Source organism: Ursus maritimus, unplaced genomic scaffold (genome assembly GCF_017311325.1).
Source record: "Ursus maritimus isolate PB19 unplaced genomic scaffold, ASM1731132v1 scaffold_9, whole genome shotgun sequence".
Classification (NCBI taxonomy): Eukaryota; Metazoa; Chordata; class Mammalia; order Carnivora; family Ursidae; genus Ursus; species Ursus maritimus.
The window spans coordinates 63,796,719-64,016,720 of NW_024427107.1; the positions used below are offsets into that span (position 1 = coordinate 63,796,719).

Here is a 220,002-nt window from a genome sequence, read left to right on the forward strand (position 1 = left end):
ACAGCCGTGCACAGCTGTGCGTGGGAGCACCCACGAGGGGCACCCAGGCTGAGGGCAGGGCAGGCTTCCTGGAGGAAAGGACATCTGTCTCGGGCTAGCGGAGGGGAAGGAGTTAGCCAGTGCGCCCACAGGGAAGAGCGGTGCATGTGGAAGGAGCAGACAAGGCAGAGTTCCAGAGACAAAGGACGGAATTGTGCAGGTGAGGAACCAAGAGCATTTGGGCATAGCCAGAAAGCCGAGTGTGGGGTTCAGCAGACGAGGAGGAAGGGCAGCTGGAAGAAGACGATGGTTTTCCCCAGCAGGCAAAGCTATTCCGAACCAGTCGCAGCGCTGAGTTTGCATATAAGAATGTGAAGTGTCCCTGGATCCCCAAGGGAGCTCGGATGGCATGTCCAGATCCCCAACCCCGAGTGGGGCTTGTCTAGGGTGGCAGCTCCCCAGAGGCCCCTGAGGCCGCCTGTCCCATCCCTTCTCCCCCAAGCTGTACCACCGCCAGCAGTTGGTAATGTCCACCTGTGTTGGCTGCCACTAACCTGAGGCCCAAGAGAAACACAAAGAGGGGACACAATGCGGAAACCACAGAGAGAAGCTTTGGCGGGAAGGGCAGAAGGGGGCCTACAAGGCCTCCTGAGGATCCGAGGCAGAGCTAGGCGCTCTGGCCCCAGATGGTCTCATTCAGTGCTCCTAGTGACCCTGACAGGGAAGCTTCTCTAGATTTTTTTTTTTAAGATTTATGTTCCCACTCGAGAGAGAAAGTGGGGAGAGGGGCAGAGGGAGAGAGAGAAAAAAAAATCTTCAGCAGACTCCCTGCTGAGCGTGGAGCCCAACTCGGGGCTCGATCCCACGACCCTGAGATCAAGACCTGAGCCAAAATCAGGAGTCAGACACTGAACCTACTGAGCCCCCAGGCGCGCCCCTCTAGATTTTTATAAATCCGGAAACTGAGGTTCAGAAACCAAGGAACTTATCACATTCTCCCAGCCAGCACCTCAGTTCCACTCCAGAGCCCTGGCTTCTACTGCTGTCTCTGCCTCTCTATTTTTGACAGAAGAAATTCCCCATTTCTGGCTGAACCCCTCCCCACCAGCGGCGGAGTTGAGAGGTGGGGAATACCTCGGGTGTTGAGAATTGACAATTCAGAGCTGAAGGAGCTAGCTGTCTTCTTCCCCTTTCTCCCCTTTCTCCCCCGCAAAAAAATCAGGAACAACCAGGAACCCTCTTTTATGTTTCTTTATGGTAAACACCACAATCATGAGCTGAAAAAGGTTCCCAAACAAGAGGCTAAGGTCTGCTCGACACCTGGTGACATCTGACATCCCTAACTGGCTTCCCAATATTTCTGAGGTGCCACTGTATGGAGCAAGGGGCTGCGGTCCGCGCTGGTGGTGGCATCCTGCACGGGGGACCCTTTAAAGGAACCTTTCAATTTGGAAGAAATCCCTCCAAATGACTTCACAGCTTTTATGAACTGAACACATGGGTCTCTTGAAATTCATAAATATTCAGTGATGCCTTCATTTAAACACATATTTATTTAGGAAGCTGCAGTTGAGTTCAGTTGTTACACATATAATAACCCTGAAAATAATGCACAGTTTTGGCCTCGGGAAAGGTGTTATGGGATGTATATACGAGAGAGAGAGAGAGAGAGAGAGGATGAACTTGGGTGAGCAGCTGAGAGCAGATGCCAGGGCTTCCCCTCGGTTGGAGTTAAGCATCCCCGCTGCTAAAGCTTCACAAGGCTTACGACAGCGGTCGAGTTAGGCCGGCCTCCCTCAGCCTTGAGGTTAGACAGGAAGATAAGGAGTCCTTTCCAGACCTTGAATTGTGTGTCTTGATTCATCCTCTGGGTCCAATGATCGAGCCATCCATTGAGAGACCTGTCCTGGTGAGAGGCTGAACAGTAAACTCCTCCTCTCCGAAACATGAGTCAGAATACTTGAACCACACATTGCCAGACATATGCCTCGATGTTTGGCCAGATGGAATATCCCAGTACTCCTACTACGAAGAGTTTCTATTTACTGGCCTGCGCCACGTGCTTGGGATTCTTCAAGCACATCCAGTAAGTCATTTACACTTCACGTCATCCCCGTGAGATAGGTATGGCTTTCTTCCCATTTTGCAGAGGGCAAAACTGAGGCTCGGAGAGACTTGCCCTGGGTTCCTCAGCTCGGGGCTGGTGGGGGCTCAGGGCCACCTCTCGTCTGTCAGGCCAGCGCCTGACCCAACCACAGGGAGGGCACGCCTCCCACTCGGGCTGGACCGGCAGGACTTGGCCGTTTCCTGATAACCATACACAAAAACTAATACACAAGTACTCACTCACTTACTCTGCTACCTCAGTTAGTTTCCAGCCCGTCACTAGGGATGGCTTTGGAGAAGAGTTAAAGTCTGTGAAATGTCAGAAAAATATTTTCCATAGTTCAGCTTGCTTCAAAAATTCAAGGCTACCAAGAGTTGCATCCTGGCTACAGTTTAGGATCCGGGATATGTGTGCCCCCACGATCTGTTCCGATGAGCTATCTAAATACAGATATTTGAGTGAGCAGATGGCTGGCTGGCTGGCTGGCTGGCAATGTAATTATCTGTTTCCCTGTCTCTCCTCCACCAGACCCTTGAACACGGGGACCATATCCCATTAATCTCTGAGTCCCCAGTGCCTGGTTCAGAGTGGATCCATAACAGCGATGTATTGAACCACCCTGAGAACGAACAAACATAGTTGGCTCTCAGTTGTCTGGAATCTGGTATTTCAGTCCTTTGCTCCTGGCTGACAGCAGGCAGAGGAGGGGAGCTGGGGACAGTCTGCTCTCCATGTGTGCGAGCAGCTCAAGGGAAAAGTCCGCTGGAGGATCCATCACTGGGTGTTCGCTGGGCGATGCTTCTCAGGGACTGCACGTTAGCCTCGCTGCCCCGGCACCTAAGGAGAATTAGCTGTGACCACTTCCATTTACCTAATTCTGGAGCTTCTCACAGTAGGAGCTCTCACTGTGCTCTGGGAAGCTTGTAGCAACTTAGGAACTATGAAGTCTAAGTTCCCTCCTTTGTCAGAGGAAGGATGCAGGCCCCAAGGAGAGGAAGTCACTGGTCCAGAAGCGTCCGTCATAAGTGACTTGGCCCCTTCGTGCATCTGGTATTTGTGGAATGCCTGCAGCACACCAGACTCTGGGGGGCTGTGGTGCCCAGCGTGTCCCTGTCCTCATGGAGCCCACAGTCTCATGAGGAATGAAGCTTTAGGCAAACAAAAAGGAAAGACTGCCATGCTGACAAGTTTTTTGAAGGAAACGTACATGGTCTGTGAGAATACGGAATAGGGGGATTTGACTTGATTTAAGTGGTTGGGGGAGTTTTCTCTGAAGAGATCATAAATGAATTGAAATCCAAAAAGTCAAGTAGGAGCTGGCTGAGCAGAGAGGAGGGGACCAGCATTCCAGGCAAAAGATACAGCATGCTCAAAGGCCCTGAGGCCAGATGGAACTTAAGACATCAGGTGGCCATTGTGGGGGAGCCGGCATTCAAACCCAAATCCACATGGGGAAACACAAGGGCTGTGCCTTGTGAGTTTAAAATATAATTCTGTTTGCTCAAATTCTTTGGACTCCTCTGGATAATATCCTCAGATGGAAAAGGGGGCAGGAAGAGCCAATAGCCCCTCTGACTCCTTCGGCCATCGAGCCTCCTTGCAAGCAGCCTGGGGGAGATTTACCAGACTTTTATGTCTTAGCAATTTCCCCAAGGCCAGAGGCTCTCCAGACCGCTGCAGGGCAAAAGCATTGGCCAGCCGTGCCTGAGCTGACCGAAGCCTGGCAAGGGAATGATTTGGGATGGGATGGAGTCTTCCTCGTCCCCTGAGAAATTGCTTAATCCCCTTCCCTGCCACCATGTTTTCCTTTTCCCAATTCTAATTAAAATCAGACCATGCCCTCTCTCAAGAAAAGGAAGTTTGACTCAAATATTATTAAGATAATAAATCCCTATCACAGTGCTTGTTTCTCTTCCTCACGGAGTTACAGTGTTACTCTCTCCCGGGTCTGCAGGGCTCAGGGAAATCCCTACATGGAAAATGAAAGAGACACAGAAACAGAAAGGTATCACATGGGAAAAGAATTCTAATTTTTTCATGTTTCCCCAACGGGTAAAATAATAAAGCAGATTTTGCTAAAGAATTAGATAGTACTTTTTAACCTTCCAAGTTGTCCGCGAGATAGAACGGGACGCTGTGGAGGCAGAGGGTTCCCTGTCCTGGGAAGTGTTCAGGGAGAGGCTGGATGTCGGCTTGGTAGAGGTGTTTGAACAGTGGCCATAGGCAGAGGGCTGATGACCTTGCTGCTTCCTCCCAAAGCTGAGATGCCGTGCCCTAGGATCAAGTAATCAATCCATCGCGTTACTGGTTCTCGGCAGGGGGAATGTCTCTGATCCAGCGGTAAGACTGCAGCTAGAAGCCCAGGGGATTAGCAAGAGGCCACATCGTCAAAATCACTGTGCTATTCGAAAATGGGAGCTCTGTCACCAACCTTGTGTAACCAGCCAGCCCTCCAGAAGCACCGTGCTTTTCCCGTTTCTCATTCATGAATGAACTCTGGAGTATACTGTGTGGGCCAGACCCAGTGCGGGGAGGGGGTCAGGGGCCAGTGAGCAGTGAGCTGCGGGCCCCGACCACGTCCTCGCAGGATGTACAACTGACCGGGCAGTTTGAAGACAGCGCGATACGGTTGTACTGGGGAGGCCCCAGGTGCAGGAGCACTTCACAAGGAGACCCGAGGGCCCTGGGGAGCAAGGCCTTCTGGGGAAGCAGCCTGTGGCTAGCCCAGGCTGCCCACGGGGAAGGCGTCTGGGCCACGGCTATATCCCTCCCAGGGACAGCACCCTGCCTTCTGTTTCCAGCATCTTCCCAGCCTCGCTCTGAGAGCACCACCAGCTCCCACAGTCCTGCCCGCTGCTACACAGCCCGGGAGAGGTCAAAGGAGAGTTGACATCCAGCAGCTCCAAGGGCGCTCCCAAGGGCCCAGAGCCGTCCACAGACATCCAGGTCTCTGCAAAAGCAGCTCTGTCTCCTTTCCTCCGGGTCACCCTTTTGCCCTTGCAGTCTGTTGGGGGGCGGGAGGGGTTAAGGGTTTTGTTCAGTTCTTTTCTTCATTAATACATCTGGTTGGAGGATTATGTGTGTTCGTGTCCACAAGAAGTGACACAGGGCGTCATAACACATTGGCAGATGAAGAACCACCTTAATACTGAAGTATGTCTGAAAATGTGAGAGTTCCTGCCATTCACTTGAAGAGACGGGGTTCCGTTCCATTTTTGAGAGGGAGAGAAAGAAAATAGGTTTACTCAGTGCGTGCACGCACACGCACACGCACACGCACACCCGTGAGCTCACCGACCCCTACAGCCCCGACTTTACACTGGCCTTCCTCAAGAAAAAACGAAGCAGTATTTCGGGAGCACCTGCTTGCCTTGCGCTCACCCCTAACCCTCGCAGCGGCCCGGCAGGTGTGAAGTACGGAAGCGAGTCTCACGGAGGGTGCGGGACTGACGGGCACCCAGCGAGGAAGTGGCAGACCCTGGATCCCCGCTACTCCGCTCTTTCTGCTCGGACCTACCACGGCCAGTACCCCCAGTCCCGTGCCGACCTGGTGCTCTTCGGCCTGGCTGGGAGAAGGGAGAGCAGTAGCTGTCTACCCGCCTCGGGCCTCGTCTCCCGGCATCTCGAGCACCGTTCGGGTGGACATCCAAGCAGAGGCAGCCCCCTTCGCTGCCTGGTTGCTGGGAAACCCAGTTCCTGGGGGATCACAGCAGGAGGCCGGCTGCGGTCCGTGGGCCCACCCAGGGGTGCACGTGGCTCTCCATGGGATCAGCAGTAGGCACGAATGACAAGATAGATGACGGGCTCTTGGTGCTAAAGCTCTCCTAGGGCCCCCTCCAGTCCCTTCTCAGCCAGAGAAGTGGCCAGGCAACAGCAGCCTCACCAGGAGGGAGGCAGAGAAAAAGCCAGTGGCTTCAGGAATCCGTAGAGTCGATACACTTCCAGTCTGTCATGGACTATTCGCTGTACCCTTGACAGCCCTGGGCGCCCCCCTTGGGCTTGTCTCCCAGGAGCTCCAGATCCCGGGAGCCCATGGGGTGATCATGGTGGCCCGTCCTCCCCTCCTAGGGCTCCTTACAGCGGGTGGCTTACACAACAGAAGTGTGTTCTCTCGCGGTGCTGGAGACTGCAAGTCTGGCGTTGGCAGGGTGGTTTCCTTCTGGGGGCTGTGAGGGAGAGTGTTCCACGCCTCTCTCCTCGCTTTTGCTGGGTCGCTGGCAGTCCCTGGCACCCGTAGGCTTGTAGATGCATCACCGTGGTCCCTGCCTTTGTCTTCACGTGGTGCTCTCCCCAAGTGACTCCGCCTGTGTCCAGAGTCCCTGTGTATAACGTCACCAGCCGTCCTGGATTAGGGGCCACCCTAATGACCTCATCTTGATTACTTAGCTCTGTGAAGGAATCTCCATATCGGGTGACATTCTGAGATCCGGAGGATTAGGACAGCAATATATCTTGTTGGGGAGACACAATTCAACTCATCAGAGGGCCCTTGCTCTGTGTTCATAACTTCAGAGAATATAAGAATTAAGCATTTCTTCATACGGATTCTTACTAAATACTGTTTGTACGTTATGAGCAGACTGTGGAGACTGCCTGGGTTGGAATCCTGACCGAGCCATTTCCTAGCTGTGTAATCTGAGGCAAAGTATTTAGCCTCCCCGTGCTCAGTTTCCTCAGCCATAAAATGGGAATAATGGTCACACATCATTGGGTTGCTATGAACGTCAAATTAAAAATACACTTAAGATGTCTCCTCTTGCTATGATCCTACCATGCTTGGAAAAGGCTGCACCTAACAGAACAACGAAAGTATGTAATCCCATGTAGTATAATACTGACTATGTAATTGCGTACCGGACACTGTGCCAAATGCTGGGGCGTATGTCAGCTTACGTAATCGTCACCGCAAACTCTATTATTACCCGTTTTACAGAAGCAAAAACTAAGCCCTAGAGAGATTTAGTCACGTGTGTATGGCCCCACTGTCAGTAAACAGAACAGTTAGGACCCGAATCCAGTTTGTCAGACTCTGGAACCTCTTAGGAACCACTGTGTCTGGCCGCCCCTCCAGGAATAAGGAAAGGGCCTTGTAATGATGTAAAGAATCCCAGGCCACCACCTCCACGTGCGCAGAAAACCCTCCTGTGTTCAAAGGCCTGCTTCTGGGGCCGTTTCCTGTGATGTCAAGCTGGGCTCAGAAACACACAGTTCTTTTTAAAACCTGGCCCCGAACACGGGCACTTTTCTCTCCTCCAAGCCCCAGGATGGCTTTGGAAGGGCCCCCCCGCCCCAGGAGAGCCAGGAAGAGCGCACCCCGCCCGCCCCAGGAATGACCATCTCCTGACATCTCGTCTCGGTTTTGTATCATCTTCCTAGGGATGTCCGTCAGAACTGCATTGCTGATAAAGGGGACGCTCTGTCTTTGAAGAAAGAAGAGAACCTCCCTCCCCGGCCGTGGGCCACCCTGGCCAGAGACTCCAAGTGGAACCACTTAGCGGGTGTGCGGCTGCAGGGCACAGGAACCCCAGCCTTCACTCACACCGCCCAGAGGACCGCTGGGAATTGTTCATAGTGCCAAAGTCCTACTACTGCGTTTTCAATGGGTCCCTGTAAATAGTTTGCTCCTCTGCCCTGGCCCCCACCTCTTGCTATACTGGAACCAATTTGTACAATGTGGGAATTTTGTTACCTTTTTAATCAAGGGCAACGTCCTTTTCCAGCACTACCATTGTAAGGTTTTTTCCAGGCGGGAGGGCTGATCACACGTGCTTTTCTCTTTTTTCGTTTTTTTTTTAATTTTTATTTTATTAATTTGGGGGAGGGGGGATGTTAGCATTAGTGCCATTATATCTACTGGATTTTAGGTAGGGAGAGTTCTTTTTTTTTTTTAAGTAGTTTGAAATTTGGGTGATTTCTCTGTGGGAAGGGCTAGGATTGGGACATCTGTCTCCACTTGGAGAGGGTTTACAGTGGAGACGGTTTACAGATGACAGATCTTCCCAATCAGACCCATTTCCAGTGCTTCCCCCAGCCACCCCTGGGGTCCCAGTTTAGCCACGCACAAGGCTTTCCGAACTGCCAACAGGTAGATCTGGTTTCTCAGCTGCCTGGCCTCTTTGGCTGACCTTGGGCCAAGCCAGCACCAGAGACCCGGGGAGCAGGTGGCTCCCCACTTTCAGCCTCTTTTCAGATACCAGCAGAAAGGGCTCCCACATTTTTAGCATTATCATTACTTCTATGAAATTAAAACAAAAAGAGGTCTTCCTATCTAGATGGTACAAAGATGAACAGCTTCGGTTTTGATTTCTGTTCCTGACTGGCTTTTTTCAGTGTGGTTTTTGACAAGATTTCAGCCTGAAGCCTCACCATGAATTGATTTTTGTTTGTTTGTTTGTGTGTTTGTTTTTGGGCCAATTTTAGATTCCTGAGTGCACTTTTTTTTTTTCCCCAGTTAGTCCTAACTTTTAAAGAGGAAAAACCAAGAGACATATCTGGTGTAAATGTTGCAATATGAATTGTGTTTGCAACCCCCCCACTGCCCCCCATTTGGGTACATGCACAAATAAAATGCTAGGGAGTTTGGAAAAAAACCTTTTTTTCTAACTTGTTGCTCATCTGTTGTAACTCAATAAAGCAAAGACTAAACATTTTTATAACCTTTTCCTCTGCTCCTCGTTCTTCATTGCCGTCTGGCTCCCAGGGCACGGCGCGAGGGTTGCAACTCAGCCACCCCCCATTTCAGAGCAGTTATGACAGATTCATTTGTCATTTCTCATTTTCTGTCTTGGCGAGGTCCGACAGCACAAATGGGACTTTAAAAACAGGGCGTAAATGGTGATGGGGAAATCTGTCATATCTCTTTGACACAGACAAGTAAGTGAGGCCCTCCCTCCTGCAGGGTCTTCACAAATAGATTCATAAAATACCGCAGGGTGGGAATGAGATCCGCAGGCCATGTGCAGCACCACTGCCCACGCTCAGGTGACCCAAGATTAGTCACTTTCCCCCCTGGACTGCTGATGACTGGCGACGAGGACACTGCCATTTCTCGGAGAAGGCTGGCTTTTGTGTCTCTGCCCAGGTAAGGTTTAAAGGAGTCCCTCACTATGCAGAGAAAGGGGAACTCTCGTACACTGTTGGTGGGAATGCAAGCTGGGGCAGCCACTCTGATCCGAAAGGGCATCTGCACCCCAGTGTTTATAGCAGCAATGTCTACAATAGCCGAACTATGGAAAGAGCCCAGATGTCCGTCGACAGATGAATGGATAAAGAAGATGTGGTATATATCTACACACAATGGGATACTACTCAGCCACCAAAAAGAAAAGAAAGAAAAGAAAAGAAAAGAAAAAGAAATCTTGCCATTTGCAATGACATGGATGGAACTAGAGGGTATTATGCTAAGTGAAATAAGTCAATCAAAGAAAGACAATTATCGCATGATCTCACTCATATGTGGAATTTAAGAAACAAAACAGAGGATCATAGGGGAAGGGAGGGAAAAATAAGACAAGACGAACCCAGAGAGGGAGACAAACCATAAGAGACTCTTAATCATAGGAAACAAAGTGAGGGTTGCTGGAGGGGACAGGTTGGGGGGGGAGGGAGGAACGGGCTGACTGGGAGATGGGCATTAAGGAGGACATGTGACGTAATGAGCACTGGGTGTTATATAAGACTGTTGAATCACTGACCTCTATCTCTGAAACTAATATACTGTATGGTAATTAGTTGAATTTAAATTAGATTTAAAAAATCTTAAGACAAAAAATAAAAAAGCGTCCCTCCCTGTTCAGCAGTGCCACTCATCCACCCGGTGCTTTTGAAAGGGGCAGGCCCCAGAATCACCTGGAAGGGCTACTTAGAGTTTTTGAATCAGTAGGTCCGGAGCGAGAGCCGAGAATCTGCGTTGCTACCAAGTTTCCAGGTAAGGCTGAGGCCGTTGGTCCAGGGAACCCGCTTTGGGAATCTCTGGTCCCGAAGTTTAATTTTCCAGGGACTGACTTTTGGCCAGCTTATCTAAACTAAGCACGTGTATAAAGCATGTATAAGCATATTCTTCGGGTAGTCCCCCCACCTCCCCACACACAGGAAACATTGAAAATTCAGGGACTCTGAAGAAGTTGGCCTTCTCTGGAAGATGCGCTCAGTATTGACTATCGTAGTGTGCTGGCCTTTGGCTGAAAAACCAGGCAGTCCTGCAGCGGCTGTTGTCTGTGGACTCCGGTTGCCTTGGAGAGACCTGCCCACTAATCTTTTCTCCTCTTATTCCTTCTCCATCCCCTGGTCCCTGACACAGTCCAGAGGCAGAGATATCTTCTTAGTGGAATCTGCTTGGTCCCCACTACCCCTCCCCCCCGGAGCTCATGCTCCAGACTCCACACTCCACCTGGACCATTGCAAGAGCACCTGTTCTCTGTTCAAGTGTCTCCCGCCCTCCAGGATTCCCTTCCTGCAGGACAGGATGAGACTGAGGCAAGCAAGCTCCGACGGGTGCAAAAGGTAAGGAACCAAGGCCGTGCCAGGGCCAAGTCCGGACATGCCGGACCCTGAGAGTGGACACCTCCTTAAATATTGCCTCCTAGGTGCCATATGTGCCTCACCCTAGCCCTGCCTAGCTGCCGTGCCTTCCTCCAGCCCTGTTTTAGTTTCCTCCATCTGGCTTTTCACAACGTGTCATCATATGTCTGTTTACTGTCTTTTGCACCCCACTGCATTACAAGCTCCACGAGGACAAGGGTTGTGTCTATCTTGTCCCCTCTCCCACATCCTCTAGCCCTAGCCCAGCATCAGGCACAGAGGAGATGCTCCCTAGATATCTGTGGGATGGATGGGTGGCGGATGGATGGACAGATGGACGAATGGACAGATGGATGGATGAAGAGTGCCAGCTCTGCAGTCAGACCCAAGTTTGAATCCCAGCTCTCTAGCTCACAAGCTCAGTGCTCTTGCGGGGTTTACTTAATTTTTTCCCGCAGCCCTACTTCCTCATCTGAGACCTGGAGGTGCAGATCTTTGCTGTTTCCATTGTGAGGATTAACTGAGCTCCAGTACTCGAAGTAACCAGCACATGGGTGCTCTACAAATGTCCATTCCCCTCGTGCTGCTCTGACTGGGGAGTGACATCAGGCCAGGCCGTGCGATGGCTGTGCCCTTCCATGTCCACAAGGGATGCCTGTGTGGGAAAGGCAGACAGGAAGCGGGGTCTAGGTCTAGGAGATGATATTCCGGACACCTGTGCTTCTGGCTTTGGAGACTTCGCCATGTGCAGCCAATACTCTCCTTCCTCCCCTTGACCCCCAAACTCTCCCGATACCCCTCTTCCAAAAAAAAAAAAAAGTCCCCAAAATCCAACATGCAATTTTCTTAGTAGGGAAAAAAAAAATGAAGCGTGGCCATGTTGACTCCTTCCCGGTGCCCGCCTGCACCGCCTTCCCTGTGTGTTCCCAGCACGGCACCTGCCACAGACCTCATCTCCCCACGCTGACCTGTCCTTCCAGCTCATCAACGAACATCAGACCAAACCCGGCCTCCAGCATCTCCCCTGGGCATCTGCCTTCCACTCCCGTTCTCACTGCCCTTGAGCTCCGCTTAACTCTCAAGCAACGGAAAGAAATTCTTCAAGCAAGGCAGCGTGAGACGCTATCAGATGCATGAAGGAACCAAAGGGCAAACCAAGCCAGCACATTTGTCTTTTTATTTTAATTCCTGCACCAAAGAGAAAGCCTTGATAATCGGTTGCAGTGAAAACACACAGGAAAGACGGTTGTGCTCTTTTAAGCATCCAGCAAAATATGTCAAGCTCTCTTTGCTCGCCGGGGAGAGATGAGAGGGTGGCAGAAGAAAGAAGAGGCTCTTTAGGGGGGACAGCTGGAGAGGAGCCTCATTGGGTGAAGAGGGCAGTGGCGGGGCCTGACTGGCTGCTGCTTCTGTCTGCCCCGTCTTTGCATGACCGTCTCTTCCCGTGGGGTTCCACTCAGCTCCCCCTCCACTCATGTGATTCTGGGGCGCTGCCCATGGCGGTGACCTGCCCCTCCCATAGGACGCTCCAGCCCCCTATCCAGAGCCGGGTGCCTTGTCTAGCAGGAGCGCTCTGGAATGGGGGAGAGAGTTCCCTTTTTCCATTTAGATGACAGTGTGTGATTAGCCTGTTGCCACCAGCCACCAAAGCCCCTGCCTGAGTCAGGAAGCCAGTAGGTAGAGAGGAAGGGGCCAAAAAAAATAAAGGAGCAGAGGAGCGACGAGAGAAAGAGGTGGTTGGTGGTGACGATGACAGTGGCAACATCATTTGAGTCCCTGAACCCTGCCATTCCCCAGGCCAGCATCCTCTCTTCCCAGTTTCATAAAATCTAACATACTTCTATTTTTTATTTAAGCCAAATAGCTGTTACTAGAAACTCGGTTCTGATGGGTTGATGAGATTGAGGTAAGAATCGAAGGCAAGACACTAAATGGACACAGCCACCTGTTGGCTGGCAGCTCCCGGAATGGACGGCCCACCTCTGAGTCCTTGCACTCAAGTGCACTCCCTAGACCAGGGGCCCCAGCCCCAGCCCCAGCCTCACCAGGGTGCCCGTTACAAATGCATGATCTCCGACTCCCACCCAGACCTGCTGAATCAGAACCTGCAAGCTGACACCAATCATCCGCTGATTTACATCTTCATTCAAGTCTAAGAAACCCTGCTCTGAAGGCACTGAAAGTCTCCTCCCCCACCTCCGGCAGCACACTGGCTGGGAGGGGGGAGGGACCTAATCCTATAGCACACCACGGAGCCTGTTTCCAGAATGGAGACTCCAAGGCCTTGGGGAGCAGGGAGCCAGAGGCAGGAACAGGACAGAGGGCGCGTGGCCCACCAAAGTGTGGGCACCCTTGTCCTTCTAGGCCACCTGGTGCACGGCCACTTCCAACCAACAGCTCTCGGAAATGACAGCTCTCCCTGGCCTGCCCCAGTATAGTCTGGAGAGAACCAGCCTGTCAGCTCCCGCCTACTGATTGCCGAAAGCTCCCAGCTGGAGTGCCTCGCAGCTGAATGTACTTAAAAACCACAGCAGAGATGCATCATTGTCCCTGAGGGGTTGACCAATAAAAATCAATAAAAAAAGCCTTTTGTGTATCCCAGAGCCTGTGGCAAGTCAGGTATCCCGCGGAGCGTAGGAGGCACACTACCCTTGAATTTGAGGAAGGGCGAGACAAAGGTGTCCACCAGTAACTCTAACACCTTCACCCAGAACAAGCCCCCAAAGCATTACAGACTTCCTTAGTCCAGATCCTTGCAGGAAAGAGAGGGAACACTGGAACTGAGTCATTTAGCATAATACTGTCTAGCTCCATCCATGTTTTCACAAATGGCAAGGTTTCATTCTTTTTTATGGCTGAGTAATATTCCATTATGTAGACACCACATCTTTATCAATTTGTCTACCCATGGGCACTTGGGTTGCTTCCGTATCTTGGCTATCATAAATAATGCTGCAATGAACATAAGGGTACAAATATCTTTTCAAATTAGTGTTTTTCTTTTCTTTGGATAAATACCCAAAAGTGGAATTGCTGGATCATAGGGTAGTTCTATTTTTAATTTTTTTAATAAAACTTCATACTGTTGGGGCATCTGGGTGGCTTAGTCAGTTAAGCGTCTGCCTTAGGCTCAGGTCATGATCTCAGGGTCCTGAGATCGAGCCCCATGTCAAGCTCCCTGCTCAGTGGGGAGCCTGCTTCTCCCTCTCCCTCCGCTCGTGCTCTTTCTCACCATCTCCCTCTCTCTCTCGCTCAAATAAAATCTTAAAAAAAAAAAACACAAAAAACATCCATACTGTTTTCCATAGTAGCTGTACCAGTTTACATTCCCACCAACGGTGGACGAAGATTCCCTTTCCAAACGTCTTCATATGTGAGAAAAGTAAATCTCTATTTGTTGAACCCACCACTCATTGGATTTGTCTGATACTTGCAATCAACTACACTGATAACTGACACAAAATGTCTGTGCCATACTTATGCTAGGTAGCTGTGAACCCCTTCACTCACACGTGTATTTATTTATCCCTGTGCTAACTGCCAGGTGAGAGAAAAAGTAGGAATAGTCTGTTGCCTCTTCAAGGAAACCTGATCTATATTTTGAAGGATTAGTAGGAGTTTGCCAGATGGATAAAGGAGAAGAAGGTACCAGGAGCAGAAATGAAGGAGTGTACACAATGGCAGGGTGGTAAGTACTAGGAACCAGCTTGCGCTCTAGGACGTGTAACAAAAGAAGAAACCATCAGGGTTGAACAACCAATTCAATTCAAACCCCGTCATGAAAAAACAGAAGTGATTATCTACTTGGAAAGAACCTGAAAAACAGCCAAAGATTGTTATTTGCTTGTATGATGGGAAATCAAAAAGTGGTTTGGGATTTCCCAAAACAAATAAAATATTATATAAAACAGATGTAAAGTGAAACAAAATATATTCGAAGCCTTTTACCTCAGACTTGCTTCCCATGGCTGAATTTGGGTCACAAAACTTGGGATCAGGTCCGTACTTCCAAATTTATCCCCTAATTCCTTCCACAAGCTCTTCCTGTGGCCACACTGGTCGGCTTGCTGACCGCTGAACACTCCCTGTCTTCACGCAGTTTCCCCTCTTAGACTCCCCCACCTAACCCCCTATTCTTCCAGGCCTAGCTGAAGTCCCACGAGACCAAATAAAGGTAAATCTTGGGTGACGGGAAGCTGGGTTTAAGGAAGACACCCACCCCACCGGCTCTCAGGGAGCCCTGCTTTCGGAACTCCTGGAGCACTCACCAGCAACAGGATCTGTCTAGTTCTGGCCACGTGTGGGTTTGCTGTTCAGCCTCCTCTTTGTGTGCCGCTCCCCTAGTCAGAAGTGTGCTGAGGGGGGCGTCTGGGTGGCACAGCGGTTAAGCCTCTGCCTTTGGCTCAGGGCGTGATCCCGGCGTTATGGGATCGAGCCCCACATCAGGCTCCTCCGCTATAAGCCTGCTTCTTCCTCTCCCACTCCCCCTGCTTGTGTTCCCTCTCTCACTGGCTGTCTCTATCTCTGCCGAATAAATAAATAAAATCTTTAAAAAAAAAAAAAAGTGTGCTGAGCATCGGTGGTTTTTTACCTCTCAGCATCCCTTCCCGTCTGTTTCCGCCACACTCCCATCCCTTCCCACTGGGGAAGCCTTCCATGCACCTGTTTCTTCCCTGGGCCAATGGCTGTCTGTGGGTGTGGCACCAGCTGTGGGGAGTCATGTGACTCTGGCCTAGCCAATCATGGCACTCATCTCTGACCTCAGTGAGTGGGCCAAGGGGTGCCACATGACTCGGGCAGACCAATCAACATCTTTCTTGAGGTTTATAAAAATTAAGCGGGAGAGGGGGGAGAGGAAAGAGAAAAAGCAACAAAGAAGTCTGGGATCATTTGAGTGTCAGATCCCGCTAACTCTAAAGGTAGGTTCACCCATCTTTCCCAGTTATGTGAGCCAGTAAATCCCCCTTTTGCTTAGTTAGTTGGAGTTGTGTTACAGTCATTTGGAAATGAGAGAGTTTTGACTAAAATAGATACTGTTACCCCACTGCCCAGCACACGTCTGCAGAAGTGATAACTAGAAATGCAAGGGCAGGTTAGATTATATTTTAAAATGTATTGGCTATGGTTCCATTTATATGAAATGTCCCAAATAGGCAAATCTATAGGACAGAAAGTGGTGGGAGTGGGGGTGTGACAGTAGGAATATAAACAAAAGACTGGGATGGAGCTAGAGGGTATCGAGTTAAGTGAGATAAGTCAGAGAAAGACCAATACTATGTGATTTCTTTCGTATATGAAATTTAAGGAACAAAACATGTGAGCAAAGGAAAAAAGAGAGAAAGGATCCAAGAAACAGACTCTTAACTCTAGAGAACAAGTTGATGGTGACCAGAGGGGAGGTGGGTGGGGGGGAGGGGTGAAGCAGGTGATGGGGATTAAGAAGAGTATTTGTCCTGATGAGCACCAGGTGATGTATGGAAGTGTTGAATCACTATATTGTACACCCGAAACTAATAGAACACTGTATGTTAACTATACTGGAATTAAAATTTTTATTTTATTTTATTTTTAAAGATTTTATATATTTATTTGACAGAGAGACAGCCAGCGAGAGAGGGAACAAAAGCAGGGGGAGTGGGAGAGGAAGAAGCAGGCATCAAGCAGAGGAGCCTGATGCGGGGCTCGATCCCAGATCTCCAGGATCACGCCCTGAGCCGAAGGCAGACGCTTAACGACTGAGCCACCCAGGCGCCCCTGGTTTCTGGTTTCTATTATCATAGTAAGTATATATATTATATAATATATATGCTTACTATGATAATAGAAACCAGAAACCAGGGGCACCTGGGTGGCTCAGTAGGTTGAGCGTCGGACTCTTGGTTTGGGCTCAGGCTCCACACTCAGCAGGGAGTCTGCTTGAGATTCTCTCTTTCCCTCCCTCACTGCCCCCACCCCACTCTTAAAATAAATAAATAAATCTTTTTTTAAATCTCAAAAAAAGAAAAAAAAAGAAAGAAAGAAAAAAAGAAAAAAAAGAAACCAGAAACCAAACAGATAAAGTTAAATGGTGAGTTACAGGAATTTAAGGCACACCCAGATGTGTTTTGCCCCATAACCTGCCCCTGCATTTCCTGTCTTGGTGAATGGCCACAAGTCAGAAATCTGGAGCGACAATTTTTACCTCCTCATCATTCTTCCTTGAGTTTTAACCAAACACCAAGTTCTCTCACTTCTAGCCCCCAAATATCTCCCCAGTGACCCATCCACCCCCACCCTTACTACTGTCATCATCCAGACCCTCACCTGTTGCCCTGCACAGCCTCCTAACTTGTCTCCCTACCCCAGTCTCACCTCCATCGGTCCCATTGGCTCTGCAGACTGCAGCTAGAGGAACTTTTCCTACAACCCAAGTCTGATCACACTTCTTGTCTGCCTGTCAGTGGCTCCCGCTGCCTACAGAACAAAGCCCAAGCTCCTGGGCTCTACATAAGTTCCTCTTGGCTCCAGCCCCTGCCTGTACCTCCTAACCTCACATCCGCTGTATCCCCCATCCCACTCCTCCCTCCCTCCGTCTCTCTCTCTCTCTTTCTCTCCCTCTCTCTCTCTCTCTCACACACACACACACACACACACACAGTTCAAGCCCTTTCTTGACCACTTAGTGTCCTGGACCCCTTCCAGTTTCTTTCTTGCCTTGTGCCTGTGCACCTGCTGTTCCAGGTGCCTGAACATCCCTTTTCTTCCTTCTTTACCTGGCAAATTCCCCTGCCTCGTGCAAGTCCCAGATGAATATCTGGTCCTCCAAGACTCTTCTCCTGACCCCTTCCAGCCGAGTCACTTGCTTCTTCCTCTGTGCCCCTAAAACCCCTTTCGCATGTCTCTATTATAATTCTAGACACATGGTATTTTAACTATCTCTGTATTGTCCCCTTGCAGACAGAGTCCACCCCACAGGGACAAAGCAAGCATGCATTCAATCGTGTGTTGTAGGAAGAAATCTGCACCAGCAATACCACAAGTTTAATTAGACTAGGGATAGTGGTAAGATATTTGAAAAACAAATTTTTTTTGCAGGGAAACATCCATGATGGGATCAAAGAGATGAATGTCCACAAACTCCTTCCCTTCACCCAACCCGCCCAAGAGAACCTCTAGTCGACAACCTAATTCTCCTTTCTCCCCTATCTCCCCTATTCTAGACTTTTTTGGGGCAGGATCCGGAATGAGCAAAGAAGGAGAGCAGGCAAAAAGGTCAAAGGAGGAGTAGGAGGGCTTAAGGAAGGAGTTTAAATCACGCTGTGTATAAAGAGTGGAGAGAGAAAAGAGGGAAAGTTCAGGAAGTAGGAGTCACTAGGGCTGGCAGAAAAGGAAGGAGTTCTTTGAAGTTTTGATTAGCGAACAGCTTCAGCGTGTAGGAAATAGAAAACGGGCCAAGAGCCTACGCGGCAGAGGAGGCACACTGCCCGCGGGCTAAGTACCTGGAAGCCTGCTTCATGTTCTTTCAGAAAGATGAGGACAAAGCTAAATTCCCTCTTGTCAGGTTTTGGCTTATTTGGATTGTGCGTCTATATGTCGTTCTAGGACTGGAGCATGTGGGTCACAGTTGGGATAGGTTGCCATGAAGTCGTTGCAGCAAATGCAAAATGAAACTAGGAAACCAACCGAAAGCATGTCCTGCTATTAATAGGATAAAACTCATCACCCATTTCCATGGATCCTGCTTGTCTTACACTTGCTCGTACTGTTCTGTCTGGTAAGAATTCTGCGTCCTGGAACAGCAGAAACGTGGGCAAGCAGCAGGGGACACAATCACATGACTGTCCACGGCAAGGTCACCCCAGGATTCGGGAGCCCTGAATCCTGACCCCTGCTTTACCACCAATGGGTGTCTGAGCCCGGGAGGGTCACTGCCTCTCTTGAAGCGTCAGTTTCCCCATTTGAAAAATGAGGGGGTTTAGACCAGATGACCGTCAACTAACTGTTCATTCCAACTCTCAGATTCTGTGATTGTAGGAGCCCGGGCCGATACCCCTCTTCAAAGTCTCCCAATGCCAGCTCCCCAACCCCTCCCCTCAACTGAAGGCTTCAGGAAGTTTTTTCAGGACAGCAGGGAGCTCAAGAAACTTGAGGACAAGAGCTCTACAGCTTTGGAGCAAAGACTGTCGGCAGGCTTCCCTGGGGGAACTTTGAAGAAGCATATGTGCCCATAAACAGTGTTTAATTAAAGAGCCGCAAATGGCAGCATGGAAAACTGAAAAGCAGGCTGCGCCGGAATGTTTCTCCAAATTCAGAACCCGTCACTCCGCATCTCTCCTCCAGCCAAGCACCGTTCACCATGGCTTTGTTCGAGAAACAGGGAGTCTTTGTTTGGGGTCATCTAACCGGCTCTGGGAAGGCAGCTGCCCTCATCTAGGCCCGGACGCAGTCTCCCAAGCACCGTCCCTGCCCTGCAGAGGTGAATAAACCCCGGGCCCCGGCCACCTGGTGAGGCTGAGGACTGAGGGGACCTTAGCAGGATGAATTCCTCTTCAAGGGATTGTTCAATCCATGTGTGTTCCAGAAGTTTCCCACGGTGTCTCTAACTCCTTTGCGTGCCAGATCATGAACATATTGTGTAAGAATGGCTAGGACCCCGGGAAAGAAGGACTTCCAGGGCACGTGAAAATTGCGTCATTTTCCCCACCAGACTCTAGAAAGTTTAGACTCCAGAAAGATTTTTTCAAGATTGGATTTAGGAATGTGGCCAAGGCCACAGAAATTAACAAGTGCCAGAGCCAGGGTTTGAACCCAGGGCTCTCAGAGGCTGAAGCCCATGTTTTCAACCAGAATGCTCTAGCACCTCCTCAGTGGGTTGTCTTGGCTCACAATCCATTCCAGCGGTGGAAAGAGCACCCCCACATAGATGGGGTCTATGCCCTAAGGGCCATAGATCCTGAGGATTCTGCCATTGGCTCCCAGACCAGGGGGGTGGACAGGACTCCTTCCTAGGAGTCCGGCTTTCATGTTTGTGGTCACAGCACGTTGACTGGGAACTGAGGCAGGGCTTGAGGAGAGCCTTTCAAGGAGCTGTGAGGCGAAATAAAAACAGACCTGGTACAACTGGGCATCAAATGCTGTTACTAATCAACCCCTGTTTACTCATAAGAATGAAGGACCAGGAGATTAAGAGAATTCGAACTCCACATCGTGACCTATAAAACTGCTCCACTTGATTACTGAATTATTCCAACTACCTCCTAAACCAGTGTTTCTTTCTCTTCCTGCTCATCATTTGATAGAAGTTGCAAAAGACTGTGGAATGCCCAGCATCTCTCTCGGGCAGGGCTCTCACACACTGTTCTGTAATCATCCGTCTGTGTGACTCTTCCTCCTTCATTAGGGTGCGACATCCCTAAGGCAGGGATCTCATCTCATTCATCTTTACGTCCCCAATGCCGAACACATCATAAGGCTCTTGATCAATGTGGTGGGAGGAAAGAAGGAAGAAAGGAAGGAAGGAAGGAAGGGAGAGAGGGAGGGAGGGAAGGAATTGAATTGAATAAGATAAAGATAATAAGGATCTAGGACATACATTTACGGCTTTTCTTGTGTAACAACCAGTTACGACAGATACATGGTCTTGATTGGATCCTGCCTTGAACAAACTGTAAGAGATACTTAGAGGCAAATGGGGAAATATGACTAGGGATGGTATTAGATGATACTAGGAAATTACTGTTAATCGTTAGGTATGTTAATGGTGTTGGGATCACCTAAGAAAATGTCCTTATTGTTTAAAGATGCACAATGAAGAGGTGAAATATCATGAGTTATATATAATTCACTTGTAAATATCTAAAATACTTAAGAAAACAAAGGATGGCAAATCAACAATTGTTAACTCTAGGTAATGAGTAGACAGATGTTTATTATACCATTTTCCCCATTTTTCTGTACTCTGAAATTTCTATGATACAAAATTCCAATAAAAGAGTTTTCCAGATAAACCACTGTGCAGTTATCAAATTCACGAAATTATCCTCGCTAAAATACTACTTTCTTATATATAACCCATACTCCAGTTCTGCCAGTTGGCTAATGTTGCCCTTTATACCAATTTTTTGTTTCCAGAATCCAATCGTGAATCACATTTTTCAGTTACTTGTCAGGCTTCTTTGCTCTCTTTCGATCTGAAACAGTTTCTCAGCCTTTCTTTGCCTTTCACATTGATACGCTCTTTCGTCACATTTGTGCAAGTGTGTCCACGACTTGATTCTTGAATCTTCCAGGATTCGGGCAGCAATGTGACCTAAGATGCCATATGACACATCGGGAGGTACCAGATGTCGGCCACTGATTCAAGAACCATGTGCAGAGCATGTCCTAGGGGCTGAGCTCTGGAGTCCCCAAGCTGAATCCAACCACGGCCTCACTGGTGAGGAAGACAGGAAGTAACTTCATCCCGACCCAGCGGGAGCTGCCACAGTTTGGAAGCAGTCCCCAGAGTCAATGTGCCTAAAGTTTAGAGACTGTAGCATGGCCAGGTTGGGTATAGAGATAGAGAGCAAAACAATAAAGATGATTTTCTATAAAAATGGCATCCCTCCATGTACACGGTCTTATAATCTGCTCCTCTCACTTCACAACTTGCTCTGGACATTTTTTCCACGTCAACACACGCAACTTAGTTTTAGTGGATTTTTTAAAAGAGCCATTTCCAATGTCAGACTATGATTTATTTAACCAGCCTCTTGCCGATGGACACTCAGGTTGTTTCCAGTTGTTTTGCCACTGTGATCTTTGTCCCCAAGGTCAAGGCCATGTCTCAAGGATTCAAGCCCTGAGTCAGAGAGAGTGGCATTGGGCTGTCAGTTGTCTTTCCTCATCCCTGCCTTATCCCTGCAGCCAGAACAAAGCTCCTTAGAAGGCTGTGTCCCTGCCTGTGTGAGCTGCCTGCGGACTGAGCTTGAGGGTCGGTCTAAACTAACAACTCACATCTGATTGCCAACATGGATGATTGAAGGGTCCATGTAGGCACATTGACATTTTCTAGACATAAAAGTTAGGACCTAGATAGACTCATGTCCTGTCCTAAGATGCCAGAAAGGAAAAATAAGAAGAACAAAAGGGTTTAGAAGCCACTCTGCGTGGAGATAGGGAAGGAGATGGAAACTTCGGGTGGTGAGCCCAAATGGGGAGAAAGGACCCAGACTTCGAAGCCAGGTGATTCAAATCTTATAGTTTAGGGCAAGTCACAACCTCTCTGAGCCTTGGTTCTCCTGGGTGTAAAATGGGAAGATAAAGGCTGCATAATGGAGTTTGGGGGCTTGTATAGCGCTGGGTGGTCCGAAGCCCAAGAGGAACCCTTACGCATCACAGGTGGTTCAACGGAAGAGACTTCATGGCAGGGACCTGTCACACAGGTGTGGGCAGGGTTCAGGGGACAAGCAAGGCACCCAGAGCCTAGCAACAGCGAGTGGGAGTCATTACCCCTTGCAGGGTGGAAGGAACAGCAGAGGGAAGCGAGTTACCAGAACCCAGAGATTGCTAGCATCGTGGAGAAGGGGCCATGTGGCTGGAGTCACAGATGTAGCTGTTGCTGGTCACATGACCAAAAAAAGAGAAAACGAAGAAAGGCGGCATCTCCTCTCCTCTGGCCCTCCAGCCTCCTGCCATTGTGACCAGGGCCAAGCCCAAGCAGAGGGCAGTGGCTAGGGACTCTGGGTGATGCAGACCCATTCAGGGGCATGTTTCGATTTCCAATGTCATGGCAGCCGGGATGCTGACTGCCTTCAGCAGCCCAGCAGAAAGCAGTGGTCTCGCAAGGGCACGGAATAGCCAGGTCACCTGAGGAGGTCGAGTCTGAGGAAGGCCAAAGTTCAAATGGACTCAAGCGGATTCTGGCCAGGAAGCCAGGTGAACAAGCCATCAATTCAGAGAACCCAAATGGAAGGTGTTGGAATTCATCGAACCCAGCACCCCCAACCCTTGTTTTAAAGATGGGAAAAGAGCTGCCCAACGTGAGTAATTTGCCTAAGATCATCTTCTAGCTAGTTACACATCCAGGACCAAAACTGAAGTATTATGACTCCAGAACCAGCTTTTATTTTTTTTTAACTATACACATTATTATGCAGTCATGCATCAAAGTTGTCTTTGGTAGAGCCATCAATGTGCTTATCCCTAAAGTTGCTGAGCCATAAGAGGTTAATCACCCCTTGTATACTGTGCCCAACAGAAGCCGTGAGAAACCACAGTCACCTCATCTTTGACGCGCTCAGGCAAGCAGGAAGTACGAGCAGTCTTCAGAGCTCAAGGAATAATGAAGGACAAATCTTCCACCAAATTCAAAAAATGCATCCACAATGTCAACACCACTCATACAGTATTCACTTTTTGAGTGCTTACTTGGTGTCGAGGCCTTTAATTGCTAGGAAAACAAAACTGTACATGTTGCCCTGCCCCCGATGGGCCCCACTGTCTGTGCCCTCAGTTTGGTCATAGGTCCCTCCAGGCCCTTGACCAGTTAGTTCCTCCTTCACAACCCAGGACCTGTTATATAGTCCGGTACATAGAAGGTGTCCAATCCACTCTCGTTAAATGAAATGAGCTCATTCTAATGAGGGAAGCAGACAAGTCAATAACAGCCACAATCAGACATATACACAGAGAGAACTGGGAAAACAGAGCAGGGGCATCGATTCAAAACAGGGGTATGGTTGTCCTCCTACAGCAGGTGCCGGCTGACCCGAGATCAGAGACATGTAAGAGTAACCCACACACAGGAGACGGTAGGAGGCGGGGTTTAGCAGAATCAATCTGATACAGGCTTAGATTTTTCTCTCTTCTCGTTTTCAATTCTGCTTAACTGCTCTCTGCCTCTCCTTGCAGAGCTGACCAGTTTTTACTCTCAGATGAGAAAATCACCATCAGTTGTGTGAGCCTATTCTCGTCTCCTATTGAAAGTCACCTGTCTAGAAGGCAGGTGGAAAATCACAGTAGTCGCTCTTGCCTGGCCTGACAAGTATGAAGAGAGAGGGCATCGGGTCTGACCAGGAGCAGGGCGAAAGGCGGGAAGAGGGTGGAGAAGGTCCTTGTGGGGGCAGCTTGCAGTCCTGACCTGTCCTGCTCGCCGTGGGGCAGAAGGTCAGGGCCAGAGTCCACAGGGTCGCCTGGGGCAGCCTCTCCTCTCAGCTCAGGTTAACATTGGACAAAGGCACAGAGAGCGTTCACCTCAGAGCCTGACGCGCCTCGGATTTCAGAACAGGTGACACAGCCACTCTTGGCACTGGGAGCTTATAAATCAGCCTGCAGCTGGGCCCAGGGCCAGCTGTGTCTCTCCCGGGGAGACAATGTGCCCAGTGAGTCCAATCCCCTTAGCAAGACATGTTTGGCCTTACTCACCCTCCAGCCCTTTGCTCCCCACTCCCACCTTTTGCCTATACTCGCCTCCAGCTCCCCATTTCTCTTGCATCCAGACCTGAGCAAATGCTGTCCCCTCCACCTGACCCTCTGGCCCTAGCCCCGATCCTTTATCTAGTTAACCCCTGCTCCTCTTTCAGGTCACAGCTTAGAAATCCCTACTTCAAGAAGCTTCCCACGATCCCACCCCCAGGTCCTGGAGAGCTGTAACTGCCAGACTGCGTGCTGTGTCTCTCACTAGGGCTCCTTCAAGGCAGAGACCAAGTCTTTTTCAACCCTGTATGCCCAGCACCCAGCACAGCACCAGGCCTGTTGACTGCCGGGCCGGGGGAGGCATGAGCATCTATTCTCTCACGGGAGCCACTGAGGGATTGCTTCCAGTCAGCAGGGTCCTTCGGTTGGTGTTAATCTCTCACTTCCAGACGGGACCGGACTGGAGGCCCAGAGAAGGTGGCTGAGTTGCCTGCCTGGCCACTGGGAGGTGGCAGAGAGCTGGCGGGCCCTGGGTCCATCTGACTGGTTCACCAGCAACGCTGCTTTCCATCATTGAACACACTGGGCCTCTGGCCTTGCCCAGGGGAGCCTCCAGCCTGAGTTCCAGGGGAGGAGTCGCTCCCTGGGCCCTTCCTGCGACATGGTAACTATGAGGGCCCCGCAGAAACTGCCTGGTCCTCCTCCTTAGTGGGATGCTCGAGACTCGAGTCTCCCCCGGGCAGCCCTCACACACACGTGTCTGAACCCCACCCCATGATTTTAGGTCCATGTCCCTCAGGAAAACAGGGGTAGGTGACCACAGAACATTCATGACATGTAGTGGGAGGGCTGAAGGCACAAAAGGAAGAGCGTGGTATCACCCAGAGCCCATGAGCCCAGACATCCTTGACCCTTCTCCCTTCTTCCCGCCTCCCAGTCCCGCTCGGGTAACTTTCATTTGCAAAAACTAACCAGGACCCTAGGGCAACAGAGTCCGGACAATGCTCTTTTTCCGTGTTGGCAGTGGGGGCGGGGGAGAGATAAAAGGGCAGGCGTCGCGCCGAACTGCAGCAGACAACATCTGTACACCGTTAGGGCCACCAGACAAGGTGATGTGCCCAAAAGGCCCTTGTGGGAGCTCGAGGCACCGGGCACACTGGCTGTGCTTTCGGGCCTGCACCTGTCGGCAGTCTCCTTACCTGTGAGGAGCTCCTGCCTCCGACCGCAAAACAGAAGTGAAGCTCTCGCCCAGCCAGCCTCCCTTGCAGCTGGGAGTGGGGCATCGGCTCCGCAAATCAGATTTGCCCGCGGGAGCGACTGGACAGAAGCGAGGCCCTTGCAGCAGCCATGTGAGGCCCGGGCGGTGGGAGAGGGGGTGTTCTGGGGACCACGGTGGCGGGGCGTTCCCTGTACTGCTTGATGGGGGCGCTTTCTCACTGGATCCATTCTGTGGCAGGGTCGTGCAGGTCAGCGCCGGGGTGGGAGTGGGGGGCAGTCAGCGTCAGCCGAGTCCCCAGCCTTCCCAAGATTCTCTGATTTACCCAACAATCTTTTGACAGCAACATGAAAGCTAAAGTATAACGTCCTTACAAAAAGTATACAAATGGGGGCGCCTGGGGCTCAGTTGGCTGGCATCTGCCTTGGGCTCAGGTCATGATCCCAGGATCTCGGGATTGAGCCCCCCCCAGGGAGGAGTCTGCTTCTCCCTGTGCCCCATCCCGCCATGCTTGCATGCTCTCTCTCTCTCTCTCTCTGAAATAAAATCTTTAAAAAAAAAGTTACAAAAAAATCTGCAAATGTAAGTTTGCAGCTATGAAATTTTTATAAAGGGAACCATCTCCCATATCAATAAATAGGATATTACCAGTACCCCCAGGGGCCCTCCCAGAAACTGCCCCCTCTCTAAATGTAATCACTACCCCGACTTCTAACAGCATAGGTCCGAGGTGCCTCTTCTTGAATTTTACATAAATGGAGCATAAAGCTGATATTATTTTGCATCTGGCTTCTTTTGTGCAACACTGTCTGAGATTCCCGGATGTTGCTTTCTATGTTCTGTGTTCCTAGTTGTATGGTATTCCACTGGGGGACTAAACCACGGTTCACCCGTCCTGCCGCTGATGGACACGGGGCTGCTCCTAGGCTTATGATCACTGACGCTGCTGTCAGCATTCCCGCACGTGCGCTCCCGTGCATTGCCGCGCTGGGCAGTCACGTGAGGGGCGCAGACCTGAGGCCAGCTCAGATTTTGATAAAGAAAAAAAAGTGATTTTTTAAATTTATTTAATTAATTTGATTTAATTTATTTATTTGACAGAGAGCGAGAGAGAGCACAAGCAGGGGGAGCAGCAGAGGGAGAGGGAGAAGCAGGCTCCCCATTCAGCAGAGAGCCCGATGTGGCGCTCGATCCCAGGACCCAGAGATCATGACCTGAGCCAAAGGCAGACGTTTAACCGACTGAGCCACCCAGGTGCCCAAGGGGGAAAAAAGTGATTAAAAAAAAAAAAATTTCCCCCAACGGCTTTCAAGTGAGCACAATCATTTCAAATGGAGGCATTTAGGGTGACTCCCTGGGCCCACAGCCTCCCGTCATCAACAGCACCTTGGTGGCAGGCTGGTGCTAAGGGACACTGCCACTGTTTCATTGCTGGGGAACATGGCAGACGGACAGTGTCACCCCCCCCAGGCCTCAGTTTCTTCATGTGTAACCATACCACCGACCTCATTCGGTTGTTGTGAGGGTCAAACTGATGATCGACCTGAAGGAAAGGGGAAGAAGGCAGGTGAATGAATATCGCTGTGGGGAGTCTCTGTACCAGGTGCTTCCCGAACATTAACTCCCTGAGGTGTCACCATAATCTTATGAGGTGGGTCTCACTCTTCTCTTTATAAAGTTGAGGAAAGTAGAGCTCAGAGATTTATATAAGGTCCTAAATGTGGCTCGAGGTCACAGGGCTGGTAAAGGGCAGCGTCAGCTTTGCCCATGTCTCCAGACCCCCCCAGTCCGTGCTGAATACACACAGGTGTAGATGCCTCTCCCCGCGGAGGGGAGTCGTCGGCTTCCTCTGAGCCCCAGCTGCACTCATCTGCGGCACGGGGACAGTAAAACCGTCAGAGGGCAGTTGTGAGGGTGAAATGAGTTCATGGTTGGGTAGGGAAGGGAAACTAACGTTTCTGAGGCGAGCCAAGTGATTTACACACACTACCGAGTTAATTTTCACCACAGCCTTCCAAGGTGGGAGCCAGATTACTTCCTTCCAGCTGGGGCATTCGGGTGTGTCATGAATTGTGACTCAGAAGTCCCGAGGGAAGCCAGCCCCCACTGCCCTCATCACTCCTGGAGATGCCAGTTCCTGCCCAGGGAAAGGGGTGCCGTCAGAATGAACCCAGCAAAGCGTCCAATCTCCCGCCACTAAGGCCAAACGCGTAACTCCTCCAATTGCCTTTGTTCCTCAGAGCCTGAAGCCAGGCCCGCACCCCCCAACACACACACCCCACAGGCCCTGCACAGCAAGCTCCCCTCCCAACCCCCCACTGCTATCAAGAAAGCCATTGTCAAATGCACACACTCAAAATGCTAAAAGACTACGTTTTTATTTTTCAAGGGCCCATTCCTAATCACAAGAGGCCACTTAGTCTGAGTGGGGCCCAGTAATGTTGATTAATGATTATGCATTTCTCAAGAGAGTGGGGAGCATTCAACTCTGTCTCCTGCCCCAGGGCCCGCCCGGGGTGCGCATTAATCAGGGCGACCACCGGGGATCCTAGAGCTGTGACCAGTGACCTTTGGGCAAGAGCGCAGCAAGGACCCCAGCACAGGGGTGACTCTTAGTGTCCAGGAGCCTTTGCAGCAGGCCCTGCTGCCCTGCGCCCCGCCTCACCCCGCCGCCCCCTCTTCCATATGGGGCTGGCAGGGGGGTTGTAGGGGAGTCACTTCCCCACTTCAGTGCCCGGCTCACCGCTCCCATCACCCGCCACGCGGTTGTGAATATTAATCAGACCCCACGCGCCCCCAGGTATTTCATCTTAATGGTTTTAAGGGTTGTCTTTAATTCCCTTTCTCTGTGTGACAGATACAGACATTGTTAATGAGTGAGCGATCCCAGCTCCAACCCCTAACAACCCACTCTCTCTAAAGGAAATTTTATCTCGGTGTATTCAGCTCCGCCACCAGTCCCTCCCACCATCACCCCTACTCCTCTCCGTGGGTTCGCTTCCCGCCTGGCTGGCGCCCACGTTTTAGGGACACAGAATCCAGGGAAGGGGTTGGGAGCGACCACAATGGAGGTGAGGGAAGAGAGAGCAAAGGGGAAAAGTTGAGATTCAAACATTTCCCTTTGGGGACTTTTCACGGAGGTGAGGCATCGGGGGTCTAGCACACGCTCAGGTGTGAGGGACAGAATGGAGCAAAGCAGGACGAGGATTTCAAGAAGTGCTGGGGTAAGGCAGACAACCAAGGGCTGGCACCCTCAAACACCAGGCCCCTGGGGGAGTGTAGCGTGGGGCACTCACTCTGGAAAACTGCTAGTTCCCACTACGGCTAAATATGCACGTACTCTGAGATTTGGCAGTTCTCACTTCTAGGAATTGGGTCTAGCAGGTGCCTTACCCAACAGATGTATGTGTCAGTACGTCCCGCAGAAGATGTGCCCGGGAATGGTCACAGCAGCTCTGCTCCTTCTATCCCAAACCACCCCACTGCCCATCAGCAATAGCACCTTCAAGTAAATCCTGGTGCATTCATACTGTGCAATGACCTTCAGCATCAAGAGTGAAAGCAATACAATTATCCACAACATGAACGACTCTCACAAGCAGAGCATTAAGTAAAAGCAGCCAGACACAAGAGAAGAGGTAGGGTCTGGTTCTGTTGATAGAATATTCTAAACCAGGCAGAAACTAATTTATGTAGTGACAAGTCAAGACCGTGGCTCACCTCGGGGTCTTGGTGACTGGCAGGGGGTTCAAGAAGGCTTCCGGGGGCTGGAGATGTCATATTCTGATCAGGGCGCTAGTTACACAGGTGTGTTCAGTTAGTAAAAACTCATCAAGCTGTACACTTAGGGTGTGTGAACTTCTCTAAATGTATAGTATACAATAATATTCACTTTTATTTATTTGTTTGTTTGTTTACTTACTTAGTAGGCTCCACGCCCAGTGTGGAGGCCAACGCCAGGCTTGAACTCACGACACTGAGATCAAGACCTGAGCTGAGATCAAGAGTCAGATGCTTAACCAACTGAGCCACCCAGGTGTCCCAACAATATTTATTTAGAAAAACAAAACAAAAACAGCGGCACTGTAGCAGATCTGTTCTTTGGACTTTTCAGTAAAGATCCGAATTACCACGAAATCGCTTTGGTTGGCTGGGCTGTGTTGATGTGAATGCGATACTGTCCTGAGACAATGCTTTGTGTTCTTTCAACTTCATTTGACGTTCCCCATACGCCGTCAGGAAGACTTGGGTTTCCGGGCTTCCTCCGCAGGTAGCTGGGACCACGTGAGTGAGTGCTGGCCAGCAGCGTGGATGGAAACGATGTATGCCGCTTTCGGCCTGGCCCCTAAAATCTCCTGCATGATCTTCCACTTGCTGTCTCTTTCTCGAGGTGTTCACCATCCACCAAGAATTCAGTGGACTCTGAGATTCTGAGAGATTGTGGAGCTGCCAATAGTTCACCATGACAAACAAAAGAAGTTTAAAATCCTTGCACTAATTGAAAGGACACTGAGTCCCTGAATAACTGCATGGAGCAGCCCCTCCTCCTTCTCCACTCCCCTTCCTTGCCCCCCCCATCCCACCTCCCTACCCACAGTGGACTGTGATTTGCATAAGAAATAGCTCTCTGGGGGTACGTGGGTGGTTCAGTCAGTTAAGCATCTGCCTTCGGCTCCTGGGGTCCTGGGATCAAGCCCCACATCTGACTCCCTGCTCAGCGGGGAGCCTGCTTCTCCCTCTCCCGGTCCCCCTGCTTGTGCTCTCTCTCTGTCTCTCTCTCAAATAAATAAAATCCTACAAACAAAAAAGAACTAGATCTCTCTTGTGATATGCAGTGGGGAATTGGTGATTGATTGTTACAGCTATTAGTCTAACCTGATTGTCTGACTCAACACAATATGCCTTTCTAAAGAAGCCGTTTGGGTCCTAGGTCTCCAAGTGGAACCTTCTCTGTCTTGTAAATGGGAGTGGACATGAACATTCCTAGGGAGAAATACTGGCTTTTCAGTCCTTGCATTGCCACTGAGAGGGAATATCCCAGGAAGGAAAAGTAAACTGGAAACTCTAATTTTTCTCCCGAAGGGAAGACTTATATGATTGGTGAGTCAAGGAAGGAATTGAGCCTAGCCCTTGCGAAGCCCATTACGTCTCGGGAAAGCCACCTTCTAGGTTCTTCCCCACAGTAAGCTTAAGGGGTAGACACTGCTGTCCTTGCTTTGCTGTGCCAGTGACCAGGGAGGGCAGTCTTGCAAATTCTGGGGTTCCGTTTTAGGACATCTACATGACTACACCCCTGTAACATATCTTCCAATCCATCTTTTCTCAAGAATGAAGCTAACACTTTTTATCTCTATCTAATAACTGTATCTCTCACTTGGCTCCAAACTGAGGAGGAAAGGGGAGAATGATTTATTGGTCCTCTGAAATCCAACAAAGTTTAGGAAAAGTCCCTGCTCTCTGTAGCAATGGCCCAAAAAATGAGACCAACTTCGAAAAATCATTTTGAACAACAGAAGTCAGGGAAATTTCAAAGGATTTGCAAAAAAAAAAAAAAAGAGGGGGGACAAAAAGGGCCTGAAACGAGGGGTAAGTTGTGACAACACTAGCTGTGACCCCTCTCTTGCTTAACAATTTTTATTTTAGGATTTTATATTTTATATTTATATATTCTTTTATATTAGGATTTGAGATTTCATCATAGCAAGGAGTTCCATGCGTATAGATCTTTTGAAAATCTGATCTAGACACTCTCTGAGGTACCCTGTATCCCGGAGGATCCCTGAGCTTATATAAGGATTCCAAAGTTCTATTTCTGTACTGCTCGCCAATGAGGGTGGCCTCTGACAGACTCGGGCAGAACTGGCCGGATTATGAAAGGAAGTCTAATGGTCGGCTTCTAAATTAAAGGTCTTCTGGAAGCCAAGAAGAGAAGCAACCAGGTGACCTCAGCTGACGGGACAGTGGTGTTCCACCTTTCTTTCGGTCTTGGGCAGAGTCTGATCGTCTCACTGAAGGGAGGAAAGGTATCACCAATACCCCTTCTAGGCCAGAGAGGGAGTTGAGAGCGTTCCACAGCGAGAGGCGGAAAGGGCACATTGCATTTAAGGAACTGAGAGGAGGTCGTTGGGACGTGATTACAGCGCTTTAGGGGGGATATTAGCTTCCTAGGGCTGCTGTAACAAATCGCCACAAACTAGATGGCATAGGACAATAGACTTATTTTCTCACAGTTGTGGAGGCCGGAAGTCCAAAACCAAGGTGTCAGCTGGGCCACTCTCCCTCTGAAGGGTCTATGGAACATTTATTCCTTGCCTCTTCCAGCTGCTGGCGGAATCGGGTGTTCTGTGGCCTCCTTGCTCCAATCTCTTCCTCTGTCTTCATGTCACCTCCTCTCTCTCTGTGTCTTCCCCTCTTCTGTCAAATATCCCCTGTGTGCCTCTGTTTTTTTAAGAGAGGGGGAGGGGCAAAGAGATAGACAGAATCTCTAGCAGGCTCCATGCCCAGCACAGAGCCCCATATGGGGCTTGAACTCACGACTCTGAGATCATGACCTGAGCCGAATCAAGAGTCAGACGTTTAACAGACTGAGCCACCCCGGTGCCCCTCCCCCGTGAGCCTCTTATAGGACACTTGCCATTGGATTCAGAGCCCACTCAAAAAATCCAGGATGATCTCCTCATCTCAAGATCCTTAATTACATCTGCAAAGCTCCTTTCTCCAGATAAGGTCATATTCATAGGTTCTGGGAACTAGTAAACGGATGTATCTTTTGGAGGCCACCATGCAACCCTTTGCAGGGGGCATATCAGCATTTTGAGGAGTAGGTAATAATCAAACATTTGAAATAATGTCTAATTTGAAATAAAAAACATAATAAAATCACCATAATTTTTAGAAGTTTATTTCTTTAAGTAATCTTTACATCCGACGTGGGGCTCAAACTCACAACCCTGAGATCAAGATGACATGCTCTTCCAACTGAGCCAGGTACCCAATATTGTCTTCATTTTTTAGCCACAGAATTCCCCTGCTTCCCTGACCCAGAGTCTTGCTTTGTATCTGGTGAGTAAGTTTAATAAGCCTTTCTAAGATGGGTAAGTCTGATTCATGCAAAGCTTTTATTTTGCTGAGTATAGAGTTTTGGAGCCAGAGCTAAATTGACCAAGACAGAGGGGACTGGAAGACCCATATGGGGAAAGGATGGAGAAAAGGCAGGAAGCCAGATGACAGCTCCAGAGAATTCAGGTTATGAAATGGATCCATTCCTTCAACAAATATTTATCTCAAGAAGGCCATGCATGCCAACCTTTGTGCTAGGTACTGGGGATGTGAGAGTGAACACACCCAGACACGGTCTCTCCTCTCAAGAAGCGTGGGGCCTCACTTACCCTCTGATGTTCACTGCCAACCTCTTCACCTTCTTCCCACCAAATCTTCAGCAAAATCCACACTGCTTGCTAATGCTCTGGAGATGAACTTGAGGGAGGAGATGGGGGGAAATAGAGTCTTGCTCCTGGGTTGGAATGAGGCAAAGCCAGAGACACTTCCAGAAGGCCACACGTGGTTTACAGGCACTAGTGGGCCAACCGGGGCTTTTTAGGCATCCAGCATCTGCTTCCCCCTTCTGATGAAGCAGGAGCACTTCGATTTGCTTTTGAATATTACTACTCCCCCGTTGCAGAGTCTTCATGGGACTGCCAGTCAAATGTTTTTGTCTCAATTCCTAGTCACAGGAGAGTCACAAGGTCAAGGGTAGACCAGTAAGACTTGGGAACTGAACCCTAAAAGGAGAAACTCCAGCGTAGAATAACAAATGGAGCTGATTTAGCCCAGCAGATGCAGTTCAGATGGGTTTCGGCTCCCTGAATCCCTGGTGCCCCATCCACGCCCGGGGGCTCAGGTGCCCCTTGGGATCTGTGAGGTACCATATATCCTTCCGATAAATTATCTTGCACTGAAGTTAAGCAGAGTCGTTTTGGGGTACCTGTCACCAAAGAACCCTGCCTGACCGAAGTGATCAGGACAAGTCCCAATCCCTCCTACCCACTGAGAGGTCTGGGCACCTGCAGGACTGAAGGCACGCCGTGGTGACAGATGTATCTTACATCCTCACAGCCGGGTTTGCGACTTCGGCATCACGACAGTTTTGATCAAAATCTAAAGTCTCCCTTAAGCTAACAGCGATTGCCCTTAATTAACAAGGACACTCTCAGTGTACCAGTGCCAGCCCTTAGGAAAAGGCCAATGTGGCGACAGAGAGGAGAGAGGGATCAAATTCGTCTAGGTCAGATGAAGGCTTCAGTGATAACTTGAGCTTAATGAACATTTCCCCAGTGATCCTTATACCTTGCACCTAAATTCAATTCCACATTCCCTGGGGGTCTTTCTGGCCCTGGTGACACGGCAGGGGTCTCTCTTCCTTTCTAAGTGCATATGCATTTAACAGGCCACAGGGGAATTCCTCAGGGAAGACGAAGCTGAATTTATGCCTTCAATTAATCTTCCAGCGTTCTCGCCTGCCTTCAGTCCATACGAGTCTCCTTTTGCCCCAAACATGAGTATCACACCCATTAGCGATAATTACCCATCGTAGACAGAAGCAGCTCGACTGCTTTTTACAAGTATTTCAACTTTGAATCCAGTCTTCCCAGGATCTCCAACCTCTTCTAATATCCTCTTTCAGGGAACTAGGATTCCCCTGTATGAACAAGAAGCCTTCTAAGACTCCTGGGAGACTGGACCATTAGCTCTCTCCCTCAACAGGCCAAATGCCTACCTAACCCATCATCCAGTCCAGTAGAGAGAACACACCCTGAGGACAGAGAGCTGGTCCTACTTGCATCTGCCGAAGCATTACTCAATAGACACCTAGTTTTTATAACACATATAATTTAGTTATATAAAAATGTATTTTTATATTTATAATTTACATATTTTAAAAAATTTTTCCCCCTTTGCAAGCCACAGGGCAATTCCCCCTGGGGATGAGAGAGCTAATTTGTACCCTCAACTAAAGTTTCCAAACGTTCTCCCCTGCCTTTGGCCTGGCAAGAACAGAACCTTCTGTTGCCACTTACTGCCAGATTCTCAACTTTGGCTTCCACAACTGCAGAGCAGGAGCAGGGATCTTAACTCAGAGCCGGGTTCCTATCTTGTCTTTGGCACCTTGTAGCTGCTTGATCTGAGGTGCCCTCACCACTCGGAGTCTGAAGTTTTCTTACCTGAGAAATGGGGATAATACTCCCCATGTCACAAGTTGGTTCCCAAACCCAGCTGAATAGCAGAATCCTTGCGAACTTTAAAAACATGCGGAATGAGAGCGATGCAAGAAATGTGCACCCTTAAAAATTCCCAAGTGACTCCAGGACAGGCAGACTGGGAAGCACAGACTGGAGGCTTACGTTAAATGATGCAGAAAGTGCCTGGCACGTTCAGTACCCAGGTGTGTTACTGAACACAGGATTCCACGTTCCTGGAGTTCGGAGGGTAAGGGGAACACGTCGAAAACCATTCTGGGCTTTCACCATACAAGTAAGGGATTACGTGACGTGATCCTCTCCCCTAATCCCAGTGACAACCTTCAGAGCCACTCTGGAAAGCAAACAAGTCAACTGGCAGGAAGCACGGGTTTTCTCCGCCCCATCTTCCGAGACACTAACCGTGTAAAGTCCAACAGAGAGGATTAGAGTTTTCCCAAGGTGAAGCTTTGCTATCTAGTTAACGCTGAGAATTTTAAAGGCAAAGGGACCTCAGAAACAGAGTTGCCATGAATGGAGCGGCTGGCAACCAACATCACCTATTCGGTCAAGTTACTCCAAGGCAGCTTAAACACAGTGATACTGGCGATATGCTGTCCCCTGAAATAAGCAGGATCATTCCTTTCTTTCTGGGACTTCCCCAATACCAGGAAAGGGGTGCAGCGCTGCTTCTTCTCATCACCCAACCTTGTGATGAATAAAGAGGGCCCCAGGCCTAGCATACATTTGGATGGTTCACACTCAAGAAAAAAGGTCTGACGAAGGTCATGAGATCTGCCTTCCAATCTCTAGCTTCTTCTATGGCAAGGGGATTAAACTCATTCTGTAGGGTTCCAGGAGTCAGACCCATGGGCTACAGAAACGTCATCAAGCACACTACAACTGGACAGGACTCCTAACTCAATGTTCGTTACAATCAAAACCCAGAGATTCTGCTTCCAGGAACGAATCCCACAGATATTGCCCAACATGTGAACAGAAGAAGGTACGAAAATATGCTGTGTCACTGGAATAGCAACAAATCCTGGACACTCCTACTAAACGCCCGAGAAATGACTGGTTCCAAAAATTACGTAGTAGCTAAAAGAGGCAGAGAGTAGGTACATGGAAACTTAAGGCAGGCAACTGTCAAGCTGTACACTTTAATTTACAATTTTTACCAAAAAGGATTAGTTACAAAAGGGGAAGTTCTTTATACAAAATAGGGATTTTTAGTTCACTCATGAAGAGAACGCACTGTCACGTCCTGCTTTGCCAAATCAAATCTCAAACAGCTGGCTTACCTACAATTATTCCAAAAAGACAGGTCATCCAGACAAAATTATCAGCTCCCTAAATGTGTTTGAGAAGAATTTAATGAACATTTTGCCTTGAACAAAGGTGTTCTAAAGAATACTTGTAACCTTTACCAAAACTACTGCTGGCAGGCAGGCGAGTTGCTAAGAGGGCATACAAGAGCATCGAGCTCACTTACACGAGAACCTTCTTACACACATAGTGAGTTTCTGCCCCTGTACAATGAGTGCACATGCGACAGCAGAGGAATAAGGGCTTCTAAAAGTTCACAAGTAAATTTTATTGTGGCCACAGGTCAACAGCAAAAACATATGACAGTTAAGGTTCAGATTCTCTCCGCCTTCTGTTTTATCGTATAAATAAAATATGGAGACGTACGGACAAACTTTTATTAAAAACAAGCTGTTTTCATATCCCCACTTCCTAGTGGAACACGCGTCACTACTGCTTAAGGGTGGGGCAAAGTAACGTCATACTGTTAGAGCACAAAGTTTCCTGAGAAGAAACCAATCAAAAATGTTCACAGCCTTTCTAGCTGACTCCAAGTATGGTGACCACTCCACACTGCTCCCAGCAGGCTGCTTTCAGACTAAAAACATAAAGTAAGAAACTGTGAAACACCAAAGCCTTCAAAAAACTTTATTGGGGGATAAGCCTAGCTCTGATGGAAAAAGCCCACCTATGAAAAAGAAGTTGTGGGTATTTACGCTGGTCTGATGTACACTTGTGCCTTGCACATTCATGGCTCAAAATAAAGACCCTCAAACACAAATGATTCTAAAGCCATTATGACCCAAAGTGATGGGATTCACCTAGATGTGCTTGTATTAGCTCTTAAGATCTCAGCACAGAGAAGCTGCACCTTCCTCGAGATTAACTGAAGCACGTGGCCCTTAAGAGGGGGAGACAATTTAAATAGGGTCTAAGGTTCTCCTCTCCACACTATTCAATGAACACATAACTAGAAGGAAAATTAAATGTGATCAATGCCCAGGTGTCTCTCAAAGAGAGCAACTCCCTGTGGCAAATGTGATTTGGAACTTTCTAGCACAACACAACTCAAACTATGCTGGGTCCACACAAAACCAGTAGGCCCCACACGAGATGCAAAGGGATTATGCCCACCACAGTTCGCACCTAGCCCCCCGAAGCTCCACTATAATTTTCATCACTTCCCTTAAAGAAAAAAATGCCTAGCAACCACCCTCACGCCTCACTGACACCAATTTGTGGCCCTCGCTGACAAGTGGTGCTTTTTTTGTAAGAAAATTCTGCAGAGGTGGCAAATGGCTGCACCTGACATCAGGTCACAGCAATTCCAAAAGCTGACGAAGCTCTCCGTCCACTGGTCCATCTTCTCCCCTACTGTTGTAGTTCTGCCACCAAAGGGGGAAACATGGTGGACAAGTTCTTTGTGACCAAGCCTTGGCAGAAGTCAATAAATAAGAGAGCTTGGCACAGGCAGAACCATTTTAAGGGCAACCTCTTCTAGACGTAAATGCAGGGGTTGGGAAAAGAAGAAGGGAGGCGTGTGTGCAAGAAAGAAGTAAGAGTCCCTTTGTCAAGGGTTTGGTGACCCAACCCCACATGCCCAGCTTGGTGCCAGCAGACCAGGACCTGCCAAAACCCATTATTCAGACAGAAAAGGAAGAGAAGACACCAAAAAAATATAGTCAGTTCTGAAATTTGCACAGTTGATATTTGTTCTTCGTAGCAATAAGGACTTGAATGAGAATCACGAAACTTGAGGAACACTTATATTTTTCTTCAGGATTTAAAAAACTGTGTCTTGTACTGAAAGACTACATTCAGTGTGGGTCGGGTCCAACAGCGTTTGCTAGAACTTGGTTGTTAAGCACACCCAGCACTGGGAGGAAACTTCATCTGAGCGGAGTGGCTGGTGGGCCGGCCCGAGGCCGCTCCTTCACTGGTCCCCAAGCCGAAAGCCCTGTCCCCAGTTGTGCCTCCCGCCTCCGCCGTTCTGGTCCGCAGCTCGCCTCATGCTAGCGGGGGGCACGCCGAATCCTGACACCCCTCCTCTCCTGCTGGGCAGCCAGCGGTACCTGGGGTGGGGGAGGGGGAAACAAAGGGAGAGAAGACAACACAATCACTTCCACAAAGTGATCCGACCGCTTAGCGCATCTTCCTTTCTTGCTGTCCTCATGGCCTCTGTCTCACTGAATTGTATCAGTCCGGCCAATGGAAGGTCGGGGACAAGGTCTTACTTAACTCCGCCTTTTCAGCACTTTGCTCAGGGCCCTGACCGCAGGCGGTACTCACTCTTCAGGTCTCTTAAATTTACTCCGTTTCTGGCCAAACTCATGCTCTAAAAAAATTTGTTTTCTGATTACAAAAGTAATTCATGCACAACAGTATGGAAACAAAAATATTACTCCTACAAGCCCAACAACCAGAAAGAACCACCTATCTATAGCATTTTGACGTATCTAAATATGGATCAAACTGGATCAGACCATACAAAACAAATTCACGTGCGAAAGACAAATCCGCAGCCTGCGTGTCGAGGCCCACACGGCATCTCCACACCACACCTGGGCTCCGCGGCGTCCATCCAGGGGGACTGGGGACGCCCACTTTGTCTTGCAGTCTGGGGTGTGTTTTTCACGTGAATTCCTAATCTGCCCTCCCACCTCATCCTTTCCATCTCCAAGACGGTGCGAAAGCTGAAGCCCAAAAAGGGTACACCTGACAGATGAATAAACTAAGAGTCACAGAACAGCTGAGAAAACTTACACCCAGGCCTGGCTTCTCTAGCGTTTTGCCCTCCCTGGACTCTCAGCAAACTGAGAGTGTGTTTAAACCTATTCTACTTAGTGGCTCAGATGGATAAGCGTCTGCCTTCCGGCTTAGGTCAGGATCCTGGGGTGGGGCTTCCTGCTCAGGGGGGAGCCTGCTACTCCCTCTGGACACAAGCATTCTCTCTTTCAAATAAATAAATAAAATCTTAAAAAAAAAAAAAACACCCAAACCTATTCCACTTAGATCCTAACGTTTACAACTGTGCTCGAAGGCGGAGACGGTCACCGGTACCCCTGCTGCAAACCCCCACGGCCCCAAGGGCAGCCCGTGGGTGCTGACCTGCCGCAGCAGAGAGCCTGCCGGGCATAACCGCAGCAGACGGGCATTTCGCTTACAGCGGGAGCCGCCTGTGCATAAAGTCACCTCCTCTTCACCACAACCCTACGGGGCAGGCACCATTAGTCTCCCATTGTAGAAATGAGAACACCAAGGCGAGCCTGACCGTCGGGACTGAAACCCAGGCAGCCGGGCTCCGAGCCGGGACCCGAACCGCTTCCCGGGCTGCGAGCTGCAGCAGAGGGAACGCACGTGGCGCCATTCAGGTGACAGCAGCTTGTGACTGGAATCCTCATTTGTTTACACCATCCCTGTCGCCTTCGTGTTCCCGCCAAAACCAGACAATGAACCCTCTCAAACAGAAAACAACCACGTGCAGAAGAGGACCGACTTTTCTAAATGGAATGCAGAACAGTGATCTGAGAATTCTAGAACTCCCATCTTCCCTTGTAAACAAATACAGCTTTGTCTTTAAATCAACATGTATTTCCAACTCCTGATTTCTCAATATCCCTGATGTTCCGGTACAATAATATTCCTCCAAAGTGTGTAATAAAATAGAACACTTAAGAAGGGCTGTCTTGCTTTCCTTCGTACTGTAAGACAATATGGAAGCCATCTCCACGGCTTAAACGGATAGTGAAATTAAATGCAAGTAATTAGTACAAAAAGACACCCAATTATACATAATCAACAAAAATTTATGGTAATTTCAAAGCAGTTACTGCTTTTGCAAGGAGCTACATTTTGTCATCTGATCTTTATGCAAAATTTAACAGAAGGGCTCTTCCGCCAACAGAGAACGCTCAAATGGAGGGCAGGCCCCAGTGTGTCCTTGATTTTGCCACTAGAATCCCGTATACTTTGTTGCCTGCAACTGAGAAATATCTCCGAGTCGGTAAGTCAGAATATGGCCATTTAAAGAAAAAAAACTGTTGGCTACCCACCAAAGGACCAAGTCTTTTTTTTTTTTAATTGATGCATCTGCCATCTGACTTGATAAACCTAGATCAAAAATCCAAACCTGCTGTTACCGTGTCCTTTGATAATTAGAAAGCAGATTGGTCATTTGTTTTTTTAGCCTGAAGGCAACTCAAGGCTCAGAAGACAAACAAGTTTCTTTCTATGCACTTAAATAAAAATACAACAACAGTGTACTTCTGTTTGTATGTTATATTTCACAGAAGGCTTTCAAAAACCTACCCCTAACTGACAAAGGGGGTGGGGGATGAAGGGGCCTCCTCAAGTTTTACTGCTCTCATTGACCCCTCGGAAGGATGATGAACCGCGAAACATTAAAACGAGCAAGACGTGGAAGGGTGGTTTTTTTTTTAAAAGCTTTTCAGTGCAAGCTAGGACTGCATGTCCCCGACTGGAGATCAGGCGCGACGGTCAGGCAGGCTGGGACACCCAGATAGCAATGTCACTGGTCCCTTCTTCAACTGCGTTTTGCTTCCCTGACAGAATGCCCAGCTACTTCCACGCTTAAGTGTGTCAACATCTCTTCTGGCTCGTTAAATCCCACCCCAGCCCCAACGTTAGGAACAAGGCTACGAGCTCGTGTTTACTGGATATCCATCACAGCGCGGACAACAGCGGCCCTTACCACCTGGGGTCGTGGGACACAGGGCGGCCCCTCGATTTACAGATTTGCAAGTTGAAGCTCGGAGGTGTTATTAAGTAACTCCCCCCAATGATCAAAACTGGTAGATGAGGGGAAGGGGATTCCAACCCAAGTCCATCTCAGAACCAAAGCGGTACCCTCAGCCTCCTCACTTGAGTGAACCCTAAAAGCAGAGAAAGAACCAGCGCACACTCCCCAGGTGCTTGGACTATATGAACCTCGAGTTTCTCACTTTCACTTTGAAAAGTCCCACAAATTTTCTGTTCTATAGTAGCTCAAGAAAAAGGTTTGAAATTACTAACCAATGAGTGAACTTAACCCCTTTGCCTCTTCTCTGGCCAAATCTTGTGTAAAATCGACGCTCTGAGAGCCAGGATCATTGTCCTGTTATTGTGCCCCACCCAATGGCACACAGCGGCCCACACTGGAGCCTCGCGCAGTGCCCCGCCTGCCCAGCCGAGCTATGATGTTCCCGGTGATGCCGATGCCTGACATGAGTCAGCAGCAGCCCCCAGCTGAAAGGGCTCCACGGAGACGATCAAGCTGTGGCTTTGATCTCTGGCTTCCTGTGACCGTGTGACCAGGGCCAGTCTGTTGGCTCACATTTCTCCACCCACCAAAGAGGTAAATGCTAACCCTCATGGAGTTCTTTTTTTTTTTTTTTTTAAAGATTTTTATCTATCTTTGACAGAGGGAGAGACAGCGAGAGAGGAAACACAAGCAGGGGAAGTGGGAGAGGAAGAAGCAGGCTCCCAGCGGAGCAGGGAGCCCGATGCGGGGCTCGATCCCAGGACCCTGGGATCATGACCTGAGCCGAAGGCAGATGCTTAATGACTGAGCCACCCAGGTGCCCCCCCCCATATGGAGTTCTGATAAGGACACATAAAACATGGGCAGTAAAATGCTGTTCAATGAGGGAAAAAAAAAACACTTACAAAAACTGAGGTGTGGAGAGAAAATTTCTTCCTCCCAAGTCCATCGGGTATCTGAACATTAGGAAGAAATAAAGATGTCCAACAAGATTTCCAATTAGCTCATTGATTACCCTGCAAACAAAGAGCCAAATGAGTTTGAAGACCTTCAAGCAGTCAAGTGAGATGCAGTCAGCTGTAACCAGTAGCCCAGGGAAGAGAGCCCTCCCGGCGGCCCATTTCTGGCCCCTGGGAGCCTGTGAGAGCTTCACAATGAGCCCTTTTGTAGTCTCTGCAGCAAAGGCATTCAGAGGGGAAGGGAAATCGGTCCTGCGGGGGTCTGTGCTCTAGGAGATCAGCTGCCCTCTGACAGCTCTTTCAAGCTCCATCTCATCCTCAAAATATTGTTTTTGCTACTTCCTGCCTCCAGAGTAGAAGCTGCAAAGCAAGCTTCTGACTGCTTCAGTCAGAAATACCGTATTTGCAAACCGCTGGCAAATCGGAAGGCTGGCAAGAAAGAAGCATGGGAATAGGAAGGGGGGACAGGGAACGCCTGTTCCCCCATTCCTGGAGCCACAGCACTTCTCCCTCGCCTCCTGCATCCTTGAGTGTAAGACATCACAAAGATCACTTCGCATAGCTGACCTTCACCTTGTAATCCTAAAATAAACATTGACCTTCAGTTTTCCCAGGGCTTACATACAGGCCACTTCAAGATTTTATAAATCCACTCCTACTATCACATATCCTTCTGTGTCTTCTCCTGCCACATGAGTCCTGTCAGGGACAAATCAACATTTGCAACTACTCCCAGACTCTGCCTTTCTGGGTGGCAGGGCGGCTGTACCACGCTCAGAACTTGCTATGCTCTAAACAGAGTCTGTTTGCTCAATTCACTCATTTCTATCACCGTGCGGCAGACGTCAGGACCACACAGAGTAGATATGTCAGACATATTAAGAACTGGTACTATTAAAATCTGTGAAAACATTTAAAATATTTTGTAGCATAAGAAGTGGGAGTTCACAGAACAGTTGCATCTTGATATCTTTTAAAATTCTGACTAGATGCATTGAAGGTTTTCCTCTCGGCTCCAATTCCAGGCTAGAAATCTGAGCCCATTTGGCTAAAACTTCTGTACTATCAAACAACTTACAAAACTACTTCCCATCTGAGAATCTGCACTTTGATGACTGGTGAGCAGTCTTCAAGGCATCCTGGAAATGCCTCAAGAATAAAAAACATAGTAACTTTATGCATAGTTCTTAGAGGAGTCAGCTCGGATGCAAATTAAATTAGTTCCTTGTTTGCTCAATCTGGACAATGAATCCAGAAATATTTATTCAAAAACACATACATGGAAGTACACTGTGCCTAACGATGAGCTAACAAAATAACAATCATTCAATGCTAAATGTGCTTCGAGCCCTGCAATTTAATCAATCACATCAAAATGAAATTACAGTTAACCCCTGAACACAGAGCTGAACTGTGTGGGTCCACTTACATGTAGGTTTTTTTGATAAATATAGTGCAGATCTGTAAATGTATTTTCTCTTATGATTTTAATAACATTTTCTTTCTGTAACTTACCTTATCGTAAAAATGCGGTATATAATACAGATAATACATTATAACTTCTCGTATACGTTAACTGACTGCTTGTGCTATCAGTAAAGCTTTGGTCAACAGGAGACTGTTAGCAGTTAAGTTTTGGGAGAGTTAAAAAATATACACAAATTTCCAACTACGCAGGAGGCTGATGTACCAGCCCCCATTGTTCAAGGGTCAACTGTATTTCCTAAGCAGAAGGTTCCAATGCATCAATGCTGAACTCTTTAAAGTTTTATACAGATTAGAGAAGGAAGATAAAGAATACTAGAAGTCGTCTAAGAATTTGTTTCCAAGTAAGTAAATCTAACATCACTTACGAGCCTCCGATGATATAGTTGAATCCAAGGATAACCCAAGGTAAATAACAGGCCTAGGAAAAAAATACACACAAGCATGAATAACCACACCTAAAAAGGATACAGCTGCTGGGGGGCTGGAATGGGTAAAGATACACTGACAAGAGCTTTATAGAACTCCTTTGGAAAGTCACTGCAAAAATTTCTCAGACCAATCTAGCGTTATTATACTTAAAACTTCCTATCTAAAATTATACTTATTCAGGGGCGCCTGGGTGGCTCAGTCAGTTAAGTGTCCGACCCTTTGGTTCTGGTTCAGGTCATGATCTCAGGGCCGTGGGATTGAGCTCCGTGCACTCCGTGGGGAGTCTGCTTGAGATTCTCTCTCCCCCTCTCCCTCTGCACCCCCCACTTGCATGCTCAAGCTCTATCTAAAATAAAGACAAATCTTTAAAAAAATAACATAAAATTAAACTTATTCATATATTAGTAACTGGAGAGACAGAGACTTTCCCCATGGCTCAGATACAATACATGCCCCACTGAGTGAATATTAACAAAGAGCTTCACAAAGGAAATGGGTGTCCTATGGACGCTGATGAAAACATGACCCATAATAGAACCCCATTAGGACTCCAACTAGCAAACTGCTACCTACGAATTAAAAATACCCCATCTTTTTAGGTTCTTCTTTTACATATTTCACAAAATTACTCTCAATTTTTACCTCATGACACACTGATAGCCTGAATTAATACTCTCCCCAGGGAGAAAGCTCCAGTTGAATTCAACATTTGAGCCTCTGACCAGACCAGATTCAACACATCATAGCAAGAGCTAAGGGAGCTGCAAGGAACTTCACGACTAGCAAAGAAAGGGTTGTATATAAAAAACTTGAAGGCAGAAGGCGGTAAGCACTATAAGAGAAACATAACATATGCAGAGCCCAAAGGCAAGACTAATTCTAGGCAGGAGACCGGGAAGTAGGCTCAGTCCCAACTCAAATGAAGAACAGGTAGGATTTACAAGAGGAAGAAAATAAAAAAGATGTTACTGGTGGAAAACTGTGAGAGAAGGCACTAAGGGAAGTGTTCGGGGACAAAAACAGTCTGTCTAGCTGAAGTATAAAATACATTAACAGGGAAAGTTAGGAACAGATTTTAAGAAACTGCTCCCCGTGAGTATCTTCCCTTACCCCTCTCTATCACACACACAGACATGAGATCCCTCAGGGTCACATGCCTGAGGGGCCTGAAGCACACAGGGAGTGAGAATAGTCAGCAAAGGATTCCTGGCTGGCTAAAGACAGGCAGGGGACTGAGCCCAGCAGAGGGGGGGGCCTGCCTATGGTACACTGCTCTGCAGTGACCTCTTCTGGACGAGTCAGAAAGCGCATCTCTGAGCTGAAGAGGGATTTTGCAAAGACAAATGAAAAGGAAATTTTTCCAACTACGCGAAAGTACCTTAAATCGTGTTCCAAACCAAAATGATACAATCATGTCTCTGTTCAGCTGGGCCCAGACATAGAGTACTGACATGATCAGAGGAATCATCAGCAACTGCAAAAGAAGTCAACATGTAGACAAGGCTCCACAGGCACTTCAAACAGGCTCAGTGCACATCTACTTTTTTTTTTTCTAACCTCTCCCCTACAAACAAATTCTCATTTGGCTATTCAAAAACCAAAAGAAATTCAATCATCAGAATTACAAACTGATCCTTTCAGTTAATCAATTATACAATGCATGCTACAAAATCCTGGGATAAAATATAATTATTTAGATGTATTCAGAAATATCAGGGTCAAGCTTGGTTATTTGAAAAAAGTAGGCAGTAAAAATTTACTTACTGTATATTCTCAATTAAAAAAATACATAGCCACAAAAAATTTTTAAAAATAAAAAATTTAAAAAAATTTTTTTAAATTTAAAAAAATCCACAGAATGCATAGAAAATGCTGGAGAACCATAACTCTCAACGTACAAACGTAACGAAGAAGCCAGAAATGAGCTAGGAAGTAATGGTTTAGATAATTCCAATAAGACCTTCAAAATAAAAGTTGCTGTAATTCTATAATTTCAAAATGCCACGTAATTAACCACAGGGTTAATGCAATTTAAGCTTCTCTCGAAGGCCATTAATTATAAATTTGAAACATATAAAAGGGCAAATAGTTTCAAGGGACACTTACCTGCATATCCATTGCTAAGCCAGTAATCTTGGTTTACAAAGTTAAAGATCAGAAACAAACAAAGCATTGTGCACCTAGTATCAGTTCATTTCATTCCCGTGTTCTGAAAGAAAACCCTCTTCCATAGTTCAGGCTGTTTAAAACATCTCAGAACACAAAGGTATCTAATAATCTCCATTACGAATATTCTATTATACTATACGACGACAAGGAAACGCGAGAAGTGAATTGCTTCGGCCTATGACTCAGTTGGCCCCCTTGCGTCCTCTTTGCCTTGCCCTGCATTTTAGCATCTCATCTTCAACTGGAAGACAGAGATACCTGTGCCCTGAAACAAATAAGGATTCTACTCACATCGAGGGCTCTACAGCATGGCTGAGGTCTAGAATAATTTTTTCCCCTTCCCTTAAAGGAGGGGAAAGGGCATCCAAAGTGCCACATGTCCTGGCTCCTGGCCAAGTTTCAATGGAAGCTAAGCCCCAGAGCAATGTTAAGCTCACCAACTGGGCGCAGACCGAGCCATCACGCCCCCTCTGCTGCCCTCACCACCTGCACAGGTTCGCAGCTGGAAGGCTGCTGTCAGCTGTGGCTGCGACACAGAGCCGAGCCGGGGCCTTTCCCAGAGCCAGGGCCTTACGGAGGCACCGGATTATCATGCAGGCCCCAAAGACGAAGACAACGACGAAGTCAGAAAGGGATGCTGGTTGAAATTAATTTTCCGAGAAGGAGCACAGATTCCAAAAGCTGTCTCATGGCATGGAATCTCTTTGTGCTGCTGTCAACAAGCTGTCACACATGAGAACACAGAGAACCAGGAACAAGAAGACGGACGGCAGTAAAATTCATCCAAATGTGGAAAACCCCACAGCGGCAAGAGAACGCCATCACTCAAGGGCTCTGTGATTTACTACGACTTTAAAAACGAACTTTAATAATTTGTAATTATTAACTGTAGCAAACAAAGATGCAAATACTATAATTTGAACTGTTGTGTAGAATACTGTCTACTTCCCCAAACCTGAAAATAATGGTTTATTTCTGGCCCCAAATAACAGACTAAAGGATACCACGATGCAAATCCAGTTAAAGAGGAGCATGAATAAATAGTCTGCCGGCCTCCCATCAAAAGCTCCTAGAAACAAAAATAAGCCAAATGTCATGGTTCAGAATTTCAGAACAAAGTGACTTCTATGTAGAAAAATACTTCAAAAAGTTATAGAGAAAGCCAAAATGAGAATATTTTTAAATTTCTCCTCTCAAGCAAAAAAAACTTTTTAAAAATATCTAAAATCATGCCCTTGGGGCACCTGGCTGGCTCAGTTGGTAGAACGTGCGACTCTTGATCTCGGGGTTGTGGCTTCAAGCCCCACATTGGGTGAAGAGATGACTTAAAAATAAAACCTCTAAAAATAAATTTAACAAATAAATAAAACCATGTCCTCAATAAAGCCCTGAACCAGTCACCTGAGCAAGGCTAATCTGTGTTCTCCTAACTGAATTCCAGTAAGGGACAGGCTCCCCGACCACCACAAGCTAAGAGACCCACAGCGAGAGTCCGTTCCACGGGCTTCTGAGATCCCATCCCCTGAAGACCTCACAACCAGTGGGCCTTTCCTTCCCAGCTCTGCTCATGACCTGATGACACATCTGTGATCACTTGGCTAATCCTTTCCCCCTCCTCTAGACCATAAGCCCTGATGCAGAAGGAACCACATCTGCCTTGCCTACCACTGTGACTCCTCCAGCATGACTCTGCTGGGAGCTTCTTACTGTTGTTGTTGTTGTTGTTGTTGTTGTTGTTGTTAGATACACACACACACACACACACACACACACTCTCTACTACTGGGTCTGATACTGGGCTTTCTGAAAAGATTCAATCCCTTCCTTCCAGCTGCCCTTCTAGCAAGGGAAAACAATGCTGGAGGAGAGGAGGGGTGGGGCCACAGCCAAACCTTCCCATAGCCTCTGACTCTTCATCTTCACACCACATCTGGGAGGTAGAAAGGAAAGACCCCTTTTCTACAGATGAGGACAGAAAGTTACATGACCAGAGTCACATGGCTTGTTAGAAGCAGGGTGAACTCTAATACTAGTCTAGTGCCCTTGTTACTACACCGTGTATCAGGCTCTGTCTCAGTTCTGGACAGAATAATCAACACTGGTTTGGCTCTCCCTTCGCAGGGTGATTCCTCATGCCTTCCGTCGGAAGGCTAGAAAAGAGGCAGAGATAAAAAACAAATGACTGTAAGGTCACACTAGCTCAAACAGCTACCTTCCTTCTCCTGGACACCCCATCATAATGGCATGATATACAGTCAATTAAAAAGAAACCCTAACAAGTATTAGAAAAGCAGGGGGAGGGGCGCCTGGGTGGCTCAGTCGTTGGGCGTCTGCCTTCGGCTCAGGGCGTGATCCCAGAACCCTGGGATTGAGCCCCGCATCGGGCTCCCTGCTCCGCTGGGAGCCTGCTTCTTCCTCTCCCACTTGTGTTCCCTCTCTCGCTGGCTGTCTCTCTCTCTGTCAAATAAATAAATAAAATCTTAAAAAAAAAAAAAAAAGAAAGAAAAGCAGGGGGAAATATTCATCTAAAAGAAAAGAAGTGGGGCGCCTGGGTGGCTCAGTCGGTTAAGTGTCTGCCTTTGGCTCAGGTCATGATCTTGGGGTCCTGGGACTAAGCCCTGTGGTGAGCTCCCTGCTCAGCAGGGAGTCTGCTTCTCCCCCACCCTTTATCCCTCCCCCACCCCTCCTCCTGCTCATGCTCTCTCTCTCAAATAAATAAAAAATCTTAAAAAAAAATAAAAAAATAAAAAAAAATAAAACAAGTTTCCAGCAGAAGCCTCTCCTTCTTTCCCCAATGTGTCCCCTGGCATCTCAAAGGCACACTTTAGCCCCAGTGTTAAGGATGCTTAGTGGTAGGGAATCCCTACGGATGAGTCAGAGCTGAAATTCTAACAGCACTTCTGAATTTTAGTAATAGTTGTGCTCCTTTTGATTTGGTTTCAGCTTTGTGATTTGTTTGGTTGCTTTTTTTTTTAAGTAGGCTCCATGACGAAGATGGGGCTTAAACTCATGACCCTGGGGTCAAGAGTCGCATGCTCTACCTGCTGAGACAGCCAGGCATCCCCACTGGCTTTGTGATTTCCAAGGATTCTTTGGACTGAATACTTGAACTATTGTAATCATATAAACTATAGTACTATATTATTTGACAAGTTTGCAACTGGAAACTTACAAATTAACTGGTTTCAAGCCACAGTCTTCCGGGTCCAGTCAGAAACCTCATAAACAAGCCAACACTGCCATACACCTAACTGAGTCAGGAAGGAAAAGGCGCAGGCGGCAAGCGTTTCGTCAGGACGTTAATATGAGGCTGTATGGTGCAGAGAAGACTGGGGATCAGTGAACCTGGGCTCCAGGCCTAGCTGTGTTATCTCCAACAGCTTTGTGACCTTCAGGGCATGTCACCACCTCTCCAGACCATTATTTTCTTGTCTGTGAAATCTTACTTTAAAAGGACAGGCCTCAAAAGTTCCTCTCGACATGAATGTTCATAGCAGCCTTATTCATAACAGTGAAAAATGAAAATAAGTCAAACGTCCATCAACTGAGGGATGGAAAAATAAAACATGATAATTCCATACAATGGAGTCTTATTTGGCAATAAAAAGGAATGACGGGCTGATGCTTGCTACAGGGAGGAGCCCTGACAGCACTACACTAAGTGGAAGAGGCCAGTCACATATTGTATGACTCCACCTGTAAGAAAGGTCCAGAAGAGGCAAATCTAAAAAGGCAAGAGTAGATTAGTGGGTGCCTAAAAGCTTAAGGGGAAGATGAGGTTGAATAGAAATGGGGAGTGGCTTTGGATGGGTACAGGGTTTCTTTCCGTGGTGATAAAATACTCTAAAATTAATTGTAGTAATGACTGCACGACTCTATGAATACTCACCAAATTGTACACTTTAAATGGGTGGAACTGTATAGCATTTGAATTATAGATCAATAAAGCTTTAAAAAATGCCTCTCAGCTCTAGAACTTCAAAATGCTCTGCGACTGGAGAGTAGGGACGGGGGGAAACTTATAAGAATTAAAGTAGACAAACGAGATCAATGGGCTAATAATCCTGTAGATCTTAAGTGTTATTCAGATATTACGAATTAGTTATATTACCTGACTAGATAGTAGGGAAGGGTAAATGGGCTCCAGGATGTCAAGTAACCAAGAGAAAACAATTTATAAATAAAATGTGGTCATGGAATTATTGTAATTTATATTTCATAACAGTATTATGATTATTTCTTAAGTCCTTGTGTTTCAGAGGTGAATACTGAAATATTTACGGATGAAACGATATCATGTCTGGCATTTCCTTCAAATAATCAGGGGTAGGGGGACAGACATGAATAGAAATCAAGTAAGACCAGGGATGAGATCACTGTTAAAGTTGAGCAGTAGTTAGGGGCACCTGGCTGGCTCAGTCAGTGAAGTGTGCGACTCTTGATGTCTGAGTCATGAGTTCGAGCCGCACACTGGTTATAGAGATTAAATAAATACTTAAAAAAAAAGTGAGCAATAGTTAAAAGAGGGTTCATGTAGACATGTAGACACACACTACCACGTGGATAAACCTTGAAAACACTCTACTAAGTGAAAGAAGTCAGTCACAGAAGGACTCTCAAAATGTCTCAAATACTCAAATCCATATGCATAGAAAGTAGCTCAGAGCTTGCCAGGAGCTTGGAGAAAGGGAGGATGGGGGATAGAGAGTAACTGCTTTGGGTTTTGGGGGGTTGATGAAGACGTCTTGAATTAGATAGTAGTGGTGGCTGCATAACACTGCAAACAGACTAAAGACCAAGGAACCAGGGTGCCTGGGTGGTTCAGAGGTTAAACGTCTGCCTTTGACTCAGGTTATGATCTCAGGGTCCTGGGATCGAGCCCTGCATTGGGCTCCCTGCTCAGCGGGGAGTCTGCTTCTCCATCTTCCTTTGCCTCTCCCCCTGCTCATGCTTGCTCTCTCTCAAATAAAATCTTAAAGAAAAACAACAACAGAACCGTATACTTTAAAATGGTTAAAACTGTCATATTTTTGTTATGTGAATTTTATCTCAATAAAAAGGAAAACAAATGTTCATTAACCTTTCTCACTACTTTTGTGTATATCTGGAATTTTTCCATAACGAAATGTTTAAAAATCGGTCATGGGTCATCCACACTTAGAGTTTACTACTGATGCAAAAACAAAATTACTCCAACAGCTTAATCGTCAATGAAACTGTAACAGAAGAGTAGAATGCGAAGCAAGTCAGCATCATTATCAGGCCCAACTGGGACAGGGGAGAATAAAGATCATGTACTCTGGGGGCTTTAAGGACCAAACTGAGATGTGGTGGTGAGAGTCTCGCTGGTCACTTTTAGCTCCGCTCAGACACTTCACTTCCCTGAATAAGGGGATGGGTTAGGTCCCTTCCAGTGGTAACAATGTGTCAGCGACCTGACACTTTGTATTAATATAATGATTTCCTTTCTTAAAAGCACCTGGTACAAATGCCAATTTAAGGAAAAATCATTTTTGACACCAAATGCCCATCCTTCTACTTCCCTGCAGTTATGAGATTGACTCACAATTCTCAAACTGACTTAGATTTAAGGGTGGTTCAGAATTCTCTATCCTGAGCTGACAGCTAGCAGGTTTATAAAGTCTCTGGAGTCAGCCAACCTTTTCAAAATCATTTAGGCTTAACGAAATTATGTTCACGTTTTGACACAGCAGAATCAATTTATTGCTTCTCAGTATAAGCAACTCAGAACAGCACATAAGGTATTGTACAAAGAAGCAAGTGACAGTTCACAAAGAAACTTTTAGGAAAAGATTTTTGTAAAAAAGCTTATCGATAACATCATACGGGTAGTGATATCTGATAGACCACCGTATTATTAAATCCCACCTATGTATTTTACAAGTGAGTGATTCGATCACAGAGAACAAGGCTTTCACAGCATAAAGGAGTGTTTTCAACCCCAATCCGGGAGATGTACACACTTCAGCCCAATGGTGCAATAAAAGACAAGGACCAACACATGACAGAAATGAGATGTCAAATTTAAGTGAGAGGCACACAGCTCAGCCACTAGGGACAAGGAGTGGACAAGATGTGTAAAGCTCCAGTCTTCCACTTTTGCACTGATAAAATGGTGACACTGTTACCTATGCCTCATGATGATGTTGTGAGGATTAAAAAGCAAGTCATCTCAGCACCGAGGACAGTCTTGGCATCAGTACGACTTACTGAGCATTTGCCATTGTTATGCCACTTCCTAGGCCAACTGCCCTCCAAATTCTTCCAATACGTAAACATGAACTGGTAAATTAGACAGAAACAAATCTTAAAACAACTATGGATAACATACCTGTTTCAAGTCGTGTAGAATACTGATATAAGAAATATAAATTGACCAAATAAAGAAATCCAGTTCCTGGACCCACAGGGAAATAAAAGGTGGCAGTGATTGGCCTCCAGATCTGTCCAGATTAAAACAGACACAGCGGTTAGTTTCTCTAAGCCTGGTTATTATTTTTTTTTAACTAAACAAAATTCACCCTTGCAAAACATTCTCCTCTGTGATGAAGGCTACCAAAGGGACAGTACCAATATAATTCAAGAAAACTGAAGAAGAGCTCTTATCAGCTACAATCATATCAATTTGCAAATCGATGGAATAAAATATTATAATATAAGCAAAAAATACTTCTAGCCAAGTTGAAAAAAAAATCAATACTATAGAAATACATGGTTAGTCTTTACTGGGATAAGGCATACAGTTAAGCCTGCCAAAACTGAATTATAAAGACAATTTCCAATAGGACTGTAATATCTTGATGTAGGAAAAAGCATATACTGGGATGAGAAACCTTGCCAAAAAATGTCATATTCAAAAGGCAGAAGTAAAATAGAAATTTCTGTATTCAAAGCCCCGGGCTATTTGGGCAAAATGGATAGAAGACTTCACAATATTAATTTTCCCTCCCCCACCAAAAAAAAAAAAAAAATTACAGAAAGGTCTACATCAGAAGTAAGCCTCCCTCCTGACCCTCATCTCCCAATTCCCTTCAGCAACAGCAGTCAGTTTCTTTTATTTCTTTCAACAAATAACATTATATGTTACTACTGTTCCTCCCTTTTCAACGTATCTTGCATTACACAGTTCTACACCTTGTTTCAGTCCCTTGAAGAGATATTTTTGCTGGCTTTATAGTATTCCTTTTATGTGACTGTCCCAAATTCGTTTACACTGTTACAATGCCGCAGTGATATTCTCCATTACCTTCTTATACACGTCCATGTAGGATAAAATCTTGTGAGTTAATCTGCTCAATTCACAGACATTTGCATTTAATTTTGGTAGATACTGCCAAATACCTACAAAAATATTTAACCGACTTACACTTTCTCTTACAATGTAGATTAATGCCGGTCCTCCCTCCACGCTCTCACGATTTAGTGTATTCTATATTTACCATTATGTTTTCAAAACTTTAGCATTTCCTTTCTCCATTTTTCTGCGAGATTTGCATTTCTTTATATATTATAGAAATTCCCCTTTCTCATTGTTGCAAATATTTTCAGGTCTGTCGTTAAATCTTGCTTTGATGGTATTCTTGCCATATTTTGACATGTAGAAGTGCACATTTAATGCAGGCAAATGTATCCATCAGTATATCCACTCACAAGCTACTTCTCCACTCTAATAATATTCAAGCATTCACAGTTTACTGTAACACATTCCCCGTTCATCTCAGGACTGAGGAAGAGATCCAACCTCTTTTTCTAGATGGTCACTCAGCTTTCCCAATCCCATTTACAGAGTAACCCATACTTTCTCCATTGATTTGAAAAGCTACTTTCATCATATATTTATTTCCTTTTGTAGTAAAGTCTCTTATTATATTAAAGTGCTATCCTGTTTAGAATTGACTTCTTATACCAATATCAAACTATTTTAATTTCTAGTCTTATAGTATGTTACAGTATCTGGTAAAGTTACATGATTAATCCCGCTCCCATTTTTCTTCCACATTTGTCTTGATTTTCTTGGCTGGTCACAACATTTTATTTTCCTAAAGAACTAGAACCGGCATCTTTCTTCTATCAATGTGATACAATTCCCAAACAGGAAGAAGTCTTTCACAACTTTTATAACTTTTGTATGGAGCTCTGCTCTCTATCTCTTTTTATACCCAACCACCAAAGCTAAATTACCTTATCATTTGTAATATTAGCTGAGTTACCTAATTGTTTGTAATACCAGAAAACGGAGCCTCTTGGGCTTTCTAACCATACAACTCCATCTGTGAATAAAATTTTGTATCTTATTCCATTTCTTGTCCAATTCACCGGCTAGCACCCCCAGAACAATGTGAAATAATAGTGGTTGAGGTAGATGACCTTCCCAGCCCATAGGAAATACCAGCATAATGCTGGCTTTGGCCTTACTACATAAGCAGGAAAGACATGACCCCTGCGTCAACGGGTTCTCAAGCAGTGGGTATCCAAAGAAGCAAAAGAGTGATCACAACGGAGGGGAAATTTGGTCTTGGAAAAACGAATACAAAGTCCGACAGAACTGCCAGAGCACAATAAATAAACAGGTATTGCTGACAATTTGGGTGTGGCTGGAACAGAGGCCATCAGCTGCGGGGCCTGGCCCGACACCGAGCTGCCAAGTTAGACATTTCTCCAACTGCAGGAATGTGACCCTCACAGCTTAATTCCCTGTGGAAGAAAATGCGCTTTGTGGCACACCCAAAAGGGTGACTTTCCAAGAACCCTGTATTAAACCAGTAAAACAAACTAGGTGAAAACTCATTTTGATTTATTCACGATACCACAGATGAAGTAGAGTTTAATAGAAAGAACACCAGAAATGATGTGAGAAGACCTAGCTGTAAGTCCTGGCTTAGGGGCTAACTCCCAGCCTCGATATCCATCTGTAAAAGGGGAGTGATCTACTAATACTTGCCCTATTTTGATTAGTGGTTAAGAAAAAAACAAACAAAAAAAAAAACTTTAGTACTCTTCTAGTCATTTACATGCAATGACTCAGGAGATAAGACTTTAAAGTTGAAGAAACAGAAAGAGAAAAGGTTAAATAATAGCTAGTAAGTGATGGAGCTAGAATTTTATCCCAGACAGCTTGACTCCAGAGTTTATGACACAAAACCCTTATTCTTTACAACGTCTCTCACAAGTGATATCGTTATTATGAGGTAAAATTACAATTAGTAAACATTTTAAGTTCTACTGTGCTTTCTAAGCCTGATTCTCCCTGCTTATGAAAAGCACTGGGAGCAAAGACCAGAAGCAAGCAAGCCCTGGCCTTGGCCCTTAAGTAGCCCTGGGGCCTTGGAACAGTCTAGACCTTTGCGACGGTGTCTTCATCTACCCAATGAGGTCTGCCTTCTGACTCCACCTTATTTCCAGATTTTGTAAAAGGCAGGAATTAAGAAAGTGGATTTTACTTTGTAAAAAAAAAAAAAAAAGGTATGTGTGGGTGTATGATTATTACACTCTTTTAGGAGCCACACACTGACATGGTTTTTTACAAATTCCCATTTTAAGCTACCTCCATATTCCTGTAAGTTACTCAGGGCCTGATTTTGGAAAAGAAACCCTGGTTTTTTCCGACTACATCTTTCACTAACACTGACGACATGACGCTATTTTTAGCCACTGTGTGCACCTGTGCTTTGGAAATCAGTGTCTGTCAAAATATCTCACTTCTTTTCCCCGTTCATTAAGATTACCCTTGAGTTATACTCGGCTTTCATTGATCTAAGAGACTTAATATTATTTTTGTATTACTTTAAAATTATAATTTAAAAACACCAGGAGAGAGATTATCTCTTCAGAAAAACACGATGTAATATACTTCTGAAATCCCCACTGAAGGTGCCTAGCTAAACCCCCTCCTTTCCTCTGATGTGTAAATAGTTAGGATAAGAAAATGGCTTTCCTTTCAGGGCTGGGAGAGGTTGGAGGCCCCGTTTTCAACCCTGGAAAGCCTCCACGGATCCCATAAAGGGCAACCAAGTGCAGCACCAAGAGCGCAGGGCCTGCAGGCAGAAGGGGGAGGGGAGGAGTTCGTTTTCACCCCACAGTACCCCATCATCACCCCAGCTTTTTCACGATGAAAGCTGGGCCCTCATGAGAGTTTAGGTGATTTGCCCAGAGCTCCCCACTTCAAAGCAAGAAGCCCACATCTTCACCGGCAATATAAGGTCTTTAGAATGGGAGAAGACATTGCTCTTTAAGTTACTAGTCCAAACCTTCTGTTGAGAGAGTGGGCTGCAGCCATCCCAAACAATCTGCTACTGAAATCATTACAAATGTTACCCAGAGTCTAAAGTGGGGTTTTTAAAGTACCAAAAACAAAGACTTTTCCTGAAACAGTATGAACCGATTGATTTGGAGTTAAGAAACTCTACACAGGTCACCAAACAAGAGGTGGAACACCCATGTGACAAATGCTGCTGTTAGCTAAGTGTGGGCCTTTTTTTTTTTTGACATCCTAGGTAGGCAAGAAAAACAAAAGAAAGGCACTCAGTTTCAACTGCAGACTTTAAAAGAGCTATCAGAGGGGGTGCCTGGGTGGCGCAGTCCTTAAGCATCTGCCTTTGGCTCAGGGCGTGATCCCAGCGTTCTGGGATCGAGCCCCACATCAGGCTCCTCCGCTAGGAGCCTGCTTCTTCCTCTCCCACTCCCCCTGCTTCTGTTCCCTCTCTCGCTGGCTGTCTCTCTCTCTGTCAAATAAATAAATAAAATCTTAAAAAAAAAAAAAAAAGAAAGATCCCAGTGTACTCAAGGAAAGAGAAGTCCCCCAACATCCTTCCTGCTTATTTTCCCAATACAACACACAGCTGGGCCCACCTGACCACATCCTAGTTGATACCAACTTTATCAACTTTTCCATTCAAGCCGAACTTGACTTGGTACAGTCAATGTCTGTATGCCAAGTGTATCCCTTGTATAACTGACTGTGTAATGGCTGAAACTAAGGAACTGGGGCAAAAGTATCGAGTGGCTCTAAGGATTGCCAAGGATCCAAGATTTGAACCATTACCATGCACACACAAAGGAACCTATGCAGATGACTGCTTCGTACAGAGAGTAACTCAGCACAAGGGTTACACCGTGGCCACAGTTGACTGGGACCGTAAACAAAGGATGGGAAGATCCCTGGAGTTCCCATCATACATTTCTAACCAGAGGTACTTGCTCAGTATATGAAGTAAAGAAAATGAGGCATAGGAAGCATACAAACAACAGCACGGAAACATGGATGTTACATGGAATGACTGCTTCACCTGCTCAGACAACTACCAGAAGGTTTTTCTAACTAGAACACAGGGGAAAGAGATCTGTACCCACATCTGAGGCTCCAGAGGTAGGAGGTGGCTGGGAGGGGCCTTATGTGACATGCTAAAGGGTTTGGACTTGATTGTGAGGTCAACAGGAGCTTATTAAAATTTTAATTAAGGTGCATAACAGGATTGGATTAAGATATTTTAAATGATCACAAGGTAGTATAAGAATAGACAAACAGATCACCGCAACAGAACAGGAAGTCCATAAACAGACTGATATATTTATGGCAAGTTGGTATATTATCAAGGTAGTATTTCAAATCTGTGGGAAAAGGAAATTTTATTGGAAGGCCAAGTAGTGTGCAGTAATTCTTATTGGGGTTAGAATCCTGATTCCACCAGTTACTATCTGTATGAACCCGGCACAGTATGTAAACATTTGGTGCCTTCCTTGCTCCCTCTTTAAAATGTGTTGTCTAATCGTCAAAACAATCCTGATAAGATGGGATGAAATCGAATAATCCATGACACAATTTAAGTATTGTTCAGTAAATGTCAGTGATTATTGCATAAAAATAAAGCGGCCATTCATTCTACTCCTAGGTATGTACTCAACAGAATTGCATACCTGTGTTCACCAAGACATGTACTGGAATGTTCACAACACTATTCATCATGGCCAAAACTGGAAACTAACCAAAAGGCCCATTACCAGAATGGGTAAATAGATGGTGGTCTATGGTAATCTATAACCACGTGCAACAATACAGGTGACTCATACACACTGTTAAAAAGAGACCAGACACAGAAGAATATATACTGCAAGATTTCACTTACAGAAGGTTAAAAAAAAAAATGGCAAAAATAATCTGTGATACTAAAAGGCAAGATAGTAGTTACCCTTAGAGGGCGTAGTTATCAGAAGGGAGTTGTTGGAAGGTTTGGGGGGTATTGGTAATGTTCTGCTACTTGATCTGGGTGCTGGTCATATACAGGTATTCAGTTTTTAAAAATTCAACAAGCTAGAAATATATAAAACATACACCTTACTTCCTGTATACTATAATTCCATAAAAAGTTAAAAAACAAAGCTGTGATCCAATGGACAACCTTATCTACAGACCACAGCACAACCGTCTGAGGTGGACAGGACTGTTAAGGAAAGTTTTTAAAGCTGTACATACCAAAACACTAACCACTAAAGCTCTAATCCAAACCTTGAGGCTACTTCTATGCTCAGCCTATAGACCAAGTTCATCTCTCTTCCAGTTATGGGTATAATAGGTTTCTCTTCCCCAATACTTTTTTTTAACTTTATTATTTTTTTAATTCAATTAATTAGCATATAGTGTATTATGAGTTTCAGAGGTAGAGTTCAGTGATTCACCAGTCTTATGTAACACCCAGTGCTCATTATATCTCATGCCCTCCTTAAGGTATTTACCCCAAAGACACAAATGTAGTGATCTGAAGGGGTACCTGCACCCCAATGTTTATAGCAGCAATGTTCACAATAGCCAAACTATGGAAAGAGCCCGAAGTCCATCAACACATGGATAAAGAAGATGTGAGATATATATATAGATATAGATATAATGAAATATTACTCAGCCATGCCCCATACACTCTTAAGTTACTCTGCTACGGTTGCTGTCATCAGGGTTAAAGGTAATAACATAAGCAAAAGTTTGGCAAATATAAGCACAAGGCCCAAATCACAGATTTGGCTGGTGCCCAATCTCATGATTCCTGAAAACAAATCATCGAAATTGAGAGTTCATCTCTTCTCACCTAAAGTCAGGATGCTTTTAAGGGGGCAAAATAAGGGATAATAATTCAGCAGTTACATTTCAATTTCAGTTACAAATTAAAATTAGAAATCTTCCTGCCCAGAGAGAAAAGGCAGTGATGGCAGGAATTATTATTCGCTAGTAAATAAAAATGGGCACTATCCTGATAGTGCCCAAATAGATTATTTACCAGACTATTTACTGGGCACTTTATGTTTTTCTATAATTTTTACATAACAGAGGCACGAAGTGGAGAGCATACCTCCTCACTTTGAGGATACTCGTTCTTGTGTTTCTGAAACTAGGATATGGCTTACAATCAATATATTCATTCGATGGCATTTCTACTGTCCCATCCCTCCCAAAAGTTGTATCCTCATTTTTAGGTAACAAAACTGAGCCTCAGAAAGGATAAGTAAGTAACTTGCCTAAGGGCAGAGAACTAGTAAGGGTCTGAGCCAGGCCTGGGGAACCATGACTCAACTATTTGAAATCCCATGTTCTTTCTATTTTAAGGGAAAGTAGATAACTGACTTGGAAGAAATCACCCTCGAGAATGTTTGCTCAACACTGAACTGTGTATTTTGGTAGATACTATGCGAAGGAGTTGAATGAGACAGCTCAGAACTATCTTTGACTCGCTGAAGTAGAAACCATATCTGCAGCTGTCTACCAACCGCAGTGATACTTGTCCCCATCGGACGCCTGTGGGAGCTGAATAAGCTAACACGGGAGTACAATACACATGGAAGGGGGCGAAGCTTATTCCGTCCAAAGAAACCAGCAGCCCCGGGAGACATAATCTCGGAAACTAGGAAATTGCCGTCTCTCTCCTAGTTAATCAAGGACCCATACCAAGACATTTCATCATCATGAACTACTTGATGGATGAGTGTTACATGTGAGGGACTAGGAATTTTGGACAACAGCCTAGTGCGTCTTAACACCCCTCCCCAAACTAAGAAAATAACATTTTACATGTTGCAGTTCCAAACCAACAAGCTACACAGACCAGACCTGAAGATGAGGAGGGGAAGTGACTTTCATTACTTCCAACGTGAATCCGTAATTCTAAATCAATCATCCCCAATTTTTTTTAAGCTGTTCAAGACTCAGCTTCTAAGGAAAAGATGAGCCTCTAGCAGAAAGCACATCACACGCTGTTTGTCACACATCTGCCTCTCACATGCAGTTTTTCCTTCAATTGCTTCGTTTGCAAATGAGTTCCTCCAGGTGGGTCTGAAAGCTAAATTTGTCCAGAACGGGTAGGAGCCAGAGGAGCGGAAAGAAGATACAGACATTGGCCTTTTCCCACGTGGACAATCAGCAGGCTGTCCTGCTTCCAGCAGCTTCTCCCTGGTCTTGGGATAAGCCCCAATGCAACAACATGAGGAAGACGGGAGAAGCACGGGAGCCGGGACACGAGTGAGGATTCTAACAATCAAGTCACCGCTGTCAGTATTTACCTGAGTCTCTTAGATAAGCTTTCTTATTTTACTCGTCTGACTACAAAAGTGAGCAAGATTTTGCAAGGAGGGTCAAAGAGTCCGTTTTGACCAGATCCTTCTCCCGAAAGGATTTACCACCACTGCTCCTCATGTACACACATGACCCAACATGTACTCACCAGGCCCAAAGTGCACAACATTCACTAGGTCACAAATAAATGCCAAAGCAAATAAATAGAAAACAGTGTGCAATTCTGGCTGCGGGCTCAAATCATAGTCTAATATCCAACTGCCTACTTAACTTCCACATTTGGATGCCTAAGAAGCATCTCTAGACTTAACATGGCCAACACAGAACTCCTTATCCACGCCTTGCCCCGCCCCCAAACCTCCGCCTTCCTAAACATTTCCCATCTTGGTGAAGGGCTCCGCCATCCACTGTGGAAACAGTGACATCTCTGAGTGCTGCTGCCGTCAGCCATTCCCCCTGCACATCCATTCACCAACAACCTTGGCCACTCAACTACCAAATCCATCCACTTCTATCTTCGCGGCCCCCCTAGCCCAAAACATCAATCTTGCCTTCTAACGTGATTCCTCCCTCTCCCTCATCGCACATGTCAAGTCCATCCCACAGAGCGGTCAAAACAATCTTGTCAGTCCTCTGTTCAAAATGCTCCAAAGCCTTCCTTGTGTCTTCAAAATAAAGTTCAAACCACAAAGCCCTGTACGATCCAGGCCTAGGCTACCTTTCCATCTCTGCTTTATCGTACTCACCCCTCATTACTTCTGTCTTCTTCTACCAATCCTCATCCCTATACCTGACTCTGGACTACCCATCCAGTCCTCCCTCTGTTTCTAGTCCCTGCCTCTCAGCCTTCCACTTACTATTTCTTCTTCTCAGAAGGTTGTCCCGAGAGCCAGATCTTCCCAAAGCTGGCTCCTCAGCATTCAGATTTCAGTTCAGATATCTTCTCTGAAGCCTTTCTGGAACACTCTATCAAATGTTAAGTCACTCTCTATCACACACCTCTCTCTCACTTTCTTCACGGGAGCTGGGACTTTCTGTCCTTGTCACTATTGTGGGTCCAGTGCCCAACACTAGTAAGTGCCAATTATTTCCATGCATTCAACCAACATGAAAGCACCTGCTATGTGCCAGGCACTATTCTAGGTAACAAAGACAGCGGTAAACAAGTCAGGGATCTGGCTCTCATGGAGCCCGATTTTCTGAAGGGAAGCCGACTAACAGATGCCAACAGGTGATATATAGCAAGTAAAATTAAGGATAAGGGAGAAGGAGTGAAGGAGGGGTACTATTTTATGCAGGGCAATCCGTAAAGCCCTGCCAGTAAGGTGACACTGGGGAAGAGACTTGAAGAAGGTAAGGAAGTAATCATGGTTATCTTCCTCAGAGAAACAGCATATGCTAACGACCTGAGGAGAGTGAGTTGGCTGCTGAAGGAACAACAAGAATTCCACTGTGGAGCCTAATGTGCGAGGAAGGTGGAGAGTGGTGGGAGAGAAAGTCAGAGCAGCGGTAGGGGGCCTTGCAGGCCACTGAAAGGACTTGAATTTTACCCATCTGAGTTGAGAAGACATTGGAAGGTTCGGGGCAGAGGACTGATGGACTTGGTTTCTGTTTTAAAAGGATCACTCTCCAGCTGTCTAGAGAAAAGCCAGAAAAGAACTGGGCTGGAATGATAATGGCTTGCAATGGAGAATGAAAAGGGACATATACTCTGGATATATGTCTAAAATACAGCAAACAACTAGCTGGCAAATGGTGGGATGTGGGAGAAAGAGAAGTCAAAGACGATTCTATGACTACTAGTTTGAGCTCCTGTAATAATGGAATTGCTATATACTTCTAGGGCAAAGGAAAAAGGGTATCCGGTTTGGGACATTTTAAATTTGAGATGCCTATTAGTCATACGAGTGGTAATTCCAAACAGCCAGTTGGAAATCAGGAGATAGATCTGGACTGAAAACACGTAAATTTGTATTTGAGAGTCTTCAGTGTATAGAAAGTATTTAACGCCACGGAGCTAAATGAGATCACCTACAGCTGGGGAGAGTGTAGAGAAAAGGTCCTAAAACTGATCCCTGGGGCACATCACAACATTTAAAGATCAGGAAGATAAGGAACCAGCAAAAGAGACTATGGAACAGCCAGTAAAGAGGGGGAAGACAAGACAGTGTTATCCACATGTCAACTAATGTGATCAAATTAATGTCTGATCTTAGTATCTGACCTGCCACTAATTAAAGAGCTAAATCACAGAATCCAGTGAATAAACATCATCTCTGGGAAACTAATACTTTCTTGTCACAAATTCTCTGGACAGTTTCCTTCATGCTTAACCAAATAACCAGGCTTTCTATTTCTGGACCAATTTACTCTTTACTCAGTCCTTCATACATTCAACTACTACATGCCAGATACCAGGTAGGGACTGAGTTAAACGCAGATAAACGACTCTTTGCATCTGACCTCAAACCACTCTAACAAAGAAAAAAACAAACAAAAAAACAAAAAAACTCCATTAACACAAGAACTGGATGTTGAGTAAGTTGACAACCACACGGCACCCACGTGGGTGGCAGAGCAAGGTCAGAGGGCACCAGCTCCAGGGGGACCCAAGCTGCTAATCACCGGTGTCCAAAAGATTAACAACTATCACAGAATTACCTTCCCACTGTCTCCTTGTCTGCATGCGGAGGGCGGGAAGCATAATCTTAGAAGGGCGAAATCAGTCCCTTCCTACCAACCCAAACCCATTTCTCCAGCCATCCTGGCCCCAGCTCCAAACCCCTTCGCCTCCACCCCGCCCCCAGACCACAGGACCCGCCCTAAACCGCTGGAGCGGTCGCACTACAAATCCCACCAGGCACCGCGCGCCCGCAACATGCGGGTCTACGCTCTGCCGCCGCCGGGCCTCCTGGGACCTGCAGTCTCCACTCCCCTCGTTGCTGGTCAGTACCTGGAAGCGATAGAGGAAGGCTTCGGGCCAGAGGAAGAAATAGGCCGGGCTGATGAGACCGAGTTTGCCGACCAAGGGCACCGCGACAGTGGCGGCGAACCAATAACGCGTGATGGCCGGGATGCTCCTGAACCAGTCCCCGATGTCCGACATTTTCGCCTTTTAAGTGGCCAGAATGCGCACAGCCGCCCGACTCCCCGTCCCCTGACCCCTCACGATACGGCCCGCTCCGCGAGGGGAAGGTGTCGAGGCGGAAGCCGCCCAAGCCACGGATAAAAAGGCGGAGATGGGCGGACGTGGCGCCACCGAATTCGGACGAACGAGGGAGAGTTCGAAGGCGAAACTTCCCCTTCCGGCGGCCGCGGAAGACGTTGACCAGAAGTCCCGCCGCTTAAAGGGCAAGCACAGATTTTGCCACGGGGCTGAAGCTCGGCAGTCCGGGGGCGGAGCGGTAAGGGGCGGGGCCAGACGGGGCGAAGACACGACTGGTGGGAAACAGTGGTTGCCAGGGGCAACGGTAAATACTCCCGCCAATGGCGAGGCTGAACGCCTGCTACATAGTTCAAGCCGGATTTGTAATCCAGGTGGGTCTTCTCGGAAGGTGTTTAAAAAGGAATGAGGAAAATAAAGTACATAGTTCCTCATTTGTTCTTGCAGTCTGTAAATGTTTGTTGAGGGCATATTAGGTGTGAGGTAAGGTTCTAGACACCGGGGATCCTGCGACTATCAGAGCTGTCGTGGTACCTTCTCTCCTGGAGATTAGATTCTAATGGGGATAGACAACTACTAAATGTGAATTAGGTAATTTCGGAGAGTGGAAAAAATAAATATAAAATAGGATGATGCGGTAGAGTGATGGGGTGGGGGTAGGGGAGTGTGGGAAAGATGGCTACTTTAGATGAGAATGGTCAGGGAGAACTTCTTGGATGAGGTCGTGTTTGAGCTGAACCACCCCCCTACCGCCCCCCCCCACCCCCCAGGCAAAGAACTGGGGAGTTTTCCACGTCGAGAAAACATCCACTCCAACCAGCTTGGAATGTTGGAGGGACTGAAAGTAGAAATGATCTTAACTATCAAGTAGGTTTTAAATTACAAGGAGATGAGAATCCATCTTGCTCTTAAAAGAATCTGTAAAAAGATAGAGAGATGGAACTTTTCCTGTTGTCTTCAGATGTAGGTCCTGCAGTTTAAGTTTGATTATGCTTAAAAAAAATGATTAAGCCATCCAGTAAAGACCACTAGGAACACACCTGTAGTCCAGAGTTAGCTTTATTTACTCGCTACAGCAAGGGACACTGCACTGCAAAGGAACCTGTACCATCTCAAAAATCAAAAGAGTGGGTGAAGTAAAATTCTTGATAAAATTTAAATGAAGCAGTGTTTTGATGGGCTCAAAGCAAAGCAGTGCTGTGTGTAAAAGTGTTAACATCAAGCCTAGGCCTCAGCTGAGAAACAGACCCAGGGTCCTCTTTCCTTTGAAATCTCAAATTCAGGATAAATGTGGACTGTTGGGTGTGAAAACTCCTTATCTAAAGCTTTGCACCTAGATTGAAAATCCTGTGTCAGAATGAACCATATATATAACTCAGATCTGTCGGGGAGAATGGGATTTTCCATGTACACCAGTAAAATTTCCAACAGCAAAGTGTGTCCAACAATGTATTATTTTAGAGAACATTTCTCAGCGCAACATCCCTGATGTTTATTATCAAAAAACAGTTTTTACAGAATAAAAGGACGCTAAATATTCCACAGTCTGATAACATGTAACATTTGGAGACCTAATGGATATCAAGCGTAGTGAATATGTGAAGAAACTCCTCATTCATACAAAGCTGGTGGGAATATGAAGTAGTGAAACCTTACATGGTAATTTTGATATACAACAAAAGCTAGAGCGTTGTATAAATAACATAATATTTGAAGATATTGCCTGAGATTCATTCTCTGCATCTCCCTATCTTCTCATACCCACTACCCATTGTATCCAAGGTACAATAAGAGAAAATGTGTTATCTAGCTTAGGTGGAAAGCTAAGGAAGTTTTCTCTGATGAAATCATTATTACAGATGAAAAAAAATCCACCAAGAACAAAACAACACACACTCCATTTTACAGTATTTATTTCTAGGTTGTGCTCTAGAATTCAGAGAGTGCATGCTCTGGAATTCAACTTCAGGCTTTAGAAACACTAAAGTTAAAGTTGTGGCTTTACCACTTATTAGCAATATCATGTAAAAATGACAATCTCACTGTGCCTCAGTTTCTTCATCTGTAAAATGGGAGGGGGAGAATAATAGTACTGCATTCACAGGATTGTTATGAAGATTCAAATGAGATAAATTCATGTCTAGGCCTTAAAGGAACATCAACATTATTACTATTCTCTTTTTGCTTCTCTTTTCGAAATGTTTTACAATGAAAGCATATCACTTTTAGAAATAGAAATCTCCATTTTCAAAACCCTATCCCCTCCCACCATGTGATTCTGATCCAAATTATCTGCAGACCATCCTTTGAGAACCATCAGACTAGATGGACATTCAGGATTTTTCTCTCTATAAAATCATAATATATTGTGATAAACTATTCTGGGCAATAAAAAGGTGGTGTATTCTTAGCTATATTAAATATTGGACTTCCCCAATGCTCCCAAACAGCTTGCTCTAGAATTTAATTGCTTAGCTTGTAAGGAAGTCTCTGTGTTACTGTCATTAACACAAGTCATCATTTAAAAACTTGCAGGTAGCGATTAGGCTAAGTTCTAGGAAAAATTGTGGAAGTGTGGGGGAAATAGGCGCTCTCATGAATTATTGATGAGACTATACGTTGGTACAGCCTCTCTGGCAAGCAATTTGGCAATACTGAAACGCATTTCTAGGAATTTAAGCTTTAGATTGACTCCCAACTTTTTTTTAAGTGCACAAGGAGAATCATTGCCACACTTTTTGAAATAGCACGAGTTGCAAATAGCTGATTAACCATCAATGAGAAACTGATTGAACTATGGTTTATCCATATGGTCAAATACTATCAACCTTTATTGGAAAACAATAACTTCTACACCCCAAAATGGAGTGGTCTCTAATAACATAGCAATAGGGACACAAGAGTTATAGTACAATGTGCACACTATGCCATTACACAGTTGTATTGTACAGAAGGCATACACACAAATATACACACAGTATTTGCTTGGAACAACGGTTACCTCTGGGAAGGGAAACTCAAAAGGCTGGGAGACAGGAGTAGGAGGGAAATATTTTATTGCATATTCTTTTATACCTTTTAAATTTTGTCCCAACTTAATTTTCAAAATACATAGAAAGGAGGCTTGTTCAGAAAGGAACAGGTTCAATGTCAAAAACTTTAGAAGGATTGAGGTAGAAAAGATGACCTTAACTACGTCTTTCCTGCTGTATTGAAGTATATTTCCAATTGTTTCTCTTAAAAAAAAAAAAAAGGACTTTAAAAAATACTGGAGGGAGGCCAACAATTAAGAGCACAATATTGCCTAGCTCTGAAGCTTGGCACTGCTGAGTGATGCTGACAGACAGGGGGCTGATGACTCAAATATCTTCTGTCACAACAGTCACACAAGAACACCATCCTAATGGATGCTTGCCACATAAGTGGCATCTTTAAGAAATTCAAAGCACATTGCAGAGATGTAATTATTCCTTACATTAACGAGGAGCCAATTTCATTAGCCCCATCTTGCAGGTGAAGCTATGGCAAGAATAATAATTTATCTCTGTCACGCCTGGCAGAACCAGTCCTATATTTTTAGTCATAAGTCTGGGAAGTTTTAATGATTTTGGCACACTGGGTTGGGGGAAAAGGCAGTTACCAAACACCCTATAAAGCATTTCGCATTTGTTATTTTAATGAGCGTGTGTGTGTGTGCGTGTGTGTGTGTGTGTGTGTGTGTGGACTAGTCAGCCTTCTATATACCATAAAGGAATGAATCTGGGTATCAGTTCTGTGGCTGTCCTTTGCTGATTGTGTGACCTTCACTGATTGTGTATGACCATGGGCAAGTCCCTAATAATAATAATAAAATCATTTGCCGCTACATGGAGGTCGTTTATTGTTTGTCTGTTTGAATTGAGAGCCTGCCGTTTACCAAGCTTCAGGCTTGAAGTTTCCATGCATCGTCTCCCTTCACGGGCACACTAACCCCCACAGGTAGGTACAGAATCATTATTATTGTTACAGACACTGAGGAACAGACATCAGCTAACTCATCCAAGGTCACATAACTGTAAGTGGGGATTCCAATCCAGGTCTATCTGGCCTGAGTCCAACTTTGACAGTGACAAATGTAAAAGCTCTTTATAAACTCCAAAACATCTCATACGTACTAGTTTTACTCTAGTAACTAACACAAAGGACCAGCATGTGGGAGTTACTCAATGTTTCGTAGACGAGTAAACCAGGCTGGCTGGACCAGAGTTTATGCAGGAAGTATTCGGGAAAAAATAATCCCTTTCATATTCATAATTATCATTCTAATGACTAAATAATATTCTATTCGTGGTCTAGCATAATCCTTTGACCGTTGTCCTATTTCTGACGCCTGTTTTACAATACTAAATACAGCTTGAACATCTTCATGTATATGTTTTTTGTATACTGATAGCTAGCTTCTTTTTCTTTTTACTAATAATGTGTTGAGTACTAATAATTTGACACTTTATGGGTATGGTCTTAATAAGTCTTCACAAGAACACTTCAACCCAGGGAGCCTGGGTGGCACGGTTGTTTAAGCATCTGACCCTTGGTTTCAGCTCAGGTCATGATCTCAGGGTCATGGGATCAAACCCTGCGTCAGGCTATCCACTCAGCATGGAGTCTGCTCGAGATTCTCTTTCTCTCCCATTCCTTCTGCCCCTCCTGCTCTTGCTCTCTCTCTCTCTCTAAAATAAATAAGTAAAATCTTAAAAAAAAAAAACACTTCAACCCTTTGAGGTACTTTTACTTTTATTTATAACTGAAGAAACAGCCTCAGAAAAGTGAAGTAACTTGCCACTTGCTAGCAAGTACAAAGACTTAACACCAGGTCCATCTAGAGCCCAAGGTGGTACACTTTAATTCAGCCATCTAACAGAGTGCTCTAGCCTGCATGGTTTACAAACAACAGAAATTTATTCCTCACAGTTCTGGAGGTTGGCAGTTCAAAATCAGGGCACCAGCATGGTCAGGTTCTGGTGAGGGTCCTCTACTCCGCACACAGTAGAAAGGACAAGAGAACTCTTTCAGTCTCTCTTATTAGAGCATTAACTTCATTCATTAGGGTAGAGCCTCCCCAAATCCCCTCATCCTGATACCATTACATTGGGCATTAGGATTTCAACATTGTGGGGAGAATTTGGGGAGACACAATCAGCTCACAGCAACGTGTTAGGTACGGTGATATGGCAAACAAAGGCACAAGAAAAAAACTAAATTTCCTTACAACTTACAGCCCATTGATAAGTCCTTGACAAGCAGACTGACTTTCCTCTAGGAACTCAGCTGCCTCGATGTCAATACTTTGCTGAGGGCAAAAGGCAGCCTTAGCTTAACATTAGCCCAACCTCCAGGATCCTTTAACATATAAAAATTCCTCTGGGAATTTCCTTTATCTCTGCCCCCCAAGATATGTGTTAGCAATCATCCTTCAAGCATATGGCCTGCTGATATACATCTCAAGGGTCTCATGACTAAGGTTTTACTAGACGGTAGTAAATGACCTTTTCCTAACAACAGCTAACCCCTCCAGGTCCTGGAAACCTTGCTTCCAAATTCCTTAGAAACTTACACTATCCCTAACCTCCTGCCAACTTGAAAGTATATAATCAGTCATTCCTTACAACCCCAATGCAGCATTTTCTGCCCACGGGTCCTGTCCCTGTGCTTTAATAAAACCATCCTTTTTGCATCAAAGGCACCTCAAGAATTCTTTCTTAACTGTTCACTTCAAACCCCAAAATTTCCACATCACCAGGTACTCTTCCAGGCATTATGGATACAGTAGTGAACCACACTGATGAATATCTCTGCCCTCTGAGAGCTTACATTCTAGAGGAGGCAGGAAGACAATTGCAAAGGGTGAAGGTAAGAGGTTTACTGGATGAACTCTTGATAAGTACCAGGGGAAAAAATGGAGCAAAGTAGATTTGGGTTGGTCCGGGAAGGCCTCACTTTGATCTCAAGGGATACTTGAGTAAAGATCTCAAGGAGGTAAGGAGCAAGAAATGGGGATACCCGGGGAAGAGCCATTCAGGTAGTGGGACTGGCAAAGGCCCCGAGGGGAAGCGTGCCTGGCTGGCAGGGAGGCCTCACAGCATGAAGGTCAACGTGGCTGAGTGGAGAAAGTCGGGGAGAAGGGTCAGAGAGAGTAGGGAAGGGGAGGTACTTAGAATCATGTAGGACCTTATAGGTTATTGAAAGGACCTTGCATTTTATTCTGATTTTTTTTAAGATTTTATTTTTAAGTAATCTCTACACCCAACGTGGGGCTCAAACTCACAACCCCGAGATCAAGAGTCACATGCTCTACCAACTGAGTCAGCCAGGCATCCCCTTATTCTGCTCTTGACAGAACTCTACCACACTGCCTCTCAATGATTCTATTGAACAAATTTCCAGGAGTGGGGTTCTGAGATGAAAGGATGTGAGCATTTTTACGACTGTTACTCCCAGAGACATCGTGATTGTGAAGCTTATCAAATTTGGGCCACAGGGGCCTTCACTTATATGGGCTCTTCCAAGGCTCTTGTCTAACTTTCTATTCATAATTTTATATCCTTTTTTTTAAAGAGCTCCGCCTCCCCCAGACTGTATAAGCTTCAGGCCCAACAAAACCTAGGTCTGTCCACTGACTTCATATAGACACATTGCTTTTCACAAAGGCCTGAAATTGGATCGAAATCCAGTCGTTAGCCAACTGTTAAGGATTGATGAAATATGTTGGTGGGGTGTCCTGGGGGTTTCATCCTTTCTAGAGCCCCTCTGCATAGAGCCCTCAGCTCACAGTTGAAAGCCCTTGAATCTCCTTCCAGTTCAGAGCAATCTGCATTGAGTGGACGGACAAGTCCCCCTCACCTCCTGCTAAGCACCCAGTCAAGTTTCTATTTCCATGTAGGGATCGAATCTGGCTTTCAGTCCATCCACAGACCAGATGATCACCGCTCCTCACCATCCACTGGTAAACCGTGAACAGTTTTAGAACACCAGCAAAGCAGAGGCTTGTGAACTTATCTAGAATTTTCCACTCAGATAACCTAGAATAAACTTTGTTTTCTTTGTGTTTAAGTTTGTGCATTGTTTCTGATTTTGAATTAAAAATAAGGACAGGTACCTTCATTTTTTTGATTTAGGGTCAGCTTTGAAATGTCAGTCCAGCCCTACCTGCCCTCCCTCCTACTCCAGCCAAAGCCCTCCCTCCGCTTCCCTTTTCTTTCCATCTGAAAATATTCCAGATGCCTCAAGGGAATGGCCTGCCAGAATCTTATGACTATATATAGTTTTACAGCATCAATGAATTATGTTCCACATACACTAACAAGTATTGATTGCTTCCACCAAAGAGCTTGAAGAAGTTCTCAGGTTGTGACTTCTAGCTGTGAGTTCCACAGGGATAAGAACTTTGTTCACTTCTGTATCCCCAGTGCCTACAACTGTGCCTAATACATAGCAGGTGTTCAGGAAAGACTTGTTGAAGGGATGAATTATTCATTTTAGAAATTGTCTCTGACCCCCTCCCCCACTTCCCATCAGTATCCCCTGGCCTAGGTTTATGCTTCTCCCACTTCCTCTATATCCCAGCTCCCAGTGTGCCCTCTGCATTCTCACACAGGAGCCTAAATCAGCTCCTGTCACTCCCTTGCTCAAAGCTCCATCGAATTTTATTCAAAGTGTGATGGAAAGTTCTTACCATGACCTTCAAGGTCCTAGATGATCTGAATCCTGGCTACTTCGGTGACTCATTCCTCCCACTTTCCGCCTTGTTACAGCGTCTCAGCCTCATTGAGTTCCCTGCACCGGAAAAGCCAAGGCGGCACACAAATTTGCTAGACCCTGAACTGGAAACATGCTTCCCCCAGAGGAGTGGTGCTCAACCCTATCGGACCAAATGCCCTCTTTTAAAACAAATATTTGCTCCCAAAATGAAAACCATAGATCATGAATTATAGTTTCAATAAAATCACTGTAATGCCTAATTGTCATACAGATGATAATTAAAGGAAATTAATTTATACTATAATATGCATTTTAATATATAAACGCTCAGGCACAACTACATGAGCAGATGTAATGCAATCGTCTGGTGCTTGCAGTGAGACTTAGTAATGTGAGCAAAGAGCTACAAATGCAGACAGATACCCACGTGTTGTATTTGTAACTCAAACACCACCATAGTCCAGCATTGGTTACGTGATTATGCATAATGGTGAACAACTGCTGGGAAAGTTCTGAATAAAGAAAGGACATCAAAATTCGTATGTAATAAATAATAGACTGAACAGATTGAACTATGTAAAAATATGCATGACAAAAAAGTCACCAAGTCAAAAGCTAAATGACAAAGTGGGAGAAAATATTTTCAAGATTTATTACAGATAAAAGACTAATATCCCCAAATATATGAAGAACTTGTTTCAAAAAAAAAAATGAGGGTGAAGTGCCTGGCTGGCTCAGCTGGTAAGGCATGAGACTCTTGATTTTGGGGTCGTGAGGTCAAGCCCCAAGTTGGGTATAAAGATTACTTAAAAATAAAATCTTTTTAAAAAATGAGAGGAAAACAGACCAAAAATCCAATAGAAAAATGGACAAAATGCACAGATAATTCCCCCAAAAATAGATTACCCTGAAGCATTTTAAAAGATATTCAACTTTTCCCATAATAAGAGAAATGCAACTTAAAACCATACTGAGATGCTATTTGTCACCCAGCAGATCATCAAAAAAATAGTATAATCCCTCAAGAATAGAAACAACATATACATTTACCCTTTAACCTAACAATGGCAATTTTAGTAACTTATCCTGAACATAAACTTGGAAGAGTACCAAAAAAATTGCACAAAAGTCAGATACAAGGTTATTTATTGTGTTATTGTAACTGCAACATATTGGAAAGGACCCAAGTGCTCATACATCGGAGATAGGTTGCAGACTATGGTACATTCACACATTAGAATAATTTGAAAGAATAAGGAAAATCTCAATGAATGCATATGGAGTGATCTCCAGGATACCTTAGTAAGTAAAAAAAATAGAAGCTCCAAATAGTTTATATATAATATGCCATTTTTTATGTAAGAGAGAGGAAATAATACACACATATACATTAGAAACAGTAAGTATATACATCTTTTGATTTTTTTTTTTAAAGATTTTATTTATTTATGTGACAGAGAGACAGCCAGCGAGAGAGGGAACACAGCAGCGGGAGTGGGAGAGGAAGAAGCAGGCTCATAGCGGAAGAGCCTGATGTGGGACTCGATCCCGGATCACCAGGATCACGCCCTGAGCCGAAGGCAGACGCTTTAACGACTGCGCTACCCAGGCGCCCCAGTAAGTATATACATCTTAAATTTACACAATGGTATATGTCAAATATATTTAAATTTTAAAAATGAAACAAAGCAAAAAAAGAACAAGTACAATCTTGTCTCAATGAGTCCAGTAGCTGCATTTCAGGACAATTGAGAGTATATTAAATCCCTGTAAATATTCTTTATGTTTCCATGTAAAACAGAATCAGGTTCTAGTTCCTATATTACAAACAGGGTTTTCACTTACAGGAATATGTTGGAAATGCTCAAAAGGATGCAGAACCATTTTATACATTGTAGGATGTCTGCCTAACATCCCTGACCCCTTTCCTAAATTCCTGTTGTACCCTTAGTCATTGTGATAACCCCAAACAATCATGTTAGAAGCTGAAATGTGTTCCCCAAATAAATATACTAAAATCCTAAACCTTGGTACCTGTGAATGTGATGTTATCTGAAAATAGAATTTGCAGATTTACTATGTCTAAATGAGGTCATACCTGATGAGGGTGAGCCAGTCCGTTGGATTAGCAATGACTTGATATACTTATAAAAAGAGAAAATGTAGGGAGAGAAGGCCATGAGAAGACAAGGGCAGAGATTGGAGTGGCACATCTGTAAGCCGAGGATTGCCCACCAGGACCAGGAGCTAGGAGAGAAGCATGGACCAGACTCTCCCTCAAAGCCTCTGGAAAGAACCAATCCTGCCAATACTTTGCTTTCAGACTTCTAGACCCTGGAACTGTGAGGGAATAAATTTCACTCTTTTAAGCCACCCAGTTTGCAATACTTCATTACAGCAACCCTGGGAAGCCAATAGCAATGTCTTACACTGTGCAACGAGGACACTGTTGAAAACCTGTCTTTGTGTCTCCTTCCTGGGTGGTGCCCAGTTCTCTGCTCACATAATACCTGCCAGCTATGCCCTTCTTGGACACCTTAACCCAGGTATCAGCCCACTCCTCCTGCTCATCCCTTTACTCTACTTAAATGTGTCTTCACTTTTGGGGCGTCTGGGTGGCTCAGTCAGTTGAGCATCTGCCTTTGGCTCAGGTCATGATCCCGGGGTCCTGGGATCAAGCCTGGGATCAAGCCTGGGATCGAGCCTGGGATGAGCCTGGGATGAGCCTGGAATCGAGTCTGGGATTGAGCCCGGGATGAGCCTGGGATGAGCCTGGGATCGAGCCTTATGTCGGGCTCCCTGTTCAACGGGGAGTCTGCTTCTCCCTCTCCGTCTCCCCCATGTTTTCTCTCTCTCTCTAATAAATAAATAAAATCTTTAAAAAAATTCTTCACTTTTCATTGCCTGACATGATATAATTTATTTATTTTCTCAGTTGTCTGTCTTCCCAACCAGAATGTAAATTCCAGGCAAGGGCAATTTTGTCTTGTTCACTGCCATTCCTCAGCACCCAGAACAGCCCTTGCCCACGTAGGAACTCCACTGATATTTACTGAACAACAAATGAGGATCTCCTTTGCAGAGAGAGGGCAAATGTAGTCTTAGTACAATGAGGAATGGAACAGAATGGCTTACCTGAGAAAGCAAAGAGAGATGAGGCACCTGAGAGCTGGAAGACTTGGAGGAAAAGTAATTCAAGATGTTTCAGGGAAAGTTGGATGTGCAAGCTCCTTCAGTCACAGGACGTGTCTGCTGCCGCCGCAGATGTAATGTGCAAACATGCATATGCTTGACTGGCAAGGCACTGGAGCCAAATAAGCTACATCTGTCTCGTTTGTCTGAAGCCAATCCAAGTAGACTGAACATGCACTTACAGAGCTCCGAACGCGTTTTATATCTTGTACGTGCTGTCAAAGGCAGTAGGAAAAAATGTGTTGGCAAGAGAGAGTACACGCTCACCAGCCAAATTTGTGTGTGTGTGTTAGGTTGCACACAGGGTTTCACAGCCCCAGCACTGTTGACGCTTTGGGTCCAACAGTTGTTTGTTGGTGAGGGGTTTCCCCGTGCATGGTAGGATGATAAGCGGCACCCTTAGCACCACGTGACAGTAGCACCCGCCTTCTCAGTTATGACAGTCAAAAATGTCTGCAGACATGGCCAAATGTCCTCCGGGGTCTGGGGGCAGTCACTCTTGGTTAAGAATCACTGAGTTACATACGATGTTTGTCCACTCCTCCTCCTCCTTCTTTTTTTTTTTAATGATTTTTTAATTATATTATGTTAGTCACCATACAGTACATCCCCGGTTTCCGATGTAAAGTTCGATGATTCATTAGTTGCATATAACACCCAGTGCACCATGCAATACGTGCCCTCCTTACTACCCATCACCGGTCTATCCCATTCCCCCACCCCCCTCCCCTCTGAGGCCCTCAGTTTGTTTCTCATAGTCCATAGTCTCTTATGTTTCATTCCCCCTTCTGATTACCCCCCCTTTCTTTATCTCTTTCTTCCCCTACCGATCATCCTAGTTCTTATGTTCCATAGATGAGAGAAATCGTATGATAGTTGTCTTTCTCTGCTTGACTTATTTCACTTAGCATTATCTCCTCCAGTGCCATCCATGTTGCAGCAAATGTTGAGAATTCGTTCTTTCTGATAGCTGAGTAATATTCCATTGTATATATGGACCACAACTTCTTAATCCAGTCATCTGTTGAAGGGCATCTCGGCTCCTTCCACGATTTAGCTATTGTGTACAATGCTGCTATGAACAGTCACTCCTCCTCCTTCTTTTGCAGCTCCCCTTACCTCCCCAAGATACACACACACACACACACACACGCGTGCACGTGCACACACACACACACACACACACACAGAGTAGGACAACCCTCCCAACCTCCTTCAAAGGATGACTTATTCCTATATGTACTCCCACTGAATGTGCCTCTGGGATTTCCTGATGTCATCTGTGGTCAACCATCACATTAGGAATCTCTAACAAAACACACCTCTTGGGATCATGCAGGTGTGTAGTTCCCTCCCACATCGAGGCTAGACCAGCCCATGTGACTTGTTTCGGCCAATGGGACATTAGCAGCCACGATGATGCAAACAGAGGCTGGTTAAACCCTTATACATGCAGGCTTGTCCTACTGGAGCATTCCTGTCTTAGAACCCAGTGCCACGTAAAGACACTCCAGCTAGACTGCCAAATGACGAGAGGCCCCGTGGGCAGAGGCACTGGTAGATGAGAAGCCATCTTGGATGTTTCAGCCCCAGTGAGCTTCAGCTGAATGCAGCCATGAGTGACCATGGCTATAACCCGTGGAGCAGCTCAAAGAACTGTGGAATTTAGGAACTGATTTTTGTTTTAAGCCGATACATTCTGAGGTGATTTTTTACACAGCAATAGGTAACTGAAACATCTGATGATTTGAAAAAATAATAATTTCTTAATTATTGTATCCTGTTTTACAATTATCAACACTCTTGAGGTTATTCGTGTCCACTGTATCTGTCTAGGGAACATACTATGTAACAGTGTACTATTGCTCACCTCTTCCCAATGACATCACATTGCTAGCTTGAAATTGCTCTTGAGCAGTAGGAGTATTTACATGCTACAAACCAGGGCTTTTTTTTTGGGGGGGGGGGTCCAGAGAGTCCGTTGTTAAATTTATCAGCACATCGCTGATACTCTCCTTAGAAAGGCTTCAATAATAGAAACAATACGATATTTAGGAGTTCGTGGTGTGTTAAGGGGGAATAAATGGGATCATCCTGCAAATGATGAATTCCCTTCACAGTTTAGCAGAATATGCTTTGAGGATACAGGTGAAAGCAGCACCAGAGACTTCCTGGGTGTACAAGTGTTTATCGGATTATCGTTTCTTGTATATCTGTAGTGCTAAGTAATGGTCATGGAGCCCTCCAAGGAATTGCTGTGTGCTATACGGCCAGTGAGAAAAGCATAATGTGACTGCCCATTTCTTGTCTGTGAATAATAATCAGCAAATTCTGTAGCATTCCGGATGGTTTAATAAAAAAAGATAACAAACAATAATAACAGCAATAATAGCAGCTAGCATTCACTGAGGACTTCTGTGTCCCAGTGCTGTTCTAAACTCTTCACAATTCTATGCCCTTGCTCCTATTTTAATCCCAATTTTCCAGATGAAGAAATCAAGGCCCAGAGAAGTTAAATATTATGCCCAAGTTTAGAGTACTAGTAAGCTATGGAGCCAATGGATTCAGGCAACACACTTTTGGAGAGAACAGGATGGAATATGTGAAATTACGACTCCGTGTTCACAGTACTCATGAGTTAGAGGTTTTAATTGTATGCAAAATTCAAATTATTCAGTCCTATGGGAAATAGTCCCAGCATTCTCTGACTCCACGGCCTTCTGCCTGGGGAGGCCTTTGCATAGGCCAGTGTGGGCAGAGAAACGCCCTTCTAAGGTCTATAGATGAAAGAGGCAGTCCCACTGTGCATATCCTATCTTATCTTTCCCTTTCCTCACGCAGAAAGTTGTTTGCAATATTTTTCAAAGACATCAATATAATGAAAACAAAAATACTTGGGTAAAAGGGAAAAGGGAGGGATGAACAGATAGAACTCAGAGGATTTTTAGGGCAATGAAAATACTCTGTATGGTATTATAATGTCCAAACCCATAGAATGTACAACACCAAGAGAGAACCATAATATAAACCATGGGCTCTGGGAAATTATGATGTGTCCACGTAGGTTCATCAGCTGTAACAGAGGTGTCCCTCTGGTGGGGACGTGGATAATGGGGGAGAATGTGCATCTGTGGGGGCAGGAGGTATATGGGAAAATCTATTTACCTTTCTCTTAATTTCTCTGTGAACTTAAATCCGCTCTAAGAAAAATTCTTTTTAAAAAATTACTTGGGGGGAGCCTGGGTGGCTCAGTCGGTTAGGCGTCTGCCTTCAGCTCAGGTCATGACTCTAGGGTCCTGGGATCCAGCCCTGAGTCGGACTCCCCGCTCAGCAGAGTCTGCTTCTCCCTCTCCCTCTGCCCCTTCCCCCACGCCCCCCTCATGCTCTCTCTCTCTCAAATTAAATAAAATCTTTTAAAAAATTATTTGGGAAAGATGGTTTTTACTGTTGGGTAAGGCCACATAAAAATCAGAAGAGACTGAAGAGCCTGGTCTGTTACATGCAGATTTCTTGCTGGTCATCCTCACTGGGCTCTCACACACTGCCCAGAGTGGGCACTGGAGGAAGGAGGCCACACTGCCCTAGAATCCTTAATGCACAATAAACACTTTGCTCAGTTCGCCTTCCTCCCTTACAGCAATTAGAGATATTTTACTCACGGTTTACTGGCATCCTGTCACATGTGATTGATAGTCTGCCCTCTGAGCCCACAAATATTAGGAGCCTGTGAATCAAGGCTAGTTATTCAGTCCTGTGGGACATATTCCCCACACTCTCTGACTCCACGATCCTCTGCCCAGGGAGGCCTTTGGCACAGGCCACCACCGGCAGAGTGTAATTTAAAGGTTTAAGCTTCCAACAGAACCTTTCTATGCTGCCTTTGACTACTGCCTACAATAGCACACTTAGCTATTAATATCTCTGGCATAAAGTTTGCATATAATTTTTTAAAACCCAGCTGCCAACAATAGAGGGATGATAAAATTATGCCCCATCCGTAAGATGGGATATGATGCATTGTGGCTAAGACAGAGGTGGCTACAGGCTGTCTTTCTTAGGACAGTTGTGGACATGATGGGGGCCAAGATTTCCACACCCTCCTCCTCTCGTGCCCATGTGGAAGGGTGTAAAGACTGGACACTTGCAGCCACGGCCCGTTCCATCACAGAATAGGGAGCTTCGCTCTCTGGTCTCCTCCTTCCTTTAGCCTGCGGGAGGCCTTTTAGAAACTGCAGTCTAGGTCAGCAGTTTCTCATTGTACTCAGGGATGATCTTGCCGCCTGTCAAATTCAACATCACATTTCCCCTTCTGCTTTGATACTGTATCATTCCAGCTGTAGTTGCCAAATCCTTTTGATTACACAGGAAACACTGCCCTTGGTTGCTTTCATGTATGTTTTATGAGAACACCTAGACATGCATATTTATTTAAGCAACTTGGAGCCTGTCTCTGTGATTTTCTTTTTCTCTTCTGAGTCATGTGAAGAGGGTGGGGGAGGGGCGCTGTGTCAGAGTTCACCTGTAATGGCTCTTGCCTTATCCCCACCCCCACCCCCACCCCTTCCCTACCATGCCAAACAGCTGAGTCGTCTAGGAAGTGGAAAACATGGCCTGGGTTTGCATCAGTTAGCAGCATGACACACATTTCTGTTTCACTGATGAAACACAACTCTTCCTTTGCAATGTCAGCTTTCCTACACAGTACACCAATGTACCCTTACCATCTAACTGTTGCCTGCTTGGATGCCTTTCACGGTGACTGCCTTGATCGACCCTTCCTCACTTCTGTCTCAAGTGGAACAACAGCTCCCACCCTCCTTCTGCTTCAACTCTTAAGTTGTCTTTCTCCTACAGTCACAGGGATGCATCTAGAAACCACAAGTTTCCCTAGAACCTTTCAGAATAAGATCCAAACTCCTTAGAAGGGCAATCTGGGTCTTTTATATTCTGACTTTGACATGTGTCTCACTCTTCCTCCATTCACCCACAGAAAAATAATAATTGTTCTTGTTATTATTATTGAGGGTTTTCTAGGCGCTGAGTACTTGACATGCATAAGACTTCCTCTTGCGTCCTGTGCTTTAATTACACTAAGCATTTCTACTTTCTAGAAGGGTCCATGTTGTTTCACAAATGCCCCTGACTTTCTGCAGATGCTGTTTCCTTCCCTAACGTCTCTGCTTTGTAACCCCTATTCATCTTTCCAGACTCAGCTCATGTATCACCCTCCTGAAGCCTTCTCTGATTCTTTTTTCTTCCAGTTACATCTATTTTAGAAATAGAAAGCAATGTTTTAGCTCAGATGACCAGGGTATAGGAAGGACAGGAGTCCAGGCAAGCTTCTGGGATAATTAGAACAAGAGACATAATGCTGCCAGAACAGAATGTTCTTTGACTATCTCTCTCTTTTTTCTTTCCTCCTGAGTTTCAGCTACCCTCTCTCAGACTGGCTATCAGCACAGAGTTGGAGCTGCGGCCTTCGGCAGCTCCCAGCCTTTGCTATCAGAGAGAGACTGAGACTTGGGGCACTGGGTCTCAACTTTAAAAATCCCCCAAAAGGGGGTCTGATTGGCTCAGCTGAGTCAGACCCCACCCCTGAGCCAATCATTTGACCAGTGAGATGTGGGCTAGAAGCATTTCCCAGAAGTGTGTGTAACAATGCATTTGGGGAGGGAGGTGGCATTGAGGTGGTGGGGGGCAAGGGTAGCGACAGTGCTGGATAGGAAAAATTATCCATGTCTACCGTCTAACCAGACCCTCCCCCAGCCCCACTTCCTCAGTGCTTTATTTTTTTTTTAAGTGCTCTCAATGTCTTTGTTTACCAACACTCCTTTTAATGTGCAAATAAACCCTTTTTCCAAGGAGATAAAACAGAATCTTGTTATAAAAGTTCCCAGAGATTTTTAACCCAGACTAGCAATAAATATTTTCTGGTCCAGGCAATACATCTTTTGGAAGAATTCAGAGCCATACTAATCTGGTGTAGGAAAGGCAGAGTGAGATAGGTCTACATTTGTTTAATTTCATTATATTTGTTTGTTTGTTTGTTTATTTATTTATTTATTTATTTATTTATTTATTTAAGTAATCTCTACACCCAATGTGAGGCTCAAACTCACAACCCCACAATCAAGAATTGCATGCCGTTCCCACTGAGCCAGCCAGGCACCCCAACACTTGACTCTTGCCTCAACAGCTACATAACCCTAGACAAGTAAATAAGCACGCCAAACCTGGTTTCCTCATTTGTAAAATGGGGACAAAATGACTCTATTCATCAGGATGGCCTCCTTTATGCTGCAATAACACCCTGGCTGATCCCAGGTGCATGAGCAATAAATGCTTGTGGTTGAACGGCACAGAGTTTTAGTGGTTGGTTTTTCACAGCATTATTGCAGCTACAGATAACTAATTTAGTACGATTGCACTTCCCAGCCCCCTGTGTTTGGACGGAGCCATAGTTCTGGTAGTGAGTTGGGAGTAAAAGTTATGGTGACATTTCTGGGCTAGAGCATTTAATTGCTGGTATGAGACCCTTTTGAACTCTCTTCCCACCTGGACAGCAACCAAAAGCTTTTGAAAAGTTGGCTACTCCATCAGCCCGGTTCCCCTAGAGACTAAGACGAGCTACACATGCCGCTGAGTTGTTAAGCCCCTGAGTTTTGGAGTTGTTAGTGATTGCGGCATAACTTAGTCTAACCTAATTGAATGAGGTGAGAAGGGGTATTTGAAGAAATTTGCTAAAGGTTATTAATCGCTTTCTACTTGATGCTCTTTGAGAGATTGCAGTAAATATCTGAATTGTATTTTCAGTTGTCTTGGGTTACCATACTGGTTTGATTTGCTTGCTCACTCCCTGACTGGCTTAGGTTTGGGGATGTTAGGGAACTGGGTGCCAAGAAATAGCTGCCCTTTACTTTCTTTTTTTTTTTTTTAAGATTTTTATTTATTTATTTGACAGAGACAGCCAGCGAGAGAGGGAACACAAGCAGGGGGAGTGGGAGAGGAAGAAGCAGGCTCATAACGGAGGAGCCTGATGTGGGACTCGATCCCAGAACGCTGGGATCACGCCCTGAGCTGAAGGCAGACGCTTAACCGCTGTGCCACCCAGGCGCCCCTGCCCTTTACTTTCTAAATATCTTGGGATTTTTCCCAAACAGAAAGGGTTTTCAGATGTTGAGCAATCCAAATGTCCACTAAATACCCTCTAGCTAAGCAGGCAAAGTGGAAGTGCTTCTTCTCTCTCCAGATTATAGATGATCGCTGCAAAAAAGAAGGCATCCTGCAGTGGTGGAAGTGGGATAAGAAAGAGGGCAAGGAGAAAGGACTTTGCAAAGCAACACCCAAAAATCCGTTGGACACACATAACTGTCCATTCAGGAAAGGGCAATTAAAATCACCGTGAAGTACCACAACACTCCTAGTATGGCTGTCATCACAAAGACGCCTCATAGATATGGAACTACCCTACACTGTTGGTAGGGATGCAAAATGACATGACTACTCTGAAAACGTTTGACACTTCCTTAAAAAGTTAAGTCTATACCTACCATATATGGCCTGGCCATTCCACTTCTAAGAATTTACCCAACAGAACTGAAAACATATGTTTACACAAAGACTTGAATAGGAATGTTCCTAACAGCTGTCTTTGTAATATTCCAAAACTCGAAACAATTAAAATGTTCATCAAAGGTGAATGGATACATTAATTGTGGTCTATCAATATCATGGAATACCACTCAACAATAAGAACATATGAACTGTTGATATACCCAACAACATAGTTGATTCTCAAAATCATTATGAATGAAAGTAGCCAGGCCAAAAGAAAAAAAAAAAACAGTAAGTAGTTTAGGACCTAGTTATATAAATTTCTAGAAAATATTAACAAAGAGACAGAAAGGAGATTAATGGTTGCCTGAGGGCAAGATATGGTGGGGATAGAAAGAGATTGAATTCCAAACAGGCAGGAGGAAACTTTTAGGAGTGATGGATATGTTCATTATCTTGATTATGATGATAATTTCACAAGAGTATATTCATGTCAAATCATAAATAAATAGATGCAGTGTATTGAATATCAATTAACCTCAGGCTGAAAAATGTATTTATAGGATGCATCAGTTATTGACTGAGTAATGATTCAGGAAGGAACTAGCAAATGGTCTACCAACCTGGGTCACATGCATTGGGAAATTATAATAAGTAGAAGGCTGACAGCCGTTGGGGACACGTCTCTTCAGTTGCCAGCCTGACCTTTAGATCCAAGGATATTTCAATCCAAGGATAAGTGCAAAGTGGGCGTCCAGAAGGTCTATAATATGGAAACCTCTTTATCACATATGTGAAATTGAATAGGATGGTCACATGGGCTGTGAGAGCCCATACAAGTTGACCTGCAGGCAGGTTAAGCCAAAGTAGTCAAGGAAATCATTCAGCACGTTTGTCTCTGCCACTGATAAAACTGGTTGCTTGGTTACCTGCGTGGGATAGAAATGGGAGAAATAACCCGTGTTTCAAGTTAAGCGCCCATAAGCTGAACACCCTAAGTTTCTGACTAAAAATGCAAACATTCACACACACAATTTATTATCATCTCAAATCCAATAAATAAAAATGAAGAACGTGATTATCTCTTCTGCAATAGGTTATTAAAAGTTATGTGGTCTCTCAGAGCCACCCCTTGGTCACAATACAAAAAGTTTTAAAATCTGCATTGGTAAATTTTTATGAGAGTTTTGCTTTGTGTGGAGTTTTATCTTTTCAAATACCATAGCCTTATAGTTTTGTAAAAACTCATTTTTCTGTTGTAGAAAAACATGGAGACCAAGAATGAAAAGACTAAAAATCTAATCCTGGCTCTACTACTGACTCAATTCCTTGTCTGCAAAACAGGGATAAAAGAAGTACCTACCTGTAGTGGGTTGAACAGTGGGCCCCCAAAATATATAACCACAACCTAATTCCCAGAACTTGTGAATGTTACCTTGTTTAGAAAAATAGTCTTTGCAGGTGTAATTAAGAATCTTGGAATAAGGAGATCATCCTGGTTTACCCAGGTGGACCCTAAATCCAATGACAGGTGTTCTTAAAAGAAAAGCAAGAGAGATTTGAGACAGAGGTGGGAAAGAGAAGGCAATGTGAAGGTGGAGGCAGAGAATGGAGAGTTGGAAGGGAATGATGTGGTCCCAGGTAAGGAAGTCACCAGCTGAAAAAGGTAAGGAATGGAATCTTCCCTAGAGCCTCTGGAGGGAGCGGTTCTGCTAACACCTTGATTTCTGACCCTGGCCTCCAGAACTATGAGAAAATAACTTTCTTTTTTCTTTTCTTTTCTTTTTTTTTTCTTCTTACCAATTTTGTGGTAATTTATTCCTGCAGCCTCAGGAAACCAATACACTACCTCACAGAGCACAAAAAATGAGAATAATAGTACTACCAACATTGCAGGTTTGCTATGAGGATTAAATGGATTAATATTCATAAAGCACTTAGAAGAACGCTTGATACCTGACAAGCACGAGAGAAGGGCTAAGTGAATTCTTACAAAAAGGAACTCTGATGTCAATGCAACTTGTTGTTGATGACATTGCTTTTCTGGTCCACGGCTGGTGGACTGGACATCATGATACTGGAGCCTCTTGTTAGATTACAATAGAAAAAGGAATCACGATGGTGAAGAGGACAAGAAAAATGGACTCTGTTGAGGTTCTTTTAAGCCCGAATGCTCTGTAAAAGAACCCTTCAATTCTCCTTGCATTTGGCTCCTTTTCTAACAGCTGTCTCTACAACCCCTTAATCCCTAAACGCAATGTAGGAAGGAACGCAGGGACCGCAGGAAAAAACCACTTTTATTGCGTCGGTGGGGAGCCTAAGACCCCGCGAGGCCCCAAGAGTGCAGAATTCTCAAGAGGATTGCCGACTCCCCGTGCCACCTGCAGAAAACTACGATTCCCAAAAGGCTTTGGGCCCCGGGATTGGGGGAGGACCTCTAAAAGGGGCGGGGTCTAAGAGAAGGTCGTTGGCCGGTTCCATTGTCCAGAGCTGCAGGGGTCGCCTGGGCGGAGTTGGGAGGAAAACGGCCTTCCTATTGGCTGTGAATAGAAAGGTCGGCGTCCAGCGCGCGGTTGGTCGGGTCGCGGGGATCCCTGACGCCGGGGCGGGAGCTCAAATCTCCCGGGTCCGGAGCTTAAATTTCCCGGGCGGGGAGCGCGGGGCCTGCTGGGAAGGCTCCGGGTCGGTTGTGCACCCGGCGGCGGCGGCGGCCGCGGGTGGGCTTCGCCATGCAGAGCACGGACCTGGGCAACAAGGAGAGCGGCAAGCTGTGGCACCGCAAGCCCTGCCCGGCCGCTCGGGACGGGTAAAGGCGGCGGGCTGCGGAGGGGCCTGCAGGCCGGCGAGGGGCGGGTCCGCGTCCTTGCAGAGGCGTTGGAGGCGCTGTTGGGTCGGGTCTCGGGAAAGGGTGCAGGGGGCCGGGTGGAGGTTCGGGCTCTGCCTCTGACCCGGATCCCTGGCCCGGATGATCTCTTGAAAGGCAGGTAGCCTGGGACTAGCTGTGCTCCGTACGCCAAGGTCGTCGGAGACCTCTTCCCTGTCGTGGGGCTGGGGTCGGCGAGGTGCGCGAGAGCATTTGTGCCGGGGCTCTGCCTGCGTGAATTATCGTAGTAGCCCTGTAGCATTCCCGGAGCACAGCAGATGCTCAGGAAATATTTGTTAACGATTGCAGCCAGAAAAGAACTCAGGAGGAACGATGCAGCGAAAGGGGAACAGTGCACGTCTACCCCTTCCAAATACTGCAACTTATCTTAAATCGTCGTTTATCTTCAGACAAGCATGCATCCATCAGCTGTTTGTTGAGCACCTACTCTGTGCCAAGCTTCTAAGCTCTGGAGGACAGCAGCGGAACAAAAACTTCCGGTTTAGTGGAGTTTAACGTTAGCGTGTATGGCGGTGACAACAGGGGGTACATTCTACAGTGCAAGGTGGCCTTCTAGTAAGGCCAGCGCTGCTGCTGCTGCTGCTGCTGCTGGCGGTTGCTTTTGTTTGTTTGTTTTTTAAATAGACTTCATTTTTTTTTTTTAGGACAGCTCTAGATTCACAGCCAGATTGAAAGCAAGAGACAGAGATTTCCCATATCCCCCCTGCACTCACACATGCATCGCCTCCCCATTATCCGTATGCCCCATAAGAGAGGTGTTTTTATTGCAGTTGATGAATCTACACTGACACAGTATTATCACCCGAAGTCCACAGTGTATGCTGGGATTCGCTTTGGTGTTGTATGTTTATGGGTTTGGGCAAATGTACAATGACATGTATACACCATTATAGTATCATACAAAGTATTTTCACTGCCCTAAAGGTCTTCTGTGCTCTGCCTGTTTTTCCCTCCCTCCCCAGCTCTTCTTTTCATTCTGGTCCCAGATACCTGACCTGTTTGAGTCTTAGCCACACAAGACTAATGGAAACCTTTGCCCCAAGTGGTGCCATCTTGATCCAATTGCTGCACACAGATCGATCCTGTTGCTTTTGATTTCCTAAGATTTCATGGCCTTTGCTTCGTTACTTGAATTCATGTTTCTATTCTAGTAATTTTTCTGTTGATCCTTTGGTTGCTTCTCAACAAATCAACAGACTTCAAGTGCCAACTCTGCTTGCGCGAACCACCGGGCTGGATGTTGTACTAACAGCTTGTTTGGTTTCTGGTTGCTGTCAGTCCCCCAGCAATGCTGCTGTCCCATCAACTCTCTTGAATAAAAATTTTTGTTTAGAGTAGGGATTCTTCAGAAGGGATTTTCATTTCCAAACTTGGAATTTATGTAAATACTAACCCTACTTCTGATGTTCTCTAAATGTTCTAAAAGTTATTGCCAACCCACAGTAATTCTATTTCTTGCTGTTATAAAATATCCAGATATACATGCAAGATTCAAAAAAGGAAAGAAACAAGCTTTATGCAAATGGTATTTGCTTCCATTAAACCATAGCTTGCTTTTTGTTCATCTAAATCCATTGTTATGGTGTCAAGAGGCAAGGGGCACAGACTGAGGAGTCAAATGGACTTCAATAGAAGTAAATGTCCATTCATTAGTTCTGTGATTTTGGGTAAGTTAATCACTAAGACTGTAGGTGAAGATAATTGTGCCTACCAGACAGAATTGTCTCAGGGCATTATAAAGACTTTAAAATGGTGTCTCATGCATCTTGGTGTTCGGTAAATATTTGATTTTTAAATTATCTTTAAGGACTGAGGAACTGTCAGGCAACCTGCGAACAATTGACAGGCAATTGTTCTAAAATAAATGCTGGTATGTGTGCGTTATGTGAAATTAGAGGAGCAGAATGTTGCCATTAATTGTGATTATTTCTAGATGTTAGGGTTATAATCAGTTTTATTTATTAGTGTTTTTCCATACTTGCTTATTTTGAACAATGATCTTGTAATTTTGTAATCGAAACACATAGTAAATGTTATAGAAACAAGAGCAGAGGAAAAATTGTTCGCTCTGTCTGATTTTAATTGCTGGAGAACATTTTGATGTTATTGCTCATTTCAGTATATTTATTCTCTCCCTCTCCCCTTTGGGGATGTCAAAGGAAAACCGGAGCTGGACGGTAGTTAAAGTGGTAAAAACAGATTTTATTCCTCTATTGCAGTAGAGGAAAGGAGACTTCAGCATAGAACTGGGCTCAGCTCTGGATACAGCCTGGGCAAGTGGAGATGTACCACCAATGAACAGGGTGGGAAGCAGTGGATGGAAAATCACTAAGAGGAAACATCTAGGATAAGGGAGTTCTGGGTAAATTAACCTAAAGAAATTCTTGCTGAAGACAAGCCAGGGTGATTAGTTGTCAGCTGGGAGATGGTGGAGATTGAGAAACCGATCAGTTATCACGGATGAACAGGGGTTCTAGTTAAACGGACTGAGCAGGGTTTGTGCTAAAATTAGATTTTACAAGGTGGTGCACAGATGGAGAAGTGCCCCTGAGAAGATTGAGGAGCTGGACTAAAGCTTGGTCAAGCAAAGTATCTTTGTCAGGGACTTGCTAAACATAAGTCTCCTAAGAATCTTGCTGTTTCACCCAATGAAAAGCCTTATGTTTAAACTGAAGAAAATGTTTAATATGCTTAATTCAGTTTCATTTTTTTAAAAGATTTATTTATTTGACAGAGAGAGCGCCAAGTGGGCAGAACGGCAGGCAGAGGGAGAGGGAGAAGCAGACTCCCTGCTGAGCAGGGAGCCCAAGGCGGGGCTTGATCCCAGGACCCTGAGATCATGACCTGAGCTGAAGGCAGGCACTTAACTGACTGAGCCACCCAGACGCCCCTCAGTTTAGTGTTTCTAAATATAGTAACTTTAGACCAATACAGCTGAAAATAAACTCATGTACACTTAATTCACTTTGGAACACTTTGTATTACAAAATTTCATTAAGGTATCTTAAAATTAAGATATTGAAATTTTTCTTACATGTGGTGGCTTGTGATTTACATAAAACTACTTTTCACTTACTACTCGTTTTTAGCATGTGTTTATTTATGTAGCAATTTGACTCAGTGATAAATATACTCTTACATCTTGTTATTGTCTATCACTTAATCACAGTTTATTAATCTGTTCATACGTGTGCTTGTTTTTTTAATCTCTGTCTTCACCACTAAACTGGGATCTCCATGAGCTCCACTAAACTGTGTCCATTAGTTACTTTTAGGGCCCAGCTTGTTCAGTGTCTGACACATCGTGAGTTTTCAAGTATTTGATGAATATATGCACAGTAGCCACTTTGGCAATAAGTTGTTTTTTTTTTTAAGATTTTATTTATTTATTTGACAGAGAGAGACAGCCAGCGAGAGAGGGAACACAAGCAGGGGGAGTAGGAGAGGAAGAAGCAGGCTCCCAGCAGACGAGCCTGATGTGGGACTCGATCCCAGGACTCTGGGATCATGCCCTGAGCCTAAGGCAGATGCTTAACGACTGAGCCACCCAGGCACCCCTTGGCAATAACTTTCTCAACTGCCTTTAGAAATCACTAGGATTGCTTCTAGGAGAGTAGCAGGAGAGGGGAGAACGGGTAGGCAGGAAACTTCAAAATTAGTGAATTATACTATAAAAGCCATATTTTTCATAATAAGTAATGCTTGACATAGAACTAAATATATTTTTTGTTTGCTTGCTTTTGACAGGATTATAGTGAACATCATTCACAGCACTTCTGATTACCTTCCCAAAGTCTTGCGATTTTTGAATGTGGCTTTTGATAGCTCAGGTGATTGCTTAATTGCTGGGGACCATCAAGGAAATATCTACTTTTTTGACTTGTATGGAAACAGGTGAGCAGATACCTTTGATATATATCATATTTATCAAGTCATTTACTGCCAATTTTAGTACTTCCTATTAATCATTCAACAAGATTCATTAAGTTCTTACTATATTTCAGGTACCTTATAAAACACTGTCATAAGTGCTGATGGGAGAAAGTGGGAAAGCATAGAAAATATGGTTAGAATGTTTTTAGAGTATTCAAGTCCAGTTTGCACAGTATCTCTAGTAGCTTGTTTTTCCTTAAGTTAAAAAATTTACTATTGCTCGCTTACCAACATCTGGTATTTTATTGGGCAATTTAGAAAGAGAATAATTTCCTTTGTACATTATTGTCTCACTTTACACATCTAGCAGTTTTAATGAATTGGTCCTCACTCGTCTGCCTCTTCCTTTGCTGAACAATTTTGTACAGAAGCAGTTAGGTGGGATTGACGGAGGGGGTCATCCCCACAGTGGGGGTATGTGCGAGGGAGAACCGTGTCCGTCTGGCCAGAGTCAGAAGGTGTCTGTGTGGGGGATGAGGCAATCATGGGAAAGACGGGAGGCTTTGATCGAGTGAGTAAATTTGTTGAGGATAAGGGGCCAGGTATCTAACAACTGGAAAGGGGAGTTGCACATATGAAAAGGTGAAAATCTAGAACAAACCCTGGGGTACTGGATTGGAATTATATATATCTGTGTGCGTGGCCGGTTTTGAATATATAGACATAAAAATAAAGAGAAGTGTGTGTGAGTGAGTGAATGCATTATAGGTACACATGTTTCCTACCTTTGTCCACTTATAGGATCTGGGAGCAACAACACCCCAGTAGCAATGAATACACCCAGTGCCCAGTTCTGTTCTAAATACCACACTCCACTAAAAGTAGCCAGGGATCCTTGCAGAAACAGTGAGCCTGGAACATCTTGTAGCCAGAAAGGAAGAATTATTCAAAGAANGAGTGTCCAAAGGACATAGGTGTCAGCTTAAAAGAGTTCCTTCTTGCCATATTGGAGACACTTTGAGTATCCAAATAAATAATGATAGTAAGGGGTCATAACCCATTGAGTAAAATATAAATCTATAACTTCATGCTGTAGTCAAGAAACAATTTAATGAGAAGGGATACTCGCAGAGTCACAGAGCAGCTCCCCACAAAATACTTATTAATCATAGAGGGGGAAAGGTTAATTTTGCAGTGAAGTAGTCGAGCAAACACTACCTTATCAAATGATTACACAAGTAGTGGGACAAACCACAATTCGTGCGCCACCTGACAGGGCGCAGTGGAAACAGCACAGTACCACTCTGTGGTATTCCTGCCGGGGACGTGGACCTGAATCCAATCAGTGGAATCATCAGACAGACAAAGGTAAATTACGGGATTGTATAACGAGATGGCCTGTAATCTTCCCGAGGGTCAAGGTCATGAAAGTTGTAGAAAACCCAGAAGAATTATTCTGGTCTGAGGAAGACTAGAGACATGACAAGTAAGGGTATGAGTCTGAACTGAGCCTTTGCTGTCAGGGACATTGGGGACAAGTGGCAAAACTGAATGGGGTCGGAGGATTAGGCGATGGTGATATATAAATGTAATTTTCTGATTTTGACAGTTGTATTGTGATTATATAGGAGAATTTTCTTGTTTGTAGGAATCATGATTTTGGCAACTTATTCTCAAATAGTTCAGAAAAAGAAGAGGTCGTATATTATTAATTTCTCTGTGGTTTATTAGATATCTGTTAATCATTGTTTCTGCTCTTTACCAAAAAAAGTAATGGTCACAATTCTCCCACCCTTTACTCTTGCCTAACGCACCCTGCCAGTTCTCCATCTTAAATCCATACGACTGTCTCTTCACTGTTCCCACTGCTAAAGAAAACAAAAATTGCTGTTCAGGAACTCTGTTACTAAATAATGGACTTCAGCATTAACGATGCTTTCCCTTAGTTTGCTCATCAGTAGTTACTCTTTTTTTTTTTTTTTTTTTAAAGATTTTATTTATTTATTTGACAGAGAGACAGCCAGCGAGAGAGGGAACACAAGCAGGGGGAGTGGGAGAGGAAGAAGCAGGCTCCCAGCGGAGGAGCCTGATGTGGGGCTCGATCCCATAACGCCGGGATCACGCCCTGAGCCGAAGGCAGACGCCCAACCGCTGTGCCACCCAGGCGCCCAGTAGTTACTCTTTTATCAGTAGTTATTCTCCCACTCTCCTCCAGCTTCCTTGTCTCCTTGGGTATGACCCTACTCTTACTCAACTCCCTGGCCCCCTAACTCATGCGAAAATAGATACTTTCAAGTTTCCCTTCCTCTTCCCCATTGCAGCCTCAGATATATAGCCATCCCTGTGGCTGGCTTATTCATAAAATAAGTGATCCTGATTTCTTCCAGTGCCCATCTCGATATTCTGTAGTCACCCCTGGGGTTGGCACCATGACTGTTCCTCTCTTTTATTTGTCCACTGTCCTTTTCTATCTATAAATATTCACAGCCGAGCAAAGGACTGAGTGTCAGAGCTGAGATTTGAAATCAGGCCTGCTTGGTTCTAATGCCCACCATGCTGGGGTCCCCTGGAAATCTTACTTGCCTAATCCACTGGTCTCTCTGCAGTTCTCATCTTACTAAATACTCGTCTTCACCTCTTCCCTAGAGCTTTTTTTTTTCTTTTGCTTCAAAGTACAGCTTTTTCCTGATTTTTCTACTTCTCTGATCATTCCCCCCCCCCACTAGTTTTGCTGACTCTTCTGCCAGTGCCTCCCCCTTTATTGTGCTGCTCAGACATCTGTCCTTAGCCTGCTCCCTTCCGTGTTCTCCTTCATAATCTCATCAGCACCAGGCCTAAGGCTTCAGCTGCCGTGTAAATACTGTTAACCCAGATCTACTTCCACTGCATACTGGGTATCTTCTAGACCGGGCTGTCCAGTGCAGTAGTCACTAGCTGCATCGAGCTTTGGAGCCCGTGAAAGCTGGCTAGTCCAAATTGAGATGTGTTGTTAGTGTAAAATACACACTGGGTTTAGAAGACTTAGTATGAAAAAAAAATGTAAAATATCTCAATTTTTTATTGATTAAATGTTGAAATGATAATAAATATGTATTAAGTAAAATATGTTATTAAGATTAATTTTACCCTTTTCTTTTTACTTTTGCAACATGGCTCTTTACTTTTGCAGCTGTGGCCCACGCTGTATTTCTTGAACAGCACAGCTCTAAATGCTTTGCAAAGGCCTTGAACTCAACATATTTAAAACCCTCAAACTTGTCCCTCTTCTGCCCAATCTTGAAAACTTGATTTTTTTAGTCAAATTCTAGCTGTGTGCCAAGTACTCTGCTATCACTTAGCATATGTTATTTCATTCAATCAACATATTAGTTCACTTAATCACTTAATCATTTCTTTTCTTACCTTCATTTTGCACATGAGGAATTCCTAATTCCTCCCTCTCCACCTCGTGTTCGATGCATCACCAGCCCTTCTCCCACTTGACTCTTGTCCTGTTTGTCCTTTCCATTTTAGACCCGCAGCTCTGGTTGAGATGCTCTGTGGTAGCTTGCTTCATGATCTCTTCTTTCTATCCATTTGCCGTTGCTGCCAGACTCCTCCTGCTAAAAGATGTGGCTGGTCGCAGTTCTGCTGTGCTTAAAACCCGTTAAGTAAATTCCAAATTCCTGTATGTGGCAGCACTCTTCATAATCTATTTTTGGCCTACCAAAATGAGGGTTCATTTTTCTGGGTTTCATTTTCTTCATCTCTAAGGACTCCTCCAACGTAAAATTTATGATTCTTGGAAGAATTTCTGATACTAATGCAGTAATCTCTTAATAGGTTTAATCTTGTTCAGCGAACAGCACAAGCTTGCACGGCTCTGGCCTTTAATCTCCGTAGGAAGTCTGAATTCCTTGTGGCATTAGCTGATTATTCTATTAAATGTTTCGATACAGGTAAGAAGTCCTCCTATTTATCTTTTGAATAAGAGTCAAATTTAGACTGAGGTACTGCAAGGAGTTTGCCAGTCTGTCTCACTGCAGACATCAGCTGCAAATTTGGGGGTCCCGGGACCATCCTTACATAGGATCAGTTGTCTACAAACTCAGGGTTCCCCACAACTGCCCTCAGGGTGGTAATTCACTTGAGTGACTCTCAGAACTAAAGAAAGCACTCTGCTTACGATTATAGTTTTGATGCAGCAGAAGGATACAAATTCGAACCAGCCAAAGGAAGGACACATAGGGTAGAATGTGGGAGGCTCCCAGAAGAGAAGCTGCCATTATCCCTTAGGGACATATCACCCTCCCAGCATCAGATAATTGGCCATCCGTGCTGAGTATTGTCAAACCAAAAATTCACCTAACCACTGATGTTCAGGGCTTTTTATAGAGGCTCCATGACATAGACATGACTGATTGGATTATTGCCCACCAGTTTGAACTCAGATTTCCAGCCCTCCTCCTCTCGCTCGAGGTCGGGTGGACATCATGTGGCCCAAAGCCCCAGCCTTGCAATCACCCCCACGGTTGGTCTTTCCCATGTGGCCAGCCCCCATTCTGAGGTTTTCTCCTTAGATAAGCCGACTCCTGTTGCCTGGGGGCCTCCCATGAATAACAGAGACACCCCGTCACTGGGGAAACTTTAGGGGTTTAGAGATTGCCTCCCAGGAACCTGGACAAAAACCATACCTTTCTTTGAAGCCCCAGTTCCTTAGTACGTAGGTACAAGAATAATAACTTTCTTAATGTATCCTATGTATTTTATACCACATCGTATATTTTGAGGGAATTTAGAGTCCTGCAAATTGAACCTCGTAGGAAAAAAGATAACTGTATTTTTTTGTTGTTGTTATTAAAGTAATTGATAAAATATGTAGAAGGATAATGATAACCAGGGCGCCTGGGTGGCACAGTTGTTTAAGCGTCCGACTCTTGGTTTCAGCTCAGGTCATGATCTCAGGGTGCTCTCTCTCTCTCTCTCTTTCTAATAAATAAATAAAATCCTTTTAAAAAAAGAAAGATAATAACCATAGTAATATTTGTAATAGCTAACACTTATATAGTGTTTATTCTTTGCCAGGTACTGTTCAATGACTTTATACATATTAATTTTAGTTGTCATAAAACCCATGGACGTGGATAGTGTTATCTCCATTTTGCAGATGAGGACACTGAGCATAGAGGTGACTTGGCCAAGGTCCCACGGCTTGTAAGCAGTGGAGCCAGGATTCCTGACCTGGAAGCCTGGCTCCAGCGGCCCTGCTCTTAATCACTGCTATGCTCACTGTGTGTGTAAGAAGACAAACTAGTCATCCTTCAGTAACGCCCAGACACAGTCCATGTTTTTATAGTAGGGACCTATCTTTCCAGTCTGTTCTTTCTGCATATACCTCTTTTACATTCTTTTTTTTAAAGATTTTATTATTTATTTGAGAGAGAAAGTGAGTGCACAGGTGCACAAATGGGGAGGGGGTGGGGCAGAGGAAGAGGGAGCAAGGATCTCAAGCAGACTCCCTGCTGAGCGCAGAGCCTGGTGATGCGGGGCTCCATCTCACAACCCTGAGATCACGACCTGAGCCCAAAGCAAGAGTGGTAGGCTTAACCAGCGGAGCCACCCAGGCGCCCCACCTCTTTTACATTCTAACAAACATATGATCATCCTATCTAGACTGTTTTGTGGAATCATTTTCTTACCTGGTTAAAAATTCATGCAGTGTTTTAAAAGCAGCATGTAATATTCCACCCTGTAGGTGTTGGCAGTACCATAATTACTAAACCTGTTACTTATCAATGGACTTTAAACTGTCTCCAGTTTTTGGTTACAGACGGTGCTGTCACAGAAATTCTAAAAAACTAAATGTTTATACTCACCTGTGATCGCTTCCCTTGGATCCCATCCATTCTCCTCTTCTCTCTTCTCAGGTCCATCTTCTTGCAGTCTCTTCTGTCTGTTGAATCCCCTCCCCCGGCAATGAAGCCCCTTCTTACGACGTTGTCTCTACCTCCCCGACTACTTCCGTCTTCACTGCTAAATCCCACTGCTTCACAACCTCCAGCAGTGGATTCTGACTCTCGCTTCCCCCACTCCCTACTCCTCTAAGGTCGTTAGTAACCTCTGATTGTTGAAACCCTCTTTGTACTTTTCGCTCTACCTCTCAGTAGCACTTAGCACTTTGCATTAGGGCAGGACCTTAGTTTCCATTCTCTCTCCTGGTTCTCCTCCTACCTTTCTGTTTTTTACTAGGCTCCCTCCTGGGTTATTTTGGTGGTCCCTAGAGTTTTGGATTTTTCACTCTTAATAATTAAAAAGAAAAAGTAGAGGAACAACCCACATGGGTTGTCAACTTTTAATTTTGCTAAATGACATTGGAAAAAACCATGGAACTTCATTTCATGAAATGAGATTTTTTTTTAACATAAAGGAACTCGGAAGGATATAATACTCGATTAAAAGGTAGTACTTTAAATTTAGCTTTATGAAAGCCTCGTCTCTTTATCCTTATTTTTCTCATTTCACTGAAGACCAGTGAAAAATTGATCATTAACTAATGCCAGACTTTAGACTGGTGTTTGGAAACTACTTCTCTCTCCCCAGGGGTTTCTCTCTGTTCCCTCTGTTTTCAGTTTTGACCTACTTTGTGTCTTAATGCTTCCCAGATTTACGTCTTGCTTTTGTACTATTCTCAGTTTCGTCTTTCTGGAGGAAAAAATTCTGATCATGAAAGTAAAACATGCCTACCATAGCAAACTTGGAAACACAGGAAAATGTAAAGAGAACATAAAAATCATGTATAATTCTATGACCTAGTGATAATTGTGACGTTTTTGGTGTTTTCTCTGCCGGGCTGTTTTCTGTGCTTCTGTCTTTCACATGCATGCACACAACTCGGGATCAGTTTTAAAAATCAAATTCATGGGGCGCCTGGGTGGCGCAGTCGTTAAGCGTCTGCCTTTGGCTCAGAGCGTGATCCTGCCATTCTGGGATCGAGCCCCGCATCAGGCTCCTCTGCTGGAAGCCTGCTTCTTCCTCTCCCACTCCCCCTGCTTGTGCTCCCTCTCTCCCTGGCTGTCTCTCTCTCTCTGTCAAATAAATAAATAAAATCTTTAAAAAAAAAAATCTGTTCACAAAGTACATTAAAAAAAAAAAAAAATCGGGTGCCTGGGTGGCGCAGTCGTTAAGCGGCTGCCTTCGGCTCAGGGCGTGATCCTGCCGTTCTGGGATCGAGCCCCACATCAGGCTCCTCTGCTGGGAGCCTGCTTCTTCCTCTCCCACTCCCTCTGCTTGTGTTCCCTCTCGCTGGCTGTCTCTCTGTGTCAAATAAATAAATAAAATCTTTAAAAAAAATCAAATTCATGATCTCTTCTTCCCACACTGCCGGATCTGTTTCTCCTCACGTGCTTCTTAAATTGGTTACTAGTATCGCCATCTAGCTAAAACCGCTGAAGATTTACCTCGTCTTTTATTTCAACACATCTGTTTGATCACAAAGTCCTTTGAATTTCTCCTTCATCACTCTTGAATTTGTTCCTTTCTCTATCGTCACATTTTTAGTTTAGACCTTCCTTATCTCCTCCCTGGATTATCACAGCAACAAATAAATCAGTTGTCTAATCTCTTCCTTCTTTCCGATAATCTAGCATGTACCTTTGAAGTGCTCGTTCTAAAATACACACCAGACATGATACGCTTCTACACAAAACTATGCCCCCCAAGAGAAAGCCCAAACTCCCTCCTGTCACACTGAAAGCTGTTCTTAAGCCCCTTTTCATTTGGCCTCATCGCCTCACGTGTTGGTGATATTCACGTTACTAACGTGTTCCGTCGTGCGTTTTATCAACTGGCCAACTAGGCTTTTACTTTTGTGGATGTTAATGAAGGTGTCTCATGAATACCTAGCCATCAGTCGAGTCCGTTCTTGGATACTATGTAGTGTTTTACCTGTGTAACTTTTACTTTTTACCACAGTTACCAAGGAGCTCGTTAGCTGGATGAGAGGACATGAGTCATCCGTGTTTTCGATCTCTGTGCATGCGTCAGGGAAATATGCCATCACGACTTCTTCGGACACGGCCCAGCTGTGGGACTTGGATACCTTTCAGAGGAAAAGAAAGCTGAATATTCTACAGTCCGTGGGTATCCAAAAGGTCAGTGGAGGTCCGGCGTATCTTGGTCTGTTGTGCTTCTCAGACTGGTTTCTTGATCACCAGGATTTATAGATGATTTAAGAGTCATGAATGATTCACTTTGTCCCACATAGCTCTGTTCTCATAACGCGGCAACACGCAAAGCAGAGAGACCCACGGGATTGACCCATAGGCAACCTATGGCTACAGTTTATCACTTACTGAGTTTTTGCCTTAAAAAAATGTCAAACATAGATTTGTAAGAATTGCACAGTGAACACACATACACCATTAGATTCTACCATTAACATGTTCCTATGCTGTCGTTTACTATACTTACGTTATTATACTTTATTATGGATCTATCCATCCCTCTGTCCGTTTATTCTTTTTCTTTTTCTTTTAAAAGTAAATTGTGACGTCAGTATACTTGCCCATAAATACTTAAGCCTGAATTTAATTGACTAGGGTTCACTATTTGTTGATGTGAAATTTATATATAGTGAAATGCACAAATCTTAAGTATTCATTTGTTAAGTTTTGTCAAATACATACACCTTTGTAACCTGTGCAGGCCTATTACTATCAACATCCCAGAAAGTCCTCTTCTATCCCTTCCCAGGGAAGCACTATCCTGATGTTTTTCTACTGTAGATTAGTTTTGTCCTAAAATTTCAAATAAATAGGGGTTCCTGGGTGGCGCAGCGGTTAAGCGTCTGCCTTCGGCTCAGGGCGTGATCCCGGTACTCTGGGATCGAGCCCCGCATCAGGCTCCTCCGCTGGGAGACTGCTTCTTCCTCTCCCACTCCCCCTGTTTGTGTTCCCTCTCTCGCTGGCTGTCTCTCTCTCTCTCTGTCAAATAAATAAATAAATAAATAATCTTTAAAAAAAATAAAGTAAAAAAATAAAATAAAATTTCAAATAAACAGAGCTAGTCAGTAACGGTACGTGTAAGCTTTTCTCCTTCTGCGTGATGGTTTGGAGATTCATCCTGTTGTTGGACATTTCAGCAGTTCATGCCTTTTTATTGTTGATCACTATTCCATTGTATACGTACATCACTTTTTAAAAAAGATCCACTTTTTTTGCTTTTAAGGTTTAATTTTTTTTCCCATTTGATTAGCCTAATACTGTTTTCAGGATTGTCTGAGTCTCCCATGTGATTCATTCTGTTGCTGCAGGTTATACTATACGTGCAGTATTGCTTTTGATTTCTTGGTCATTAATGTGAACAGTTAGCAGTGCATGTCAACCAGAAATTTATTTTGTAGTCTCCGTGGAAATCTCAGAGTTCTTGAGATTGCCTTTAATAATTAAAAAAAGATAAAAGCTGTAGCCAGCTTATTCCTCAGGGGTTTAGGCCAAATATCTTAGTAGGTCTTTTCTTCTTTAATTGCTTCAGCACTAAATTGAATTCTAAATTGCAAAGAAGAGCACATTGGGAATTGAACCCACAATGGAAACAGAGTTATGAAACAGCGACACAAAAACCATCTGTTCTTTTTACCATGAAATTAAAATTACTAAATCCTGGATAGTTGCCAATTCTAACGTTGCTTGGTCATTTAGACATTTTAGTTTAAAAGATAGGACTCCAAATGTTAGCGACATGAGAATAAGATTTAGAAAATGTATGTATAGTATGCAGTAAGCATATAGGTATATTGTCCTAAAATAATAGAACATCATAGTCTCTACAGTACCTGCAAACTTTTTCTCAAAGGAACAGACAGTAAATATTCTTAGTTTTGCAAACCAAGAGCAAAATTGAGGATATTATGTTTATACTTATATAACCATCTACAGTGAAATAATTTTAAAATGTAAAAAGCATTCTTTTTTTTCTTTTTTTTTTTCTTTCTGTTCCTACTGCTCTTAGCAGTTGATATAGCCTCTGGCCATCCATGCTTTCTTTTTTTTTTGTAAAAACCATTCTTAGCTCCTGGGCTATACAAGAGCTGAAGGGGCCAGATTGTTGCTACTCCTGGCTTATTCTGTTGAAAATAGGAAGTAATTGTAAACTAATCTTAAAGTAAAACTTTTATTCTTATCAAGTTTTTACTAAATCTATGTTTTTATTCCAGTTTCTGATTCTATAAAGAGAACTTTTGTGACTTCGTGTGTGTGTGTGTGTGTGTGTGTGTGTGTGTGTGTGAGATAACTGGTAACAAATGATGCCGTGAGTCTCATTTTATGATGGCTCTTTTTAATCTAAAATTGTCTTCTACCAGAGCACCTGGTCGGTCAAGCGTCCGACTCTTGATTTTGGCTCGGGTCATGATCTCAGGGTGGTGAGATTGAGCCCTGTGTTGGGCTCTACCCTCAGTGGGGAGTCTGCCTAAGATTCTCTGTCTCTCTGTTCCTCTGCACCCCCCGACGTGTGTCCTCTCTCTCTCTCAAATAAGTCCTTCTACCATTTTTTCCCCATGACATTATTATTTAGTCATTTATTTATTTTGAGAGCAACCAGGCCAGTTGTCCTGGAAAATGCCCCAAATTCTGAATTTGTCTTACTGTTCATCATTATGTCATTTAACTTATTTCATTTGTATTTCTTGTAAGCCAGAATTTAAGTCTAAAGTCTTGAGTAGATTCCTGTTCAACATTTCGACGAGCGTAGGATGCAGGTCGTAGCAGCAGGTACCTTCGGGTTGGCTTCAGGACGGAATGTGATCGCTTATACTGAGCACCTAGCACCTGCTGTGGTGGAGCGAGTGCTTATAACTAAGTCAGCAGCAGCCGCTGCTCCTTCTGCTGTTGTCTGTTGTTCTTATCTGTTATCTGGTTCTACTACGGGATTATCTCAGTGCAGTTAGGTATCTTTTTAAAAACCTGTAAGGTTACTGTTGTATTTCTTTTGAACTACATGAAATAGATGAACAGTACCTCATTAGCAATTCAGAAACCCAAAAGTTTTCAAATAACTCACTTGGTGGCAAAATCCGATCTTGCCTGAACTCATTTGGCAGCAAAACCTGAACTGAATTGACCGGAGGCTGAAATGTTAGGATGTTTGAGTAACGGAGTGTTGCTGCGGGTCACCCAGGGGTTCTACATACCGTTCCAGAATATGCATCATATTACCTTTATCAGATTGGAAATAATTCTGAATTCTGGAACACATCTAACACCAAGGGGTTCAGAAAAATAACTATGGACCTTTGATTTCAAAATGTGTTTCTTTTTTTTTTTCCTTAAGGTTTTATTTATTTATTTTGAAAGAGAGAGAGTGCGTGCATATGCACAAGCAGGGGAGAGGGGCGGAGGGAGAGAATCTCAAGCAGACTCCCCGCTGAGCATGGAGCCCAACCTGGGGCTCTGTCTCACCACCCTGAGATCATGACCTGAGCCGATATCAAGAGTCAGTCGTTTCACCGACTGAGCCACCCAGGCGTCCCTGATTTCAAAATGTTTTTAAATAACCTATCGTTAAATAACCTATCATTCCAACATCTTTCCACTGGTTTTTGTACCTGGCAATAGGAATAATCAATACCAGTAGCAATAGATCCCAGTTGTTGAGTATTTATTATGTACCTACCACTTTGTTTAGCTATTTTTAAACTTAAATAATCCTAAAAGTAAATACTATTCTCATTTTACAAATGGGGACTCTGAAGTTCAGAAACATTACATAACGTGCCCAGTGGCACCGAGCTCACTGAAGACTTGGGGTTTGAATCTAAGCCTGTCTTACTCCAGAGTCACTCCATTGTACCGCACTGCCTCTTGGGTGAGCCACGTACACTTCTTCATATTAGTAGATTTTGATTATTTTGTTGATGTTCGAGGTAGAATATTTAAATTAAATATTTAGTTTGGGATTTTTGAATAAATCCTAGGGTTTCTGATTACTGTGGTTCAGTATGTATTGCAAAAGGTTTTGTGATGGATATGAGAAAACTTTTAACAAAGAATATGTTACTAAACTTAATTCAGTCTCTGTGTACAGTGGGTGCTCACTAAATTTCTGCTGAATTGTGCATTTAACTTAACTTGCTCTTTATTACCGTACTGAACTCTCAACTTTGAAGAGTTCACATCCCTCTCAAAAGTATGTTGGAAAGCCTAGGATTTTTGTATTTTATAAGGAAAAACTGTAGCCCCACCCTTTTACCCAACCCTCCAAAAAGTATAGTTAGTGCTTTTGAAGTTTTTTCTAAGCTTTTTATGATTGTCAAGAGATGACACTATCTAAATAATGACATGATTCATTAGGAACAATTTTATAATCATTAAAATCTGGCAATTAAAATCACAAATCTAGTAATGAATAATCATGTAGGCAATAATCTATCACAGCTATTCCCCTAAAATAGCAGTTGGTGTTCATTAACTTTTAAGCTTTTGCTTCTCCCAGTAGGAATAAACTTTATTACTTTTCTAGAAAAATATTGCTAATTATAATAAAAACCTTAAGTCACTTTTTTCGACATTGGCTTTCAAACAGCATTTCAGTGCATGAATTATAGATCACAATGTATTTATGGCATATTCTTTCAGTAGGACCTTTCTATTACAAAGCTTCCTGAATCTGCTGGCGAACAATCTACCAGAGATTGTCTTTGACAAAGCGAGCCAAGGACAAAAGTGAGGGTTGAATCAGGCAAGGACAGCAGTCAAATTAGCATTTTTTATTGTGTCTTATTAGCATTAACACTGAGTAGATTGTTTTAATTAACCGGTAAGTCCCATAGTGCATTACGTACATGTGTATGTATGGGTTGTGGTTTTTTAGCACTATTTGTTATTTTAAAAGATACTATTATATGTATATGAGAAAAATAGTTCATGATAATAGCCTTCAACTATTGTTATAAAAATTACAGATTTCTTGGGCACCTTGGTGGCTCGGTTGAGAATCCAACTCTTGATTTCGGCTCAGGGTCGTGAGATGGAGCCCTGTATCGGGCCGTGCTGGGTGTGGAGCCTGCTTAAGATTTTCTTTCCCTCTGCCCCTCCCTCCACCTCTAAAAAAAAAAAAAGCAAACTATTAAAAAAAATTACGGGTTTCACTCCTGTGAAATTTTTATAGTAACATCATTAACTATTAGAATCATTTCTTAACTGTATACATATAATAGGCTGGGTGACAACACAAATTGATTCATTATGTTTGTAACGCTGGAGAAAGCCATGGCAGATTTGGTGTTGAGCCTGCTTTTCCCCTGGAAAGTCATTTTTGGTCTGCCCCCTCTCGTTGCCGTGATGACGGCCTCCAGATTGTAAATACGCGAGACACTCCAGTGTTCAAGACATTGAACACTTCATCCCCAAAGAATGTAGCATTTCAGAGAAAACAGGCCTCCTTCTGACACTAGGAAATGGTGAAGGTGTGTGACCGATCGGGTCAGAATGAGAGGCTACAAGTTGTCCAGGGTGATCTGCCTCCTCAGTGGGGCCCTGTTGCTCTCCAACACAAGACCAAATCATATAGTCTTAAAAAATAATAAAGCTTGTAAAGACAAACTGGCGGAAACAAGGACAAAACATGTTCAGATATAAAGTGTTACAATAAGCTGTAAAGCAGTTAAGAAGACTATTCTAGATGGGAATCAAAGAATAAAGAGCTAGAGATATAACTAAGGGTTTAACCATGTGAAATGTCCCAGGCTCTTTAGGGAGATTATTTTGAGAGGATGGGCAGGAATACTGTGTTCTTAGGGCATAGGTTTCTTCCATTTTCTTTCCTTCTTTCTTTTCCTTCCCTCCCTCCCTTTGTCTGCTTTACACAAATGACACACAAAATCATATTCGAGGCCTTGACGTTCTTATGAGAAAATGGTGAATTTTAACTAAAATTTTGTATTATCAAAAGTCAGCATTGTTCAGGGCTTACATAATAGAAAAATAGAAATTAGAATAAAATGGTTATTTCCAACTTTGGTCTCAAGTTCGGTCGCAATTGTCATGGAACTTTACATCAAAAACCAGGGATGTACTGTATGGTGACTAACATAATATAATATAATAAAAAAATATTATTATTAAAAAAATAAAAGATAAAAAAATAAAATAAATTGAGTGACTAATAAAAACATCATGGTTTTGTTTTCAACTTTTTACTTTTATAAATAATGCTGAACAAACATTTGTATACATTTATCTTAAAGCACTTTGCTGAATTTTTCTTGTAAAGGATTAGCTCTTAGAAGCGGACTAGTTCAGAAGAGTTACATATTTTCAAGGCTGTTGAGATACGTTGTATAGTATCTGTTAACTAGCTTTTATTATCAGCAGCCAGGTAGGACAATGCCCGTTTCCTATACTCTCACCAACATTTAATATTTGTAATCTTTATGAGTAGTTACTATTTCATGTCTTGTTTTTGGTAATATGTAGTTTGTAAACAGAATACATACGTTACGGGGCGCCTGGGTGGCTCAGTCGTTAAGTGTCTGCATTCGGCTCAGGGCGTGATCCCAGGGTCCTGGATGGAGTCTGTCATTGGGCTCCCTGCTCAGTGGGGAGACTGCTTCTCCCTCTGCCTCTGCCTGCTGCTCCCCCTGCTTGTGCTCTCTCTCTCTCTCTCGATCTGTCAAATAAATAAAATCTTAAAAAAAAAAAAAGGAAGTAATTTTTTAAAAGAAAAATTGACGACTTGTATGATTTTAAATGTAAAGAGGGCTATGGGCTATATGAACAATAACTGTTTTTCTCCCTCGTAGGTTTTCTTTCTACCATTAAGTAATACCATCCTCAGCTGTTTTAGAGATAATTCCATCTTCGCCTGGGAATGTGATACACTTTCTTGCAGATATCAGTTGCCAGCTCCACCTGAAAGCTCTAGTATATTATACAAAGTATTTGCTGTGACCAGGTAACATGCATTTCACTTTTTTAAAGTTTATTTATTTTTTTTAAGTAATCCCTATATGCGTAAATTCATGACCCCGAGATCAAGAGTCACACACTCCTCCAGCTGAGCCAGCCAGACACCCTAACTATACATTTTAAAAATTTTTTATTTTGTTTTAATTCAGTTGGTTAACATGTAGTGTATTATTAGTTTCAGAGGTAGAATTTAGTGATTCATCAGTTACATATAATACCCAGTGCTCATTCCATCATGTGCCCTCCTTGATGCCCATCACCCAGTTACCCCATCCCCCCACCCACCTCCCCTCCAGCAACTCTCATTTGTTTCCTAGAGTTAAGAGTCTCTTACAGTGTGTCTCCCTCTCTAATCCAAATGTACGTTTTTAAAACACTGAGAATTTTTAAGAAATCTAGCTTCCAATAAAATTTTACAAATTTTCATTCTGTTTTCAATATCTTATTGTCATATGAGAAGATATTCCTTCAAACTTATATATGTTCTGTAGAACTTTTTAATCTATTGTGGCAGAGTTCAAATGTATACGAAAATATAAAAATATAGGAAGCCCTCATTACCACGTCCCCGTTAGCTGTAATAACTTATTGGCGCTTTTATTTTATCTATAACTCAACCTGTTACTACCTCCTACTACCTACTGCATTGCCTTAAAGAAAAGCCCAAGCAATATCATTTCATCCATAAATATTTCAGTGTGTATCTCTAAAGGAAAGGGTCCTTTATGGAACATAACCATAGTACTATTGTCACTTTTTTTTCAAGTTTTTATTTAAATTCCAATTAGTTAACCTATTTTCACACTTCTTAAAAACGAATAATTTCTTAATATTGTCATAAATCCAGTCTTTGGTCAAATCAGGAACCAAACAAGGTTCACACAGTGTCTTGGATGATATATCCCTTTTTTAATGTCTTCCTTGCAATTTATTTGTTAAGGAACTGATCATTTGTCATATAGAACTCTCTGTATTTCAGGTTTTGCTTTTTGCATCCCTGTGGTGGTGTTTAATAGGATCCCTTCTTGTCTGTGTTTCCTGTATACTGGTCACCCCTCTATTTCCTGTAAATGGGAGGCTTGGTCTGATTCAGGTTGGATTAGGGTCAGGAAGACATGATAATGATAGGTGGTTTGCATACCTTCATCAGACGAACATTTCTTTTCTGATATTAGTGGCCATTGATGATTATGACCTAGAACCAGTATTGCATTAGAGGTTAGCAAACTGGTGCCACACTAATTCTGTCATTCCTTCTTCTCGTATTTACTAGAAGCCTTCTATGGAAGCCTTCAATAGAAAGGAACTTCCTCTTGTCAACTCTTTGGTTACTTTATAGTTGCAAAGGAAAGGCAGGATAAATGCTTGATTTCCCTGTCTTTTAAAAATTAAAAAAAAAATTTTTTTTAAAGTAGGCTCCACACCCAGCATGGAGCCCAGTGCAGGGCTCAATTTCACCACCCCTGAGATCAAGAGTCAGACTAAGTTTAACTGACCAACCCACCCAGGTGCCCCTAAACATTTTTTAATGAAAAATAATGAACTTAGCTCAAGTTCTCTCATCTTTGACCACTGGCATCCTTTTAAGTTGGCTCTGAACCCTTTTGATACAGCCCCAGTTGTCTGTTTTAAAAGCTCTCATTCTTTCTTACCTAACCAGATGTCCCAGGCTTATCTTCCACATTTTCGGTCCCAAACCTGAAATCAGCCATTTTTCTAAAGCACCTGGGTTCGTTTTAGTGGGTAATGATATTTCAATACCTAATCTGGATGCGAGTGGTACTGCTTGCGACTGATTTGGTCATTGTCACTAGGCCTTTCAGTGAAAAGAGCTAGAAAATACATGTTATTTACTTATTTTCTCTCACTGTCTTCTAAGTCATGAATAAATCCCATCAGTTCCACCAAATGATATCTTGAATTGGTCTGATCTTGTCTTTGTCACAGCTACTGCCCTACTCCAACTACCCTAGTCTCTTTCAGACTCCTCTAGTAGTCTCCTTATTTGGTCTCTTTGTTTTCAATTTCATTTCCTTTTTTTTTTTTTTTTTTAAGATTTTATTTATTTATTTTGAGAATGAGAGAGAGAGCGAGAGAGAGCATGAGCGCAGAGGAGAGGAAGAAGCAGGCCCCCCACTGAGTAGGGAGCCCAATGTGGGCTAGACCCCAGGACCCTGGGATCCTGACGTGAGCCAAAGGCAGACGCTTAACCGACTGAGCTGCCCAGGAGCCCTTCAATTTCATTTCCTAAAGTCAGTCTCTACATAGCAGATAGAGTGGGGGGGGGGCGGTTGGTTTTTTTGTTTTGTTTTTCAATTTATTTTTTAAGTAGGCTCCACACCCAGTGTGGAGCCCAGTGTGGGGCTTGAACTCACGATCCTGAGGTCAAGACCTCAGCTGAGATCAAGAATCAGACACTTAACCAACAGAGCCACCCAGGTGCCCTGGTAGAGTGGTCTTTTTAAGTCATAAGTCAAATCATGTCACTTCCCTATTGAACTCCCTTGAAAGGCTTTCTCTTGTAGTTAGAATAAAACCCAAACTCCCCATAATATCCCTGAGGCCTCTGTCACCTGGCCTCGGTTTTCCTCTCTTTTTCTCCTGTTTCCTTTCCCTTTAACACAATTCTGGCCACAGTTGAGTGTGACTTCTCTCTCTTCCTTAGGTGGCTAACCTTATTCTTTTTTTAACACTTGCCTGTTGACCAGACTGGAATACCGACCAGCATGGAATTCTTCCTCCGAATCATCCTGTAACTGGCTCATTCACATTTTTTAGGGAGCTGACCTTCCTCCTTTCCCAACTCTGTAACTCCCATCTCATTTTATAGTTCTTTATAGAACTTATCAGCTGAGATCAAGTTCGTCTGTTTGCTTCCCTTCCTCTAGACTAAAAATCCCACAAGAGCAGGGATCCACCTCCTTGTTCACCATTGTGTCCCTGGTGCCTGAGATGATACCTGGCTTGTAGTAGACACTTTACAAGTCCTTGCTGAATGAGTCCTTGCTGAATGAAGTTAATACAGCTTAATCTTTTTGTACCTTGTAAAAGTAGCTTACTTTGAGCAGGAAAAAAAAGTTGGGGCTCTAGGTTTTTCATGTAGCAGTCCTGTACCAACTCAGTATACTCCTGTGTGAAATATAGGAAGTTTCATAGTGGTGACTTTGAGATTATGCTATAGAAGGTAAATGTTACTCAGAAATCCTCAGTCAAGTCATCAAGCAAGCATTTGTTAAGCTGGTGTCTTAGTACAATAGGTAGAAAATATATATACTATAAATCGGAGCTTTCCCATAGGGTAGCCACTGTATGCATGGGTCTATTTAGTAAAAACTTAATAAAATTAATTTATTTTCTCAGAATCATTAGCCACATTTCAGGTTCTCAATCACATGTGGCCAATAGTGAGCATATCGGGCAGCACAGACATAGAACATTTCTACCTCGTTGGGTCATACTGGACAGTACTTCCGTAAACAAGCCACATCCTCGTACTTTCTCACCTTTCGTTCTGCAGAGATGGTCGAATCCTGGCCGCTGGAGGGAAATCAAATCACCTTCACCTGTGGTGCTTGGAAGCTAAACAGTTATTCAGAATTATTCAGATGCCTACCAAAGTCCGAGCCATCCGCCACCTAGAATTTCTCCCTGATAGTTTTGATGCTGGTTCTAATCAGGTTAGTAATATAAAGGTAGGACATTATACTTTCTGAGAAAGAGCATATCAGTTTCTGAACGTCTTTGCTCTTGTACCGTGATTGTTACAAGGACTTGAAATTGCTAATATTACAAAGAGTCTAAAATTGAAAAAACATACAGTATTAGGTTCTGTATATGACTGACAATTTACCCTTTTCCTAAAATCAGAGTACTTTAAATTTATGTCATACTTCATGGTTTACAGGGTGCATTAGCATGTTGTTTTTTATTTGCACCATTACGTAGACTGACATGAAAGCTTAGAAACATTAAGTGGTTTGTCAACATTCCTATTCATTGTAAGGTTTAAAGGGGGAAGTAGAACTAAAGTTTTCTCTTTGTGGTACTGTGTTATCTACCATAACTGGTTGCCTCAGTTTTATGAAGCAGGTTTTCTTTGCATCTTGCCTTAGTTTACAAAGTACTCCCCCCTCTACACACCATTTTGTAAAAATTTTCTTTGCTTATATATTTTATTTCCTTTTATTCATGTTTTTTAAAGTAGACTCCATGCCCAACACGGGGTTTGAACTCATGACCCTGAGATCAAGAGTCACACGCTGTACGGATTGAACCAGCCAGGCGCCCTCACACCATTTTTCTTTTTAACAGTTGAGTAGTCAGACCTTACCTTTCTTATTTTAAATGGACTGTTTTGAGTCTTATACTTTAGCAAGTTATATATAACTCACAACCCCAAGATTAAGAGCCGCACGCTCTACCAACTGAGCCAGCTAAGTGCCCGTAACTTAAGTTTTTTGAATAGATAATGCATTCACAAGGTTGAAAACATAAAAAAAAAAAGACAATGAAGTGAAATCTCTTATTCTTTTCTCCCTTTTGCCCAGTTACTCACTCTTCATAGCCACTTTTGTTAGAGCAGTCCTGTGTTTCTCCCACTTTTTTATGCAGCTTTGCACCTTGCTTTTCTTCACTTAATTGACCTTGGAGATTGTTCTGTGTCAGTAAAGAACTTCATTTTTTTTTTTTACCACTGCATAGTATTTCATAGTTTTTTAACCAGTGCTTTGTTATTGGGCACTTAGCCTGTTTTTAGTCCTCCTTTATTACAAATAATGCTGCACCAAGGAGCGCCTGGGTGGCTCAGTCGGTTAAGCGTCTGCCTTCGGCTCAGGCCGTGATCTCGGGGTTCTGGGATAGAGCCCCACATTGAGCCCTGCGTTGGGCTCTGCACTCAGCAGGGAGTCTGTTTCTCCCTCTCCCTCTACCCCTCCCCCTGCTCATGTTTTCTCTCTCTCTCTCAAATAAATAAATAAAATCTTTAAAAAAAAAAAAAACAGTGCACTGAATAACTTTTTGCACATACCGTTTCACGCATCCCGTCTATACAATAAAATCGCAGAGTTGAAATGGTAGTAATCAGGATTATGTGCGGCTGTAATTTTGAGGATCTTGCCAAATTGCCCTCTAGAAAGGTTGCATCAGCTGTGAATGAGGGGGTTTCCGACAGCCTGACCCCACAGAAGAGATGGCCACCTTCAGACTGCCTCCAGCTGCTTGCGACTGTCGTCTCTCACGTAGCACCTTGTGCAGTCAGCGGTGGCGCCGCTTACCAGCCCCAGTGCTGGGGAAGGAACCGCTGCGGAGACAAGGAAGTAGAGAGGTCTGTTGTGTATTTACTTAGGCTTTTTTAGTACATGTTTTTAATTTTTCAGATTATGTGAGTTAAAACTAAGTTTTCCCACTTTATTTTTTTAAAGATTTTATTTATTTGAGAGAGAAAGAGAACACAAGCAGGGGGAGCGGCAGAGGGAGAGGGAGAAGCAGACTGCCCACTGAGCGGGGAGCCTGACTCCAGGCTCGATCCTACGACCTGGGGATCATGACCTGAGCCGAGGGCAGCTGTTTAACTAACTGAGCCACCCAGGCGCCCCAGTTTTTACCCCTTTAAAAACTAGTTTCCTTCTTATGCTTCCTTGCAGCCCACAGACTTTTTTTCCTCTATTCCCCAAATGTTACACTCACCAGAGTCAGGTTCATGTGGGGGCAGCAGGACAGATGCTGGTTCTGATCAAGCTGTGGGGGTGGTGAAGGAAAACAAACCCTCCCCGCTCCTTGCCTCTGACAGCCAGAGTGCAGGTCAAAGTTAAGGACTGTCTAATCGTCTGTATTCCCTCTGAAGGGATTAGTACAGATGCCCCCTGCCGTAGTCTCCCCATCAAGTCTCCCAGGATTGGTACCTGGCCGCTTCTGGTCAGCGCCAGGCTCATCTGGACCTGAGTAGGGCAAATCTACAGGAGCCGTAATTAGGGATTGTGAAGTGTATGATGGCTCTTTGCGAATATAATCTTCAGCTATTCCCCCCTCAAAACCAAAACAAAACCCGTATGTAGATACATACACATATGTACATGTAAGTGTGTGTAGTTTGACAGTTGACTTTAAAATTTAGGTGTAACTGACCTAAAACATTAGCTTCATAATGATTTGATATTCGTACCCACTGTTTAATGATCACTATAATAAGTCTAGTTAATGTCCGAGACATTTGACTTTTAAATGTGTTTTTGGAACTCATATATAGTTTCTCTCTGCTCTTAGGTTCTTGGAGTGCTAAGTCAAGATGGTATAATGAGATTTGTCAATATACAAACTTGTAAACTTCTCTTTGAAATTGGGAGCCTTGATGAAGGAATTAGCTCATCAGTCATTAGCCCACATGGACGGTACATTGCATCTATTATGGAGAATGGAAGTCTGAACATATATTCTGTTCAAGCTCTAACACAGGAAATAAATAAGGTATGTTATCAAGTAAAGAACATCAAGATCTTTTTAAGATTTAAATGTATCATCAGAAATAAAATCTTTATGCTCTGATTTTCTAAATTCCTTGGACCTTGTCCATCTTCTGGGTATGGTTTTTGTTTCTTTATTTGTTTGTTTTTTCTCTTCCTCTCAAAGCCACATCTCCACACTTTTTTTTTTTAAGATTTTAAGTAATGTCCACACCCAACATGGGGCTTGATCTTACAACCCCAAAGTTAAGATTCACGTGCTCTACTGACCGAGCCAGCCAGGCCCCTCCACACTGTTCTCAGCTGTGCTCCTTTCTTAAGGTGCTGCCTGCCTCACAGGTAGTGTGTGGGGTCCCTGTCCCATTCGGCTGTCTCTCATGACCTCCTTCCCAAAAGGGATCTTCAGCCCCACTCTCTTCTTTTCTGGCTCAGGCTTTCTTCCCATCTTATAGGCTAGAAATCTTAGAGCACGAGGACTGTTCCTCTGCATCTTTAGATCTAGTCAATATTAAGTCGTAATTTTTAAATTTGAAATAATATCTGTATAAATGCTTCCTGTTGTCCGTCTCCACCTCAGCCATCCCTGTATTAGTACTCAGTAACTACTCTTGAGTTCACAGTTATTTAAACCAATGTACCAAAACTCAGAGCCCTCGGGGCCTGCCTCTGCCCGTCAGTCCATCTTTTAGATGGCATGTTTCTAAAATAATCCTGTCATCCTCATTTCTAAAATGGTGCTACTTTAGTGGCTTCCTTCCTTTTGCCCCCTGCTTTAAGTCCAGACTAATGCCTGACTGTCCAAGTCCTCTCTAATCTTGTCTGGTCTACCTGTCAAACGTACTTCCCCAGACTTGTAACTTCCCTCACTGTCCCCCCATAGACCCCATTCTCATTTCTACATCTGCTCCAGTGTTCATCTCACCTAAAATATACTTGCCACTTCTCTTTTATGGTTATCTAGAATTTCCCCGGCTTGTTGCCGAGTCTAATTGCCTGGGTGCAGCCTTGCGAGGTCTGGAGTCAGGTTATAGGCCCTGAGAGGGACTTTGCTGATCACCTGGTCTAACCATTTCCTTTTATGGAGGAAGACGCTCGTGCCTCAGCCTCATCACACAGCTAGTCATTAGCAGGGCCCCGTGTTCTGTTCTTAAAATGATAGTCTTTTTGCTATGTTTGTGATGTGTGTGCTCCTTCTTGTCCTTTTTATCCTTCTTTTTCTTTAATTAGACAGTAAGTGTCTTGATGCAGAAAAAAAATCAAAAGATACAGATAAGCAAAGAGATGAGAATCACTCAGTCTCACCTCTCTCGGGTGATTTTGAGGTGTCTATTTTCCCAGGCTTTTTTTTTTTATGTTTGTAAATGTAGAGAGTCAGTCCTCATTGTTTATGGATTCGCCTCATTGTTATGAATGTGAATTTACCTACTGGTAGAAATATATTTGTGACCCAGGTCAGTCCTCAGTACATAGTGACAGGTGTTCCCATGTGCAGAGCAGCGCATAGCCAAGCCTCCCGGCCCGCAGCTCCACAGCCAAGGTCACACCCAGCAGCACTCAGCCTTCTTATTTCCTCACTCATTCTGTAAACAGGTGTCCTTTCCATGGTCTGTTTAGTGTCACGTTTTTCATGTTTGTGCTTTTTGCACAAGCTGATTTTGCTCTTTTTTTTTTAAATTTTTTTAAAAGATTTATTTGAGAGAGAGAGACCATGAGAGAGAGAAAGTCTTAAGAGAGCATGAGCGGGGGAGGGGCAGAGGCAGAGGGAGAAGCAGACTCCCTGCTGAGCAGGGAACCCCATGTGGGACTTGATCCCAGGACCCTGAGATCACGACCCGAGCTGAGGGCAGACGCCCAACCAACTGAGCCACCCAGGCGCCCCGACTTTGCTCTTTAAAATGCACCCCCTACACACCGTGCTGAAGTGCTAAGCACAAGAAGGTGTGATACATAAGCTTAGTTCAGGCACAAGTTATAGTGCTGTTGACATGAATTCACTGTTTGTGAATCAACAATATATATGAAATTGGGGCGCCTGGGTGGCTCAGTCGTTAAGCATCTGCCTTCAGCTCAGGTCATAATCTCAGGGTCCTGGGATCAAGACCCGCATCGAGCTCCCTGCTCAGCGGGAAGCCTGCTTCTCCCTCTCCCACTCCCCCTGCTTGTGTTCCCTCTCTTGCTGTCTCTGTCAAATAAATAAATAAAATCTTTAAAATATATATATATATATATATGAAATAAGTGTCTTTAAACACAAACATGCCCTAAACAGAGTTACATATTGATTGGTTGACAGAAATGCTGTGATCACTGGCTCACAGGAGTGAGTGATTCAGTATTCACTAACTCAGTACTTGCAGCTTCTTTATAGAACATAACTACTGTGAATAGTGAGAATCTACTCTGTGTGTGTGTGTGTGTGCACGTGCTTATATTTTCTTTAACCATATGGAATTATACTCTACTGTTCTCATAAACTTTAAAAATTGTAATAACATATTATTTGCTCTTAATGAGGGTTTTCAGCTTGGCTGAATTTTGCAGGAGCTAGGTACATGTTATTAATAGGAGCGGGGAGAGACCTGGGAAAAACCAAAGTAAGAGTAAGTCAGTGACTTCCTCTCTGCTGTTTGTTAAGCAAATTAGCATCATATTGACCAGAAAAGCTAGCATATGACAGAAGTAGGATAATCTTTTTTTCTTTTTCTTTTGCACACATTCCCAACACCACCGGTGTCTTTCTGGCTATTGTAGGCTTACACGAATGCTCAGGTCTGTAGTTTCTACAGAACTGACCCATGTCCAAGTCCTGCTTTTTGGCCACTGGAGAATTACTGGTATTGTGATAATAAAATTCCTACTTCTGTGTTGAAGTTTTAACACTACTGAGGTATGGCCATGCAGGTCACATCTCAGGCCCTAACTTTTGGGAGATTGTATTTCATGGAGGCACATGGAGTTTAAGAGAAAAAATATGGCACTAGAATAAAAAAATTTTTAAAGATTTTATTTATTTATTTAACAGAGAGGGAGAAGGAGACAGAGAATGAGAGAGAGAGAGCACAAGCGAGGGGAGCACCAGGCAGAGGGAGAAGCTGGCTCCCCACTGAGCAGGAACCCTGATGCAGGGGGAGTGGGGGAGGCTCGATTCCAGGACCCTGGAACCAGAATTTGGGCTGAGGGCAGACACTTAACCAACTGAGCCACCCAGGCGTCCCTAGATTAAAAATTTTAATAAAAATTTGGAAGAATGGATTGAGGTTAGACGATAGTTCAAGGATATTAAAGATGGGCAATATTCAGAAGTCAGACCATTTTTAATTGCATTTTGTAGATAAAGAATTGAAAAATTAAATCATAGAATGGGTGGCCATCATACTTTTTTTTTTTGGTCAGAGCTATTGTTATACTTTCCATTATCTTTGTGTTCTTTCTACATGTGAATAAATGACAGCGTATCTAAGAAAAACACTATTTAAAAAACCTTGTAGAAACAGTTACAAGTTTAAATCCTTTTTATAATAATTTTAAAACAAAAACTTAGTATCTATGCCATGTATATTATCACATCACCTACTCTATACATTTTACAGAGTTATGTATTCATACTGCAGTTGGCCATAAGGAAGACTTTTCCTTTTTAAGATTTTATTTATTTGAGAGAAAGAGCAAGCATGCACAAGCAGGGGGTCGGGAAAGGGCAAAGGGAGAGGCAGAAGCAGACTCCCCACTGAGCATGGAGCCTGATGCAGGGCTCAATCCCAGGACCCTGAGATCATGACCTGAGCTGAGGTCAACCATGTAACCGACTGAGCCACCGAGGTGCCCCAGGGAAGACTTTTGGACTCAGACAGTAGGCTGCAGGTTTCAAAAGCAGGAGTCCTAAACCTCTGAAGATAACATGAGAAAAATCTTTGAAACCTCAAAGTAGTCTTTTAGTAGTCTATGTTATGAAAAAGGGTCAAGATGTTTGCTTTGTTCTGCTTTTTTCTTTTGGGAGTGAGAGGGGAGGAGGTCAAAAAGTTTGGTTTCCTTTTCAAAGAGCTTTCCTGAGGAGTGGTGATTCATTTTCATTAGATATGATCTTGGAAGATCACTGTTCTGGCTTTCATGACAATGTGAATGCAAGGTACTGTGTCTAACATGTGTTTTTCTGGAATCTAATGTGTTCATTTGGACATACAGGGTCTTCCCTGTGTTCTTCTCTCTTTTCATATGAAAGGAATCGGCACTTCGGCTTCCAGAAAAAAATTTTTAAAATCACACATACCCGCCTGGTCTTTGATTTGGGTCTGGGCTATTTACTAAGGAAACTTTTAGCAATAATGGCCTCAAACATTTAAATGATTTGTGAAAGTCATTGTACTTTGATAACATTCAGAACTCAGGAAGCCTGAGTTACCTTATCTGCTCATTTCCTTTGAACAAAGAAGATCTTTTGATTTCAAAGTGGTATTATTCATAGAGAAAATGCGTTAGGGAATCATTTTCCCTTAAGTCCATCGAGGTTGTTGGGCTTTATTTTCTTGTTATTTTTCCATAAAAATGAGGATTAAGAATCGAAGTCGTGCTGTCCAAACTGCCCATTAAACTATAGATGCTGCGGGGGACTAACAGCCTTCTCTGTGGAGCCAGGGACAGAGAGGCAGGCGTCCCACGCCTCCAGAGGAATGTCATTTGACAACTCCCTCAGAGAAATTCACTTGAGCCCAAAGAATATTAGGGTGCTTCTCTCTCTATTCTAGAGGGCTCTATGTCCAGCTGAGCCTTCTCTGCTGCAGATTATCACCAAACTACTAACTTTATCATGCAAGTATAAAAAAAAAGGGTGGGGGATGCCTGGGTGGCTCAGTTGGTGAAGCGTCTGCCTTTGGCTCAGGTCATGATCCCAGGGTCCTGGGATCGAGCCCCGCATCAGTCTCTGCACTCAGTGGGGAGTCTGCTTCTCCCTCTCCCTCTGTCCTTCTCTTCTCCCATCCCTCCGCTCATGCTCGTTCTCTCTCTCTCTCTCGTGCTCTCTCAAATAAATAAATAAAATCTTTTTAAAAAATGGATTGATATCCTATGATTTAAGGCCAGCTTTCAAGGGATAATTAAATTCTCTATTGTTGTTAATCATGTATCTTTATTGTGTTCTTCAAAGGAATTTGGCAGAAATCTGTTTTGATTTGACAACACGGAAACACTCTTGGATATTTTACTTAACACTTTTTGCTTGAAGAATAATGATGTATGTTAAAGGCACATTATGAAATTGATCACAACAAATTTTGTAAATCCTATGTGAACAGGTCTGTTTTCCAAGGATAGCCACTGCTTTATTTTCCCCTTTTAGCCACCACCTCCCTTAGTGAAAGTGATTGAAGATTTGCCTAAGAGTAAACTGAATTCTGGTGACCTTAAGATGAAAGTAACAACAGGAAGAGTACAGCGGCCAGCAAAATCAAGGGAAAACAGAATACAAACCAGAATACTAAAGCAAGACCTAGCTGGTAGTTTTGAAAATAAAGAGGTAAGAATATATTATAATTACATTTTTGTTTGTCATGACTGCTGTGGACATACCTTAGACCATCATCACTCTTCCCTCTCTTAGAAGTTAAAGGAAAGATATGAAGAGAAGAAAGTTCTAACTGAAATTATAATGTGCTTTCTAAATTTTAAATATACAATTAGTACATGTTTATGGTTTTTAAAAAAGTCAAACAGTATAGAATTGTACTGTCCAGTACACTAGCCACCAGCCACATGTGGCTGATAAGTACCTGAGATGTGCCTAGTCCGAACTGAGATGTGCTGTGTATGGAAACTACTCATCCCATATTGAAAACTTCATATAAGCAGAAGAATATAAAATGTCTTGGGGCGCCTGGCTGGCTCAGTCAGAAGAGCGTGCGACTCTTGACCCAGGGTCATGAATTCGAGCCCCACGTTGGCTGTAAAGATTACTTAAGTAAATAAATTTTTTAAAAAGGAATATAAAATATATCTTATTAATAATTTTATGTTGATTATAGGTTGAAATGATAATATTTTGATTACCTTGGGTTAAGTGAAACATTATTAAACTTAATTTTACCTCTTTCTTTTTACTTTCTTAATGTAGTTCCTAGAAAACTTAAAATTACGTTCGTGGCTTGCATTATCGGTTAGACAATGCTAGTATAGAAGGTTATGAAGGGAAAAAATAAAAATATACCTTTCTTCCTCCTGTTCCGTAGCCCACTCTTCTTCACACTTCCTGGAGGTAACCATTGTTAATAGTTGTTGCTATCCTTCAGAAGTCTTCCGTGCATATATAAACATATGTATAGCTACGTGCCTTAACCTTTCTATTTATTTGTTTACGTGAATGGAATCATAGTATAGCACTGTTCTATAACGTTTATCACTTAACATATTGAATATCTGTTTATATTTTGCACATGGTGCTACAACATTTAAAAGATATTTGCGTTGTGTTGCCTTTGTGGATATTCCTTAGCCTTAATTTACTCTGCGTAGCTGGCATTTAGATGATAGGAGAGTCTCCTGTTGATACAATCTGTGATGCGGTATAGGCTTCTACAGTTATCGTTGAACATTTGCACAAATGTATCTGGAGAAGTAGAATTTTTAAGTCAGACTATGGATAAAAATTTTGATAGTAGAAGCCAAGTGGTTCTAAAAAAGAATGTACCACGTTGCCTTTTTACCTTGTTTGAGATGATCTGTTATCGTATGTATGTCTTTGTGTGTGTGTGTGTGTGTGTGTGTGTGTGTGATTTATTCAAGAAAAACTAAGAAACAACCAAAATGTCCAATGGTAGGTAACCAAGCATATAAATTATGATAGAGCTATAGGCTAGAAATCTAAGAATATTTAAGAGGAAAGGGAAATAATTATAGTATGTTAAATATAAAAAGCAAGCTATAAGAATGTATACTTGGATATCAATTTGATTTAAAAAGGATAGGAGTACCCATGTATTATTTTTGAAGAAAAACCAAGATGCTAATAGAGTTAACCTTTGAGGGAAGAGCTTTCAGTCAGTTTTACTTTCTTCTTTATATATATTTTTTGTATTTTCCTAATTTTCTGCAAAGAGCGTATATTACTTTGGAATTGAAAGTAAATATAAATATTAAAGAAGTGGCTAGCATTTTCTAGGACTTTTAAAACTTTTTATTGACATTAATCACACACACAAAAGTACACGTAAATGTACAGCTGAATGCGTTTTTACGGACTAGCATCCAGATCAAAAAATGGACCCATTACCAGCGGCCCCGAAGGGCCTCTCCTGGTCCCTTCCAGCCACTTCCCCCCACCCCAAGGATGGCTACTCTCCTGACTTATAACACAAAGATTAGTTCTACCCTTTTTTGTCCTTATATAAATTGGATCATTCAGTTTGTACTCCTCTGCATCTGGCTTTTTTCTTTCAACATTATGTTTGATTTATGTTTGAGAAACATAATTTACAACTCGTAGCTGTATAAAATTCCATCATGTAAATAAACCAAATTTTATCCATTCTGCAGTCAGTCGGCATTTTTGTTTGCTGTTAGAAGTCGTGCTGCTGCGCACATTGTACTATACATCTCTGGTGGTGAACGTAGGACACATTTGTGCTGGATATAAATCTCGGAATGGAATTACCGGCTTGTTGGCAATGCTTATGTCCCGCTGTAGTGAGCTCTCAGCTTTCCCAGGAAGTTCATTGAAACAATTTATATTCCCACCAAGAGGTATTGGAGAGCTCTAGTTGCTCCATATTCTCACCAACACGTGACATTTGTCACATTAATTTTAATAACCTCTTTTTTTCTCTGAGCATTGTAAAATTGTGAAGCTCACATCAAAAGAAGAATGTGTAAAGCGTTGTCTACCAGGGAAATTCACCAGAGAGCCAGTGGCCGGAGTTTTCAGTGGAGGCTGGTTCTGTAGGCATCCTCTGTTTAGTACATTTCAAAATCCCAGACTCTACAAGGAAAACAGGTGTTCAGCAAAAATCACAGTGTACCAACAATTTAGGCACAGTGAGCCACTCTTACTGGTTCTGGGGATAGTGGGACCTTTCCTGAAATCCAGATTTCTAGGCAAGGGCCCACCTTGCAAGTATGCTTTCCTAAAGGTAGTAGCATTCTCAGACCTGCCATGCTAGCATTCTTCTGGACATACCCATATCCACATTAAGAAACTGAGTATTACCAGTAGCTTTGAAGCTCCTGTGTGCTTATCCCCAGCCACATTTCCCTCCCTATCCCATAGATATAACTATTGTCCTCATTTTTGTGTTAATTATGTCCTTGATTTTCTTTAGTTTTACTACCTCTACATGTAATCCTAAACCACATATTGGTTAGTTTTCTTTTTTTTTCTTTTTTTAAATTTAAATTCAATTTAGTTAATATATAGTGTATTATTAGTTTCAGGGGTAGAATTTAGTGATTCATCAGTTTCATATAGCACCCAGTGCTCATTACAACACGTGCCCTCCTTACTGCTCATCACCCAGTTACCCCATCCCCCCACAAAGTTCCCCTCCAAAAATATTGGTTAGTTTTAAAAAGCTAAATAGCAGCAACAAATCTTGCCGAGTAAAGATGGGACAATATTGTTCCTGTTCGTTGAATGTTCTAACGAGACAATAAGCCGAGTGACAGCTCTGGACATGGTCTGACCTCAGCTTTCCTGAGAATGTACAGGAGCCTTTTCTGGGAAAACTAAGGGCATGATCACAATTGACTTCTGGGAAATAAAAGAGGCACCGCTGCCAGCCAGGGCATCTGGCAGTGCTGTAGTGTGAGTCAAATTTGGAAATCCTGCAGAAATATGTCAGGGAATCCGCAGCCAGCTCTAAGGAGGTCGAAGTAGAACACTTGTACAGGGTGAGATGCTTCTCTTCCACTAATCTTGGCATCAGGACATGGAAGGGGAAGAAGGAGCTTCATCCCTATGTGGTCAAGATAAGAACAGACAAAACTCAGGCCAAACTCACCTGGGCGTTTTATCATTTACAAAGAGGTTCCGGTGGCAGCAGGTGTCTTGCCGATGACAGGAGTGAATGTGTCTCTTTCCTACATGGTACTGCTCCAGTCTGGTCTTCAGTCTCTGGCGCATGGCTCTCAAAGGGGGATCTTCATTCACCATCATCTTGGGTTTGCCCTTCACCCCCTCTTATTACCTGTTTTTTATGGTAAAAAGGGCATTGAACTAAATCAGAAAATCTTCCTTTGAGTCTTGAGCCAAGACTTACTGAGCAGGTTTGTGTCACTGAGCTCTGACGTACCCATTTTCTCAAAGGAAAAACAACATCCCATCTGTTTGAGTTGTCAGCATCAAATGAGGTCATCTCTGAAAATGGCTTTATCATCCCCAAATCTATAAAGTACTTTTCCATTAAGATAAAAATCGACCTAAAAGTAAGAAGGGGGAAAAAAGTAAAAGGGTGGGGAGAGAGAGAAGGAAGAAAATTCCAGGATGCATTGCTCTTGCTGCCGGGGTTAGCAGGTGACTGTCCATCAGCCACATCTGGCTCCTTGGGCTAAGAATAAGTTTCACATTTATCAATGTTTACATTTTAAGTATCTACATAATATCCTTGATTTTGCCTCTTGGCCCACAAAACCTAAAATATTTACTCTCTGACCTTTACAGAAAGTTTGTGAGGGGCGCCTGGGTGGCACAGCGGTTAGGCGTCTGCCTTCGGCTCAGGGCGTGATCCCGGCGTTATGGGATCGAGCCCCACATCAGGCTCCTCCGCTATGAGCCTGCTTCTTCCTCTCCTACTCGCCCTGCTTGTGTTCCCTCTCTCGCTGACTGTCTCTATCTCTGTCAAATAGATAAATCAATAAATCTTTAAAAAAAATAATAAAAAAAAATAAAAGAAAGTTTGTGAAACCCGGATCTAGGGTGATACGTCATGAACTTTATCTGCTGTGTACATGTGCACTGGAGAGAGAGAGAGAATAGAGAGTCCCATGCTGTAAAAATATTTTTTTACTGTGTGTCATGTTCTAAAGTTGGAAAGCCATGGGATGCCGGGGTGGCTCAGTCAGTTGAGTCCAACTCTTGGTTTCAGCCTAGATCATGATCTCAGGGTCAGGAGCTCGAGCCCTACATCGGGCTCCATGCTCAGCATGGAGTCTACTGGAGATTCTTTCCCCCTCTTTCTCTGCTTCTCCTCCTTCTTGTTCTCTCTCTCTCTCTCTCTCTCAAATAAATAAATAAATGAATAAAATCTTTAAATAAATAAGTAAGTAAATCTGGAAAGCCACTGTGGGCTAGATTACCTTTTCAGTTTTGTGATTATGTCACTTGCTGACATTATTTCTTTTTTTTTAAGAATGAGTTGTCAGATGGATTAAACAAAAAGCGATTACAGATCTTATTAAAAGGCTATGGTGAATATCCAACGAAATACAGGTAAAATTTACATTCTTTCATGTTAAATCAATCCCCCCCCCTGAATTTTTCTTGGTTTAAGTTACATGTTTATTTCAGAATGTTCATTTGGCGCTCTCTGCTACAACTGCCTGAAAACCATACTGCATTTAGCAGCCTGGAAGATAAGGGTGTCCATGTGGCATTTCTCAACCTTCAGAAGAAATACCCCATCAAAAGCAGGAAACTACTCAGAGTATTACAGAGGTATGTTCGGTATATTGCCCCAATATGTGCATCTTCCTCGAGATATTTATTAATTACAAATAAGAAGATAGTAATTTTATAGTAGAGAAACTTGGCCGATACCACCTTAACCAAGTTGTCAAATTTAAAATCACCAGTAATAATACACATCAGTATCTTGCACATTACTTTCTTGGTATTCTTGCCAAAAATTTATAACCTCACTCTAAAACTGTGAGAAAACATTGGGGGACAATCTATAAAATAACTGTCTGTATTCCTCAAAAATGTCAGTGTCCAAAAGATAAGAGACTGGGAGTTCCCACATTGGCAGAACCTAGGGGACTTAGCAAAGAAATGCAGTGTTGCATCCTAGATTGGCAAAATGAAAAAATGACACATAGCAAAATGGAGAAAATGATAAAATCTGAATGAAGTCTGATTTAGTTAATAGCACAGTACTGATGTTAATTTCTTAGTGTTGATAATTGTACTATATTCATGCAAGATGTTAACATTAGAGTAATTTGAGTGAAATGTATATAGGAACTCTCTACTTTTTTTGCAACTTTTTGTAAACCTAAAGCTCTCAAAACAAAAGGTAAAAAAAAAAAAAGGAAACCTTGAAAGTATCAGAAGTAAATATGGGAGAGTTATAGCCCTGGAGTAAGGCAGGCTTTTTTAAGCTTGACATATCCAGAAGAGATTGATACGAACACAAATCTCTACATGTAAAAACATTCCCCAAAGACAGATGTAAAACAGAGAAAGTATATACAAAACATAGGACAAATAAAAGGCTGGTTTCTATATGAAATATTCATGTAAATGAGCGTGGAAAGGACCAACCAATAAAAAATGGACAAAGGATTGAATGTGTAGTTCACAGCTGGGGTATGGTTCTTAAACATGAAAAGATGCTGTACGCCCCTTATAAAAAAATGCCAATTAAAATCACACTGAAAATATGTATACACCTATACATTTAAAACCACACTGAAATACCATTTCTCACCTAGACTAAAGAAGTTTGATAATAAAGCACATTGGTCCAGCGTGAGAAAATGGCCATGACTTTGCTAATGAGAATGTGAATAGACACTGTTTTTGCAAAGAATAATTTGGCACTGGCTATTGAAGTCAATGTGCATGTTTTTTGACTCAGCAATTCCACTTCTAGGAATTTATCCAAATCTATATTCCAACATGAAGAATGATGTAAATAAAGCATTAAGCATGGCATTATTTATGAAGGATTAGAAACAACTTAAATGCCCAGTAAGGCCAAGTTAAAGAAATTAAGGTATATCTATACAAAACTGTCCTGTGTATCAAGGCTCCACATATACTGATAATGAACTATTTCCAAGATACTGTTAAGTGAAAAATACAAGGTGCAAAACGATGTTTATACCTGCCTTTGTGATTTTTAAAAAAAAAGGATCTATACTTTTAACAGTGGTTCTGGGGAGGTAAGATAGATGATAAAGGTAGGAGGGAGAATTTTCATCAAATATACCTTCCGCAGCAAATTTTTAACAGGTGAATGTATTATTTAGTCAAATTTTAATAATAAACTGTTCTCTGGTCTTTATTTTCTTACCTGATTCACAGAACTCTATCTGCATTAGCTCACTGGTCTGCCATCTTTAGCGAAACACCGTATCTTCCGCTCTTGGCATTTCCATTTGTAAAATTGTTCCAGAACAACCAACTCATTTGTTTTGAAGTTGTTGCTACTCTCATAAGTAAGTAAATAAGTATTAAATAATGAAACCAAGAGTGGATTTCCTGTATATTTTTCTGATGTTTTTGCAGCTTTGCAACATTTAACAGTTCTGGTGTTAAACAATCAGAGAGCACGAAATGGACAGTTCAGACATTTATACATAAACCTTTTTATTTACAAAAAATGTGTATATTTGCATTTTAGAAGATACTGTTACAGGTTAGATTTTGTGTGTAAGAAGGGAGCAGGGGAACCTGGGTGGCTCAGTTGGTTAAGGTCATGATCTCAGGGTCCTGGGATTGAGCCCTGCATCCGGCTCCAAGCTCAGAAGGGCACCTGCTCCCTCTGCCCCACCCATCCCCGTTTGTGCATGCACGCATGCTCTTTCTCTCAAATAAATAAAATCCTTTAAAAAAAAGAAAAGTGGGGGCACCTGGGTGGCTCAGTTGGTTAAGTGTCTCTGCCTTCAGCTCGGGTCATGATCCCAGGGTCCTGGAATCAAGCCCCACATCGGGCTCCCTGCTCAGCAGGGAGTCTGCTTCTCCCTCTCCCACTCCCCCTGCTTGTGTTGTCTCTCTCTCTGTCTCAAATAAATAAATAAATTCTTTTAAAAAAAGAGAATGATTTACTTAAAAAAAAAAAAGAAGGAAGCAGATGCTTCCCTTACTGAAAGTCAGTTATTATTCATAGGACTGTAGCAGTTTGTAAAGGGTTTAGCACACAGTCCCTGTTGTTCAGGGTGCTGACTGCTGTCCTCATTCTCAGCATCCAGAGCAAACATTTACTGCGAGCTTTCTGTGTACTAGGTACCATTCTCCATGTCTTGCCTTTACTAATCTAATTCTTACAACAGTGCTGTGAGGTAGGTGTTGTTGTCTCCTTTTTATAACTGAGCAAACTGAGGCACACGGACCTTAAGTTCCCAAGGGTAGGTTGGTGGCAGAACAAGGGTTTGAACCCAGACAGACTCTGGCCTATGCTCCGAACCCTTGTGTTACTGCTTGCCATCGACACCATCTGCTCTGAAAAGTGAGTCCTTTTTTCATATTAGTATAATCAGGTCAGTTGAATAGTTAATAAACTGAATCTAGTTATAGATTGGTTTAACAAAAATAACCAATTTTATATGTATTTTAAATTAAAAGTTTTTCTTGTACAAGAGATAAGCACTTAACTGTAATTACAGTAAAATTTTGAAAAGTGGAAATAAAAAGATTCAAGCATACATATTGTGAATATTATAGTATATTTCTCTTTATGTTTTTTTTGTTCATTTAATTACATTGTATTTGCTCTGATAAAGTTTTCCTAATCATTGGAGGAAATATAGTTTGAAAACATACAGAAGAAAAGAAAAATCACCAGTGTTCCTCCTCCTCATTGATAATCTTTGATAATGTGTAATACAGTATTTCATCATATAGGTGTATCATAGTTTAGTCCTCCAACTGCTAGACCATTAGTTTTTTAAATAATTTTTCCATACTTTTTAAGCAGTTTTTAAAATTTCTATAATTATACTCCTTTTATTTAATGTTTGAACATTTCTCTTTTTATAAACTTTATAAATATTTTATTGACTGTAATTTTCTTTTTTTCTCTCCTCATGATTGTAATATTCTATAATGTGAATGTACTAGTTTAACCTGTTGTTGGACACTTAGGTTACTTTTAACTTTTACCTAAAGAAACAATGTTATAACTATCTTCACATATAAATATTTATAATATTTTCTCTTGGTCAAGTCCTAGAATTGGTATTATTAGGTCATAAAATATTAATATTTCAATTGATTCCTCAAAAGGATTATACTAGTTTAACCTGGCAATAACACTCGGAGTTGTTTGTTTGTTTTTTTTATTTTTATTTTATTATTATTTTTTTTTAAGATTTTATTTGTTTATTTGACAGAGAGAGAGACAGCCAACGAGAGAGGGAACACAGCAGGGGGAGTGGGAGAGGAAGAAGCAGGCTCATAGTGGAGGAGCCTGACGTGGGGCTCGATCCCAGAACACCGGGATCACGCCCTGAGCTGAAGGCAGATGCTTAACGGCTGAGCCACCCAGGCGCCCCAACACTTGGAGTTTTAAAAGGAAAAGAAGCAACTCACCAACAAAAAGACAAATAATCCAATATTTATAAAGGCAAAGGCCTTGATAAGACTTTGCTCCATAGGAAATACACAAATGGCTAATGAGTACATGAAAAGATGCTCCAGATCATTAGATATTAGGGGAATGCAAATCAAAACCACGCTGAGGTACACTTTATACCTTCTAGGATGGCTATAATTTAAAAACAGGAAAAAAACTAGTGTTGGCAAGAATGTGGAAAAATTCTAACCTTTATACATTGCTGGAAATGTAAAATGGTGGTCACTGTGGAAAATTGGCAGTTCCTCAAAAAGTTAAACATAAAATTACCATATAATCCAGCAATTGCACTCTTAGAGATATACCCAAAAGAACTGAAAACAGAGACTCAGACAGGTCCTTGTATGTGAATGTCCATGGTAGCGTTATTCCCAGTAGCCAAGGTGGAAACAGCCCAGGTATCATCGTCATCATGTTAACATCGTCATTTTTAATAGATGAATGGATAAACTATGTATATAGTATGTATAGTATACAGTGGAATGTGATTCAGCCATCCAAAGGAATGAATCCTGAAAGCTAGGCACAGAAGGACAAATTTATGTGAAATATCTCAAATAGGCAAATTTATGGACGCAGAAAGTAGATTAGAGGTTACCAGGAGCTGGAGGAGGTGGGAATGGGAGGTTAGTGCTGAATGGGTACAGAGTTTCTGTTTGGAAAAGGGTTTCGCAAATAGTAATGTTTGCACAACATTGCGCATATAGTTAATGGCACTGAATTGCATGCTTAAAAATGGTTAAAATGGCAAATTATATTTTACCATAAGAAAAGCTATTTAGGTAAGCATGCAAAACTATTTTTTATTTCCAGTAAAATCTTGTTATATTGCTGGAGTCTGATTATGTGCTGAGAAATTGATTTTCTCTTCTGAACCTGAAATTTAAATCTAGAAGATCCATCATGGTCAGCATGAGCAGCTGTGAATTTTGATCAAGGGTCTCAAACTAGTTTTATTCAGTAAACATTCACTGAGCTCCAACTAAATGTTAGCTGCTTGCAGTACACCATTGTTCTGGCTTTTTGGGTTCACAGTCTAGTTGGGAGCTGGGAGAAAGTCTGAAGGAATACAGTCACTTTGATATAAATTAGGAATATGTTTATAGAAGTCATCTGTAAGACCACTCTTTATGGTCTCTGACCTCTGTCAGTCCCTCCCTCTGACCAAGAGGGGATTCTTCCAATTTAGTCAAGGATCTCCACCCGGTTATTTTTCTTTATCCTGCTCTCCGCCAGTTTTCTCTCTCTACCATATTTCTGTTGTGGTGACCCCACGCACAAGAGTAGAGAAGGCAAACACGTACTCTATAAAGCAGGGTTTCCCTTGTGCCTAACTCAGAACAGTGTTCCCTTGATGAAGATTAGTTGTAAAAATCTGGGCTCTGTGTGTGTGTGTGTGTGTGTGTGTGTGTGTGTGTTGTGTTTTAAAATTACTAGGACTAGCAGTATCCGAGACGTGGTAGGTACTTAGCGTGTGTAGCTGAACTGGATTTTTCTTTTAAAGTTAACTTAAGAGCAGCAGTTAAAGAAGTTGAAATAATTTCTTTTAAAACATAGTTTTTGCAGGAGTTTATTTATGCCTTAATTATTAACTCAAATTTACTCATTAATAAGTACTTGACTTCTGGAATTAGTAGGCCCTTTTATAACTAGATGTAATCCAAAATTCTGCCGATCTAAGCTTCTTTTGCTAATATGAGAAAAGAGATCTTATTGTCAAAGGATGGAACCACAATGTTTCAATGTTGAAAATAAAAATCCGAATTTAATAATTAAGGAGGTCTGTGGTGATTAGACATAGTTCATTGAGTGAAACTGATCTGACCAGGGTTTTTAGGAGAATGTTTTGGGGGTCGTAGTGGTTACTCACTGAGTTAAAGTGAGCTTTAGAAGCATCTTTAGCAGAATAGAGTCTGCTTTCCACTGGCTGATTTTCAGAGAATCCCTCAGTCACTGGTTGGTTTTCAAAGTTAGGTTTATTGAATAAGTTGTCGTTGATGGCTGAGATCTAAAACCAGTTCTGGTGGTTACTTGTTATCACGGCTATAGAACAATCACTCTTGTCCTAGTAATAGGGATGTGCTTATTCTCCTATTATAACATTTAATGGATAGGGGTATGATAACATGCCCATTTGTTGTTCTGTGTTGCTATTGATGTGTAAGAATATAATTTTGGGGGGCGCCTGGGTGGCATAGCGGTTGGGCATCTGCCTTCGGCTCAGGGCATGATCCTGGCATTATGGGATCGAGCCCCACATCAGGCTCCTCTGCTATGAGCCTGCTTCTTCCTCTCCCACTCCCCCAGCTTGTGTTCCCTCTCTCGCTGGCTGTCTCTATCTCTGTCGATCTGCCCCGCCCTGCCCCCCGCTCATGCTCTCTCTCTCAATAAATAAATAAATAATAACTTTGAATATTTCTTGTAAACTTTTCTAATTTTGATTAGGTATGAATTTGAGTAGATTTCAGGAGATTGGCATTTAACCTTCATCACATTTAATGAAGACTCAAGGAATCTTTTTTAGAAGGGTCATTTCGTTAACCAGGAGAAGCAGGAAGCAGAGTGCCCTGTGGGGAAGATCAGAAATACTTTGGGAAGTTTTGTTTGTTTTAATGGACACGTTCTCATTGACGGCTCTCTGTTGAAGAAGTTGGCCAATTCTATAAACCTAAAATACAATGTTAACGTGGTGGAGCTTTAAAATCGATGGTTCTAGAACTTAGAGTTGTCATGTTTTCTTTATTAATGGGCATAGTGAGGACATAGAGTGGATACATTTAAGAATTGCAAAGTCTTTTGATAATATAGAACGGTAAAGATAAATTTTCAATTTTTTTCTTCATAGTCAATTGGTGTCAACACTGGTTTGAATATTTTCCTAATCCTCCCATCAATATTCTCAGTATGATAGAAAATGTTTTGGCATTCCATGACAAAGAACTGCTACAGCACTTCATAGATCATGACATAACTTCCCAGGTAAGAAGTATAAGGTTTTTAGGATAACATGACTTATTTTGGAAACTAACATTGGTTCTGGTATAAACAGAATTTTCTTGAAAGAGCGTAATAAAAGAACATACTACCTTTTGTATTTTCAACTGTATCCCATTCTTTTTCTTCATTAAACTGCTTTCCCAAAAGTCTGTAAAGAAGGGTCCATATTAACGTAGTTCTTTTCATAATTGTTTTTAATATAATGATTTTAACAGCTACATCGAGGAGAGTATTAGCAAAGACTTGCAACTTTTCCATAGAAAACTAATAAATTTTTCCTTATTTATTTTAGCTGTATGCATGGCCTCTTCTTGAAACCATTTTTTCAGAAGTACTAACAAGAGAGGAGTGGCTAAAATTATTTGATAATGTCTTTTCCAACCATCCTTCATTCCTCCTGATGACTGTCGTGGCCTACAACATATGTTCTAGAGCTCCTTTGCTCAACTGCAGTCTTAAAGATGATTTCGAGGTAAATATCCTTTTTCTTAAGTAGCAGTTCTCGAGTTTCATTTCCATCGAAAGATCGATGTATTCATTGAGTACCTATTGCATGTCAGGCACTGGTGCCAGGTGGGAGTAATGCAGTGGAGAGCAAGGTGTGCCTCGTCCTCACTCTGACACCGTTGGTGGATAATCCAGCAGGCAGTTACAGCACACTTATTTGTCTTAAAAGTCATAGCTTCAGATAAATAAAGAAAGAAACACGGGAATATTGGAGTTTAGTGCTTGTTGCCCTCGAAAAGGATGTTTACCAGTTGGGTCGTTGTTAATTCTGCAGGTGGTTTTATCCATGACCCATCCAGTCTGACAGTGTGGATGCTTATTACACATATGAAATGGCAACTCTGAGAATGTTGAGATATGGCAGGAAGGTTACTTGAAAGAAAGCGTGAGAGGAGGTTTTTAAGAGGAGAGGTTTTTGGAGCGCCTGGGTGGCTCAGTTGGTTAAGCGTCTTGACTGACTCAGGTCATGATCCGGGGTCCTGGGATCGAGCCCAGGTTGGGCTCTGCACTCAGTGGGGAGTCTGCTTGTCCCTCTCCCTCTGCTGCTCACCCCACTCTTGCGTGTTCTCTCTCTCTCAAGTAAATAAATACAATCTTTTAAAAAAGTAAATAAAAATAAAAGGAGAGGCTCTTTTGGTAGACAGAATGAATTGGGCTTGTTACTTATTTTGTGGTTCCTGTCAAACTTTATTTTTTTTGAAAGGTTTTTAGTTTTTGTTATATTTTGTTTTGTTTTTTCAAGATTTTATTTATTTATTTTGACAGAAAGAGAGACAGCCAGCAAGAGAGGGAATACAAGCAAGGGGAGTGGGAGAGGCAGAAGCAGGCTCCCAGCGGAGGAGCCTGATGTGGGGCTTGATCCCATAATGCCGGGATCACACCCTGAGCCGAAGGCAGACGCTTAACGACTGAGCCACCCAGGCGCCCCAAGTTTTTCTTTTTTTAAAGGTTTATTTATTTGAGAGAGAGGGAGAGCGAGTGGGAGGGGCAGAGGGAAATGGAGAGAAGGAATCTCAAGCAGACTCCCTGCTGAGTGCAGACCCTGACGAGGGGCTCAGTGTCACAACCCTGAGATCATGATCTGAGCCAAAATCAAGAGTCGGACACTTAACCGACTGAGCCACCCAGGCGCCTTTATTTTTACTTAATGTCAAACTTTATTTTTACTTAATGTTCACAAGATACATACCTATATATATTTTAGTATTTGGACCTGCTAGCCTAACAAGGTAATGGGGAAACCTTTCAGATATTTTTAACGAATCAAACTAATTTATTTTCAAATTTATTTTTTTTGGATTTTGCAAGGAAAAAAGCAGAAGAGTTTGCTCCATTGTTGGTTGAAGTATTCCTCTAATATAAAGGAGGCCTTTGGTTTGGGTTAAAATTTAAAAAGTATTATTTCAAAAGTTTGGTTTTGAAATTTTATTAGACTTTGGAAATATGAAATTGACTCTTCATTTTTAAAAATTGAGTTAAAAACTTCAGTGAATTGTCAAGAAAGAAGAGAGAGAGAGAAAGGAAGGAAGGAAGAGAGAAAGAAAAGATAAAGATAAATTCACAATTTTTAAACTCTTGTTTTAATTCTACCTCATAACTGCTTTGTTAGGTAAATCACAATTTAAATACAAAGTTTTCTTGCAGTATTTTTTTCATCATCGGAATAACCTGGATATAAGCGTTGTCATTAGAGAAGTCTATCATCTCATGGATACCACGCCTACTGATATCCATCCCAGCAGCATGCTTCATGTCGTTGTGGCATTGACAAAAGGGCAATACCCAGTATTTAACCAATATCCAAAGTTTATCGTGGACTATCAGACACAGGAGCGAGAGAGAATCAGGAATGATGAATTGGACTACCTGAGGGAGAGGTAATCATGGAATAGTTAGTTATAAATACAGACAGAATTTTTTAAATGAAAAACACATGTAAATTATTAAGTATTTGTGTAAAATCAGAGTTTGAAGGCTGGGAATATCTTTAAAGCTATTTAATTCTTGCATATAGAAGTAAAACAATTACATATTAATCAGGTGTACGGTTTGTGTTTCGGTTGTTCTTAGACTTAAATTACTCGGTTTTCTTTGAATTTTTTTCTTTGTTTGCATTTTTTGGTGAGACTTACATAGGGCATCCTTTTCAGTGCTTTCTCCCACTCTGATGAGATAAATATGAAAGTGGAAGGCAGTAGTTCAAGGTCTCTTGCATAATCACAAGTGTATATTGGGGGCTTGTCTGTGTCTGGATTTAATAGTGAGTATTCCCTACTTAAGGCAGATGGTTGAAGATATGCAAGCCGAAGTCGACCAGCAGAGAGTGGAAGACGAAGCTTGGTACCAGAAACAAGAACTACTTCGTAAAGCAGAAGAAACGCGGAGAGAATTGCTCTTACAGGAGGAGGAGAAGATGGTACAGCAAAGACAGAGGTATGTGGTACCACCTTGAGAAAATTTGGACATGTGAGTTAGTTGAATAATTTTTATTTTCTTCTTTCTTTTCTATCTACGTAGCATTACCCAGCTGTGGCATTTCCATTAAGCAAAAACGTAAGCTACTAAAAAATCTACATCTAACATGTTTCAAAAAATTGGCATATAGTGAAATGTAATTCTGAAACTATGCTGAATATCCCTTTGCACTGATTATTCAGAAGTAATGCAAGATCTCATGTACCTTGGAGGACAGTATTGGAAAGATCGTTGGACAGTAGGCAGATATGCTTTGTAGTATAGTGCTGAATAAATCCCCTTGAGGGGAGCAGAATTTTTAAAATTGTGTTTTAAACATATCTATATGACTTGAAAATTGAAACATAAAATGTTTATCTCATTGGGCATTTCATACTTTGTAGGACAGGGGAAGACGTATTAAATGCTTACTCAAAAGTATATTAATAAAGCAAAATGTTGACATTAGTTAAGATTATGGGCTGAGCATTGAGGCTAAGCCTAATTGTTGGGAAGCTCACTTCTGTAAGTGTTCACTGAGTTTTACTCTCGGTTGGGATTTCATGAAACTGATTTCTAGTGTGGGTTAAACACAATCACTGAACTGAGCATTAACCTTGTACTAAAATTCTGGCAGAGTAAGCTTACGTGATCTTTGCTGACTCCAGAGCACTGAGTGGCATTCTTCCTTCAGATAAAGGACATTGACTGTACTGAGATGATCCAAGTAGACCTGTTAGGAACTTTTAAATATGGACAGAATAGTCAGTTGCGTTTGGACACTTGTCCTTTCCACGAAGGCAGCCACGGGCACGTGTCCTCCGTGTGTGCGAGGCCACAGCAGCACCAGCAGATTGGGGCAGGTGCACCGAAGTCGGTGGCGGGCCTTTCATTGTTGTGAAACAGAATTTTTCCACTTAAATGTATATTGGGAAATGTGTCTATTTGTTCCTCTCAATGTATTTTGTATTGAAGACTCGCTTCTGTGAAAAGAGAGCTGAAAGTAAAGGAAATGCACTTACAAGATGCTACGAGAAGGCGCTTTCTGAAGCTTCAGCAAGATCAGCGTGAAATGGAACTAAGAAGGCTGGACGATGAGCTCGAGAGAAAGGTTTATGATCCGTATCTTCATGCTCACACAGGGTCTCCATTTACTCCACCTACTCTCATACCTTCAAGTTAAATGTCATCGCTAGAATTCACAGGGAACACTAAATAGCCTCTTTACTTTTCCTTTTCCCTCAGCTATTCCTCTTTGCTTTCAAATTTCATTAATAGCTAAAAATTTTAGAAATGCCGATAGTCAATTTGACGGGTGTCCCTGGTGACTATTTCTCTAAAAACAGAAGTATCAATGAACCATGAAGTAGGAGAAATACTCTTTTTTAATATAAAAATTTGCACGTGGCCAGTATAAGAAAATTCCCATTAGAAAATACATGGAGTCAAAAAGGGGCCTTCCCTACTCTTCTCTCATTTCGTCCCCAGAAATAAACTGAAAAAATGGTGATAGAGCTTTTTCCTTTTTTGTGGCTGCATAGTATTCCAGTGTGTGTGTGACTATGGTATCATTTATTTACTTAATCCTTTGCTGTGGGACATTGAGGCTGTTTGCATGCTTTGCTATGTGAGAGAGTGCAAGGTTATACACTCGGTTCAAATCTTTGAGTACTTGCACACATCGTTTTGTTGAGTAAATTCCAAGATCTACCAAATTATTCTCCAAAAATGAACCTACCTATTTTAAGTGTCTATAGAAGGGTGCTTATACCCTAGTCAGTTCGGAGAACATCAGTCTTAATATTTGCCAATCTCATAGGTGGAAGTTATATATTTTAATTTGTCTTTTTTTTTCCCTTGCTAGTGGGGTTAAATATCTCTCCAGTTATTTATCTTCCATTTGTAGAAGAACTATAAATTGTGTGTCCATAGCATTCGTCCATTTTCCATCGAGTTTTTTCTTATCGATTTACATGGGCTGTTCGTGCCATTTGGGGTAGCAGAGTCCGGTAGACATATGTGAGCCACATAGGCAATTTTGTTTTCTAACAGCCATGTGGAAATATAAGAAAAAAAAAGATAAAAAACAGATGAAATTTATTTTAATAGCATTTTGTTTAACTCAATATATTTCCCAATTTTTTTAAATATGTAATCCATATAAAGACATTATTAATGAGATGTTTTACTTTTTGCTTATACTAAATCTTAGAAACCTAGCAGTCTATACTTACAGTACACCTCAATTTGGACTGATTACTTTTTTTTCTAAGGTTTATTTATTCGAGGGAGCGTGAGCATGAGTGGGGGGAGGGGCAGAGAGAGAATTTCAAGCAGAGTCCCCGCTGAGCATGGAGCCCCACACAGAGCTCAGTCCCATGACCCATGAGATCATGACCTGAGCCAAAATCACGAGTCAGCCACTTAACCACCTGAGCCAGCCAGGCGCCCCTGGCTTCGACTTTTTAAATGGTTAAAAGAGCTCAAAGAATAATAATTTCATGACATGACTATTATGTGCTACTTTTAAAAACCTGAAATTCGTATTTCAGTGTCCATAAATACAGTTTTATTGGCTCACAGCCACACCCATTTGTTGATTAACAAAGTCATTTGCCAACTGATGGTTTATCAATGTTAAGTTCCCTTATATACCTTATCTCCTCCACTGTGCCGCGTCTGCCCCTAAGCCAGCACCACCCTGAATGACAGCTTCATAATCTTTTTCTAACTGGTGGGCTTCATTCCCACCATTAGTCTGCCTTTTTAGGGTCCTCTGCCGTATTCTGAAATGTGTATCATCTCAAATAGACTTTGGGAATCGTATCACTCTTTCTTCCTGAATCCCTACCTCACCCCATCCTAGCGGCATGTTTGTTAGGATTGCATTGAATTTATAGACTAGATTAGGGAGTTTTAAGTTTTGCTAAAATACTCAGTATTTTTTCCATCTTTGAAAGTATTTTGAATTTATCTGTATTAGAATTCTGTCCTGGGGCGCCGGGGTGGCTCAGCCATTAAGCGTCTGCTTTCGGCTTAGGTCATGATTCCAGGGTCCTGGGATGGAGCCCTGCATCAGGCTCCCTGCTCGGCAGGAAGCCTGCTTCTCCCTTTCACACTCCCCTTGCTTGTGTTCCCTCTCTCACTGTCTCTCTGTCAAATAAATTAATAAAATCTTAAAAAAGAAAGAAAGAAAGAAAGAAAGAAAGAAAGAAAGAAAGAAAGAAAGAAAGAAAGAAAGAAAGAAATCTGTCTTTTATAGCATGACATAATACTTTTTGTTTTGTTTAAAGCCAATTAATTTTAAATTGGTTTTAGAAAGCTATGGTTTCTTTTCATGATGTCACTGAGTAAGTGAGGTTGATAATTCATTATTCTAGAAAAGCATGTGTTCTTCTCCAAAAGTAATACAGGCTTAGAACTCTGACCTCTTTATTCCAAACTCTTTGAGCCAGTGAAGGCAGTTTTTTGTCAAAGAATCCTGTAAAGTCCTTTCAGTTTGCATGCTCTGGCCTCTGCTTACCCTTCCAGCCTCCTGTCCTTCATCTCCCTATTCTGAACGTGAGCTCTGACCCTGCTAAACTGCCAGAGCTTTTCTCCTCACAGTGCAGGCACCAGCAGGAGGACTGTTTGAGTGCACGGTGACACGCACGAGTGACTGGGTTTGCTCTGGCACTAAGCTGTGTGTATGTCTAAAAATTCATAAGCAAAAGAACTTCCCTAATTGAAATTCCTGGAAAGCATGATTAACTATGCCAAACCTCTCCTCTACCTGTTGGCATTTTTACGACTCTTGTTTCATGAACTCGAGTATCCCCACTTAGCTGCTTTCCCAGTAACCTCCTTAAGTTGAACTGGTTGCCAGTCAGTGGTTTATTTACGCCTCAGATGTTTGTCCTTCTTCTAAATCTCACTGTATTTTCATTTTAACTCTTTGTTTCTACAGTGATAGGTATTTGATCCTGTATCTTTTATCTTTACAATGTCTGATACTTACAGATGCAAATAACTAATGCAGTCATTAGATGTTTACTGAATAAATGAATAGGGTTAGATGGGGTTATAGTTTGTTTTGTTTTGTTTCTGAAACACATATCACTCCTAAAAAATGGAGACTTTAGGCAGCCAAGTATTTATTTAAGACCACTCCTGAGATTCTCTATCTACCCAAAGAGGGCCTATTCAAACCCTCTAGTGTATAGGAGTGAGAAGCTTCCAAGTAATCAAAATTTGGAGAATGGTGAACTTTAAATTAGCTAAGTCCAAGCAGAGCACATTTAAACTTGGAGTTACTGGTTGCCAAACTGAATTTGTAAAGGTATAGTCATTTAGGGGCACCTGGGTGACTTGGTTGGTTTGGCAACAGGCTCTTGATTTTGGCTGGGTCATGATCTCAGGATCGTGAGATTGAGCCCCATGTCAGGCTCTGTGCTCAGTGGAGAATCTGCTTGAGATTCTCTCTCTCCCTCTGCCCTTGCCCTCACGTGCGCTCTCTCTCTCTCTCTCTAAAAAAAATAAATAAATCTTAAAAAAAATTTTAAGTACAGTCATTTAATCAAAAAGAACATTAAATAGGGGGCGCCTGGGTAGCGCAGTCGTTAAAGCGTCTGCCTTCGGCTCAGGGCGTGATCCCGGCGTTCCGGGATCGAGTCCCACATCGGGCTCCTCCGCTAGGAGCCTGCTTCTTCCTCTCTCACTCGCCTGCTGTGTTCCCTCTCTCGCTGGCTGTCTCTCTGTCACATAAATAAATAAAATCTTTAAAAAAAAAAAAAAAAAAAGAACATTAAATAATGTTATATTTAATAAGATTAAACATTCTATATTTTTAACGCAAATTTAAATTGCTCAAGTTTTTCTAACTCATAATATTGGCTGATATAGTGTGGTAAGAACTGCCATCTGTTCTCGCAGCCTGGGTAGATGAGCATATGGTCATTGTACTTTCCTTCTGAGACAATTCAGCTTTAACGTTAACTCAGACATTTTCCCTAGATTCTACAATGAATGTTAATATACTATCAATTACTCTGGTATCAAAAGCCCAGTACTACTTATTTTGAATACTCTTAGTGGGTTGTTGGATTGCAAGATTCCTAAATCCGTTAAATACAAATTATCTTGTAAATTCTTTTTGGTGTTCACACTTTGTTGTTTGGCCATAGGTACACATGAGAGATCGAGAAATTGCTACTACAGCAAAAGACCTAGAAATGAGACATCTGGAACTCGAATCACAAAAAAGACTTTATGAGAAGGTATAAATCATCTGTTTCCACCATGAGAGAAGCAGGGTTTATACAAACTCTTTTTTAGATTGTATTTATTCATGATTTTTTAATGTTCATTTTATTTGTTTTTTTTTTAAGCAGAATATAGTGTCATCCAGGATTGTAAGGTAGCCAAAATGTCTGAATGTACAGTTTGTTGTAATTCTTTAATTCATGTTTCTCTTAGCAACTTAGTGTAGTGTCTGAGGTACCAGATGTAAGCCCCAGATTTTGCCTCACAATTTTCTACCAAGTTACTAAGTTTTCCCGTATCTGTGATAGTGAGTACAAAATTAACCCGGTACTTCATAAGGATCTTTATAAGTAAGGCAAATCACACAAGAGCTGTAGAGTACTTTAAATTTGAATCTTCTGGAATTAAATTATCAAGTATCTACTTAGAATATGTAATTTAGTTTCCATGACACTGGAAAAAGGAATTTTGCTAATATAAATATTTATTATTTGGGAAAAGCACTTTGTTATTCATTTATTTAATGTAGAAACCGTAAGTTTTCACTTCCTTCAGCCCTCTTTTAAAATGAGACTTTGAAATTAATGATAACTGCAAATATGTAACAGGTAGCGTTTGACTGTTAGTCACATTAAATAAGATTTAAAACACATGGCATCCATTTGTACCTATAACACTTTTTTAAGTTCCACACTGAACTACTTCTAAAACTGAGTCAGGGATTTGCACCCTGGCTGGGTCTCCTATGATTTTGAATTAGATTCAGTTCATTTGGACCAAACCTAAGTTTACTTTTTACTGACTTTACTTTGGGGTAGGTGGGTGGTGGCCCCAGCAGGGCATGATTTCAGAGTTAACAGAAAATTGGCAAGAAAAATACTAAGAATTTCCAAATTTGTTTCTCTCAGATTCTCAAATATTACATGGTGCTAAATTGGCATTATCCTTCTCTTTCTGTGTATGTACTTGTACACATGTAGATACATTTTTTTCTGAACTTTTTAAGAGAACGTTGCAAACCTAATGCCCCTTTCCCCCAAATGCTTCAGTGTATATTTCCTAAAACCAAGGAATCCTTATCACATGACCACAGAACAATGATCAAAATCAGGAAATGAACATATTGTTGTTATCCATTGTATAAGCCTTATTCAGATTTTATCGGTTGTGGTAAAAATGTCCTTTAGAGCAAAAGAAAATCTCAGATAATCCATTTTCTCAGTTGTCATGTCTCTTCAGTTTCCTTTATGTTGGCACCACTCCTGAGTCTGACTTTATATTTTATAACATTGATATTTTTTAAGCATTTGGCCAGATAATTTGTAGAGTGTCCCTCAGTTGGCATTTGACTGTTGTTTCCTCATGAGATTCCGCATACGCGCTGTGATTAATACTTCATCTGCCAAACTTAGCTCTTACATTAGTTTGATTAACTGCATCTATTTGTAAACAAATCATACCCCAGAAAACAGACAATATTGTGATGACCCCTATTGGAAACAGATGCTCAATATTCCATATGTATCTAATTTGAATAAAAATTTTTTAACAAAAGAATAAAATGAAGCACAAATAAGCACATACTGACCTCTGATCCGGAATCCATCCCCTTCGTCTCCTAGAACCCTGTTTCATCAAACCCAGTTTCTGCCTCTGTCTCAGTCTCTCTCTCTCGGGCACATGTACCTTCTCCTTGGCGTAGGACCACCCTTGCCAAGACTCCTGTGAGGATTAAATAAGTTAATATCTATACGTCAGTGACAGGATTCCCCAAGACTACCTTCAGGTTCAGTGATTTGCTAGAAGGACTCACAGAACTCAGAAAAGCTGTTATACTCATGGTTATGGTTTATTACATTGAAAGGATACAGAATAGACTCAGAAAAGGTAGGGGGCGCCTGGCTGGTTCAGTCAGTGGAGCGTGTGACCCTTGATCTCAGGGTCATGAGTTTAAGCCCCATGATGGGTGCTGAGATTACTTAACAACAAAACACCTCAGCAAATGTAAAAGGCACATAAGATAGGGTCCAGGAGAGACCAGGCACACGCCTCCCTTGTCCTTTCCCAGTGGAGTCATACAGATAGCGCTTAATTTTTCCAGCAAAGATGTATGACAAGGCATATAGAGTATTGCCAACAGGCAAACTCACTTGAGTCTCAGTAGCCAGGGTGTGACTGGGAGTCAGTCACATAGGCATGGAGTGTGCATGTGGCTGACCCTAGTTACTTGCTGTGCAGAGGTCAGGCTGATACAGCGGGTCCTACCATAAGTCACATTATTAGCATAAACTATCTGGCAGAGCCCAAGGGCCCAAGCATACAAAGACACTCTTACTAGACAGGGTATTCCAGAGGTTTAGAGCTGGTCAAGGGCTGATCTTTTCTTTGGAATGTGCAGGATTTGAATAACTCCGGCTACAAGTACAGCATCTGATCCTGGCACGAGCTGGGTAGATATTAGTTTCCCATCATTGCACCTTGGCCTAAAATGCTCTACCATTTTACAAAATGAACGGACAACTTCCTTCCCCCATCTGCTTCTTTAAGCCACCACCCTGTCTTCCTCCCTCTTCGCTGTTTGTAGATTTCCATTGTTTTCCTCCTAATCCCTAATCTGTACACATACATCATTTTACCTCTTTATGGAGTAGCCAAGATTCTGTATTCTGCTTTTCTTTTTTACTTAATAAAATCCCTTTTCTAAGTGACTACATATCTTGATAGTTGTCATTTGTAATAGCTATTGATGAATCATACTTATTTAAACTTTTCTTTTATTCATGTAGTGGTGTGAGTGAGTACTTCATTCCTTTTTGTGGCTGAATAATATTCCATTGTGTGGATAAGCCCACATTTTGTTTATCCATTTATCATTTGGTGGATATTTGGGTTGTTTCCACTTTTGGCTATGATGACTAGTGCTACTGTGAACATTCATGTACAACTTTTTTTTGAACATACATTTTCAGTTCTCTTAAATATGTACCTAGGAGTGTAGAGCTCTAATTTCTCTACATTCTTGTGAACAATCGTTATTGTCTATCCTTTTGATTATAGCCATACTACTGGGTGTGAAGTGGTATCTTGTGGTTTTGATTTGCTCTTTTCTAATGACTAATGATGCTAGTCCACTTAGTGATGCTTTCATATGTTTATTGGCCATTCTAATTCCTTCTTTGGAGAACATGTGGTTAATGTCTATTCAGAGTATACTTTGGGTTTTTAATGTCTCATGTAATTTTTTGTTGAAAACTAGATATTTTAAATAATGTAATGTGGCGGTTGTGAAAATCAAATTCTCCTCCCTCCTCAGGGTTTCTTGTCTCTTTACTTAGTGACTTGTCTGAATTAGTTCTGTAAAGATTAATTTATAGAACTAAATTAAAGTCTTTACTCAGTTTTAGTGACCAGCAGAGATTTCCATAGTTGCCTTGAACCAGTAAGCTTCTAGTCTTCACCAGCAGGCCCTGTGTGCATTATGTTGGGGTATGCCTTCAATGCTTAGCTCCACAGTTTACACCTGTGTCTTAGATTTCACTTCCGGACTGTGCAGTACCTCATTTCACCAGACTTGAGAGCTCAGGACCTTCTCAGATCTGAGCATTCACATAGTCCTTGCTATGTGTAAATTTTACAGATGCACATGGACTTTTAGGGTCCCAGGAATCTATCAGAGCTTTTCAAAGTCCCCTGCAGACATCTAATTCTCCAACTTTTTCTGTAAAGATTTTGATTAACTTGTGTTTCGCACTGTGATCCACTGCCTCGGGCAGCCAAGATATTCAACAGTTTCCTCTGATGTTTTTCAGCAAATGTCCCCAGGGAAAAGGCTGTTCAAAGGAGTGAGTTCTGAGGACAAATAAAGACAGCCTTGGGAGTGGGTTCTTCTAGAACCACCAAATAGGTCAAATGGTGACGATCATCTGGGAATGGGAATTTGAAGGAGCTCCAATTCCACTTTACTCCCTCCAGTGGCTGCCAGGCTACTGGTTTTCAAGGCTAATGCAAAGTTGAGGGGTGGGGTGGGACTAGGGATAGTGCAAGTTAAAAATGCCCTAAGGGTTACTCTTCTTACCAAGATGCAGCCATTTTTGTGCATTTACTTGCTCCCCAAATTGCTGCAAGCCTTTGGTTAATTTCCGGAGTACTGAAAAAGTTGATTGTGCCAGTGTTCTCGATGCTTTTTTGGATGAGAGAATTTTCAGGAGTCCTTTCTTGTGTTTTCAGTGATGTCACTGCTGTTTGCTTTTTACTTTGAAAACCAGATGACAATTTTTTATTTGTGCGCTAGTATTCTAGGGGAAAAAAAAAGTCATTTTGTGTTCTAGCATTATTATATAGATTTGTGATTTCTTTTTTTTACAATTGAATATTTTAACAGAATCTTATTAGAAATCAGGAAGCTGTTGCAAAAGAAATGAGAGAAGATGCAGATGCCTTTAGACGAAAAGTGGATCTTGAAGAACACATGTTTCATAAACTGATAGAAACAGATCAAACTCAGAACCAAAAAACTCAGAAGGTAAAAATATGGCAAATTTAACGTATTTAGAGAGGGGGACGTTTCCATTGGTCATCCTTCTAAGTATTTATTTTGACAGATGCCCCCCTGCATCTGTCATCCTTTCAAAAGAAGAAATTCAAGATTAAACTCTGTAAAGTCGCATTAATTCATTTCTTTGCGTCAGTTATCACAGTTCCTAGAATCTCACATTTTTACAGGTTACTGACTTCACTGCCAGGCATATACGTATCTTTTATACTCTCACAGAGTTTTAAGACTTAGGAGAAAATACGAGGGAAATAGTAACTTTTATAGATACTAACCTATCCCTGAGTTAATTAGTTGCAAAACATCAGGTCTTCTCCTGGTACATAAGCCAGCATTTCCAAAGTATATTCTATAGAATATTAATAACTGTTACTCAGTAAAATGGGCAGTGGTAAGTAAGTGTTGGAAGTGCTGTTTAAAGTTAGGTTTTTTTCCTGCCACATTTGAGGACATGGTACATTGTGAGTCTTTAAGAAAATTTCCCAAACTTATGTGGTAGAATTTCTGTGGAGTACCCTTTCAGAAATGCTGGCTTAAGTGAATTGAAATAGAATTTGAGAGCTTCAGGAAAGAACTTTCTCTATTATCCAGCTAGCAAAATGCTAAATGGGTCTGTGGTGAGGCCTGGCCCTGGTCCAAAAGCCAGGAATAGTGTAAGATTTCTTGCCTTCTATTCAACAACAGTCCCTTAGGTGGTCCCAACAGAATAGCCAACCGTTTATTTTTCCTTGTAGGCTTTTGTCCAGTCTATAAGAGCTCTTCTTACTCCTTTTCAAAAGGTTGGAAGATGGGAATTGTTTAATCCCACTCATTGCTTAGCCTAGAAATTCTTAACCTTGACTATGTATGCATCAGAATCACCTTTGAAAAAGTTCCAATGTCCTTGGGGCACCTGGGTGGCTCAGTCGGTTAGGCATCTGCCTTCGGCTCAGGTCATGATCCCAGGGTCTTGGGATCAAGCCCTGCATGGGGCTCCCCACTGAGCAGGGAACCTGCTTCTCCCTCTCCCTCTGCCTGCCACTCCCCCTGCTTGTGCTCCCTCTCATGTCAAATAAATAAAATCTTAAAAAAAAAAAAAAAGTTCCAATATCCTGCCACCCTAGAGATTGATATAATTGGTTTGTGCTGGGTCCTGGACTCCAGTTTGTTTTAAACACTGTGAGGTGATTCTAATATGCAACCAAGGTCACAAAGAGGTACCCTAGGGGCTCCTGGGTGGCTCAGTCGGTTAAGCATTTGACTCTTGGTTTCGGCTCAGGTCCTGATCTCTGGGTCATGAGATCGAGCCCTGCCTTGGACTCCATGCTCAGCGCTGAGTCTGCTTAAGCCTCTCTCTCCCTCTGCCCTCCCAGCCACACGCACTCTCTCTGTTTCTCTCTCTCTCTCATATAAATAAATAAATCTTTAAAAAAACAGCTACCCTAGACACTTGGATGCATCGAACAGATATACTGTATTTTATATATAGTCTGACCTTGTTTCTGAAATTTGCAAATATTTCTTAGTTAATTGAAGAAGATTTGGCAAAAGCTGAACAAGCATGTCTAAATGCCGACTGGAGAATTCAAGCTTTACATAAACAAAGATGTGACGATCTGCAGCGAAACGAGTGTTACCACGAGGTGGCCAGACTCCTTCGGGAAAACAGAAGGAAGGAAACAGAAGTATTAAACGCAATGATGGGGGAGGAAGCTAAAAAGGTAAGAATGGTGTCCCAAATTTTTTGTTACTCATCATTTAAATTTTGAAATATTACATAATCAAATGACAAAAGCATCAAAGCAGATAAATTTTGTTGGAAAAGATGTTAACGATCATGGAATTGTAATAGGTATGAGCAGACAAGTAACCTAATATGATACCTAAAAATAACTAGGTATCTTTCTCATTTACATCAGCACTTCTCAACTTCTCAGCTTCCTGGAGTAGATTTGCTCTGGCTGATGGGATAATATTACTAATATTACCTAATTCTTGATTCCTATGGAGACAGCTTTTAAACAGGGATTATATGTAGCTGCTAACAAAACCCAAAATAATAGTGACTGTAAGCAAGATGGTTGTGTTTTTCTTTTCCACATGAAAGAAGTGTGGAGGCAGGAAGTCCAGCGTTGTTTCCCGGCTCCGAGGTCCTTAGGGAAAGTGGCCCCTTTAATCTTTCTGCATTGCTTCCTGGTACATGGCTTTCCTTCTCAAGGGTAGCTCACCGTCCAAGATGACTGCTGGACTTCCTGCCATCACAGATGCATTCCAGCCAGCAGGAAGCCGGTAGGGCAGACATAGAAAAGGTCCAAGTCCCAGCTGAGACAACTCTAACTCCTTCCCAGAAGTCCCTCGTCATGCAAAGGATGTTGGGAAATAGGGTATTTTTCGCAGGGAGCATTATTATCCCCAATAAAATTAGAATTCTTTTCCTAAAGAAGAATCAGAGAATGGATTTTGAGGAGGCACCTAAGAGTTTCGTCACGTCACACAGACGTGTCCCTCGGTTGCTCCCGCGAGCAGCTCTGGCTCCCGCGCTTGGCAGGTCTCATCACAGACACGGCGGACCTCCCCGAGGACACTAAGAGCTAGGGAGAGATCAGGGACTAGGGAACTGGCTGTGGTTCTCTTTATGCTGCGCTGTCGTGATGTCTATTCGGAAAGCTTTTTGTAACGTATTTCCTTCAAGTCCCTATCCCTATTCATTTTCCTGCCACCCCATCTAAAGGGTACGTGGCCCTATCCGATCACACGTTGAGTCCAGGACAGGGAGCGGTGGGGGCGATGCCCGCTGAGGCTGCGCTCCCCAGGGAGGTTACCGCGGAGGGCCACGTCTTCAAGGATTGTGGACGTTGGCGCTGAACCGTGCGGTGTTAGGTGCTGCTGGACTTTGGTAAAATGGTATATTTGAGATGGACTGAGAATCACCGTGAGGGCTTCTCCTATTAAACAGAGATGCCCCTTTGTATCTGGTGTCCGGGGTTCTAAAGCTAGCTTGACTCCTGTGTGGCCTTGAAATCATTCGGACTCTCTCTCCTCCGCAGCGACAGGAAAGAACTGCATTTCTGTGGTCCTTCCTGGCCCTGATGATTCTTTAAACTTGTGTTATTTCACGACTTAGCGTTTCTGTAATGTAAAAATTATGTGTGTGTTTGCACATGAGAGCTGTGGCATAGAACACGGACGAACTTCAGGAGTTGTGGGCTATCCTAACTGTATTATTTTCATTACCCTTGAGCTAATTTTAAGATCATCGTTTTCTCACTTTTGGAAAAAGAAAGTTGGGGTTAATGGAAATTCCTTGACTTCCCTGTGGCCGGCATGTGTATTGGAGCTGGGCAAAGAATTCATTCTCTGAGCTCCGTAGATTTTATTAAGGGATTGCATTCAAATTAAATAAGAACGTTCTCATGAATTTTAAAAACTAGCTTAATCCCACAGGATTTGACTATTGAAATGACTTGTTATTTGGGCACCCAGCTGTGTGCTGTGTGGTCCCCTGACGTACTGAGTGATACGTGAGAAGTGCCTCTGCCCTCAAGGTCCAAGACAGGCACTCGGATTACCCTAAAACCGGACAGATCCTGCACGCCCTGGGAATCCCAAAGGAAGCGGAGTAGAGGAAACGGAAGGGGCTCATTCCACTGTGGGAGCCGCCATTACGCCAATTTTTAGGTGATTTTTCTTTTCTTTCATTTATTTGCGTGCAGTGGGAGGAAGCTAAAGAAAAAGACTTTCATCTGAAATCAGAAAAGAAAGCTTCGGCTCTCGCAGATGCGTCTAGAAAGTGGTTTCTAGAGAAAGAGATAAATGATGCTTTAGAACACGCTGAACATCCGTATCGTAAGGGTGAGTATCCGTGAGTGCCTTTCTCCTCATGGTACCACAGACTCGTGCGCTTAGTGTGTTCCGCTGTCTCCGGTAAGCCCCTGAGGTACACTTTATTCAGATTAGCGCTCAGCTAAAAGGTGCTCACTAGTCACATTTTTTTTTGGTTTAAAAAAAAAAGCTCCGATCAAGAAAACTCTCTCAGCCATCCTGTACGGTTCTATTTTATTCCATGGTCCTTGTTATCCCCTTATTCTTTCAGAATATGATTCGTTCCCACAGTGCTTCTGGTTTATTTCGGTAAAAATGTGTGCTCTGCCAATAGCTGGTCCTCAAAACAATAGTGTAGTAAAGTAGCACAAGGAAACTTACTATAACCATTAAGTTTTGGTGCCAGACTTACAATGACATCAACTGAAAACCTATTTAGAATTCTAGAAACACATGCAGTTATGATGAACTTTTATTCTACTACATTTTGTGTCGTTCCAGTCTTTTATAATGTATATGGATTACCTTTTTTTAGTAACAGTCCTACTGATAAATAATTCACATGCCATATGATTTACCTCTTTAAAGTATACAATTTTGTGGTATTATATTACCATATGTAAAATATATATATATATTCATGGGGTTGCACAGCCATCACCGTAATCCATTCTAGAAGGTCTTAGTGCCCCAAAATAAACCCTGTATCCATTTGCAGTCACTCCCCATATGCTTCCACGGACCAACTTCCTGTCTCTATAGATTTGTCTGTTCAGGAAACATCACATAAATGGAATCACACAGTCTATGGGCTTTTGTGTCTGACTTCTTTCACTTTGCATAATGTTTTGAGATTCATCCACGTTGTGACATGCATCAGTGTATCATCCTTTTTATTGCCAGTATTCTGTTGCGGAGGTATTCCACGTTTTATTTATTCCGTTTAGGTTGTGTCCACTTCTTGGCTTCTATGAAAAATGTCACTGCATGCGTCACTTCTGTGATTCACACACTGGGAAAGTAGAAATGTAGGTGAGAAGCATCAGCATTTAATTACGCCTACTTTTGAAACTCCTCATTAGCTCTCGTGCTTTAGAATCAGGTCCCGGATAGCACCGGCCCCTGGGGAAGGACGGTAGAATGTCAGTCTTTACACAAAGCAGATGTTACAGCTGGCTTACAGGAGGTAGTGAGCAGTGGAGCTAGCTGCTCCTTGCCCCTAACCCTCTCACACTTACCCTCCCCTAGAAGGAAACGAAGCTTGAGCCTGTTAGAGAACCTTTGGATTTAGAAATAGAAAAAAGGAAGAAACTGCAGAAGTTTCCCCTTCTGTTATCAGTCATCTTCCCGCACACTGGCCCCTCTGCCTCCGAGGGGTCTTCCCACCCTGCTACCTCCATTTTTTTAACTTTCCTAAATTTCACCGATGAGAGATAATTTGGTTAATAATCATCCATTTTTCAAAAGGCAAACGTGTAAGGATTTGTCATTTTCTTAATCAGGGTGTATAAATGAAATCAGAGTCATTTGCTCTTAACACGGGGAGATAATCAGCTGTAATTAGGAAAATGGCATTTGATTGGAGGCGCTCGGCCTTTGTTTGTCACCCAGGGCCTAGAATGGAGGCACCAGGAAATAAGCAGATAAGAGTGCACCAGTGACGGGTCATTTATTTAAAATTTTTTAAATGGGGGGGCACCTTGATTTCGGCTCAGGTCATGATCTCAGGGTCCTGGGATCCAGCCCCACGTCGGGCTCTGTGCTCCGCGTGGAGTCTGCTTGAAATTCTTCCTGCCCTCTGCCCTCCCCACACTCGTGCTCTGTCTCTCTCTCAAATAAATAAATACATCTTTTAAAAAATAAAATTTCTGCTTAGTGTCAAATCTTTATTAGCTGTGAGAAAGAAATTCTTATTACTTTCTAGAAAACAGGACTTTCTGGATGGCCCTTGCTACCCCTAAAATCTGTGGTCCATAAACAAATTGTAGCTGACTAGCCCTGTCCTATAAAATGGTATTAGTGCAGAGTTTTAAATGGGCAAGGGATTTGAATGTACAGTTCTCCAAAGAAGATACAAGTGGCCACAGTACACACACGGAAAGATGTTAAATTCATCAGTCACCAGGGCAGTACAAACCAAAACCACGTGAGGAAAAAAAAAGGTAAAAATACAAAAACAATGAGATACGATTTCACACCCACTAGTGTGACCGTAATCAAACACAAGCAGGTGTTGACGAGGGTCAGAGAGAAAAGGGGACGGTGCTGGAGTTGTGTGAAGTGGCAGCCACTTCAGGAAATAGTCTGGCGGATTCTCAGAAGGTCAAACATAAAGTAGCTATATGACCCAGCAGTTGCGCCCAGAGGTCCGTACCCAGAAGATTCGGAAACAGGTCTGTACAGAAACCCGTACAGGAGCGTGCGTAGCATCGCTGCTCATAATAGCTGGAAAGTACAAACAGCCTGGATATCCATCAAACGGAGAGTGGACCAACAAAATCTAGTGTATCCATACCGTGGACACTTATTTAGCAATAGAGAGGAATTAAGTACTGATTTATGCTGTAAAATGGATGAACCTTGAAAACTTTGTGCTAAGTTTAAGGAACCAGACATAAAAGGACACATATCATATGATTTTATTCATATGAAATGTGTAGAACAGACAGATCTGTTAAGGCCAAAAGTAGATTAGCGGTCTCACAGGCGTTGGGAGGGTGGCTACCGATGGGGGGTTGGGGGTGACGGAAATGTTCTAGAATTAGTGGTGATGGTTGCACAACTCCAAATGCACTAAGAACACTGAACCGTACACTTTCATGGTGTGAAATTTTGGTATGTGGGTTATAGCCCAATGTAACAGTTACTTTAAAAAAAGACATGAGTAAATGCTATTACTAGGTGGGACCATCAGACCAGGTTTTTAATTACTAGGTCTTTAAAACAAGGGACAGACTTGGAGCAATGGGGAGCACCCTTCAGAGAGGGGATTTCACGGTGTGGCGTGGGATCCCACACTGGGTGGCAGGAACCCTGGGTCCTAGTCCCAGCTTTATGGTAAATGAACACCGGACTTTCAATAAACTTGGCCACAGTCACTGGATTTATTCAGAAATGGTGAGTGGTCTTCAGTTTCATTTGTAAAATGAACTTGGGGACATTATAGACCAGGTGATCTTTAATTTTGTTCCAGTGCCCCATTTTCTAGCCATTGATGGTTTGTGGGCCTCGCCGAGACTCTTCCCAGAAACCTGCACAGACACACAATTTTCCTTTACAGTTGTTGTGGATTCCCCAGCCACAGCCTCCAAGAACTCTGCTCAGACGGGATAGAACTTGTTAGATGTAATTAACCAGTGGCAGAAAGTTGCCTGCCGTGGGACATGTTAGACCAGCTGGAGCAGGGAGCTCATGCACAGGGTGGTTAGAGGTATCACTGGGGAAGATAGAGGGTAGGGACCTTCAGGGCCAGGCTCAGGAAGTGGGCCACATCCTGTCTGCCAACCTGGCCACACAGCAGAATGACCTGGAAACTCCACTGTACGGCTCACCTCCCGGGTAAAGAACTTGGTGCCTGGGGTTAGGAGAAGCGAGGAATTTTAGTTTATACCTTTTGTTCCTTTTTAAGTTGTACTCTTAATCCAAATTCAGCAAAGAAATGCTGATTTAAACTAATAATCGCTTTGGGGGCTGTAAAATATATTACATTAAGAATAAGAACAGGTTGCAGTACAAAAAGTACAGGAAAGGAGCTTCAAGTTTTTGCTTTATTCTTTATGTGTTCAAATGTGTTACTATTAGCATTTATTATTTTTTTGTAAATTGCAGATTTTAAAAAAAACCCTTTGAATGACCTCACCAACAGTGATTTAATCTGGTAGATCTAGGATAGAAGCTAGGAAGCTGGATTTTTGTTTTAAAATTTCACAGGTGAGTCTGCTCAGCCAGTGTTTGAAACACGGCCGTTGCAGAGGGAACCATTCAGGCTGGAACAGAGGCAGTGTTTACACCGTGGCCCTTCGGGAAGAGGAAGTAAACAGCCAGGGCCAGGATGGCTTTTGGAGGACAGATGAGAGACAAGGGACGGTGAGGTCGCAGATCTGGAAGGATCTCCTGTGTGAATCATCTCTGCCATCTCACAGTAGTGAACGCTGCTTATCCAGCTTATGCCAGAATATGACGGAGCAGGCGGGCTCACTACCCGACTCCGTTTCTGCCAGTATTTTATTTACAAGCTAGGTCTTTCTTCCTTATGTAAAATTCAATATGCCCCCCTTATTTTTTTCGTAAATTCCCTCATTAGAAACCATTCTTTGGAGCAAATGCAGATTACACCCGCTACCGCTGCCACGTGACAGCCCTTCAGATACTTGAAGATGCCTCTTACATCCCATTTCCCCACACCAGTTCAATTGAGTCGTTTGGTAATCAGCCCCAAATAGTCTTAATGACTCATTGAGCTAAAACTCTGAGTTAAAACCATTAGCTACAGCCCTTGAGACCAGGTAAAAAGGCAGGCATCTTAATGAGTCAGTGTAACGCAGTCTGGGCCTGGCTCCTCGAGGCTTGGACCCTAGTGATGGGAGCAGAAAGGGACAATCATATGAGACTCTTGTTGGGCTGAAAAATCCCAAAAAAAGACCTTGGTGTCTTATTGAAAAGCTGTAGGAGTTGGGGAACAGTGAGAACACAGCCAAGGGGCCAGTATCACTTTTGAGACGAGTGGTTTGATCAGGAAACGGGGGAGGCACCAGGCTGGTGCTGGAGCCCTGCTCTGCCCGCTGCTCTGAAGGTTTCAGGGCAGCCTGCCTCTCGCTGGTTCTCACGTGCTCTCTGTTGCCACGATTAGGGAGTTCTCAGGAAAGGCTCGCTCATCCCATTTCATAATCTTGTCCAAGAAATACTTGGGATCTCTGTCCTAAGGTCTCTATTTTTGAGGGGTTTGTTTGTTGACTCTTTGCTGTAGCTAATGGTGTTTTTAAAATCCGTCGCCGAAACTGCGGCTCTGAACTGAACTCACCCTGTCTTTAGAAGTTGGGGGCTTTTCATCCTTGGCAATTGTCATTTCTTAGGGACCATTTGGAATTCAGAAAGGCTTTCCACTCACTGCCAAACATCTTCTGTGTCTCCACGCAGCAGTGCCCAGGTACCAAAATGGACAGGTCGCCTCAAGCTGTTCGCCTAGAGCCTCACAGTTAAACGCCGTTTCGGAAACGGATTCGGCAACATGCAGTAAGTTGATAAGCAGAAAATATTTCTTCCCTCATTGGAGATTTAGCATTCACGGAAGCAAGACTGTGGCTTGAATTATATTTGCCGTATGCTGCTGCCATTTTCCCAGGGCGTTGATAAGGGAAATCCTGAAATGGAGATAGCAGGAGTCTCAGCTCTTCTAGTGGGGAAGACACTGGATCAGACCGAAACCAAGTAGGGAAAATTTGCCAGGTGGATGTCACTGATGTGATTTCCTCTAACACGAGTTGTAGGCGCTGCGGGAGTCTGCGCTAACTGCAGTAATGATATTCACTACTGGTGTTTGCACCCTGGTGGAAAGAGAGTCTGAGCAGTAGTTTTCAAAGCTATTACCTATTTGAATTTTCTGACGCTGTTCTTCTGGACCGGGCTCTGTCCAGTAGCCACTGAGGACAGGGGTTTGCTCGGGGCGCTGTGACAGACGCTGGGGCCGCGAGTGGCCGACCTGCTGAAGACAGGGCTTAGGGCTTCGTGCTGATTAGCTGACTCTTGATCCCTCCTCTGAGTCACTGCAAGTTTTTGTCTATGTTTGTAAGGGGCAGGGTGGAAACGTGATACAAAAATCTAGTCACAGCATCAGCCCGTAAGGGAGCTGACAGTTTTCCCAATAAAGCATTTGATTTCTTTTTAAAATGGGGGAGGAGACAAGAAACTCTGGTAGACTTTGATTTCAGCTGACCTTTTCAACAAAACTATCACATGGAAGAAGCAGAATTGAACAAGGTCTTTTGAGTTCTTTTAGAAGAACAGATTCTTACAGTGTCCTCTGAAGACAAGCTTTATAAGAAATACCTAATAACAAGTTGTGAGGCTCCAATGTTGTAAATTTTTGCTAACTCATTCTTTATATGCCATCTGTGGATTCAGTGTCAGAAGAGAATTAAACCAAAAGTCTTGCGTAAGTTGAATGAAAGTACAGGGGATTTTCAGCTGTTTTTTGTTCTGACATGTCAGAACTTAACTTTTTAGTTAGATAATTCTAAGTTAGAAAATCAAGTCAAGATACTTGGTAAGCTCAATTTAGCAGCAAAACAAAACATAAAAATTGTATTCCTGTGGAGGAAAATACAGTTTTCAGAAATTGGAGCTATTTGAATATGTCACTAAGTTTGAGAGAAGTGTATTTTTAAGGTGCTTTTTTTTTTTCAGATTCCAGTGTTTACTAGCCCCTCAAACTCAATATGAAATGGCTGTTGCCCTTGGACACATTGTAATATTTTAATTGGACTCGCCCTGTGTTGGCCACTATGAAAACCATTTGATGTATTTATTTTTATTTAGTCATTGGGAAAGTAGTCTTGGTGTACTTTTCTAAATATTAATTTTGGCAACTTGGGATGCTTTTTCTCATTATCATTAAGTATCCTAGTGAGGAAACTTACTGTTGCAAAGAAGTCACTCATCCTCTCTTGGACAAGATTTGTTCCTGATTTAAAAGATTGTCTTATATCCCCCAAATTAAAAACAAGTGCTACATATCCAAAAGCAAGTAAGATCTCTGATAGCCTTCATCCAGTTCAACAAATAAATATTTGGCTTGTAAATGGAACAGTATAGGAAACAGTATGTTAGGCTTTTTGTTCAAGAAACTTGGTTTTTCGAATACTCGTTTCATTATTGATTTTTGGCAATGTATTTACTTTAAAATAAATGCTGCACCGTTACTCACATTGGAAAATTAAACTATTGTTCATTTTAAATGCTGTTTTCAAGTTTCTTTAAATCAAAGAAGAATACAGTGGGACACCATGGAGCGGGATCTTATGGAGAGAGTACGAAATCTTCGCCAGAGACTCGCCGCCCAGGCCCGCAACAGATGTCAAATGCCTCACCTTTTGGCCACATAGAGGGCTGGAGAGAGTCGGAGAGATACCTGTTTTGCAATCAGTGACACTGATTTTTAGATTATTTATTTTATATCCCTACAGAGGTCAACCTTTTGTATAGAAAAAGTGTGTATAAAAATTATGTGTACTATTTCATTCTGATGCTTTTGGCTTGTAAATGGCTTCTTGTACTTTTCATAATAAAATTTTTGAAGCTATTAAAGCTTGTGTTAGGCTCTTTCAGGTTGCAAGGACCAGCATAAACCTCTGACTTGAGTTGATGAGGGTTTATTTTAAAGATAAACAGAGAGGGGCGCCTGAGGGTGCAGTCATTAAGCGTCTGCCTTCGGCTCAGGGCGTGATCCCGGCGTTCTGGGATCGAGCCCCACATCAGGCTCCTCCGCTATGAGCCTGCTTCTTCCTCTCCCACTCCCCCTGCTTGTGTTCCCTCTCTCGCTGGCTGTCTCCCTCTGTCAAATAAATGAATAAAATCTTTAAAAAAATAAGATAAACAGAGAAACAAAGAACAGGAAATCATCTCAACAACTGTACAGCTAGAACTGAGAGAGACGTCAGCAGGACATTTAGAGCACGAGTGGTGTGCCCGCGTCCCTCTGTCCCCCAGCAACCCCCTAGCGGTGGGGTCTCCTCTTCCCCAGTGAGCCCACCCTGCTCATAACATTGCCAGACAGCACCGGCTACTCTCCCTGCTCTGGCCCTTTGCTCCACAGCAGGGCTACTCACAACTTCATCATCTTGGGTAATTACTTCCAGAACCTTCCCTGAACCCATTTCTAAAAAGGAGGGTAGAAATAGCTCAGGGACCTGATACGAGGATTAAATTAAGATAATATAACATTCTGGTACTGTGCTTGACATAGAATAAGCATGCAATACATAGTAGTAATTCTGGTGTCTGCAGTCATAAAGCATAATCTCTCTCTTTTTTTAAAGCATAATCTTACAGTAAACCAAGCACTCGCAGTAAGCAAAATGTTCTCTTATCCAATAGGCAAAGTCCTAATGCAAGGCTTTGGTTTCCCAAGAGCACTTTCCTCAGCCTACTTTTCTGTCCATTTTCAGGCAGCTTGTAAACATGCCTTCATGGGCCAGGCTGGTGTATGTTTGGCAACAGGAAGCCACAGAATATAAAAGGTATAGGGTAGAATGGAAAGTTGGGTGAATTCAAAATTGCTTGCTCACCTAAAAGGATTTGAATTCTAAAATATCCTGATCCTGCCAGCCAGAATCAGCTATATAAAGCCAGATTTTCACCTCTACTTCAGGTCCCCTTTACACCGGAACTCATACCTAGTCAGACTGGCTTTGCAAATATGCCTCTCCTATAATGTTATAGTATTTCAATTTTTAAAGTTTCCATTTATCCAGTGACAGTTATGCATACTCTCAACCATATGAGCTCTTCGTATCAATTCTTTCAGTTTTCTCTGACTCTAGTTCTCCCAATAATAATCTTGATCATGTCACTGTCATGATTTGAGATATTGGGCTGAATCTGAATGTGCTTGGTTGTCATTTTCGGACACAATCACACGTAATGTGTGAACTACATTTCTGATGATCTCTTCCTGCTTCTTGACATATCTTCAACTTAACCCCAATTTCTTTATAGTGTAAATTCTCTGGGAATTGAAGAAAGGTTGAGCTTAGCTAAAATTCTTCCCACTCCAGCTATCTTCTAGAAGTTCCTCTCCAGTTCTCCTTTGAGCTTGTTAAAGCAGAGCGGTTCCTCCAGGCCTTTCCATATTTATTACATTCATAAGGTTTCTCTCTGGTGTGAAGTGTTCCATGTTGGATAAATTTGGGGCTTCAGCTGAATTCTCGGCTACACTTAAGAGTTTCTGTCCAGTATGAATTCAGTGGTGTTGAATAAATTATTAATTTGGTTAAAGGCTTTTTCAGATTTATTACATTCATATGGTTTTTCTCCAGTATGAATTCTCTGATGTTGAGCAAGAGTTGAGCATTTGCGGAAGACCTTTCCACAGGGTTTCCATGTTGACCATTACAGAAGCAGTGGTGAGGACAAGCACCGCCATCGGCTTAATTTGCTTAATTTGCTCCACACAGCTTCTAGAGGTCACGTCTACACCCCGTCAGGAGACAAACCACATGCCAGTTTGAACAGGAAAAGTTTCAGATACTAAATGAGTTACTAAACTTTGATAGGAGAGAACCTTAACGACGTAAAGAGCATTCTACAGGGTACCTAGGACTGAGGGGGAGTAAAGGACAGACTTGGAAAGGAGGCCCCCTTCCTCCCCAAGGCTCAGGTTCAGACCTGGTGGGAGAAGTTCGGTGGGTTGCCCAGGCCACAGTAAGTCAGCCCAAGGCTGCGGCGTGAAAAGGCATAGGGAGTCTGCGCAGCAGACCCCTGAGTGTTGTCGGGGTGGTGAGCACCGGGCCAGCACTGTCCATGTCACAGGGCCATGGGAAACCACGCTGCGGGCCCCAGGCACTCCAAGGCTGGAAGGCAGGTGCCGAGAGCCTGCCAGATGTCGCCACTGGCATGAACCTGGAACATTCCCTGTCTGTGATGGGAGGATTGTGGCAAAGGGTCATCAGGCTGAAGCTGTGAAGTCACTATGGGATTGTGCACTCTGGGCACAAGGCTGGGGCAGCGTAGCACTGGCTGCCCCCCCCCACAGTACCACTGGCTGTATGTGTGTGTACAGACACACACACACACTACCCCTGGCTGTACACACACACACACACACACACACACACACACACACACACACACACGACCGGGAAGGAGCAGAACAGCAGAACAGCCCCTTGGAAGTAGGAGGAGAGGGCCCGTTCCCCCTGCCGCGTCCGCCAGCGCCCCCTACTGCCAGTTAGCCATCCTGCACACTGCGGAAGTGCTCGAGGAGTCGGTGGGTCTCTGCAGGGCAGGAGAGCAAGGCGGAAACGGGAGCCTGGAGGCAATGAGCCCGTCGCTGGCACCGACGTGCGGTTAAAAGTGGCTCTAAGTTTACTCTGCTGGTTGACAGAAATGTGGACTCAGGGTAGATCTCTTGATAACCAGGTTCAGACGCCAGATGTTGCCTGGCATGACGTAGATGAAGGTATCCAAAAGCTTAGGAAGGTGGGAATGCAGGCAGACACTTCTCGCTCAGCGGCTCAGCCCCAAAGACGCTCCCTTCTCGACGGCACCGAGCGAACTTGAAAAGCTCTGCGCTGGTTCTGTGGGTGATACGGTGAGAGACGCCCCTGTTGATAGGCTCCCTGATTTCAGGGGAGATGATGGGATTCCGTAGTAGCAGAGGCTGAGGGGCAGCGTTCAGCTACCAAAGACGACAGTTTAGAGCAATGGGCAGCGGAGAAGCAGGGGACTTGGGGGCCATTGCTAATGGATTATGTTGTCCCCAAGAACGAAATAGTTGGCAGTCTACTGTGGCTCGATATATGTAACAAGAAAGCTTCCGGATCGCGTGGTTGAAAACCTGACTTGAGTCCCCACAGTGGAGAGCCATGCCTGTCACCCTTTCCAGACCTACACTTATTTCCAGATCCAAAGCCTCCCGACGGAAGGGAAGGCCCGGTCCCCCCCAGGAAGGATCCTGCAGCTGTGAGTGCCACATATTATGCTATACATAATCCCCAAGTCTTTCCAAAGGGACCTGTTGCCATTTACTTGAAGGGTTGGACCCAGCCCTCTCAGGGGCTCCTAGACACGGGCTCTAAATTGACACTAGTCCCCATGTCCATCAAAGTCAGGGCTAATGGTGGCAGGTGATGGGGTTTGGGGCCAAGGGGAATCACAGCGGATGCAGTAGGGCAAGAAGCCAACTGTGGTTATTTTCTGACTACCTGAACGTATCATCGGAATAAACCTAGTTGACTAACGGCAGAATCTCCGCAAAGGGCACCACGACTCATTGAGTAAGGGACCTTATGGTAAAAAGAACGAAGCGAAAGCCTCTGGAAGGTGCTCCCTATCAGGGTAGTGAGCCAGAAGTATTATCGCATCCCTGGGGCGGTGGGGGGGGTGGTTGCAGAGATTAGTGCCGCCATTAAAAATTCGAAGGATGAAGGCGCGATGACAGCGAGCACATCCCAGTTCGGTTTGCCGTCTGGCCTGAGCAGAGTTACCAGAGTTACCAGGAACCGTCGCTGAGGACTGCAGTTGCAAGTGCACCTGTTGCGGCCTCAGTAGCAGCACGGCCCTGGGTTCCGTTCCGCCCGGCAGCCGCCCCCCGCCCCCAAAGAGCCCTCACCCCCGCCCCGCCCCCTCGGGTTCCGCGGTCTACCAGCGCCGCAGGCCCACGCTGTTCGGTGGTGCTCAGTGCCCTCCGCCGCCTGGCCGGCTCGTGCCTCCCGCTTCCCGAGCTCCGCAGCCGCAGCCTGCCCCGCTGTCGGGCGCCCGGGATCAGCCCCCTCCCGCGGCGCCCGCAGCGCGCTGCTAGACCCCGAGCAACTCCCGGGCAAGGACAGGACGACAGGGGAGGAACGGGGGGGGCGGGGGTACTGCCTCCTGGGCACCCCCACCCCCGCCGCCGCCGCCGCCGCCGGGCGCAGGGGAAGCTGCAGTTATTTGTCAGGGATTTACGGGGTCGCGCGCAGTCTCCCGCGTGTGTCCCCCTATCGTCGTGCCTCGGCCTTCCTTCCAGTCCTCAGTCCCGAGCCGGTAACAGAGAAGGGAGACTTTACACGAATGGCAAGCTTCCGGGGGCCGGTTCTTCGGGGAGGCGAGGCCGAGAACTGTAGAACCCTCCGCGGAAAAGCGGGGACGTCGGGGTCTCCCTGTGTACAGACGATCAAATAAAACCCGTCGGAACGGAGACATAAAGCGAACAAAAGTATTGTGCCCCGTGTGAGGATCGAACTCACGACCTTCAGATTATGAGACTGACGCGCTACCTACTGCGCTAACGAGGCACCTACTTACAGCTTCCGGCAGTAGCATAATGAGGCTAGCGCGAGGCCCCGGTGCGCATGCTCAGATAGGAAACTATGCCTTTATTTCTGTCTGCTCTGGGTTCCCGGACCCCAGCGCCAACGCTCGTGCCAGACCGCGTTCTTGACAACCTCCTACCCGCGCTCGGGTCTTCCTCTGCCTGCTGGACTGTCAGTCAACAAACACTGTGGCTTGCTTGACCCCACTGCGCCGAGTAGAGACGACACGGAGGAGTGGGATTCTTCCTGCGTCTGTACTTGTTTTTGTAGAGTGCTTACAAATCGTTTGCTTACTCGTGATCTTGTGAAACTCCTACTGGCCACCTACTGTATTCCCGGCCCTGTCCCCGTTCACAGGGACATTCCCAGCCTCAAAGAGTTGGAGTGGAGGCGCAGATGCATAATGATTTGAAAACACACACATCCAGGCAAGCACATCCGCACGCCTTTCCAGCCCCACTGCAGACCCCCGATCCAGCCGGTGCCCGGCCCCTCCCTGCGCCCCAGGTTTGCACCGCGGCCGGGAGCTCGCCGGCTGAGGCTGTTCTCAGAGCGACAGCAGCTCGGGAAACGATACCTCGAGGCACAGCCTCAGCATCTTGGAAGCCCCCTCCCTTTCTTCCCCCACTCCCCAGTCCTTTACATCAGTTCGTTTAAATACTACATTCTTTGTTAAAGGAAACTTTGTTACTATGGTACATGGAAGTCGGGTGGGTTCGTGCGTTTTTGAACACAAGTTAAAATAAATACATAACTATTAAACTAGAAAATACTCTTCCACGTACCATCTAAAATCAGCCACATACTGGCACACTTAATATGTTTGTTTCTCTGTATGTAAACTTTACCTTAAAAAAACGTAAATTAAGACTGAACTCCAGCCAACGACGGGCATGCAGAAGGGCTTCGGGGGAGTGTACTGACGGTTGCAAGCTTCAAGTGCTTTAAAAACGCGGGCAGTTTGCTGGCCGGCGGGCCTCGAGGACAGCGAGGTAGAGATTCGGAGACTGCTGGAGGTGTTCAGGGCCATCCAGGCGGTGGGCGCACTGACGCTCACCATACAAGTCTTTCAACGTTTTCTATTTTTCTGAAATTTGTCATTACAAAATGCTGCGGGAGGAGTTGTTTAAATCACCCAGAATTTGGGAGATACGGTGGTGGAATGTGGAAGATACGAATGGCCATGTGAGTGTAAGAAGGTGGGGGAAATGCTATCATTACCTCGGAGCAGCCACCAGAACTCCTGGAAGTTGGGGGAGAGAAAGCCAGGCGTGGGGTGGGTGACAGATCTCTATATTTGGAGAGAAACCCCTGGAATGGGGGGTCAGCACGACCCACACGGGGAAAGACTGAGAGCGAGCTCGAGGGCAGGTGAGGTCGGGGGACAGGAGGGGGGTGCGGGGCTTGGGGGGACGACTCTTAAGGGCACCTGCAAGTCTCCTTAGGAGGAATCGCAGGTGGAGCAGGCAATCCTGGGGGAGTTTTCCCCACCCTCACCGTCCCCAGTGGAAACCCCACGACCACTCAGTCCTCGGAGCAGCTCTCCCACCCACGGTCCCCGGGGGAGGTGGCGGGAAGGGGGAACCCTCCAGGGGCGTTGCTCCACGTGCGGTCGCTGGGGCCGGTGGACAGTTCGCGGGGGCAGGAGGGGGAAGACCCGGCCGAGGGGCCAGAGAGGGAAACCCCCAACACACACACTCATAGGAACCCTTATGGGGTCCCTGTCTACCACAGTTCCGAATGACTCGCTCCTGGGTCCCCCAGGTCAACAGATAAACTCACCCCTCCACGGTTACACCCTCAAGTCGTGTTACAACTGCAAGAACTTGGAAAGAGCCCAAGTCCGTGAACAGGGAACTGGCCACAGGACTGAGGGTCCGTCCAGGCTGAAAACAAGAAGGCGGGATGCTCCATGCCTGAGATGAAATGAGTGAAGAGAGCAAGGGCAGAACTGGGTGCGGGTGTGCCGCCGTTACTGTGTGAAGGGGAGGCGAGAATATTCATATTTGCTAGTGTTTGCGCACTGAATTTCCAATATGATACACAGAAAACCAAGATCAACGATTAATATGTGTTGGAGGAGGGTGGAAATTTTATGGTTGAAGGCAAGGATGGAATGAAGATTTTTTATAAAGTAAACTATTATGTTGACAGTTTTAGATTTCCAGAGACCTTGCAGATAGTAGAGTCCCATAAAGACCACCCCCAGTTTCCCCTATTACTAATACTGGACATGAGTGTGCTATGTTGTCTACAATTAATGAACCAGGGTTGATAGTTATTTCCTGGAGTCCATCCTGATTCAGATTTCCTTAGTTTTCTCCAAAGGTCCCTTTTCTGTTCCAGGACCCCATGCAGGATCCCACATCACATTTAATGGTCATGCCTCCTTAGGCTCCTCCTGGCTGGGACAGTTTCTCAAGCTCGCCTTGTTTTCGATGACCTTGACAGTTTTGAGGAGGACTGGTCAGATATTTTATAGACTGATGTTCAGTTTGGGAATTTGTCTGACGTTCTTCTGAGATGAAGACTTTTCACAGTATATCTTTGAATAGTTGAAAATAAAATATTTGAACTATGTTGATCTATTACCTATTTAAAATGTTGAATCAATTAACCTAAAAGACCCAAAACTGCAGGAACAAGGAAGGAGGAGGAGACGGAGGAGGCAGGGGTGCGGATGGGGGGGGGGTGGAGGAGAAGGGACCAGAGGAGAGGAAGGCGGAGGAGAGTGAAGAGGGGAAGGTGAAGATGAAGGAGAGGGAAGAGGGGAAGGGGAAGAGAAGGGGAAGGAGGGAGAAGAGAAAGTGAGGGGCATCCCTGCGCGGGGCTCCCTGTCCAGGCCTACCAGGACGGCTGCGAGGGGGCGCTTTGCCCAGCCTTCCCCGCCTTGGTTCGTCCGGGCGCTGGAAGGCTGGAGAAAGGAGGCGGGCCCGTCCGTTCGGTTCTAGAGTTTCCCTGGGCCGGCAGCCCGGGAACAAGGGCGAGGGGCAGGGGAGCGGACGCGGGGAGGCGGAGGGGGCGCGGCCAGTTGGTCAGGTCCGTGACACTGCGCCACGACCGCGTGGGGGAAGCGCGCTGGGCCCCCACCCGGAGGGGGGCCCCATCATCACCCAAACCTGTGTATGCAAAGTAGACCATAGGAGTGAAGGGGGCAAATATTCCACTAAATAAAGTATCTCCATCTTTTAAATACGCGCGTCACCAGTTTTCAAAGGCTTTTCCGAGCGAGTCCGTGTGCTGAGCCGCACACACCTGCTTCCTCCCTGCCTCCACGAGGCCCAGGCTCCTGCAGAACCTGGGCAGGGGCCGAGCCCCCACTCGGCCCCTCTTGGATGCCGCGCAGGGAACCGTTCACCGGCTGTGTCCGGACTGAGTCTGGCGTAAGGGGTGGTCGGTGTCACCTGCCCGACAGGGTAGCAGACGCAGACCCCCGGGGGGCTGGCTGGTAGTGAGTGATGATGGCCGAGGACCCGCAGGGCCTCAGGTGGTGTCGGCGCAGGGGATCCCCAGACAAGCCCTTTCCACCTCGTGGCCTTTGCACGGGCTGTTCTGCAGGCCTGGCATGCCTTTTCCACCGCCAAGACCCTTGTCTGTGACAGGGATCTCTTCCTTCCCTTTCTTCAGCCAGCTAAAACGGCACCCCCTCTGCCAAAACCTGATCCCGGTTTCCTTCCTCATCCGCTTCTTTCCCCGCTCCCCCTGCCCTCCCTTGGGGGCGCTGCTCTCTCCCAGCTGAACGTGTCCTCTGCGGCGGCTCACTGACTCCCGGAACAACCTGAAGGGGTCAGTACCACCCCCGTTGTTCACTTACAGGTGCGCAAACGCAAACCGAAGGCGAGCAGGCGTCCCGCTCAAGTCGGAACCGCTGGTGGCAGGAGAGGCAGGACCCCACGAGGGTCAACCGGCGCTGGGCCTCTCTCCAGCCCTCCCTGCACCCCCAGCAGCAGCTGGCCAACATGTTTCTTCACGTGCACCCCCTAAAATAATTCTGAAACATCTAGGCACTTCCTTGAATAATGTTGATATCTAAACTTTCTCATTATAAGTTCAGTTACAAAAGATGTAATTTCCAGGATATGCAGATTTTCTAAAAATAAAACTATGATTTTTTAAACATGCATCCAATGAAATAAAAGCATCCTATGGATTCCATACAAACCATTATCTATTTTTAAAAGATTATTTATTTATTTATTTATTTATTTATTTATTTATTTGAGAAAGAGAGTAGGGGGGAGCAGAGAGAGAGGTACAAGTAGACTGTGCTGAGCTTAGAGCTCCAGGCGGGACTGGATCCCCTCTGCTACCCTGGTGGGTAGGTGACACTGGCCACCCCCTACTCAGACTCAGTCCAGACACAGCCAGGTCATGAGATCATGACCCTAGCTGAAATCAAGAGTCAGATGCTCAACCGACTAAGCCACCCAGACACCCCAATCCCCCACCTGGCCAAAACCCATTACCTATTTTAAATACATATGAACAAGCTCCCTTTGAACGCTGGGTAAGTTTACATTTATTTCCCCTTCTGAACTATTTCCATTATACTCCCCCCCCGTCCCAGAGTTTTGTCCTCATATAATACAGATTCTAGGTTTGAATGATTATTATCGGTCACCCTAACATAGCTCTCAGCAACAAAAACAGGTACATGAATTGCAATCTTCTTGTTTCCTGTGACCATAAGACTCAAAGTGCCAACATTTTCTTCTAAACTGATATTTTATTATTTTATCAAAACAACAATTGATATATTATTTTATTATTTTATCAAAGCTCATAAATATATAGATTTGAAGTATAATTATTAAATGACAAAATGTAAAACTTTATCCAAAACAAATATCCCAGACATGGATGCAATGTTCCTTTTTTTTCAGAGAAAACATGCACCTGCAGGGGGAGGGGCAGAGGGTGAGGGAGAGAGAGAATCTCAAGCAGGCTCTGGGTGGGGCTTAATCTCAGGACCCTGAGATTATGACCCTGAGAGCATGACCTGATCCAAAATCAACAGTCAGAAGCTTAATCAGCTGAGCCCCCTAGGTGTCCCTGGATGCAATGTTCTTTTAAAGATTTTATTTATTTATTTGACAGAGATAGAGACAGCCAGCGAGAGAGGGAACACAAGCAGGGGGAGTGGGAGAGGAAGAAGCAGGCTTCCCAGCAGAGGAGCCTGATGTGGGGCTCGATCCCATAACACCAGGATCACGCCCTGAGCCGAAGGTAGACGCTTAACCGCTGAGCCACCCAGGCGCCCCTGGATGCAATGTTCTAATCCTATGTAGTTCATAGAGTGTATGACTATTAAGTTTTTGCTAGAATAAGATGGGGTCCAACGTTAATTTATTCCTATTTTTCATATTTACAGACATGAAATTTGAGAAACTGTTCACATAAAGAAGAAAAAAGGGCGGAGAGAGTTTCGCTTCAGCATCAGAACTAAATTCCTTCAGCACATTTCAAGTTAAAGCCTAAAAGGCACTTCAAAAATAATTTTCATGCACCTAGTAGCTGGGGTGGTCCTTTTTCATTTCTGAATTGGAAGCCACCATAATTAGTCATTAGAATCTTTTAGCTTTCTCAACTTCTAACCAATGTTGAATGAAACATTCCCCTTACTTGTGCTAGAGGTTTCCACCCCCACCTAGTAGTAGGATCCTGAAAGTGGAGGAAGAAGAGATGGGAAATGGGAGATGGGGAAGGAACAGTGGTCTGCCTCCCTTCCAGCTGATCAATTTTAGGACCTCTCCACGTATCCCTGGGGGTACTGACAAGCAGTAGAGGCTGTTGTGAACCCATTTTACAGAGTGGAAAGTTGGTGTGCTTGAGCTTGTGTGTTCTGAGAGACGCCCTCAGGGTCAGCTGAATGGGGTAACTTAATGGAAACCTGTTGGGAATTACTGCTCTCCCACAGCCTGGATGGGCCCAGGGCAATGAGAGCAGGTCCGGGAGACGGCTGTGGAGACTGAGATTAGGGAGCCAATGGAGACACGTTCTCCAGGAGCAGCCAGGACTTGGATCTGGTTAACTGCCGAGGATAGAGAGAGAAACCAAGAGTCACTCCCTGTGAGGATGAACGATGTCCAGAACCGTCCTGGTGCCACCACCAGGCAGGAAAACAGGAAAGAGGGGCCTGTTCAGGGGGAACCCAGCACAGGCTGACTTTGCAACTTCTGTATTACACAAATAGTATGTGCTCAGTGTAGGAAACCTTCCTACACACGTACTCTCTCGGCCAAACATTGCCAGACTCGTGCCACTTCAGCAAATGATTTAAAACTCGATGACTTAAACAACAAGCATGTGTTGTTGTTGTTTTTTTTAATTATTTTATTGAGGGGCACCTGGGTGGCACAGCGGTTAAGCGTCTGCCTTCGGCTCAGGGCGTGATCCCAGCGTTATGGGATCAAGCCCCACATCAGGCTCTTCCGCTATGAGCCTGCTTCTTCCTCTCCCACTCCCCCTGCTTGTGTTCCCTCTCTCGCTGGCTGTCTCTATCTCTGTCGAATAAATAAATAAAGTCTTTAAAAAAAAGTATTTTATTGAAATGTCATTCACACAACAGACAACTCATGACCCGCTGTGTTGAATCCAATGATTTTGTTCTTTCACATTTTTTTTTTAACCGGGGTAAAAGATATTACAGAAAATTTACCATATTTACCATTTGCAGCGTGCAATTCAGTGGCGCCGGTCCACTCACGATGTCAGGCAATCGTCTTAACTTCCCATTTCCAAAACCTTCGCCTCACCCCAAGCAGAGGCTGTACCCATTCAGCAATAGCTCCCTATTCCGCCCCCTCCTTGCTCCCGGTGCCCTCTCATCTGGTGTCTATGGATTTCCCTCTTCCAGATGTTCATGCTCATGGACTCATACAATATTTGTCGCTCTGGGTCTGGCTTACTTCACTCAGCATGTTTTCAAGGTCAGCCTGTATTTTTCTTGCTCGTGGGTGTGCGGGTTGCTGGGCTAGCTCCAGGCTGAGGTGGAATTCACCTCTGCTCATGGTTGTCTCCACGTTCTCCCGGGACCAGCCATTTCCTGGCATATATTCTTCTCACGGAGGGTCATGGCCGCCCAGGAGGCCACGCTGTGCCAAGCAAGCACATTTAAGGCCTCTGTTCTGGGTACATCCGTCAAAATTCCAGTGGGCCAACCAAGCCACCTGGCCAAGTTCAGCATCCACGGGGCAGGGAAATATACTCGGCCCACAGCAGGAGAGGCGCAGAGCCAGGGCCAGGGAGGGAGCGAAGAGGTGAGCGTGATACTTCAGTGTGTACACAAGTAAATAAAATCCCCTCATCCTACCCTGGCCCCTAATCTGCTCCCTCTCCAGAGGGAGACCACCAATACCAGTATCCTATTGTCCTGTGACTAAGAGCAAACTTGGAACTCTTTTCCTGCCGATACACATAGTCCTTCCTGTTCTTTGTAACCACAGCCGAGTAGAGGAGGAGATCAGGCCCTAGACCTACAAGGGGGGACCATGTGAGGGCGCAGGGGGAAGATGGCCATCGACAAGCCAGGGAGAGAGGCGTCTGAGAAAGGCCCTGCCCACACCTTGGCCTCAGCCTTCCAGCCTCCAGAACAGGCTGAATTTCTGTTGTGTCAGCCTCATCTGGGGTACTCTGTTGTGGCAACCCCAGCCGCTCTAGGTCTGATTCTGGAACATCTCATCCTTCCCCATCAGTAACAAACGCTGTCGTGAACATTCTTGTGCGTATGTCTGACAGACAACGTCTGAGGAGCTCGTGGACAGGCAAACACTTTGTTCTGCCCTGGATTCGGGTGGATTTGCTGTGTGGCTCCCAAGGGAGCACATCCGGAATTTTCCGTTTACCTGAGGGCGAAGCCCAGAAGCTCCAGGGTCTGTCTGCGCCAGGGCGCTCACAGCGCTTAGGAGCTGGACTTCTCTTCTCACCCTGACCTCTCCCTGCACTTCCGTCCCACCCGCGGGCCGCTGACTCCCTCTGCCTGGCAGGGTCCCAAGCGCCGTGGTGAGCCGCATCACATCTGACCTGACCGCAGCCCACAGCCTATCGTTCCCCAAACAGCCCTCCTGTCACTGCTCCAGCTGGACGGAAGTCGGGGCGGGCGGCTTCCGGGGCCCGTGCTCACTGATTCTCATCTCCTTTCCAGCTCTCTGCTTTAAAAAATAAATTTTATATATATATATAAAATAACAAGGTGAGGGGGAAGTGCGATCAGGGAAGGAAGGACGCTGGGGAGAAAGGCACCATTTATGGTAATTCGCCTGTGGCGCTTCCAGGCCTGGAGCCTTCCCAGCCAGGACTCGGGAACTGGCTGCAGGCCCTTGTGTCTTATCTCATTATTCTGGCTGTGACAAGCCAGGAGCGAGGGCACAGCCAGCTGGGCAGCTGGAGGGGAGACGAGACGCCGGAACATGGGGCCAGAGGGGAGGATTTTCCTCAGACTTTCCCAGCAGGAAGCCCTCCTGCGCCCCCAGAGGCCTGAGCTTTGGAGTTGCTCCCTTCCCCTCACCACCCTCCACACAACCTCTGTGCGACCTGGGTGCCCATTCCCCCCCCCCCCAGCTGATTCCTACCCGAGGTGGTGACCTGAGAGCCGACTGGGTCGGGCCTCTCTTCTGCACTCTCTCTGAGCTCCCTCGACCTTCTTACTCATCCTAGTGTGATGTCATGACTTCTCATTTGCTGTCTTTCCGGTGGGCTGTCGGCACCACCACGACCGGGGTCTGCTGTGGGCCGAGCAGAACCCGCAGTGGGCCCTCCAATGTTTGCTAAGGAGGGAAACTTCCCACGTTCTACTGTAATTGCTTGTCTTTCCCGGAGGGCAGGGACTTGGGCTGGTGCATTTCTATACCGCCAACATTTAGTCTGATCAGAGACCTATTTGTTAGTTCCAAACATGTGCAGGATCGGATTTCATAACCAAGTGGGCCTTTCCATGACCTGGCGAGGAACGGGCTCCAAGATCCATTGCCCGCTCTTCACATACAGGGTGGGGAGGACGGGGAGGTCCTCCAGCCGGAGGAGAGGAAAGGGTGACAGCACTCACTTCTCAGGGCCCTCCCACTCGGCCCTGCTCTGGCAAGTGAGACAGGTGGGGAAGGGTGTGGTCCCAGCAGCCCTGGGGCCCCGGCAGGTGGGCCTGCCCCTTCCCGGGTCAGACCTAGAACACCGGACAGTAGTTTTGTCTATGGATCCAACAGACACAATAGCAGTGACAGGGGTCACAGTGTGCGTCCTGGCACCCCAATTGGTGCTGAGACACAGAGACATGAGGCCCCCTTCACGGGGCGTCCTGGTTCCTACCTGCAAATAGGCGGGCATCCAGGGCCTGGGCTGCTTGAATATTAATGCTTTCAAATCATATCACTAAAATCTACTCCCGCACCTGTATTTCAAACATAGCTTTTGTGCCTGAAATTGCACAACCACATTATGACAAAGTTGCATCATCTGGCTCGTAGTTTAAGGCTTAGAGGCTTCAACTAATTTAGGTGACAGTCTGATAGCCAAAGGGAGAAAGTCTGATTGCAAAGCCTCATCTACTGGGAGGCCCAGGCCCCGTCCTGCTCTTCATACACACAGACATACAGACAGACAGACATAGCAGGCATGCAGCTGGTGTTTGAGGAATCAATGAATGATCTATGTCTGCTATTCTGAGTCTGTGGGTCTTTCTATTCAGAAAATCTGTCCTCACTTCACACACACAGACACGTACACGCTCATCATAGAGCAACTCTTTGCTCCTTGAAGGGAAGCAGGGAATTGGCCACGGTGAGAGCATTCATCTGGACAACCTTAAGTCACGAGAGCCGGGGGGTGCAAGCCGGTATCTTCTAGAACATTGCTTTTCTCTGTGAAAAAGGCAGTCAGCAAATGTTAGCAGGAGGGCATACATGCAGGAAGAATACCCCAACTTGATCCACAGAAGTGCCCAGTGCTCATACTTCCACTCTCCCTCGGGGTGAGCTGAGGGCTGCTGGGAGGACCAAGTATTTCACTCGGCAGGTACTTGCAGGTGCTGCCATGGGACAGCCGCTGGGATCAAAGTGGTGAATGAGACAGAATGGCGTCCTCCCTCATTACGAGATATGAAGTAGGGGCGCCTGGGTGGCTCGGTCATTAAGCGTCTGCCTTCTACTCAGGTAGTGATCCCAGGGTTCTGGGATCGAGCCCTGCGTAGGGCTCCTTGTTCGTGGGAAGCCTGCTTCTCCCTCTCCTCCCCGTTCATGCTCTCTCTTGCTATCCCTCTCTCAAATAAATGAATAAAATCTTAAAAAGAGAGAGAGAGCTATGATGTAGGTAAACGAATACATAAACAAGGCGACTGCATTTTCGGTAAGGGCAGGAAGGAGGTTGGGCAGAGTGAAGCTGAGGCCCCAGAAGCGAGCTCTTCATTGCGGACAACAGAATCCACTCTAGCTGGTTGAGCGGAAGGGGATTTGTTCGGAGTATGAGTTCACTGCAGGATTTCCAGGAGGGCTAGGGAATGCTCAGATGCCAGAGAGGCAAGGACAAGCCCAGGAAGAGGCCCAGCCCCACCAGGGACGGTTCCAGGGGAAACCCTGCTGCCTCGGCTCTCCGCCTCTGACACCACCGGGGACGAGCCTCGCTCATTCCGGCCTGAACCGGCTGCCGATGAACCCCATCCCTGCTCCGATTGCTCAGTCACCGCCTTGCGAGTCCTGTGAGGACGCTCCTGCCTGGCAGAGCTTGGGTCCCATGCAGAGCTCTGGCTCTGGGGAGGCCCGGCGGGGGTGGGGGGTGGGCATTCTAGAGAGAGGTTGCAGTGGGTCCCGAGAGATCTCAGCCACGCTGTTGCCCCCACGCACAAATGTTAAAAATCATGATGCCAGGAGTGTGGCTATGGAAGAGAGGGTGGGGTGTTTTTTTTTTTTTTTTCATTTTAATGCATTTTCTTTTTTTTGGCTTATCCGTGTTTTTCACAAATTTTTATAAGGAACATGTAATATTCACAAAACAAAGGGCAGAGCCAACAGAATTATTTTGCAAAGTAAGGAGGCAGGGTGGAGTCCCGCTGAAGTGTTTCCTGGCGGCTGGCTGGGAGGGAGGGTCCCAGCCCGAGGGCACCTTGGGCAGGTTCTGACCATTTGCTGACCTGTACCAGGAGCTCGGCGAAATTCCTGAGAGTCATTTCTAAGTTGTTGAGATGTTGCTGGGTTGACCTACTCACACATTCCTTCCTTTACCAGCTGATAGATTCCTTCCTACCCCAGCTGTGTGTTGGGGGGGTAGTGGGGGGGGACCTCAGTGCTCTGGCCCCCCCTCCCGCTCCCACATGGGGGGTGCTGGGAGGGTTGGGGGGGGAACTTATTTCAGTGCAGTAGGTTTCTCTGAAAACCAACGAGAATTTCCTGAGCACCCATGGGCTCCCTGGCCGGGCCAGGGGCTGTGCTATAACGAAAAAACAGAAGTTGTATTCTTCTTTCTAGAAAAAGGAACAATGCTGTCAGAGAAACAAAGCATAAGCTAATCACCTAAAAAACAATACCGCAAAGAATGTAATTAGCTAGGATCGCAGGGATGGAATTATTTTTAATATGATAAAAGCATTTTAATTTGGTATCACAAATGACACACACATGAAAGAACTCCTCTCTCCAGGCAGCCTGTGTGGTCAGTCACAGAGGCCCCAGGCTCACAAGGGCCCTACGCTTGGTCGAAGGCTCTGCTGTCACCGGCTTGAGATTCGGAATGATTTTGATCATTGAACTGGGGTTTCGTGAGGGCCAAGGACGGTGTGAGCAAAAGGGACGCGTGCACGGAGCCCGTCCGCAGCTCCCGGCTGAGCCTCTGGCACGGGCGTTCACGGCGTCCGTGGGCTCTGAGCTCCGGTGGGCCACCGTGCGTGGGAAGTCAGTGACTCCCCGTGAAGACGAGGTCAGCCCCTGACATGGTGACCCAGCGGCAGCGGCAGCGAGAGCAGACCCAAGGGGTTATGCTCTCTGTTGGAACCAGAATTTGCTTCAAATGCAGGAAGGGGCACCAGTGTTCTAAGAACCCACCAAGGAATTCTACCTATGCTTACTGAAGGGAAGAGAAAGAAGATAGTTCCTTCTCTTTGCTTTCTCTCCCTTCTCACGGGGAAGACAGAGGTAGAGCGTGTTGGTAGAACACGCACATGGTAAGAAGTGAAATAAAACAGGGGAGCTCGTTTTGTGCAGCGTTTTTACTTTCTGGGAAAAACAAAATCCATACGCGTGTACAAACGAACTACAAACTGTGCGATTTCAGGGATCCTCCAGACAGGTTCAATGCGCTCACATTTGCATTTGAAGTTGCATTGCACAATATAAAGATGAATGGTAAAATTCATGCTAATAATTCTGAATTTTAATGTTTCTTTAGTCAAAACATGAACTAGCAAGTAAAACAAAAACAAAAAAAACCCAACCACCATGAGAAGTTGAGAGAAAGACTGTGGTAGGCAGGAAAAACTTTCTATTTTAATACCATTGATGGCACTTTTTCCTTTTGTTTTGATCACGGGGCCCCTGTTTTCATTTTGCACAAGGCCCTGAAAATTTTGCAGCCAGCCCTGCTGTCAGCAGCAATGGATATCACTGCTTTTTGAAGTCTATGCCCTGGCAAAGATGCAAAGCTTCTGGAAGTCTCAAACGTTGCTGGTGGGATGCAAAATGGTACAGGACTTTAGGAGACAGTTTGGCAGTTTCGTATAAAGTTATCGACACACCTGCCATAAGACCCAGCACACTCACCCCTATGTGTTTATCCAACTAATATTCATACGAAAGCTTATATATGAATATTTATAGCGGCTTTGTTCATAAACACTCAAAACTGGAAACAACCCAGTGTTCTTCAACTGGGAAACAGATAGACTGGTACATTCGTGTTATTGTAAGACACTACTCGGCAATAAAAAGTAGCTAACCACGGACACACATCACAGTCTGGATCAGTCCCCAGTGCATTCTGCTAAGCGAAGGGAAGCCAGACTCAAAAGGTTCACGCTGTATGATTCCATTTATAGGATGTTCTGGAACAGGCAAAACTTTGGGGAGAGATCACTGATCCGTGGTTGCCAGGCATTGGGCGTGGGGAGCAGTTGACTACAGGAGAGCGTGCGGGGATCGAAATGTTCTAGATCTTAGCTGTGCTGGGGTTACATGATTGTATGCATTTCTCCAAACTCATAGATCTGAGCACTAACAAGGGTAAATTTTACTCATTTAGTTATACCTTAATTTGAAAAAAGCATCCGCAAATTTACTAGCCAAAAACTGGGAGCTCCCGTGGTTTTTATGCATGTTTATGGTGTTTACGCACACCGAAAATCTTGAGCGACCAACTGGGAACTCGGAAGTAGGAAGCTGGAGAAGGCAAAGGGCCCGTACACGCGAGGGCCCTGCTGTGGTTTTGTGCGGGGTGCCCAGGCAGGAATCCCTGAGGACAGCCCGGGAGAGGAAGGACCTGTGGGTGGGGTTTAGTGCGCCCGGCTGGCCATCCTGACCGGTGTTCGCTCCCACCGTCTGCCCTTGGCTGCCGGCAGAAGGCGCAGCTGCCTTGGCTGAGCTGATTATATGCAGAATGGATTGATTGGTGTTGACAGGGAGCTATTTACCCGTCTAATTAATTATGCCAACTGATTTCCAACTTAATTGCGCTTCTTGGGTCACTGGGTAATGAGACTCTAAGGTTTTCATGCTGCTGCAGGCCCGGATGGAGAGGTGGTAGGAAGGGGGTGGCAGCAGCTCCTTAAGGTCAAACAGGCACCCCGTTCCTCCAGGTTCCTGGGCCCAAGGCCCAGGCTCTCAGCCCCGGCTGCTCCACAGACAAGCTCCGGAATCCTATTTGGACATTCCGTGTAAACTGGCCTCTGCCCCAGGAGCGCATAGCCATCCATTCACCTAACATACATGTATTAAATGCCTACTGTGTGCCAGCTCCACGTGGCATAGGCACTGGGGGTGTCAAGGAGCTAAGTCATGCCTTAGCTTGTCCCCCAACCCCCGTAAATTGCTCACGGCCTAAAGGAGGAGAATCTCCCTAAATGAGCAATTACAGAATCTGGTTGTAGACAGCAGCAAGGGCTTTGCAGGCAAACCCGATTCAGGCTCTGCTGTTGGGCCCTTGAGGAATTTACTACACGTGTAATGGGACTACCCGCTCCCCCCAGGCCCCTGTCCTCATCCCCACCTCCCCCTGCTTGTCTCCTGAATGCGGCAAGTCAGTGTCTGATGCTTTCCTCCTTATGGGATCACCTAAAACACATTTTTGAAAAACCAATCAAAGTTTAGGTTATGTGTCTTTGGCAAGAATATCATGGAAGCGATGCTGGCTCTTCTCCCTGCATCCTATCAGGGTCTATACTGATTTCCTTCCTCCTCTGAGCCTACAAGGTGCTCATGGAACTTGCCTCCTCTTCCTCCAGCAGCTTTAGGGGTGAAAGTTCACTCAGATTTTTGGTTTGTTTTTTTTTTTAAAGAAGAGCTGCTCTGCGAGGGCATAGGTCAAAACAGTCCCTACAGGCCTGGGAGACTGGCCACTGCTTCAGGGGTCCCTCAATCATTTATTCATCGAACAAAGAGAATTGGGCCTGGGTGAGAGGAGAACCCCATCACATTCACCCACTACTTTCATCCTCCCCTGTATACATTCTGGAACTGGTAAGAGGATGTGGATTGTTCTGAGGGTAGAAGGGGAAAGGTGAGGGGAAGGGAAGGGGTGAAGCTTGGCACAGTGAAAAATACATGGGCTTTGGAGTGACAGTGCCCAGGCTATGCCACTCACTAGCTGTGTGATCTTGGACAAGTTACTCAACCTCTCTGAGCCCTTGGTTTCCTCATCTGTGGAATGAGGCCTTCTAATCCGTCTCCCTCAGCACAGATGGCCAGCACGCAGCGAGCACCCAAGTAGAGCCAAGTGTAGGAGAGGTCAGGCTGGAATGTTCACACAGGTCTCAAACACACGGCGTCTCCAGCACAAGCCTTGGGAAATGGAATGTAACATGGCAGGCAATGGAGAGCCCCAGACAGTTTCCAAGCCCGGGCGTGAACCAGAACAAATCCCAGGGATTATTACTCCCCTCCCCAGGTTGGTTTCAGCAGACTGGGCACTGGAGGTAGGTGACACAGAGAGGGATAAAGGACTGGGGAGGGCCGGAGAGGGAGCAGGCTCAGAGGAGAATGTGGGAAAGAGGTTAAGCCAATCTGCATGAGCAAGAGTTGGCGGAAGGGAGAGGTGGAAGGGCATGGAGCCAGAAGGGCTCTGGGGAGAGAGTTCCTTAGGGTTGTCGTCCTGAGGGTTCCAGGGATTTGATCAAGTCTAATAAAGCGAGGGCCGCTGAGGGTGTGACTTGGATTTCTTCAATGAACTTCAAAAGAGGAGAGGAAATTTATTTCAATTTCTTTCTCTCTTCTTTGGACCGTGCTTTTAAAAGTACTGCTCTCCTGGGGCGCCTGGGTGGCACAGCGGTTAAGCGTCTGCCTTCGGCTCAGGGCGTGATCCCGGCGTTATGGGATCGAGCCCCACATCAGGCTCCTCCGCTATGAGCCTGCTTCTTCCTCTCCCACTCCCCCTGCTTGTGTTCCCTCTCTCGCTGGCTGTCTCTATCTCTGTCAAATAAATAAATAAATCTTAAAAAAAAAAAAAAAAAGTACTGCTCTCTTGCAGGACTGAGCCACTTGGGCCGCAGCTCTGGTGGGTTACAGATGCTGACAGCGATTTTCCTCCGAAGACTAGATAAGCCCCGGACAGACTTCTGGCCCCTCCTATATGCCAGCCGTGCCAGCCGTGCGAGGACCGCACAGTCCCAGCGTCCCGGCAGAGTGCTCTTAGCAGACATTGTCAGGGCCCTACTTCGATCCCCTTAGCCCTCCCCTCTCCCGCGAGTCTCTGACCGTGCCCCTGAGAGTCTGACCACATGCGTCCTGTGGCTTCAGGGTTGCGCTTGGGGAGCGCCCAGGGCGGGCCCACCACGTGGGGGTTAATGTGAGCCCAGGAGCAGCCCTCCGACGATGACAAATGGAGGTTGTAGATAAATTCTCAGCCTTTGGGTAGGAAAATTCTAAGATGTCCTCTATGCCATCTCCCAGCGGGCCCGACAGGAATGACCCAGAGGGTCCCTGCAGGTTCATGAATCCCATATGTGCGCCGCAGCAGCCTGCTCGTAAGCGCGCCCCCTGGTGGCTCCCCGGCCGTCCTGTCTCACCCCCTCCCCCGTCGGCGCTTCTTGGAATCACCTTCCAATTAGCTACCTATACTCGAATCCTGTCTCACTCTGTTCCTGGCAGAACCCGATGACATTGCATTCCGCCGACATGGACTTGACCATGACCTGACCCGGAAAGAAAATGTGCCTTCTCCCTTAGCTGTTCCTGTACCTTAAACACATCTGCCCGTCCAGCTGGGAGACACAGGTCCCAACCCCCGCCCCCCCACCCGGGGGCCCAGACGCAGCCGCAGAATTCGCTCCAGGACACACTCCAAGCAGGTCGTGCAGCCCCCAGACTGGAGCTGACAAACACAACAGGGGAGAGAGGGAGCAGAGCAAAGATTTTCAGAGGACCGGAGGCTGGGACCTCAGTGTCACTGGGAGGGAGGAGCACGCCTGGTGGACGGCTCTGCCTGGCCTGCGTCCAGCTTCCCTCCCCAGCCTGGCGCAATCTCAGCATCTCTCCCCGCAGGGGAGTTCTTGTCTTGAACCAATGGCGTTTGAACTGAGAGCACAGGAGGGGCTGAGGCCCCGGGAGCGCTGGGAGAGCCTCCCTGTTCAGCACAGCAGGCAGGCCGGGGGCTCCGGAGAGTTGTGCAAGGAGCGCAGGCCGGCTGCTGGGAGCAGAAGAGGCTCCCAGGGCTGAGTGTGCCAGGGCGTGACTGAGCCGGCCCTCCGGCCTGCGGGCAGGGCGGTGGCGCCCGAGATAAGCCAGCGCCCCGCTGTGAGGATGATTCCTGGCAGGTGTTGCTCTGGACAGCGGTAAATGGCTCCCTCCGAGCGGGCGTGAGGGGTGGCAGGTGGAGGCTGGGTGCTTCCCGGGAGCGCTGAGTGCTCCCCGACCCCGTGCTGTGGCCCTGACATCAGGAGGAGCTCAAGCCACGGCCTCCTGCCCACCACGACTCAGGGACGGGGCAACATGAGCCGGTCGAGGCATGTGGGCAAGATCCGGAAGCGCCTGGAAGAGGTCAAGAGCCAGTGGGTCCGGCCGACCAGGGCCGATTTCAGCGACAATGAGAGCGCCCGGCTGGCCACAGACGCCCTCTTGGACGGGGGTCCCGAGGCCTACTGGCAGGCACTCAGCCAGGAAGGTGAGGTAGACTTCTTGTCCTCGGTGGAGGCCCAGTACATCCAGGCCCAGGCCAAGGAGCCCCCTTGTGCCCCGGAGCCCCCGGCAGGGGCAGAGGCAGGCCCCAGGGGACTGGACTCCTGCTCCCTGCAGTCGGGCACCTACTTCCCCGCGGCCTCCGAGGGCAGCGAGCCGACCCTGTTGCACAGCTGGGCCTCGGCCCAGAAGCCCTACTTGAAGGAGAAGTCCAGCGCCACCGTGTATTTCCAGACGGACAAGCACAACAACATCAGAGACCTCATTCGCCGCTGCATCACCAGGACCAGCCAGGTATGGGTGCCGGAGCCTGTGTCTCCTGGGCCGTGGGGGACAGGGTGCAGGGAGGAGTGGTGCTGGTGGAGGAAGGAGAGGGGCTGGGTCCTGCTCCAAGGCATGGAGCTCAGAAGACTGGGGCTGAGGATGGAGTCGGGGTGCTATTCTCTGACTTGCCCTGGATCGCTGACTTTCTGATCCCGCCCGCCGCAGTCAGGGTGCGGACCACCACCACCCCTGCCTGGAGCTCCTGCAGTAGCTTCCCGCCTGCCCCTCCTCTTCCGACTTGATCCCCACCCACCGGGTCTCCCTGTTGCAGTGGTGCACTTCCTCTATACTCACGTCCAACTTGGTGCCCTCCCTGCTTAGAGCCCTCCATGGCTCCCAATTGCTCACAGCGGGAAGAACAGACTCCTTATGGCTCACAACCCCTCCAGCTCCTCTCCCAGTTCCTGTCACTCAGTCCTGAGGGACCTGCAGACTCTCCAGCCCCCCTTGCTCTGTCTTCGGGGCTGTGCATGTGCCGTTCCCTCGGCCTGGGACCCCTTCACCTTCCCTGCTTTTCACCTGACGAAGGCCTCCTCCTTCCTCAGGACTCAGCACCCAAGTCCCTTTCTCAGGAAGGCTCTCTTGAGCTCCCCCTGGCTGGGCCAGGCCCCTCACTTCTGTGGTTCCAAATGAAGGGGCCAGTCCACTGGGCCACACACTTTTCCCTTGTCCTCTCAGACTCAGCTTAGACCTGTCTGCCCACAAATGGCCGGGCACCCCCCTGAATCCATATGGTGGTCAGTAGGCAGAGAGAAAGTTTCTCCCCAGAGTATTTATGTTTTAATATGTGACTTTAGAAGAAGAAAAATAGGGGCGTCTGGGTGGCTCAGTCGGTTAAGCACCTGCCCCAGGCTCGGGTCAGGATCCCAGGGTCCTGGAATCCAGTCTTACATTGGGCTCCTTGCTCAGCAGGAAGTCTGCTTCTCCCTCTCCCTCTGCCCTTCCACACCACTCACTCTCTCTCTCTCTCTCAAATGAACATGTAAAAGTTTTTTTAAAAAGAACAAAAATATCTCATGACCAGAGCTTGGCCAGTAGCATTTCAGGCATGGTGATGGGCATCTGGTCATCAGTTCTCCCATTGCCTCGGGATCGAATCACCGGCCAGGGCAGCGGCTTCCTGCTGCAGCTGGGGAAGGGGGGGGGGCTCGAGCTCATTCTACCCCAGCCTCATAAAGTGCAACAGGCTTTGAAGGCCCCCTCCTCCCTCCTGAAGCTGTAGAGGGACAAGAGTTGAGTCGAGAAAGAACCAGCTGGTATTTAAGCTTGTTTTCTGCTAGGATCCCAGGCTCCTGACGGAATCCCCTCTGAAGTTCACTAATGTGAAATCTTAAGGCTCCAGAAAAAGCCCGGCTGAAGGTGGAGAGGCTGTGTGTGGAAGGGGAGGGAAGGAGTGGAGTTCTGGAAAATTAAGTGAGGTTACAATGGCAGGGAGCATTGGCTTTTCGAGCCTCGGGGTTGTTTCGGAGCCGTTTTTCCTGTTTCTGTGACGGGTCAGCAGTAGGAACTGGCAGATGGGCCGAGGTGGGCAGCCAGGAGTGCCCACACTGCCCGGGGCTGACCGCGTCACCCACGGCCAGTCTTTTGCCCTCCACGGGCCTCAGACTCCACGCTGGAGTAAGGCTAGCTCTGGTCTCTGTGTGTGAAGCTCAGTGCCCTGCCCAGGGGTAGAGACCAGTGGTGTTGGGGAAATTCTCGAAGCTGTAGCTCTGACCGTGAGTGAGGCTCCCTGGAGAGGAGCCAGCTCAGGGCTGGTGAAGCAATCCCCCTGCTGAGTCCGTCCCCCACCCCTCCTCCCCACCCAGCCAGGCTTCCCTCCCTCTGTGGCCCCAGGCCCCTGATATCCTTTGTTTCACCAATACTGCATGTTATGAATTTAAGATGACACTTAAGAGCCTGAAGATTTCACCTAAAAGTAAGAAGGTGGTGACCACCTTTTTGGGGTGAGTCCCCTTTGCCATAGTCCCCACCACGCCCTCTTGTCCCAGACCTGGATGAGCTTCACCCACCTTGTTGTCTGTCAGGCCCCTGCAGGCAGAGTTTGTGATATGCCTCACACACACACACACACACACACACACACACACACTCACACACACACAAGGGCTTAGGGCTGACCTGCCCCCACAGAGATGCCAGGGGGGGCTGGAGCCTTCACAGGCTGTCCACGGAAGCAGGCTGTGCCCCCTGCCTCCCTGCTCAGACCCGAGGGCGGCTAGGTTTTCATGTTCCCCCCCATGGCTTCAGACTCCTGAGAGGAAAACAAACAGAGCCAGCCTACTCCGTGTTTTCCAGGCCAGTTTCCACTCCCTGAACTAGCAGGAATTCTCCCTCTTTCGCTCCATGCTCGAATTCCTTTATTCCACAAAGCTTAATTCATAGCCAGGCCCTGCACCCAGGATGGCAGAGCAGAACAGGCGGCCTCCCTCCCTCTGGGGGCTCCTTGCCCCCGCCTGCCTGTGAGGGGAGGAGAAGAGGCCATGGGGTGGGAGGCAGCCCTGGGTGTGAGCAACCCTGTGCCTGGGAGGGGAGGACAGGGTGACTAAGGTAGGCTTCACGGAAGAGGTGACCTCTGAGCTGAGTCTCAGAGGCTGAGTAAGAGTTGGTCAGGCAGAGAGGGAAGGGAAAGGGATTCCAGGCAAAGATCAGGAGGTGTGAGAGGGCTGGGCGTCCCGCAGGTGGGAAATGACTGGCAGGAAACAAGGTTTTGCTCACAGCTCCCTAGAGGCAGGAGGCGGAGCAGGCCAGGCCCGACCACACAGGAAGCACCGGGTGGGTCCGGAGGCAGAAGGGGCCAAGGGAATGCGTGGGCACAGGCCCTTATGGTGCTTTTGCAGGGAAGAGGGGGCAGGCAGGCCAAACAGCTTAAGACTGGCTCGTTGGTAGGGGCGACTGGGTGGCTCGGCGGTTACGCCTCTTGCCTTCGGCTCAGGCCCTGATCCCAGGAGCCTGGGACGGAGCCCCGAGGTGGGCTCCCTGCTCAGCGGGGAGTCTGCTTCCCTCCCTCTCCCTCTGTGTTCATGTGCTCTCTCTCTCTCTCTGTAGCTCTCACTGTCAAATAAATAAATAAAACCTTAAAAAGAAAAAAAAAAAAGGATTGGTTAGTTGGAATAATGTCAGCAGGCTCTGGGCTGTAGGTGGTCCCTTGTTGCCCAGGACCTGGCCCTGGGGTCATTTAGGGCAGGGGGACGGTTGGCTGGGTGTGCCTATCACAGGCTGCACTCCGAGGCAAGGTGTTAGCTGTCTCCATGAATCAGCTGGCCCTGGATGGCAAAGCATCGTAAAATCTGGAAACAGCAGGCTGAATACATCCTGCGAGTGTGGTCAGGATCCCCCGAGGGTTCCGGGATCCTTTCAGCAGGCCTGGGAGGTCATGCCCTCTCTAACTGCTCCTCTGTGTGAGGCCAGAGATCTCCCTATGCCCCCCCCCCTCATGCAGCGTAGAGAAGCAGATCAGAGAAGCCTTCTGTCTCCTGGTAGGCCAGATGGCCCAGAGATTTGCAAAACTGTGAAAGAACGCGCTCTGCTCACCACACGGTGCTGTTGCTATTGTTTTGGGAAAACAAAGGAGCCTCAGCACAGAGAAGAGAAAGAGGCAAGAAGAGAAGTAGAAGCAGAGAGTGGGGGATGGCGTGAAAGTGTCCCGGACACGGTTGGCCCCCACCAGGACCCAAACCCCATCTCCCCTCCTCCACCCTGCCATTCCCGAAGCAGCGGGGTTTTCCAGCCCCAGAGGAGCTCACATCTGTCTGCCAGGGGGTGAGGGACTCTCAGCCAGGATTCGAGGTCCCCACAGGATGACCCTTGTCTATGGGTGTTGCCCCAGCAGACCGGCATCCCCCTGGCGAGGCTCCTGGGTCTCTCTGCCGCTCAGACTCCCAGAAACGGCCTGCCAGGCTGGGCTTCCTTTAGCGAAGGGTCATGGGGTCGAGGAAGGACTTCCTTCTTAGCCAACCCCACCCCGACATGCTGGTCCAGCGGATTGGCCTACTTTATTTCTTTTTTATGCTGGCGTTGGCACTAATTTTAATCCTCTTCCATAACCTGGGCTAAAACATGCTTGCATGGTGTTATTCTAACATTATTCATACTTGCTCATAAGGCATATAAAAATCCTAGTCATATTTTAGCTACAAACTAGAATAAAAGCCTTTACTTTTTGCACATGGTTTCATTTATATTATCTGGGCTCAGGGTTAGATGCAGCTTGAATGATAGCTAATGCTGTATTTTTGAGCAGTGTTTTATCGGTAAAGAAACTGAGGGTAAGTGACTTGTCCAAAGGCACTCAGCTCATCGCCAGTAGCGCCAGGGCTGGAGCCACAGTTCGCTAACACCCCATAGGGCACTGTCGTCTGGACTGTGTGTGACTGCCTCCATATTAGTGTCCCAGGGCTGCTGGGACAAGTTACCACACCGCTGGTCATTTAAAAGGAGATATTTATTTTCTCCTAGTTCTGAAAGCCAGACCTAACATGAAGATGTCAGTTGGACCCTCCTTGATCCAAAGTCTCTTGGGGAGGGTCCTGTCTTCTTCTTCTGGCTTTTGGTGGCTGCAGGCATTCCTCAGCTTGTGGCCGCCTCACTCCAGGCTCTGCCTCTGTCTTCATGTGCCCCCCACCCTTCTCCCTGTCTCTCCTCTGGGTGTCTTTTACAAGGACAATTGTCATTGGATTCAGGGCCCACCGGAGAATCCAGGATGATCTCATCTTGAGAGTCTTAATTGCACCTGTGGAGACTTTTTCCAAGGGAGATCATGTCCACGGGTTCTGGGGTTAGGCTGCGGACACATCTTTCGGGAGGCCGTCATTCATCCCCCGACACCCTGTAAGGTAGCACGACCACGCAGGGGACTGAAGAGGTTATGGGCCTTGGGTCAATCCAGCTGGGAGCCAATCCCAACATGTGGCCAACAGGATAAACCTAGACTGCATCGTGAGCCTGTTTTTCCAAGCATCCCTTCAATTACAAAGGGGTTATTTGCAAACATGGCCCCTTCTCTGTTTTCGCCTGTCACCAGCCCTGTCTCTGGGAAGCAAGGACTCTCTGGAACACAACCAGGGAGGATTTGCTGACCTCCTGGGGAGAGAGAAGTGTCCTTTTCACCTATACCGCCCTCAAGGAGGAAGCGTTTCTCTTCCAGCGGAGAGGGTCTGGGTTGTTGTTGGCACCGAAAGTTTAAATGTGTAGAGACAATCATGTGCTAGCCGGGCCATGGTTCTAAAGGAGCGGGGCCTCCCTCTCAGAACATCTTTTCTTTTTTTGACTTCTAACCTGGGCAGTTGCTTCTCCTGTCCAGACACTCACATCATCTGGGCAGGAAGTCAGCTCCACGTGGGTACCAGACATCTCCTTTGTCTGTTTCAATGACGTCGTCCTGGCTACTTCCCAGATGTTGATGGTCCATACAGCTATATATCTGTATATACACATATATCTGTATATACCGTATATAGAGAATTACTATAAGTATATAGTAATTATTAGAAAAATGGTGGAACATTATTACAGGTAATGTTGAAAACTATCCTAGTGCCCAGTCCAAACCTGACTGCTGGTTTGGGCTTTGTGCTTGCTTATGTGTCTACACACCACTTTCCCTCACTGGTAGTCATATGGACAGACTATCATTTTGTGCTCTGTTTTCCTTTTTCCCTGAATTCATTCATTGATAATACACCTGTGTCGAGCATGGATCATACAGCAGTTTTGCTTCAACATTTCGCCACGTCTCACAGTTTTTATGTGACCATTATAATTATCATTGCTAATGGCTGCCATATCCACTTGTCATTAGGCCATGATTTGGGTATTAGGACAGACTTCTGAATGGGTGACAGCTGTCTAATCCCGCTCTAGTCCCACTGTGTGGGGGTCCCTCACAACCGAGCAATTCTCAGACACCAGCTGGGTGTCCCAACCCAACCCAGGCCAGTCCCAAGCTCAGACTGGAGACTCCAGAGACCCCCTCCTTGGGTTTAATCAATCTGCTAGAGTGGCTCACAGCAAAGAAAAATGTCGCTTTCTAGATTACCAGTTTATTATAAGGGATAGAACTCAGGAACAGGCAGATGGAAGAGATGCACAGAGCAAGGTATGGGGAAGGCATGGAACTTCCACGCCTTCTATGAGCACTCTGCTCTCCCCAAATCACCAGCCCAGAAGCTCTGAACCCATCCTCTTGGATTTTTCTGTGGGCTTCGTGACTGACAGGTAGGATTGATTACATCATTGGCATTGGCAGTTGATTCAACCTCCAGACCCTCTCTCTTTCCTTGGGGTAGAGGGGTGGGAAGGACAGAAAATTCCAACCCTCTCTCTAATCACTTAGTTGGTTCCCCTGGCAACCAGCCCCCATCCTAAAGTCACCTCATTAACATAACAAAGGACCTTTATCGCTCTCGCTCTCTCTCTCTGCTCTCACCACTTAGGAAATTCCAAGTGTTTTCAGAGCTTGGTGCCAGAAACAGGGATAAAGACCAAATACACATTTCTTTTTATAAATCAAAATACCGTGGGAAACAACCCCAAACAAGTTTAGGAAGAGGAGCATTCATTGACATCTACAGTGGGAAGGTCAAGGGTAGGACTGGCTTCGAGAATGACTGAAACCAGATGTTCGAATGATGCTGCTGGCAATGTGCTTGGTGCTGCTTTCGCGGGGGCTGACTTCATTTTCAGGCAGGCTGTCCCCACGTGGCGGCAAGATGGCTGCTAGCAGCTGTAGCTCTTACTCTACCAGCTGAGCAACCTCAGCAGCAAGAACACCTCCTTCCGTCAGTCCCAGCACAAGTCCAGGGCCGGCGCCCATTAGAATAACTTAGGTCATGTGAGCAGCCCTGGACCAGTCTCTGTAGCCAGCGGGGGATGCTGTGCTCTCATTGGCCTGGCCTTGGTGATGTGCCCTCCCCCGTGCCCAATCCGGCGCCTGGCAGTGGCCCCGCCCAAACCACATTGCTTGAGGAGGGGAGGCGGTTCCTTAAAGTGAGAGTGGGTGCTACTGGCCAGAGGAGGGGTGGGTTCTTGGCAGGCAGGCAGGCATACACAAGTCTTCCCCTTTGCTGGATTTCTAGGGCTCTCTCCTCCCCAGGATTCTGTTATGATAGAGGAGGCAGTAGCTGCTGGCAGAGCAGGACTCCCTTCTCCATCCCACTGGGGCAGCTCAGCCTTGTCTAGTCTACATTATAGGGTCTCCACAGGGATTTTGTTAGAGGCAGTATTCCGTGGCTTAAAAACACTTGAAAACCAATGGCCACCGAGGGCCTTCGAGCTCCGCATGGCTGAGCAGCCATGTCGGTAAATCCATCCCTCAGCTCTGAACCTGCCTGACCACCTCCCCTTGTTCTTCTCTTCCCCTCTTTGTGCTCCTTCTCTGCCTTTGGCTCCTTCCTCCCCTGCATGCGACACTGCAGCAGTGGACCGAGAGGCCAGACGGTATGTGGTTGGGCTGGACAGATGGGGTCAGGGAGGAGGCCTCCACTCCAGCTTTCCCTCGAATGCTGCCCTGGCAGAATCCCGCCCCACCTCCAACCTCCTGCTTTCTCCTCCAGAGCATCAGCAATGCGAATGGCTCTCTTAGGCCCAGCGAGACTCAGGAAGCTCGGCTGAAACCAGTTAGCACCTGGCCCCTGACTCTTTTGTTTCGACCCCTCTGCCCTGGCTCAGGTCCTGGCCATCCTGATGGATGTGTTCACGGATGTGGAGATCTTCTGTGACATTCTAGAGGCGGCCAACAAGCGCGGGGTGTTTGTCTGTGTGCTCCTGGACCAGGGAGGTGTGAAGCTCTTCCAAGAGATGTGTGACAAAGTCCAGGTCTCTGACAGCCATCTCAAGGTAGGGGCCTCCAGTGAGCACCCAGAAGGCATTTTGTATTAGGATAGGCTAGCTTACGCCATGTTAACAGAAGCCCCCACCCCCATCTCAATGGCTTAACGTAATGAAGGTTTATTTCTTGCTCGAAGTCCCAGTGTAGGACAGACAGCCCCCACATCTTGTAGCTACACCATAAGGAGTACATGGCCTCCAAGATGGCAGCGGCAGGGAGGGAGAGAGCAGGAGGATGCCGCAGGACCTGACCTGGAAGAGATTTCCATCACTCCTGCTTACAGCCCTTTGGCCTCACGAAGATGCATGGGGGCTGGGAACCCAAAGGAGCGCCTGGATATCTCGTGAGCAGCACTGTCTGCTGTGTATGCTTCTTGTCCTCCCGGCTGAAGGAACCCCGTGGCCACACTTCCCAGGCCAGGGCAGCGGCCATGGATAGGACTCCAGGGCCCTAACAGGAAGCTGATCCTCTTGGACTGAACCCAACTCCCCACTGACTTCTTTCTTCTGGCAAGGAGAAAAGAAACCCAGAGATAAGGGTTCATTTAGTCATGTCAAATTTATGGCAGTGAATTCAAGGCCCAGTGTAAAAGCACCCCGTGTTTATGAGCAGGCCCCACCGTCTGGAGGATGGGTGGGCCCCTTGGTGACTCCACTCTCACTCAGTCAGGTCAGCCTCCGGGAGACCCCACCATCCCCCCTTTCTCCTGCCCTTCCTTGCCTCATTGCCTGGGACATAGCTGAGTTCAGGCACCTCCCGGAGCAGCGGGCCTCTGGTCCTGTGATCACTGGGTCTGCTTGACCTGGATCATAACAGGTGCATAGAGTCAGCACAGGCCACGCCATGGCCCACACTGGCCACGCCTGCCTGTTTTCTGCCCATCAAGGGACGGTGGGATGTGGCCCTCCTCTCAGCATGTCACAGAGCTTATGGAGAGGCTGGGAATTGCTGTTGGAAGCATTGGGCATCCTCTTCCCAGAGCCTGCCCAGCCACCAGGGACATTCCCGGGATCCCAGCAGTATCCTCCTTTTCTCAGAGATCCCCGTGCTTTACCCACCTTTTCATTTCTCTAGCCTCCCAAGGGTTCTGGCTGATGAGGGCTGGGCCAGCAGGTGTTCCTGGGTGGGGGAACGGACAAACGGGGCCATGATTTGGGTTGTGGACACACCTTTCCTTAGGACAATCTAGGGTCCACCGAGGTCTCCACAAAGGTAGCCCCTCCGGCTGCACTTTCCTCTGACCAGCTTGGGGTCAGGGACTCAAGTCACTAAAGCCACTGACAAGGCAAGGCTGGGCTTGCCAGGCCTCTGTTGTCTCTGGGAGCCTAGACGGAAGGCTCCATGGGCATTAGGCCCTTGTCTTTCTTCTGTTTGCCACTTTGTTTAAATCCTACCATCTCCCTTTTCCTCCCTCCCCACCCCCCGCCCCGCCATGACTCAAATCATGTCAGGACAATGAAACAAATTTGGAAAATTCAGCCAAGGGAAAAATAAAAATAGCTGATGAGCCTGTGAATTAGAGATAACCCCTGCCTGTGTCTTGCTGAGCGTCCTTCTGGATGTTTTCCTAGGCACACGTGTATCTGTACGTACGTAATTAGTGAGCGACGCCTTGACTCTCCTCCCAACAGAACATTTCCATCCGGAGTGTGGAAGGAGAGGTGTACTGTGCCAAATCAGGCCGGAAGTTCGCCGGCCAGATCCAGGAGAAGTTCATCATCTCGGACTGGAGATACGTCCTGTCGGGATCGTACAGGTGAGCACTGGGTTTCACCTGCCGAAGGCTTCGAGAAGCGTAAGGCTGAGCCTGGCGCAGGGCAGCCCCCGGCCACTCAGGCACTTACCCCTCCCAGCGGCTCCCAGAGTGCTGCTCCGGCCGAGCTGGGACTTCACCACATACATGAGGCTGGAGGCAGGACCAGCCTGGGCAGAAGGGGGGACATCTGGACCCTTCGTGGGGTGGGGGTGGGGGCTTCAGGGCAGAGAGGCACTTCCAAGTTTCCCTTCAGATTGCAATAGGACACAGACTCTTCTTTTTCCCTCCTTAGCTCTCTCAGGCATAATGGTAAAGCTATGCAATTTGTTTTGGGCTGTGTGTGTATGTGTGTGTCCTATTTTATTTTCAGAAGTGTGTCCAAATTCCATGGGACCTAGGGTGGTGCTAGGGACTGGCCGCGACAGCAGCCTAAGCTAGAAGTCAGACAGCAGAGGTTCAATTCCTGGCTCTGTAGCTTCCTGGCTGGGCAACCTTGGGCAAGTCACCACACCTCTCTGTTCCTTCCTTCATTCGACAGCTATGTAGAGACCCACTGGGTCCATACCAGGCATGCTTCAAGGCTGGGGTGCCCCTCTGGAGCTCAGTCAATGGAGCATGTGACTCTTGATCTTGGGGTTGTGAGTTCAAGCCCCATGTCAGGAGCTTGAGATTACTTAAGTAAAAAAAAAAGAAGAAGAAGAACCAGTACAGAGAGAGAGAGAGAGAAAGATGGGTGGAGTGGAGGGGGCCTGGGAAAGGGTGGCTGAGCTAAAGTTCCCTTTGGCTCCCCTCTGGGTCTGTCTCTCCACCTTATCCTGGGCCTTGTTTCTGCAGCCGCGCGGCGGGCCTGTGATGTCTAGCTCACAGACTGCACCGGAGCTGAATGAGGTGCTGTCCGTCTGCAGGGGCAAGAAGCTGTTTCGTAGCTCCGCTGTCAGGAGGGCCTCTGAGACCGGGCAGTCCTGAGGGGACACCTCCATCTTCCAGGGGTCACTGAGCCCCAGGTGCATTTCCACCCACAACTTCCTCATTGTTTTGCTTCATTGGGGCACCTGTGCAGCGGAGCCCGTGTGCTTCTGGTCCTTGGGCCCTGCATCCAGCACTCGCGTGTTTTGTAAGAGGCTGAGCTGCCCTCCCCAGGTGGCCAAAGCCACCTTTTCAGCTTTTATTCTTTCCTTGGAGACTGACAAACACCTCTGGGCATCAAGCCATAAGGCTGCAGGTGGGAGCTCAGCCTCAAACCCCATGTCAGGACTTGAGGCCTCTGACCTTGACCTCTGACCTTATCTAAGCTGCCACTAGACCTAGCTCACCACCAGGATGGGAAGGGTCAGGTCTCTGTCTGGGCAGCTGTTCCAGACCCAAAGACCCAAGCCTGGAGTCAGGGGCCCACCATAGCTGAGGAATTCTCTCTCATTCTTTTATTATTGTTATTATTATTATTATTATAGGGAAATTCACATAATCTAAAATTAGCTATTTTAAATGTGTAATGCAATGGCATTTAGTACATTCACTGTGTGTGCAACCGTGACCGCTATCTAGTTCCAAAATATATATATATTTTTTAAAGATTTTATTTATTTATTTGTCAGAGGTAGAGACAGCCAGCGAGAGAGGGAACACAAGCAGGGGGAGGGGGAGAGGAAGAAGCAGGCTCCCAGCAGAGGAGCCTGATGTGGGGCTCGATCCCACAATGCTGGGATCACGCCCTGAGTCGAAGGCAGATGCTAAACGACTGTGCCACCCAGGCGCCCCCGAAATATTTTTATCACCTCCAACAAAACCCCATATCCACTATCTGGGGAGGAAAAACCTCTTTTTCCTATTACCCTTCTAGGTCCTCTGGCTGGGGCCTGTACATTGGACAAAAGATAAACAAGAGAAAAGCATATGGATTTATTTGTAAGTTTTATGTGGCGTGGCGCCTCCGTAAAGAAATGATCGTAAGCAATGGTTAAGCCTGAGCATTTTTATATGAGGTGTGATGAAGAGTAGAAAGTCATGGAAAGTTGTGGAAAATGTGGTGGGGCCAAAGGGTATGAGCTAAAGGTAGTTACTGGGGAAATGTAGCGAGGCCTATTTATTCGGATCCCTCCTATCTTTGGGGACAGAGAAAGAAATTCTGAAAGGAAGATGCAGAGGAAGGAGAGTGTCTCCTCTTACTTTCAAGCAAGAGAAATATGCCTCTTCATTTTCGTCTGTATTTGCCCTTGTGGAGCTCATCATGCCGGGGCGGGGGTGGGGAGGTGGGTAGCTTGACCTTGGTTGGGGCAGAAGGAAGCAGAACTAATCTTGCTGAGCTTTGTGTCAGGCCCTAGGCCAGGTGTGATCAGACCTTTAGGAAGGATTTAATCCCCAGGACAACACTTTGAGGGAGGCATTATTCTTCCAATGGACAGTTGGGGGAACTGAGGCATGGATAAGGTAGGTGATTGACCCAGGGTCACCGGCTTCCTTGACGAAGCTCTCCAGCTCTCCAGTGCTTTCTGGGCTTGTCATCCTGATATGGGAGGTGCCAGGAGGAGGGTGGCAGTGGGCTTGAGGACATGCAGGGCCATTCCCGAGAACTGAAGAGTCCCCCTCCTCGACAGAGGGCGGGACAACTATAAGTTGGTTTGCACTCAGCAGTCAGAGGTGATCTGTTTGCCAGCCTTGCAGAAGACGCTTCTCCCCGGGTCTCTCAGGGTTGTCTCCAGTTAAAACAAAACACAAGTCTCCATCCCATTCTTTCAATGCAGCTGTCCCTGGACTTCAGATATTTTGGCCCCGGTCATATACAATTCTTCCAAGCTGAAGAGCTCTGTCCACATCTTCAGCTGAGGGGTGGGGGTGAGGTGGGGGGGGTGTGCATTTCAACATTCAAGCTCTCGTAGAAAGTCTTACCCAGCACAGACACTGCGACAGGTACAGGGGACACAGCGCTCTTCTCAGTTATCAAAAAACTGGGTGAATGGCCACAGAGCGGTGTGGTGTGTGCTCTAAGATCGGCCTAAGAAGGGAGGTGCCCTGGGGTCACCCAGGAGGGAGCCCCCACTTCTGCTGTTGGTGGGGTTGGGCCTTGGTGGGCGCAGCATGAGAACCTAACTGACCCTGCATCCATTCCTGCCCTGACCTGCACTTTCACCTCTGGGCTTTCTCTACCGGGAACAGAAAGACTTTTAAACATAAACCAGATCAAATCACTTGCATCCTTAAAGTCCTTCCATGCTTGTCACTGCTCCTAGAGAAGAAAAAAAAATATGCTTACCATGGCCTCTGTCTCAGCAGGCTTTTCCTTCCTTTCCAGTGTGCTGTAGCCACACTGTGTTCCTCCAGGTCGTTCATGCTCTTTTAGGCCTCGGGGCCTTTGCACTTGCTGCATATTCTCTCTGCCGGAGAGGTGTTATCCTGCTAACTCCTTATAGTTTCCAGATCATCTGCTAGAGAGCCTCTCTGTGGACTTGTTCAGCTAAGATTGTAAATATGACGTCAGAACCCAGATTGGGTCTGTTTTCTTCTCTGTTGCATTCCTGGCATGAAGTACAGTTCATCCAGTGCCTGAACATTATATATGACCATAATATTTGCTGAATGAATGAATGAATAAATGAATGAAAGTCCACGGAAGGTCTGGCCATAGAGCTTTTCAACCTCTGTGCATCATTATCAATTAGCAGGATATGAAATCAATTTAGTGGATGATGCCTGGAATTTTTTTTTTATAATGAAGTAGGATAGAATAAATGTACTGAGGGCACACCGAGGTCAGGAGTGTTCTGGAAACTGTCGTGTGGTGATGTATGTGTTTGTATATGTGAGTAGTCATGACGTAAAATGTATTTCTCCAAGATTAGCCAAGATAAGTCTGAAGAAGAACAGGCAGGGAGGACCAGCTCTGCCCCAGATTGGGACGTGTCACGGAGCTGGAGTAATCACAGCAACGTGATGGACCTGGAGGAGGAGCGGGCAAGCTGACAGATGGCACAGAGCAGAAAGCCCAGAGACAGACCCGCCATGATGGGGCATGTCAGAGCGGTGGGGAAAGGAGAAACTGGAAGAAAATAATTCTCCACTCAGAAAATTGGATTCCACTTCACACATACACCAAAAAAAAAAAAAATCATCTTCCAATAGATTAAAAGGCCTGAAATGTCAAAAACAAACTTTAAAACTCTTAGTAGAAAAGAATAGATGAGTATCTTTTAGACCTTAGGATAAGGATTAGGTGTCTTAACACAGACACCCCTCTTTAAAAAATACATTATTTATTTATTTGAGTGACAGAGAGAGCGCACAAGCAGGGCGAGGGGCAGAGGGAGAGGGAGAAGCAGACTCCCCATTGAGCCGGGAGCCCGACGCGGGGCTTGATCCCAGAACCCCGGGATTATGACCTGAGCTGAAGGCAGACACCTAACCAACTGAGCCATCCAGGTGCCCCCAGACATCCCTGTTTTGTGTTAAACATAACACAAAAAAGCCTTGACTATATTATATAAGATTACTAACTCCGACTGTATTGTGGTGAACTTCGGTTCATTGAAAGATATCTGAAAGAAGTGAAAAGTCAGATTACAGAGTGGGAGCAGGTTTTCATGATGCCCTGACAAGATTAGTGTCAAGAACCACAAAGAACTCCCGTGAATCATCAGAGCAAAGCAGCACAAGGAAGAGCTGGTGGGAGGCGTGAGCGGGCATTTCAGCAGAAGCAAATGTGTGTGAAAACATGAAGAGGTGTTCTGCCTACTCAGTGACCAGAAAAATGCAGATCAGGCTAGAATGAGTTGCCACTTTATACTTTTTCAACTAGCAAAAAAATAAGACCGACAACACCAAATGCTGGACATATAGGATTTTTTCTACATCGCTGAGGGGACTGTAAGTTGACAGAGTGACTTTCAAGAGAGTTTGCAATTTTCTCCTAACGCTGACTATTCACCTGGTTTCTAATCCAGCAGTTCCACACGTAGGGGTATTTCCAAGAGAGAGTCCACAGGACAGTGAAAGATATGTGTACAAATGCTCATTATAGCACTGGTCACAACAGAAATACCGCAGAGCAACCTGAATGCCTGTCAGTGGGCGGATGGATGAATAAACCCTGATCTGGCTGCCAGTGGAATATTCTACAGCAGTCAAAAATGAATGAGGTACAGTGACAAGAGAGAACACGGATGAATCTTAGCAACATAATATTAAATGAAAAAAACCCAAAATATTACATATATGTTAAAAACATCTAATACAGTTTCTTTCCAGAATACATAAAACATTTTTTTGTAGTTTTATGGTTTTATTAACACAAATATGACATGCACAACAAGCTGTCTATTCATTTTCTTCACTGCGCAGCCTGGCATTGGGATTGGTGACTCTGATGGCCAGCTGGGCTGCTCTTTCCACAGTGGCTTTGCGATTCTTGGAGGAGACACTGTGAGCGATCTCTGCACGGTGAGATTTGTTGCAGGTCAGCAGCACTTCCAGCTCCTTGACACTGTGGACCAGGAACTTCCGGAAGCCACTGGGCGGCGTGTGCTTTGTTTTCTTGTTGCTCCTGTAACCAATGTTGGGCATCAAGATCTGGCCCTTGAATCTTCTGCGCACCCTCTTGTCAGTGCCTCTGGGTTTCTGCCAGTTGCGCTTAATTTTGACGTAACGGTCTGATTGGTGCCGGATGAACTTCTTGGTCCTCTTTTTAATGATCTTGGGCTTCACCAGAGGTCTGAGGGCGGCCATGATGCCCAGTAACCGATGGCTGCCACCGCCGCAGGCAGCGCCTAGGAAGAGCAAAACATTTTTTTTAACAGAGAAAGGAAAGTATGGGAACTATGACACAGGATTCAGGGTGATGGCTGCCTCTTTTGGGGGGACCTGGAAAATAGGTTGCTGGGAGGGACCATATGGTTAGATGCTAGCTTTTAATTTTAGGTGGTGGGTTCATTTGTGCTTATTATATTATTTAAAATAACTAAGCAAATAGCCACATAAGTTAAAATGGGCCAGCAGTGGACCAGTCATGAGAGCGGCTCTTGAGCCAAAAATTGTGACAAAGTCAATTTCATGTATTAAGGGCCAAAAAGCAATAGAAATGACGTGTATTTCCTACCACGGGTGGTCATCAAGAAAACGTAAACGCTAGGGCATGGAATGGATGGCCATGCAGGGTGTGAAGGAGGGGAACCCCAGCACGGTGCATGGGTGCACGGGGGCTACAGGGACACCAAGGGAGGGTGCAGAGGCCACCGGGGTGTAGGGCACAGGGGGCGTGGGAGTGAGAAAAGTTGCCAGGGCACCCTTGGACCTGTTTTGTTGCGTAAAGCATGCAGTTGCTTGGCCTAATCTAGTCTGATTCCAAACAACACAGGGCAACTGACTTCTTAGTGTAGCCAAGAGTCCTGCTGTGCCCATGTTTGCCGCCTTCCCTGTCACCTGGCTGGCCCTAGGCTCAGCATCAGCTGCTCACCTCTCTGGTGTGTGTGGGTGGCTCCTGGGTGGGAGGGGAGGTTTAAACAAAGCCTCCTTGTTCTTCCCAGGATTGGCCCAGCCTTGCTTGGGCCCCACCCTGCCTCACAGAGCGGGGACTCTGCAGGCTGGGCCAGGCCTTTCGGTGGCAAGGCCGGTGGTTGGGGAGGGGGGTGCTGAGACCTTTGGGTGGGGGTCATTCCTGTCCCCCACAGTGACTGTGTCTCCCTCTGACCATCCTGCCACGTTGCCCTCCATGCCTGGGTTCCCATTATTAAGAACTGAGGAATCTCTAACCTGACCCTTTTGGTGGGTCTTCTGTGCTGTCACCAGGCCTTTTCAAGGGTTTTGGGTGTGTGTGTGTGTGTGTGTGTGTGTGTGTGTGTGTGTGTGTGTTTCGGGGGGAGGTTAATGAGGAGACTTTTCCATGAGAGATCAAAAGGAATTTGGTTAAATGAAGGAATCATAGAAAGCAATGCATAAATGCCTTCAGCATTTTGTGTTCATTTCAAACCAGTAGATGGAGGGAGGGCTGAGGCCTCTGCCCACCTCCCGGGGTGTCTGGGCACAGTGCACTCAAGCTGTGCCATTCCCCTTCCTGCGGGCGGCCTTGTGTCCCTCCGGAAGAGCATGTGACTCTCCCTCACGTCCCCCTGAGGAGCAGCCTGTGTTTTGCAGCTGCCTTGCCCAGACCCCCCTTTGATTAGAAGAGGCAGGTGTTCCCGCATTTCACAGGGGGCTTCAGCAGCTAGGGGACTCGTCAGCACAGAGTTGGGGACACTGGGACTCAGCTGTCACTTAGCCCTTCTGGGCTTGGGGGGGGGGGAGGAGTGGGGCACCAGAAGGGAGCCCTGAGGCCAGAGATTGAATCTGGTGTCTCTCTTGGTCACCTGCAAACATTTGCTGGTTTTCGAGCTGAGCTGCAATCTTGCCATCTGTGAAGGGGGTCCCAAGGTCGCCCTCCCGGGGTTCTGCCGTGATGAAATGAGCAGGCCAGAGGAGCAGAGGGCTAATGTTAAGTCCTTACCTCCAGCCCTGCCATCAGCCTCCTTCCCCCAGGGGGCCTGCAGGGGCTGGGCGCGGCCACCCCGCTCCCACCCCTCACTCTCCTTTCCCCTGCAGCTTCACCTGGCTCTGCGGACATGTCCACCGGAACATCCTCTCCAAGTTCACGGGCCCAGCGGTGGAGCTGTTTGACGAGGAGTTCCGCCACCTCTACGCCTCCTCCAAGCCCGTGATGGGCCCGAAGTCCCCCAGGCTAGTGGCACCCCTGCAGCCCAGAGCAGGCCGCAGCCCCCCGCCTGGCCGCCTCAGCGGCAGTAGCCGCTCTGCCAGCGACCACACGTCCTCCAACCCCTTCAGCAGCCCCTCGACAGGCAGCAACCCCCAGAACCAGAGTTTGTCGGCCTCGTCGGGGCCCAGCAGTCCCCTGGCCCCAAACCCCCCTCTGCCTCCCAGGCTGCAGCCCCACCATGGCCCGTGGGGGGCCCTGAGCCCACAGGCCCACTTCTTCCCCCTGAGGCCCCACGATAGCACACCAGCTCCCTACAGCAACCTCAATGCCTACAGGCCCACACGGCTGCAGCTCGAGCAGCTTGGCTTGGTGCCCAGGACGGCCCACATCTGGAGGCCATTTCTCCAAGCCTCCCCTCATTTCTGATGGGTCGCTTCCCCCAGCAGCCCTCCCCAGGGCCGGGCTGGGCATGCCTGGACTGTCTGGCCCAAGGACCCCACCTCAGTGACTAGCAGCCTGGAACTTCCTTCCCTTTGAACTAAAAGTGCTTGGACAACCTCATTGCCTGTGTTTGTTCCCAGGCCTGCGACCATTTACCTGCCAACACCCACCAGTCCCAGGGGTTCCCTCTCTAGTTTGGTCAATGGAGCACATTCCATAAAGTTCCAGGGAGGTGGGGGAAGGGAGCTAGAGCTAGAGGACAAAAGCATGAAAATAGAGTCCTATTCTTCCAGAGAGCAGCCAGCACTTTAATAATAATGTTTCCTGACTCTCTGAAATGTAAGACGGGGCAGATGAAGCCCGTTTTACATATGGGTAAACTGAGGCACTAAGACATAGATTGTGGGTGCGACCAAGGTACTCCTGTTTCCCAATGCCTGGGAATGGCCCACTTCACAAAAGGTATGGGAACATCCGGGATGTTTCTGGGAAAGGCGGTAAAGGCATAATAGTGAGGTACCCCTGGGCCCAATGAATTAGGGATAAGGCCCCAGAATGTGCCACTCTAAGCTGTGTGGGGTCGGTTGCAATTGCAGCCCCCAGGGATGGGGCAAGCCAAGGTGTCTAGGGGGTGGAGTTGGGCAAGGCGGTTCATCAGCTCAGGTTCTGTCTTGAGGGAGCCTTGGGCTGGTCTCAAGGTCCCTGAGTCTGGGCCAGTCCCAGGGGCTTATGGTGTCAGGATCTGGGAATGGCCCTGCAGCAGTGCCCAGGGCAGCCCAAAGCAACCAGGGAGGGTTCAGCATTGACCTTGTGGCCCCTTGCCATCAGACCCAGGGGCCTCCGTCTGGCTTGTTGACACCTGAAGCAAGGATGCGGGGCTCTCACAAGCGCCATCATTCATTCACTGTCAGATTCACAGCATGCCGTCTGTCCTGGAGGTGGTCCCAGATCTCGAGGGTGCAGCCTAGCTGGAGTAGAAGGAATACAGCAAGCACAGGGAAGGCCAGGCAGCCCAGGCTGGGGAGGTTAGGGGACACTTCCCAGTGAAGTGACAGTTAAGGAGACCTAACGAACAAGGGCGTTAAAGGTGGAGGGAGGGCTGGGACCCAGGCTGTTTGGCCTGACGGAAGCAGGCACAGAAGCCCCGCAAGCATCTTCCTGTTTCTATGACCTCCTCCTGCCACCAGCTCACCTCAGCAAGTGTCTTCCTGCTGCTCGTCTCTGCTTCAGCAGCTTCGCCTTTGCCATGGAGGGCTGGGAGGACACAGCCCTTCCTCCTGTTGGCTTCGGAACCCCAGTAGCTCATGGCATCCCAAGTCACGCTCTCCGGAGGGCACGTCCCTTCAGCCCCTTCCTGTGTTTGTCCAGTGTTTGGCAAAGGCAAAGGTGTCTTTGCTTCTGTTTTCTTTTAAATAGTATTCCTGTCCTCATTTCACTTTCTTCCTCCTTCGTTCCTGAAAGTCCAACAACAAAAAAACCCCTTTGGTTCCTGAAGTTTCTTTAAACCCCAGCCCCGATGTGCTGTTTCCCTGCTGACCACTGTAACAAGGTTAGAACAGGCAGGTGCTGCTGAAGGTTCTAAACTGGATTCCACAGTCTGCGGAGGAAGCTTCAGGAAGGTACAGCTTGCCAGGGACCAAGAGCCCCCAGGCCTGCTCTGCCTCGGCCTGCATCTGGCCTAGTCCGAGTGGGGAGGAGCAGCCCTCCTGCCCCCAGTCACCCTCCACCAGCCAGGTTCCCCCCCCCGGCCCCCCGCGGCCTTCTTAGGGGCTCACAAATATTGCTTTTCCTGCTCTGGACACCTTGTCGCGTGTGACCCCTGCCTGCTGGGAAGTTAGCCGCGGTTTGCTGTGGCTGGCACACTGTGAACAGAAGTGTGGAGAGTCGCTTCCAGGCATAAGCTTTAAGAGCCTGGGTGCAGGTGGCCATGGAGGAGCACGCCTCAGATGGAGCCCCCGCTTCCCGCCAGCCCAGATTCCCAAGAGACCGTGGTGAGCAGGACCCCCCACTTTTACCCGCCGACCCCGCCGTGGATAAGTAGTATGAGCCAGAAATAAACCTTTGTTGTGTAAGCCAGAGATTTGAGGTCATTGATTACTGCACCATGAACCAACCTAGCCTGATACGAGGTTGGGACCCACTCACATGAGGCTGGGCCATTCCTTTATGGGCCTGGATTCCCAAGGGCCCCCAGCCCTGGGCTCTCACCCCAAGACACAATTTCCACCAGACAGCAGGAGGGTTTTACACACATGGCAAGGGGGTGACTGAAAATCCTGACAAATCCTTACCCAAGCTTCCAATCCTCCCAAACCCAATTCTGCTCCGGGCTAGAATCACACCTGCACCTGCCTCGCAGCTCTGCTTGCTGGGGACTGTCCTAGACCTACGGCCTCTCTACCACAGCGCGGAATTCAACAGCAGCAATGCGACACCCACCCTGGATGTGCTGACCCCATCTCGCGCCAGGCAGAGACCCAGACTCATGTCTACCCCGGAGAGCTCCAAAGTGGGCCGACGCGCGACACCCACGCGAACCACCCCCATGAAGAACACGAGAGAATGGGAGAAGCGGTACGACGGTGTTGTCCAGGGGGCATGGCGGAGCGGGGGTGGTTCAGTTACGGCCCCCACACCAGGGATTAGGGATCACATCATCCTCCACTACGATTACCAGCCAGGACCGACTGGAAGCTAGTCCCCCAAGCCTCTCCTGGAATCATCTGTTGTGTTCATGTGTGCCCCAGACGCTGCTCTTTTAGCTCCCTACCTGCACCGGAAAAGCCCAGAGGCCGGGGATACTCTGCGGGCCCCAGGGGCCCTGACCGCGGTGCCGGGCTGGTCCCAGCGCACAGTGAAGCCCGCTGACGGGTCAGGGAGCTCTGCTCCTGCAGGGACACGCTCGGCGCAACGACCTCCCCCGGCTCTGCGCTCACCCTGCCGTGGCTCCCCGCCTCCACCCTGCTGGCCTGTCACAGAAGTGCCGAGCCCCAGCTTCAAACGCTTCCTTCTCTGGACCTGGTCCAGGAAGTTGTTGGACACGGAGACACTGTCATTCACTTTCTCAGCTTCCTCCTGAAGAGCGTGTGTCAGAAAAGCTGTTACCAGCGAGTATAAATACCACACACACACACACACACACACAGAGAGCAGACACACAAGCTCCTCTTTCTTGTTCCCTGTGTTTTGACTGAGCTGCTAGAGCCTTCTCTCCTCTGTAGGGTGTGGCGAGTGAGGGTGTCCGCACGGTGCTGGGCCGCGCCGACCCTCCCCGAGGAAGAGAACATTCCTCCTGCCCGACTCTGCCTTTGAACCGGGACCCAGGTCTCGCCTGCCATCGGACTCAAACTGTGAAACAGTGGCGTTCCCTGGGTCTTGAGCCTGTTGGCCTCTGGACTGGAGCTACAGCCTCGGCTCTCCCGCTCTCCGGCTTGTCAACTCAGCCTGCGGACCTTGGGACTCGTCAGCTTCCATCAACACTGAATAGGCCAGCCCACCTACTCGAGCCCTCTGGACAGACGGACAGGTGGAGCTAGAGAGACGGGTATAAAAGCGCACGTTACAGTTCTGTTGCTCTAGAGAACCCTAATACAGATTTTGGTGCCAGGTGTCTAAAGGCCTTATGCAAATACAGTCACATTCCGAGGGATTGGGTTAGGGCTTCCAAATACAACTTTGGGGGTATGGTACGGTGGACGGAGTCCAGCCATAACAGGCAGGCCTCCCATGTAGGCCCATGTGGCCAGAGGGGCCTGGCCACTCCATCTGGGCTGCTCCTTCCACCGCTGCTTGCCCCCCGCCACGGGACAACGGACGGCTGAGTCAGCTCAGCTAGGCCTCTCGAGATGGCCCTCCTCCATGCAAACTGCGCCTCTCAGCCAGCAGTCAGGCCTCTGGTGGCTGCTCTTCGAGAACAGCGCTTCCTGCCTTGTCTTGCAAACATCCACCCGTGTGAGCTCCTCGCAGGCCTTGGCAGTGCAGCCTGCTGTTGAGGGGCGAGCCCGGCACGGCTGTTCTGGGAACCCTCCCTGCAGGCACGGCATCAAGAAACGTCCAGTTCACATTTCCTTGCTGAATTATTCTAGCCCAAGTCCTGGGTGGCCAGCCTTGGTTTCCACGCCGAAAGGGCGTGGATTCATGTATTTCATCACAAGTTTGGCCCTTCAGGGTGCCAGGAGCTGGGTGGCCAATATGGATGGAAGCAGATGTGCTCCCAGCTCTGACAGAGCTTGCATGACAGCGTCGAGAGCCTCGCTGCCTCCAGTGCTTGTGTCTTGCTAACCTGTGGTTTAGGGGGGGTGGGTCTGAGAGGGGCCAGAGGGCAGGGAAGGGGGCAGGGAAGTACGAGAGGCAGACAGGCGTGGAGACTGGAAGCGGACAAGCCGTCAACGATGTGAAAGGTGGGAAGAGCGCGCTGGACAGCGGGCAAAGGCTGGCTGGAGTTGTGTAATGGGAAGTGTAATGGGGAGCCCCGAAGAGTAGCCGACTCTCCAGCAACGTGAATTCCCTCAGGCATGTGGGGCACGTTGGGTATCTTGAGGCCACCTAGACCCTCCCTGTTAGTGCTAACATCTGGGGCCTTCCTACACCCAAAAAACACATATTGCATGAAGCTCAAAGACTTTTAAACATTTGGAAAGTAAGACCAGATTTAGCAGTCCAGACCCTAAATCAGCCATTCTCCTGCTCAGAAACTTCCTATAGCTGGTATTTGTCCCCTGAGCGTAGTCAAACTTCTTACCGCGGCATGGATGAGCCTCCGTGATTTGAGGCTGGCTTACCTGCCCTGCCTCATCACCCATGTCCCCTCACGCCTGCCAACCTGGACGACCAGCCTTCATGTCCTCCAGGCCGTGGCTCCTTTCATCTCCCTACTGAGAAACCCAACGTGCCTGCCTTTCGTTCCCCACAGAGCCTGCTACCAGCCCTCCCCTTCGCAAGGTCCGACTCAGATGTTTCCACCTTCATGAAACTTCTCTGAAAGCCCAGCCCTCCTCTGTACTTCTGTAACCCCCAGACCTGCCTCCTGCCCGTTGCCTATTACTCACGTGGCTGTCCCATTACTTCTGCCAGAGAACGGAAGCTCTTGAAAGCAGCTGCTGCGTTTCTTATTTGCTACCTTCTTCAATAATGTTCTATCAAGGTTTTAAAAAGGAAAGCCACGTTTAAAAGAAATAGCTTCTGAGAAACAAAGTCTTATTCTAAAACCAAGATTGAAAGGACCCAAGTGGCCTGTATTACGAATTTTTGGCTGCAAGTAACAGAAACTGGAACTAGCTCAAGCAGTCAACTTATGACCACAAAGGTCATAGCTTAAGACAAACATAAACCTATTACCTTATGGTTCTCTATTTCAGAACCCCAACATGGGTTTCACTGGGCTAAAATCATGGTGTCAGCAGGTCTGTGGTCTTTCCTGGACACCCTAGGAGAGAGAATCCACTTCCTTGTCTTTTCTAACTTCCATAGGCCCCCTGCATTTCTTGGCTCATGGCCCCTTCCTCCATCTTCAAAGCCAGTAGCATAGTATCTCTCTGACCCTGACCCATTCTGCCTCCGTGTGGTGGCCAACTTTGTGTGTCAGCTTGACTGGGCTAAGCAATGCCCAAATAGCTGGTAGAACATTATTTTGGGTGTGTCTTCAGAGTTTCCGGTAGAGATTAGCATTTGAATTGGCGAACTGAGTAAAGAGCACCCTCCCCAATGCAGGTGGGCACCATTCATCCCCCTGAAAGCCTGAAGGGAACAAAAAGGCAGAGGAAGGGCAAATTTGCTCTCTGCCTGAGCTGGGACATCCTTCTTCTGCCTTTGGACATTGGCACTCCTGGTTCTCTGGCTTTGGGACTCAGATGAGGACATACACAATTAGCTCCCTGACTTTCAGGCCATTAGACTTCTCGGCCTCCATAACCACGTGAACCAGCTCTCATAGTAAATCTCTGCCTCTGGCTCTCTCTCTCTCTCTACGTCTGTATCTACATCTACAGATTTAAAGATATCTCCTGTTGGTTCTATTTCTCTGGAGAGCCCTAATACACTCCATCTTCCATTTGCAAAGGTCCCAGTGATTACACTGGGCCTACCTGGATAATCCGGGATATTCTCCCTATTTTTAGGTCAGCTGACTAGCAACTTTAATTCCCCTTTGCCATAGAACCTAACGTATTCACAGGTGGTGGGAATTAAGACATGCACATCCTTGGGGGGGGCATTATTCTGCCCACCGCACTGCAGGTGTTTCATGGCGACCTCAGCCAAGAATGTAGCTAGGGCTAGAGAACAGGAAGGCCTTGCAATCAGGAAGTAGCTGGGCACCTCGGCATCTCCTTCGTTTTCCTCCTTCTCTCTGTACACTCGCGCTGTCTGCTCCTCAGTCTGCTTTGACAGCACAGCCACCCCCAGGTTTTGACCTTGTTAGTTTCAGACACAGGAGCAGAATCTTTGATTTCTAAATCTCTTGGGGAGATTCTGATTGGTCGAGCTATGACCAGGTAAATCCTCTGTCCTCTCTCCAGTTAGTTAGGGTCATTGAGTACAAATATGGCAGCCAGGTACCCACCTGTGTGGGTGAGAGGGCAGTTCCCAGAGATAGGGGGTGGGGTGGTTGTTAGCTCAAGGGCTAAGCAGACACAACACTGAAGTTTTAGGTGATGAAGTCACTCTGCCAAGGAGGGAGAAAAGGACAAGGTGAGTCCCAAATAAATGCCAGTCCTCTGTTTTTTAAAAATTCTAATCCCATTATAATTTTATATATATATAAAATCCCATTTGTGAAAAAAAGCACAGTCACTGTGAAATTTAAAGGGGGACCTGAGCAAGTCTGGGGTCAGGAACACCTTGTTTGAGAATGACTCCCCGCCACCCCAAGCTAAGATCTGTAGGAAGGGGAGGATTATGGCAGGGTTGGGAGACTACAGGGAAGAATGTTCCAAGTAGAGGTAACTGGATGGGCAAAGGGCTTGGGTGAGAAGATGCTTGGAGTCCAAGGACATGAGAAAAAACAGTGAGCTGGGGGGAAGTGGGCCAGGGCCAGACCATGCAGGGCCTCCCACACAGGCTTCATGAATGAGTTGGGAAATCACTGCCAGACTGATAACAATCTTTCTAAGATCCTTCGGCCACAGTATGAAGATTGTAGAGGTGTAAGAGTATAAAGGACAAAGGACTCTCACCAGTTCAAATACTAGGTACAAACTCCTCCTTGGGAGAAAATGTTGAAGACAGGCCTTTTGGGAGTCGCAGGAGGCAAGAATTGCCCTTGGGTCCCACCCAACCATCTGGAGTGCAGTCACCTCTGTGGTTCACATTTGCTCACCTTCCCAGTGATTCATTCATTGACAAGAGGGCAGAGTATCTAAGTAGGCAGGCCTGAGATTTTTCTTTAGCATAGTCATTGCTCGGTTAACCCTACCCTTCGCCATCTGTGCTGGAAATGATCAAGATGACGTGTGTGATGAAACCCTGAGGTGCCCAGTAGTCCTGAGTGCCCTTTCCTACCTGCATTACAGCCAAGCCTCCCAGTGCAGGCTTCTCACACGTCACCAAGTTGCTGCCAGGAAAGTGAGGTGGGGCAGGCGTATGGGAAGATTCACGAAGACCACTCAGGCGGTTCAGGACAGCACAGACAATGGATCTGGGAGGACAGCCAGAGGGCTGAAAGCTAAAAGCATGGACAAAGTTAGAAGGGCACTAGGATCAAGAGGGGAAGCCAAGCCAGACTAGAGGGAAAAGGGCATTTCTAGGAAGCCTAGACTAACAGGAGAAAGGGGGTTAGCTCCAGAGAGAGAAACAGGCAGGGTGCTTCGAATGCCTCAGCACTGTGTTGGATCTTCGGGGGATAAATTTTTGTGCAAACAAAATAAGATGCTAGCCAGTTAATTCAAAAATTCAACAAGGATTTCATTAAATGCCAGATATTCTGCCCCGAGCATACCGATATGAAAGAGACAGTCCTAGCCCTGATTTTATGAAGTTTAAAGTCTATCATGAAAACAAGCAAGCAATTACAGTAGGGTAGTTCAGAACCAAGATGGGAAGGAAATAGTGAAGGAGCACGAAAGAGGGAAACCTACTGCCACCTGGAGGTCAAGACTTCTGGGACACAGTAAGGAAGTGGAGACCTGAAAGGTGAATAGAATCAGCCCTCTGATGGGGGACGGGGAGAGGTGCCAGACCCAACTGCCAGTGTGAAGGCCTAAATACAAAAGCTACAGCGCATTTAAAGCTGGGGAGCAGGGACGGAGAGCGCTTGGGAGCCAAAGGCTCTATCGTGAAGGGATTGGCAGTTTGGGCTCTATCCTGAGGGGCCATTCGCAACTAGACCACAAACTCGCAGACAGCCAGTGTCTCCATGGCAACTGCACAATGCTTGTCGTGTAACAGGAGCTCTATAGTGATTGTTCATGACTCCATGAGTGGATGGGGGGCAATGGGAGCTGTTGAGAGGTTTCCATACTTTTTAATGGTTCCTAAAAATTACAGTGTCTATTAATCATACCAATCTTTTATTTCCCATTAGAGATAAACGACAACTTAACAATTGCTAGTCAGGCTGTCATACGTACTAAAAGAGCAGTCAAAATAGAGCAGTCTGTTTTGGGTTGGGGCCTGGGAACGGGTGAAGCAGCAGGTGAAGCAGAAGGGAAATCCTGGGGACTGGAATTCTTATCCCTCTGCTGAGAAGAATAAAACGTTGTGTGGGACAACACTTGATGAAGTTTTTGGTGGACTATTAAATCCCACTCCTCATAAGGGAGCTCTTCCATTCCAGATGATGTAAGGTAATGGCCTTTTGTGCTGAAGATGTCAGAGACCGTGACTATAATCCGTGCGTCTGCAAGGACAGGACCGTCACCCACCCTGCATGACAGCGCCCGTGGGCCTCATGTTTCTGTGCATCGGGGGAGCAAGGCACTAACTGCCCTTCGTTCCAGACCATCTTTTCATCATGATGTTTGCACAGCAAACAGCCTTACAAAAGAGTCGGTATCCTCTGCGGCCCAAGGCAAGAGTGCTGACTACTGACCATTAGAGAAGACCTGAGTTTCCAGAACGCAGTCCACCCATGTGCACTTTCATTTGGGCCCATACACAAAATCTCAGAGCCTCTGCAGACTTTGATACACCCTTCTTAGAAATGGTTTACTTTTACATTTCAATATTCTTATTCTTTCCTGATGGATTTACCTGAACAATGTGGATACTTTTACTGCTGATTATAACACAGTGCCTGTTTAAAAAAAAAATATCTAAGAGCCTCTTCTACACCTTCCCAACAGGTATCTTCTAAAGGAAGAGCAGGTCTAAGATAAGTGAATGGCAAAAATCTACAAAGAAAACAAACAAAAAATCAAGAAACTGAACACAGTAGAAATAATCTGTGAGAAGCTGTTTTTATAAAACATAAATTATCATTTTAAATTCACTATATTCCATGATTAGCAGTGGATTCTGTCTGAAGTAAACAAGGACAATTAAAACAGTGCAGGATGTTTTCTTTTGTTTTTAAAGGGACCACTAAGCCAAGATTTGTATCTCTGTATGGAATTGATTTTCAAAGGGACAGAAGTGGTCTTTGATCTTTCTGAACCACTTGTCTTCAAATTCTTTCGAAGATGCAATCACCAAGGCAGTCAGGGCTGCAGAGCCAACACACTTCACCTCTGTGTGAACCTCATCTTTTATTTTTTCTGGGACGATATCTTCTCCCATAACCTGCAGCAGGAGGGAAAAAAAAAAAAAACAAAAAACCTGTCCCATAAAAGGGGCAGCGGACGTGGTGTGGAAGAGTACGCTACTCATCAAGTGTAAAGGGTTTCAAGGGGAAGGGGAAGGGGAAGGGGAAGGGGAAGGGAGGGAGAAAGAGAGAAAACCAGCAGAAATACTTTAGCAGCCAGGGGACAATCCCAACATATTGAAAAGATGTTTGTTCAGAAGCAGCGATCCAAGGACGACAGAGGTAAAATACCCCACACTTCTCCTCTTCTCTTCCCCTGGGTGAACAAGTCACTGGAATACGAATGTGGCAGCTATTCCTCCTACAGGGAGTGCCCCGTCAACATTCTTAAGTCAAAGATCACCTTCTGCTGGCACGGACGCATCTGCGAGTGCTTCTCCCTCCTCATAAAATAACCAGAAAGCAGAGCCCCGGCCGAACACTGCTGCTGGGGGTGCGGTGGGGGCATTCTTCCTCTCAGAACTGCTCCAAGGAAGTCCAAGGCAGCAAACAGGCGAGTCCCCTTGCCTGACCCAGAGAGACCCAATCCCTCCGGAGATGCTGTCGCAGCAATCCCCAGGACCTGGGGAGCTGGCTGCCCTCTGAAGGCACAACACTGCCCCCTACGGGTCAGAATCAGGCCCAGAGCTTGTGCTGGTTTCTCCGGTAAGACGGGCCGAAATTCAGTCGTGGGGAGCCTGCACCTGAACCCACTAAGTGAGCTCATCTCTGGTAAGGACAGCGAACTAAAATTAAGTCTCAACACATTGCAGATCGTTGGCACAAAAGGTTAGGGAGCCATCTGGCAGGGGTGCTGTAAAGGGAATTTAAGTTACTTGGATTCGGACTAGATGATACCTAAGTTTCCTGAAAACCTGAGATCCAATGTGTTCATGAATACTCAAATTACACTGGATTAGAGACCCATTCAAAGAAGGGTTTCCACCGACTCTAAATATCAAAGACTACTTGTATTAGGCAAGAGCTAATGAGATGAATAGCTTAACCAGGCAATTGTCAGCATTTATTAAAGCCTGGTGTTTTCATTAGTTCTAAGACAATTTTGTATTTCAGCATTTCTGACATCAAGAGGTACCTCACAACACGGGCGGGTCGCAGCATAAATGGCTCCTTACTTTTCTTTTAGTGGCCCATCAAATAATGATGTGTCTTACAGCTGATGACTTCTTGGACTCAATGAAAGGCAGTATTTTAAAATCTGGGATATAACACCAAAAGTCTTTTTTTTTTTTTAATAAAAAAGAGCACTGAATAATAGTAATAACCAGATGATGCAATGTTCCAAAAGGAGGAACTAGTAGGTGCATCACTCGCAGCTGTCGAAATACCCGCAAAAATACCTGACCATATAAAAACATTTAAACTTCTATATACCAAAAAAATCATACACTTCAGAAAATACTGCACATATAAAAGGTTAGTAAGCCTAGTATAGAGAGAGCTCTTAAAAAATTAGTAAGAAAAACAGAAACATACAAATAGAATAATGAAGCAAAAGCATGACTAGGTATTTCACAAAATATAAGTGGCCAATAAACATATGAAAAAACCGTTCATCTTAAGAGTAATCAAACAAATTAACACTAAAAAGTGCCATTTTTTACCAATCAAATCGCAGATTTTAAAAAATAAGTTAATATGTGTAATATTGTTTTTATAGGTCAAAATGATCGACTATTGACAATTTCACATGGTTCGACCTAATATCTAGGACTGGAGAAGGCAAATCAGTATTCTCATAACAGGATATGTAACTTGAAACAGAGTTTCTGAATCACAATTTGGAAATGAGCTTCAAGTCTTTAAAATGTTTGTATACGTTAACCTAGTGATTCTATTCCTAGTAATCTATTCTAAAAGGAATAAATAAATACACTGACTTTTTTTGCAAAGTCTTATTAAAATACTTAATATTTGTTAAATGTTCAGTACAGACGACTTAAGTAAATAAATGATAGCTCATCAAAAGCTATAAACTGGACTACTATCCGGCCATTACAAAATACATATTCAAACAGTATTTAAAGATACGGGGTCGGGGCATCTGGGTGGCACAGCCGGCTGAGTGTCCAACGCTTGCTTTCGACTCAGGTTGTGATCTCAGGATTGTGGGATCGAGCCCCACATGGATCTGCTTGAGTTTTTGTCTCCCTGTCCCTCTGCCCCTCCTCACCACGTGTGCTCTCTCTCATTCTAAAATAAATAAATCTTAAAAAAAATAATAAAGATACAGGGTCACGATCATGTCATGTTGGTAAAAATAACAAATACAAGGTGAAATGCACAGTTTCGCGATTCCTCAAAAAGTTCAACAGAATCACCATGTGACCCAGCAAATTCCACTCTTAGGAATATATCCAGAAGAATTTAAATCAGGAATACTCGGACACCTGTACACCAATGCTCACAGCAGCCTTCTTCACAACAGCCAAAAGGTGGAAATGACCCAAGCGCCAATCACCAGAGGACTGGATAAACAGAATGTGGTGTGTACGCAGAGAGTGGAGTATTATTCAGCCATAAAAAGGAACGAAGTTTGGACACAGGCTACAACATGGATGAACCTTGAAAACATTATGTTAAGTGAAATAAGCCAGACATAAAAGGGCAAATATTATGGGATTCCACTACTTGAAACAGCTAATGTAGGTACATTCATAGACACAGAAGGCAGATTAGAGGTTACCAGGGGTTGGAGGGAGGGGGGGAAGGGGAATGGGAATTATTGCTTAATGGTTACAGAGTTTCTGTTTGGGATGATGAAAAAATTTTGGAAATAGTGCTGACGGTTGCACAACACTGTGCATGTAATTAATGAATTGTACACTAAACCATGATTAAGATAGCAAATTTTATGTTATATATATTTTTTATCTTAAAAAAAACAGAGAAGGGGAGCTGTTACAGAATAAAAGAGTGTAAGAGACAAAAGAACAAAATATGGTTCCTATATGGATCCTTTAATTTTTTTTTTTAAAGTAGGCTCCACACCCCACGTGGGGCTTGAACTCACGACCCTGAGATCAAGAGTTGGATGCTCTACCGACTGAGCCAGCCAGGTGCCCCTAGATCCTAACTAAATTAAAACGACGATAAAACGAAAAAAAAAGTATGCAATCAAAGGATATTTAAGGACACAGGGTCATGCTTATGTCACAAAGTAAGATTAACAGAGCACAAAATGAAATGTATATTATAATCCCAATTGGGGCCCAGACATTTGTCCTGTTAAAAAAGCTCCGCAGGTACTTCACATGCATCGTCTGGGTGGAGAACTACTATTCCGCGCGGTCCACAGATATACTGAGCATGGTAAAGAGTATGAAGATGTTTAAGACATATTGTAAGGATGTCTTCTTTGTAAGGATAACCTTACTTATAAGGAGACCTAAAATCTAGTTGAAAAGATAAGACATATTCTTGTATTTGGGGGGGGGGCAAAGTGCTATCTATTCAAGCATTGACTCTCCTTGAGCTCAAGGAGGGAGCCATTGCCACAGACAAGGACGTTCAGGGAAAGCTTCCTAGATGTGGGACTTCAGCGGGGTCTCTGAGGATGATACAGTAAGTGGGTGGGGATGAGAAAACCCATGACAAGTTTGTTAGATGTGGCAGATCAGTCTACAGGACGCAAAAGATTTGTGAAAGGAATTACGAGGTCCTAAGTCTGGGATTACTCTCTGGAAGGCCTTGGATATCATATGGAGGCACCTAAACCAAACCTGACCTCTGAGGTGATGGTGACACGCTTTAGTTTTTGAGCAAGCAGGTAATATGCTCAGAGCAATGCTGTGAGATAAACCTCAGACAGATCTGAGGGGAGAGAGTAAGGAAGCGAGGAGAGACAAGCCAGGAGGTCACTGTGAGCCAAGCATGAGGTCATAAGGACAAGGGTGCTGGTGGTGCAAGAGAAATGGAAGGTGGACCTGAAGGAAGGGCGGCTGGGTGCCTGCTAGAGGTGAGAAGGAGAGGAGACGGCCCACAGCTAGCAAGCTCCCAGGTCTGGATAAAAGAATGACAGACAGGACTGATGAAAAAAACTAAGTCTACAATTAAAGAGATGGTTCTCCCCGACTCCCCTCTGCTAGATACTGACAGAAGACTGACCAGGAAGCGTGTTGCTGAGTAGCTCCATTTTAGACACTTTGTACCTGCAGTGACAGTAGGATCAGCAATCGTCACTTCAGATTAGTCACTTAGGAGGTGTCTAGTCTGAGATGTGAGACAAGTGTTTCAGAGATGGAACTAGAGATACAGATTAGAGGGTAATCAACCCAGTGGTGACAACTGAAACCATGTGTGGTTATGATTTCTGTGGGAGATGGCAGAGAGAACAGAGAACCTAAGTGGAACCTCTGAGAATGTCATTATTTAAGACACTGAGGAAACTAGGAAGTTCCAAGAGGCAGAGGAATATTAAGAGTATAGAAGAAAATCAGACTGATACGGCCATTTGGAAGTAAAGGGAAGAGGAAACAGAAAGTGGGTGGCCAATAGCTATGAACACCAGAAAGAGGAAGGAAAACAAAGACTAAGGAAAGGCTACAGTAAACTTAGGAGGGATAGGCTATCCACTGAGCATGTCTGTGGGCTCAAAGGAAAGGCTGAAAAAGGCTCACAGAGAAGAGACAGGAGAGCGTGGTCCCATAAGAGGGAAAAGGGGTCCAAGTGGGAGTTTAGAGAAGCAAGAAAGGAGCCTGGCAATTTAGATATGCAATAAGTACTTCTCGAAAGAATGACATTAGGATGGATATGGATATAGACTTAATTCATGGGAAGAGTACCTGAACTGTCAAGTTTCAGTTACATACTAACAGGAACTAGCGTGAATAACTTAAATCCAAACATAATCTCCAAATGCGATCGTAAGTAATTTCAACATCACTTTTTAAAAAAACTAATGAAGGTTAAACAAACAAACAAAACCAAACCCTGACATTTTAATTTCTTTGCAACCATCAAGGTAGTAGGAAGGTGGAACAGAAGGAAAACGGACTTGTAGTGGGCTGGGCGCTGGTCTAGCTCTACAGCTCAAAATCTGACCTTAGGCAGGTCCCAACCTGTATGAGCCTCGCTCCCAGCCCCCCTGTCCCACAGGCCGTTCTGAGTGTTATGAGGACAAATGGAGGAAAAAACGTACAGAAACGCTGTAAGACTGCCAACATTCATTCATTCGTTTAAACAGCACTCAAAAAACAATTATTGGGCATTTATGATGTGCAAGCAGGTACTAACAAGCGCCGACAGGAAAATGAACCAGAGCCCCTGCCTCTAGCACGCTGCAGGAGAAAGATGACGAAGAGGCTGCTTTCACAGATTAAGTGATCAAAAGGCACGTAAAGAAGGGAAAAAGTCCCTTAATAAAGGAGATTTGGCTGTTTTTTAAAAAATGGTACCAGAGCCAGGAAAAATACCTCTGATGCCTTGGTTCACATAAACCCCTAGGGTTTATGCGAACACTCACCTCAGCTATCAACAGCAAAGTGTCTTCTTTGAAGCTGAACCCTTTCATTTTATCTTCAATTTCCTGCTGAGTCCTTAAGTTCCTCTCCAAAGCAAATGATGTTTGCTGAGACTGGGTGAGCTGAAGCAAGAGCCTGAAAAACAGTAAGTCCCAATGTGTGGGCAACAGGTAAGAGAAGGCAGTGAGGAAATGCGTGCAGAGGGCACAGGTACTGGGCCGATGGAAGTCCTACCGGGCCAGGGAAGGTACTCACCTTCATTTAAATCCCAAAGCTTCCCACTTGAGCAAACTGAGCAAACTGCCTTGGAGAGTCTTCTTTTCTAAAATTCCTAGACCAATGCTTCTCAAAGAAATGTTTAGGGAGAAAAACCTCAAAAGGGCTTCCTGTAGAAGTCAAGTGATTGAAAGCACAAACTATTTGGAGTGAAAAGGACAAGCTTCCTAATCAAAGGCTCCTCCTCACAAAGTGTCGGGATGTGCTCCTTTGAAGTCAGTGTTCTGTGACCCTTTAAATCCCCTGAACGCACAGCCACTCGACCTGGAGGACTAATTATATCCTCCAGCATACTTTACTTACCCAAAGCAGGGTCAAGTCTTTGACAACCCTCTGATGACCACCTTGCAACTGCCTCACCGCTAACTTCCATCGTGAGCATAACCTGGTCTTCCCTTTCCTCTGCCCTCCCGTCCTTGTCACATGGCTCCTTCTCTCCATTGTTTTTTATTTAGTTTTTAAAAAGATTTTATTTATTTATTTATTTGTTTGACAGAGACACAGCCAGCGAGAGAGGGAACACAAGCAGGGGGAGTGGGAGAGGAAGAAGCAGGCTCATAGCGGAGGAGCCTGATGCGGGGCTCGATCTCAGAACGCCGGGATCACCCTTGAGCCAAAGGCAGCCGCTTAACGACTGCGCTACTCAGGCGCCCCTCCATTGTTTTTTAAAGTACTGAATGTGGGGGCGCCTGGGTGGCTCAGTCTGTTGAGCAGCCAACTTTTGATTTCCGCTCAGGTCATGATCTCAGGGTGGTGAGATCGGGCTCTGCCCTCAGCAGGGAGTCTGCTTGGGATTCTCTTTCCTCTCCTTCTGCCTTCTCCAGGCTCCTGCAGACTCACACGTTCTCTCTCTCTCTCTCTCTCATGAATGAATGAATGAATCAATCTTAAAACAAAATATTGAATGTGTAGATTTTCCAGTTTCCCTCAGGCCTCACTGGTCCTTATTGCTATTCCCACAAGCACTCGGCTCTCTTGTTCAGTCATTTCATGTCCTGAATGGACACTCACTACTCTAGGCACTGGGAGATACTGGCAGGCAAAACAGGTTCCTGCATCAAAGAATGGAAGGAGACAGATCACAAGATTACCTCAGGTAATGAGGAGTGCTGTGCAAACAATAAAAAAATTTAAAAAAATTAAAAAAATCCAAGCAGGGTGGATCAAGTATCTGCTTCAGGTGGAGCCGTGAAGGAAGTCTTTTCTGAGTCACCACTCAAGCTAAGACCTAATGATGGGCCAGCCACCAGAATATCAGGGAAGGAGGCCCAGACACAGGAATTAGCTTGATGTGTTTGAAAATTGTGAAGATCACTGTGGCTGGAATGGAGAGAAAAAAAAACAAAAACAAAAAACTAGTAAATGAGAAAAAAGGAAAGGCCAGGTCAATATCTCGCAGGCCATGGAAAGAAGCAGGGCACTTATGTAAGGGAAACAGGAAGTGACCAGAGAGTCTGGTAGGAGAGCGTGCTCTGACCCACATTCTCCCAATTCACTCAAACCCGCTTATGTTACCTACCTGGCCTCTGGAAGCACGTACATTTGTGACCCCTTTTATCTTTGATATCCTTGCTTTCCCCTCTCTTGCTCCTGAAAGTACTAGAAAATACAGCTTACACTTGCTTCTTCTGTCTCATGTTCATTCAGCCCTCTGCCCTATGCCTGGTCACCCACTGTTACTCAAACTACCTTGTCAAAGGCTGCAAATGACCTCCTCACTTCCAAAGCCTCTCCTCAGAATCGATCCTACCTGACTTCTGTCATCTGGCTGCTAATCTCCCTCCTGAAACTCCTTTATCTCTAGCTCCCTTCTTCTGAGCTCAACTCCTCCTAGGGAAAAGCTCCCGACCGGATGTCCTATAGGCACTTGAATCTCAGCACATTAAACCAAAATCTTTACTTCCACCTTAAGTCTGCTCTGCTCCTCCTGCCATGTATCCTGTCTTAGCAAAAGGTGCCACCATCCAAGGTAGACTCTTGACTCGTCTTGGACATCTTTGCTCCCCCTCCCCTCCCTGCCTTTCCCATACCCTCAGCTAGTCACCAAGTTCTGTCTATTCCATCCTGCAGTGACGTCCATCTCCTCGTTTTATTACCCTTGCACTACCCTAGGTCAGATCCTCGTCACCACCCACCGATGACTTCACAGCTCCTTCACTGGTGTCTCGAGATCCCAACTCCTTCCTCCAAAATCTCCTCCCAGCCACCAGATCTCTCTCTTGAAATCACAGCTCTTGTCACACTGTTTGGACATTTAAAACCTCAAATACTATTCAGGCCTTCAGCATAAGGACCAAATTCTTTAAGATGACATTTAACAACTTCTGCTAATACAAGTACAACCTTCACCGAATGCTTACCATATACTGCACACTACCCCAAGAGCTTCGGATCCTTGAATTCTAACAACCCCACGAAGAAGGCATGTCCCCCTTCCTCCAAGAAGACGAAGACGAAAGAACTGGAGAGCAGAGAGTCAAAGTAACTTGTGCAAAGTCAGACCACTAGCAAGTGGAGGAGTCCACACTCGTTCACTCAGGAACAATTTATTAAGTTCCTTACAATGAGATCAGACTCCAAAACCCCTCCTCCTCCTCACTCCATCATCCTGGCTTGTGGTCTGCGGCCCACCTCTCCGGCTCCACCACCAACACTGCTGTCGCTGCAGCAGTCTGTGCGATGACACTGCGCGACACTGGTCCTTCTACCCAGTGGACTGCTTACTGCCTCTTCACCTAGCATGCCTCTTCTCATCTGGGGAATATTCCAGAGTCAGCAAAATACCCCAGAAAGAACACAAGCTGTGGAATCAAAGGTCTGGGTCCAAATCAGGGCAGCATTTCAGAACTGTGCCACTTTGGGCATAATTCTAAGTTAGTTTCCTAGTCTCTACAATGGGATCCCAACGTCCCCCCAGAAAGGGGTAAGGATTAAAAAGAAATAACGCATATAAAGCTCCAGTACACATTTCCCTCAATAGCTGATGAAGGTGCCCAGAAATATCCGCCAGAAGCGTCACTCCCCCGTAAAGGTTTCCTTCTTCCTGCTACANGCTCACTCTACCTGTCCTGTAGGGGTCTGCTCACACTACTAATACCCTGTTAGCGCCTGTGCCACCTGTCACTGACTATACGTGTATTTTCTGCAAGCACACTGAGTGGTGTAAGGAAGGTCCTTAAAAAAAAAAAAGATTTCCTTATTTGAGAGACAGAGAGCATGAATGGGGGGAGGGATGGAGGGAGAGAGGGAATCCAGCTGAGCGGGGAGGCCAACTCGGGGCTTGATCCCATGACCCGGATATCATGACCCAAGCTGAAACCAAGAGTCAAATGCTCAACCAACTGAGTGCCCTTCAAAGGGCCTCTTTCTAACGATCTTTATGATTCCGGCACCGAGCATGTGCCTGGCATACCACTGGTTCAATGTACTCCTGAATTAAAGTAACATAGTCAACACTAAACATCTGCTGAATAAAGTTTACAATTTGCTTCATAGCTACCACTTCTCAGTAAGCCTCACTGTTAATATTTCTATAATTCTCCAGAGTTAAAAACAACAACAACAACAACAACACTCTTCTGGCATCATTTGAGACCTAAGAGAATCTGTTTCATAAATTATAGAATTTGGTCAAGTGTATGTTCCCCTTTCCCTTAAACTTTTTTTCCCCCTTAAACTCTTATTACTATGGATTTAAAGTGTTTGGAGTCTCTAAACCATGGGAATTCTCTGTAGAATGAGTTAAACACTGTTTATTCATATTATTAATAGTGATTCAAACACAAGAGCAAATTTTTGTCTTTAGATTTCTGTGGAACCTATGAGTGAAAAATTCCTTGTTTAAAATACCTCTTCCCCTTAGTCAATGCTTTATACATTTAATTTTCTTATCCCAATTTTAATGTTTTTCAATTTTAACATTTTATCTTAGTACTGATACAAATCATATTCTTGGGCAAATCTGGTTTTGTTTCTAAATCTTACATACTAAAAGGACATGTTCAAAGGATTCCAACCAGGGGCGCCTGGGTGGCACAGCGGTTAAGCGTCTGCCTTCGGCTCAGGGCGTGATCCCAGCGTTATGGGATCGAGCCCCACATCAGGCTCCTCCGCTATGAGCCTGCTTCTTCCTCTCCCACTCCCCCTGCTTGTGTTCCCTCTCTCTCTGGCTGTCTCTATCCTGTCAAATAAATAAATAAATAAATCTTTAAAAAAAAAAAAAAAAAAAGGATTCCAACCAGACCACAGGGAAAAAAATCTCAAAAACATGCCAAACATCTATACTAGGACTTTTTGAAGCCTAAAATTAGAAAAGTAACACCCTCATCCTGGGCCTAGTACCGTGTGTTGTTGAATCCATTCTTCATTTACCTGGTTCGTATAAAAGAGGCACATGCTTTCATCTGAGTCTCTAGCGACACTGCCTCCCTCTTGTCTGCCGCGCAGTTCTGAACGTTTTTCAGAGCTTTCTCGTTCTTCTGGTTATTGCTGCTGCTTGCTTCCACAGAAAACACAGAGCTCTCAGGCAAGGTTTCAGGAAAACACAAAAGACAGTCTTTTCCTGAGTGTGGAAAGGAGGATTTGATAGTTTTGTCACTGGAGGTGACTCTGTTCTGTTTCTGAGATGACGCACACAGTGTTGACAGAGCTGGCCCCAGATTCAGGTAGGCCTCTGCCAATTTGCCCCAGTTCCAAGGATCAAAAGGATGCAGAGAAATTAGTTTCTGTAGGCAGAGAACTTTCTTCTCTGAGTCCGGCAGACTTGCCCAAATAGCCAGCTGGAGGTAGAGCACAGTGGTTAAATGGTCTGTGTTAGTTGCTTTATTTTCCTAAGGAGGAAAAAGAAAGTTAAAAACTTGATTATTTTTTTAAGATTCTATTTTTAAGCAATCTCTATACACACGATGCGGAGCCCGAACCCACAGCCCCGAGGTCAACACTTGTACGCTCCACCGACTCAGTGAGCCAGGTGCCCAAGAGTTAAAAACTTTAAACTTCAGAACGTTTTCTATGTAAAAATGGAGACGCCTAAAAACCCAAGCTGTGTATGTTGTAAATCAGAGGTATCTTTCAGTAGCTACAAGTAGAGACAACTGCTTGAAGCTGTAAACCTAGAGAAATACATACTACCTACCAAAATAACCACCAGACATTCCCAAACATCCCGTCAGAACCATAGCATAATTCATGTGACAGTGGCCTGACAAAATTCAGCAGCCAAATCATAAATGTCAGTTTATCTTCCATTTTTATTGTAATCTTTATTGTCTTAGCCAGATAGCTGAAAGACCCGGCCAACTTTTTTTTACCCTGGGCTAATGGTTCCATTTTAATATTCTAGGCTTTCTAAAAATCCAAATGGTAATTTCCTTGAGGATTCAAATGGACTCCATTTCCAAATCTGACTTGGCTTAGACATCTTAAACAGGATAGCCCTGAAGCTCTCAGTGCTTCATGAGGCATCATAATTGAATCCAAATGCCGTCCCTGGTAACCATTACCAAGGCCAATTATTTTTGGCCAGAAGGGGTTGCTTGGTTTCCTTCTGATCAGAAAATGCTTTTCAAGTCTCTTTAACCAGAGCCGCCACCTCTTGCCTAACTTGCCATATGGCAAAAGCCCTGTGGGTTAGGGAAAACAAGCCTTCTTTTTCTACGTTAGTCTGTGGAGAGCAGATGGCCGACTAAAATTACCTTTCAGTTAATTTTAAGCCTAAAGAAAACCTGGCCTACTAGTATCCAGACCAAGCTCCTGCACACAACTACGATGGGCAAGAAATGCAAGGAAAACTACCCAGGATGCAGCCCGAGGAAACAGGCCAGTGAGGGCAAGCTTGGGGAGAATTCTGAATATTAATGTATTTAGTGAGAACACAGAAAATACAGCTCCATGCGACCTATCTGGTGATACCGCACCTTCCTAATGACAGAATAGATGTCGTTTTATTAATACTATTGTTTTGTATTTTGTCCTTCCTAATAGACTATTAGGTTCCGAAAGGGGTTTTTTTGTTTTGTTTTACTTTTTAAAACTCATTTATTTCAACCTCGATCAGTTCCGACTACACATAAAATTCTTTTCTAAAGTTTTCCCTTCAGAAAAGTTCTATAACTTTTTCTTTTTAAGTTTTATTTTAATTCCAGTGAGTTACCATACAGGTGTTATGTTAGTTTCAGGTGTACAATAGAGTGACTTAACACTTCCATACCTCACCCTCTGCTCATCAAAAGTGCACATCTTAATCCCCATCACCAAGTTTACCCATCCCCCTGCCCCCAATCCCCTCCCCTCTGGTAACCATCAGTTTGTTCTCTATAGTTAAGAATCCGTTTCTTGCCTTTTGACTTCTCTCATTTTTCCCCCAAATGTTTTTTTTGCTCAATGCTGAATTCCTAGTAGAGAGCTTAGCACCTCGAATATAACATGTTCAGTAACCTAGTAATACATCTTCATGTCTCTTATTTATAAGGAGAATAACACATATAGACTTTAAGAAATGCTACCTTTCTTCCAGGACTAGTCTATAGTGTCTTACGCTGTTTAGGAACATTTCATATTGAGAATGTATGTTGGGGTAGAGGCTGTTACATATAAACCATGATTTCGATGGCAGGGTTTTTATAGCATAAATAGTAAATAACTCCCTGGAAATTAAATTCCATGTAAATGACTTTGTGTGATCTTTTCCAGAATAATGCAACTACTTCTGAAATGCAATAATGATGACAAGAGTTAATATTTATGGAGTGCGAACATATGCCAGGCACTATTCTAAGCACTTTACTTATTTAATCCTCATGACAATCCTTTAAAATAGGTTCCATCATTATGCCCATTTCATAGAAGGGGGAGCTGAGTCACAACAGCGAAGTTAGAGAACGTGCCCGCAGCCACACAGCTAGCCAGTAGCAGGGCTACGGTCAGTCATACCAGAAGGCACAGAATGAAGGGTACTTTAGAAGAGCTGGTGCGCGTTAGCTGGCTTAGGATTCTCCCTCCAGATGCACAGTGTATTGCAGGGTATGGATATGCTCCATCTGTCACCGGAGCACTGAGCCCAGAGCCAGGCACATGGTGGGACTAAAGTCAATGTTTGTAGACAGCACACATTTAAAAGAGTCATTTACCGTCAGAAAGCAATGTCCTTAACCACAGCTTATCACAGGAGCATATCAGTTTCTGTAAGCTGTTTAATTATTAAATAAGAAATAAAATAGAAATGACTTCTATTACAAATTTTGTCCAAAAATCATTAAGAAGAGAGACGAATTAAAAGTTGTGAGCATGAAGTGTTCATACCCTGATGGGCACTCCAGGACGAGCTATTTTATTCCATGCTGTATACCGACCTGTTTCCCTACAGAACGCGAAAGGACAATAACTACCGAGACAAACCCAGAAATAGGCCAGAGCTAGTAACAAAAGAGAAAAGTCTATAAGTAGGGAAGAAATTTTAAAAATAAAACTAAACATGGGGTGCCAGGCCTTGAGAAACTATGCAGACTGGTAGGTGAGACGCACTGGCCTGTACTGCTGGTTCCTTCCCCACCAGGGTACCTAGAAGCCTGATGGACAGTTCTCAGTCCCGGCAGGGAGCTGAAGGTCTTCTGATGGGTCCTTCCTTCTGCTTCGCCACATCCCCAGCTCTGGACACCTGGCATCTGCTGACAGCAACAGATGTTTCTCTGAACCTCAGGAACAGACTTCCTACGCTGGAAGGAACCACAGGCATGATCCAGACACTAACGCCACTGCCACTGCCTTCCGTAGGTTAGGCAGGGAAGAGCAGAGCGGCAAGGTCCAAGAGATACCAGGAAGAGAGGTGACAGGAGAGCACAGAACAGGCACCAAGGATGGGTGCCTGATGTCTAGAAAACGGTAGCGAAAGGGCCATCACTGCTGCTAATCCGCAGACCCGGGAGACCAAGAATGAACGCTGCTAGATCCCACTAAGTTCACTGTTTGTGCTACGTGCTTCCTGAACAAGGTAATCTTACCTTCCGGCTTAAGAATTAACCCACATTTATTAGAGGGGAGAAAAAGAAGAACAAGACACAGCTGTTTTCCACGTTCTAAAGACAATTTCCAAGATTTGCTCTCACTGCAAGAGGCTGAGGTCCTAGGCAATGAACCCCATCGGCAAGTAAATTTGGGGATTTTTCCTAGTTAATGAGATGGAGGAGGACAGTTCAATTGCGTGCATACTTTAGGCTGACCTCTGGTCAACCTGATCGGCAGGGCTCAAGATCAGTGTCCGGGTGCCTCATTAATTCCCTCTGAGGAAGAAAACTGGTCACCTATAAACTAAGATTGGTCAACGTAGACCAATACTCATAAAATTTACACACAGAAAAACCAGAAGTAAATAAAAAAATGCCTTTATCTGAAAACAAAAACAAGCAGAATCTAGAATTGCAAATAACTGCTTTTCTTTATCCCTTAAAAAAGGGATTCTGTGAATTCCATTTAAGAATAAAAAAGGCTGTTAAGCTTGGCTCAGTATATTTAGGGGTTTTTTGGTAACTTTTTTCTTGTTTACAAAAGTAATCCATGTTCATTGTAGAAATTTTGGAAAATAAAATCTAAAAAAAAAAAATTAAAGAAAAAAACATTACTGATGATCCTCCTACTCTGAACGTTTACTCCTAACAAGAGTAAAACCTTTTTTTACAAATGAGATTTTCAGGCAATGAAGAATTTTGAGCATAACACAGGCAAGAAAAAATATGACAAAAATTGACTGTCTAGGGCTCCGAACTGTTCATCATTCTAAAGTTCTTACACCACTGAAGATTTTCTCCTACTTATCCAAACCCATAGATTTTGCTGCTAGCAAGAAGTTGTTTTTTGTTTTTAGAAAATAAATTATTCAATAATCCCAGGAAAGTAAAAGGAATATAAGCAATGAAACCACTTACCAAGTTTGTAGCAATCTCCAATGCTTCCATGTGCCTTCCCAGGTGAACCAGACACCGAGCCTGGCCTTCCTGGACATCCCTTTTCATGGCAAAATTCGTGGACGGCAGTTTTTCAGAGATCCTGGAATACTCTTGCAGTGCTCTCTGCCAATTATTTGTTAAATAAAGGAAATGAAGAGAAGGGATAAAAAAGAGAGGCAAAAATATAGAAAAAAGGATTCAGTTACAGGAATGATTTTTTTTTTTCTTGGCACAAGGTATTATTATAACTGACTCTACAATGAACTATGGAAGGCTTCAGTATTTGTCAGTACATTTTTCTAAAAGGCTTTCTTTTCTAAAAGAAACAGCTGGAGACTATAACCGCTACTACCATGGAAAATATCACCGTACGGTAGGAAGAAGCGTATTCTGGAACCAAACAGACAAGGGTTTGAATCCTGGTTTTGCCCCTAATTTGCTATACAACCTTCCTTCTCTCATCAGCAAGATAACAGTAAGACTTTTGTGAAGAAGAAATGAAATTTTATATGTAAAGCAACCTGGTATCTACTTGTTCTTCCCCTCTCTTACACATTTTGGGGTGCTCTGCTCCTGTGACTCCATGAGGCATCTGCGCTAGAGGCTCCCGCAGAATGAGAAGATAAAGAACCTGGGGAAACAGACCTGCAAGCATCCCAAAAAGATCCCTATATTGTAGACACAGGAAACAAAACCAATGATATAGAGCCATGTAGAAAAAAAGACAGAAACCTGGGTTCCTGAGATTACAAACACTTATCACAGAAGATTAAATTCACCCTCACAAACACCACGTTCAAAACTAATATACTGTAACTGACGGAACAAGAGCCTATGTTAAGTAGTGCCACCTTATATATGCTGAATTCTACCTGATACTCTTGCCGTCTGTAGGCGAGGTCCCCTTTGAATTTCTTCAGAGTCAGAGCTTCGACATCATCACTGCTCTCTGTTTCTTCAAAAAACCACTAGAAATTGTGAAAATGGCAAATTACAGAGAATTAAGTTATGCTTCCCCCCCCATACTCAGGTAGAAGCAATTTCCCACACATGATTAAACCTCAAAAAACTGACATACTTCTTTAGGATGAGACTCAAAGAAAACATCCAACAAGAAGAATGACAATGTCAGCGATGGCTCAGTTTTCATTAAGATTATCGTGAGTCACAAACATACCAATAATAAGAAACCTCTCAACTGAAAAAGCAGCACAGGCATATACGGTTCTATCCAGAGCATTTCAAGATGCGGTCGTGGTGTCTGGGAGGCTGCCTTTTAACTAGCACAGTTCCCACTGCTTCTTTAGACTGAGACAGGTTTCCCTGTAGGGACATTTTTAGAGCGGATGGAACCGGGACTGACGATCCTTTATGGAAAGTACAAAAGAAAGAGGAATTACCTTTACTTACAGCCCTTTTATGAAAATGTTGTAAAAGCAAAAAGTAGAATCTAACCAAAGAGATTAAGGCTGAAAGGAGGTTTCCATGCAATCAAATACCAAAGACCTGGAGAAGAGAAGTTTGAAGAAACGCCCATCTGGAATATTTTATTCACTTTTCTACTGATAGACAGGAACGCGAGACTGGGATTTCTCGGTTAGTGAGTAAAGAACATTAAGATGAGAAAACAGGTATAACAAAAAGCAGTCTGTGTGCCAGTTTTTCCAGCTTCAGGGTAGTAGTTCAATCTCCCTTTTACTCACAGTAGAACATACTGAGGCTAAATGTGGTCTATCCCCAGGTAAATGCTATTAAAATGCAACTGCAGTTGTGGTCAAATTGCTTGGTTCTATTTCTAAAAGTGTTGCCTGGGTATCACTGCCTCCTATTTACTTAGTAAAATAGTCTCTCTCCTTCGCCTGATCCATCACATCGAAGAAAGCTAGTAACTGCTGTTTTTCTGTTGTCCCTGAAGTACGGCGTTAAGTCAACAAGTCTATGTTCTGAGCCCGTAATTCTCCCTCACGCTCCACTGCTTTCCAGTCACAATGCCAACCCCAACTTGCTGAATAATAACCGCCCAACTGCAAACCTTGATGAAATTTTCACAATCCCACCAGGAAACGATCAAGAAAAACTGGCTTTCAAATGACTGTTTCTATTCTCCCACATAACCTGCAGGTCCGCAACCATCCAGACAGGGATGGCTTCAAATTCCCCTTTCTGGTAAGAGGAAGGAGGGAAGAACTATGAGAAGGAGTGGATAAGGCCAACCTCCGACCCACAGAGAATCTGAGCCGGGACAACAGAAGTCTCCTGACCCAAGCTCCTGGCTTTACCCCCAGGGAGATCACCAGGACTTGAATAAGGCCTCTCCGAGCTCATGGGCAGCATCAGACGCCAAACAAATCCTAAAGACGAGTGATTTCTGGATTTTACTTTGTAAGTGTACAGCACATCACACCTGACCAAGTAGCTCACCCGCTTCACTCCACAACAACCGTGTGAGCCAGCAAATATTGTTTTTCCCAAATTACAAATAAGGAATTGACACTTTGAAAGGCAGTGGTTAAGCCAAGGCTGCAGGGCACGGTCCTATCTCATAACCAACCACGGCTTTTAATGCTGCACCACGTGACTTCCCAAGTCCACTCCTGTTTTTAGTCGACTTGATCAACTACTATAGGTAACTTTGTTTTTTTGTTTTTGTTTTTTTAAAGATTTTATTTATTTATTCGACAGAGATAGAGACAGCCAGCGAGAGAGGGAACACAAGCAGGGCGAGTGGGAGAGGAAGAAGCAGGCTCACAGCGGAGGAGCCTGATGTGGGGCTCGATCCCATAACACCGGGATCACGCCCTGAGCCGAAGGCAGACGCTTAACCGCTGTGCCACCCAGGCGCCCCTACTATAGGTAACTTTGAAAGAGTGTATGTGATAAGGAGAAAAGGAAGTTAAATAAACAAACATAATTCAGTAATTACTGAGCACCTGACATCTTTAAATACAAAGGTTTTTGTTTTTGTTTTGTTTGTTTGTTTGAACTAAGAGACAGAGAGCAGGGGGAGTGGCAGGCAGAGGGAGAGGGAGAAGCAGGCTCCCAGCTGAACAGGGCGCCTAGGATCCTGGGATCACGACCCGAGTGGAAGGCAGACGCCCAACCCACTGAGCCACCCAGGCGACCCCTAAATACAACAGTTTTAAGGAAAAACGAAGACAGTACAGGTAAAGGAACCCAGCACAGTGGCTGAAACAGGTTAAGTTTCTGATAAATAGTACTGTAGTTCTTATACGTGAGATGAGATTTACATACGTGCAATAACACCAAGCAATATTCTACCAATTCAAAATATTCATGGAGTTCCTATTATGGACAAAAACTGCCAGGCACTGGAGGACATAAAGTTAAGCCCCCACTCTCCTGTGATCATTTAGCACTCCGGGTGGAAGAGCTTTACGTTATTGGCAAGTGCTGTAATACAAACTGAATGGGGAGGAGGCGCTCAAAGACAAACGTATTTGCTTAGAAGGAGGAATCAGAAAAGACTTCCTGGAGGCGGCGGCATTCAAGGTGTGCTCTAAGAACTAGGACAGATTATTGAACGATCTGACCATGCGAGCGGGGCTGACGTGGGCTGGGAGAATTCACTGAACAAGGGCAGGCCCGTGGGTGGGACGCGCTGTCTGGGAAGCAGACAAGTTTTGGAAAGTGGGCGGTGGCCGGATTTCGGAGGCCCCTGATTGCCCGGTTGCAGACTCAGTGAGGGCGCAAGGAGTTACTGAAGATTTCAGGACAGCGAGCCTTGGGAACACCCGCCAAACGCCCCGTGCGAGTTACTCGCCGACAGCTCGGGGCCCAGTGGGCCAGGCCCACCGGGTGCGGCTGCTGAAGCGCTCCGGCCTCCTGGGGGAGAGGGAGGACAACGGGAGGGGAGGCCTGCGGGGGCGCAGGGTTGGCCTGGCGAGGCGGCGCGCATCCGCAGAGCTACAACCTGGGTTCCGTGGGCGGCGGCGCGGGAGTGGGGCGTCTGAGGCGCTCCCTGCCCCGGACCCGCGGAGGCCAAGGCCGGGAGTCGGAAGAGGGGCCAGAAGCCCCGTCCTCTCACCTGCGGCTCGCAGCGCTTGGCTCGGTAGGACGCCGGCGGTCCAGGCCGCCGCTCTGGCCTCTCTTCGAACACCGAGTCCTCGAACTCGCCGCCCAGCAACCAGCACCCGGTCTCCATGGCGCGCCCGCCGCGGCACCGGGACGGGGTGGTGCCTAGAGCGGCGCCCACGTGCGGGGCCAACACGGAAGGGGCGGGGCCGCCAGGGCTAGAGCGCGGCATGCTGGGACTTGTAGTCTGGGGTGGGGGGGG

General features: G+C 45.4%; 6 protein-coding genes, 1 long non-coding RNA gene and 1 other non-coding gene across 27 annotated transcripts in view; 3 read left to right on the forward strand and 5 right to left on the reverse strand.

Moving 5' to 3' along the window:
* Positions 1 to 8,746, forward strand: part of ZHX2 (zinc fingers and homeoboxes 2) — a 152,107-nt gene extending 143,361 nt beyond the window's left edge. For both annotated transcript variants that reach the window (XM_040625560.1, XM_008689306.2), the window contains one exon: positions 7,463 to 8,746. The gene's annotated coding sequence lies outside the window, so the exon portion shown is untranslated. The remainder of the gene's footprint in view (positions 1 to 7,462) is intronic.
* A 20,471-nt stretch (positions 8,747 to 29,217) lies between these two features.
* On the reverse strand, positions 29,218 to 63,443 carry DERL1 (derlin 1). Of its 4 annotated transcripts, XR_005833670.1 has the most exons (9): positions 63,073 to 63,439; positions 51,897 to 52,008; positions 46,549 to 46,613; positions 45,482 to 45,508; positions 44,754 to 44,849; positions 43,312 to 43,364; positions 41,405 to 41,515; positions 32,585 to 32,919; positions 29,218 to 29,642 (listed from the first exon to the last, which is right to left on the reverse strand). XR_005833670.1 is itself a non-coding variant. In XM_008689310.2 (8 exons), exons 1-8 carry the CDS (start codon positions 63,223 to 63,225, stop codon positions 29,609 to 29,611), a joined length of 651 nt encoding a protein of 216 aa, XP_008687532.2. In that variant the 5' UTR covers positions 63,226 to 63,440; the 3' UTR covers positions 29,218 to 29,608. The 4 variants fall into 4 exon arrangements, 3 of the variants coding, with proteins under 3 accessions (XP_008687532.2, XP_008687531.1, XP_008687530.1); XM_008689310.2 differs by lacking the exon at positions 32,585 to 32,919 and having other exon boundaries at positions 63,073 to 63,440; XM_008689309.2 differs by lacking the exons at positions 29,218 to 29,642; positions 32,585 to 32,919 and adding an exon at positions 36,374 to 37,812 and having other exon boundaries at positions 41,405 to 41,455; positions 63,073 to 63,443.
* Positions 63,444 to 84,383: 20,940 nt separating this feature from the next.
* On the forward strand, positions 84,384 to 151,264 carry TBC1D31 (TBC1 domain family member 31). 5 transcript variants are annotated; one of them, XM_040626028.1, is made up of 22 exons: positions 84,395 to 84,571; positions 88,397 to 88,543; positions 92,345 to 92,460; positions 96,473 to 96,651; positions 103,299 to 103,450; positions 106,982 to 107,141; positions 109,726 to 109,926; positions 115,255 to 115,431; positions 120,251 to 120,330; positions 120,409 to 120,555; positions 122,149 to 122,282; positions 127,263 to 127,396; positions 127,707 to 127,886; positions 129,566 to 129,798; positions 130,202 to 130,354; positions 131,351 to 131,486; positions 135,538 to 135,630; positions 139,998 to 140,138; positions 141,674 to 141,868; positions 143,861 to 143,999; positions 149,109 to 149,201; positions 150,936 to 151,264. In XM_040626028.1, exons 1-22 carry the CDS (start codon positions 84,495 to 84,497, stop codon positions 151,067 to 151,069), a joined length of 3,201 nt encoding a protein of 1,066 aa, XP_040481962.1. In that variant the 5' UTR covers positions 84,395 to 84,494; the 3' UTR covers positions 151,070 to 151,264. The 5 variants fall into 5 exon arrangements, with proteins under 5 accessions (XP_040481964.1, XP_040481962.1, XP_040481963.1 ...); XM_040626027.1 differs by having other exon boundaries at positions 84,402 to 84,571; positions 149,106 to 149,201; XM_040626029.1 differs by lacking the exon at positions 135,538 to 135,630 and having other exon boundaries at positions 84,397 to 84,571; positions 149,106 to 149,201.
* LOC121101721 lies at positions 103,128 to 108,738 on the reverse strand. Its single transcript, XR_005833743.1, has 3 exons — positions 108,491 to 108,738; positions 106,968 to 107,043; positions 103,128 to 103,183 (listed from the first exon to the last, which is right to left on the reverse strand). It is a non-coding gene; the product is annotated as an uncharacterized LOC121101721 (long non-coding RNA).
* Positions 151,265 to 155,883: 4,619 nt separating the features above from the next.
* Positions 155,884 to 155,956, reverse strand: TRNAM-CAU. The gene has a single exon. It is a non-coding gene; the product is annotated as a tRNA-Met (tRNA).
* Positions 155,957 to 172,745: 16,789 nt separating this feature from the next.
* Positions 172,746 to 191,415, forward strand: FAM83A (family with sequence similarity 83 member A). Of its 2 annotated transcripts, XM_008689312.2 has the most exons (4): positions 172,750 to 173,568; positions 181,264 to 181,431; positions 183,055 to 183,179; positions 190,743 to 191,415. In XM_008689312.2, the coding sequence occupies exons 1-4, from the start codon at positions 173,089 to 173,091 to the stop codon at positions 191,278 to 191,280; spliced, it is 1,311 nt and encodes a 436-aa protein (XP_008687534.2). In that variant the 5' UTR covers positions 172,750 to 173,088; the 3' UTR covers positions 191,281 to 191,415. The 2 variants fall into 2 exon arrangements, with proteins under 2 accessions (XP_040481774.1, XP_008687534.2); XM_040625840.1 differs by lacking the exon at positions 181,264 to 181,431 and having other exon boundaries at positions 172,746 to 173,568.
* LOC121101697 (60S ribosomal protein L32-like) lies at positions 188,431 to 192,611 on the reverse strand. Of its 4 annotated transcripts, none has more exons than XM_040625847.1 (4): positions 192,488 to 192,578; positions 192,103 to 192,263; positions 190,511 to 190,591; positions 188,431 to 188,935 (listed from the first exon to the last, which is right to left on the reverse strand). In XM_040625847.1, exons 2-4 carry the CDS (start codon positions 192,194 to 192,196, stop codon positions 188,487 to 188,489), a joined length of 624 nt encoding a protein of 207 aa, XP_040481781.1. In that variant the 5' UTR covers positions 192,197 to 192,263; positions 192,488 to 192,578; the 3' UTR covers positions 188,431 to 188,486. The 4 variants fall into 4 exon arrangements, with proteins under 4 accessions (XP_040481781.1, XP_040481782.1, XP_040481784.1 ...); XM_040625848.1 differs by having other exon boundaries at positions 192,103 to 192,259; positions 192,488 to 192,572; XM_040625850.1 differs by lacking the exons at positions 190,511 to 190,591; positions 192,103 to 192,263 and having other exon boundaries at positions 192,488 to 192,611.
* Position 192,612: 1 nt separating this feature from the next.
* Positions 192,613 to 219,931, reverse strand: CUNH8orf76 (chromosome unknown C8orf76 homolog). 8 transcript variants are annotated; one of them, XR_005833674.1, is made up of 7 exons: positions 219,754 to 219,931; positions 216,581 to 216,676; positions 215,688 to 215,831; positions 211,141 to 211,598; positions 206,496 to 206,628; positions 198,793 to 198,955; positions 192,613 to 192,749 (listed from the first exon to the last, which is right to left on the reverse strand). XR_005833674.1 is itself a non-coding variant. In XM_040625844.1 (6 exons), the coding sequence occupies exons 1-6, from the start codon at positions 219,868 to 219,870 to the stop codon at positions 192,723 to 192,725; spliced, it is 975 nt and encodes a 324-aa protein (XP_040481778.1). In that variant the 5' UTR covers positions 219,871 to 219,931; the 3' UTR covers positions 192,620 to 192,722. The 8 variants fall into 8 exon arrangements, 6 of the variants coding, with proteins under 6 accessions (XP_040481778.1, XP_040481776.1, XP_040481775.1 ...); XR_005833673.1 differs by lacking the exon at positions 192,613 to 192,749 and adding an exon at positions 197,873 to 197,956; XM_040625844.1 differs by lacking the exon at positions 198,793 to 198,955 and having other exon boundaries at positions 192,620 to 192,749.
* Positions 219,932 to 220,002: the final 71 nt, after the last annotated feature.

Coding starts and splice junctions, on each gene's coding strand:
- DERL1 (XM_008689308.2), bottom strand. CDS start 63,225: ATGTCGGACATCGGGGACTGGTTCAGGAGCATCCCGGCCATCACGCGT. Junction 46,614..51,896: donor TTCTACACGACTTGAAACAG/GTATGTTATCCA, acceptor TTTTGTTTCTAG/GAGCTTTTGATGGGAGGCCG. Junction 45,509..46,548: donor TTAACTGGATTTGCATCGTG/GTATCCTTTAGT, acceptor TTGTAAACCAAG/ATTACTGGCTTAGCAATGGA.
- TBC1D31 (XM_040626027.1), top strand. CDS start 84,495: ATGCAGAGCACGGACCTGGGCAACAAGGAGAGCGGCAAGCTGTGGCAC. Junction 109,927..115,254: donor TAACACAGGAAATAAATAAG/GTATGTTATCAA, acceptor TTCCCCTTTTAG/CCACCACCTCCCTTAGTGAA. Junction 127,887..129,565: donor GTCTTAAAGATGATTTCGAG/GTAAATATCCTT, acceptor GTTTTCTTGCAG/TATTTTTTTCATCATCGGAA.
- FAM83A (XM_008689312.2), top strand. CDS start 173,089: ATGAGCCGGTCGAGGCATGTGGGCAAGATCCGGAAGCGCCTGGAAGAG. Junction 181,432..183,054: donor TCTCTGACAGCCATCTCAAG/GTAGGGGCCTCC, acceptor TCCTCCCAACAG/AACATTTCCATCCGGAGTGT. Junction 183,180..190,742: donor GTCCTGTCGGGATCGTACAG/GTGAGCACTGGG, acceptor TTTCCCCTGCAG/CTTCACCTGGCTCTGCGGAC.
- LOC121101697 (XM_040625847.1), bottom strand. CDS start 192,196: ATGAATGATGGCGCTTGTGAGAGCCCCGCATCCTTGCTTCAGGTGTCA. Junction 190,592..192,102: donor TGATGGCAAGGGGCCACAAG/GTCAATGCTGAA, acceptor TCATCACGGCAG/AACCCCGGGAGGGCGACCTT. Junction 188,936..190,510: donor AAACCAGCAAATGTTTGCAG/GTGACCAAGAGA, acceptor TGCTCTTCCTAG/GCGCTGCCTGCGGCGGTGGC.
- CUNH8orf76 (XM_040625841.1), bottom strand. CDS start 219,870: ATGGAGACCGGGTGCTGGTTGCTGGGCGGCGAGTTCGAGGACTCGGTG. Junction 211,599..215,687: donor TGGAGATTGCTACAAACTTG/GTAAGTGGTTTC, acceptor TTTCCTCCTTAG/GAAAATAAAGCAACTAACAC. Junction 206,629..211,140: donor GCCTCTTTTATACGAACCAG/GTAAATGAAGAA, acceptor ACTGTTTTTCAG/GCTCTTGCTTCAGCTCACCC.